We start from the raw sequence: 288,358 nt of genomic DNA on the forward strand, positions 1-288,358 counted from the left end.
GCTCCATCACTGTGCTCTCTGCCAATCCCACACTCCACCTCCCTCTCTCTCTCTTTCTCTAAGAGTGGATGAGGAGGTGGAGTGAGGAGAGAGAGAGAGGGAGCGCCAAGCCCCATCACTCGCTCTTACAGCACTCAGTGAAAGAGTGAGCTCTCCGTCTAATGAGTTTAAAAGTGGATTTTGAATCCCAGCGAAAGGATACACGACGGTGAAAAGAGGAATCGTCCCTCTGTCCTCCACTAACACATCACCTCAAGTGTCCTGTCACTGAGAGAGTAGTTAAATGGGCAGAGAGAGAGAGAGAGAGAGAGAGAGAGAGAGAGGGAGAGAGAGGGAGAGGGAGAGAGAGACAGGCTTGCTATTGAAGGTGCCTTTAATGAGGGCTCTACGAAATATTCAGGAGGTTGAATGAGAAAGGAGAGAAAACCAGAGAAGAAAAGAGACAGAAAGAAAGAAAAACAGAGTGAGAGGGGGGAGAAAAGAGATAAAAAAGTTAAAGAAAGTGAAGGAGAAAGATAGATAAATAGAAGAGAGAGAGGGGAGAGAGAGAGGGGGGGGGGCAGCCTTGCCTTAATGAGGGCACAACTAAATATTCAGAAGGTTAAATGAGAAAGGACTGGAGAGAAAAGGATATAAAAAGACAGAGAGAGAAAAATAAGAAGAGAGGAGTGATAGAGAAAGACAAAGAGGCAGAAAGAAATAACGAAAAGACCGAAAGATTAAAAAAAAGAGAAAAAACAAGGGGAAAGAAACAGAGAAAAGACAGAAAGAGAAAGAAAAATAGAAAGAGAGAGGGAAAAGGGGAGAAAGGACAGAAAATTATAAAATTGACAGATCAAAGATAGAGCACAAGAAGAGAGAGAAGAAAGAGTTATTGTAGAGAGAAAGAAAGAGAAGAAAGTGGAAGATGAATAGAAACAGAGAGAGAAGGTGTGACAGAACAAAACTGAGAGGAAAGACAGAGAAATAGGGAGAAAGACAGTGAGAAAAGCAAGAGATACAGAAGAGAGAGGATAGAATGATGAAAAAGACAAGTAGGGAGAACAAGAGAAGAAGAGAGAAAGACAGGAAAAGAGGAAGAGAGAGAGAAAGAGAGAGTGAGATAGAGAGAGAGAGAGGCAGGCCTGCTATTGAAGATGCTCTTAATGAGGGTTCTACTAAACATTAAGGAGGCTGAAAAAGAAAGAAGAGAAAATGAGAGAATAAAGAGAAAGAGCTAAGAAAGAAACAGGGAGAAAGAGACAGAGAAAAGAAGAGTGAGAGAGAGATTCTCTGTCTTCTTTTGCACTGCAGAACAGAGTGGCAGCACATCAATCTCTACCTTGAACTTTAACAGTTTAAATCTGAGATAAACAATCTCAATGCTGGTCTAGGATCAGTTTAGGAACTTTTGTGCCTTACTGCACCCTGTATGGGTAAAAAACACATTTTAAGACAAAAAATATTCTCAAAACTATCATAAATCATATCTCAATCAATGTATTCATAACTATTTCATGTGCTTTCTGTCAGGTAGCTTTTACTGTGAGGCATTAACGTCTGGTTCCTATCACCACCACTGGAAACAATTCTGCTTCTCATGATCCAAGTAATCCCAATTATAAGTTTAGACTCAATAGCCCAAAAAATCTCAACATTTCAGATTTTTTTAGTGTTCTAGCGCAAATTGCTTTTTTTGTCAGTATCTTTTTCTCAGTAAGGGCTTCTTAACAGCTACACATCCTTTCAGACTCATAGTGCTGAGTTGTCTTCTCACAGTGGAAGGACGGTGTATTTTTTCAGATAGCAAGTGTGGAGCTTTATTTTCTCAAAGATGGTCGGTGGTCGTCAACCTGGTCCTGTAGATCTACTTTCCTGCAGAGTCTAGTTCCAACTACAATCTGCTACACCTGCTTCAGCTAATGAACTTCTTAAGTCTCTGACTGGTTGGATCAGATACATTCATGTTAATTAAGGGCAGGACAGGATGTTAGATGCAAGTTGGATGTAAACTCTGTAGGAATGTAGATGTCCAGGAAAGGGGTTGGTGATCACTGCTTTAAGTACTGTTTTCAATCTTTTGTTTTGGTGGTCTACAAGCTCTTGCATGGTTATTAGGAGTCTCGTTTTTTCTGTATTCAACTATGTTTTGAAAACTCCTGACTTTCCTTGACTTTCTCCTTTCTTATGCAAGTGTCTTATATCTAACCTCTTCACCTCTTCAGAAATATCTCCTCCTAGATGCACATTTGAAAGAAATTTGCAAGGCAGCTAAGTTGTGTTTGTGTAGTTCAGAGGTGCACAACCCAGGTCCTGGACAGCCAGTGTCTAGCACAGTTTACCAACCCCCCTACTCAAACACTCCCACTAAACCTGGCAATTAACGGATGAGTTGAATTAGATGTGTTCACGCAGGGAAGTCACTAAACTGTGCTGGGCTCCTGGCCTTCAGGACCAGAGTTGTCCACCCCTGGTGTAGCTGCTTGTGAGTCATGCTGTCTGTTTGAAGAGGGACATAATGTCAGTGAGTCCTTTGGGAACAGCTTCTGGTGGGAGGACACAGCTGTAACTCGTTGGTTGGAAAATTGGAAGGATGGGAGAATTAAAGTGGCAATAGAGAGCACAAAAGTAAGGAGTGGATGAATTAAATACTGATAGATTTAATATTATACTTAGTGTTCAAGGCCTTTATGTGATTTCCTGTTAAATAGGGAAAATTTCCTGTTTCTTACTTTTTCTGGCACTGAAAAATGAATAACTTGTATTTAAAGGTGCAGTGTTAAGATTTGGGGACATCTACTAACAGAAAAGGAATATAGTATACAAAAACCATTTTTCATTAGTGTACAATCACCTGTAACTAAATCGTTTAGAATGAGCCCTCATATCTACATAGGGAGCGGGGTCCTTTTCCAACAGAGGCTGCAATGTTATGCCGCCATGTTTCTACGGTAGCCCAGAACGGACAAACCAAACACTGGCTGTAGAAAGTGACTTTTACGTTTTACGCGGAAGTGGCAGCTTGAATTTAGTGCACTGAACTACAGAACTGGTAGGAAGACGAAGAAGAAACAGTGGTTGCTGCTGGTGCTGCCTAACCATTTTGTGTTGTGAGAAGTTTAAGAACTCAAACTCTGACAAATGTTGGCTCGTACTTATTATTTAGCACAAGAAAAGGCGAGAGGGTGAATCCTCGTCGTCAAACAAACAAAAAAGTGAAGCAAAACAAAATCAGCACAGGCAACAGCAGAAAATCTGACGACCACCGTAGGTTCTACCACATGTTTAGAAAGGGAGGGGTGAGGGAGGGGTATTCGGTTGGTTGTAATCTGCAGTCTCACCACTAGATGCCACTAAATCTTACACACTGCACCTTTAATGGCCATTTTTGACTGGAAAGTAAATAAACAAGATGTTGGTCTGTAACTTTTGCACAGCACTATAACATTGCAGGTATTTAAGTTAAGCTGTACTAGAACAATGGAATGAGGAAAGTGTGTAGAAAAACTGCTCAAAACACCTGTCAAGCACGGTGACAAGGGCATGCATGGCTGCCAGTGGAACAGTTTCATTTGTCTTTATTGATGATGTTACAGCTGACATCAGCAGCAGGACAAATTCGGAAGCATCCAGAAGCATCTTAACTACTCAGATCCGACCAAATGCTTCAGGACTGAATATGTCTGCTGCAGACGTGAGCGGAATATGTCCATCAACACAATGTGAGGAATTTACATCAAGTGGCAGGTGGCTGAGTTCCTCATTCCGCCTCCCATAGGCAAATCCAGTCAATCACACGGCTCATCTCAGAGGGAGAGAGCGAGAGAGAGAGAGAGAGAGAGAGAGAGGAAGGAAATGAAAGAAGGGACAATGATAATGAAGCAGTGAGGAAGAGACATGTTCATCCATCTCTAATTCTGCATCAGTTCATTAGCAAGACACTATGTTAGCATGAGTGGACAGCAGAAGTCACCTTGGCTTTTCTCCTCTCTGTAACTTGCTCAGAGGGCATATGTGCCCAACACCTCTGATATACAATCAGTCTTTGCCTTCCATACTGTAACAGTACACATGTAGAGGCTGGAGAAAGCAGTCTAGACCTGTTCCAGTACATACAGTAGTCAAAAGTTTAGAATGACCGAATGTATATTTTACCTTAAAGCGAATTTAACTGTTATTTCAAATTTTCTGCATAATTCAACTGAGATGTAAACCAAGTCATTCAGGGTGGTTTGATGTGAAATGCTTTGTTCTAGAAAAACTTACAGACTCTTTACAGTGGTGGTGATAGGAACCAGGGGTTGCGATGTCCACTTATAGCTATTATATTTGCTATACATACTGACCAGTGAACCTACACGTGTCTTCTAAGTTTCATATGTAATATTGTTATTGATGAAATAGTAGTACATCTGAAAAGTTTTCTTTAGGGACTACTTTGCCTGCCTCGCATGTACCTCTGTGCCGTAAATGGACTTAAAATATATACGTTTTAATCTGAAATCTTATTGCAAAACTATCGTTAAACAAAAAAGGTCTCAGGCATCAGGCAGAATATGCATAATCATTCCTTGTCGTAACTTTGTGATGTAGCTTTTAGAGTTGTTAAACTCTTCAGACATCTGGTTCCTATCGCCACCACTGTAAACAATTCTGACTAGGTAAGTTTCTGTAGAATGGAGCATATCACATTTCTCATGTTTTTTAATGTGATAATTACAATAAGCATATTTGGAGCTACTTTACACTTTCACTAAACACTTGTTGACTGGTACAGTAGCTGTCTAAGCCTGCAAGTACGTAACTGGGATTTATAGCTGGCATGTTCTTTATATATAATTTTCCGGTTTCTGCTCATCTTGCTCTCCATCAAAGGGAAAATGACAAAGCATGTGATTCCTGACACTGTCTCATTAAAGGATGATGTAAGCAGGCCTGTATGAATTTATACTGTACATCCGACAGCATGGCTTTTCACCTCTAGGCCAGGCTACAGGATGTACTTGTCCCTGATATAGTGACAATACATGCGATAATGAGATACAGGCATAATAATAATGGCGATGATACCACAGAGTATACTATTACACAAAGTATAAACGCACTACACGAGGTAAGATGTTTGGAAAAGGCCAGCATCACTGAATTTGACCAGAGCAAAGCCTTCACTTTAAAGGCTATTCATAAATTTTCTATTAGTCTCAACTGACAGCTTGGCTCATTGGAACCGTTCTTGTAAAATTGCAAATTCCTCCCACTTGTCGGCTGGAATTGACTGCATGTCTTTGCAATAATAGTCCTAAATGATGGTAATTCCTTGAGCCTGATGAATTACTTGATGTTGCCTTTGGTTTGGAGATAATACTTTGACATTTATTTTAAAATAAAATTTACCTTGTATGAACCAGCACTGATTAGATGGCCACTTACATGAACAGAGATGGTGGTTACATCCACTTACATGCTTTTTTTAGTCAGTGTTTTTATGTACATTTCTTAATGATGTTTTTTTAAAGGCTTCCTAGTTTGTTGTTTTCCAGTATTTTGGAGTCTTTGAAACACTGCATGGTTTGTTACTGTTCAGCCTTTTTAACAAACTCAATTAAAATTGGTAGATTACTTGATTACTAACATAATCCACACTGACACTGCTAGTCTTCATTAAATATCAGGACATCTGTACCAAAATCGTTCTACCTCTGCCAGGAGGCTAGCAATGGGTCAAAAATACTTTCAAAATCAGACACAAAAGCAAATCACTGACCACATAATCAAGACTCTGACTTGGCTGAAGAGGAGAGTCCACAAGCGAAGACTGAAGAATATCTCTTTCATCTCAAAGTTTAGATTTCTTTCCTGTTTTCATATCACATCGATATTTTTCCACAGACCTTTATCTTTATGAAGAATGCTGGAAACACTGCTTGATCAGAGCAGTGTAGCTTTGGCAATTCTTTTGCTTCCTTTGCTACTGACACTATTTCTCCATCCCAACGATAATTTCCGGCCATCATCTACCTGGAATGACATCTTCTTTAAACACATATGAAACACAAGACTTCATCCTCAAACTCTAAATTAACAGTCCTGTGCTTTGTTTCTGAGAGCACCACACTGGATCTTTTAATCTTTGTAAAGTCAGAATGATCTAGATCTAATGATGCAATTGTACAATGCTACATATTTCATTTCCTAAACATTTGAGTTTTACTGTGGAACCTGAACTGTACTGCCAAGACTTAACCATGTCCTACTACACTGCCATCTGGTGGTTAAAAGCTGTTAGAAGCTGTTCACCCTCCCTTTGTAGAACAAGCCTGACTGCATGTTTTTTTCATGGTCATAAATCCTAATAAATCTGGGCTAAATGAAATGAACCTGCATGGTATATATTCCAGTTAAGATTGTGGTTGGGAGGGGGAGGAGGGTGCAAAAAATAATAATAATAAAAAAAACTTACACATTTTGGCAATATTCATGTTTAATTCTTTAGTAAGCATTTGGGGCAGTAAAGCAACAGCATTGTTGTTAAATGCTGGGGGCAGAGGCAAACTCCACAGGGCACAGTACATACAGCAGAGAGACCACTCTCTCACGCTCTCGCAGAGGTCCACCAGGGCCGCAAGAACAATCTGTCTAGTTGAAAACCATTAAAAAAAGCAAAACTCATATAAATAACTTCAGAGAAAGTGGAACTAGATTTAAAAAGTTTTTTTTTTTGGAATGGAAAAAACTTTTAAGTGGGTTTAATTTCTCATCAATGGTTTCACAACGGAGTAGGCTCACGTCTTCTTGGCATAAAAAACCCTGAGTAAACTATGATACCACGTCAAAAAAGTTAAATTAGCTCAATCAACTTTGGGACTGACTCTTCATTCCAATACAAGGGCCTCTGGAATGTGTTGTTGGATTTGAAAAGAAGATCAAGAAATCGAAACGTTTCTAGAACATCGGCAGTTTGCTCAGAATTCAATAACCCACAGCTGTTAACAGAATTTTGTAGTTTTGTAGTTTTGTCCTACCCACAGTTCATAACACCCTCCGTCCACAGATACAGTCATGGGGAAAATGAAAAGTGGGCAGGACAAATTTTCACATAAGTCATGCAACGTGTTATTCTGTTGTCTGTTGACGTTTTTCACTGTTGCTTTGTGAGGACGGCTGTGCTCTGCAGAAATCAGGCGACGCCGAGCAGGTTCCAGTTTGAGTTACTGTAGGTGGCAGTAGAGGAATCTCTATTACTGCTGTTTGCACTCTGCAGGTTGGGCCTCCCCACTCTAGGGAGGGAGGAGGGGAGAGGGAGAAAGAGGGAGGGAGAGAGAACACCACAATTAGAACATTACCACTATCCAAAGACTAGAACTAGTAGAGCATGGGAGGGAGAAAGGAAGATTAAAAAAGGAGGTATATATGACACAAAAGAGTGGTACAAAACCAAAATGTAATGCTTTTTTGTCATATGTGTACCGTTCTATGGCTCTCAGCAAACATCCTATAGAAAAGTGCTCCTTATGCTGCTTTTAAGTGCATATTAAGCTGTAGTTTTCTCCGAAGAGGAACTTGTTCACCTGACTGGTCACAATCTGGTGATTTACGTTGGAAGTAAATAAAAAACATGATGGTTGTAAAATACAAAATATTTGATCATTGGCTAGCAATCAGCTAGCCTCTGTGTATTTTAGCCTATACTGTAATAGTTTGTCACTTGGCCAATTTGTGCTGTATCAAAAATTGTGATGCATCCAATTTCAAAGGGAGTTCACATAGCGCCTCCTGGTGAGAAACTCATTTTTCCCAATAAAACCGAGACGACTTGAAAGAAGCACTAATTTTGCTGCTACTGAGGCTCCGCTGCTCTGCACAGTTTCAAATATTCCCTGCCTCAACACCCCTGATTCAGCGCATCAACTGATTTTGAAGTCCTTAATGAGCTGGATCAGGTGTGTAGGGCAAGCAACACTTGAAACTGTGCACAACAGTGGGTCCCCAGGAGCAGCATTAGAGGATTTGAAAATCATTATAGGGATGTGGCATGATATACATCATAGCATATTAAATAAAAGCACCACTCTTTCATTTCTCATATATACCTTCAATGGGGAGAGAGTATATTCGGGCACAGATAGAACCAATCCAGAAAAATGCCCCCCCAAGTGCTCTGCCATGGAGACCTACATCTCTGGCTCAAAACTATCTGCTAAATAGACTCTTTTAGGACCTCAGGTCATTGTTAATGAAAGGTCCTCAGGCATCAAGTTGCACAATTCTCTAATAATTTAAAGGAATGAATAACTATTAAGAGAAAATAGGTATGGACGTAGTTCACCTACAAAACCCAAGAAGAAACTGCTGCTAGTGGTAAGCTAGCTTTTGGCCCAGAAACAGAAGTCTTTGAACAGTTATGAAAATAATGATCCAAGACCGTTTGCACTAAATAATAGCAAAAATGCTTCACTTTCCTGTTTATCAGAATTTTGCATTTTAACAGTGTAATGTTTTCAATACAATTTCCAAAACGATAAAAATCTTATTTAATACAAATCTAATTTTAATTTCAATCTAATTAATAACACTGTTCAGCAGTTCATCTAATGGGTTTATGATGGTTCTAAATAGCACTGATAGAAAAGACAGAAGGACAAGAACAGAAAGGCCTTCTCCAACACTCAGACCCAACAAACGCATTCTAACTCCTAAGAGAGCCTGGACAAGGCCTTCTTTAGACAGACCAAAATAAAGGAAAAAGAAGATTAATGGAATGGGCATCCTAGGGATAGGAACGAAATAGGGTTAACAGTCAGGAAAGTATGGTGGTGAAAGGATATGATGTGACAACATAGGAACTCAAATGAGGGTCAGCGAGCACAGGACCAGAGTGGAATGAGCTCATGACATTTCTTCCTTACCTAGAAATGCATGAGGTGAGAAATGACTTATGCCTGTAATTGGGGGAGAGTGAGGGTAGGAGGGGGAAGGAGAACAACCAATCACCATTAAAATCTCAAACATTTAAAACAAACTCAAGATGGCTGTATACTGCAAAAAACACAAAAACAGCAAGACTGACAAAAACAGGACCATTGTGACAATGACAAGTACTCAAAAACACAAACATTTGATTTGTCAGACAGTAGGGAACAGGGATGTGCATTCTGAATAATTCTGATATTCAAGTACCCATAAGAATTAATGACCAGATAGCATATAAAGAATTGATTGGTGAGACAGTACTACTAATTAATTCCTTGTCCTAATTTCAAAACCAACCTTAGAATCTCCCTCCTCCTCCTCTTCATCCATTTCATCATCTTGGTCCTGTTTCACAAAACATATTTATCATCAGAGACATTAAAACATGAAGGAACACATTAGTTATTAATGTAATAGACTCACACATACCTCCTCTTCACCCTCATCAAGCTCTTCTTCCTCAAACTAAGGACATACACACAGACAAATAAAAAATCATGAGCACTGCCATAGCATTATACATCTACACATACAAAACATGCAAAATTATTAGCAGTCGTTACATCATTCCAACCCAACACACAAGCACACACTGCTGCATTAAGCATGTTTAACTCCATCTTTTTTTTAAATTGTCCACTTTAAGTCATTAAAAGTTTCCCTAAAAGTAGCTGGGCCGTGTGCACGCCCACGTTGGGCATTAGGCACAGACGATCTTTAAAAATAATTAGCAAAATTTAGTTCATCATTGGCTTTCTCATTGCTGATATCAGATTACACTGAACCACCTCCCAGGCCTATTCTGTACGGTTAAAATGTATCAGCATGTGGAATTGGAGCATCTGTGAGCTACCGTGTCTCAAGTGCTGGACTGTGATTGTTTTTGATGTGCACAAATTCAGGACGGGATTCAGATTGCTGAGAACTTATTATTGACTTCTTTCATCAGAGTAACAATAAAAAGTGACTGAAGTGTATATTCCTATGCATTTGATTGCTGGCTTAAAATGGTGATGTTTGACCGAAAATAACACAAATCTATTGACTTTTCGGTTTTGGTAGATTATCTTCTTTACGTCGAAAGATGTGACAAAGGCATCCAGAAACTCCATTTGACTTAGCATCATAGGTTTAAAAATCTGTGAAAAAATAAATATTTCAGCAAACAAGTTTATACATTTCAATTGCCTTAATTGCATGTCACCTTAACCCCAGAAATAAAAATGAGCCATTTTAATTTGGTCTCGTTATTTGAAATAGAACACAGAAAGTCACCATTCTCCTTTTTGCAACCGAAAACTGAGCATTTGTAAATGAGCGCCATCTCTTAGCAGCTATAACGTTAGTCAAGCAGAGCGATGTGGAGTGTGTGAAGCGTAGGAGGGTCAGTTGATTTCACATCTCATGAACACGCAATCTAAGTTACCTTATGATTCGCCATAGTTGATTAGTGTTATCTGTGACATGTAACACCAAGCCAAATAAAGTATAATTCCTAAATAGTGGTCAGGGGCTACTATACGAACAAATTTTATTTAGATGTCATTTTATGCACTCTGCAGTGCCCAATAAATGTTGGACTAAAGCAGAGGTATGAAAATAATCACATACTTCCTGGAGGAAAAATACTGTGCTGGGCATTTAAATTTTTAAGGAGAAATGTTCACTTACGCTCTCATCATCCTCCAGCGCCTCCCCAGTGAAGTACAGCACAGCTCTTGGTACTATCCTCTCCCTGAAGAAATGGCCAATTTCAAAATCTGTGGCTAGAGTGAACTCAGAGTCCTCATCCTGTCAGAGTACATGAAAAACGAAACAGGTTCACAACACAACGCTGCATCAATACTCTAAAAATCAATTAAACTTAAATATTTAATTGAGTTTACATTGAGTCAATGTTATTCACAAGATTTCCTATTAAAAGAGACTAAATGTACCAGCTAAAAGTGCTACACTAACTACCACCAACAGTAACTACTGAAGATGCTGAGGTATAGTGTACGACCACCTATGAAAAGGTAGTAATTTATGCTAAAACACCAGTACAGTTTTATGTGATGGCATTTTTCTACTAGGCAGTGCAGTACTACACAGTACAGTTACTATTCTGGAGCCAGACCTCTCTGCCAAAGTACCAGTCACATCACACAACAGAAGTGTAAATTAAGTGGACTGTTTTTTTTTTTTCAAGAAATGGCTGCCATCTCACTTGACTGGCAGTGTTTGACCAATCAATGGTCTGCACTATTTCTAGCTCCATCCATTCGTCTCACATCTGTACGCTTGGTACAACCCGCAAGAAGGGTAACTAAATTAGGGCTGCAACAACTGAACAACATTATACAAAAATCATTGGCAACAAATGAGATGCTCTCCAGAATGGAGATTTAAAAAAAATCAGTTTCATGTGTTTTCATGTGGATAGATGTTTTTTGAAAAAAGCTGACATCGTGCACATGGTTAATGCTGTTTCACGTGTAGTGAGCATGCTTCAGGACACTGTGTGTCTAACACGGCTGATGACCGGACTGTTTCTGTGTTCTCAGTAATATCAGGTTTGATTATATGATGTTACTGTCATTAGAAGAGAAATAATTTGACTAGCAATGTGAAGGTTTTCTAGAATTTAACTACCTCAATGGTATTTGGGCTGCCATGTAAGATTGGTTGTTCTTTTGTTATTTATGCACTTTTCAGACTAAACAATATAGTGTTTATTAGGACAGTGCAAAAGGTTTATATCAGTAGTTTATATAAGTAGTTTTTAACAAATATGATCTAGTAGATAGGGTCCTTGTATTTTTAAATTGTTGAAAGAAAAACGACAAGAAATACTTAGTTAGCGACAGACTACTAGCTGTAGTTTTTATTTTCCAGCAGCAATAAGGAACTGATTAATCAATTATAGAAACTGTTAATCGCAGCACTAAACTAAATATAACATAGGTACTCGGATATGATACTATGACGGGTTTGTAATTTGTACCGTTCCTTACCGTATTGCCCAGTTTTAAAACATCATAAGGTACAACAAATGTTTTTTCTGCTCACATCAGAAGACTTTTATAGGATCAGTTTTAACATTTGTGACTGCTTAGTTATTTGGTATAAATGCGAAAGGTCAGGCACAGCTACAATATATTTTGAAACTGAGCTCTAAGATCATCAGAGTGCCATTTAGAATTGTATAAAATGGTGTCCTCTGTAAAGCCTTATCTGTGTAAGTCAATGCAGGGAAACAGACTTACCAATTCACTATCTGGAGAAACTGTGAAGGAAAAAAAAAGAGAAAATGATGTTACAGGTTGCAGGCTTGTTATCTAAACAAAATGCACTGAAGTTTTGTACCTTTAATGGGGTTGAAGAAGTTGAAAAAGGAGTCAGTGGGCACTTGTTTAGTGACCGTCCTTACGATGCCCCGGCCCTTGTGCTTCTGCTTCTTCTTGATTGTTTTGACTGTAACATCTTTGCCTTTGCACCAGTCAATCTCACATCTGCCATCAGCAGGACAGGAAAAATGACAGGGTGTTCAGTGCTAGTTTGCATAGCAGGCTCTACAGTTCAGCAAACATTTTTTTTCACTGATCTCTCACACCTAGACAACTGGCTTGTGGTCAGCTTTACATCACACACATCGCTCAGACTGGAACTGAAGATTTAAATTGTTTAACTTAAAAAAATTGTACTAATTGTACCTAAAAAAACGGTGCTACCAGATGATGTGCTAGGGCGACAAACTGAAAAAGTTGGTACTGGTGGAAAAGTTAGTCTGGAGAACTGCTTAGTATAAAGTATAAAAATGAACAAAAAGTTCACTGTGTAGCGAAATGCCACAATCAGCCATTACAGACAACAGTGCTGGGCTGAATTCTGCCCCATCCCAACAAAATCTGGCTCGTCACACAGGCATGGATGCTAGATAATGTTTGAGATTTCTTTGTTTCTATTTTTAAACATATAACTTCAGTTAAAACATTCAAGACTAACAGTTATCCATAAAAAAACCCTATAAACATGCTCTGTGGTGCATGACGTGTGCATGTGACAGTCAGCTGCATTTCAGCACATCCCCGGTCTGCCTGCAGAGTTCAACTACACAGTGAAGTTTTGTTCATTTTTTATAGTTCACAGCAAGTCATACTGTGTCCTAAACCATAGTGACAAGTCTGTGCATCCTTAATGAAGACATGGACGCAGTTTGAGCAGGTTGAGAGAAGTTTTGAGGATGTACATATGGAAAGATGTTGGTGACTATTGACTTGTAACGTTTGTTAGTAATGTTAGCCTCACAGCTCCAGTTCTTAACCAAAGAAGAAAAAACTGGATTCCAAACATGTCTTGGCTGATTAATTAAATCTAAAGAAAGTGGGAAAGCTGTACGATTACCACTTATTTGCCAAATTAATTTGCTGAACGGTGACAACTGAATGTCAACTGCTACTATGTTAAATTACATTTACTTCAATTACAAAAACAAAACAAAAAAATTAAAATTATTTAAAAATGCACACATTCAAACAGCACAAATGGTTGACATGCTCATCGCTGTATTAATAAAGCCTGAGACAGGAATATAATTTACATCAATTAATGACATTTACATCCCTCTCATCTCACTCAGACACATACCCCTCACAGTCAATAATCTCCGGCCCTTCAAATGAGAACGGATCCTCAGCTTCTGGTTCAGACTTCATCTTGTACATTTTTGTGAGGACGGTGTTTTTAAAGTAGTTGTTAGGTTCAAAGTGAAACTCTAATGTAAAACTCTGCCAAAAGAAGATAAACCCACAAAGACACACACATATAAACACAATGCTCTCACTGGGTGTACTGTAAACAACCCTGCAGAAGGCTATCATAAGTAACACAAGCAAAATATGAAAAAAAAAAAAAAATTTCCAAGACAGACATTTAAATAAATTACAGTAAACTTGCTTGAAAGGCATGTCCTTAAACACAGTGTTTTCAAATCACAGATTAAAAGTTAGCCTTGGACTAGGCATTGCCAGTGGGAGGGAATTATCTTTTGCACAGGCTGCTAGACTTAATTTATGTATAAAAAGAGTCCCATAATAACCCCTGCTGGCTACAAAATGAACAATAAACCGAATACAAAATTGGATCTCTCCTTACCATAGGCTCATCAGGACCAGAAAATATTACTTTTATGTCTTGTAGATGTCTAAGTATTGGCTCATCGTGTTCCTGGAAGAAAGAAAGGTAGAGTTATTGACTGGTCAGAAGAGCACCTTGCCGGGTCTGCACACTTTCCTAAAATGATCACATATGTTTCTCACTGTTTCCCATATCACATTATACTTCAAATACTATCGACTGTCCTCGCATACTGTACTATAACAAGTGACACACACAATGTGACAGGGAATAGGCTTACAAAAAACAATTGAAGATTTAATTCCAAGGGGCTGTATCCATTTGAAAATCTGACAATTTTATATGTACCATTTCTGAAATAAGCCGACACAACACAAAACTTTTTATTTCTCTAATAAAAGTGGCATTAATTATATTATAGCACTGGCATTTCTTGTATGTGTAAAGCCAACTCTACAAGGTAATTTAAGAAAATAAAAGAAAAAAATTGGTCAATTTGGTATGAAACTCTTCAATTCTAAAACTCTGCAGTCTTAGAACTGCGTGGGCACAATGAGACTGTTTACATACAAGACTGTGATTAAAAACCACTGTCATCATTACTGTGACAATTTAGAGTTTCAAAATGAACTAAAAATAGCTGGGCAATACTACACACCACTGCTTTCCAAGTACCTTAACTTTTTAGGTGTTATCTGCTGTTATCCTAAACCTTTTCACCCAAAAAAGTACCCCCCCCTCTGAGTTTGATCACAGCAATGCTACAGGTGTCTGTGGCTGTGAGTCCAAGACAGCATAACTGGCCTCGTTCTCGTTGGGTGGTTAGAAACAGCATCAGATTCACTTAATTTTGCCAAGTATGCTACATATACAACAAATGTGTCTTGGTAAGTGCACACACGCATGACATTTAACGTATTAAAGAAACTGTAAACAAATATTCAAAACAAAATAAAACATTTAACTAAGGGGCAAATAAAATAAAAACTAAACTGGAATATATAATAAAAAGAATATGAGAGCAGATATAAGAGCCTATGTAAAAGGAGCTAAACAAGATGAATGTGAAAATGTGCATATGTGCAGTGTCTGAGGAGACATAATACAGTAATCACCACATACAGCATAGGAAGGAAGACCTTCTCCATCATCACTCTGCGTGATGCTAGCCAACACACGCATCTGTTCGCTGACATCACAGAAGTGTGTTAAGCTATCCAACGATGTTGTGTTAGTAGCAGTTTGAAATGAAGCAGTGGTTGGCCTCACGTGTCTGAGGAAACACATGCTAGCCTTTAGCCTGCCAGCTTGGGAGCATCATGTGATGGAGGAGACTTAACTAGCAGGTAGGACACAGCCATGACTAAATTGGGGAAAAACTGAAGTAGAAAAAACTCCCTCTACAGGTAATTACATAAAACATGTCAGAAATATAATTGGAAGCCAGCAAAAAACACAACAAACACAACTACACATGGACGTGAGCAGTCTAGTCCGGATGTATAACCTTTAATAATAATATAAATGTCATTAATCCGTGTAAAATTAGGTGCATAAATGCCCTTGGCCCCAAAAATTAGACATATTTTACTCTTTTTTCCCCCAGGTTAATATACTTGTTCTTTAAAAGACATCTGTCATGAGTGCAAGGAAAAAAATGCTTTAATTCAGCATTTGCATGGGGGAGACTGTACAGCATCATGTAGCAGAGCGATACTAAAGCATGCATCTAAACAAGTTCAAGTTAATTTTGACATGCTACTTGTCTGAATTTAATGTAATAACATTTTCAACATAATCTTGCTTAGAACCAGTTTTCTACCTCTTCACAAGTCTAGGCAAGTAATGTTAGCTGAGGTAACAGACCATTAGCATTTGTCTCTTTATCTAAAAGGCTAACTGCCTTTCTCTGTGTAAATTTCAAGCCACATGTGATCTACTGTGGCTTTCTGTGGTCTCAGTATGGCTTTAACTTAAAGTTGTAGTAGCAAAATGCTCAGTGGGGCACTGAGAAATTGAACAGTGCTCAGAATCACAGAGTGCAGCCCCCCTTCGACACAGAGTGTTGGCGCCATTGCACATCACAAGGTTGAAAAGTCTGTGCGACGTCTTTGTTGTGCGGAGGCCTTCTATACTTAAACTGTTAGAACACAAAGAGACTGCTGTAAAGGTCTAACCACAGACCAGGATGCAACTGGATGCTTCAGAATGGTAAAGGTTTACATTCACAGCCCTGTTTTGCTTTGTGAGTGTATGGTGGTTTATTGATTGTGCTATCTTGCTGACATAGCAAAGACACACGAATTTAGTGCTAACTGTCCTATACAGACTCCTCCATCGCAGACATCTAAGCAACATGACCTTATCTTAGATTTGTCCTATAACTCAGTTTTGTATCACTAGTCTGATTAAAGTCAGAAAACTCAGCACTCAGAGTTGAAACATCACCCATGTAGTCCAGCAGTATAGTATTAAAGTAGTTTTCAAGAGCTTAACCAAGAACTGATGTATTCAATCAAAAAAGGGATGCAAACATTTGTTCAGAGGGCACATCATGTTAGTAGTTAAACTAAAATACAGAAACTAACCAGGTGTTTACTTGCCTATACAATGTACTGCTAGAAAACACGGCTCACTGTAAACTTGGCATCCAACGACGGCACATTTATTCTTGTTTACATCAGACATGGTGTTTGCTGTGAAATGGGGGGGGTGGGTGTGATTATTCTGGCATGAGGGGGAGGCACTGCTTTGCCATGACATAATAATGAGAAAGAAAATCCCAACAACCTATTGAATTACACACCTTGTTTTGAAAGGAAAATACACCAAAACATCAGAAACTTCACATTTTGCAGTTTTTCGAATGGAATATACCGTGACAAGTAAAGTATATTTGAACTGACAATTAAAATGTTGGCTTGTTTAGTTAAATAAAAAAATACAATTATTATGCTCACCTGAAGCATGTCGCTCAGCATGTCCACACTGCGGAATATGGTGAGCCAGAATTCCGGAATTCCTTTGGGGTTCTCCTCGGCAGCGGCCTCCTCCTTCGGCTCCTCTATAGAGGCTTTCTTCTGTAGCTCGTCCTGAAAAGGTCGGCCAGGCTCAGATTACACACCTTACTCTTAACCACAAAGAGAAGGCTGCGTTCTTTGGTGTGCACAGACTCTCTAGAAAGTGTCTCGGTAACAGGATCGGGCCCTCCACCCCTCTATATAATCACAGTCATTAAAATATGAAAGGATCTCTTATCAGCCGATCAATACATACAGGTCTCATTAAAAGCTCTTCCTAGATCAGCTCTCCTATACTCTGGCACATATGTAAAAAGATTTTCAAGCTTGTAAAACTGAATGCATTCAAAAGTTCAGTCTGTTGGAACAGGTGTGAACTAGGTGTAAACATAAATATGCCATTTTCCTTCAAACCTTAGTGCAGTACTTCTATTTATTTCCTAAGTTTAACATATTGCCAAAAAAAACAAACAAACAAACAAAAAAAAAAAACATAAAATGCGGCATAACTTTTGCACAGACCACTATGTTTTTCCCCTATATGACAAATTCAGCAAATAAAAGATACATTGTACATTAACTGTGAAAGTGTATTCTCTGTGTTTTTCTTGCATGATTTTAAAAAATTAAAAGATTTAGGAATCCTATGCTTTATTTTATTTCACAGTTCAGAAAGCCTGCAGTGCCCTCTATTAAAGATTCTCAGCTCCAGTCATAATTGCAAATAGGTATATATGATAATTATGGATTAGTATGTACAATATAATTTTTTATGATTACTGTATTGAACATATTGTACATCTTACCATACACACAGTACTACTACTAAAAACATACAGAGAATATAGTTTGTTTAGCTTTAAACATGCAGCAGTTTCTTAAATACAATATTGTGATAATCACCCATTGTTGTCTTGTGATAAGACCATGATAAAAGGTTATGTAATTACTGTAATATATTTTTTTAATATAAATACCCAGGCTACTTACTGTAAGAAGAGATCAGTAAGAGAATTTTAACTGTAATCTCAAAACTAATTATTGCCATTACGTCATCTATAGTAAACTGTTTTTTTATTATTAGCTTTATTGAGTTCAGTCGAGTAACCAGCCTAGTGTGAACCAAGTGCACACCAAAATGTGAAGTTCTGGTGCTGCTCCACCTTCATTATTCTGCCTGCTAAGGTAGAATAAAGTCCACACTTTCCAGTACTCAAACCAGAGCAATTAAACTAAATATGGGCAGAGCCTTTTAGTACATATAATGCTGCAACACTCAGGCAGCTGGAAAAGCAACTGAAGAAAATCACCAGCACTCAAACCAAAGCAAAAAGTTAGATTTAGAACCACTCTAAAAGTTTAATGGAGCAATACTCACTGCCAGCTCTTCCTCCTCATGGTCACTCTGCCATTCACACTCCTCATCTGTAGGTTCCACTGCACCCGTTACAATTTCTTTCCTCTGGAGCCAAAAAAGAATGCAGAGAGAAATAAAACACCATGACTGGTGAACTGAAAGAGCCTGAACTCGACTGAAGCTTTGTACGCTGATGAGGAAAAAAGCCTGAAAGCCCCAGACAGATTTTTTTAGAAAATTAGTTTTTAGTTCTTGGTTGCAGGCATGCAGTTTTTTGTCCTCAAATAGAGACTTTACCATAACAGTCTTAAGAAAGGGAAAAAGTTGGAAAACTACATCATTCCCACAGTATATATTCCAGGATGTTCCCATGGTTCCTATCTAATTCAAAATGCACATGTCCATAAATCTGCTACTTATTTCCTTGCTGTCACAACAAAACCTCGTATCTCTGAATTTTACAGGAGAGGCAACAATGTTCATAACTTTCATGTACATTAATTAGTGATGCGCTTTAATATCCCGTCATTGCGATAATGATTAAAGCCAGAAATCTTTTAACGCTGTTAACGCATTTTTCTAGCTTGACCATTCGAAGCATCTACACTGGAGCCCAGGTGCTTGCTCGCTGTGTGTTGCTATGACTCCTCAACTGTAGTCCTCTTGCTGAAATGCAGCTTTTAAATGGCGAGTTCCATTACGGGTCTCTTGATGAAACCAAAATTATTTTCATCTACTGTCATGTCATGAATTTGTTTATAAAAGTACATAAAGTTTGAAGTATGATTTCAAGAAAACACACCACTGATGTGGAAATTGGACTTTACTGAATGTGGAAGATGGACTTTACTGGACAGAAACATACAAAAGCAACAGCAGAATGGAAAACTACAGTATGACAGCCCTAACATCAGTGGAATTAAAATTTATTCCAAGTCATTTTGGATCATTTCTGTTGGTCCATTTGTCATTAACATTTCACATAATGTAATGAACAAATGGAGTCAATTTTGACATAATGGCAATAAAATTTGGCTAAACTAAAAACATTGTTTAAACATGCCATAGAATGCATTTTTTCAGCATGTTTAATTGTCTGATGTCTACATAGAAGATATGTGACTTTGGTCAGGGTGAAAAATGCCCAGATGTGGTTTTAGATGCCCATTTGCATCCATATGATTTGGCCCTAGAATAAAACAAGCTGTTTTCCCTTTTTTTGGTGGATTCATGAATAATTTGATAAGCACTGCTCCAATTTACTGGTTTACAGCGAGGGACTGCGACAGCTCACACAGAAGCAATGTGTTGAAATAGACACAGGCAGAAAAATAATATGAACCTCTGTGTACATAAGCTACGTCATCAGACTATTTAGTTAGCTTAAATTAAAGCTGTTAGCTCACTATGAAGCTTTCAATTTAAAATGATCTGGCTTCAACCATCAAAAAGTGGATAAAATTACACAGCATGGTCACTACACAGGTTTTGGTTGGCACTGTGATGATAAAGTTAAAACTACCCCTCTCTATAGTGTCAAGCACTGAGCGAAGCCTGCTCGACGTTGTCCAAGGTTTGAGAAACTGTCTAAAGGGGAACGTGCAGAGAAAACTAACAACTTTAAATTAAAGATTTTTTTAGGATCTTGTTAAAGATGTGTGAGCCTCGGTTAGCTTCCTATTCACCAGATTATTCTGCGAATTTTCCATTCCACCTTAAATGATGCCACGTTACATTCTGGCACCTGTACAAGCTGTAACATTTGAGGTGGAACAGAACATTTGATTAAGAAGCTGGCAAACAGGAAGCCGACTTTAGCCTTGTTTAAAGATGAACATCAACCACACGCACTGACCTTGGCTGGGCCTTCAGAAAGAAAGTTGTAGGTTCCTTGGAAAGGGTGTAAAGTAAAACAAAAACCAAAAAAAAAAACCCTTTACAGCCTGGAACAGTGGATGGTCCACCATTTTCTGCTGTCGCTTCACTTTCATTGTATGTACATTTTGTGGGCGTAGTTTAGAATTTTGGAATTGGCCCGTCTTACCGCCCAATTTCAGGGTTTGTATTTGAAGGAGGAGACAACAATGAGCTTCACAGATTGTCAGTTCTCTGGACTGAACGCTCCGTATTCTAATCTGCCAGTGTAGATGCAGTTTTCCATTCTATGGCACCTTTAAACCAGAAGCTGAATTCCCTTATGTAGTCACTGATAAAGCAGCATTTGTGGGGACAACCACAAAGGCAGACTTACCTTATCAAACAGTGGCTGATAGAGTGCAGCATACTTTCTCTCTAGCTCATGCACCTCTTCGTAAAATTTGGCTTCTATGTGCGCGCTCTTGACCTGTAGATTCTTTAAGGCGTTGACTCTTCTCTTGACAGATGCGGGTAAACTGCAAGGAAAGGAGAAAGAGAACACATTTTGTGAGCAGATGGGCATCTACTACTGCACAGCTGGACAGGTCAGAGTACCTGCTCTCTAGGGCATTCAGATGGGTCTGAAGCTGCGGACTGAGACAAAATCTCTACCTTACTGTGAAATACTATACTGAATGATAAAAGATGTGTATTGCATTTCGCTACATCAGAGGTTGGATGAATGTCATGAATGTAAGGCCTAACTAGGACGCAGATATTACATGCATGTGCCAGTTAACCACAAACATTTATACATCACAGAGCACAAAAGGGAGTGTTTTATAAACACACAACCTGCTTTTTACAACAGCTTTGCAAAGCAGAGAAAAAAAAAGTGAAGCAAAGAATCCCCGAACATTACCTTAAATAAGCTTTTAATATTAGCAATTTCTTTTGCCAGCTGTTCAGCAATTATTTTTACTTGGCAACCTACAACAATACAGTGGAACAACACAGGTACAGTGGAAAAACAAGCTGTTATAAGATACAATGACACAGGTAGAATGCTTTTCAACCAATCAGAAACAGTCAGAAACAGGTGGTTAGTAACTATATTTACTCAGTTACACGCACTCACTTTTAATGAGTATTTTTTGTGTGGAAAGGAATCTACTTTTTACAGGTGTACAGTTACAGTCGTTCACATGAAGTTACTAAATCCAGTGGCACAGCATCTGTACTGCTCTGCCACTGGTCACAAATCTTACTTTTGCGGTATTGTTTTATTTTAGATCAAGGCAAAAAATAGAGCCTAACAAACTTCAGTTCCTTTGCTGACAGCATAAACGAGTTCCAATACAGACCTAAAGGAAAGTATGAATGAAGGAGCTCCAAAGGAGTTCTATAAATTACTCAGTAATTAAGTTGTTACTGGACCTGGCACTTCAGTACTTGTACTTAAGTTATTTTTGGAAAGGTATTTATACTTTTTTACCCAAGTAACAATATTTTTATATTCACCTCTTATTTGTCGTATCTAACTGTTGTATATAAGTTTAGCAGTTTACTGGAAATGCCAGCACATTTTATTTGATAAAGGTGGCGTCAGCGCCTCAAGAACACAAAAAAAAAAAAGCAAAAACAAACGGAAAAAAAAACAACAAATCTGTCCTGACCTGTCCATAACAGAAGGAGTGTGTGTGACGCTGTCTAGTCTGTCCTGAAGAGCCGCCAGTGCTTGTGGGTTCTGCATCACTTGGTCGCCCACCTTACCTGCAGGTGTACAGTACAGTTATCAGCACATAGAGTAAATATTCAACTCACCAGAAAATTTCCATGCAGCCAGTTAAAATAACAGGTTTGAAATAGGCACCTAAGCCGAGAGAAAAGTCAGAACTAAAGTCTACCTGAAGTATATGAAGGTACTTTCTTAGACAAAGTGTCCTAAAGGCTTCCTCTAGACTTTCCTTTGAGTATTATTACCACAGTTATTTTTTTCACTGATTTCTCAAAATTTCTAGGTAATTATGCTTAAGATGTAAACTAAATCATCCAGAGTGGTTTGATGTGAAATTTGCCATCTAGAGAAACTTAGAGAGTCATAATTGTTCACAGTGGTGGTGATAGGAACCAGACGTCATAAGCGTTCAATTCCTCCAAAAGCTCCCTCACAGAAAGCTTTTACACGCAATAATTACCAATTTGCAGCCTGATGCCAGAGACACTGTTTGACGACAGTTTTGAGAAGGTTTTTAAAGCCTTGCCCTATTTGACCCTAATGGCCGAGATATACATGCAGGTCATCGTAAGGTACAATAGTCCCCAAAGTAAACATAAGTCCCGCCCCCATTTAGAACTCAGAAGACACATATACGTTTACTGGTAAATAGTATTAGGATAGTAAATGTTTTCCCCCCAATCATCGTCACTGTAAAGAAATCTGAGTTAGTTTCTGAGACAAGTTTTTCTACAGTGCGGCATTTTACATCAAAACACCCTGAATGACTTTGTTTACATCTCAACAACTGAACTATGCAGAAAATTTAAGAAAAATCAAAGAAATTCCCTTTAAATACGTATGTACCAGAGTCAGCCAGAGATTATACTCAGCTCTGCTAAACAGCACTACATTCTGTTACAATGCTGGGATGTACAGATTTCTAACGTATCTCCACATCTGCGTGGAAGGCAGATTGGAGAGGGGGATCTAATTGCCGTAACGTCTTGGCAGCTATTATTGTAGTCTTCATGAAACTTTTAGACTGAAACTTTACACTAGCCTTGCCAGAATGGCATCTCGGAATAATCATTCATAAGACACAGAAGAAACGACAACTGTCCACCTGCTGATAAATTTTTCAGCAGCTAAGACAGCCACAGAATGGTCTGCTCTTTCCCACAACAAATGATGGAGACAATTGAGGATCTGACTGAGGTATCGCAGTTACTTTACCTTTGGCTTCGTTCTTGTCGCCTTCCATCTTGTAAGGACAGCTCAAATGTTCTGTGCAGGGGGACAAATACATTAATGAACTGAAGTATTATTTGTAAAATGGCTTAAGGCTGGTAAGCCAGGTGTGGCAGACTAACAAAAGGCCTGAAGCAAAGAATAAATGCTCTTACCATTCAAGCTTAGGCTTGAACAGGAATTTGCAGTACTGCACAAACAACCACCAAACATTATTTATTTAACTAGATTAACAGATTTCCTATTAGTTACCACGGCGTTCATAATATTCAGTCACACACGCAGGATTAACTGACAAGACTTTGTTATTTTTTGACCAACATTGACGTTTTTTCAACGAATGTTATTCCAAACGGCTGTAATGTTTTGAAACAGTCAGGCATTCATGCAGGGAAACTGCTAGCGCAACCCGATGACGCAACTCGGCTAACTTTGTTAGCAGTGTAGTACATAAGTAGAGGCTACGTTCCAACTTAAACCTAAAACTTAAATCTGCTTGAGCTATTTTCAAAACCATTCATCCGCTATTAAATAAAAGTTACTGCGCTGTACCTTTTACACATCTAACGCGGTGGCTATGTACGGGTAACATCGACAAAAGGAATTCTGGGCGTAGCCAGATGCTCTAGCTAGTTAGCTAGCCAGCTAACAAGCAACTTAAATTAGCCACTGCCGATTTGTCCTAGTTAGCTGGCAACGTAAACGGTGTAATATTTTATTGTAGCGGAATAAGGATAACTGACAGCACAGAGCAACAAACTGACCTCATGTGTGACAAGTGTCAAACCACAAAGTGACTACGCAGGTGGCGAAGCTAGCTAGCTAGCTAACATTTACCGCTAGCCGGATATAGCCAAGGAACCACGAAGCTGAAGTTAGCTTCTTATTCGCATTTTCCCCGTTCCACCTTAAATGGTACATCAAGTAACTTCTTTCGTCCGAGGCGCCGGAATGTAACTTCTGTACTATTTAAGGTGGAACGGGAAATTAACGCAAGAGCTGGGGAATAGGAATCCAACTTCAGCCTCGTGAAGGAGCCTGCTTCTCTGTGTAAGTTATTCTGCACTCAACCGCATAAACAGTTCGTCTGGTAGACAGACAGCTAACATGATATCTACACCGTTAGGATCTGTTTAGCGGGGGAGTTAGCAGTGTTTGCTAACAAAGCTAATAATGCGACCAAAACATTAGCAGGTGAGAGAGCCCTGACTGACAAAGCTGCTCTTACGCAGCAAAAACCTGACAGAAAACGCTGCAGAGCGCTTTGTTATGGTTCAGTATACTTAACAATAAATCAGGCCTGCGAATTTAGAGAATTAACTGGATTTCGGAAATCTTTGCGAAAATTACTTTCTTACCTTGTCCAGAGCTGTTTTCGTTCACATTGGCAGTTTCAATGAAGTGGGCCGCTTTGAAGCAATGCTGGACCCCATTGGGTCCGGCATCCAAGTAGCGCCGCCTTAACGAAACGTCAAGGATCAGCGGAATGCAGCATCCACACAAGCTCGGATTCTTTCTCTGCAAGGAAAGCAAATGTTACCTTTAACTTAGAGCTGTGTGATGTAATGTGCTGTGCCTCATATACAAATCCAGATGTGGAGTACATTGTAAATATCTGTCAAATGTATATGTATATGTATATGTATGTGTATATGTATATGCATATAGGCGGAATAGATCCACCGACGATGCAATCGCCCTGACCCTGCACACTGCCCTCTCCCACCTGGAAAAGAAGGACACGTATGTGAGAATGCTGTTTGTAGACTACAGTTCAGCATTCAACACAATCGTTCCTTCGAGGCTCAACTGCAAGCTCCGGGATCTGGGTCTGAACAGCACACTGTGCAGCTGGATCCTGAACTTCCTGACGGACCGACGGCAGGTGGTAAGGATGGGAAGTATCACATCCTCCTCTTTGACCCTCAACATCGGAGCCCCCCAGGGTTGTGTGCTCAGCCCGCTCCTGTACTCCCTGTACACCCATGACTGCACTGCTAGACACAGCTCCAACGTCATCATAAAGTTTGCTGACGACACAACAGTTGTGGGCCTGATCTCCAACAATGATGAATCGGCCTACAGAGAGGAGGTTAAAATCCTGGAAAACTGGTGCCAGGAGAATAACCTCTCTCTAAACGTCAGTAAGACCAAGGAGCTGATCGTGGACTTCAGGAAGCAGGAGACAGTACACCCATCGATTTCCATCAATGGGACTGCGGTAGAGAGGGTCAGCAGCTTTAAGTTTCTCGGTGTTCACATCAGCGAGGACCTGACATGGGCAGTGCACACCTCACAGGTGGTGAAGAAGGCCCACCAGCGCCTCTACTTCCTCAGAAGGCTGAGGAGGTTTGGCCTGAACCCCAGCATCCTTAAGACCTTCTACACCTGCACTGTGGAAAGCATCCTGACGGGCAGCATCACCACCTGGTACGGGAACTGTACTGTTCGTGAGAGGAAATCTCTGCAGAGGGTGGTGCGGACAGCACAGTCCATCACCGGGGTTCAGCTCCCTAACCTATTGGATTTATACACCAGTCGCTGCCTGAGGAAATCCAGAAGGATTATGAAGGACCCCTCCCATCCTAGTCACTGTCTGTTCTCTCAGCTGCCGAGTGGTAGGAGGCTCAGAAGCTTAAAAGCCAGAACCAGTCGGCTCAAAGACAGCTTCTTCCCCCATGCAACCAGGCTATTGAACAGCCAGTAATCACTGCTCTGCCCAGCCCAACCCTTCCCATTACACGTACGTGCACCCACTGTACTCCCGCACTTTACTTGCATAGCTGGACTTTGAATACCTATCCAAAGACAATACTCTCCCCCTGCGCTTCCACTTAACTTCCTGTACCTTGCACTTTACTAAATACTCTGCCACCTACTGTACCATCTTCTACCTCCACACCTAGTGTGATTACTTGCACATCTACATAGCATTGTAATATCCATTACTATATATAGTATATAGTTGATTACACTCACTCTACATTCCCAGTGCAATATTATATGTCTCGGTGCAATATTATTATTTTTAAGTTATTGTGTAAGATTATATGTATATATTTTAGTTAAATTGGTTTTATCTATTCTTCTATCCTATCTATAGTTTTGTTTATCTATGTGTAAATACTGTTCTCTGCATAATTTGTGGAACTCGCACTCAAGTTTTTCACTCACCTGTGTCCCTGTACTCTTGTGATGTGACAATAAATCTGATTTGATTTGATTTGATTTGATTTGATAATATGAATGCCTTATGAGTCCTTTTTTCTTTTGGTTTTCTTTTTTCTTTCTGTTTAATATCGCCAAGATGTTAATGTATTATAGAACACATTATATTACATTATATTGCATTATATTATAAGGAAAAAATAGTAAAACGTCATAGACATGACTTGTTGCACAATGTCCCTTTTGCCTCACATGGCCAAAAAAGTGTGGAAGCCTGTTTATGCTATTAAAAATGTAGCCATTTAGTTATTTAAGTCAGAATAATGATAATTTCCTTTTTATTATGACTTAGTATCTTATAATAATGACTTACTAATAATGACCTTCTTTATTATGAGATAGTAAGTCATTAATATGAGATGTTAAGTTGCAATTATGATAAGTGAACATTATGATAAACGTTATATAATTATTATGACATACTAGATGCCTTTTTTCAAGTGTAGGAAATGGACTTCCATTTAAAATTGTACACAGTTTAGTTTTTTAAAAAAAACTTTTGCTTAAACAACTGTTCAGTAATTAGAAATGTTATGGAGGGAAAGACAGAAAATGCACATGTTCCCAGCAAAAATGAATTAACATGATGTTCCTGTGATATTCCTTGACATGGGCACCGTAAAAGAAAGGGAGGGTTCTGTTCAGTTTAGTTTTGGGTCTACTCACTTTCATATGGCCTTTGCCGCAATCTTTGATTTACTTTTCAATGTTGAACATATCAATTGAAAGTCCAGCACTTTGGCCTGTCCCTATATTTGGGGCTTACAGACAATTGGGAGAAAAACTTCCTTAAAGTGGCCTTAGTCTGTCCAGTTATTAGGCCTATCACTTATTCCACGATGGCCTCATGGTCTCCCACACATGCCTGAGGCATTTCCTGGCTTCAGCATGCATTTCCTTGTATCTACTGTGACACTGGTTTCAGATCTGGCAGCACAGATGGATCCTGTAATATTCTGGTTCAATACTGCTTTGCACTGTTTTAAGTGGTCTTAGAACTGTTGCAGAGCAGTGGGTCCTCGGGACTACAGATGAGATCCCCCTGCAGGGAGGATTAAACATCAGTGGGTGGTGCCCTATTGTCCTGGGGACAGAGGCATTTCCACCCAGCCTGTCTGCCTTTTACATCAGTTCCCTTATGCAGGGAAGTGGTCACAACAGATGCTTCTCTCTCAGGTTGGGAAGTAGTTTGGTTTCATCCTGGAAGAAGTGGGAAGTGGCCTAGGCTGATTGCCTTGGAACACGTTAACTACATGGAGTTATACACTGTTCACCTTTTGTTGACTTAAGCTCAAACACTTCATACGGCACTTCAAGACATTTTCTTGATACACAACAAATAGTGATGGCGAGATGAAGCTTAAAGCTTTCCGATCAAACGTCTTGAAAAATGGTTTATTTCTCAAGGCTTCAAGTGCCCACTAGAGGCCCCTAGTGGTCAAAAGAATATAGGCCTGTATAGCATGAACAATTTTTTAGGCATGCGGTGCCCAGTCCTGGTTCAGGAAATCTGACACCCTATAGGTTCAGATCCAACATACCTGTCTCTAATTTTTTAGATGCCTTTGAAAGCTTTCATTACCTGGATGAGGTGTGCTTGGATAGGATTGGAGCTAAACTCTGTCGGGCAGTAGATCTCCAGAAGTACTGATTAGTCCCCCTGGTTTTAGATGACAGAGCTAATAAGAAAGCTGATGAGCACGGGTGGATTTAGTGATTCTGGGGCCCAGGCAAAAGACAGGAATGGGGCCCCTTGGATGCACATTTTTAAAGTAGTGACTTAATTGTCTAGACTGCAAAAAAAACTTTGGCAAGTGAAATCATCGTAAATCTAGTAATTATATGTAACATTTCACAATTTGGGTTTGGTGTAAGAATATAATAAGAATATTATATAACTATTTTCTAGACATTTGTCTTAAGTAATTGTATTAAGTGAAATTACCTGACTAAATTGGCAGATCATTTCACTTGTTTTAAGAAATATGCTTGAAGTATCTGCCAATATAATGAGATAATTTGGGCACAGGAAAGTAATGTAGTAAGGAGTAAGGTAGAAGTAAAGTAATAAGTGCTAAGATTATTTTTCCAGGAAGTAATATGCAACGAATCCAGTGAAATTTTGAGAAAATAGTAACTTGATTTCTTAGACTACTCTAGATAGTCTAAGAAATCAAGTTTAGATTTGGCAAGTTACCCCAACACTGGAGCTCAGAAAATGGCTACAATAACAAAGAACAGCTATTTGTAAAATGTGTTATATATATACACACACACAATCAAATATATATATATTACCTCAATAACCTAGGGGCTTCTCACGCCACACATAGTTCTTGCTGACAATGAAGCTTCCCTGTTTTGTCTCTCTGTAAGCCACTTATCTACCTGGCCTGGACAACAATGTGGCAAACTCACTAACAAGGAATGGACCCCCGGGGAGTGGTGGCTCAGACCAGACATCTTTGTTTGGGTCAGATATGCCTTGATTTTGCTTAATTTCTTTGCCAGCAGACTTGAACCAGCGCCCTCTGTGGTTTTCCCTGTCAAATCTGCCCAGCTCACTGTGGCTGGATATGTTGGCACAATTGGTCAGACCAGATGCTTCTTTTTTTTCTTCTGAAATTCAGAGCTGCCACCACCATGTTCTGTTGGTTACTCTGTGATGTTCTGCCATGCCATCATTTCCATTGCTGCTGTTCGTTATAAGGGGTTTCATCCTGACAGCTCCCAGCAAGGAGGGACCTCTGGTCTCAGCTGGGGGACAGCAACCTCAAATAGAAGCTCATCTGCAGCAAGATTGTAAAAAATGGTTCATAATTCTAGCTAATGATCTCAATAGATAGCATGTAATGTTGATGCTAGCTCCTCAGTGAACAACTAGTGAACTCTAGTTCCTCTCGAACCGATTCTTAGAGACTTCCATCTTAGGGAGTTTTCCTTTAAAAGGTGCACTGTAATGATAGAAAGCAATCCAGGAAAGAGAGTGAGGAAGAGAATAATGTAGAAATATAAAGTGCTTCAATGACCTCAGTGCATCAGTGGAGCGGTAGATAATGTACTCAGGGTGACCACAGTTACTGAGGTTCTGCAACACCACCAGCAAATAAACCTTACTCAGAGAGTCCTGGAACACAAAACAGCCCACATTTGGCAAACTGTAGGAGCTTGAGTTTGTTGGTCCTTGACAGCAGAGGCCTCCTTCTGGCAACCCCTTCAAACAACTTGTGGTTATGTAGAGGGTGTTTGATTCCAATTTGGGAGATGTTGTGACCCCAAGACCTAACAAACATCTGCAATTCCCCATCTGTGATCCTTGGAGAAGCCAAACCATTCTCCTCACTGTGAGTGGGGCATGCATCCTCTTCATGGCAGATTCTTAACGTTGTTTAAGATTCTTAATTTTTTTTTTTTTTTCCCCGATTTTCTCCCCAATTGTAGTCGTCTCCAATTTCACCCACTAGTTAGGACTCCCCCATTGCACTATACTACCAACGCTAGGAGGGTGAAGGCTAGCACAGGCTTCCTCCGAGACCTGTTAAGTGACACTGCATCTTTTTTGGAACTGCCACTCACGCAACGTCACTGGACAGTCGAACGCGATCGGAGGAAAGCACCAACCACCAGATCTGTTATGTCAGCTAACAGACGCCTGCACTGACTAGCATCGCATTGGGTGATGGGTGGAGAAGGGGGGCCATCCTACCCACCCAGAGAGAGCAAGGCCAATTGTGCTCTCTTGGACTCACGGCCATGGATGGCTGTAGCAACACCAGGGATCAAACTCGCGATCTCCTGATGATAGGGTCAGCGCTTAGACGTTTGCACGGTTGCTTGGGGGAGCCCCCCAAGATTCTTAATTGTTGGCCTGATTGTGGAAAGGGGCATTTTCAACTGTTTTCAACTATTTTCTTGTAGCCATTTTCTGATTTGTGCAGCTCAACAACCTTTTATCATACATCATTGTTGTTTTCTCTGGTCTTTCTCATAGAGAAGAATGACTGAGGGAATTTGGTCTGCATATCACTTCATACATAATCCCCAGTGAAACAGGACGTCATGGCTGACCATTTAAGTGTTCCTCAGGTGAACTTTAAAACACAAAATAATGAATGAGAATATACTTCAGTTACATTTCTCTGATGATTGTGACACTCAAATATTCATGGACATTAACGCTGTTTTGTTAAAATCCAGGCGCTTAACAAGCCAATCTGGTATTTCAATGAAATAATGACTCAAGTAGAAGCAGCTACCAAACACCAATTTATTTTAAGCCATTACAGCAACAATGGATTTCTTTTCATTTTGTGCCTGACTACAATACAAAAGTGTTTTTTCATCATTGCATATCTTTTATGTGCTGTCTGTAATTGTAGAACTACAAAGTGTACCTTTGTGGTAAGTGGAGCTGATAAAATGGACAATGACGGGAGAAACAAGAAGGTGTTATTAATGAAGTGGCTGGTCTATATTTAAAAAAATGTTCAAAACAAAAACACTCACCAGGAATTAAGCGGTTGAGGCAGAGATGGATTGACTCCAGGGAGGTGGAGCCCTGTGCACAGCTATAGACAAAAAGGACAACTCCTGCCTTGGTCAGCTGCCCCATCTTAGTGTAGAGCTTGGGTCCTGGAGGACCCTAGATACAACGAAGATGCTTCCACTCTGTGTGTCCCAAATGCCATTCATCTGTTCGTTGTCCAGCAGTGGGGATGCCCATCGTTTCTTTCACATTGCATAAAGGCACCAGCAGCTGGCCGAAGAGCTCCTCAGTCTTCTGTGGATAACAGTGCCGAGCAAGCAGGTTTGCAGTCAGCTATCAGGCGAGCTGGTCTTCAGCCGCTCCTCACCATGAAGAGGCCATAGAGCTGGCAGCTGTCTGTGGTGTCCACTGCTAATGTTCACCTCAGGTGCCACACATCCAGCCTGACCATTCATTCATGGAACACTGCCACTGCTCTGGGCTTCCCTGCTTCTGAAAAGTAGTGGGCATGGATGGAAGGACTCCAGCTCCCATCAGCTTATGGCTCCCAGTCATGGATGGCTGTGATTCAAACTCACAACCTCCTGGCACTTAGCCTGTTGTACCACTCACAAACTCTGGAAATTGCTCAGATTTCTGTGTCCTTAAATGTTTAATACACTGTGAGAAAATGTGTCATTTTAACTTTGAAAAATGACGCAATGGTCTAAGACTTCGCCCCAACATCAGGAGGTTATGAGTTTGAACCCCACTGTCCATATCTGGAAAGCCAGGAGAAGGAAATGCCTTATATAGTGCCTTTCTCAAACCCAATTTTGCTTTACAGATACGGGACAAAAAACAAACAAACAAAAATCAGTGAGGAGAAGAGTGGAATTGCTAAGAAAAGAGATCATTTTAAGCTGAGCTTTAAAAGAGGAAACTGAGGGACAGTCACAGAGAGATTGGGATAATGTGTTCCATAGTTTGGGGGCCATGACGCTGAAAGATCTGCCCCCAACAGTGACAAGTCTAAATTTTGGGACAACTAGACGACCTAAGTGTACAGGCAGGGCAGTACGGGTGCAGGAGATCGGCTAAATAGGCTGGTGCTAAAGCATGTTGAGATTTGTAAGTTAGCAGGAGGACTTTAAACTGGTAAAGATAAACTGGGACAGGTAACCAGTGTAACTGACTTAGAATTGGAGTGATATGACCTGATTTTTTTTGAGTGAGAGAGAATTCTAGCAGCTTAGTTTTGTAAATACTGAAGAGGCCGGATAGTTTTGTAAGGAACACCAATAAGAGGGGAGTTGCAGTAGTCTAAGCAGGATGGTACAAAAGCATGGACCAGAGTTTGTGTCTTTCATGGAGAACAGGGGACGAAGATTAACAATATTGCGGAGATGGAAAAAAGCTGTTTTGACCAGAGCCCTAATATAAGGTTCAAATGAAAGGACAGGACAGTCACACTGTCCAAATTAAATGTGAAGTTTGTGGAATTTACAGTAACAAACTTAGGGCCAATGAGTAGATTTTCAGTTTTATCAGTGTTTAGTTTTAGAAAGTTACTTTGCATCTATTGTCTGAGGTCTTGAATACAAGATATTAGGGCAGGGGGTGGCAGGTTAATAGTGGAGTTGGTGTGGACATAAATCTGTATATCATCGACATAACAATGAAAATGAAGACCATGATGGCGGATGATCTGACCGAGGAGTCAAATATAGATGATGAAGAGTAGAGGGCCAAGGACTGATCCCTGGGGGACACCTTGTATAACAGCACTGATAGCAGAGTTATGCTTACTATGGGCAGCACAGTGAAGTCTATTAGTGATATAGGATCTAAACCAGGCGAGGGCAGTGTCAGAGGGGTCTTACTGTAGACGGATGTTGAGGAAGTTGAGTGGAACTGTTGGTAGGTTTTACTAATTTTGTCTATGAAAAATCTATGAAAGGCTTCACATTGGTCAACAGTGCAGGGAGGGTAAGGAGAAGGAGGCTGAATAAGTTTATTGAAGTTACCTGACTTCGACCTGACTTGACAAGTAAGCCATGGCGCCAAGAGGTTGTACAAACCCAGCCTACTCTAAGTGAAAACTAAACTACTTCTTTCATTTAAAATATTGGATTTGTGGCCTTTTATTTGGCCAATTTCAAGTGATATCGACCTTTGTAGTCTTGTTTTGGTTTTAATTTAATGTAGTAATAGTAAAATGCTGGCAAACTACGGAGAAAATGAGCAATGTTTCAAGTCGCCAAGTGTGTCTACCTTCATTAAAAACTATGGTTGTGAATTTTCGGATGCAGCATGTCCAGTGTGCAGTGACCTTAAGTATATTTGGCTACACTGGTGTCAAAAATGAGATGATGACGCCACAATATAAAGATGTACCGTAACAGTGGTATTTTTGTGTAAATTTGATCTCACGTTTCTATTAACAGCTTATGACATCAATACACTTAAAATGTCTTTTTTGTCCTTTGTTTTACATTTTACATTAAAGCAGCACAAACGACTGCACAAAGTGCTAGGGTACTTTACAAAAAGTTTATTTTACGTCATAAAAAAAAATCTCAGCGAGCATTTTCAATAAAAAAGAAAGAGAAACCCCTTCTGAAATGTCATAGCAACTTTATCAAAGTACCATACAGTCTGCTGTACAAGATATAACACCACAAGGGGAAAAGGGTCATACATCAAAAATCCAGTTCTACCAGAGAGTGGCAGCTGAAATTCTGGCCTCTATCTCATTTTAAATCAAACGATCAGTGCTTGCTTCAAGTAAAATATGAACAAAAATAATTACAAAAGAAACGTCTCTTCACATACAGCTAAAGAAAGTAAAACATCAACAAACTGAACAAGACTGAAAAACTGACCATACAGAAAAGGTGAACTGCTGAGATAATAAACATCAAATAGAAATAATGAGTCACTATATCTTCCCGGCAGACAGAATTGATTCCAATGTTTTATCAACCATGTATTAAAAATTCATGAGGTTTCATTGTTTTTTTCTGACCATTTCATCATTTTTAGATCACACTTTCAAAAATATGCTTCGGTTCTGAGTTTTTCCATTGGAGATCCTGAAGCTTTGGTTAGTTTAAAAAAGGAGTGGAACAGTAATGATGAACCTGTAAAGCTTAGACAAATTGAAGCTGCCAAATTTCTTAAGTTCCTACCCACCATAGAAAGATACGCAACTTGATAGACTGAATATCACAACACATCTTTAATAATCCATGCCATGTTTTCACACAAGCAAGCTCTACTGAAAAGATAGAGCACCAGCAAAAAAATGAAATAAAAACCAAACAAACAAACAAAAAGAACAGTCAAGATTATCTATCTGTACAAGAGGACTACTTTTTCAGACAGGCTGCAGACTTGCTGGTTTCTGATAGATAAACTTAAGTAAACTTAAACTTAACTCTTAAAATAAGATGGTTCTTGGAGGGTTCTTCAGAAAAGACATCAGTTTTATATAGAACCATGAACCCTCAAAGAATCGTCTGCATGCTTAAAAGGTTCTTTGCATCGTTGCTGTATATGGTTCTATACAGAACTTTTTGGAAAACTGTTCTAGCACCAAAAAGGGTTCTGCTATTTTCACAATGTTAAGCCTGTAACAATAGAAGAACCATTTTTGGTGCTACATAGAACATTTTTCAAATGGTCCTATGCAGAACATATATATACAACACATTCTCCATCCATCTAAAGAACCAATTCACCATGGAAAGAACAATTTAGGCATGCACAGTGGTATTCATGGTTCTATGTAGAACTTCTGTCTTTACTAAAGAACCCTTGAAGAACCATCTTTTTTAAGAGTGTAGGGAGCAAATGACCATGTTATCAGGCTTTACATTTTTATTATGACTACCAGTCTAGTAACAATAATGATTACAATAATGATAATAATAATAACAATGATAAACAACAGTGCCTTGGTTTCTTCAAATGAAGGTTTAATATATACAAACGACTTCAAAACGACTTACTTTCAACAGTTTTCTAAAAACCTTGCTACATACGTTTTGCAAACCATACCAGTAGTGGCATTTTTTAAACTTTTTAATGTGTTCTTCGAGTAAAGGTTCCAGTGCTACAGGACAGGTTGCTCATGGTTATAAATTACACTTGACTGTCCACTAAAAAACCCTCCCCCGAGAAAAAAAGAGAATGCTTGTTTCAAAGTGTCATTTCAATGCCTCTTTTTTTAAATGTAGAATTACGCTGCAAAAAGGGTTTACTTTTTTTAAAAAATCACAAATTCCACAGCTTGTCTTTGGTATCGAGGTACAGTAAGGCTAAAACGGATTGTAAAGACGTCGGCCACAAATCAGACATAGTGTTTTAGTGCTGTGACTGTGTTTAAATCATCAGGCACAAGAAAAATTAGCAACGGGTTACCAGTAAATTACTCATACTGCGCAATCTTGCTTATAAAAAAAGTCTAATCAGATTCAAAAAGAGATTTACTGTTTTCCAGATTCGAAAGCTTTCAGCTTAAATGATGGCATAGTGGTACTGGCTCCATATTCAAAAACACCTTTCATATATAACAGTGCAGAGTACCTGAATGGGGAAAGAAATATATTAAAAAAGCTCAACAGTCATATAAATTTTGCTTTAACAAAGTTTAAAAACCCTCCTTGCATTTGGTACAAAGGCATAAGTTATGTGGAATCAAACCACTAACATCCTCTATTTCCAAGATGATAACTGCATTTATACAAAATAATTACAAACAGCATCAGCAAAAAAGCTGAAAAGCATCAGATGGTATATGGTTACTTAAACATGCAAGCTTTAAGCATCAACTTACAAAAAACTGCAGCCACTGAATTGAAAAAAAGTGGCAGATCAGCTATCTCATGAGCTTATAAATGCATAGATACAAACAATTTAAAGACTTTAAAAGACTAAGTGGATCCTGAATATAATCAAATGACACCGTTTTTCTCTCTTTTTCAGAGATCCACTTTGGCGTTTGCTTTTCTAAGGGGGATAGTCAAGGTGCTCTGTACTTTGTCAGTTTAACGTTGCCAAACCCAACACATTAAAGCCTCAATTAGAATCACTATACCTGACTGCAAGACAAAGGTTTTTGAATAATCACAATGCATATTCGGAAAACCATATTCTGTCACCCTGAAACAAAATAACAAAAAACAACAGTGCACTGAATTTACATTCAAATGTGTACATTATTTGTACATGAATGAAACATAATACCTCAACATCATTGTGTTATTAAGTGTACTGTCTTTTGGCACAAACTGTGTTCATGTAATATTTTATTTTTGTACACATTCGAGTAAAAAAAAATCCTTTTTTTGTCAGTGTAGTATAATCACTAAACCTGGGGCAACTGTGGTGCCATTGCAGCAGTTCTTGGTTGGGGCTTTAAACAGGAATTCCATCATTTTTTCAAAATCTGCTTTAACTGAGTCTGAATTGTTCACAGCGGTGGTGATTGAAATGAATAGGTTAAAATTATGCTTCTGATGCCATTAGTTTTCAGGTGAGGTCTCCCAAAACATATTTTGTAAAAATCCATTCACTTTACATGGAAGGCATTGTAAGTCAAATTAGTCCCCAAAGAAAACTGATTTTTTTTTGGTTTTACTACAATTTTACCATCATCAACATTCGATATAAAAACTGTAGGTGTAGGTTCACTGGTCACTTTCAATAACTAATAAATGGCTATATTTCCTATGTATATATATCACCACCATTGTAAATAAATCTGACTCATTAAGCTTCTCTTAAGTATACCATTGCACAACCAAACACTGAATTACTGTATTTACATTTCACCAGTTGAATTGAAATTTTTGAGAAATCAGCAGAATTCTCCTTTATACCACGCCTTTCTTGTTTGCATAATGTCTTAAACAGTGATGTCCTTTGTGTCTTCATAAACAAGACAGCCTGGATCACCTAAAAGAGTTTCCAATATACAAGTTTTCAATATATAAAATGTGCCAGGTAGTGCAAATATTAGATCATTTTGATGATTGTATTAAAAATTATTTCACAGAGCATTCATTTAATTCAATGCCTCAAATCTAGAGCATGGGGAACCCTGAGATGCAACTTAGGGAGGTTTAATGCCACACAAAACTCTAGTGAACAAAAGTCCTAATCACTTTAAGTTAATGCATATTAATTTCTATAAACAACAATTAGTTTACAATGAGGAGCAAGCCAAATTTTAGATTACGAACAATTCAGTGTGAATCAGATCTCAGTTTTAACAGCTGCAGTACCAGTTGCCATAATTTTGAATTCATATGAATGCCATGAAATTGACATACTGGAAAACTTGTGACAGGAGACATTATATTTCCTTATGTTATATATCCTGTGACTACAGTCTAGACAACAAAGTTTCCAAAAAACTACTAATCATTCATGTTGTATTTCTCTGCACCTGGAAGCACCTATTTAAAATCTGGTCGAAAGGGCGACTAAATGAAGCAAGAGTACCTCTCAACTAGTCCCAAAACAAGCTTGTTTACAAAAGAAGCAGGATTTAGAAATTAATTTAAATTCCCAAATTTCTCAAACAGTTTAACAGCATCCCTTTGCCTACAAGACGTGCAGATATTTTTCCTGCCTGCAACTTCCTTTGGCAAACATAAAATGAAAATAAAAAACAGGATCTTTACAGTTATTATTGACTCTCAGTCATGGCACCAGTACAGCTTCCTTTATGTGAGACTCCAAAACCCTGGTCTGTTTTCAATTCTGTATCAGTGCTGTCTTTGAAAAATGTGCATGGGGAGAAAATTACTATGGCAGCACCATAATCTGGGGCAAAGGAGTACACTGCAATTACAAAAAACAGCATTCTTGAAGAAAGTGATAATTTCTGTTCAGCCTGGCACAACTGTCTGGAGCCAAGTCCAGAAACTTGATACAATGTGCTATACAACACAAAAGTGTGAACACTTACAAAGACGGGATCCTGAAAAACATGTAGATAACCAAAAACATCCAGTCAAGTATTCAAATATCAAAATGATACAAAACTACAAATTAACCCAACATTTCCACTGTTGCCTGGTCCTTGCTCTCTAACCAGTCAAAGCCAGCAGAACTCACAGTCTCGCTGCAGATCTGCTGAAAAAGTGGGTCATTCTTCAGTTCCTCCAGTGTTGATTCTTCATACTGCCCCTGCTGCTGACTGGGGTTAAACAGAAGGTTTGTGTCCAAAGTGTTCAGGTCATTGATGCTACTAGAGAGTTCAGAGGTCAGTCGCATATCGCCAGGGAACTCAGAACCCCCAGTACTCAGATCTGAAGCCTGGCCTGACAGCTGTGAGCCAGCGTTCAGGCTGTTTTCCTCTAACAGGTCCTTAACAGTGCTGTCGAAATGCAGAGGCTGCTGGTGCTGATGTTGCTGGAGGTTCTGTTGCGGAGGAATCTGCAAGGCCTGATTCTGCTGCTCTTCACCAGAAAGCTGCTGCGGCTGCTTCTCTCCTGAGACTGATTGTGCTTGGCCGTCCCCTGATGAGAAGCTCATCTGCTCCCCTCTGGTGTTCTTCATGAGGTAAGCCGGCTTCTGAAACTTGTAGGCTGAGGGGCCAGATGAAATTTGAGCCTGGTGGTTGGCACTGCTGGGGAAGCCAGGGACGGCAGTTGTTTCCAGGATCTGTGTGAGGTTCATGCGAGCAGTGTAGGATGGCATGTTGTTCATGCCAAGTCCACGTACCGAACTGTCACCATCACCATCCATCTTGCTGAGTAGGACATTAGTGATCTTTTTGGTGTTGCTTGCCTGCCCACCAGCCTGCATAGGCAGAACTTCAGTTTGCATCATCACATTCAACGGCACAGACTGACTCCTCTGTGCCATGCTGCTAATGCTAGTGTCTGCTTGACTGTTAGCGAAGATATTCAGCACTTCAGGCGTCACTGGTGAATTGAAAGGGGAGACCACAGAACGGGGGACGTTAGGGTTTGGGGTCCCACTCAGGTTGCGCTGCCTGACTGCTGGACTGACACTGCGGCAGCGAAACGTCCCAGACCCAGAGGAGGATGTGCTGGTTTTGTTATCAAGAGGAGCTGGAACAGCAAATCCCTCCTGTTTATTGAGATTGGCCATGCTTGCCACCTGTTGCTGGACCGGGGAAATAGGTGTCAAACGGCTTATGTGCGTGTCATGGTGCCTGATCTGTGACTGATACGTCTGCCCAGGAATGGCAAAGGCATGAGGCTTCCTGAACTGATCATCTACCAGGTCCTGATAGCTGGGCAGAATGTTGATTCCGTTACTGGAGTTGCCACTACCGCTATTATAGCCATTATTTATCCACTCTAGTTTAGATTTATCTGGGTGGGTGGCCATTGGCCTCTGCATGGGCTTGACTGGACTGGAAGAGACAATACTGCCATCGTGGTAACTTGTGACACTTGAGTTGATAGGAGTGAAAGCAAAGGGGTTCCTACACTCAACAGGGCTGGGTGGTACACTACTACTGCAGTTAGAATGGGGTGTACTAATAGGGGTTTGGCAGCTGCTTCCAAGTGCACTGTCCACAGGGGTGGTGGGAGCCAAGCGAGAGCAGGGGCTCTCTCGAGTCAATCCCTGCCCCCCACCTATCATCTCTGTGGTGGGGGTTGGTGTTGGCGTGGGTGTGTGGATAGGTGTGCTGTTGCTGTGAGCTGAGCTGTAATAAGACAGGCTGGGCTGGTGATTGGATATCATGTTGTTCTGTAAGGTAGTCTGTTGACCTTGTAGTGCCATATCCACACAGCCACCAAAGTCTTGCACACTACTGTTCATTTTCATCTGCTCCTCCATTTGAACCAACTCCTCCACAATACTGTCCTGAGTCATGTCATCATCATTAAAGGGAAAATAGCCCACGTTTGGCTGGGATGACACATATTCTGCCATATCAGTGGTCATCTGTACCATTTGGCTCGGGCCAGAGGGTTGAGCTGTCACTTGAATAGGAGTGGATATTTGCTTGTTTTCTGCCGTACCCTGCTGAGAGTAAACTTGTTGCTGGGTGCCATCTTGCTGTCCATTATCCCAGAACACACTCTTGAGTTCACATGCAGAGTCAGCTTGCTCTGGACCTACCTGCATGGCTTGCGGATTTTTGGCTGCATGCTGCTGTAGCAAGGCCTGACCGGTGGTGCTAGCCGGGTGAGTGACTACTGGCTTGCTGTCAATACTGGATGAAGACCCTTCCCACCGCCCTTGAGAAACACTTCGCGGCCTGCCAAAGGTCTGGAAGCTGGTATTCCGGATCTGAGAATCCTGGCAAGGGGCAGTTGCAGCTGTGGTACCAGAGGCAAAATTTTTTACACTAGATGAGGATCCTTCCCAGTGTCCTTGGGAAACGCTTCTTGACCTGCTGACAGTCTGGAAGCCAGTATTCCCAACTGGAGAGTCAGAAAGCCCAAGGATGCGGGTTGGAACATTGGAGTTGAGCTTCATCATAACTTTTGATGCAGCTGAGGCAGGTGCACTCTCTGGTCGGATGGGAGCATCTGACCTGGGAATATTCTTCATTGTGGCTCCCATGCCTGATTTTGTACCTTCAGTTACTACATCTGTCAAAAAGACTTTTTTGACAGGTGTTAAACATGAATCTGGGCATAAGCCTTGTCTTTTGCGAGGGCTTCTGGATGCAAACTCTGCATCCCTGGGTGATGTCACAAATGCACCACTACTGGTTGGGGCACTGCTCATGGTCTGATTGGTTACACTCTGATACAAACTTCTTTCTTTAACATTATTATTGCTGCCAGCAGCCACATTGCTTTCATTAGGGAGCATCCTCCCATTACATTTGGTCCCTGTTTGCATGTCCAGCCCTGCAGATATCTTAGCAAGAGGTGTAGGCACACTAGCTGCCCTCGGTTTGGGTGCCTCTTCCACCCTCTGTATGCCCACGCCAGCTTCCTGAGAAGTTGCCAGCCTGCCAGTCTCACGCTGGACTTGTCCACCCCCAAGTACAATATCAGAGTCTAACTTCATGTCGATGACAGGTGTTGTGGTGGTTGTTCGTCTTGCCAGGGCGGATGGCATTGCTGCAATAGAGCCGCTACGCACGCGCGTAACAGGCTGGAGGTCATCACTAAGGCTAGCAACTCCAGCAGAAGCAGGCCTAGGTGTGTTGCTGATTGTTGAGGTGGCTGCAGTGTTGGTGTTGCTTGGCCCCAGAGATATGGTTGTCATCTTGACAACATTGACGGAGCTGACCTGGGATGTTGGCATAACAGTTTTGATAGGACTGTTGGTGATAAGGAGTGCAGGAGGTGTGCGCAGGGTGATCGCACTAGTTGTAGTCGGTTTGGGCAAGATTTGGGCATAACGATGGCGGGCAGAGCGATCACCCACTGGACTTGCAGGGACATTCTGAGGGGTCTTGGGACATTGCTTCACAGGCTGCACTGCTTGGGTGACAACCTGAAAACTGACAGGGAGAACTTTGCTTTCTGGTGTTGCAATGGGAACAGGGCTAGGAGACATCAACTGCCTGCTTCTCTGGACCTGCAGAACAAAACAGAGCAAACATAAGAACTGATAAGAGAAACAACATGGATATGCACAAGTCCATTTTCAGTCTATGATCAATGCACTGAAGATGCTAATGTTTTTTAAATGCATGCATAAAGATCACTCAAAGTAGAACTAGCATCCTCTGCTTGGTTTCATTTTTACAAAGATAACCTAAACTTTCTTTACACAATGGCAATTCCATGACTTCTGCTGAATTAGTCTTTACCGTAATAGGGCTAGGGACTGCAGCCACCACAATGCCAATGGTAGGCTGCGGTGAAAGCAGGGCAGGGCTTCCACATGGGATTCCTGTGCCTGAACCAGGCGTAGTGCCCCCATCTGTCCTCCTGGCCTGGGCCTCAGCAGGAAGTGGGGAGTGAAGTTTCTGTTCCTGCTGCTTCTTTTGGATCTTTCTCTGGAGCTGCTGCTTGGCATCAATAGAGGGGGATGCTAGCGTTTTCACCTGAGGCTGGAATGAGTGGGCATCGGCCGTGGGCACAAACGCAGATGACTGCACAGACATCTTAGTCCCTACAGTGATCAAGAGAAATAACCACATAAATAACCACATAAATACACAAATATTATCGGTTGCATGCCACATGGACTATAGTTATGGTATTAACATTGGTTATGGTGTTGATAAACAGACAGACCTTAGTGTATGTATAGCATACAAACACAATAAAAAAGGTTGTGTGGTTACCATAACAGTCCATCCCTCAAATAACACTGCAGTACGCAATTACGCTTGCCAGCTAAGTGCTTAGCAGGCAGTAAGAATAAACACATCCATCCTAATAAATTTCTTCCAGAGATGTGGAATTGGCAAAGACTGGAATGATTGACCATTTTATTATTTTGACTTTGGCAGATCTTTATTACAGTTTTATGGTGTTAATAACATGAGTGAGGTAAGTGCACTAGCGCTGTATTTGAATGTTGCTGTTACACCTATACCAAAATGTCATATACTTTATACCAAAAGTTATACAAGTCATTGTGCTAAACAGCCAGTCCCCTTTTACTTTTGATGTATTACTTTATATGAGTTATGTTATTTAAATAGGCAACTACTTTTGCCTGTTTGGCCAAGTGAATAGCAAACAATATTATTTTTATTGTAATAATGGTTAATAGACAGTACTGGAAATGTAGTAGTTTGTTTTATGTGTACATTTAGTGTAAGCCTCAGGTTTAAAATAAAAATTGAACAAAACATCAGTCATTGACCAATTTTTTTGTGAAAAATTGGAATCAGCCATAAAAATACACAATCATTGAATCCATAATTCCATCAATAGTTATTAAAAAAGGTGATTGAGTCTGTCTTGTCCAATTTATGTCAGATTCATTTGACCGATTCAATGAAAGAAATTTAGCACTTTTGTTTAAATTTGCAGCTTTCCAAACAACTGTTAACATGTTTACCAGTATGTGAAATAGTAAAAACCTGACCACCACTTTGTTTTCCTCATTTTGCTCATGCCACATGTAACTGTGATTTGCTAAGTTTCAAGAATATCGTGCATCTGCTTAACTGCAACTCACAGAAATGAATAAAGGACCTAATTTGTAATAACAATTTCATTGTTCATTATGTTTATTAATTTACAGTTAGTTATCACTGATGCAATTTGGATGTTATTGCAAAAATAGAAATTGTTCAGAATAAAATGTGTGTCAACACTTTACTATTCTAATAAGCTATATAGTGTAATATTTTACAAAGCCATGTCACATGTCTGTGTGAATACAGGCCACCAGGGGGAGGCATTCGCCTGTCCAAGTGACTAAAGGGAATCGTCAGTCTGGGATGAGTGCCCTGTACCTGAAGGGGATCCTGTCATGACGGTAAGAGCAGCAACAGACTTGGTGCCGATGTAGTGGCTGTTGAGCAGGAAGCGTGCCAGGTCCTCCACACTGTCAAACTGCCGACTCAGCACTTTCTGAGCCCACTCGCACACCAGGCCACAGGCTGCAGAGCGGACCTCGTCCTCGCCACCGCAGCTCTGCCCAGCGGGCTCAAACACCTCACACTGCCACACATGGACAAGGAGAGCATGAATGAATCTTTTTTTCAGTTTAGTATTTTTTATATAACATTTACATGTGTCATCATGCTCCACTGCTAATCTCCAATGTTAGCTGATGGAGAAAACTGCCATCATTGTAAATTAAAATTTTTTAAATACTCTTGAAAAAAGGTTGAGTGGAGAACAAGAAAAAGAGGCAAACTTACCCCATCTCCAGTTTTGTGTAAATCCAGGTTTGGAAGTGAGGGCATATGAATGAAAGCTTTCTTTCTTAGGCCACTATAGCAATATGTGAGTAGATGTTAAGGAACAAGTTAGATATGTAGTTCACTGTGTGGCCTGTATCTGTTTGCTCATTACTGGTGAAAATGTAAGGACTGTAGCCTGCCATGCTCTCTTAATCAATGTCGGAATTTCCAATGTCAGGACCATCTTTACTCAAAAATCAATTTAATAAAAGACATTTTGGCTTAAGAGTTTTTGTGCAAAGCCCAGTTTTCTAAACTATCATGGACATGATGCCTGTTTTGGCTGTGACCATCTCCTACACCACGATTTTTTAAAATAAAAGATGACTGAGAACTTTAAACGAAAGCTGACATATCTGCCAGTTCATGTCCCTGGATACTAACACTGAGCTCTGGCAGTTTACACCTCTATATCCAAAGGGACAAGAACTCTAACTATGCCCACACATGACTGGGACTGTATGCAAGGAAAGAAGTAAAGAGATGGGAATAAAGTTGTGATCAATTGTTTGAATGGAACTTTGAAAAAAGTCTATGTAAGCTCTTTACATATGGCAAAGTTCAGAATGTCCACCTTTGGTATGAGGATGGGGTTGCTTTCTTAAACGGGGTTGAGAGGAGTTTGAGGGGGCAGTTGTATTAGATTTCCGTTACGGTGGCAACCGTTGTCAACAAACAAGTGTTATTTCGGAATGGCACCACCAAGGAAATATAAATAAAATATGTACTCACAGATGCACTTGTAACTCTGTTTTTTACCCGTGTTCCAAATAAAATAATTATCACCTCATCGTTGTTATGAAACACTCAGTCATGATTAGGCCTGTGGAGAAAAACCGTTGGTTGGCGAGGAATCCCAGTAGCATAATAAGGCCAGCAACCAGGCTTTTTTGGGGTAAACAATATTGGGATCCTAAAAAGAAAGCTGCATGAGTATCCCCTGGGTGGCTAGGACTGTGTGAAAGAGGACATGCTATGGACAACATTTCTTGAAGGTCAGACAGACTGCTGCTGCCGCTAAGTGCCTCTGTTCCATTGCAGCAACCTGTCGCTTTATTTGATGTAATTTTCTGATCTATATTTAGGAGACACATGAACTACAACAACAGATGTTTGAGAGTTCAAAAGCAGGGTTAGATCGTAGCAAACAGTTCCAGAGAAGGATATTTGGATTTGCCTCTCATGCCAAGCCGGCGTGCCTTCATGTTGGGAAAAACGTTCTTCATGATCTTTCCAAAGTCGGCGGCGCTGAGAGCGTGGTAACCCAGGTTGTCACAGTAGCTCCTGAGAAACATAAAACCATACTCATTTAAGACCAAGATGAACAATATTTATTAAATATAAAATGACCTATAAAATAAAATAACATTTTATTCCCTTTAGTCCACTGAGTTGGTACATGGCGACAAATACTTTCTTAAAATTTTTTGACAATATAAAAGTCAATTTTTTTCAGATTCCTTTGCGAAGGCTTATGTGTTTCTGATCACATGTTGTCCTGTTGTAGTCTGTACTTTTTTCACATACACATCACCTTTGTTGGGGGTTATTATGGTACAAAATAACATGTTACAGTAATGTGATTACTTTATCCTGTAACAAACTACTGTAATTCATTACAGTTTAAATTATTGTAATCATGAACTGTTTCTACTGGCTAGTTTCTCAGTTTTCTCAGTTAAAAATGCTAATAAGGATAACTGACCGTGTGTTTAGAGTAAAGGCAGGGATGCTTACTGTGATCGGTGATTTTCTACTAAATAAAAAAGTGCTGAAAATGACTACTGGGGTTTCCTTGTACTTTCCAGGTGGTACAGATGTGTTTGGGTTTTAGAGTGTAACTTAGAAGTAATGTAATGAGCAGTTGGATTACTTTTTTCTAGGAGGTAGTAAGTAAAGTAACCCCATTATAATGTGAGAGAAGTAATTAGTAATTTAAAATAGATTGCTTTTTTGAGTAACTTCCCCAACACCGCACATCACAGTTGCAATACAGCAATAAAGAAATATGTCCTGTCACATTTGGCAGCTATTTCAGATGATATTTATTAAATAGTATATTGGCTTATTCGGAGGCTTTAATATGTTTCCCAGAGAGCACAGGGGATCCCTGAGTGAACAGGAAGGCAGCGTGTCTCATTATGCAACTGTAACAGTATTTGTGATGACGGTCTCAGATGATCTCTTCTAGAATTACACACAAACTTTTTTTTTACTCAGGGTTCCAAGGCTTATTTATGCCACAACGATTAGCCCCTGTCAGATATAAAGCCTAGAACTGCTGGATTAAATTTTCCGATGTTCACACACATCTGAAAATTCCCAATTGCCTTTAATGTCATTGGGACTTTAAAATAGCATTGGATGATAAACAAGAGAAAGGCAGAAAAGAACACCAAGTGGTGATATTCCAGCTTTTTACTTGAGGCAACCCGGAGCACCGCGGTGAATCTTACTAAGTCGCATCCCGGCAAAATACCAGATCGACTTTCCCTGCGTTTCGACCCTGGCTCTTGTTCATACATAACCCCACACCAAGAAATTGCTGGAATGTTTACAAGTGCTTGTGTGAAAAGAGGCTAAAGGCTCACTAAAAGAGTTCTCTTACAGGGATCTGCTGCTAAAAATGAATGCTTTAATACCTGAATACTTTATTTAATGCTTTAATACTTTATTAATACTTTAACCACTATTACAATGAATCAGACTTTGAACAGAAGCTGCTTGTATTCTCAGAACAATGGACTGACCATTGTGAAAAATGACCATATTTACTGGAAATTAATTAAATAATGGGTGATCTGTGCAGTCGTTTGCATAGTACCGTATTTATTTATTAGCCTGATTCTGTCTGGTTCTAAGTTCCAACACTTGAATTTGGCCAGTTGGATAAGAAATTCTGGTACCATGAAAGAGGTTACATGGAGTTTACAGATTACAAAAAAAGGCAGCAGTGGTTCATAAACTCACTTGTACTCATCGTAGACCTCCTGCTTGGGAAGCGAGGTCTCGGGGTGCTCCTCCAGGTGATTCCGGATCCAGCTGAATGCATGCATCTGCTGAGTGCGACTTGATGACACACAGCTCTGTTCACTGAAAAAGATGCACAAAAAAGCTATGCATAGTAACAAACACCAACATCACACAACTACATCATGCCTATATTGAATTAATTCAAATGTTCATATATGACATAATGACCACATCTCTGGAAATGGTTCCCAGTGTCTTTAATAAAGCAAAATGATATTAAACAGATTTAAGTCAACACAGAACATGTATCATTAAGAACACTCACGTTTTGTCATTGCCACTGCTGGGCCCAGAAGGCAACCTGAGGTAGAGGTAGAGTTTTTCAATATCTGTAAACTTCTCCACATCTTGCTGCAAAGGGAGAGAGAAAGAAAAGGAGAGTTGGCCACATGATAAGTGTTTTTTCTAAGGTATGTTAACCGTCATTTTTCTCCAATGCATAGACAGTATATGTAGGCAGTTTACATTTTCTATTTGCCGTAATTTGACTCTGTTTCATCTTTTTGTCTGAAGTTCTGCTTTTACTGATTCTGCATTAATGTACAGCCAGTCCCGTTCTTGTGAAAGGTCTTTCTCAGAAATATATTTTGTGAAGGTACTTGAAAATCTCTGGGCATTTTTGAAAAAAAAAGTTGCTGTTGATATTTGGAAGGAAAAAAATCATTTTCTGCTGATTTCTAGCAGTTATGACAAAACAAAACACAATGTCGGAGGCCCTTTAGAACACTTCTTCTCATTTCCTGTGTTATTTACCTGTTTGGGATGCAAAGATTAAACAGGTAGAAGATATAAGTTATGAATGCTTAAAAGTGCCAGTATCAAATTCAATTTATCAGTACCCATATTAAAAAAGATAATAATCCATAATTAGATCATTTTAAGCGTTGGATAAGTCTATCTAAATGATGTGGCTGGAAACTGACTGGTTGCAGCCAACCTGAACTGCAGCAAAACAGTGAGTGGCACCGCTACAGTGTAATGATATCAATAGATGAATCTATGGCGGTGTGGTGATGAAGACAACTCCGTCAGAGCTATATATAAAGTTTTGATTTTATTATTGACACTTTTATCACTATTCAGGATTTTCTGTTTAAAAAACAAAAACAAAAAACAAACCAAAAAAGCCCAGAAAGTCATCTTTCACAATTCACCATTGACTGAAAATCATATGAATCACAATACTCTAAAATTACTGGACTATAAGATTAGAATCAAAAATTGAGATATTGATATTATCACTGACAATTTTAGCCCTTTAAAGTGGTATTGGCCTTTATCATAACAGTCAGGCCCTAGGCCAAAGGGGTTTCAGGGTCAGTGTCATACTATTGAGTGGGCAAATCTCCATCGCTGGCATAAAAATGCACACACACATCTATTCTCCAAATGCACCTGTGCCTTCAGAACACAGACACAGCCACCAGCCTGGCCTGCAGACACAGTGAACAAACTTGTATGTTCTTTTTTACATACCCACACAGACCCACACTTCCATAGAGGGATGTAAAATGAAAAAATCAGATTCTACATGCGTCTCCTCTCTGCTCCTCTTCAAAGAGAATGTGTAAGATGGTAGGGCGGGGCAGGCCTGATTTAAATTCTGCTGGAGTAAAAGGCAGCAGACGAGAGTCTCTCCCTGTAGGCATTTCTATACAGCACACAAAGACACACCAGACACTCAAACTTAACTACAAACACACAGTAAAGATCTGCCATTACTGAATCTTAAGAACAAAGCATCGCATCTGAGGAATCCAGAACTGTGCAGGAACACTTATTGGAAAATGTTGTATAGGTTGTATTTGGATGATAACACTCCTACATTTGCTGCACAGCTTTTATCTTAAAAATGCTATTTAATACATTTTGAAGACCCCAACAAAAGAAGAAATAGTTCTATTTCCGCCACACAACATTATACACAAACTCAAATATGGCTTGTTTTAATGTCTATTTTATTTAAATTAAGGGTGGGCTTTTCAGTCCAATTTGATATTTTATTACATAAGGAATTATTCATTTAATTTATATAAATGGTCCACCAAAACAAAAAAAGTATAGAACTCTTAAGCCTACAGGCTACTGCACACTGAACGCCACCAGCGACGGTGGTGCTATGCAGTATCTCAGACCCAGCTCATAAATTTATGTGATCTCAGTAACATGGTCAGTTTTGATTTCAGGTTGACTTTAACACTCTTAAGCACACAGCCTGGATGTCGAGGCTAAGATGGATATCCAATAATGGTTCTAAAACCTCAAACCTCAAAGCAGATCAGTAATACCAAGCACTTAATTGTAATTGAATGACTGGGCTGTTAAGCAAAATAATACTAGTACGTTCTTGTGAAAGGTCTTTCTCAGAAATATATTTTGTGAAGGTACTTGAAAATCTCTGGGCATTTTTGAAAAAAAAAGTTGCTGTTGATATTTGGAAGAAAAAAAACATTTTCTGCTGATTTCTAGCAGTTATGACAAAACAAAACACAATGTCGGAGGCCCTTTAGAACACTTCTTCTCATTTCCTGTGTTATTTATCTGTTTGGGATGCAAAGATTAAACAGGTAGAAGATATAAGTTATGAATGCTAAAAAAGCCAGTATCAAATTCAATTTATCAGTACCCATATTAAAAAAGATAATAATCCATAATTAGATCATTTAAGCGTTGGATAAGTCTATCTAAATGATGTGGTTGGAAACTGACTGGTTGCAGCCAACCTGAACTGCAGCAAAACAGTGAGTGGCACCGCTACAGTGTAATGATATCAATGGATGAATCTATGGCGGTGTGGTGATGAACGCAACTCCGTCAGAGCTATATATAAAGTTTTGGTTTTATTATTGACACTTTTATCCCCATTCTGTATTTTATGTTTAAAAAAAAAAAACAAAAAACAAACCAAAAAAGCCCAGAAAGTCATCTTTCACAATTCACCATTGACTGAAAATCATATGAATCACAATACACTAAAATTACAAGATCACAAATTATATTAGGTGATATGTGAATTTTGACCATTGCTACCATTGCATTTGTCTCAGAGTGTATGTATCCATAGTAAACACTTCCAGAAAGATGAAACAATGGAATCTTTGGAAGAGTCTCTTGACTGTTTACTTGGTATGTGCAGTACACACACACACACACACACACACACACACACACACACACACACATCATCTAAACCGCTTATCTTTCTGGGTCGCGGTGGGGTGCTGGAGCCTATCCCAGCTGTCATGGCATGTGCAGTACAATTTCATCTAAATCCTCTCTATACAGGGAGAGCAATAGCCAGAGGAAAAAGGAAATAAACTTTTAGTTTTCCATGATCACACGACCACGGGTGATGTAAACATCTGGGTTTGTAATATAAGCCACTAAGAACTTGTTTGTCTTGTGTTTATTGCCAGAGTTTTATTACCCATAGTTTTATTACTGAGGAGACGTTTAAAACGTTTATTACAGACGCCCCCTGATGAACTACACAGTGAAATCATCAGTACAAAAAATGCAGTGTTAAATTTTATTCACTCTAATTGAGCTGGATTGACTACTCTGTAGAGCGGGACCATTTACAGTTCAAAGTAGTGCTGAAATGAACTATTTAGGTGTTGATTTAACACTGCTGATTTGCTGATTAGTAGGATGAAAGATGAAACAAATAATAAGATGAAATTAAGATTTGAACCTCAATATTTGCTGGTATTAAAGACAGTAACAGGTGAAAAATGGGCAGAATCTGTCATTTAGCATGCTAGCACTAGTACCATCTAGTACTTAGTCTCGTACTGGCTTAACTGATAAGATGCCACCATGGTCTGAGCACATTTGTATTCATTCTAGTTTTGTGGTTGAGACAATGACATTTAACAATTTTTAGCATGGCAATGGTCATCTTGGATCAAAATATCAAGGTGGCTTATGTTGTGGTACACGTGGTCACTGTTGCAGATTCCATGTTTATGTGATGATGTATTTAGGGCATTTTTTACAACTGTAATTTTTTCCTGACTGTGACCAATTCAGTTTCAAATTAGGATTAAGAGCAAATATTACAGACAGGCCACACCTTCAGTGCTTGGCCCCCTAACAACAGTGTGCAACAAGATGAGGCCAAACAACTGCTAAAAAAACTGGAGAAAAAAAATGTGCAGGGGGAAAAGAAGGCGTGTTAAAATAAATATGTTCCAATAGGATTGTGGGGCCCCACCCTAAACAGGAAGTCATCTGAGGTAGCTATAATCCGAGGAAGACTTAATCCCTAAGCGCATGGGGCAGGGCGTCCGGCTAAAACAGCATAAACAAGCTTTTGTTTTTATGGTGTCTGCTGGAGAGAGCAGCGGAGCACGCGCGCGTGTGTGCAGTCTGCAGAAGTGAATCTTCGAATGCCCGAGAGAGCGCATGGCCCACTGACTGAATCACCAAATAAACCTCCAGAACAGGCCATGTGAATGCTACCATGGCTGTAAACAGTAAACAATAACAACAACACAAATAAAAATATAGCAACGGAGGAATGGGACTATGTGCAAAAGCAGCTGCGATGACTGAAACAGTAACGGAAGCCATACACAAACACACCCACATTCATGCACCATATTAGCATACGCACATACATACATGGCATGGGACTAGGGGTGGGCAATATGACAATGTGTTATTGTTACTGTGCTATATATTATATCATGATACACTTTTCTAAGTATATTGTGGGTACTGTCAGTACTTAAAGGACACTGAACTGCATGTATCATGAAAAAACAATACCAACTGCAGGGAGACTGCAAAGTAGAGATGCCCTTATTTAACTTTTTTCTCCTGCTACTGATTCCAATGAACTGAGTGCCAATCAGAGACCACTCTTAATTTAATTTCTAAAAAAATGGGTAGTTGTGTTCAAGCTATACATTTTCAGAAGATATTTCTGAGGAGATTAGACATTAGATAACCCACTTGCACAAGAAACAAGGAAAAAAAAAGTAAAAAAGAAGTTTCAGAGTCCAAAAACGTTTACTAGCAAGATATATGGAAAAATGGGACTCCTAACAACTGAGCAAAACCTGGTAGACCACTAAAACTGTCCCATCAGATAAACAGTACTTAAAGCTTTCATCTTTGAGAGAGATGAGTAAATCAAGCTCCACTCTTACTTCAGATCTGAAAAAACCCACAGGTGTTTCTGTCCATCTTTCCACTGTGAGAAGACAACTTAACACTATGAGTCTGAAAGGATGCATATCTTGCACAAGGGAGAACTATTAGAACTCCAAAAGGTCTTTGGGCTTCATAACAGTGGTGACTCAAATCAATGACAGTGCCCTTGTTAAATTATACTGTCCAAAAAAGTGTACAAAATTGCACTGTTTCAATTTCATAATGACCACGAATAACAAACAGTATCACATGTAGATCAGTCACGTCTGACCAATGTCCAATCCGTTTAATTAGGTCACCAATGGTACTGATACGGATCCAGCAAACTGAATCAGTGCATCACTGTGGAAACAACAACTACAGAAACTGTACAGTAAAAGTAGCTCATCAGATGTCTGTCCATTCTGCCATTATCATTATTAATATATTTTATTTATAAGTTCCATCTTAAATTGTTTATATTTTGCAAACATTGCTAAATAGTTTTAGTCCTCATAGTTTATCAAACTCTCATTTTAAATGCGGCACAACTGTTTGTTTTGGTGTATTTCGTGATACGTATTGTGTCTTCAGATATCATGATTGTATATTTCTGCCATCGCCCACCATTACATGGGACTCCACAGGCTGCGGCTAGGCAGCTCAACTCAAATCCTCTTGCTTCGTTTAACCCTTGCTTGTCCAGAGCCAGTGTGGTCACACTCAGAGCCTCGGTCATACGCAGCCCTCCCCTCTCTCAACTTTCTAAGAATAGAGGCGTCTCTCTCTCTTTTCTATTAGTCTCTTTGTTGCTAAGGGAACGAGAGCCAATGAATGGCTAAAGTTATCAGCCACTGAGCTCTGTTAGCGGTACTGAGTAGGTGGGGCCGGGGGGGATAAAAAGTAAATAAAAATGGCCTCTAGATGCAGACGTCTCGGAGCCAACTGCGCTGCCCGATTTAGGAGACGGGATACAAGAGGTGACGCACATAAGCAGAGATGGTAAACACACACAGCGACTCCTGCGGATGCCATAGCATTAAGACCATGTATTTTCCGTGACTGTAGTGCTTCTCTAAGAAAGAATACAACAACCAAACACCAGCATCTTTTGAACCAGGCTGCAATAGAAGAGGAGACAACTATGCATTTACACTGTCGATCATGTAAATCAACAGATTTCCTTAATTAAGTGTGAGAGTTTTGTTTTTTAGTTAAATTTTTGATTACCTGACATAGGATTTTTTAGGCTAAATCCAAGAGTTGACACGACTGACATGATACTCCATTGTAAAGAAAGTGCATTTCCTTTCATTCTTCCATTCATTCTTTGGGTTTCTCTTAGCATCGTCTGCCCCCATAAACTGCACCACTTTGGGAGTTGTGGGGTCAGTGGACATGTCTGATCACTTGGCAATATAAGCATATGATGTTCACTAGGGTTGGCTGATGTTCATTACTCACGATCTCTGATACACTACATGGCCAAAAATATGTGGAGTAACGCTCATTGCTAACAGGTGTATAAAATCAAGCACATAGCCATGCAGTCTCCATAGATAAACATTGGCAGTAGTATGGGTCATACTAAAGAGCTCAGTGACTTTAAATATGGCACTGTCATAGGGTGCCACCTTTGCCTCAGGTCAGTTTGTGAAATTTCTGGCCTGGTAAATCTTCCCCAGTCAACTGTAAGTGCTATTATTGTAAAACAGAAGTGTCTAGGGCCCTCCTCCATCATTTACTGTTGGCACTATGCATTCCGTGAAAAATAAATATCAGCCAACCCTGGTGAACATAATAAGCTAATATTGCTGAGTGATCAGACATGTCTACTGACCTCAGAACTTCAGAGTCAGCAGCCATCACATCACAGTGATGCAGCTTATGGTGGAACAAATGCTAAGAGAAACCAAAGATGGATCAAAGAATGAATGGAAAAACTGTACTTTCTTTACAATTGAGTGTCATGTCAGTGGATGCTATTCACTTTCATGTCTGGTCTGGAGCTGTTTTTCAGGGTTTGGGCCTCTTAGTTAGAGGGTAAGGTTAATACTACAGCATACAAAGACATTTTGTTTTATTACATGCTTCCAACTTTGTGGCAACAGTTTGGGGAAAGCCCTTTCCTCTTCCAGTATGACTGTGCCCCTGTGTGCAAAGTCAACAAGGACATGCCTGACCTCATAAATGCCCTTATGACTGACTGGGCATAGATTCCTACAGATACTCTCCAAAATCTTGTGGAATGGGATGTCCAAAAAGTTCATATAGGTGTGATGGTCAGGTATCCACATACGTTGGTCACATAACATATTGGACAAATCCGATGCTCATTAAAACAAAAAAGCTGTAGTCTAATTTGAAAGCTGTAGTCTGTAGCAGGGTTTGACCGATTTGAAAATGTCGTGGCCAGTACCGATAAAGATTTTAAGAGGCTAAACATTTTGATAACTGAAAATATCAGGGCAGCGTGATATGCACCTGAAACAAATGTTTGTTTTAGTAAGTCTGCAGTTAATTAAACTGTGCAAATGACAGCATACTAACTGTGTGCTCATGAGGAGAGGGATTTAAAAAGGTGGTGTGAAATAGTGAAGCCGTCAACAAGCTAAGTGACGAAGAGACGGCCATGGTAATAAACAATAACACAAACTGCTCACATTATTTTGCGACCACATCAATGAACAGTTTGCTCTGTGCTTCCAACAGAAACACGCAATCAGCTTCACTTAGAATATTTCCACCGATTTCAAAGTGATCCTCCCTCAAATTCACTCCATTAAAGTTTAAAACTAAAGGTAATCTCTTACCCCAATATTCATGTTTTAAAGATAAACTCAAAAGAAAAGTAGAATCAAAAGAAAATGCCAAAAACCCTGGTGGAAATTCATGGAAATCAAAACAAGTACGCTCTTGTGGAGTACTACTACTATGGCATGAAAGTTTAATGGAAGTTGGCTGATGCAAGAGCAAGAGTGAAATGGCAACATTGTGCAGAGGTCAACAAGGGCACGGGGGGCGGGGGAGGAAGGGGCCGGGAAAGAAGGACAGCGCATTAGCCTTGTTCTTTAACCGGAGGGAATTTTGTGTGACACTTTGCTCCTCATGGACCATCAACAGGCCACCGTCTCCGTCTCTCTCACCCACACACAGCCTGTCCCTATTTCACTTCATGTGCACTTCCTTCATTTCAAGTGCAAATCACTAAGGGGCAAAGTTACTTTCTTCTTTTTCTCTAACTTTTGAGGGCACACTTTTAATGGCATATTCCACAATGCAATGTGTTAGTGTTAAGGGTACGAACTGATGGTGTCTAAAAGTAACCCTAACTACCTTGACTAAGAACCTTTATTACAGGTAAAATCAGTTATCACTATATGTTATGATGCTGTACAGTATGTGGTGTCATAACATCAAATACAATGGCATCTGTCATGATAATTATCGGAAGTGGTATGGTTATATTACTGAACAAAATCTTTCAAGACAACTCATGACAGCATATGTTGTGATATGTTTATGGCCTGGTTATGTCAATTCTGTGTAGCAGGATTCAAGTAAAGTGTTGCTCAGTTATTTCAGTTACACTTGGCACTTTGGCACTACTGTTTTTTCATCATTTCGAAAGACACTGCTACGGTTGGCGGTTGGTGCAGTTGGCGCATGCTAGTGGCTATTTCCTTTTTCTTTCTGTTGTTTTGCTGTATCATGCACACTGCATGGGATGTTGTGTTTTTGAGTGGTATCAAACCTGTAATGGAAAAGTTCTTGTTTGTTGTACCCCATTTTGATACTTGGCATGAACAGTAATACAAATCACTAATGTCCCTCACAGAAGCCTTGAAAGAGTTCTACATGACAGACATTTTGACCCCCAACAGTTGACATCACTGTTGACCCACTGGTGTTCAAACTGTTTGAATGTGTCTGCGCTGACCGGGACATTACCGTGAACAAAACAAACAGTGTCTTAATCACTATTTCTAATTCTCATTAGCATTCAAACAAACCAAATGTAGACCAATTTAATCTTTCGGCCAGTTTTGACTATTTTTGGCCGAAGTATTTTTTTTTAACTAAAAATGCCTGCAAACATGTATCTGGAGAAGCCTGGCAGACGAGATGAGGGGACATGTCCTCAGTAACTCAGTGTGCATCATTGTGCTAGATGATGTAGCTGACTTGATAAAATGAAACCAACACACATAGACTGTTACAAAGGCTGACCCAATGCAGTAGTTTCTCTTCCCAAAACTCTCATGGGCAAAAGGAAGGTGCCAGCCAGACGCCAACAGAAGCTGATGAAAAAGACATTTTCACCACATGCCAAAATACAGCCTCATGACATTTCCATCTTTAACAGAAGCAAGTGGAAGAAGGCTGACGGATCTGCGGCTAAGAGTTTCTGACAGGGCAAACCACAGGGTGTGTCCACCTGCCCACCAAACTGTGAAGCAATCCTCTCCTGATGCTGACGCATACTGATCCCCTTTTATTCACCAGCATAAATAATGTAAAATATACCAGGCTGCAGTGATGGAGGCTGACATTTTCCCTTTCAAAACCCACACTGACCTTCAGCAGGCCAATTACACAAAAACCCTCCCTCCCGAGTTATGGGGGCTCTCTGGACCCTGGACTCATTTGTAGCAAACTTGTCAGACTAATACTGCTGCTCTAAGAAGCAGCCTTTGCTTTTCATACGACCGTAATAAATATTTCATAATGAACATGATTAGATTTTCATTAGGGGGAGCCGGTCGTAGATCGTTCCTTTGCTGATGTTTGAGACATATGTGCCTACACTTAACCCTTAGAAATTAAGAGGCGTTACTGTTGTTTTGATATGGTATTTGAATGTAATTATATACTTTCATACTTAATTACAGTTAATTATATAAAAATTACATTTACATTTGGTTTACATTATGTATCAACATGTTTAAGTCTGCACTTGTGACTTTTTCAATAGTTTCTTTCGATATCAAAAAAATTATAAAAACAAAAATGCATAATGAGCAAGAATATTTTCTTTCTGCAAAACAAGGCTGTTAAATCAAATTCTAATTAAAATAAAACAGTTATCCATCTTTTGTGTCAACATAAATGTGGTATGGACAATTTTTGACTATTTTTCCACTTCAACAGGCAAAGATTGAGAAATACAATTATAACATTTATATGAAATTATATTGATATTAATTAGGGATGCACAAATATGGGTATTGTGGGCAGATAGGTACATGAAAAATAGCAAATACATGTAATGATTGGCTAGTTTTGGGCTAAACTGCAACTGCAAATTTCACCATTAAAAACTCAATTTAGTAAATAGCAATACTGACACTGATATTGAAACCTTGAGTAATATTTTTGATACTGAAACCGATCCAATATTTTTTTCTTTAAAAACTAGTAAGCTTTAAACAATCTAAAATATTTTATATATTTAAACATCATGCACTTCTCACTCTACTGATATGATTTGGTAAGTGGTACGTTTTATTTGACCTAATTCGCTTTACGATGCTACAAGCAATTCTGTGCTACTTCAGGCTAGATTTGCGACAGAATTGGAGTCGGATCAGATTCGTTACTTTTTTCCATTCAATTTTCACCAGCCCTAAGTGTCTGTAGTTTAATGCAGATCCATTTAAACATTCAGCCAATCTGAAAATGATCAGTTCTTTAGGGAAACAACATACTCACCAAAATGCCGTCCACCTTCGATTGAACGGATTTGCTGGGGAAAAAAGAGAGAAAGAAAAAGGAATGTTAGCATGATGCAAGTGTAATTTGAGGAACGCTCAAAGCCGCCTTTATTAATAAACTAGTGGCACGTGAAGTATGCTCCCACCCGGCAATCCGCCCCGGCTGGCTCAGAACAAGATATATCCAAAGGAACACATGCTGTAACAAAAAAAGAGCTCTGATGTTCCATCACACTAAAGCCCTATTAATATTCCCGCCAGCCAGACCCCGGCAGTCATTGAGGAGGAGACTGAATGGACCAGTATGAACTAGTATGGATTCTATATACTGGTGTGGAATGATTCAAGGTCTGATTTGGACTTGTGGCAATGTAAAGCTGGTATGTATACAGAGTTTATAGAACCTGGTTGCATTCTTTGGAAGTCATTTAGTTGGTCTGGTCTGTGTGAACGCCAACAAACAAGTGCCCCCACCACAACTTCCCAAATAGATTGGATGTTCAATTACAGTCCATCATGTGGACACTGACATACTCACTTTAAAAAAAAACACTGAAGTAATGATGTCTTTAACATTTGAAAAAGTGAAGTGTGCAGATACACTCTACAAATGAAGCGTGTGTTAAGTGTACAAAATGACAAAATATCTAATACTGGTGACAGAAATGGTCATATTTGCAGTGCATCCCTCAGTAATCAAAAAGAAAATGTTTGCATTTTGTCCAAGGCAGCTAGCAAACATGTACTCTGGCCCATCAAGGCACAGCAGGTTTATTTATATAACACATTTCAGACACTATTTCATAATCCAAAGTGCATAACATGGGCAATCAAATCAAGAGATATAACAAACAACAAAGAGATGTTTGAAATGAAAAGATAATGAAATAATAAGATAAAGATAAAAAGTCAAAGATAAAGAAAAATATAAGTAATTTAATATGAAAATATGTTACATAAAACAAGAGATAAACTGTAAAAATGTACTAAGACCTCAAAAGGTTTTCAACTTTGAACAGTTGAAAAGTTTGCTGTCATATGCTGCGTTCTACAGAAACCAGGAGTCGTGATATCTACTATGCAGATATAGCCATTTTATTTACTATTCCAAAAAAACAGTGAATCTCCATGTATCTTCTGAGGTTTTATATTTAATGTTGTTAATATGATAACATAGTGGTAGATCTGAAAAAATAAGTTCTTTGGGTCTGTTTTGCCTTACAACACCTTACCTTACGTACCTCTCCACCACAAACCTTTTTTTAGGCCAAAACCTAATTGGAAAACTACTGTAAAACGATGCCTCAAGCATCAGGCACTATATTTGCAACTATTTCATGTAATGTTAGCTTTAATAGGCAGTGACTCCTCATCCATGCAATTACCTAATCAGCCAATTGTGTGACAGCAGTGCAGTGCATAAAATCACGCAAATACAGGCCAGCAGCTTGAGATAATGTTCACATCACCATCAGAATGGGGAAAAAATATGATCTCAGTAATATGGACCTGGCATGATTGATAAAGTCAAATGGGCTGGTTTAAGTATTTCTATTATTAAAAAAACAAAAGACATCCAGTGAATGGCAGTTCTGCGATGAGAGAAATCAACAACATCAAGACCGGCAAGACTGGTTTGAGCTGACAGAAAGGCTACTGCAACTCAGATAGCCACTCTGAACAATTGTGGTGAGCAGCAAAGCATCTCAGAATGCACAACACGTCAAACTTTGAGGTGAATGGGCTACAACGGCAGAAGACCACTTCAGGTTTCACTTCTGTCAACTAAGAACAGAAAGCTGAGGCTGCAGTAGACACAGCATCACCAAAACTGGACAGCTGAAGACTGTGAATCTCGATTTCTGCTAAGGCACACGGTAGGGACAGAATTTGGCGCTTAACCTGCCTTGTGTTAACAGTACAGGCTGATGGAGGTGGTGTAAAGGTGTAGGGAATGTTTTCTTAGCACACTTTTGGCCCATTAATCACAATCAATCATTACGTGATTGCCAAAGCCTATTGTCGAAGTATTGTCGATGACCATGTGCATCCCTTTATGGCCACAATTTACCCATCTTCTAACAGCTACTTCTAACATGATAATGCACCATGTCACAAAACAAGTCTCTGAAGCTGATTTCAAGAACATGACAATGAGTTTAAGGCTCTTCAGTGGTCTTCCTATTCACTGGATCTGAATCCAATAGAACACCTTTGGGATGCAGTAGAACAGGAGCACCTAAAAAAAAAGTATGATGCCATCATGTCAACACAGACCAGATTCACAAATGAATGTTTCCATCTCAGAATGTGTTATATTTCTGATATACTAATAGAGTGCTACCCAAACGTAGAACTCCAGATCTTCGATATGCTCCACATTTAGCTACTCTTAAAGTGGAACTCCACCAATTTTTCAACATTACTGCATAATTACATCATTAAGTTGTAAACAAAGTAACTTAGATCAGTTTGATGTGAAATGTACAATTCTACAGAATCCAATAGAACACCTTTGGGATGTGCCAGAATGGGAGGTTCGCAGCGTGAAAGTGCACCTGAAAAATCTGCATGATGCAATCATGTAAACATGAACCAGAATCAAAAAGGAATGTTTCCAACATCTTGTGGAATCCACACCACAAACAACTGAGGCTGTTTTGAGAACAAAGGGAGGCACTACCTATTATTAGTATAGTGTTGCTAATAAAGTGCTTGGAGAGTGTAAATATGCAGCAGCACTTTAACATCAATTCTGTAACTAATTGGAAGCCATGCATAGACAGAACTGGAGTCAAAACACACTGGAATCAGAACTTTCAAAGTTTCAAAGTTCCATTATGAATGACAACTATTTAGTGGTCTTTTTAGGAAGACCAGTTGACAGATCATTGCAATACTTGAGCCTACAGGAGATAAAAGCCACATGTTTTTCTAAATCTTGCTTAGACATGAAACAAGCAACATCTGACAGTCCTAAGAGTTATTTATAAATGTGCTACCACAATAAGATTTTCTTAGTATTTTGCTGTCCTTGGCACGCTACTCAAATTAGACGTCTAGTCTGCCCTGGTCTTGACCTCTATAGGAGGCTTACTTATCTAGAATTGAGAACTGAGTTTTAATAAGCTGTTGCTACACAGCACTGATCAAAGTCACGATAATCTGCAACACGAGGCAGAGCTGCCAAGCAGGGTCGTACTTGGCTGTTACTAAGATAAATCAGGGAGGTCAAAACCAAGCAACCTGTAAACAAGCCAACCTGGACAGGTAATCCTAGCTGGAGCATTATTTCTTGGCCAGGCCTTAATTGTCTTCCCCCATCTGAAATGAGTGGCGAGAACTTTAATGAACTGTTACTGGGTGAGTTAGGCTGGGATTGTTGATGGGTAGGGTTGGCACGGGTAGTCCTCATTAAGCCGTCTCCAGGTAAACCTGGGGCAGCTATGGCACTGTGGCGACACATTCGCCCCCTGTTGCCAAGCAGAGTGAGCCTGTGAATGGACGACGTTTTGAAAACGTCACTTCCTTGAGGCAATAATATCGCCACTCCTGGCCAAATCAAGCACTGACTGGGGGGCTTCTTAATGAGCTAAGCCTTTAATCACTCACGCCAGGCCGTAGCACTTTTGGCACAGCCATCACTGAGCTCCATGGACACAATTAGCCCTGGGGGAGGGGACTGCAGCTCAGCAAAACCAATTGGCGTATTGTGGGATTATATCAAATCACCAAAGTCAAACAAACATTCAATTACGATGCCTAATATCCCTGCACTAGCTGATGTGAGCTGCTCTTGTTCTGAAGCAGTGTTCATGTGCAACTAAAAATATGTGCTTGATACAATTAGACAACTTAGATAATAAGGTTGGCCACTATTATCAAATTAGCATAGTATAAGCTATGAGCTATAATATTTAAATTAAGCACCTTAGTTGCCAGTAAGTAAATATACAGTTTTGTTCTTTAAGAAGTTTACAGACATTTGCTCACAACAACAATCTACTGATTCACTGACACCCCTCTTACGGGTCCACTGTCAAATCAATTTCATGGTTTAAGTCAAACGGAAATGAAAACTGTTTTTAAACCCTGTTTGTTCAGGCCATATTAGGCATTGTGTAAATTACACAATAAGCTGTTAAGAATGGGAATCAGCTTCCAAAGGTCATTATAAAATACAATAATAAACCTTAATTTAAGAACAATATATTATTATACATTACTGTGAAATTACAGCAGTTTATGCATATACTGGAACTGAAACTAAGTATAATATTTAGTTTTCCACTAAAAGTCCTTTTTTTCCTCTGTGAGTGGACAACAGTAGAGTCCAACATGAGATCAGCTCTTTGTTCCTACATTTAAATTTATACATTATGTTTTTCATATTTTACATAAATACCCAACCCTTCATAACTCATGACAAGAATTTTATCACAGCTATCATGGAGTATGGAAACTGTGATAGGAGGCAGGTTGCTGGATGATGAAATCAGTCCATCTGTGTTGTCAGAGTCATAGCATTTAGATTTCAGTTCAAAAGTAGGTGACTGATGATATAATAGTGAAGTCCAGACCAACATCTGTGTTAAATGTCTTGGTCAAGGGCATAATGGCAGTTCAAACTTCTAAAGACATAACGATTGCGAGGGGTGTCGCAAAATATTTTTAACCCCAAAACAGGGTCACACTGTGGTTAAGTATTAAAGAACTGCTAAATGTTACTAATGATTACAATGCATTTCCATAAAATCACAAAACCATAAAATGAGAGACTTATAAACGGTGCAATGAACCATTTTATACAATATAATAAGAAACTGTAAAGGTTAAACTGAATGTTTTCCAAGGTCTTACTAAAAAGTGTGTTTATGGTGATCATTAACTGATCTTAATTGATTGGATGATCTTTTTAAATATCCCCCGGCTTCCTAAACAGAATGAACAGTCGCTCAGATCCTGTCTGTGACTCTCAGGCCAACCATGCCCCTCCCCCCAGACCCCACTCCAGCTGGCCACATGTGCTCAGGTCATGAAAAAACATAAACAAGGGCTAGAGAGAGAGAGAGAGGAGAGAGAGAGAGAGAGAGAGAGAGAGAGAGAGAGGTTTAAGTCAGATGTTTCATCAGACTGAATTTAAACATGACATGGACCAAAATAAACGATTAGAGTGGGCGATATGAACTCTAGTTATCTGAACAATAACAATATGATATTATTAGTTTTTATTATTATTATTATTATTTAGAACAATTTATAATCCCTTCGCAGGTCATTTGGTCAAAACTGCATGTTATGTTTTCTGTTGAGTTTATGAGAATTATTTAAGCATGCTGAATTTATCTTGGGGGCGGGGCTTCATGTTTTACTGTTCTGGGGTTTATCAATGTATCCATAATGTATATGGTAAAATACATTCAATGCAACGGTATACAGACAATGTGACAGTAGTATTCACTTTTATAACAGTACATCTCCCACTAGTGATGGAAAACCAATCAGCTATAGATTGTAATTGGCCAGTTTTCAGCTGAAACAAGTGATCTGCCAATACTCCTTTTATTTAGGCCAAAGTGAGAGCCAATCAATGACGCAAATTATGTGAGCCAAATTTATCCACATGTGCAGAAAGAAAATATTTCGGTACTCTTGCTGTTTTAGGGTTGTTCTACCAAATTAAGCCATGTTTAGTGTTTTTTGCCTGGGTAGTTAAGTGTTGTGTCATCCCATTCCCGCTCTACTCGGCATCGCCCAATAGTGCTTTACAGCCTTTGGCAGATGCTCTTATCCAGAGTGACTTCCACAGGTAGTGTCAGAGTCTTGCCCAAGGAATCTTATAGTGTAGGGTGCTTGACCATGTGGGAGACTGAACCCCGGTCTTCAGCATAGAAGTCAGAGGTGTTACCCACTACACTATACCAACCACTCCCACTACTATTATGAGGCTGTCAGAGAGAAAGACACAGACAGCAAGGCTAATGCAATGGCTAGGGTCTTCAGTATAGGCTTCCCAGAGTAGGGGGTAAGTGAGGATAGCCTGTCCGGCGCAGGACTGAAGCCCAGACAAGCGCTGACGGATGGCAGTCAGACGTCTCACAAAGGCTAACGCTACCACTTGTCAGCATGACCTACATGGCTATGTGCTCTCTCTCTTTCTCTCTCTCTCTCTGCTAAGTGAACTCACTGCACTCAGCTCCTGTGGTGATGAACCTCATAACCTCCCAGCCCACTCACACATACAAACAACCTGGGAGAATCTGCAGGGAGCAAAATATTGCATGCACACATATGCATAAGATTACATATCTGAAAACCACAAGTATGTACAAGTACAACAAGTAAATATACTATAAGTGTAAATCAAGTATGCAATTACTACTGCTGGAAAAAACAACTTTTAATCTATCTAACAATCTGATTCTTTGATGCATTGCTGTTCTCTCTTGAAAAATTCTAAACCAATTCACAAATCTTTGGTGCAGCCTGGCTTGAAAGAGCAGAATTTCACTAATGCATGCATGTTTCCTGACACAAATTGTTTATGAACTTCGTATACTGTAGGTTTCTCAATGTGCAATTCTCAGCATTTTCTGTGCATCTTAAGTGCCCTGATGGCTCGGATGAGTTGTAAAATTATGAAATATAACACCTTATGGTTTCCCACAGGCATCTATTGCTGAATTCCAGAGCAAATCTGCTGTAACGAAAGAAAACATCTTGTATTTTTATATGTAAAGCACATGGATTAGACATGGGTTAAGAACTCACTTATTGACAAATGTGTTGTAGTCTGATGTTTCTTCAGGGGCACTATTAGCATGCAAATCGCTTTAGTGTGTGTCATTTAAAGAAAAGAAAGAGTCACGAATACACATATGTTGCAGTTTTCAGAAAATGCTGAGTTAGTAATATTTAACGTGATTTTTTTCTAAATGAGTTAATGTTAAAAAGCATATATGTATATAGCCTGTATTGTGATATAAAAATCACAATGTTGGCTATAGAAATCCAAATTGAACATGCATCGAGAATCATTTTGTAAATGCATCCTGACACTCTGAATTGAAACCGAAATGTGAGGTGCCAAGAGATTTGCATGTCTAGTGATCATCCTGTCTCTTTCAAGGATACATTTTCAGTCTCTTTGCTCTTTTTTTTTCAAATAATTTTGGACCCCTTTTTACTATTCTGAAACGTGCACACAATATATAGGGCAACTACTATTTTTAAATGCTTTAAAAATGGTTTTATCAATGGCTTTGATATGACAGCGACAATATCTTATAAAAATCAGATCAGTATTAGCTTAGGTTAATGACTCCACAATGGTACATTCAGTTAGAACACTTCTTAGCAGATGAGCCATCACCTCTAGAATACTTTCACTGAGCTTACGAATCTGATGCCAAACATTTATTAAAAACTCAACTGCGGCGGCAATTACCTTTCAGATATGCCCGAAAATGACATAAATGGGTGAATGTAGCTTAGCAGTGGGCATGGCTCAGGATGTTTGGGTTTAATTTCAGCTGATGGCACCTGCTGTTATGGTACTGATCAAGTCACTAGGCTATCTTGCCCCCTGGACTGTATCTAAAGTTGGCTAAGGAAGTTGTTTTGGACTAAACCATCAATAAAAGAACATACATGTGAAATGTACTGGGAGATTTATTCAAACTGGCATTAAATGAATCCTATAAACGTATACAGACCCACACAATTCCTCACTCTCATCACTATATACACAACAAGTCTAAAAGTATTAGACACCCCTTCTAAATAGTAGATTCAGCTACTCTGAGGTGCACTCATTGCTAACACAGACATTCAGTTGTCCACAATGGCCTGTATAATCCCCATAGAAAAGCACTGCCAATAAATGGGACACACTGGAGCAACAGCACATAAGCCTAAGATCACCATGCCCAATGTAAAGCATCAGCTAGAGGGGTATAAAGCCCACCAGCACTGGGTTGTGGAGGAGTGGAGTTCTTTGGAGAGATGAAGCTCCAGCTAATATCTCTGGGATAAGTTGGAGTCGTGTTTTTGATCCAGAATTAATCATCCAACATCAGTACCTGACCTCATACTCTGACTAATGCTCTTGTGACTGCAATCAAATCCTTACAGTAATGCTCTAAATGAAAAGGAATGCTTTCCCAGAAGAGTAGAGGCCATAATTCCTTATTAATGGCCTCAATTTCAGACAAGCATGTGTCTGCAAACCTCTGGGCATATCTTACATGTTAACTTCATAATAGTTCCTGAATGGTTTATAGCAGGACTGAATAAAAAGTCTAAAGATGAATAACATAATAATAAGCTTTTAATTCAGAGAGAAAGCTGATCTTACATTGGTATTATCCAAGCCATTCCTTTTGCACTATGTATGAAACCCCTCATTGGCTTCTTACTATGGAACAACCCATCTTTTGCCAATCAGCTCCATTACAGTTGGGTATTATTCCGACACCTGCTAAAAAGCATTAACCAACTACGGAGAAGCTATTAGCAGGGAACGGAATAAGGCTGGCCTATAGCCAGCAGTTTCATTTACCAAAGAGCTGCTGAGCTGAGATGGGCTGAGCTGTGGTGTGTGGAACAGAAAGCGAGAGACACGTCGGGGAGCTTAAGTGAGTTTTTATGTACCTATCAGAAAGCATAACCACAGTAATGAATGACGAGTGACTCCCCTTCTGTTCTTTTGTCTTTTAGGGACGAGGCCATTCTCGATTTGTTGAACAACCTCACAACATTCAGTGGAATGTCCTGCCCAATTTCTCAAATTTAAAATCGAGACTGCCAGCTTTGAGTGACTTAGAACACACACACACACACACACACAACAGAGGCATCCTTAGTACATAGTGCATGTATAGGAATTGTCAATTCTAAAATATAGCCTACATAATAAGGGGTTACATAGACTAGACTACTAAAACACAGTACTGTGCAAAAGTCAGAGACCACCTTTTTGTTTTTTCAATTTCCAGTCAAAACAGCCATTAAGTACAAGTTGTTAATTTCAAACAGGAAACACTTTTCATAGAAATTACACAAAAACACTTATCCTCCAACACTTATTAAATGTATCAGTACAATATCAGATGTATCCGTGTTTAATTTTATCCTTACTTTTGTGCACCTACTGCTGCTTTAGCTTGGGATGACTCGGATCATGAGAAGCAGAAAATGCAACCAACTTCTAAGACTGAGCTTTGGAGGTGTGGGAAAATATTTTTTGAAAAACTGAACTTTGGAACTGAGTTACAAGGGTTAGTGGTTGAAATCTTTCCCTATGAAATGGGACCCTCAAATAAAGAAGAACATTACTTCATTAACAGGCTACTAGCGCTGCTCTGTAGGCGACCCTGCCAGTCTGAAGCGATAGCAGAGGAGGGTAAAGTTCAGCAACCTTGCTGCTGGTCTTCAGTCAACTTTAGGGCATCATATGCCTTCAAAGAGGAAGGGATGCGACAATTATTTTTTATTGCCCACCCCTAATTCTTCTCTGATATGAAGCTGAAGTCAGCTATTCACTAGCTTACTAGTTTCCCGTTTCACCTAAAATGGTGCAGCAGTTACATTCTGGCGACTCAGGCATCAGAACTGCTGCACCATTTAAGGCAGAATGGGAAATTTAGCTAGCTAGCTACCAAGACATCTGCATACCACTAGATGTTTTTTGTAATGCTTCTCATGAAGAAAAGGACCACAATACATTGAACGACATTAAACAAAGACAATACAACGCTTATCAGATTTTTTTTTACTGAGAAAATGCTTAAATTTGAGGTTTCTTTGGTCGCTTGCGTGGCCATGTTGGTGGTTCTTCTTTTTTCTCATAACTCTCTATTTGGAGAGTACCTCTAAAAAACCTCCGTTTGGAGGGCCATGCAGCCGTAACACTTTGCCCTCCTCCTCTATCTCAACAAAAATCAGGACATCCTATCCCTGTGTGTGAATGTGCAAAACAGAGGGGTAAGGGGTAAAGTGACGTAATCAAAAAGGGAAGGCAAAAGTCATTACATTTTGATTCAAACAAGAATTTCGTCTTTTGAACTGTATGGTATGATGAATTACGCTTTATACGACACGGCACATGAACTGACAAGGTAAACAAGTAGTCCATTATGGTCAAAATGCCCAAACAATAGTGGCCACTTGAAATTGTGACACCGAACAGTTGCACAAGAACACAACTAAAGTCAAGGATTCAGCAAGGTACTGTGGGTTGTTTCAATCAAGTAACTTGAACCGACTTAATGGGCCTACTTTCCTCATTTACTAACCATTACCCATCACCCCTTATGACCTTTAAACTTTAAAAAACAGTACCTTCTTAGTAAACTACTTCCAGTGCACAGGCAGTGGCTATACTGTAAATGTAATGGTAATTCAGCCTTAAAGGAAACAGTAGCAAGAGTTAATGTATTCCTCTCAGTGACTTAAACAAGGCTTTTCATTGTTTAAGTGTGAACTAAACCTTTCACCAGTGCATCAGCGGACAATAGTACAGCCACAAGAGTATCACCCACAACTTCATCTAGTTAAACAACTCAAGAAGCAATATAAAATGGAGCTGAATGACTAGTTTAGTGTGCAAGCATGTGTGGTGTTGATGTCTGTAAGATACTAGGAAGGTGAAAACACGATCAAAAGGTCTGTTCCCCCTGTTATGTGCTTTCACATGAGCATGAGTGTAACTGAAACCATTGGCAGCATCCCAATGAGCCAGCCTCAGTTGGTGTTTTTGATGCATCCTCAGATTAAAAACAAAAAAAAACAATCTATCTTACACCCCCTGGTCAGCTGGTGAATGATACTGCCTCAATGTTTAGTACTGTTTTGTTTAACATGCCTTTGGCATGTTAAGTTTGTCGCAGGCTAAAGAAATCTATTGTCCGTCTGTTGGCCCGAATGTAGGCTAAACTGCAGCAGAATGGAGGGATTGTGTGATGGCGGTAGTCGAGAGTGGTTCCCGGACATGGTGTCTGGTTGAAAACAGCTGGGCCTTTGCCAGCATGCAGTGGCTCATTTTCAAAACGCTTTGAAGCTGATTATTCGCATTGTGTCAGGATCTCTACCCCCATCCTCTATTCTATCCTGTTTCCGCTCATATTCCACTAAACAAAGCTTCATACAAACACACACTCGCATGAAAGCACACACTAAAGGCTTGTGACTGTATTCTACCTCTTCATAAGGCCATCCAAAAAGAGAAAATTCCCATGTCTTAAAGGCGCTCATCAACAGAAATGCAAAACTAAACATCAGGAATGCATTGATACCCATACTGAAATCAGGTATCATAAAAATGCACCAATACCAATATTCCGATACCTGCTGTGATGTAAGCCGAGTGTACAGCGCTAATGAACAGACACAGTGAAGGAGAGGAATACACTGCATGATTTTAGCCCATTTTGAATACACATACAAACACAATCATGGCCGCTTCCCCAGTACGGGTGGAGACATGCAGTTCAGCTTTACGGACACGGAAAAAAGTTGACATTTCCTATCAAAGTCCTTCTATGTTGACTTTACTCTGTTTAACTGAACGCAGTAGTAGTTTTTTTTTTTAATAGTCTGTAGACAGACCATATCGTCCTACCCTGTACATCACTGACTGCTTTAGCGTCAGTGCTCAGTGTTAGCAGCGTTGCTTAGTTTCTCTATGCTCAGTATTTGGCGCGCAGTGTGTTATTTCGAATGAAACAGAGTTATTTGAAGTCCGTAGAGAGCTGTCTGTAGAGACTGCGTTTAATCTTAGGATTTCCCTGTACATGACGGATTATTCAAACATACATTTCAAGTCACCAAAAACCAAGATTTCTAAAATCACACGATGTATGTCTGGCTTTAGAGGACATTCAACTACAGCTCAACCAGCCAAACAAAAGACTCCCAACAAGATGTCAAACTTGAAATGTTCATCGGATGCTTTAGCCTCAGATGTGATTCCTGCAGTTGCTGTGCTACAGAGACCGTTATTGAAAGATGTGCTACAGAGACCATTATTGAAAGATGTGCTACAGAGACCGTTACTGAAAGGTGAGGAGCAAAACTATGACCTGTACTTTCCCTGCAGCTGTACAGAAGCACTTTTCTGCCCGCTTTACTCCACGACTCGATCCAAGGTAACTAATGTAGCATAACTTGCTAAAGCAACTGATTTAAAATCAGCTAGATTTTAATTAATTATTTTTTAAGGTATATTTCACTCATTTACACTAACAACTACTTAATTTTAAGTAGATTACTCAGTATGGTATCGGACTCTGTATCGCAGAGTACTAAAAAATATTTACTTGTACTCGACCTGAAAAAACTGGTATTGATGCATCCCCAATAACCATACACATTTTCCAAAGTTTATAATCTCATTTTCAAATGTAAACACAGAATACCAAAGTCAAGAAAAAACAAAGATGCCATTAATAATCTGAGATGACATTTTATTAGAGCCTGATCAATTTCTAATTCTGTGTCTAAGACTGATTTCAAGGGGCTAAAAAGTTCTAAAATTTTATATTTGAATTGTGTATTCCAACAGTTTTAGCTACACAGTAACTTACTGACCATTATGCTTATCAGTTCTCGATTGTCACACTTCTTAAACACAATTAAACAGCAGAAACTGAGTCTTAAATAAATAATCAATATTGTAGCAGTGGGTTTGGAGCTTTACAGAAGTCTTTGAGGTTTTGGCTTCTGTTAATTTTTCATCAGTTCTTTTCATCAAAAGGGTTTTTGTGTGCATTGTTTACATGTTTAAGGTGAGGTTTGGATGCATTTTATATATTTCTGTTATTTTACCCATGATGGTGTTTGTGTCGAAATTCTCTTGTTCAGCCTCCATTGCTGTTATGTAGTAAATGGTGACTCACACTGGGATCCCAAGTGGCCCAACAATTGAAGCTTTCACCCTATCATTGGGAGGCTGAATGTTAAAATCCCACAACCAAGAAAGTCGGTAAGCACCAGCTGATAAAACCGTGAGTTGTCAATATTGGTGGATATTTTCGGCCAACCAATATCTCAGCCGATATATCTGTAAAAAGGTTTTTCAAGTGCATACTCAGAATAGCCTTTATCTGGACAATGAAGCAAAGTGAACAACTAAGACCAATTCACATGTTTACAGAAAAGAATCTTTGTATTTATTCAAACAAAATAATTCAAATGAAACATAATATGTGGCAATATAATCAAGATGTCAGTGGTAGAATTGTAAATAAAGTTTAAAGAGGGTGATGGCTTATAAAAAAAGGAAGAAACTGTAGCTATTCTTACTGATTCACCTTGCCTGTTTGCTTATATAAAAAATGTGCAATTCTACAATTGTGTTTGTAATACAGAAACCCTTATTTTCAAAAGGGATGGGTATGTGGCATGGCAGCATTTCAAGGGACTTCTTAAAGAAAATTCTGTTGTATTCCTCCTAAATCATCTACGGAGAGCTATGATGCTCCAGTCCTGAGCGCTGAGTAAATCCATTAAAAATAAATGCTCATCAAGCATCAGATTCATCTCTTTCTTTGTGGTGTTTTGTGCCACCAAAAACAGATTTTACATCAGCGCCTCTAATATGCTTTCATAAATAATCACTGGCCCTGAACTGCAGTTCAGCTGCATTCATTTACTAAGATGACTTAAAATTGCTTTAAACCATCTTCGAAACTACTGCTCCATTCAGTATCTTGGGGCTCAGTTGCCTTCAGAGAGCCAAACTAAAGCAAAAAATACTTCAAACACTCAAAAGCAAGAGATCGTAGTCTGTCAGTATATGTTCTAAAACACCCCCCTCTGGTGGCCTACTGGGAAAAATGGAAAAGAAATATTCTACTCAAAAGTCTTGTGATAATTTTCTTTTCTTGAGCAAACGTGAAGCATTACTTGCTTAAAGGTATTTCCAAAGATGTTTATGTTGAAATAGCATCAATTGGTTACAACAGATCAGCTGCAATCAATTAATGAGGACCACTGACCATCATTGGACATAACGGGAGCTTTATGTTTTTAATTATAGCTTTTCAGTCACTTCACCCAGCATCAATTCTTTTCAAATTTGTGACTATGATAATGCTATTTGGAAAGCCTTTCTCTCCTCTGCACTTGCAGAAAAAGAACAAGGAAAACAGTAAGTTGACATTAAACAGCTTGCTCTCTAACTAGCCATCGATCAAGCATGAAAGATTTCTCCAATAGTAATAATTAACATATTTAATAATTAATGTCATTAATAATTCTTGTGTCTGACTTTGAAGCTACGCTAAGTATGACATGTTTTCATCAAATTAACCCATTTTCAGTGACTATACGTTTTCCATCTACACAAGCATGGTCAAACCTGACCATCAAAAACTATAAGCAAATGTTCATTTTTATTGAGATTTTCCATCCTAATTACCTAATTTAGGATAAAAAGGTTTGATTTTGCAAGTAGCATCTACCTTTCAGAGTTCATTTCAGAGCTCAACCCACAGACTAAACAAACAGCGTGAATTAACTTTATTCCCTTAGATTATTCTTTATCCGTGTCTTTGATCGGAGTGATTATTTGTACAAGAGTGTTTGGACAGTGCAGTCAAACAGGACAGGCGGAGGGAGCAGGACAGCTTAATACTTGGAGCACCTTCAAAGCATTGTCCAACAACGAGCAAATATAAAGCAAGCCTACTGCACTTACATCATTTAACCCATAGACTTTGCAGTTATCAAAGCAATAATAAAAGCATGTCATGTTTACTGAAACAAGCAGAGAAGTTCGGTTGGAAGATTCTACACTTTTGATTGCCACATTTGCATTTGTATGTAGAATATTAATAAATATAAAGACATATTTTATTATGATTTGAGTATGATGGAAAGTTACTGTTGTGTGCAGAAAAAAAAGTCTTTATATTTTTGCCACCGTTTTAACAATGTTTGACACTGAAACAAATGGAAAACAGTCAGAAGTGATGATTCAAACCTGTCAATACAGAACGTAAATGTGATTCATTATGTAATGTTGTTATGTCTGTATAAGTACATAATAATCATGTAATTACATTATTATATTAAATTGTACAAAGTAATAACACTTGGTGACTGAAAGTAACTAATTCTTTAATCCTTTACATTATTTAAATAGTATCACAAAACAACTGTAACTAGACTTATGGTTAACATCTATTTGAAAAGAGTATATTAAAGCACATAAAACAAGCACAAGACGGAAAACCTTATTTATGGTGCATGAGTGGGAAAAAAACAGGCTCGAGGTGAGGAAAGAGGTGCCTGTGCTTTGACGAACGTTAGTTGGACATAGCACGGAGCGCAGCGATGATTAAAATGTGAGCATTACTGTTCCGACAGATGGAGGACTGAAAAGCGCAGACGTGTCGGAAGCGGAGTAGAGTGAGGGCTAATGCTGGCACTCCGCCCCCACTTTTCCAGCAAGTTCTCCAGGACCCCAGAGGCTGTGCCAAATGCCCCATCATTCCCGAGCAGACAGGGGTGGGCGTGCCAGCTCGCCAAATGTGGATCAGGGGTATCAGTTAACGTGCGGGTTGGGCTAACCTTTAACTGCTCTCGGCGCAGTTCAGGGGGCAGTGGGGCGCAAACTCCCCTTCGCAAACTGCAAAGCCTTGCGAAGGTTAAACTTGTGTTTCCTGTATAAAAACGGGAGGATGATCATGGCAACAAATTCAAAACTAGAGCCAATAATAGATTAACCCCTTAAAATCCCAGGCTCATGACATAATAAGGCTTATTATTCAATGACTACTCAGACTACAGTGCAAACTAGCCGAGTTATTCTTAGGTCGCCGGTGGGCCCTGGCCATTTGAGGGGTTAATGGAAGAGAGCATCTTATAAACTATATAAGAGGAAAACTCTTAAAATTGTGACTACATAACTTACATATTGGTTTCACGGTAGTTACTGCATAATTTTACAGTGATTAATGAATAATAAGTCTTAAAATTAATAATTACATGATAAGCATACAGTTTAAGGTGTTCCTTAAGGTGTTCCTCTTGCTTGTATGACTGACTGTATGACCAAAGACTGCTGTTATAATGCAGTACTGAAACTACACCACAATACAGACAATACAGTAATAAAATATGCAAAAAAAATGCTTTGTCTGCAACATTCAAATTAAGCACAATAAGTATGATGCTTGCAACCCAATGGAAAAGTTAACAAAATAAACAATGGCCTTAAAGTCTTAAATACAAATCTGTAATGCTGTACTGTAGTTGTATCATAATACAACCATATTTTATTGAAGTGATTCCAAACTTTTAAACTGTGATTCCAAACACTCAGAGCACATGCTGCCCAGAGGTAATACCCTAGTGTTAAAATAGACTCCACTAGAATGTTTCCATTACTCTGTTACTCATTTAACTCCATTTGACAGCGTCCACGTACTTTTAGGCGTGCATATGAATAAACTAGGGCCCTGTGGTTGGACGTGATGGATCTGATATGATATCATGAACGAACCGTGACCTGCTGTGCAGCGTTACATGGCTTTACACCAGCAGCAGCAGCGCAAGTCTCCACACACACAAACAGGGCTGCTGCTGCTGAGGGGGTGTGGAGGCTGCAAAACAACCCCGTCAGCACTTCCACTCGATCGCTGCTACGGCGAGCACTAAAACTAACCACGACGACCATTACTGATCACAGTCTATCAGCCACAGCGCGATTTATAATCGATTTGTTTAACCGATGCAATTCTCGACTCCAACGGCGAGCACAATGCACGCGTGCCCTTTCTGCACAATGCACGTCTATGTTTCATCCGACTTCGACAAAATTGCAAAAAAGCTTGCATATTAATAGGTTTTGGTGGGAGATTACATCTTTGCATTGTACTTTAAACCACTGCGCTGTATTTTAAGCCTTAAACACGACACGTTCGTCGAGTAACTCCACTGATGTTTATGTGCAAGTGAACGTGCACACGCTGGCCTACCAACCCAGCACTAGTGATGGGCGTTCGATTCAGTTTTTTGAAACGATTCTTTCGAGCTGTCGGATTGACTCGAAATTAGAAGATTAGGACGCCGAATGTAAATGAATTCAGAGAGGGTCTTAATGTTATTAAAGTGCTGTAGTGTATGATTATATAAGGTTTCGTTTTAAGACGGTGTGGAACCGTATTATCCTACATGGATGCGAACAAGTTCGATTCTGTTGGGCTTGTGAATCAGTTCGACCGTCGAACCGGTTCGAATGAATCGACTCACTCACGAGCCTTCACTACGGAGCACGCTTTAAACTCCGCGTGGCTTGTTTACCATCGGTCGCACGACCGAGCTGTCGGTTTAGCGGCTAGCATGCAGGCTAAAGTCTTTCTCTCTCGTTGGCCCTCTTAAGCTGTTTTGCCCATTTCTGCTATAGAACCGTTTTAAATTCGTTGTACGACCATCGCAGCTCGGTACAATTATCCTGGCAGTTTTAAAAACATTACTGGCGGAATCCCTTGAGCTGAAAGACAAACACTAAAAACGAGACACTGGCGTGTACGAGCACTTACCTGACATTTCGAATACGCAGCTTAGCAATTACAACGAAAAAGGTAACAGATCAAGTTGAGGAATTGAAGCATCAACGACAAAATCAGCAGGGTTGTTTAGACTGAGTTTGTTCATTGTTAATTTTCCCATTAAAAATGAACATTACTGAGGTATTTCTTGTGCTAATATGAGAGACAGGATCCGCACAGCTGAACGCCAAACTAGCCAGTTAGCCAGACACTCAGAGAAATAAGACAATAACTTGAGGACACCTCAAATATGTGACAATTTTTAGAGGTGGACAAAAGCAACAGAATCAGGAGGGTCACCATTAACATTACTGACGGAATGGTGCCTTTTTGTTGTGTGAAATGAAACGGGGGCAGTGGGACGAGGCTGAAGTTGGCTTCCTATTCGACAGTTTCTTGTTCAAAATTTCCCGTTCCACCTTAAATGGTGCAGCAGTTACAATCTGACGCCTGAGGCAGAACGTAACTGCAGCACCATTTAAGGTGGAACGGGATAATTCGAACAAGAACCTGGCGAATAGGAAGCCGACTTCAGCGTCGTGGCAGTGGGGGGACTCGCCACAGTTGCAGGCTAAACTGAACAGCTAACAGTTAACTTGGCTAATTAAAGAGGTGGCTAGCTGGCCATGCAAACCACCACATACTGGCTAACGTTCGCGGCCGCGCTGGAGCTGACCAGCTAAAGCTGAGGGCTCTTACCAGATAGAGCTCTTTATTTTGAGCTGCAGAGCGCTCGCCTCTGTCCCTTGCAGTCCCGCTGGAGCGAGAGAGGGCAGCGAGCCCGTCCCGGAGCCTGGCTGCGGGTGCTGACCAGGTTGTTGATCATCAGCCATCATCACGGTGCGAGTCGGTAGGGGGGAGAAGGCGGAGGAGGGTGAGGAGGGGGAGATCTAACAAGTAGGCCTCGACCCGAACCTCGCGAACGCAGGGATCCCCTCGGTATGACACATTACGCTCCTTCTTCCCCGATAAACTGGCACGCTCGGTCAGAAAGAACTTGAGCTGCTGCGAAAACGAGACGGCGCCAGTTCATGGTTTCTCTGCGAAGCTCCGGCTCACCATCCCAGCATGGCTAATAAAAACAAAACAAACACACATGCACATACACACACGCTGAGTGCAACGGAGACGTGCTGCTGCTCCAGAGGCGACCTGCCCCGCTCCACTCTCTGTACGCTCAACCACCGGGACTGCTGCCGCCGGGCAGAGGCTGCGCATGCGCGCTGAGGATCAGCGGAGAAAAACAAGACGCACGATTCAAACGCTGTCATCACGAGCTGTAGTAGTATGGAAGCCTGATTCCGCCATTGGAAAAAAATATATATAGCCATTTCATAAGTTAGAATAATGAACAAGTTTTCCAAAATTGTGACTTAGTATCTCATAATTACGACTTAGTAGCTCGTAATAATGACTTAGTGTTCTATAATAATTAGATTTTTTTTCAGATTATAAGATTGTTTATGAGATACTAATTCATAATTGTGAGATGCTAAGTCATACTTATGACATAGTAATTCATTATTGTAAGATGTTAAGCCATTCTTATGAGATATTAAGTCATAATCATGAGATGCTATGTTTTTATATTTCTTAGAACGTCTCCAAAGTTGAGTTAACCTACCCCACCACAAACTTCACATAGGCACATATTTATCATAAAGGATTAGGCATATATATATATATATATATATATATATATATATATATATATATATATATATATATATATATTTATATAACACATATATAACACATATATAACACGTATATATACATACACATATGTCTGATAGGTGGGTGAACACATATGTATAATATATGGATCACATTTATGCTGTCTGTCTGATATATGTCTGACACATGTGTCTGATACATGGGTCATACATATATGTGTAATGCAAACGCCAAAAGACTTTTAAATAAGAAAAAATCTAAATGAAGTACAACAGCAACATACAATAAAAAACCTTATATCAAATAAAGCTAGCATATATGAGTAATATATGTCATCCATATATGAATAATGTTTTCTATCACATATTATTAAACATATGTTACACACATACATATGTTTGTGTATGTTGATATATGGCTGAAATATATGTTTCATATTTGAAAATGGCCAGTTTCAAAGAAGTTGGCATATATGTCACATGTATGTCCATATGTGACTAACAGAAGTTGGATATCGTGGAAATCCACGTCTGCTAATATATCAAATTTCCGAATGGACTTGTCAAACAAGACGTGGAAGTCATGCTGGTTGAAGAAAATAAATAAAAGAAACTTTTTGTAATTAACAGCCAGATGGATAAATTATTTTTTAAAAAGTAAGACTGTGTTGTATTTATATTTACATGTTCTCATATTAGCAGTTAAAGGAGTGCATATTAATGAGATCATTCAACTAGAGAGAAAGAAAACTAAAAGCTGTTGCTATGCAACGGCGTCATCCCTCTAAGAGAAACATGGCTGACAGACCCACATCAGCGCCTCAGCGGGTGAGTTACACGACCAAACTCTCTGATTTTGTGCTGCTGTTACAGTCTCTACTGATATTTATACCTGACGACTTGGAAAACCTCGCAAATAGACTTCCTTCGAACAGATCTTTTGTTATTTTGCGCTTGGTCCTAGTTAAGCACATCTGCCAGGTAGCTTAACTAACTTCACGTCACCTAAGCTAACGTTAGCTTTGGTTAGGGCTTCTGGCTAGCAGGCCTAAACTTGCCTCACAATCAGTAAACCTTAGAGGGATAATTCCACTGATTTTTTTTATGTGCATAATTTAATCGCTGAGATGTAAACAAAGTGAATCAGAGTAGTTTGGTGTGAAATGGTGCGTTGTAGAGAAACTCTACAATGTAGAGATTTTCTTCACAGTGGTCATGATATGAACCAGGGGTCGCGATGTAACACACAAATGTAGCTAGCTAGCCATTTTATTTACTACCCAACGACCAGTGAACCTACACGTGTTCTCTGAGCTTTTATTTGTCAAGTTGAAAATTGGTAGAGGTAACTCTTAAAAACGTGTTTTTTTTCTTTGGGTACTGTTTTGCTTTACAACGCCGTACATTTGCCTGTAAAATGCATTTTAGGCCAAAAGCTTATTTAAAACTGTCAAAAAACATTGTTTCAGGCATCAGACAACGTGTTTGTAACAGTTTCATGTAATGACTGCTGAGGCACTTTCAGAAGCTTCGAACTCGTCAGACGTCTGGTTCCTATCACCACCACTGTGAACTGTTCTGACTCAGCAAGTTTCATTAGAATGGCACGTTTCACATCAAACCTGAATAACTTCACAGCTTAATGATTTAAATATGTATACATTTTGAGGAAAAAAATAAATATACTTTACAAGGCTGTTTTATATGAGATGTTACAACTGATAATAAACTTATATTGCAAGAAAATCACAAGTTTGCCATTTTTTCATGACAAAAAAAATGTAAAACATAACGAATTGTCAGACACTCCTAGCATGTTTTGGTTAGCGGTATTCTGCTAATGCTGTGGCCAACAGTGTAATAGACTGTAACGTGGAAGCATTCTCTCACAAACAGCCCAAAAAGCTCCAGTCAGCTTGCTCTCAGAAGCCTCCAATGTCCAGACTTGTGAACCGACCTGCTTCCGCTCCACAAAAGAAACCGCCTTCAATGGACCTGCTGGCTAAAGAAGAAGAATACAAGTATGTGTTATGAGTGACAGCTGTTATTATGTTATCATTACAATATATAGAGCAATCAATTATAATAGTAAGTGAGTAATTCACATATTATTCTTTTAGTCATTTTTTGAAAAAAGGCCAGACAGTAAAAATGGAATAACCAGACAATAACAAACCACACAGAGCCTTTCAAGAATTCCAATAAACTAGGATGCCTAAAGGCTAAAAGTCATACATATGGCAAAAATGCATAAGCAAAATGGCTATTGGGGTCTCAGCCTGTCTATACTGTGTCATTGTAGACGGCTAAATGCAGAACTGGAGGCGAAAACAGCTGATCTGGTGCGGCAGGCAGAGGAAGTTATGGTAAGATAAAATCTTTACGTAGTGGATTTAAAGACCACTTTCTATGCACATGGCTAGGTATCGAGGTATTGTGTGCGACATGCATAATTTTTCCCTTTGCAGAGGGAACAAAATGAAGTACTCTCCAAGCCCATCTCTACCCACCTGAGCCTCAGCATTTCAGAAGATTATGAGGATTTAGGGTAAGGGGGTCAAAATGCTTAAAAAATAGCTTAGTCATACATTTTCAAGTTGTTCATAGTTGCATTTAAACTGATTCTGGTGTGTCTATTAACAGAGATGCCATGTCCTCAGTGAAGCAACCTACGGCAAAGGTACACATAAAATACATACGGCATTTTGGTCACTGTAGCATTACCCGAAAGATTTACATTTCATAATGCCTTTATTTCTACTTCACACTGTAGGTAGTCACAGAGAAAAAGTCTTTGAAACCTGGAAGGCCAAACAGACCTCCTTCAGGCCACAAAAAGACTGCACAGTGAGTTCAGAAAGTTTTGCTTGAGCACTTCATACAGTATCCAAGTTCTGAAACCATGCCAGAGTTTTATTCTGTAAACTAATTAAAGGGGAATTACAGTGAGTTTTCAAAATTTCTCCATAAATAAATCATTCAGATGTAAACAAAGCCGTTCAGAGCGGTTGGATGTGAAATGCACTGTGCTAGAGAAACTGAGTCGGAATTGTTCACAATTATGGTTATAGGAACCAGACGTCTGAAGGGTTTAATGCCCCTAAAAGCTACCGCATGGAAAACATGAAATAATTATAAATACATTGCCTGAGACATTGTTTTGCGATAGTTTTGAGTTTTGGCATAAAACATATTTTAAAAAATATTTTCATGGTGAAGAGGAACATGCAAGGTGTTGTAAGATAAAATAGTACAAAAAGAAACCTTATTTTTTCAGGGTTATCATTATTTTATCATCATCAACAGTACATATAAAAACTTTGAAGACATATGGTAGGTTCACTAATTGTTTTGGATAGTGAATAATATGGCTATATTTGTGTTGTAGACATTGTAATTGCTGGTTCCTCTCATGACTGACTATAAAGAAAGAGTCAGTTTCTTTACAATGCCCCATTTCACGTCATACCACTCTGAATGACTGTTTACAGCTCAATCGTTGATTCAGGCAGAACTTTGAAAAAAAATGTTGGAATTTCCCTTTAATACCCTAAGTTACCATGTTTTGCATTAGAAAAATGAAACCTGCTGTGGTCGATGATGTAGCGGTACCTGAAGATTTTGGGGACTTCTCTCTGGCCAAAACAATAAGCAACATTGAGGGCAGAGTGAGTGACGATGTAACAGACGAAAATCTGGAGGATGACATCATGCCAAGTGTTGGGGAGGAGATGAGTGCAGGTGGGCTTAAATTCTTGCACATATTCCGTAAACTGCGCTCAAGAGTTCTAACATGAAAAGCATTGTATTTTCTATTCATCATAATTTTGTCAGCTATAAGTGTTATTTGTTAGTGATATACGTGTCAAACGTGCGCAGTTTTCCCCTGGTTGATCAGCCAAGACATGTTTGTTTTCTTTAATTGTTTCTTTAGTTTTGCTCTGGAGTTGAATGAGGCTAATGTAGCTGACAGGTATATTCCACATCAATTAACACTGTATTAACTACAGGCCAAAATCATCAAGCACCTGATTCAAACCACAATAAATTATGAATGTATCTCAAATAGACTTGCTTATGTGGTTCTAAGGTAACAGCATGTCATAGAGTGTAGGTGTTATTACAGGTGTTCCTAATAAAGTGCTTGGTGAGTTGGTTGTGCCCTCAAATATCCATAGAAAAGTGTTGCCAATAGAATGAATTGCTCTGGAGCTGCTGAACATGAGTCTAAGATCACTATGCCCAATGCCAAGCTTCAACTATAGTGGTATAAAGCCCCTCAATGTTGCACTTTAGAGCAGTGGTACTGTGTTCCCTGGTGTGGTGAAGGACCATCCAATATCTTCAGATGATTGGAGTGGCATTTGTGGAATTAAGCATTCAACATCAGTATCTGAAAAATAGAGTCTGTTACTGGAGCAAAGGGGGAAAAATACCCTATTAATACACTTTATTTAAGTCCTACAGTTTGCAGACACCTGCTCATCCGACATCTCTTCTGAAATCAAGGGTGTAAGATAAGATAATCCTTTATTAGACCCACAGCTGTGAATTTCCCTGTTGTGGGACTAATAAAGGATTATCTTATCTTATCTTATCTTATCTTATCTTATCCCTTTGATTTCAGAAGAAACATCAGATGAACAAGTCGACAAACTGTAGGACTTAAATATAGAGCAGCTACATTAGTCTACTAGATAGAGAAACAACACTACACTTCAGCTACACTTGGGATAACATCTACTTGTCGTAATTTAATTACTATAAAGGATTTATAAAAGTGAGTACTGCAGATGGGATTCACATATCATATACAAGATCATTCTTTCCTGGACATGTTAAATGTGTATTAGCATAGTCAGCATTACTTAACAGGCCAATAAGTTTACTCCCTTTGATTCTGTCTTCCAGAGGCTCAGATTCGCTTCTTGAAAGCTAAACTTCGAGTGATGCAAGAGGAGTTAAACAGGCTTTCAAATGAATGCAACAAGAGGGTAAGTGGCTACTCTTTTACACCAGAAAGTATTTAGCTTGTGAATGGGATGCAATATAGTTGCAGTTTTTGTTTTTTTCTGTAAGGACGATGAGAATGGAGTGTTAAGCAGTAAGCTGAAGGAGGTGGAGGAGGACCGGGCCAGACTGCAGAGAACCACCAGCATGCAGCAGACTCAGTTAGAGAAGCACAGAGCACTGGCTGAAGAGGCCAACAAAAATTGTGACGGCCTGCGGCAGCAAGTGACCACATTGCAGAAGGTGGGGCAGGCAGACATTATTGTATTTGCAAAATGGGAAAGAAAACTATTTTTCCCAGTTTAGTGCTCACAAGTCAAACGTTTTAACGTTTATCTTGCCATACTATTCAAATATAATTACACCATTACATAATTAGTCAGGGAATTACTTTGACATTCAATTTAATTCTGTATCGACAAGGTTTGACTCTGCATTTCTGACTTTTTTTATTTATATCAGTATCAAGAAATGGCAAAAAAGTGGACAAAATATAAAGGAAAACAATACTAAATGTATAACAATAACTTTTAATCAAATTCAAACCAAAATGAAATATCTCCTCTTTTATTTAGAAACATAAAGGAGATATTAGTTGAAAGTTTAGAATATGCACTTTAAGAGAATTTCTCTGCTTGTGTCTTTGAGCTATTGGGAAGAAAGAATAAATTAATATTAAATTACACCATGCTTTTTTAACACCATCAATAACTGTGACTAAGTGTTAACATGGTACGGTAACTGGACTTTGTCCTACTTAGCTCAACGTGCTGTCCATTGCTGGTAATAAAATGAACTCTGGTGCTTATAAGAACTTTATAATCTTATGATTCATGGGCACAGGGGAATTAAATAACTGAGCCTGTGTGTGAACTTTATAGTCGGTCATGTTGTACATCAATCTGTTGACCACAGCTCTTTTTCATTAAACTGTTGACTACCTGGCCACAGGGCAGGTTATATCTCACTCTTAACTGAGAGCAGCATGTCTCAGACTGCTTCCCACACCAAAGACGCTGTTAATGAGTGGGCCAGGGCAAAGGAATGCCTGGCATGGGCCCTTTGACACGATTAGCCCTGCATATGTAAAGTGAAGCCATCCTGCAGTTGGCGAGTAGGAGGAACGGGTGCACATATAGGTTTGGAAAGCTGGGCCCCAGACTGTGATGTATGTACATAAAGGCGAACGGAAATAAGTTCTCACACTGGTAATAATGTGTAAAATGATACGTTCACACATTACACATAACCTTCATTGACTGACAGAGCATAACTGAGGCGCATCAGACACCGACCTTTTTAAGTTGCACTTTAAGACTAATAGTGCAATAAGCTTCATATTCATACCTGTTTGTTTTTTTTGAACCAAGCAGCAAACTTGGTTTCTGCCAACCGAGGAGGCCTTAAAGGGACCGTATCATGGAAAAACAAACTTTTTTTTAAATAAAAAAAGTTTGATGTTGTACATAAACATTATTATGTATCAAAACATACCGTTCACTTTTCAGTCCATATATCGAAGGAAAAACATACTTTACTTTTAATGTAAGTCAATGTAATGTAATGTAACCAGACTTTTTTCCATGTCATTTTGGGCCATTTCTTTTGGTCCACTCATCAAATCTACACACGATGTGAAGGACAACAGGCATTTTCAAATTATGGCAAAAACTGAAAAACAACAAAAATGGAGTTACCATATTTTGTTCTGACAGCAGCGATATGGAAACTAAGCTGCAAGAACAGCCTGTTCTGAATGTCGCAAAAAAATGTATTAACGTAAATCCTTCTATTCAGCCTACAGCAGTTCAGGACAATACAGGACAGCCAGTCAGAACAGAGATCATTTACATATATCAGTCTTAAGGGCAACAGTAACAAAAACAGTGTTCAGTTCCAAGGGATGAAGGGAGGTTGGAAAATGGTCATGTAAAAATGAATTACGGATTTTTGGGTACATAAAACCATACAAACAATAAAAAAATAAAATTTAACAAAGAAGTACAGCATTGACCCTATAAAGGCATATTTTAAGACATTTAAACAAAACACATTCTCCTAGTCATTTTTGAGCGCTTTTCCAACTTTAATGTGGAGGTATGCTTCCACTAATCATACATTCATAATGACACTGTTTTATCTCTGTGTGGAACCTGCAGGAGCTGGAGGGCATGAAGAGGGCGCAGAAGCAGGCGGCCAGTGCCCACAGCGCTACTGAAGTGAGGCTGAACAGGGCTCTGGAGGAGGCGGAGAGGAGCAAGGCTCAACTTAGCAAGCTGAAACAGAGCAGTAAGGTATTGTGCAGCACAAACCACATGAGATTCATTTACTCATGTTTATTATTTAGTTTATTTTGTAATTTTAATTATTAAGTAACTACTTTGAAAATGATAAATGATTTAGCTCGTCACTAAAGTGTTAAACCCTATTTTACTGTTAATCTAAATTAGTGCACACCATCCATAGCATTAAGAGCATTTGGTCTTGTTCTGTTTATTTTGTTAGGTAAGTAGAATCATCATGCTATCTTGTAAGTATGTTTATTATTCATTTCATTGTATTTTGGTTTCATTGATTCAATATGATTTTCCTATAAAGGACTCTGCAAACCAGGAGCAGCAGAGAATTGAAGCATTGCAAGCTGAGAACAAAAAGCTGGAGAAACAGAAGGCTGAACTTATCATGGGCTTTAAGAAGCAACTTAAACTAATCGATATTTTGAAAAGGCAAAAGGTGAGTTTTCTTTAAAAAAGATTTTCTTACCAAACCGTGACTGAACCAGTGTCCACTTTAATTTATTAATTGAATCCCTGATTCTTAACAGATGCACTTTGAAGCAGCCAAGATGTTGTCCTTTACAGAAGAGGAGTTTATGAAAGCACTGGACTGGGGCAAACCATAAACATATTCAAAAGAACAAGGTTCATACATTTCGGATAAATTAGTCAAATAATATAATTGGTTTAATTGTCAAGAACTCAGGAAACAGTTTTTCATTGTTGTATCAATGCTCAAATAACTGCACTCTATATGCTTGTAATTAGCCAAATTAGCATATTTAAAAAAAACCTATGGTTTCTTCTTTTTTATTGGTTTTATTTTTAATTTTGAAATTGTATACAATTACAAGAAATGGTTGGTCATGAGTGGCCCTGTCAACTATTACTTTACTGCACTCTAGAGGATACATTTGGGCACTGTACCCTCAAGTTTTTTCATTCTTCTAAAACTGTTTGTTTGTAAAAACTTTTATTTCATTTACACAAAATTCAAGACAACATGGTCAGTGTTACACAGAACTATGTAAATAGAGTAAACACAGAAATCCATATGCCGTGGTTCTTCAGTAGTCCACAGGAGGTAGGGTGACCATTTTGGTGAACTCCTCATAGTGAATGAGGCCATCAGGGCCAACATTAGCCTCCTTAAACAACTCATCCACTGTAGACAACAGAAAAAAAATTTGTAAGGATTTAATCTGTAAATTTTCAGCTCTGTTTGTGAACTACACATTATATTTTATCTATGCAGTGTACGAGTCACAGGGTAAACGGTGATCTGTTTGGAACGTGCAGCAAAAGGGCATTTCCATGTATACTTGCAGTTTCAAGTTTTTATTTCATAAAATTATCTGACGTCTTTTTTCTGTTGAAGAAGTAAGTACACCCCTGACTTCAGTAACTGGTATTGCCCTCTTAAACAGAAACAACTTTATGTTTTTCTTATAACTGGGAAAAATTTTTGTCTGCTCCTTTATGCAGAATTATTTCAACTGCAGTGTTTGAGGGGTTCCTTGCTTGTGCAGCCCATTTCAAATCCCCCCTCAGCATTTCATTGGGATTCAGATATGGACTTTGACTAAGCCATTTCATAACCCTCCATTTCTTCCTTTTGAGCCATTCATTGATGTATTTACTTGTATGTTTGGGATCTTTATCCTGTTTCAAGGTCCACTTCCTCAGCTATATCTTTTTTTTACAGATGGTCTCACATTCTCTTAAAGCACTCTCTGGTATGAAAGAGAATTCATAGCTGATTCCATGATTGCACGCTGGCCAGGCCCTGAGGCAGCAAAGCAGCCCCAGACCATAACATTTTCATGACCATGCTTTACAGTTGGTGTGAGGCTGTTGTGAACAAATGCAGTCTCTGGTTTTCACCAAACACAGGTTTTGGTACTGTGGTCAAACAACTGTATCTTTGACTCGTCTGTCCATAGCACATTTTGACATCCACAGAAGCAAGAGCTACTTGCAGATCATGTAATGAAGTTTTGGGGTTCTTAAAGACTTCTTTTAGCATCTTATAGTCTGCTCTTGGGTTGAATTTGCTGGGTTGGCCTAGCCCGGACATGGTGGCAGTAGTTTTAAATATTTTCTACTGTAGATGATCTTATGGACAGTGGAAGGACTGATTTCTAATATTTTGGAAACACTCCAATAGCAAAGAGCAAACCAAAACACATATCTGAGGTTTAAATAAGACAGATTTCTCCAAGATATTCTCTTATGGCATTGTAATCATTAGCACCTGATTGGGTGCACCTGATTTCAATTTTACACATTTGAAGAAGTGATATATATATATATAGGGGTGTACTTACTTTTTCCACATAAGAAACTGCATTTCTGTTTATTTCAGTTAAATAAATGGTGACAAAAGTTTCAATTTTAGGTGTCACTTGTTAAATGATATCACCTTTATCTATCAACAAGATAAATCAAGACCAGAAATCTGTATGTCCAAAAATGCTAAAAAAGTCTAAACTTTTCATGGGGTGTACTTATTTCTTCGTGACTGTATCCGGGGGAGAGAGCTGCCACTACCCTTCCACAGGCATCCCTACTTTTTCCTAACAAATATGAATCAAAATTCCTCTCAACAGGGCTACATGCTCACAGTGGGGACTCCTCTGAAGAAAAGCAATGAACGAACTGAGCGTTAGGGATGGACAGTACAACTCATTTTTTTTTTATTTAATATCAAGTAATACTGAGGCTAGTATCCCACTACCAATTATAATATTTTTAAAAGTGTTCCTGTGCAAAAGTGGGATATGTGTGGTTTTTAAAGTGAAAATTGGTAACATTGACGTAACACGGATGCTTGTTCATGATACTGGGTCCACAATTCAGTATTATCACAAGATTTTTAACTAAATGAAGAAAAACGATAACTAAAATCATATTCCACATCTCACTAACAACACTAGAGCTGGGAGGCAGGAGGAAGTATTGATTGTTGCTGACTGTTTGCAAACTTATAATTATATAATTAATAGTCTACTCTTCATGATGCATTGTCACATTTCCAGGATGCATTACATCACAATTTTACCTTCCATTACATTACAATATCACAACGTCAAAAGGAAGCTGTCGTATCTTTCAATACGCCCATCCTGACTGAGAACTGAAAGAAAATACATCATGCTAAGATTCACCGTTTTGCGCTGTGCTGTGCTTCTCAAGAACCTGCAAAATGAACCCCAAAACCAATATTTGAAACTAAACACCTGCCAGTCTGTACCTTCTTTATCAGTGAGTTTCTCTCCCAGGCCTGTGAGTTTTGCTCGTAGCTCTGAAGCCAGGATGTAGCCCTTCTTCTGCTTGTCCGTCATGCGCATGGCCTCCAGGATCTCTGTCTTGGGGTCTTCCTGCTGCATCTGCCTGTGCATCATTGTCAGAAAGGTGGAAAAGTCCAACTCACCGGTTTTATCTGAGGCAAGACACACACAAAGTTATAAACATGACAAGAACAGGATGAAACAGGGTATTGCTGAATCAGAGAAAGTTCCCAATGTATGTTGTTATTTCATATGACATGTAGTGCATTCACAGAGCCAGGCCATTTGTCTAGGACAGTGGTCATCAACCCCCATCCTGGAGATCTACTTTGCTGAAGAGTTTAGCTCCAGCTTGCATCTAAAGTGTCCATCCCCATCCTCCTCACCTAACACTAATGCATGTGATTGTTCTGAAGAAGTTAATTAACTGGAGCAGGTGTGACAGATTGTGGTTGGAACAAGACTCTGCAGGAAGGTAGGTCCAGGATCTAGGTTGGTGACCACTGGTCTAGGTTAGCAGCATCATTGTGTGATATTGTGTGATAAGGATCTGTATTCAGAAAAACTCTTGAGTTTGTTTTGTACCAGTCTGGCTTTAGATAGATAGATAGACAGATCACTTTATTAATCCCAGAGGGACATTCTTCTATTGCAGCAGTACAAAGCACAGTAAAGAACGAACGAGAGCAAAATGAACAGGAGCAAAGTATTGCCGTACACTATTTATAGATATATAAAAAAAATTGAGATAAATAATAGAATAAAATCTAATAAACAATAAGAGTAATGTGTGAATGCATAAACAAAGTGGCAGTGCAATATGCAATATTAGTGGACAAATAAACAAAACAAAGAAAGTGGTAGTGCAGTATTAGATATGATAAACAAAATAAACCAAGTAGCAGTGTAATATGAGTGGCTGAGTGTACAATAATGTCCCGGCACAGTGACGAGGTGTTGTACAGTGCGAACGCTGTTGGTCCTGTACCATTCTTTGCTACAGCGGAGCTGAATGAGTCTGTTGCTGAAGGTGCTCCGCTGTCTGACCACTAGGTCACTAGGTGTGATGTATTGTTCAGTACACCTGTTAGTTATTATGGCAAATAGAGGTGGCCAACAGTACAATGCTATTGTTATTAAGAGGAATTACGTCACAATATACTTTTATTTATGAGTTTATCATAGGTCATTTTATAGCACTGATCAGCTGCATGTATCATATAAAAGACAGATTTAGACCAATTATTAGTCTGTAAACAAAAAAAAAAAAAAAAAAACAGCATCTAGTAACAGTATAAACTTCATAATAACAAAAAGCCCGATTGGGCAGTAGCCCAATTATGAAATTATCTTATTCAATTTTTGACCACTTCTTTCCTGTTCTGAGTTAAGTTTTAATTTCAAAACATTGAGTTAAAATAGTCTTAGCTTTCCTAAATCAGGCACTAATGTTTTGCCCATGCATTCGTAATGGCAATAAGAAAATGGCCAGACTAAAACTGAGATAATTTGTCTGAAATGATTCACTACTAATATTTTATAAAGATTAAAGAAAACTGGAGATGGTGTTTACTGTTACACAGTTTTATATGGCCACCGTGAAATTACTAATGAATTCTGCTCTGTATTTTATGGTCCTTAATCGACTAATCAACACTCAATTATGTGTGGAAAGACAGACTGGTATTTGATATGTGGTACTGCAGTTACATCACAAACACTGCACCATACCTATCTTATGGACTTGCAAGTGTCGATCCACCTCACTGTAGGTGGGACAGGTGCCTAAAGAGCGCATGACCATAATCAGGTCTTTAGCTTCAATCTTCCCCTTCCGCTTCTTATCATACAAGGAGAAACATTCTTTAAATTCTATAAAGAGAAAGAACAATATAGCATTACTGTATACAAGTTACCATATAGATGTGTTTTGGTACATTGCAAAACAGTGGAGGGTACAGTAGACTGAAATAAGTTCAAGTACAAGCAAACAAACAACTTGAGTTAAAAAGTCCAGAAACTCATTCACTATAGAACTACAGTGGAACTTAAGTTACATCCAGTATTTATTAGCATATGAACTGAATTTATTAGGCTATAGTCTTCTTTTTTGGGGATTCTTTTGGTCTAAAATAAAATGTTAAAGTTCAAAACTTAAGAGGTGTGAACAGTCCAGGTGTTGAACCAAGAGGGTAGAATAAACGCAAAGAGGAATCAGGAACTAAATAAGAATGGTTAAAGTATAACTGAGGAAACAGTAGATTACTTTCCTTACTTCAGTACAAGAATTTACTACCTCTCAAGCAGAATGAACTTTCAGCTCAATCACTAGGGACGCCCAGTAGTCAGATACGTATACAGTTTCTTTACTAAAGTGACCTTTTCATAGTTTACTGAAGTCATTTACAGTTTTCCATTGATAATACAAAACAATACGTACTTGAACATACATGCAAATCATATTAGAAATATCACTGTAGGCCTAATGGTCACTGTGACTAAAGCAACTTAAAACAACTTACCATTAATTTGAGTCTGGGACAGAAACTTCGCCTATATGAAGATTGGAAAAATGCAGGCATGTCAGTAACCATGACTATTTAAAAATGTGTATTAATAAAAATCGAATGGCACTCACCATTGCTGGACATGCGTTTCACCTGTGCACAGGTGGCTTCCAGTAATGTCCGTCCCTCAGGGCTGCTGGCATGATCTAAAGTCCACCATGCTGATGACGTAACTGATAGCCTTGTTGCCAGAGCAACAGTGTTATATGATACCACCTATCATATTGAGCTCTCTTCATCCCGACAACAGCAGGTACTCACGAAAGGAACTAAAAGGTAATTCTAGGACTAAAATATTGTCAACTTGCTGCAAAGTTGATTTTGCTCTCTGGCTACTTTATCTGTACAATACCAATCACTTTTCATACCAACAAGTATTTCATATTCAATAATAAATTACAGTGTGGATTTATACATAATAAAGTAATGCTAAAAGGCATTTTAGATGTTTTGTTCAATTTTCCTGATATTACAGCAACAAAAAGTTAAATGCACCAAGACATTAGAAGCAGATCTATATAGTTGTAAGGTGGAATTACTGCCAGTGTCATCAAGGAATACCACTGCCATAAAGGGGTGAGCCTGGTCTGCAATGATATTTAGATAGGTGGTATATGTCAAATTAATGTCCACATGAACACCTGAACCCAGGGTTTCCCAAGAGAACACTGCCCAGAGCATCACACTCCCTCCTCTGGCTTGTCTTCTTCCCACAGTGCAACCCGGTGCCATCGCCTCCCCAGGTAGGCGGCGCACACGTACCCTGCCGTCCACATGATGTAAAAGCAAACAGGACTCATTGGACTAGATTCTTATACAATGCTCACGTGCCCATTGTAGGCACTTTCAAAGGTGGACAGGGCCTAGCATGAGCAGCCTGAGGGGTCTGCAGCTACGCAGCCCCATACACAGGGTATAATGTGCTGTGTGGTGACACATTCCTCCCTTAACTACTATAAAAAAAAATGCGACTTGTTCACACAGTAGCCCTTCTGAATGTTTTGGATAGGACAGTATAGCCTTTGCCCTTGCACACAGATGAGCCCTGTCACCGGTTCATGGTTTGTCCCTCCTCAGACCACCATCACCACTGCCGACCCGGAGCACCCCACAAGCCTTGTGGGCTCAGAGATGCTCCAAACAAGATTTTGTTGCACTTTTTCCTTTTTACAAACCACCAGGCCAGTTGTGATTTCACACATTCACAAATATCCACCATTAATAACAAAATGACTACTTTTCGCTAGGCCCGAGCGATATCTAAACATACATAGCACAGCATTTTCATGTTAAAGACATACAGTCTGATGCATTATGCTATATTCATGCTTTTTAACCATTAACTAAATTAAATTTTGAAATCTTTCAAATTACATATTAAATAGTACAGGTAAGACAACACTTGGAAGTATTTTACCTCGTTTTAAAAGTTGTGAATTCATAAACTCCTGCTGGTGTGGGTTCTTGACTGTTTCTTCTTTTTAAAAGACAGATACAAAAGTGAGTTGCCTTTTGTTTTGACCACAACATTCATTGACTCGTTGGCCCAAGTCTGGCTTGATTTCTTTAATCATGTATGTATGTAGAGTTCCCTAGCATGCTTTCTTTCTTTTGGAACTGAAACACATGACAAAGTTAGAACGTGTATCTACCAATACAGTTTTAAATAGCAGCAATTAATGGTTTCAACGCAATCTTAAGATTTTTATTTGACGATTACCAAAAAACATTTATTTATACAAAACATTACAACCATTTCTCCATATATTTAGTCCTAGTTTTCCAGTCATGCCTTAAATTTTCCAGTCAAAACCTTTTTATGAAAAGACTAGGCCTAACCTACATCTGGAATCTGGATCACATGTACATGAACAGAAACAAATGATATGGGCTGAATGTGATTCAGCACACATGCTTGCTCATATTTATCAAAATATTTCAGAAAAACTGTTCCTAGACTAACAATCTCAGTTATAAATGTTCCAAAAATAAGAGCAGCATATTAAAAAAAATACAGTTACAGTACAGTGCACGTTTTCCAACAGTACATAACACATTGCAAAAAACTGACAGAACAGTGAATGTACAACACTACTGAGGGGGAAAAATTGGGACCCAACTGACATGAAAATACTGTGGTTGATACTGATGCTGTTTTTAAGGGACTAAAAATTCCAGTAACAAATAATAGTGTCTGATATAATATTATAATATATACATCATATATTTTAGATTTTAATTTTATTCTCCAATACTTTTATTCAAACAGTGCTTTATTGACTGATATGATTGTCAGTTCTCAATTGCCATACTTCTTAACCTCAAATAAATACCAGAAACTGGGAGTGGAGCTACCCAGAGTTCTATGCAGCTTTGGTTTCTGTTACTTAACCATCATTTTTCATTCGTTTTCTTAATCATTTTTTGCGTGTGTAATAGTGTGTTACTGTCATGCTAAATGTAGGTTTGGTCGCATATGTTCAAATATGCGATCCATCGGTCAGGCCCTAGGAAAAAGTGATCCCACAGGATAACACAGATAACAACAAACACAAATTTACCAGTCAACTTTCAAAAAAAAAAATAAAAAAATAAAAAAATGGTGGCCCCAAAATAAAAGGTCATTATAGGTAAATCCCTATATGTCAACCTTCTCAACCTACACACATCAATAACTAAATAAAACATAAAATAATCCATTAAAGAAATGTTATTATCAAAATCAGCTCCAAGTTATCACTGCTGGAAAGTCTTTGTAAAGCTTCTTAAATGATTAGGGCCTAAAAGAAGCAATAAGTAGAATTTTCCATGCACAATTAATTAATTGTGAATGTATTACATAATAATAATAGGCACCGTAATTATAGTGCATGACGTATTGTATTATGATAAATTTACACAAGACCTCGGTGCAACTGACCAGCAAAGCACAAAGAATGCCACTTATTATTCTTTTAAGATCTAATTACTATTCGCCCTGAAATGACCTTTTTGTTTACTACACTACCAACTCATTTGCAGTGAAAGCTTCAGTAACCTCTCAAACTTTGATGAACTCTTCTATGGACTACATTTTAGTGCAGTGAAAGGACCCTTAACTGACCTCTGTTCTCTTTGCTTTGTAACAGTGTTTGTCATAATATCCTAACTGCGTTTTATATGTAATGTGTAGTATGACCAAGGTTCTGGCACATATATGATACCAGGATATTTTTTGCGCAGGACGTTGTCGTTCCACAGATAAATGACCCAGACAACCACCAAACCCAGAGTTATGATAAAGTTATAGAGGAGAAAGCGGCCATTGCTGTCCAACACGTAGCCCATTCGCTTCTGCCGCATCACTGTGGCAGCCATGGCAAAGAACGTGAAGACATAAAGAACAAAAATCTGGCCCTCGGTCACCAGGTACCTGCAACAAATCAAATCATTTTAATGCTTTAAGGACACGAAGAATGTACTGGTGTTTTTATAAATTAGGGATGCACTGAAATCTTGGCCAACAAAACATCTCAGCGAAAAATTAACAAAAACTAATTTTTTTTTTTTGCTTTTCGGCCAAAAGAGTAAACTGAGTATAACTCAGAAAGTTATACTGGTTTCATTTTTTTAAAGATTAAACAGGTGTAAAACAAACTGTGAAAAATGACAACTTATTTTTTTTTAAATAAAAGTGTTTAAAACATGATAGGTGTTCTGTAATTTGCAAAAAATATTTATTCACGCTGGTAGTTAATCAAAAATATTACTTCATATAGTACGATTTTGTTTTTGTTTTTTCTAGGCCCAGTATTTTCTATGCATCATTACTTTTAATATTCACTAGAAATAGCACAACACCACTTTTGTTTTCCACTACCGACACGGAAATCTTGAGCACTGGCCGATATGACAATGCAAATATTATTATTATTTTCTTTTAGACAGCTGAGCCTTAAAGTTTTTTTAACTGTAGTACTCAAACTGCTATTTCAGGACAGATTTGTTATAGGATTGGATCAGATTCACTCTTTTGTCCTTCCAATATCCAATCTAGCTTTTTCTGCTGATAATGATCTATTTCTAATATCGCACTGATCTTTACAACAGATTTCTAAAACTGATAAAAGCAAAACATGAGAACATTAATTTCCTCTACATGCATGTTAGCGACACATTCTCATATGTCACATTAACAAATGTAATAGTATCTCATGGAAACAAAATGTCCAGAGTACATTAATTTACTGACCAATAATAAATCGCACTGGGGCCCAGTAGCAGCCAACCTGACCGTGGCAACTTCTCCTCTTTGGCTTGTGTGAAGCAGCCAGTGAAGTAAAGGAAGAGGATGAGAAAGAATGGAATATACCTGCAACAGAGGAAGAATGCAGTTTGTAGATGTGCCACTGTGATTTCTTGTGATTTCACTGTGATTTGTATTATGTGCACTAGCAACTCTTAACTGCGGTGCTTCCATTACAGACTGTACAGTCAATGCCTTTTGCAGATAAAACAAAAACTCTACTAATGGACATATAAAACCATACTACGTTGTTGTAGGCTTAGCGAGAGGATGCAGAGAGAGATATAGCTCTACTTACCACATGGAATGACCTAGGTGCTCATCATAGTAATACAGGAGCTCAAAGGAGTCAATCTGAAAGTGAGAACAAAGATTCATCAGGACGTGTCCACTTAATACTTTGCCGTGCAGCATCCTATTAATTTCAATGGAGAGAAAAGTTTTCTACTTTATGGCAATGAGTTCAGCCTCTGCACTGCATTTAGCCAATCAGACAAGGGTAGATATCATTTCTTATAACTGTCGACAGTAAAGATTTGGAGGGAAGAGGTTTGATTTATATGGTTCTAGCAGGAACCAAAACTGAAATCAATGGAGCTCTAAGGTTACTTCCTAAAGTACTTCCTAACTTGCTAGTGACATCTTTTTAGCCTGTGTAAACAACTAATGCAATCTGAAAATTATAAGATTATTATAGAAGAAAATTATCTGTGCTGTAATCTTACTGTAAACTTTTGTGTAACAAAAAAGACAAATAAGAAATAGCACACAGCACATCACATGTCCTAGTTATGTTCAATACAGTTCATTAATTTGCATAACAGAAACAACAAAACGTCCACCAGCTGTTAGCACCCACAAGGCAGAATGCGGTGAGTGGAAATGGCAACAGAAAACCATGACAAAGATTACAAAATTTAATCTAGCTAATTTTAAGTATATAAGAAGCAGTCTAACAGCAGAAACTTTAAAATTATATTTTAATACAATGATTCTCCCTCACTTGACTTATTGTCTGATTAGTTGGGCATAAGCCAGTACAACATTGAAATCTATTTCAGTAGTTCATAAACATGCTTTGAAAGTGCTAGACCTAAGACCTATCACCACTATAGATTCTTGCCAAATATAGCCTCATGAACAGTGAAAATATCATACATTTTGCAAATTACTTGTTTTTAAGGTTTTTTATGCCCACCCCTAACTGGTAACTGGGTTACTAGATCTGTTTCAGGAGGAGACAGCAGAAAATCTGATTTAGTCAGTCAGGTTTTTCAGTAAGAGCAGCACATGTAAGGAATACTTTGCCAATATACATTTGCAACAATAAAACTTACAGTATATTCATACACACCTGAAAGGAATGGCTTACTGGCAATCAGGAGTGTGCACATTCATTTTAAGTTTTTATGTTTTCAGGTGTTGGTACATTCAATCTGTATACTTGTTTGAAATTAAACTGTCACTATCTATCCTATGCTTCATTAATTTTATTTTCCTTTTCCCTTGCGTATAAATTGTCTATTACATCTAGGCTAATAATATCAGGCCTCAGTTGAAAATTAGCCAGTTGGCTAACAATGGAAACTTCAACTAATCAAGTTTGTGTTGATTAATGTGAATTATTATTTATCTAATTAAAAAAAACAATAAACCAATTTAGGAAAATGGAGGTAAAAGACACTTTGACACTCGTATGTAGTTAGCCCTTTTTAAAAAAAAGGGACTATTTCTGCCATTAAATCAATGCTCTTCCTTTAATACTGTGATATTTCAATGCTGCCGTGCTCTAAAGTTTATCGATTTTTATTTTGCTTGTGGAACCAAGCAAACCATTTTAACTGCTAAACACATGAAACACAAGCCATGTCGCAAAGTCAGGGATGCAGCCATGGCAGACTGCATTTCCTGGCTGTTACATCATCTAAGACTGCTGCATTTTGTATGATCCTTCAAATTTGGCCGAGAACAGCACAGTTTGTTTCTGTGAATTCAATGGACGCAACCTGGCGTTTCTTCCAGACAGTCACACCCACAATCCTTCATGTGCAGAACACATTTGAAAAAAGACAGAAACGACTGTGAGTGGCAACATGCTGCTGCAAAGTTTCTAATGAAATGTAGTTTTTAATGTAATATTTTTAAATGTAAGATTAAAATGTGTAACACTGTTTACATCAGGAAGCTGAGACATGTCTGTCCAGCCTACTAGGGCTGTCTCAAATGTATGTGACTGAGTACTAAAGAGGGGCCTTTGTATACCAGCACTAGCAAGGTCTCTCGTACCTTGGCCACAGCCTTAACTTTGACACATGACTTTAAATCAAAACTAAGCCCTTAGTGATCCAGGTCCTATTTTGAATTGCATTACTATTGCCGTGCATCTAATAAGGGCAGCATGGTGCTTGTTTTATACAGTGATAGAAAACAACGCAGCACACAGAAAGCTGTCACATGCTGACATATTTTACTATGCTGAATGTGGACATGGACGCATCCAGCTACTCTAAAAGCAGATTTCAATTAATTTCTCAAGTTTCTCAATGTCGTTGACAATATAGAATGTAAGATTTTTTATTAATGCAGTTAATAATAAGGCAAAGAGGAAACAATGGTAAGTGCCAAAATTTAGCTAAACCAGCTGTTTAGAACTTCAGTGATAGTTATTTCTTTCCATCCTTTAATTGATGAATTACCAGTGATGCAGGCTTCAGGTCCTTTATGATGGGATTCTCTCGGACGGAGAGGTGGTTCTGGTAACCACTGAGGATGAGCCGGTGGTTGATGGAGTCTCCCACCAGGTGGATGCTAGCTCCCATGACGAAGGTGATGATGCTGAGGTATACCGCTGACCGTGGCAGCGTGGTGGGGCTTCGCTCCATCAGCTGCAACAGTGTGCAGTCACAGGTCAATTCAAGAACACAGCTGTTTAAACTAATTAAACCACAAAGGAGGACCGTGTTGGTATAGGGCTGATATAACAGTAATGTATAAAACATTAATAAAGCTTAATTACTAGTATATTGTATGTTTGGAGTATTTTATTCAGCCTGGTTGAACTGTCTTCCAGCACGCAGACTGCTGGTCACATAGCAACACAAACAACAGTCTTGCCTAGCTAGTGGCTAACGACAAGGCAAAGAGAAAGACTGAAGATGAACATTGATATTTTGGAGACGAATGGAATTCTTTGGATTTATAAGCACTCCAGCTGGTTTCCTGATACGTTTAATCTGCATCAAGAAACTGTCAAACACTAGAATGTCGCAAAGATGAAGTCAGCTTCCCATGAATATTTTTCCGTTCCACCTAAAATGGTGCCGCAGTAAAATTTTGGCACCTCAGGAGCCATTTAAAGTGGAACAGGAAAATTCGAGCAAGAAGCTGACCAATGACAAACTCACTACAGCCTCGTAAAAAATTGAAAATTGAGAAACATTTTACAAGAAGCTATTCTACTTTTGAGGAAAAGTTTCCTGCTGGGGATGCGAGAAAAGCAGCTAAAGCTGAGCTTAAGCTAAAGCTTAAAGCAGAGCAAAGAAGTAAAAATATAATATGCATTTTCATTCATATTACATTTTTTAGCCTATACTAGTGCACTGGCACATGCTGAGACATATTTACAGCCAATATGGTAATAAAAAGGGGCTCCCAAGGTGGTTTGATTTTTTTTGAAAGGACAAAATGGCTCTTCTTAAAATTTGGGTTGCAGACCCCTGCCCTAAACTAACCAAACTAAACTGCCTTGTTTATTGTGGGTGCGTTATTAGTAAGTTCGGCGTGCACCTTGAGCAGCAGAAACGGCGTAATGACATTGTAGGCCATGTGGAAGTAATCTCCAGCACTGGGTTTGTTCAGAGGGAACCATTCCAGAGGAAGTATAATCTATAAGAAAAAGAGTAATAGGAATTTAGTTCAGGCTTTCTCCCCATTGTGTAGTTATTTGTTTCATATTCTCAGTAAGTATTAATATAAGTATTTTTTCTGACTGCCATATATATGTACCATAAAACTGTAATCTTAAGAAGTCCTTCTATTAAGACATATATTTTTGAATTCTGCATGCAAACTGAACACATCCAAAGAAGAAGTGAGAGCTAATAGACAATATAATAGGTCCCTGAGTACAAATAAACAGCAGTAGAATGCAGTAACGTTCAAAAATCCATTGCGGTATTTTAAGTCACCATTACAATAGGCCTCCCAAAGTCCAGTATCCAGTTCTGCACAGTAAAATAGAACCAAAGGTCAACATGGAACTGGGACTGAGGGGTGGAAGCAGATGCTTTCTCTCTCCCAATGGAGCTGTCGAAAGAGAAGAAGAGGAAAACACAAAATGACTAACAGCAATGTACCAGTGCACCAGCTGAACCACAGGCCAGTGTGAGGTGTTCCATATATGATATACTTAGACAGAGAAGCATTTGCAGCTGTATCAATTTAGCTACCTACAGACTGATGACAAATTAAAGGAAAATAAAGAGTCTCATTAAGGTGTTGGTCCACCACCTTGGCACAGATTCTATAGGTCTCTGGAACTGTACTGGAGTCCATTCTTCTAAAAGATATTCCCTTGATTTTTGTGTTTTGAGGATGGTGGCAGAAAGTGCTGTTTAGCAGGTCCAAAATCTCCCATAGGTCCAAAATCTCCCATAGGTGTTCAAGTAAGTTAAGATCTTTTGACTGTAAAGACCATGGCATATGATCTACATTATCTTCATACTCATGTAAACATTCAGTGACCCCTCATGCCCTGTGAATGGAGGCATTAACGTCTTGAAAGAGACCTTTCCCATCAGGATAGAATTTTTTTATTATATGATAAAGGTCAGTTAGAATAACTTCGTATCAATTTCTTCTCTCTAAGTGCGTCTAAGCTACACTAGCAAAAAGCCCCTCACAGCGTAGTCCAGCCACTGGACGCACCAATATGTCAAAGATATGATGAAGGATGACTCATCTGACACTTTTTTACACCCCTCTCTTAATTAAATGTGTATAAGTCTTTGAAATGAGGGGTTTATAATTTGCCTCTCTATGTGTAGTTGTTGATGGACTGTTCATTGCTGACACAGTCTGATCACGGCCTCCACTGACATTTTTACTTGAGAAACAGTTGCTCGTTTTTCCTTTCATATCACACTAATGCACGACCGTCACAGTCAATGAATGTGTGCTTTTCACAGCTCCTAAAATCCTTCCTCCTGATGTCTTTCCCATAGATCTAAATGGAGATGTGACCTTAGACACCACAGTCTTTGTGACTGAAGCTCCTGCAATTTGTGCCTCGATAATGAAACCTCTTTCAAGTTCACTTTAGTCTTTTCCTCTTGCCATCTTGATCCATTTTTCATGCGCACTTGTAAACATATCACAGATGATGGAAACGTTTAATTGTATCATGCAGTACACATGCCTGGAAACATTTGAACTGAACTCGTCATGTTTCTGTACTACTTTATTCATATTTATGTTTTCTTTCATTTGTCACCCGTCTGCATGCATATTTGCAACGTTATATCCATGAAAACAGCTCCTCTGCACTGCCGGACTCAAATTCTTCAGTAACGTGTTTCCACGGACTGAAATCTCAATATTTTAGCATTAATGAAACTTGAAAACATAAAAGAGTCTTAAAGGGTTCGCTACACAGTAGTAAGCTAAACTTGTGTCTACAGTGAGCAACCTCTCAAAAAAGAGGTCAGAGGAGTAAGAAGAGCTTGTTGAGACACTTATTCAGAAACTTTGGTGTAAACAAGAGCTCCCTGTGAACCAAACCGCTCACTTCACTTCCCCTTACGAAGCTGAAGTCAGCCTCTTGGTTGAATTTTTCCCGTTCCACCTTAAATGGTGCAGCAGTTACATTTTGGCGCCTGAGATTGGGGCACCAGAATGTAGCTAACGCTAACTGCGGCACCATTTAAGGTGGAACGGGAAAATTCGATCAAGAAGCTGGGAATTCGTCTTCTCCTTTCTGCTAAACTGAACAACGACAGGACGAACCTTAAATATGACATCGCTGTCGTCTCCACTTTCTGCCGTTTACGCATCTTTTGTGGTGGTTAATGTTGTCGTTAATGGCAGACAGTACTTTATCGTTTCGCTGCTCGGACTCACTCATCCGCTTCAGCTGGGAGTTCAAATTCAACGTCGCTCCAAAACAACGACCTTCCTTACTTCCGCCCGGCGATCCCGCCTCACAACGTCATCTCCGCTGATCGCAGTTCCGCCGGAGCCTGGTTGAAGCCGAGGGGCTTCCCTGAGTCCTATTTGGTTCAGCCAATGTCCTCTCTGGAAATACAGCGATTTTTCAAACTTCTGCATAATTAATTATGTTAAATATGCTGTATACGACTAAGCATGAAACATTCAGAGAGGTATGGTGTGAAATGCTCCATTGTAGAGAAACTTACAGAGTCAGAATTGTTCACAGTGGAAGTGACTGGAACCAGGCGTCCAAAGCGTTTAAAGTGTTGATATAATGAAAAAATGTACTTCGTTGAAACTGATTTTTTTTTTATTTGGTGTACTCTGAAAACATTGCTAAAGTTTTAAAATGTACCAAACTAAGCCTGTACAAACAGCCCTTTTAATGATTTGTTTTTGTGATGTCACATTCATACATTTAGTCTAGAGCAGTTTAACTGTGCTCATTCTCTCTGATGTTAAAAGAAATGTTTCACCCCAGACAGCTTTTGGAATGAGGCACAATCCAGTACAGCCAGTTAGAACAGATGTCATTTGCATTTATTAGTTTTAAAGACACAGTATCAAAAACAGCCTGTGTTTTTAAGAGATAAAGAGATTTTGGAAATGGTCATGTAAAAAATAAATTATGACAGTTTTTGGTACATAAACCCACACAAATTTTAGAAGTGAACTAAAATGAATAAAAAATATGTAGGATACAGGGCCTTTAATTCCTCTAAAAGGTAGAGTTATTACATGGAGTGTTTATGAATATCTTCCTTTATGCTGGAGACATTGTTTTACAATAGCTGCAATAACCTTTTAGCCTAAAACATTTTTTTAAGGCACAATAGTTTTTTACGAACGCCTATTTAACTATTTCCAAACCTACATATAAAGACTCAGAAAACACGTGTAGGATCACTGGTTGTTTTGAATAGTAAATAAATTTGCTATATTTCATTGTGACCCCTGGTTCCTATCACCACCACTGTTTCTCCAGAAGTTTCTCTACAATGCACCATTTTACATCAAACACTTTGAATGACAGATTCAGAGAGAAAATCGGTGGAATTCCAATTTAAAATAATCACCTTCAAAATCTTTAAAAAAATATAAGCCTTAAAAGCCCAAAAAGGCCGAAGGCCCTAAAATCATTCTTTTATTGAATTCTTAAATTTAATTAACCACTTCACAGTATGTTCTTTTGCCCATTTAAAATACTCAAGAATTAAGAAAAAAGAATGAAAGAAAAAAAACTAAAAGCATTTGTATTCATTAAGACTCTTTATTATATAAAAGTCTTCTTGCCCGTATCTGAACCTGCTCGGCCACCGTAGTGCATGTAAACATGGCGTCCGACGGAGAGAGTGATGAGGACTTCGTGACTGTTGGAACCCCTCTGGAGCCGCTGGAGGAAGGTGGAGTGATATTTTATACATTTCAGGAAACAGAATGAGAGAAGCGATTTTGACTTGCGCAGCTGTAGCGAAATCCTTTCAGCCACGAAGCTGGAGTCAGTTCCTTATTCGCCAGGCCAGCTTCAGGTTCAATTTTCCCCGTTCCACCTTAAACGGTGCCGCAGTTGCATTCCAGCGCCTCAGTCAGTCGCCAGAATGTTACTGCTGCGCCATTTAAGGTGGAACGGGAAAAAATGAACATGAACCTGGCGAATAGGAAGCCAACTTTACTGTTTATCTGGTGATTAGCAGAAAAGCTGTGCTTATATAACATTTTGTTTGTTCTATTCACTCTGTCACTTTGTTCAGATGAGCCCATTAGAAAGCCGATTCCCGTGCAGGACCAGACGGTCAAAGATGAGAAAGGCCGGTACAAGAGGTTTCACGGAGCCTTCACTGGTGGCTTCTCTGCTGGCTACTTCAACACTGTGGGGTCCAAGGAAGGTTAGCAGGAGCCACTCTTGAGAATAAGAGCACGTTTCGTTTGTATTGCTGTGTTTGGTAAAAATTTGAGATCTTCCTTGTTTGACCTTATTTCTCAAACTGTACTGGCCTTCTGCAGGCTGGACACCGTCCACTTTCGTGTCATCACGACAGCAGAAGGCAGAGAGGCACAATGTCAGACCAGAAGACTTCATGGATGAGGAGGTACGTCCTAGGACTTAGTGAGCCTAAAGGGGCACGCTGGCCAAACTGGAACAGTTAAAGGGGAACTCTGCTGATTTTTTAAAAAATAAAAAACCTCCCTTTTGATTATGTGTCTTGAAGGTGGGAAGAACTTTTGAACTTTGGGCCCATATCCTACATATTTCTTAATTTATTTTCCTAAAGGTCCAGTTTTGTGTCAGTTTATGAACAAAAAACAGTTGTAATTTAGTTTACGGTACAATTTTCCAACCTCTCTTCATCCCTTAATCAGGCTGTTTTTGCTCCCGTGCCATCAAGACTAATATATCATCGCTGTTCCAAAAAAAATATTATCAACTTTACAGAAGAAGGCAAAAACATTCTTTACTTTTCATCTAAATTAATGTCAAGAGATTTTATTCCAAGTGATTTTTGACCATTTCTGTTGGTTCATTCATCATGAAATCTTTTTGTCTTGGTTGTCAGGCTTATACTCATATAGCCAACTTTAGATTAGATTTTGGTTAACAATTAGCTCTGGATTGTCTCTTTTTTTCACTCTTTTTCACTAGGATTTCAGTGAGCATGGGATTGCACCGCGAGAGATCACCACCACTGATGACTTTGCTTCTGGAAGGCCAGATCAAATCCGGGATAAAGCCAAAGCTATTAGTTCCCTCACTGCCCCTATTCCAGGAGACACTCTACTGGAAGAACTGATCGCACCTGCAAGGTATTTAGCTACCACAGAAGTTAATTCTAGCACAGTAGCTAATAAAGGACGTCAGGAGCATCCTTAGTGTCAAGTGTGAGTGCATCAGGTCTAATTATGTAACGCTAAAACTTAACAGATACTTTTGATAGCCTCAATGGATTGGAACAAATGTTGAATTGTCCATGATGCACTGGAGGATTGTTCTTTCTGACGTGTGATTGACATGCTATAAGAAATTGTCTGAATGAACAGTCAGTATTGCGTTGGAGCTGTGCGCTGTGTGTATTGCAGGTCGTCTATAGGGGTCCAGCTACTTAGGAGAATGGGTTGGAGGGATGGGCAAGGGATTGGACCCAGGGTGAAGAGAAGACAACGCAAACAAGACACAGGTCAGTCTAATACATTCTGTTTCAAAGCTTGTATTACTGTCAAATCAAATCAAATCACGTTTATTGTCACATCACATTTACACAGGTGGAAAGTGAGTGAAAATCTTAGGTGCGTAGACCTTTATAGAATTACTAATAATAAATACAAAAAAATATAAATATCTAAAAAGAAAAAGAAATCAGAGTCAGTCTGATGAGATGTGCAAGGTGTAGATTGTCCATGGAGATGATGATTCAGAGATGCAGTGACAGGCCTATAGACCGATACACTAGCACTACTGACTGTTCAGCAGCCTGATGGCCTGTGGGAAGAAACTGTCATAACATAGGCCTTATGTTTACATGCATGTCATAAGTTATTTTATATTTGCCTTGTTATCACAGATGCCAGAGTTTATGGATGTGCTTTCCCACCCAGTGGATCTGAGGAGTCAGAGGTGAGTATGATCTTCTGAATAAAAGTTATTTTAGACAATGCAATTGATAAACAGATGATCATTTGATTGATTGTTAACAAAATCATGACGTTATGGTGATTTGATGTGTTTTTTCCTTTAAAAAAACTGAAATTTTACTTAAAAACAAATCACAGTGTTGATATTAAGGAGAATTCCATTTATTTATTTATTTATTTATTTTCAAATTTTCTCTGTAATTAATGATTAAAATGTAAACGGTCATTTAAAGTGGTTTGATGTGAAGTAGTCCTAGAGAAGTCCTGAAGAAGTCATTAGTCAGAATTGTTCACAGCAGTTGTGATAGGAACCAGACGTCCAAAGAGTTTAATGCCTCTTAAAAGCTCCCTTTACAGAAAGTTATTACATGAAATGGTTTTGAATATGATGGCTAATGCCTGAGACATTGTTTTTGCAATAGTTTTGAGATCAGGTTTTGGCCTGGTGGAGGGGTACATGTAGTGGGTTCTAAGGCAAAATAGGCCATGTAGACACAAGTAGGTTTACTCTTCATTTTGGATGGCAAATAAAATGCCTGTATTTGCATTGTTGACATTGCAACCCCTGGTTCCTATGACCTCTGCTGTAAAGAAATCCAAATTGGTTTCTCTACAGTTAAGCATTTCACATCAAACCACTCTGAAAGACTTTGTTTACATCTCAACAATTGAATTATGCGGACATTTTTAAAAACTGGTGGAATTCCCCTTTAATCGGTCAAACGATTAGCATCCTTATATCAACTTCATTGTCTAAAAAGTCAAACAAGTAACACTAATTAATATAAAAAAAAACTTTTCCTGGAAAATGGCTGATTTTTGAGACAGATTATGTTATGTTTATCTAAGTTTCTATTAAACTGTGCTGTAGAAGTGAATTCCATTGTTGTATTCATAACAAAGCCATATTACATGAAATAACTTTCAGCTTTCCCTATCTAGAATGATGACGAATTTGCTCCAGAGAATGTGACCTTCGCACCCAAGGATGTGATCCCAGTGGATTTCACCCCTAAAGATGACCTCCATGGCCTGGGGTACAGAGGGCTGAACCCTCTTCAAGCCCTGAGTGGTGGTTCAGGGATGGGGCATATTAACCTGTTTACCCTGGACTCAGATAGGATGAGCAGTCTGGTTAGAGGCAGGAAGGCGGGGAACCAACGTAAGAGTGGAATCACAGGACAGGTGCGGTCTGTTTAACATTTGAAGGAGATGTTTATTTAACTTGGATGTTATTGGTTGTGTCATTATATTGTGGTGTGTCTACATTATGATGATAGATGCACCAAGGCAAACTGGTTATTCCATTGCTTTTAACGTAGTGGGGCCATAAAATGTAGCCACTTCTAGCAGCAACAGCAGCGTACCACAGCAGTCAACAGAACTTTCTATCAAGAGTTCAGTTTTTCCCAACTTTAGCAGTCAACCACATTAGTGAAATACACTAAATGTTGTGATATTTCTTTCTGTAAGCCATGGATAGCAAACGTGTCATTGTTCCAGGTCCGGGCATTACCTAGTATTACCCTCTAAAATAATCAACAACTCTGCTTAAGCTGTCATCTGATAATCATCCATATACTGTAATCTCATGGTTTCTTTTAGACTGATGTCATTTAATCGTTTATTTGAAAACAACATTTATGGCATGGGGGCAACACCAAAAAAGAAGCCCTATATGTTGCTGAGCACAATTTAGATGATGTGAAGAAAAACACTTGATTGCCATGATTCCAATAATGGCCAGTAGAGCTGCACAATACATCATTTGTTGATCATTACCTTGATATTAGATATTGCAATAAGACTTTTTGCCAATATTGTTGAGCCCTAATTTCCAGTGGCCCACCTTCACATTGACAAGTTAGGACCTAAGATTTAGTCTTCCCCTTAACTAGGCATACCAAAGACACCTCAGACAGTGAGAGGCAGGTGGACACCATCTGAGCTAGAGTGTGTCCTAACACCATGAACTAACTTGTAAACTCAGACAGTAGTCAAGCGTGTGAAGTGTCCCTCTCCCATTGTCATTGTGTGCGTACAGGCATTTGGAGTGGGAGCGATGGAGGAGGAGGATGATGATATCTACCACAGAGATGTCTTGTCCAACTATGACACTGTACTAGGAGGGGAGGAGCCAGGAGATGGCCTGTATGGATGGACTGCTCCTCAGCAGTACAGGAGGAAGAAGAATGGTCAGTCTTTCTTTTTACATCCAAGTTATCCATGGTATCTGTAGTCATACAGATGTATACACTTACCATCCATTTTATTAGAAACGTCTACATTGTACTTGCACTCACTGGCCACATGAGGTCCATCAACCTCTAGGCCCACTATAGAGCTGTATAATTCAACTATGGCCCATCTATTGTCATGCACAATTTGTCAGTCACCATCACTATCCAGCATCGGTCATTTTCTGACCACATATCCTCTGTTGACCAGATATTATTTGAGTGGTGGATTGTCTTCAGCATTGCAGTGGCACTGCTAAGTTGAGAGTGGCCCATCATTTAAAAATACACAGCCAAGAGTGCAATAAGAAACAGAGTGGAGGAGATTTTTCATGACTAAACTGACAAATGTTTGACTGTAGCTACACAAGACTGGTCTCATTGTTAGAAATACCTACTTTGTAGGTTCATTCTGCTGGGCTCTACAAAGTAGGTGTTTCTAACAATGTGACCAGTCTTGTGTAGCTATAGTCAAACAGGTGTCTGTTCAGTCATGAAAAGTCTCCTCCACTCTGTTTCTTATTGCTTTTCTCATCTAGAGCAAAGACATAAAAATAATGATGCTGTGATGTCTTTTAACAATGTTTGATGGTGGAAACATTTTGTCTTTTATACAGACTCAAAAAGAGATGCTGCGTATGTGGGGAAGATTCTGGAAGGTTTCACTCTGGGTTCCCAAAGCACAGAAGTCAAAACTGTATGTTTCTTGATTTATGCAAAATCAATTAATAATATGTTTTTGACTTATTTAAAGAGCCCTTATCTTTAAATTGACTTATTTAAAGGGTCCATACTTTTTTCTTGTATTTTCTTTTCTCAACAAATGACATTAGTGTGGGTTTTCTGTACCAAAAACGGTCATAATTTATTTTAAATGACCCATTTCCAACTTCTCTTTATCTCTTAGAGTTAAACAGGCTGATTTTGTTACTGTGCTATTAAGACTGAAATATGTAAATGCTCTAAATGGCTTATTTAAATGCCTTGTATTTTGCCTCATTCAAAAGGCAGTCTGGGTTTGAACGGTGCTTATTACTTCAGTGTGAATGGGCAGGACAATAAGCTGAATAGATATGGAAATGGGCTAATTTTTAGAAAACCTAATAATGGTTAAACACTACATTATATTCTTATCTTAAAAAGTGAGGAAAATTTGGTTTTCCATGATAAGTGCCCTTTAAAACAAACATGAATTAATGTAGAAATCCTGTAATAATGTAGAAATCATCTCTGATTAGGTGTTTCCTCCACCGGACCTTCCACGAGATTACCGGCCAGTGCATTATTTCCGTCCAGTGGTGGACACCTCCTCCGTCAGCCCACTGGTAGCGCAGGCATTGCAGGCCTCACGTGGACACCTATCCCAGGATGCACCACAGCAGGGCCGCCACCTGCTGGACTCTGCACAGAGAAGAGAGATGCTGGGAGAAACATCCCTACAGGGTACAGATGCTATTTACTGTCATTTCCTTTACAATGGTGGTGCGCAGTGTCTACTGCGCAAATATAGCCATTTCATTTTTTTTTTATTCAAAACCTCCTGTGAATCTCTACATGTTTTTAATTGTATAGTTTAATATTTAATATTGATAATGATTTCTTTGGAAACGATTTTTTCTCAGAACTATCATAAATTAATGTCTCAGGCATTAGACAACATATTCTGAACCATTTCATATTATATCTTTATATTTCATTTTATAGCCTCCCTTAAGGTAGTTTTTAGAGGCATCAAACTCTTGAGTGTCTGGTTTTGATCACCACTTATCTTAACAATTCTGAGTAAGTTATCCAAGAACAGAGCATTTCAACATCAAACCAGTCAAAGTTACTTTGTTTGTATTTTAACCATAAAATTATGCAGAACTTTTTGAAAAACTGATTGAATTCCCTTTAATAGAATTAAACCTTAAAACGTATTATTAAAAAAAGATTGACAAAAAATATTTACATGTATATTGCAGGATTCACAAGCCATGCACACTTTTGTACATAATAGAATATTTTAAAAATATCTGACAAAATTATTTGGTCAATAAATGAAACCTTTAATGAGCATACAACCCATCTGAGAATAGACATTTAGTAGTTTAAGCAGGGTTCTGTAATGTTCATTAATTTTACATGTGTGGGAGAGCAGAAATCTATCCACACATCATTGGATCAATCAGGCATGGTGCTTTAATCGTATCAGTTTTGAAATGTTAATCAGTTATAAGCAGTTATAACACTGTGTGCTTTCATTTGTGCTCAAATTTTCAGGCTCTTTTCAAGTGTAAACATTATAAAAGTATTGCTTTTTGTCTGTTCCACTACTGTTTGAAAAGTTCCTCCAGTTTGTTTATTTCTTGTATTTGTAAGAATAATTCTGATCATGCTGAAATATTCTATTCAAATCAGATTTGAATGTCTCACTTTATTTGGATAGCACAGTGTAGCCCTTCTTGGTTAAATTCAGATGTTCTAATTCTTGACAAAGTACAGTATTAGGATTAGGGGTAGGATTTGGATTCGGATTAGGACCAGGGTGAGGTTTAGGTTTTAGGCTGATGCTAAGGTTAGGGTTTGGGTTTGGGCTGGGTTTAGTATTAAAGAAAATGAAGTTGAATTTAATAGATAATTGGTGGAATGGAAGTTAAGTACCTACAAAGTGTCTAAAGTGTACTATCCAAATAAAGTGTGACCGATTTGAGATTTCATGACGTGTTCTGCAGGCCCCAGTTCTGTGTTTGAGCTGTTGGATAGTAAGGACAGACAGAGGCTGAGTGGGATCCGTAAAGCTGCAGAAGAGAAGAGAGTGCAGGGGGACATGTCCTCTGCAGAGGGTCGTGCTTCTGTTGTGGCTGCAGCCAAAGCCTCCGCCCTGCAGGCCCTGTCAAGCCGCTTCCAGTCCACCTCTAATGCCCCTCAGTCTGACCCTCACGCCCAGCTTCAGCCTTCTGCTACCCAGGGAGAGGCGCAGATCCAGTCCCGGGCAACTGCCCAGCTGGCCCTTAGTGCTTGGTCCAGCCCCACAGCTCACAGCGGCCAGACTTTCAGGCCATTTGAGAAGAATCCTGCCAAACAGGCCCGTTATGATCTCTACATCAACCGACTGAAGCAGGGGGATAAAGGTATGGAATAATCACAAGGAAATGCATCTTTAGATTTTCAGGCTCTTTTCAAGTGTAAACATTGGGCTTATTAGACCCATCACGTCTACCAAGTTTCTTTTACTTGCACCCAGTGAGCACTTTGTATGTTTACTGATTGAAGCCCATCTGTTGCTGCACAGTTTATGAATGTACTCTGTTTGTCACTGATAGAATCTTTCACTGATCATTCTTACGAAAGCAGTGACACCAACGTGGTAGAGGCACGTTAATTTCTAAACAGTGTTCATTGGCACACCTATCTTGTTGGTAGCTGTACTGTTAGATATTCTAACTTATATTTTTCATGCACAGTACAGTCTTATACAAAGGTTTGAGTGCCCCTGGTCAAATTACGTTTTGTCGATTTTCTAAGTGAAAATAAGTACAAATCCTCTAGAAAGAACACAATTCTATTCATTTGCTGAATTTAACATAAGGAAAAGCCTGTGCAAATGTGCAAAAGTTTACCTATTTTTTTTATTTACATTTATATACATTTTACATAGTTTTATTTTTAACAATATGTTAAATTCAGCAAATAAATAGAAATCGTGCACTAAAAATTGCAGAACGATGCATATTTAATTTTAAGCGTGTTCTCTGTAAAGGATCTATTAACTTATTTTCACTTTGACAATCAACAAAACGTAATTTGACTGGAGTGTTCAAACTTTTGCATATGACTTCACGCGTTAGTCATTCTAATCCTTCATCAGTGATCGGGGGCTGTATTACAGAAACTTCTTAACTCTGAAATGTTATCTGTTTAGTGACCATGACTTAAGTTCACTTAAGTTAGGACTGAATTTAGGACAGAAGCAATCTCAGAATAACAGTTCTTAAGTTCATAATCTTATCCTAACTCCAGATAGGAAAACAGTATCACTGAAACATCCTAACTAGACAAGATTTCCTAAATTCTGCCCTAGCTAACTGTCCTAACCCCGGAGGTGTCTTAACGTCTGTTTTAACCGTCTGTTTCTATGGTTTAATGCAGTGACAGGCAGCATAGTTCACTACAACTAGAGTAATGATGTTAACGGTTCTTTGACTGATGAGGTTTTTTTTTTCTAACAGCATTTTAAAAGTCCCAGACACTGCAGACACGATCTCCACCGTCCCATTTTATTACCTTCGTGTGTTAATGTTGATGAAAACTCAGATAAATGAAGTGTATTTTGAAAGGAACCTTTTGATAGAAGAAGGTAAAAACACTCTTAACATTGAGTATAAGCTGATGTCTGAAGTTCCAAGTATCTAGGAGTTCCCTGTGTGCTCTGTTTGTGCAGGGGATAGGAATGTGAACGAGGGGGGCCTCTGGGTCCATAGCCCCTTAATTTAAAGGTCCAGAGGAAGGGGGCCTCTTACTTTCTCCCTTCTTCTCTTAGGTCCAAATAGATGAGATCATTTTAAAAAGAACCATATGCTCTGTCTCCTGTTTCAACAACAAGAACCATATATATATGCTGTTGGTCAGTCTGTTCGGGGGAGGACATTTAGAATTGGCACGGATCCTCTCTCAGGTGCTCTATAGTGCTTGATATGATGCTGTTTTACTATGTAATAAATCTTTTGCTAGCAACTCAGTATCGGCGGAGTTTTTCTTCACAACATCTAAACACCATCGCCACTAAATAAACAACATAAATAATACAGGGATGTCGGGGAATAATGAGGAAACAGAACTGAACGTGTCGAGTCCATCCGGTCGGCTAAAGCGTTTGGAAAACTGATAAAGTTAGCTAATGGAGAGCGGTGACGCTCTGTTAAACAGCAAGAAGCGCTGTCATAATATTCATAACATCATAAGTTTAAGGCGCTTTGGTTTTGTTTGATCTTTTTATCACCAGTAACGGTAGCTAGGTTAGCTGTCTGGCTAGCAAGCTAACTATATTATTGTGATTAACGTGTTTACGTTTCAGCTGTGCGCTTATGGTCTGTTGTTAGGTAACAGACATGACAATTGATTGTCGATTTCAATCGGTTAGGTTAAGATTTCCTAACTTGAGATAAGGTGCTGTAAGATAAGGCCTGAAAAATACTAAACATTAGTTAGGAGTGTTACGGCAAGGACATGCTAAAATACTGAATATGAAAAGATGATTTTTACTTTGCTTTTTTGCGAATTCAAGGAATTCTGAGAATTTTGTGAATACAAGCTTGTATTTTGTATATATGTAACTTGTGTTTTCCTCAAAATAGGTTTGTTTGGCTGTGGAAAAAATCAGTTTATTTTAGGTCATTAGGTCAGTATCAGGTAAAGAACATTTGAATTGTGGAACAGGCATAGGAAAAATGACATAAATGACTGAACAACAAAATTAACAAAATTAAGTCAATAATGCATTTCATGTACAATTTTAACTCTTGTTTATTAACTTTGTGTAAAGTATAAAGTGAGCCTAACCATTATAATGCATGTGTGTCCATGTGTGTCCATGTGTGTGATGTGTACAGATGCTTTGGAGTTGAGTCTGGACCCACTGATGACTGAGTGGGAGAGAGGAAGAGAGAGGGATGAGTTTATTCGAGCTGCTGTGCTCTATAAGCCAAGTAACTCGTTACTGTCCTCCCGCTTCACTCGTGGCAAACAGGAGGATGACACAGATCAAGTGGAAGTGGCACGAGATCAGGAGGTCAGCAAGGATTAATATAACATTTATTTCTTTTGGATTACACATGTGGTCAAATGAATACATTGTAGATAGCATAGTAGCCCAGTGTCAGGCTCAGTGTTCTACTCTTCCAGACTACAATAAACATGTATTAAGCATTGGTTTCAAATGATCAGTCAAATGTAAATATCTGTTCAAGGCGAGTACTTTTTCAAGCAAATTTCTGCTGATATTATTCTGATATCATTGTGCATGCCTAATTTCAAAGCCTATGGTGTAGTGTGATGCAGTAATAAATATCAACACTACATTGTCAAATCATCTGGCAAGTAACATTTTTTATTGATGACTTTTTGCCATGCAGATTTTTCACTTGTTTGAACTTCTCTTTTTATACATGCTGTCCAGTAGATGGTGGTCTGATACTATGTATTCTGCATATGTGTGTGCACTCTCAGAATGATGTGGATGATAAGCAGGCAGCAGTGAAGATGAAGATGTTTGGGAAACTCACCAGAGACACCTTTGAGTGGCATCCTGATAAACTGCTGTGCAAGAGATTTAATGTCCCTGATCCTTACCCAGGGTGAGACAGCCACACACACACACACACACACACACACACACACACACACACACACACACACACACACACACACTCTTACCAGTTTAACTGAAGGAAACACTTAAAATTTATTTGCCTTAATAATGCCAAATCGCACGTTTTATTCCCTTGTTGTGATGTCGGCACTTACAGCACTCACACCTTTCTACTGTTTAAACTGTTTTTGGGCTGAAAATTTGCTAGTGCTTTTAGAAATACTTTGGCAAAGAAAAACATTATTTAGACAAAACTTTTTCTTCATACTAAGGAAGACACTTTGTTGAACAAGCTGAGCACTGCAAAAAATATTCTCAAGTAAATAACTGTTTTATCTTTACAGAAACTTTTGCAGGTATTTTTCCTTGCATAAGTTACTCTGAAAATTTGAGAGGACGGTAGAATGTCAGCATACTTTTTAGGGACTGTGTATGTAGAGTGTGAATTACACTGATAAAAATGCCTTTCTTCACTCTTTGTGTTTATAAATGGCAGCTCAAGTATGGTGGGCCTGCCCAAAGTGAAGCGGGATAAGTTCTCCGTGTTCAACTTCCTGTCTGTAATAGACGGGACTGCCCCTTCCTCCAGCTCCGCATCTGTTGCTCCCGCCCCGGCGCCCTCGTCTGCGGCCTCCGGCAAGCGCTCTAGGTGGGATGTAGCTGGCCAGGAATCACAGGTTAAAGACCCACTCAGCAGATTCATCAGTGAGGCCCGTAGTGAAGTGACCGCAGCACAGCAAGACCAGCCAAGCACTGCTATAACCCCTGCAGTCTTCATCACTGCTGAGGTATATTTATAGATTAGCAAATCATAATTCCAGATCTAGAGCCGCTATGCATTGTACAGATTTGGTTTTTCCTGTTGTAACACATCTTAATCAAGTAATTATTTAGGCCTGAGTGAACTGTGATTCTTTATTTGATTTTCTAATAGCAAATTAAAAAATACTTTTTATTGCTCATCGCTCAGTTTCCTAATCTGGTCATGTCACACTAATATAGCTAGTATGAAATGCCCTGCCATACAACTCAGGGCCTGTGGCACATATCGTAAACCTTTTCAAAGAAAGCCATAATGAGCTATTGCTCAACTAATTCTTTATGGACTGTGCATGAACGTTGGTTCATCAAGGTATAGCAGGATGGCTGCATTCATATCCTCACATATTAGGTACTTATTTTGCATATTTATTAAAATATCTCTTATGTAGCCTAAAACAGCTGAGCCTGTGACTGAGCAGACAGCAAAGAAGACTGAAGATGAGGAGGAGGCAGAAGAGGAAGAGGTTAGACCTCCAATGGACCTATTTAAGGCCATCTTCGCCAGCTCTTCTGATGAGAAGAGCTCCTCTTCATCTGAGGAAGAGAGTGGTGATGATGAGGACCAGGCGGTGGAGCCCCAGACACACATACCAGTCGTCACAACTGTTGAGACTGTTGGCTCACCTGTTTCATCTCAGGCTCCTCCCACATCAAGTCCGAGTACTGCGACAGGTAGTTGCCATTAGAGGGAGGGAAATTACAAACTTCCTTTTTATCATTTTGAAATTAAAAGAACACTCCTGCAGTTTTCACCATAATCTTTAAGAATAAGAAACCCGCTTGCTCAAACTCTAATAGAAGCCACTGGCAGTTGCTGCATTCTGTGAAAAAATATGTGACTCTTATAATCTGAATTGTAAACTACAAAACTTTGAAAATACAGGGCTTAGGATAAGACCAACATGAGAGAATGTCTTACCAAAGCTGTTATTAAGTTTAATTCAACTCAGCTTCTATTTGGAGTCAGCAGGTTTTCTGTTCTTACCTAAATACTGGTAAATATGTTGAAGTGATTGTTAATGGTAATTCAGCGTATGGTACCGACGCAACAGATTAGATTAGATAGGAAAATGCTGAAGAATTCCTTTAAACTGGTATATGTGCATTTAAGTTTATTTACACTTTCCAGAACCTAAACCTCTTACAGAGGAAGGAGAGCAGAACGACGCATCTGTACGGACTGGAGCCATTGACAGTGAGGAGTTCGGACCCAGACTACCCCCTCCTGGTTGGTCACTTCCCTGTCCCAGCACCGACACCTAAGCTAGGCGGCATTCCAATAGTCAAATAAATGTTTCTTTGCTTATTACTTTTCCTTGCATTTGCCTGAAAAAGTCAAATAGTCGTAGAAAAGATGAGAAGTTCAGATGGAGACAAGTAGCACCCTTCCAAGAGTAATCTCCGCAAATTTGTATGAAAGTTAGAGGTTGAATAAACAATAATTAAATCAATCAAAAAATTGCCAAAGCAAGGAAAGCTTATGGGTTGCTTAACACTTTATTTAGCTGTTTGAACATAGCCTTAGCTTAAACCCCTCCAACTGTTGTTTGTGCTACCAGGAATTAATGAAGCTTTGTCCCATTCCTCCTGATCAAATATTGTGTTGTTTACTTTGCTTTACGATCAGTGCGGAAGGATTAAGGCTTTACATCTGTCCCTGTCTTTCCTATCAGGGCAAGTATTCTCATCATCATCATCACTAGCGCAGGAGGAGAAGCCGAAAAAGCAAAGCAAAGACAAGCATAAAGTCAAGAAAGAACATAAACACCGTAAAGAGAAAAAGGTACTATCAGCACACATGCTAAGGCCTTGGGAAGGAGACCTTTGTTACCATGGTAACATGGATGGAATTTTGTTTATCACATTCTATCTCTCTGACTTTCTTTCATTTCCACTTTCTCAGCGTAAGAAGAAGAGTAAGAAGCACAAGCATAAAGGAAAGCAGAAGAAGAAAAAGAAAGCGGAGGAGACGGACACTAGCTCAGATGACACTGACTCTGAGAGTGATGATGAGTTGGGAGCAGTATCCACGGAAGACCTGCTACAGAGGTCAGTAGTTCTACCTTATTATCCTCAGTCTGTTTCATTTCCAGTCATTTAGTCATTTGTGTGTTATAATTTACTGAACGTCATCGAGTGGGTTTATGTGATTACATATGTGCTGTGTTCATTATTTGAATTATTTAAAGGGGAATTCAGGCCTAAAACTAGAGTACTCATGCAGTATTCTGTAGTGTAGCATTATATTCCTCAGCCTCAACAGCTTTATTCACAATTTTATAGTGTTTTTATGTTTTTGATCATCTGTGTTCTCCCACTATAATACGCTGCTGTTGGAACAAAACCTTGTATCTCCATTATTGTTGTTTTTCTACGGAGCCCCTAAGGGGCTGTGGTTAAAAAAAAGTTAATTGTAAGTTAATAAAGGCAATCGCAAATGTTTTGCATTCCCTCGCAAATAAAATGCGTTCCTTCGCAAATGTTTTGCATTACGATGCAAACGTTTTGCAATCGCTTGCAAAAGCTGTGCTTTGCTGAAGCTCAGAGATGGAGCAGCTCACTGAATTCACGTTGATCTTGGATTGAAATATAAAGACATAGTGTCGCTTCTCAAAATCAAACATGATTATGATATTAGGGAGTGCAAACTGAAACTGAGATCGAGTGTCCTCGACAGTGCTGAATAAACTCAGCATAGACTGGCGAAGCTGGGAAAACAGCTTTTAACGTTAGCTATGCTAAAAACAAAAGCTCTAATGTAGGCAGTGTCATTGGGCACATCTGGTCCTACGTTTGCTTGCTGTCTGACAAGCATATTTTTTGCGAGGGAATGCAATTTTTTTGTGAGGAATGCAAAGCATTTGTGAGGGAACACATTTTCTTGTGAGTAGAGTATGTTTTTTCCTTCTCCTGTAAAGTCCTCATTTTAGAGATGAGGTTTTGTTCCAACAACAGCGATATCTAAATAGCCAGGCAGCTTGTCATGCTCATCTGACAAGTCATTTCATATAGTGCAGTTATATGGTTGCAATAAGATATTCAGATTCCTCCCAGTAACCTGGCTTCCTTCTGCATTAAAAAAAAAAAAGTAAAACCAGTCCATGCTCAAAAATCCACCACAAAGCAGCTGTAGTTTTTCAAATGTTACTTACACCTTCAAAATACATCATCAGGAGGGGGTTTCCTAGTCTGTAAAATGGAAAATCTCACTCTTAGACCACTGCGGCACTGCTGCAGGATGCAAGTAAACATGTCATTTGACATGGCTACAACAGACAGAGCCATTGCTGATTTTATTTATTTTAATTCTCTTCATTCCAAGTAATGTAATACTTGCTTTGAAACTTAAGCTCTCTCTCTCTCTCTCTCTCTCTCTCTCTCTCTCTCTCTCTCTCTCTCTCTCTCTCTCTCTCTCTCTCTCTCTCTCTCTCTCTCTCTCTCTCTCTCTCTCTCTCTCTCTCTCTCTCTCTCTCTCAGGTTAAAAAACCTCCGTGGCAAGAAGTGATCGTGAGCATCTAAAGACTTAGTTAGAGAGGCATTACTTGTCCTCCATGAGGACGTCATTATGAAGCAAAATTACGAGGATGATATCTGTAAATGACTGTTTTGTCTGACTGTGAAGTTTTGCAAAATAAAGAAAATGCCTTCTAAACTTGTACATGACTTCAAAATAAAGTTACTTTTAATAAAACCTCTCTTTTTAATTTTTTTTCTTCTGCTTGTTCATTTGCTTGAAAGTGAAGAATGATTTCTTGTGTAACGTTTGTTTCATATTAAATAAACACCTCTAGGTTAGCATGACTAAACTAGCTAGTTAGCCGTGTCAACGGCTGTCGTTCAGCACAGCCACCCGAGCGATGTGTTGTCAGGGAAACTGTTGACGTTCGCGCCGCAGCTTCAGTACAACTTGTGGAGAGCGAGTTCAGAGACTGACCGGACTGGACCGGCTGCCGGTGGTGGGTTTTTAACGATGTTCACTTCATCTGACTGAGGGAAAAGTTGTAGTTGACTACCACCACACCTTCCTATAGAAATGTCCAAAGAAAACAATGGATCCGTTGGCGCTTGATGAGCCGGTATCTGAGGAGAAAACAGAAAAAGAAGTCGCCTCACTGTGGGAGCATGAGGCTCTATCGCAGGTTCGTTCAAACAAACACAGTTGGCTAGTTATCTGCTAGTATTGGTAGCCTTACACGCTTTATGAACTGAACACGTCCTGGACCTCTTAGTTAAGTGACTTTCTTGAGTCCCACTGAGAACTGAGCATTTCCCTTTTCAGCCATTCAGACAGTGCAGTTGCACTACTAGCTAGCTGCAGTACAGCAGGGCATTCTTTGTCACTTCACTGAACAATTACAAGAACATTTGCCTGTGTTTACTTGCACACTAGCTGTAATACTGGGACAGATACTGTGTTGTGACTTATCAGTCTGGAAAACAAGATTAAAGTTATTGACCCTGTGCATACCTGCAATGTTAAAACAGTTTACTTACTATTAAAGGAGAATTCAGAGTTTTTCAGAGTTTTGGAATAATTCAATTACTAACATGTAAATAAAGTAATTCATATTGTTTTCATGTCAGATGCTTCGTTTTAGAGAACTTACTGTCTTAGATTTTCTTTACAGAGGCGATGATAGGAACCAGGGGTCGCAATGTCACCATCACAAATATAGCCATTTTATACAACTAGTTTCGTGTGGAACACCTTTAGATCCCATTAGAATCCTTTACACTGTGATATCAACCCATCAGAAAAAACACAAAATACCATTCCTGACTATTGGACACCATCAGATGGTTTCTAAGTTGTTTTTTTTTCAGCAGAGGTTGCATTGTAGAGAAACTTCTTGACTCCAGTTTCTTTAAAGTGGTGGTGATAGGAACCAGGTGTCTCTGTTGCAAATATATCTATTTATTTACTATCCAAAAGACCAGTGAGCATATATCTAAGTTTTATATGTTAATGATAATAGAACTGTGGTAAATCTGATCTTTAGGTGCTATTTTGCCTTACAACACCCTGCATATACGTCTGTGACATGAATGGATTTTAAAAATATGCTTTAAGCTAAAACCTTATCTCAAAGCTCTGTGAGCTTAAAGGCATTAGATGTTTCAGACGTCTGGTTCCTATCACCACCACTGTGAACAATTCAGGCTCTGAATGACTGTTTACATCTTCACTGTTCAATTATGCAGAACTTTTGAAAAATCGTCAGAATTCCACTTTTAATGAGTCTTTTAACACTGCACGTCTACTTATTGCTAAACACTGAGAAAATGAAAAGCCAATAAAATGAATCTGTTCTACACGAAGACGTTTATTAAACAGCCCTCGTTTAACAGCTCTATAATTACAGCGTAAAGCGTCTTTCACACACTCTTATGGTTATGATGATGTGCTGTCTCTTATGTAGATCCCTGTAAAGGTGTTGAGGGGACATACTGATTCTGTCAGCAGCTGCCAGTTCTGCTTCAATGACACCCGACTTCTCACTGGCTCCCATGACAAGACTGCGATATTTTGGGTGCGAGCAATCAAAGAATCACACGTTTGACAATTAACATGACAAAAATATCATTTGATTTTCTTTGCACTTTCCTTACGCTTTGAATATGATGTTCCATAATTAGCTTTTAAACTTTCCCTCTATGCTTACTCCTCCTGACTGTTTTCGTAGGATGTGGAAACAGGAGCTCAGTTGATGGTGCTGAAAGGAGGACACTCCGCGGCCATCACTGGGTGCTGTTTGGTCCCAGAAAAGAACAGGTAGGCGAGGAGAAACAAGCAGGTTACAAGTAATATGCACATCCCACCTGCTGGCCAAGCCTTTTCAAAGAGCATAAGCCAGCACATAAATGCTGCTGTGGCAAGAAAGCTTAAGCTTTGTTTGGAATGCTTCACTCTTTAATCTCAGTCACTGTTCACTACATAGAGTTATAGTGAACTGACTGGAGAACATTCATGAAACAAGCAAAAGATTTATTGAATAACACTACATCTTGGCTGACACACTATATAGCGCACTGTTTGTCTAATAGGGAGCAATTCCAAACATAGCTCTTCTCTCAACAACTATGACTTTTTAGGAGAATATAAAAAGGGCCCTTAAAGGAATATTCCAGTGTTTTTATCCCTATCTGCTGTGTCTGTATTACTATACACTTCCCTGTACTTAAAAAGAAACCGATGGGCAGTTGCTTCAGCACCTATACACTCATTTCAATGTTTTTCAAGTCAGTGGTTTTCTGTTTTTTTATTTTTCACAGGGAATTGCTTTGTATTTATTGCCTGTGGTGATCCACCATGTGTTAGAGAAACAGCAGATATACAGTACCATGCAAAATCAGAGACAACCCTTCATTTATTGAATTAAGTACAAGTCAGTCATTTTTCATTGTCAGGAAAAAAGCAGAAAGCATATATCTAACGCAAAAGTACACAGAAGCCTATATATAACATTTATATATTTATTATACTTTTTTAGTGTGTCCACACTTTGCCGCTTTGCATTCTTTTCAGGAGACTGGTTTCAAAGAAATCTGCAGACATATTTTTCCACACCTTCAGTCTTAGAAGTTGATAGCATTTTTGGCTGCTCACAATCCAAGTAATCCCAAACACATTCAAAGATGTTGAGGTCCAGACACTAGGGTGGTCAGTTCAGTTCTGAGAACACAAGCAACTTTATTTTTTATCTGCAAATTGTCTTTTTGGTCTATTTTCTTTTCTCCATAATGGCTTCTTGAGAGCTACACATCCTTTCAGACTCATAGTGTTGAGTTCTCACAGTGGAAGGATGGACAGAAGCACCTGTGGATTTTTTCAGATCTGAAGCAACAGTGGAGCTTGATATGAATATGAAAGTACAATTTATCTGATGTTGCACTGTTGTTTTTCTATATCTTTTAATAATTTTTGAACTCCAGTTTTGGAATCTCCTGTTATTTCGCTTATTTTCCCTTAACTTTCTCCTCTCTTATTCAAGTCGATTATCTTATATCTAATCTTTTCAGAAATATCTTGTGAAAAATGAACAACTCGTACATAGAAATGAAATAAAAGAAGGGTGGTCTCTGACTTTAGCACAGTACTGTACTATGTCTGTGACATGGCTTAGGGAATAAAAGGGGTCATACATATAAAAAACAAAACCAGCAAACAAGATATAAGCTTTGATTGTGAGAAAAAAGACACAGTATGCTTCAGGCACCGTATGGTCAGTACCTCAACATGGTAACAGCCCTGCCAAGCCTAAGGCATTTAATATCCATTTAGCTGTTAAATAAAATGTCCTGTCATTGAGAGTCTCCACCACTAACAAATACACACTCTCACACAGCACGGTCTCCAATTACACTCTCCCTTTCAGGGTCTTTTATTGCACACCCCTTTGTTTGCACACCCTGCTGCCACGGACGCTGTTGCCAGGCAACGCTGGAAGCAGAGCACTCTCAGTGGGGTGCCTCTTTGCTGCTGTAATCAGTTTCTTTGGAACAGCATCCACTAATTAATATATCACTCAGTGCTCTTTTCATTACTGAACTAAATGCTGATGGTAATCTTGGTCATGTAATGTAATATAGATAAAAATGGAATATATATTCTACCCTAAGTTATTCAGCTTGGATTATGAGTGTAAATGACCTCATCGAATTACAGTAACATTACATTTATATTGCATTATGCTTGCCTATTGCCTGCCTGTTATGTATTTGGTACTCAGAATGTGTGATATTCTTTATAATATAACCCCCGTCTTTTTCTCTTTGTCTTTGGCCTCCCTCAGAGTAATAACATCCTCCTGGGATAAGAATATGAATGCCTGGGACCTGGAGACTGGAAGAATACTGGTGAATTATTCAAATCCCTATTCATATTAAATTCTTTCTTTTGTATTTCTTTCCTTAATCTCTCCTTTGACTCCCTTTAATATTGGTAGGGAATGATAAAAGCACAGTCTACAGTCTTTGTGTGTCTTTGTGAATGTGTTTGTGCTTTCAGTGGACAGTAGCACAAGGTGGCTTGTTGATGTCATGCAGTGTGTCGGGGGATGGGAAGTATGTGGCTTCAGCTTCAGACATGGAGAACGCCCTCTACATCAACTGTGCTGACACAGGACAGAGACTGCATTACATGCAAGGTAGAGTGACTAACCGTAGTTAGACCTGGGTGATGTGGTTTATATTTATATTAACTTTGTTATTTTTTATTGTATATATTTAAATTATGATTACCAATGGCTGAACTTCCAGATGCAATCTGTACAAATCTAGAGAAATAAAATAAATAGACACCTTACTGCTATTTAGACAATACTGGAACATATGCTACAACCTTATTTTGGGTCACTATATTCTCTGTTCAGCTGTTCAAATCACCAAAGGTCCCTAAAATGCCGCTAATGTGATGCATGCAACCCACCTGTAGACTTTAACTGGGAACAGCAAGCTGTAGTTTAGTTTCTTTTTTTGCCACTGTAGAAGTGTTTATAAAAAGATTTAGTAGGGCATGACGTTTGGTTGGTGGGGTATTGCCCCACTAAATGACTCCCTGATGACTAAATGAAAGCAAGTAATCTGGGAGGGTGTGGCTAATGTACTACATCACATGTAACCAATCTTCATATTTTTTTCGAGCTTCCACTCTCACAGCATCCCAGGACATGTTAAATGTACTTGATGGAATGCCCTAATTGTCTAATACTGTATGTGAGATAAAGGATGCTCATTATGTATCGACAAGTAAAGAGGACCTAAGCTATTCATTGTCACTGCCACAAACTACATAGTGCAGCCTCATTCGACCTGACGTGATGTGCTGGCCACTACACCAGGGGTTCCCAAACTTTTTCACCCTCATGTAGAAGTAGTGTTTGTCCTGAGCCTAACCAAATATTTTTTTAAGTAAAATAAGGCATATACTTATCTAAATGTCCTTAAACTCTTAGTCCACTTTTATGTGTGACTGTTTTTTTCGTTAACAAGCGCAATAGCATATCATGATGAAAGATGAAGCGTGAGGTCAACACTGTTACATACTTAGCACTGTGGAATAGAAAAATAACAAAATAACAACAAAACATATTCTATGTTTAGATGTAATCCATTCAGCTCTTACCTTTTAAACACATTCATACATTTTATTATTTTTTGAAATATTTTATTTAATATTAATATCATCACTATATTATATCACTATATTACTCTAATCCCATGAAACTCACGTGAACTGGAAGGAAATAATAAAACACAAATCAGCAGCACTTACTCACTTTTTTCTTTCTGAGTCAACCAATAACTTCAGCTTTAAATGCCATTTACCAAAAGAAGAAGTGACCACCAAGATAAGGAGGAACGAGAGAGTATGACAGATACCACAAATAAAGTGAAGAATGTGAGAGGGAGGATGAGGAAAGCTCGGATGATGAGTAAACACAAAACAAAATGAGAGGCAGCAGGATGGTAGACAATAAGGAAGATGAAAATGTACAATTAAATATCCTTTATATGTCCAGCATAGATATATTAGGATTAGAGATGAGTTTTGTCTGCTTTTTTTGCATGCAGTGTTCGGTCAGTTAAAAAAAGTCTCAGTTTAAAATAAATCTTCCGAAGTAGTCAAGTAGCTTACAGGGTAGTGCACCTTGTTTTTTGAATAAAAAGCAATGTGATTCTCCACCTATCCATTGTGTTAGTTTGCAACTTCTTTCCTGCATTTATAATTCTGTTAAAGTATAGGCTAGAAAATGTTATTCAAGCATGAATAATGGCATTCTTGTAAGATTAAAGTTCTGTTGTTTAACCCCCATCTAACATCACCCCCTTGTGCTGATAGAGCCCACTAGCTTGCTCTCATGGAAAAAAAGATTTTGCTGGTCCAGCGTCCTCGCAGCACACTTGCCCCCACACTTTAACCCACAGTTTGAAAAACACTGCACTAAACTACAAAACACGAGACTATAATCTGCTGCGGTGTTTGATTCTGGATGAAGCTTTAACACTTGTTCTCCCTTTTCCTTCTAGTCTTAAACAGAATGGTGAAACTCTCCAGAGAGAATGTCTCCTCATAACCTTTTCTTACCAGACAGTAATACCCCCACTGTAATGTTCATCCAGTTAACAAAAGGATAATAGTCACTCAAAGATTCAGCATTGCACCAAGTATGGGGAACATTGTGGACAGGATTCTGCACTTGTCTGGATTACTGCTTGTGTGGTTTTGGCAGAGAAAATGAAACAAAAAACAAAACACCTGCTGGATTTGAAGGAATTTCAGCTCACCTGGGCTTCTAAATGTAGCAACAGGCAGAGATCATATGATACAAACAGGGGAAAACCAGGCAGAGACAGAATTGAAGGCTACAAGGGAGGAACTACAGTTTGGTTTACAAACTTTTTCTTAAATTTGTTCTCGAGAAAGGTCTTAAGAAAAAATCTACGTCAGATTCATGATGTGTTAAACCACAGAACTGTTCTCACCTTTGTGCTCTTGTGTGTGTGTAGATTCTGTTCTTACCTAAGAACAAATCCCAAATAAGAAAACACTGGTGAATGTTGGAACCTTCTTGAAAACTGCGTAAGTGGGTTTTAAGAAGAAATCTCTTCTTAAGATTGTTTGGTAAATGAGGCCCAATGTGCAGTGTTTATGGTGGTACTGGTGAGGACGCCACATTAGGCTAACCAATGAAGTATTCATTTATATAGTGATAAAATTTTCCTCAATAGTGATGATAAGTATATTAGGGTATTAAATGTTGATAACTTTCTTCATTTTTTCTTTTTTATTTACTCCAAAATAGGCAATACTTACAGACCATCACACAGCATGTAGGGTAAATGTAAGGCCAGCATGATAGCCAAGGGGGCTACATATTACTGAATTGCACACCCACATAGAGCACAGAATCACTTTGCAAAGAAACAGCAGCATGGTTGAGAAATGTGACCGGAAAATGAAGAGTGAAGCCAAGAAAAACTGGAGATAAAGTTGTTAGGCCTGAAATATAAAATGACCACAATAATTATCAAATTATTTTTTCTCTGAATAATTTTTATTTGCGATATTTTTGAAAAAATTATTTCCTAAAGCTGTATTAGCAGCAAAGGTTTGGAATCTGACTAATTACTACTCTGATACATTAGGTGGAGATGAAGCAAATGGTAGTCCTAACAAGTGTGCAAGCCCTGGTAGACCACCAAAACTGTCACTATCAGTTAAACAGTACCTAAAGATTTCATCTTTGAGTGAAAGGAGAAGATCAAGCTCCAGTCTTGACTCAGACCTCAACATTATTGGTTGAATTTGGTATTACTTGGATCATAAGAATCAGGAAATGCAACCAACTTCAACACCTCTAACCTTTCGAGGTGTTGAAAAATGTCCCTGCAGATTTATTTGAAAAACTGATTGTTGTAAGAAAGACAAATGTTGGACACCCTAAAAACTGAAAAATGTAGTTGTTGAGGCTTCTGTGTAATTTTTCATGTTTCCTGTATATGTTTGCTGCTTTTTTCCCTGACACTGAATGGTAATAAATATAAATGAATATCTTGTACGTAATGGCTTTTTAACTGGAAATTAAATAAATCAAGGATGGTTGCTGACTTTTGCACAGTACTGTTTATATTGTGAAAAACATTTTGCCTGTATTGCCCAGTAACGTGTAGCATGTTGCTGTAATTTTGCATAAAATTTTTCAGTGTCCCAAATAATTGTTTTTAATTTTGGATCCTGATTTATTCTTATCTTTAAGAGTTCAAAAGCATAGCTTTTAAACTTTCAAAGATAAAAAGTCAAAAACACTCAGCATACTTTTTCATTTCATTAATACAGCCAACAAAATCTCTCTGTCCATCTCACAGGCCATCATAAGTCCACAGTAATGAGCTGTCAGTTTGATGCTCAGAGTCAGCACTTGGCCAGCGTCTCAGCAGACAGATCCATTAAATTATGGGACCTCTGCTCTCACAAAACCACTCTGACCATTAACAGGTACAGACATTACTCTATATGAGTTGTGCTCGGACTGCTCAGCTCCTCCATCCTCTTCCGTTTGAATGATTATCTTCTGCGGCTCATTTTACAGCTACTGTACTGCAGAAAAGGAGAGCATACCAAGTGTTTGGTACATCACAGTATGTTATTTATTGCTGTGGTTATGGACATGTAATGATTGTTTCTCTTCTCTGCGTGGGCTGTATTTAGATATGCTTAAACTCGCAGATAAGATTACTTTATATAGTAATACTCATAGTAATTATTACTACCAAGCTAATGTAGCTAGCAAATAACGGAAGTCTCACCAAGAATCTTTTCTGTAAGTACAGAGGACCCTTTCAATACTTTTTTTAAATATGCCCTCTGAAACACTTAGCACTCAGAAGTGCGTCAAACCTACGTCACTCACAGCACAAGGGCAGGAGGTGAGGAACGGATTATTCAGTCAGAATACATTTGCCATTAGCTAGGTTAGCCTCAGTGAGCTAATTGGCTGGCCTTGCAAACTTTGTAATGTGTTTTTTGAGAAGTCTGAATATAACGTACATACATTTAGTGAATAACTGCTTTGTTTGGCTAAAAGATTTGATATAAAAAACTGCTATATTGCCTTTATTTTTCTGTTGTTGCCAGCTGTTTGTTGGTCTCTATGTTCACAGACCCTTTTGCCCCATATTCCCGGCATCCTAACAAGGCCTCTTATTTTCCCATTGAAATTTCTAGGAAACAGTGTTATGTTTATAAGGGCCCTGTGGTCCTCAGGCCCTGTGTTCTCTCTTTTTAATACTGGAAATGGTCATGTATTCCCAGTATTTTCCTTCATTAAAATTGTATAAGCCCTGTTTTAGGTCCATGTTGCCTCAATCCTGTTTCCTTAACATGAAAAATTAGATTGACCGTATATTTACAAACGTATATATTCTAATATTGTAAGTTCAGTAAGCAATGTCTGAAATTAGCTGTATGGACATGCTGCTTTAAAATAGATTTTTACATTGCAATTCCAAAACTACCAAATTACCAAAATTTGCATTCGTGTTAACAGTGGAATCTCTGGGGACATCCTCAGTGACAACATCTATCTTCCATTTTAGTATTGTTTTTAACATTCTCTTGTCAGCATGCCCTCACCATTTGCCCTTGGAAGAATCCTTGATGCTATCCTTGATGGCTCCTTTACTATATTAGCTCCGTAACTGATGAAGTCAACATAAAAACAGACTTCAGTGGCAGAACTTGCCCAGAAATGTTTGCTATTTGATGCAACATCCATGGCGTCCATTACTTAATATTTCAAAATTATAGTACTTGATTTGCTGCATTAAAACACTGGCCTGTTTTCCCCTCTTATAGGTCTGGGGATGTACGTTTGTTACTTTACACTGCTAACTTGCTAGTTAGCAAGCAATGGGCTACATAGCCCACAGCACAACAACAGAAAAAAATGGCAGTACAGATTTTTGTTAGCTAGCAAAATAGCTTACTAAGGATTATCCAACTGAGGGCTGGTGCAGTGCGTTCCTATTGAAAAATCAACCCCTCATTGCCCCTGGTTTTCTTAAATTTACATTTTTAGACATGACCATCTACATATCATTTACAGAACTGAAGGAATGTAGAACTCTGGGAAAATTGGATGGGAACAAAGGAATGCTCCCACTGTGTAGCCTTTAGTTTGCTAAAGGCTGATAATAATGAAATTCTATCATTATCACTTGCCTCAAACTGCGTTTGGTTTTTAAGTAAGATTACAGTGACTTCTTGATGTGATTTAGGACGCAGTTAAACTTAACTTTGTTATCTATAAAAATTGAAGTCAAAACTTGACTGCATAGCTGAAAGCCGTTAGCATTAAGGAGGCAGTCATCTTGGATGACCGGAATAACTTTATTCCTTAAATTTGTATATTTAATGACTATCGCTGCCATTTTACAAAATTGTTTATTTCACAATGAGATTAGTTAGCTCAGTTATGTCTTTAGGGACAACAGCATGATTTGTATATGTGACTACTTTTACTTATACTTGAGTATTAATAAAATAACAGTACTTAAACCTAAAAGATGCAGAACTAAAGTGGGAAACGTCAGACACGAAACATGTCCTAGCTAATCAGCTATATTAGGGAAAAAGGTGTAAAACTGTGTAATTATGAGTCAGTTTAGAGCTGTCAGTTAAGCCCTTGTCGTTTATCCCCCCAGTGCCCACAAAAATGTCATCTCAAGCTGCTGTTTCACTCGCAATGGCCATTACTTGTGCACAGCATCGTGGGACCAGACACTGCATCTGTGGGACGTTCAGACTGGTTCGTACCGCACCAAGGGAGGAATACAGCTCAGCAAGGGTCACGATGGTAGCATCAGCTCCTGCGCCTTCTCCAACGATGGTACTGCTCTGTGTTGGCTTAAAGCCCATCTACTGTGAACCAAAATATAATGCGAGTGGGCAGTCAGTAACCACAAAATGTGGAAGCATTCATTTGTAAAGGGTAAAAATGTGGACAAGTTTACTGATCTTGCAATGCATGGTGGCCAGTAACATTCAGATGATCTGATCTCCAGCTTCAGTACTGGTGTCTGGTGCATACGACAGGACCCTAACACTGTGGGACATGAAAGGACTGTGTAAAACCCTGGTGCTGAAGGTAAACTGCAGTGTCTTTTTGCTTGTCACTAAAGGAATCATTTCACCAGATTGCCGTGAAACTGCATATTGGTGCTTTGCATGTCCCTATTAATCATTTTTTTAAATTTTCAAACTCAGGGCCATTTGGATTGGGTGACAGACGTTGACATTAGTGCAGATAAGAACTGGGTGGTCTCTTCCTCAAAGGTGAAACCTTCATAATCAGCATATTATAAATATTATTTTAATGCTGAATGATTTTGCTTTCTCTAAACCAGGGCTGTACAGTCTTCTCTGCAAAGGGCTGGTGTGACCGCATGTTTTCAATCCAAGCAAGCAGCAGCACATCTGATTCTGTTTGTTTATTCACTTAGTCTGAGCCTTTCACTTTCTTTAAGTATGAAAAAAAAGAGTTTGTTTTACTTTTAACTGTTAAATCTCTTTTATTTAATGTTTCCTTGTAAACTGTAAGGATGTGAACCAAAATATTATGTGGCGCAAGCAAAAAAAAACTCAGTTGCAGTCAATGTGTTGTGGTAGTGAGAAGAAATTGCTAAATACTATATTTTGTAAAATATATATTATAATTTTTCGCTTTAACATACTTAGTCTGACAACAGTATACAGATTGTGAATAGAAAAACATCATTTACAGATTTATCTTCAAACCTTACAGTGTTTCACTATTGAGAATTTGGTCACAAAGGGCATGCTGCTAAAATTCAATTTAATGTAATTTAAATCATTCAGATTTGTGTTTAATCATTCAGTGAAGCATAATTTTTTATATATCCAAAAAAAGAAAACATTAAGTTTTAGTAATTTAAAAGTAAAAGTAAAAGTTGGATCCCAGTATTTGTCATATTTGTGAGAATAGCCCATGTGTGCTCCTGCTTTGTTGGAATGAAAACCTGCATCCACACCAGCCCTTTGTGGAGAAGATTGGACACCCCTTCTCTAAACAAATGTTTATTTGTAGAGATTTATGAATTTGAAACTAGATTATAAAGAACAGTAAAGGAATGGAAGGTGTCAAAAGATGCTACTATTCCATGTTGATGGATGTTGGCCATTCCACTTTGATTTAAGTTTGGAATATGAGTAGTGTGGAAGAATCCTGCATCACAGAGTAACTGAAGCATCACATTGTCAGTTTCAGTTTGTGTTGACTGGAAGTGTGTGTGTGTGTGTGTGTGTATGTGTATGTTTGTGTGTGTGTTTTAGGATTCTACAGTACGTGTGTGGAACATTGAGCAGTCTGAACACATACCAGCCGTCATTGAGACCAGGAGGGCTCAGGGAACGGGCTTTCAAATCCTAAAGGTACTACAGGCTATCAGAGTCGGAATCAGGCTTTACTGGGCAATTATGTTTGCACAGGCAAAGAATTTTTCTTTAGTGACTCGCAATATGCAGTGGGTGACAACAGAAACAGAAATGTGGAGTAGAAATAGAAATCTTACACTTCTAGTCACAGTCACATAAACTTCCACACCTGAGTTCTGCCACAAACTCACTGACACACACATCCATTCCTGTAGACAAACACACATTCAAAAATAAACAAGAGTGTGCAGATTAAGAGGTGGCAGTATTGGATACGATTGTCGCTGTCATGACAAAACCTTATATCTCCAAAATGGCAACTTCACAAAAGGAAAACTTTCTTAAGTTTAATTGAAGTTCATAGAAATTGATGTTTTTCAAAGTCACTTTGGACCATTTCTAGTGGTCCGTTCAACACACTGTAAAGGAAAGTGAGCATTTTTAAATAATAAATAATAAAAAATAAAAATGACAAAATGGATTTGAAAGGTTTTATGTAGATAATTATGGAATAAATTAGTTTAAAAAGGTGAATTACAAAATCATCAGCGTGGTTATGTATGAAGTGGGGTGGAAAATGCGTAAGTGACTTTAGTACTCCTTTAGTTAAATATTATTTTGGAAGATTTGCATTTTAGTATTTTTCACTCTATTTGTACTCCCAATTACCCTTCCAAGAGATAAAAAATATTTTTTACTCTTTACATTTTCATTTAAATCTTCAAAGTACCATCAGATTTTTCTTTTTTTTTTTTCTTTCTTGCTTGCTAATCATATTTTAGTGTCTGCCCATTCTTTCGTTTTTTCATTAAAACTGCTAACCAAATTAATTTCAGCGTACAATAAAACTGCCCACAACTAAGCTAAATTGTTTTTGGCACAAAACACACCTAGTTTTCTTTTATTTGTTAAAACATTTCCTTTTACTTTTTACTTTTTATGTTTGAGTATGGTTTTGGATCCCTCCTTACACTTTTAACTGAGTAAGACTTTCACTTAAGTACATTTTCTCTTCAATTTTTCCACCCTGTTTGCAAACTGCATTCTAAGGAAGCCTGTTGAAAAATATATAGCCATTTAGTAAGTCATAATAAGGAGAATGGTTTCCATAATTACGACTTAGTATCTCATAATTATGAAAAAAAAAATCTCATAATTATGAGAAAGTAAGGTATATTTATGAGATGTCATTATGAGATACTAAGTCATAAATATGAGATGCTAAGTCATAAATATGACATAGTAAGTCATTATTATGAGATATACTAACTCATAATTATGAGACATTAAGTCATAGATGCTAAGTCATAATTATAGATACTAAGTATAGCTATTTAGTTATTAGAATCTCATTATTATGAGATGGTAAGTCATAATTATGAGATGCTGTGTCATAATTGTGAGATTCTTTTTCATTATTATGACTTACTAAATGGATGTTTTTCCAGTGGCAAAAACGGACTTCCGTAGCATTCATTCACAGGGGAGAAAGAGAGAGAAGGTTTCTCGAAAATTATAATCTGTAACATTATATGGAAAACATGCATAATCTGATGCATTGAAATGTTGCTTTTCAGTGTGAAGAATGTGGGAAATCTTTTTCTGTCTCTCGCTTGGAGAACACCAGCTTGATCACCAAATGTGTGTTCTGTCGACTGAAGGCTCCAGACAGATATCTGCCTGCTCCTCCGTGCCTCTGAGTGGGTCTCGGCTAAAGAGCATACTGTCCCCTACTGGAAACGGCGTGTGACAATGTGTCATCAGCAACACGAGGGTTCAGACGAATTATAAGATACAACATCTATGTACGTAAATCATTTATACGCCTAAAATGAACCAGTGACGGGAATATCGGAGGAGTATGCGCAGCTGTAACGTATTTGAGCTGTAATTTGAAGGGGTCGCTTAGCGGCGCCGTGGCTTAGTTGGTTAAAGCGCCTGTCTAGTAAACAGGAGATCCTGGGTTCGAATCCCAGCGGTGCCTTTTGTAGATGGGGCAAATGCATGTGTACACAATCCAAATGGTATTGTTAAACATATTTAGAATAAATAAAACGATAATTACACATATTGATACGTGTTGTTGTGTCAAGTGTCCAAACTGCTTTTAGGAAACAGTTATAAAATATAAGCTAGACAGCTACACAGCACAGCCACAGAAGCGTTTCTTCAGCCCCGTGTGAAATGGCAATAACGCTGGAGAACTCTGTACTCCGTGCATTTAAAGGTGGGAGTGGATCCCAAAAGAAGTCGAATCTCCGATTCAATGCTTTGGGGAACCGAGAATCGACTCCAAAATATTTTAGAACATTGGGTTCATTTTGCTTTGAAAAAAGTGGAAAACGAAGTAAAACGCTTATAATCAACTTCACACGTCCTGAAACATCTGTCCGCCCGATTTTATTGGTCCGCCCAATAAAAGTGCTATGTGGAATCGACTCCATCGATTCTTATTCAGAAGCGGAGTCGACTCCAACATTTCGGCCCTATTTCTGGCGAGCGCACTGATTTCAATGCTGCAGTACACCCCTCCGTCTGCTAGAGGGCGCGCTTTCACTGCTCAATTCACGTCCAGCCCGAGAGGTTTCTTCAAAACGATGAAAACAAGCCGAGTCGGCGTTCAAAGCGAAGTCTGAGATAATAAATCGGCCTAGATAACGGACACGACTAAACATTCATCCTCGACAAGAGTGTTTTCTGGAAGGGCGACAGTGAGAAAGATTCACGCTGAATGGAATATCTCGGCTCCGCGGCCAGTCAGTCAGTCAGCGACTGCTTTTTTATCGCCTGTGTTTTCTGACATCTCTGAGTGCAGCAGTCATTGCAATACTTCAATACAATCTAGAGCGTTTATCCAGCTGGACCGTTCCTGCAGTGGGTCGGTTCTTCAGTTCAGTGTCCTGCTGCAGTGTTTTTAACGCTGCCTTCTTTATGTGGATCTGCATCTCCGGTGCAGAAAAAGCTAATTGCTTATTAGGCTCTCTGAGATCCAGCACAACAGAGATCAAGGTGACCACGAAACAAGACTGAATTCATTGTGAAACCGAGACCTCTGCTGAAGTTTTGGACCCGCAGATGATGGAAACAGCCGCGATAAGGAGTTAAAATGCCCCCCTCTGGTGCAGTTCCTTCGTGTGCCCTCATCCTGAAGATCCTGAAGAACAGCTTTATGCCCTTTCCTGAAGATAACCAGACGGAGGCGACGGGAACGAGCCGGTTGGCTGCGTAACGAAATCTCCAAAGCGAGTCGACAAAGAGCCGTTGGAGGAATGATCTGGAAGGTGGCGAAGGAATCACCTGCGCTTTCTGGATGATGGCAAAGGTCGTGGCGGCGAGGCTTTTCTTCATTAACTGCGTTTGTCTGCGCTGGGCTTGGGTTTGCTTGGGTGAGTAGACCGTGATGGATCTTTTGAATGAGCAGAACATCTCACACCAAAGTTTCCACAGCAGACACACTGATTTAGTAAGATTTTATCAGCAATAAACGCTCACATGCAGTCAGTCAGTCAGGAGGACTCATGTTATGCAGATGTATCTGTCAACAAAGGAAGGTTAAAGGGGAACTCCACCGATATTTCAAAATTTCTGCATAATTTAGTGATTAAGATGTGAACAAAGTCATTCAGAGTGGTTTGATGTGCAGTAATGCATTTGTAGAGAATCAGACACAGATTTCCTTACAGTGGTGGTGATAAGAACCAGAGGTCTTATTGTCTACAATGGAAATATAGCCACTTCATTTACTGTCCAAACCCACCAGTGAACCCACTACACGAGTCTTCTGAGTGTGTATATAGTGCTGATGGTGGTAAAATAACGGTCAGTCTGAAAAGAAGTAGTTTTCTTTGGGGACTGTTTTGCCTTAGAACACCCTTAATGTGTTCCTCCACCATGAAAGGATTAAAATAAACTGATGAAATGCATGTTATCACACTTCTACTGCAAAGCAGTATTTAAGGCATCAGGCAGTGTATTCATAACCATTTCATGTAATATCCTTCTGTGAGGGAGCTTTTAAACATGAGCATTTTGGATTTCTGGTTCCTGTCGCCACCACCGTAAAGGATTCAGTACGTTTCTCTAGAATGAAGTATTTCACACCAGACCTCTCTGAATGACTTTGTTGACATGTTAACCATTTACTTGCAGAAATTTGAAAAAATCAGTGGAGTTCCCCTTTAAGAGGAGACAGGTGATTATAGAGAAGGTGGCGTTCGCCTTGGGCTCTGGAGATGGCTTTGGAGATGGGATGCTGTCTTTTGTTTACAGCTGACTGGTTGGGTATATCAGTCAAGCCTGTGTGTGTGTGCGCAGTGTTTCATGTTGTTGTCTGGTTAATTGGTGGTTCTCCGTTATCCTTCACTGATTGTAATGAGTCCATTAGGGTTTTGTGAGTTGGTAGCACTATATCGCTAGGCTTAAAAACTCTAACACCAATAACATGACCAGATGTGTCATTTGCAGCATGTGGGTGACGACTGATTCCTCTGCCAAAATGATTCCTCTGTGAATCTTATGTCAGCCACAGTAGTGCCTACTGTAGGGGTGGAACAATACATATTTTAGGTATGATACGAATTGTATTTTTGCAGTTAATGTTTGATCCCATGTTCGATATTTTATGTGTTAAAAATGTCTTGAAACACAGCGAAAATTGATTAAGTTTAAGTTTAGACATAGACTTATGCCCAATTTGGATAGGATTAAATGTACGTTGGGCAATTTCCTCTATAAAAGTTGCTATTCTGTGTTTGTGTGTTTATTTCTGTCCAGAATAGTCATGTGGGTGTTTCTCTCTGTCCTCCCCTGAGAAAAATAGAGGCCAGATTTCTTACTGTTGTCCACCAAATTCTGCAACAGTCTGATCATTTGGATATCAGACGCTTCCCAGACCACAATGTAATACATGCTGTGAAAGAGTCTCTCAACCATTTACTTGATCTGGGTGGTAGGACTTTTTGTCTCTACACTAGGAGAGCATTTGCAGGAGGAGAAAGAAAATAAAGTCAATCATAATAGCGAAATCCCTCAGGCTTATTAAGGCAGTGATTATAATGGCAGCTACTGGTATAAAGTGTTACACAATGGCACCTGTAATTTTCTATGATTATATGACCGTAATGTAAAGCAAACATCCTGGTTCATAGAAAATACACAGATGAGTCCAATTCATTAAGTACGCATCCTTGTCTCTATACTCCGTCCATTTTATTACCCTCACTTATCATATAGGTGCACTTTGTAGTTCTACAATTACAGACTGTAGTCCATCTGTTTTTCTGCATACGTTATTAGCCCCCTTTCACCCTGTTTTTCAATGGTCAGGACCCCCACAGGATCCCCTCAGATTAGGTATTATTTGGGTGGTGGATCTGCAGTGATACTGACGTGGTGGTGTGTTGCACTGGTCTGAGTGAATCAGACACAGCAGTGTTCCTGTATGGAGAGTGGGGCCTTTAAAATGAACAAAGAGTGTAGATACAAGGTGAGGTACTTAATGAAGTGGCTGGTCAGTGTACAACCCACTAGAAAAACGCCCGTCCTTCAGTAATCATATTGTATCACTGAGGAGACATGGAGACAAATAGGTGTTTAGGATTGTTAAAATAGAACTTTTTCAATGCATGCTGCACCAAAACAAAAACAAAATTTGCATCCCCAAGAATTTGAGTGTGGGTGTATGTATAGCATGATCCCTCCTTTCCCCTCATAGGATGTGCCTAGATGCCTAGTTTTGATCACAGTGACTCAATACACAGTAGATTTCCTCTTTAACATGTTCGGACAGATCGGTTGTGACCACCAGGAACCTGATCCCACTTAAGTGGTCCTACCCAGATTGTATTGTCACATGAGCTGGTGAGGTCAGCAGAGCACCCAAACAAACACACTTGCATCCAAAAGAATGGTACAGGGACTGTTTGTGGCAGTGAGGTTGAGTAGGGTCACGTCCATGATCCCTGTTCTCTCGAGGTTAGCACTGCTCTCCCGGGGTTAACACACAAACACAAACACATAGGCTTCTGCTGCTACAGGCCATCAGGCACACAGATGCACTCTTTAAAATCAAGGTTCCTAAATGTGATTATTCTTTAAACTTTAAAAAGGTTCTTGACACTCATGATGTTTCTCATTTGCAAAAATTGTTCTTTTAAAGAATCACACATCAAAAGGTTCTTTAGGGAACCAAAAGTTCTTCTGTGGTATCACTCCAGTGAAACCTTTTTACCACCTTTATTTTTAAGACTATGTGAACAGGGAAGCTAAAGAAAGTAGGAGAGTGTGGAATTTGTTCTCAAGACACCTGAGAGGCTGCCTCCTCTTTTCTAGCCTAAACAGACACCAGATACAAAAGCTCTTTTCACACAAACATCCTCCGTCTTTACCTGAAGAGAGCAGAAACCGTGTCCAGACATGCAAACTCAATAATGTAAGCATGAACGACTGGCGCACAATCTGTTGTCTGGCTGTGTAATAAACCAAGTGCATATCCAGGTCGAAGCCTTTTATTTTCCTCCAATGCTACTGTACCATTATGTTCTATGTATATCCTATTTGTTATCAACTTCTTCATCTTTGTTTATTTTCATAGCTACAGTGGGGTCCAAATGTCTGAGACCACATTGAATATCTGGGATTATTTTCTGTTTAAACTTGGAAATGAACAACAGAAAGATTTAGAATTTTGAAACATTTTCAAACAAAGAAAGTTACAACAAGTAAAATAAAGAAGAAATGTTCAAGATTTTGTGATATTTCTAGGTCGCCATTCAATTCACTGACCATGGATTGTTAAGGCCTTTTCATGCCAGCTTGAGAGCACAATGTCATTAAAGCACAAGAAAGACACAACAAATACTAAAATTCTGAAATTCATGTGGATATTCCAAAGATTCTACTTTTCTCTCAAATCTTTATGCTGCTAATATAATTTCTAATGAAAAATTGTGTTAAATAAAAAACATTCAAAATAGAAGTATTTTCACTAGTGGTCTCAGATCTTAGGAGCCCACGGTATATATGAAGAAAAAAAAACTGATTTTATTTTTAGTAGTTCTCCTTGTGAGAAGACTTGCTGCAATCCACAGACTGGACACTGTGGGGTTTGAGTGGTTTTGGCCAACACTGGCTCTGTTTTGATGAATTGTGCATGCTGTACCCTTATCTTTTACCAAGCAGTTAACAATCTTTAACAACCCAGCCAAAAAAAAAAAAACACCCAGCGCACTGCAGCAATGCATAAAATAATTGCCTTCTAGCATGTCACTAACATCATCATATTCAGTTTCCCCATTGGTATTTGTTGGCATTGCTTTAGGGATGAACCCATCATGGATTTTTATGGTCAATTCTGGTTCCAACTTCAACAGCAACAGATTTTTATTAGCCTTTAAAAAACACCTTGAGCTCCCACCTAAAGGACCTTAAACATACTTTAAAAATATTAAAAAGTACTGTTATGTGCAGTGTAATTGCACATGTCTGTCAGGCTCTGTTTTTGCCTGTAAGAGAGATCAGTAGGAGAATTTTAAATATATACATCATCATGAAAACTAACCAACTCATCACTGCCAGTTTATTGAAAAAGTACATTTTAATTTGAGTAATTATAAACACCCTAATATAAATTAAAATAGCAGATCTTAAGTGCGCATTGTTTAGCAACAGGCAAGTGTGTGTGGGTGTCTTATATGCAAGAGGGGCTGTGTTTCACATGGAGACACAATATGCATCCCTGGGGGGATATATATTGGCTTATATACTATATTCTAGCTTTAACTAAAAGCCGGTCCCTTCTGGCAGCCACAAGGCCGAGCTCTGCTAACTCAGCACCGCGCTTCACTCTTTGTGTGAAGAGGAAGAGAAATGAAGACACAGACACAGCTTTATCTTCACTTTCACTCAGCTGGCTAGAGCACTTACGAAAGCACTTCTCATTATTGCTTTAGTAAACAGTACAGTTCTTCATGTTGATTTGCTAGTTTGTATATGCACAGAGGTGCACAAACTGTGAACCTGTACATAAATCTGACCTAAACCGTGATCAGATCTTCATCTAGGTCATCAGTAGACAAAGAGAACTCAATAAAATGAAGTCTCAAAATGTATGTAGTTTTTCATTCATTTTTTGAACAAAGTGACCACATAATCTTGCCCACAAAGGCAATTAATGTTGAACATCTGCATTCAGTAATTGGTGTGACTCCCTTGAGTAGCAATAACTTCAACCAAATGTTTCCTGTAACTGTTAATCAGTCCTGGACATTGACTTGCAGGGATTTTGTCCAATTCCTCCTTACAGAACTGCTTCAGCTCAGTGGTGTTGGTCGGTTTAATTGCATGACCTCCACGCCTCAGGTCTTGAGACATTTTTGTTGTTTTAAGGTCTGGACTTTGACTCAGCCATTCCAAAACACCAAATTTCTTCCTCTTTAACTGTTGTTTGATAGACTGACTGGTGTTTCTAGGGCTATTGTCTTGTTATAAGACCCACCTTCTGTAGAGATTCAGTTCACGGATGGATACCCATAAAATTCTCTGGTAGATTTCCTGATATAATAAAAAAAAAAAACAGTCCAAACCGTGATGCTGCCACCACCATGTTTCACAGTTGGCATGAGGTTCTTATGTTTGAATGCAGCATTCAGTTTTCGGCAAAACGTTTCTCATTTAGGTCATCTGTTTTTGCCGTATCAGTCCACATAACGTTCTTTCAGTATTCTTCTGGCTTATTTAGGGGGTCTTTAGGAGTTTTTCCTTTATTGCCTTTCTCCCTGCAGTCATTCTATACACACTATTCTTGTTTAGTGTTTGCCTGATGGTGGACTCATGAACACTTGATATTAGCCAGTGCAAGTGAGGCTTAAATGTTACCTCTGAGTTATTTTTGATTCCCCAGAATATTATACACCTTACTCTAGGAGTGATTTTTGTTGGATGACCACTCCTGAGGATGGTGAAGTTCCAACAATGTTTTAATCTATACTGTATGAATTATTGCTGAGTAGAATAGCAAATATTCTATTCAAGTGAGTCCATGTTTTATGCTGCTACACAAGTAAGAAAAAAGTTACAATAAACAGTATAATTAGTAAGCTGAATGATAATAAACACTACTGATATAACTAGGCTAATTGATGTTATAAGGCATGCTCAGAGTTTTGCTACTGAAAATGAAAATGTTATGGTTACAACGACTGATTTGTGTCACTTCTTGCACGTCTTGTGCTTGTGTGGTACTTGATTGCTGTTTGATACCCCTCTAGCATCCCAGTTTGGTCACTGATGGCACTCAGTAGCCCATATGGCAGAGAAAACACTCACCTTGCTGACCATGGTGGGTGGCACCAGCTGGCAGATTGGCTCCAGTCTAACTGAAGATAATTAAGAGTTTATTTACAAATGGATGATTTCATCTCTCTCCTCTTTCTCTCTCTCTCTTTCTTTTTTTCTGTTTCTCTCCCAGTCTCTTTCTCATGCTCTCTCTTTCTCTTTCTCCACTTCCTCTCTCGCTCTCTCCCTGTCTCTGTCTCAGTCTCTCTCTCTCTCTCTCTCTCTCTCTCTCTCTCTCTCTCTCTCTTCTCTCTCTCTCTCTCTCTCTCTCATTCCTGCACACTCTAATATGCCAGCTAATATGCTGTAAGCCAAGTCACGCTTTCATCTGATTCACTGTCTCTGTTGCATCTTTTCAGACACAAGCAGTTACACAAACACACACTTACACAGGTGGTGCTGCTCAGAAAAGAAAATTGTTGATGTTATTCTCCAGACTCCGTACCATAAACACGTAAATACAGTAGGCTTCTGCTGCCATGAACAAAGCTCAAATGTTGATTTACAGTCACAGAAGTTCAGATGTCATGAGTGCTCATCTTTGTAACCTTTTCTATGTGAAGTTTCTATTTTTTCTTTATTTTACCTCTTTTTTCTTTTTTCATCCATAACATGGGGCTCTGCAAATGATAGTTAGTTCTAACTGCTTGTTGTTGATCTAATATTAACGTCCGAAACTTCACAGAAAAGCTGCCGCTTCCTCATTTGCGTTCCTCGTTACTTTAACTTATGACTAACTAAGCCAGATTGCATTGGTTTTAATGTGATTACAATAAAATAGCCTTAGGATGGAATAAGTCTCAAAAGTTTAATTCTGTCAAACCGAGCATCTTGCTGGCGATCCTTTATGATAGTTTGGTAATGGCTCCTATAACTTGTTTAAATATGCCACCGTTCTTTTGCATTTAACACTTCCTAGCCAAATGCATTTCAGCTTAGTTGGATTGAAATCTAATTGCTATATTGTGCATAATATGTAAATCAGCTAATAAAACAACAACTGATTTGTTCCTTATTTCTGTTTCTCCCCGTTGTTTGCAAAAGATGTCTGCCGCCATAAAAACTGCGATTTTGTTCTGGCATTGTTCTTTTCCTAAAACTTACAGGAAGGCACAGATTTTCAGCAGTCGATGTTCACAAAAAAGATGGCTGAAGTCACTGTGGTTATGGACAAAAAAGGAAAAAGACTTTATTTATTGGTGAAAAGGTGAAGGACATTCTGTTGGATAGTCCTTGCTTTTGGCTTAAGCAGTCCATGTTTACCGCTTTATCCTGCTTTACTTTTTTCTCTCATACCTGCTTATTTGTGAATTGCAGCAGTTGAGGTTTTTCAAGTAACAGCAAACCAGTGGAATATTTTGGAAAGTATCGTTGGTAAAACTAAATGCCAATAAATATGTGTTGGTTGTTGCCAGATTGACTGATAATAATAATAATAATTTTGATGCTTCAGTAACGTGCATCTGAAGTAAACACATTTGCCTTCTATACCATGTAGTGTGAAACGCTGTATTAGGGTGGGTCTCTGAGCTAGCTGAGCGTTTTCTCTTGATGATGGGTGAGGGTTGTGGGGGGCGGCGTTAATATTACAGGTGTCCCAAAAAAATGTATATCATTTAAGATGTGAATATCTGAATAGCTACATGTCCCAGGCAAACAAAATTAAATAGGCTTCATGTTGAACAATACAAGATTTATTTATCAAAATTCGAACAAAAAATTCAGAGGGGATGTAGATTTTATAACCGATTTCACAAAGCTTCACAGATGTAATATCTTCCAATACTGGTGGTCGTCCAGATCCCTTTGCCCAAAAAAATGATGTCACTTTTTTTGGGACACCTCTCCCACTGTTGCAGGATGACATAATCAAAACTCATTATGGAGGTGGGCAAAAGCCATTTTGATGAAAGACTATGGGAGATAAAATTTTCTTTCAATTGATGTGATATGATAAATTGTGCTTGTTATGAACAGGACATAACAGGAGGTAACAAGGTAAAGAAAGGTCAGGTTTGACTTTAAACGTCACTGGTTGCTTCCATACTTGTGGCCTGTAGTGTCCTTTGGCAACTGATACGATTCCCTCACTAGTATTTTGAAAAATGAAAGACAGTATGAGAAGAAGAGAGAGTAAAGATCGGAGGGAAAAGGAGAAAGGAGAGCTCTTCTGATGTAGGGGAATTCAAAACATGTCACTGGGGCTCTATGTGTCCCTTTTCCACAACCTGCTGTGAGGAATGCGTCGTGAGTAGGGCTGTATGACATTGGTAGAATGCTAGTGTTGTGATTATACTGTTACATCCTGAGACTGATATACCTCAGGATATTAAAAACAGTCATTTGACATTATTAAAGATTGATCAAATTATTTTTATTGTTTACATGAATATCTTGATTAATCTTGATTAAACACCTACAGAAACACTCATCTTGGACTGGGGTTGGTTACAGCACATGGTAACATTGTGATGTTAGGGAGTTAATTTGCATAATTAACAAACAGTATATCGTGCAGATTGACCACCCTCACCCCAAACTTTTATGAAGGTTTATCTTTCAGCTGCCTCAGGTATTCAGATGCTGTATCTGAAAGTAAGTGTGTGTGTGCTGTAGAGAGAGATGTACGTCACTGTTGGAGTGAGTTGGATGCTTTTCAGATGAAGCGGAATATTGGCAGGCAGTTTAACAGCGTAAAGATTTTCATCTTAATTACATTCAAGGTCGAGGTGCTCTTGTGAAAGTTCATTAAGGTAATCAATTTGTAATGTGAAGCCTTATGACAATCTGTGGAATGCTTCTCACACACCCACAAACCCAGGCTGTAGAACATATCTTTGGTAATCATTATTGTATTATTAGTCTTTGCAATACTGCAAAAGGCTGCAATATGCAAATAATCCCTCTAATGGGCGATGTAGCTTTGTGCTATGAGCATCACAGTCCCAGATTGAGTGTTTCTGTGGGTGTTTTGATCAATTAAGATGCAAGATGCTGGAGTACTTGTGCTATTTTTGTTAATATTTTGATACTATAAGTATTATTTTGGAAGCCTTTTACTTTACTTGAGTATTAATGAAGCTGAATACATGTCATTTTACTCAGTTATTCAAGAGACAAAATCTGTATTTTTTACTCATTGCAATTTCATTTAAACCTTCAAAAGTATTACAGATCTAAAAGCAATTCTTTTGCTAATCAGTCCATTTCTATATGACTAATATTTCAAACTGATATTTGGTGCTTGTATTTGTTCTTTTTTGTTGTATCAAGAAATGTGTTGATCAAGATGCTACCATATCGTATCGTACTGATTTATTTCTTTTGTATGTTGCTACACCCCTACTACGTGTGTCTGGCAAGAAAGATGGACCAAATTAGGAATTGAGGACCGATGCCGATATCTAATTTTCAATATACATATTTGCTGATGCTGATGCGAAAACATTTATAAAATGTAGAAATTGGGATTACAGAGGTTTTATATGGTTTTATTTCTATAACATTATAAATGCAAAAATAATAAAATATAGATATTTTAGCCCAGTAACCCAGCATCACCTAAACATTCTATTCCTCCAAAGGACGATAAATATGACATATCAGTTTGAAATATTGTTCAAATATTAACATCTCTCTGCTGCCCGTTAAAAAAGTCTAAAGTGATCTGCTGATACTGATATGGATCTGATATCATTGCTTGTGTCTAATGCCATGTTTATATTAATATTTAAGGTTTCAGTTTAATATTTAAGGTTTCTTGAAGTTTACAAACATTTTTAAGAGTTTGCCAAAGAGGGTTTAGATGAAGCAGAGCTTTCTGGTCTGGATTATGTAGAGCATGATAATCTCAGGCTGAGCATCGTCTTAGTTAGGCTTTCACTCAAATATGTTTATGACTTCATATTTCCACTTTTAACTGAGATTTTGACACAGTGCCCATATTTGCACACACAGTTTCTCTGTCATTTTCCACCTCTGTTGAGCTGTTCATGTAATCTAACAAAAGTAAATTATTTTGGTCAAAATAATGCAGGTATGTCTTTAACCATGTCACATTCTTGATTCACCAGTGTGTTTTAAGAATACAGTATACCTATGTGATCAAAACACAATCACACACACCTCCTTTTCCTCATTTCCCACATTCACAAGCAGAAGTATTGTGAATATTTCCATGAGTGAGCACCAGAAAGGAGCTACAACAACAGACATACTTTTCCCACTTATCAGATTGGTTCTGGCCTGCTTTCCCCTGAGAGTGATTGTGCGGAGTTAAACACAGAAGGGATGGAACTGGAGTGATGTTTTATGATCCTCTCTCTGATACTCATTTATCCTTCCATCCATCGTCCTGCCCACATCTCTCCCTCATCTCTTCCCTCAGCTAATGTTCATTCACTGCCCTGTGCGTGCACACACACACACACACACACACACACACACACACACTATCTCATTTAAATGAAGGATAGTGTGTCAGTGGGTTCCCGCAGGCTTTCTCTGAACATCCAGAGAGAGTGGATCAAATTCCACCACTATCACACCTGTGCTGCGGTCAGGAGCATACACAATGTGTGAGTGTGTGTATGTGTGTTGGGATGGGACTTACTTGAGGCCCCATGATGCTATAATATCATAATACTTAAGCCACAATAGCATTTTTGACATTTTTACATATTTGCCATATTGCTAAGTGTTGCAACTGTGAAATATTGCAGTATGTTTTTATTCACAGTGGTGGTGATAGAAAACAGATGTCCAAAGTATTAAATGCTTCTAAAAGATCCCTCACAAATTAAATTAATAAAGTTTTATTGGAATGCTTAGAAAAACACTGCCTGATGCCTGAGACATTATGGATGTTTATGATGTTTTTGAGGCTTTGGCTTATTTTTCTAAAATTCATTCATAGTGGAAAAATACAACGCAGGGTAAAAAAGTACAAAAATAAAAAAGTTATTGCACTTTTAACATTAATTTACCATTATCAACATTATGTATTAGGTGTAGGTACACTAGTTGTTTTGGAGAGTGAATAAAATGGCTTTACTTGTGTGACCTCTGGTTCCTATCAACACCACTGTAAAGAAATCCTATTTCAGCCCCATTTCACATTAAATAGCTGACTGTGTTTACATCTTGATAACTGAATTATGCAGGAATTTGGAAAAAAATTGTGGATTTTCCTTTTAAATGCAAATCACACCTCCAAAATAATACTTTGTTTTATCTCTTCATCTCACTTCAGTATGTATATTGATGCAAAATAGAATTGTAAAGTAGGTATATAAACTTCTGAAACACATTCTAAAGGCACAGCCAGCAGTTTCAGAATGAATATTATGGGCAATAGTGTTAGTCTCACCAGAAATTAAAAAAAGAAATGCTTCTGAGTGACACCTTGTGGACTAAGAAAATAATGGGTTTTGGTATCATTATTTGTATTTATCTACCAATGGGCTTATTACACAGAAATAATATGAATACATATTAATACTATGACGTATTGACTCTTTTATCAATGAGACAGAGGCTGTTAGAACATCAGACAGACTGCAACATCTGTTGGACGTGGCAAACTTCAGAACAACAGAATTCCACCTATAAGTACCCAATAACCTTTGGAGAGAAATATTCATGCACGCTTTTCTTAAAATATTCTTTATTTCTGTGTGTGTGTGTGTGTGTGTGTGTATGTCTGTCTCTCAGCTGCTTGTAGTGGTAAGGTGGAGCTGCACACTGAGAGAAGGGGTGTCATCTACAGTCCGTCCTGGCCACTTAACTACCCTGCTGGGGTCAACTGCTCGTGGAACATCCAGGGAAACCGTGGAGAGGTCATCACTATAAGGTAGCACCATCACACACGCAGCTCACACACTGACAAACTTATCATGGTACTCATTAATGTAGAATAGTGTAATCACATTTACACAGTTGATCAGCCAAAACATGTTTGGTGTCTGTAGTAGTTCTGTATTGGAGCTATCAGGTTAATGTAGCTAGCAAGTAGCGGGCAAGCCTCTGATTAGTTTAACGCAAGCTGCATGTCTAATGCTGCGTTTACATGCTGGTGCTGAAAAAAACATTGTTCCATGCCTAATAGCAATACTTGACTGACAGCAGCATGCAGTCTTGGAAACAGTGCCATGGTGACAGTGTCACTGAAAATGGATGATTATAAGAGGAGAGTGTATTTATTTAAGATGGAAAGAGGCGGCAGGATGCTCTGTGGTCCTGATGCTCTGGAATTCAACAATGAGACATTTGGCATCCATGAATCACAAAAAACCAACATATGGCTTATTTCACCCTCATGGTTGATAGCAAAAGTTGAAAATACTAGAAAATCTCAGTTGATCTCTTCCCTACTACGGTTTGTTGTTGTTGCTGCTGATGGTGGTGGAATTTGCCAATGCTGCTGCATTGAAAACAAGGAAATGTCCAGTTTGCCATCGACTGTCTACAGTCATAAATTGAACACAGTATGTCACTGTATGACTGTTAAAAAATGGACAGAAGAAAATTGCTAAGGTAAAAACAGTAGTTGCATCTTGAATCCTGACATTTTGTCCATACTTTTGTCCACTTATGTAGTTAACAGTGTGGCATGCAGTGTAAGCAAATCTATTTGGCAACTCCACGTGGTTTGAGGAAAGTGTGATTTATTAGTTTGCTTGATGCTAATAGGTGTAGTATAAATGTCTATTACTTGTTATTAGCTTTGTAGCTCCTATCCAAAACTAAGAAAGCAAACCTCAGACACAGAACATGTCTTGACTCACTGACTGTGTTTGGTGTAAGTGAAATATTGTGGAAAAATTTGATATTTAACCGCATTATTTCTTTAAATATTATTATATACAAAACTTTACATATAGCACTGAATGAGGAACAATTCAAGGCTTTGAACACTTCCACTATGTCTTTGGTGAGCAAGTACCTTCCTTTGCTGTCCTTCAGTTTGTAATGGAGTCCTGGCACTGTTTTATGATGATGAACTGCTCCTGTTTTAGCCCTATAGGAGACGCCTCATTGGGTGTTTCAGCTGCAAGTGATGAATTGAGCCCAGTGAGCTTGCTAATACTGCAGTAGAACAGTTTGATTTGTTCAGTTTTTGTACATCAGATACAGTTACATACATACATGTGGGGTTTTCCTAGCTTTTGAGCAAACTAAAGGAAAACTAATCCTTATTGCAACTTTTTCTAGATGTACAGATGCATATATTGGTCTAGAGTAGTTAGTTTGCCAGAATCTATTCATACCAATGAACAGATCCTGATACACTGCACGCTACTGTGGATTTTGTCTTTATTGAGGATTTGTTTTGCCTTCATGCCGCCACATACATTTCAGTTTTTGTTTATCATAAAGATAATTTGAAAACTCCCTATGTAGTGCACTATGTAAAAAATTATGAAGTCTGTAACCCAAGTAATGCAAAATATGCAACACTTAAATCCACTGATGTTTCAGCCATATGGTGCATAGCTTTCCATAGATGTACAACACATTATTTGTGTGTGGATGTCATTTGTGACCTTAGTAGTGCCCTATGAAGAGGAATATGGGGAGAATTCAAACGGTGCTCATCACTTTGCTAATGTTAAATATGACTAATAAATGTTCATAATAAATGTTCAGTAATATAGCTCAAGTTGGCAGACCTGTCTCAGGCCGTCTGTGTGCCAGGAGCATTTGAGTATACTTTCCATTATGAGGATTACTTATGAGGTTAGCCATGAGCTTTAGTGTGATGACATCAATGATGACTTTGCCTCAAGGAAATATAAAGGTAAGGTAATTTTTTCATCAGTAATTTATTCTAGAAGTAAATACAGCGAAAGAACCGCTGGGTTAACGTCATGATTACCAGCGGATAATGGTAAAGTGGTGTTCTGTGATGAACTGAGAGAACAAAAAGTCTGATGTAGCATCATCTGCAAGATCAAGGAGTAAATGTATGCACAGCACGGGTTTCAAGCCTGGCAACTTTAAAGTGTTTTTCTGTGAAGGACACAGAAACTAAACTCTGATGTTTAGTTTCTGTGTCCTTCCCTTGAACATGGATCTGATTAATACAGCACGGCACTTTTTAAGGCTCTAGCGAATGACATCGTGATGGCTTGTGTCTTTTGAGAAGTGAGAAGTAAATGTTAACGTGACAGAATTATTGATGTTTATTGGTCGAAGTTTATTGGGGATATTCAGCTAGATTTCCTTCCTAGAGTCCCTTTATACAGCTGTATAACTATAAAATTACAGGGAGCAAAAAAACTTACTATGTATGGGTATGTATGGATTGGCACTTACAGTGCAGTCTAGAAGTCTGAGACCAATTTCAAAATTCTGCAATATTCTGTATTTCACGTTTCTACATTTTCAGTGTGATCTCAGACTTTTGGACTCTGCTCTGTGTGATCATATGCTACAGATGTGGCGGACAGAAATTAGGTTGAAAAATACCAGAGTATTCCTTTAACATTCTACAGCGACCTTCTGTAGTTTGGTGGTTGAGATCAGAGAGAGAATGTGGTACTGTGAGTACTGGGTTATGTGGGTTTGCAGTAAACAGTTCTGGACTAAATCGCTTCATTAGTCCTGATTCTCCACTGAACAGGGAGAATGTGGTAGTCTGTGTCCAGAAATGTCCTCCAGGATTTATAGGCTGTTAAAGGCACTTTTAGGGTCTGTTGCTACTGATTGTCAATTTTATCTGGCTGTGCTTGTGTGCTTCTCTGATCTTGATAGAACTACAGTTAGGCCTTTACTGCACTGCAGACTCACTTATCATCTCTCTCTCTCTCTCTCTCTCTCTCTCTCTCTCACTCTCACTTACTCACTCACTTACTCACTCTCTGTCTGGTATGTCAAGTCCATTCAAGCGTGCTGCATAGAAAAACACAATGTGGTGGCTTAAGAATGTTTCACATGCTTGTTTAGCAAATGCAGTATCATACTGAGTCTTTGTAGCATCCTAGAAATCATTTCCTCCCTATTCAGTCAGAGCCAGTTCCCACTGTAGCTGCTTCCTCCTCCATCTCTACAGTCGTACCAGTCTTCGAAGTGTTTGAAGCAGGGCTTGACTGATAGGAGAAGTAAAAGCTCAAAATTCTAATAACTAATAGTAGCCAATATAATGTTATGGTCAAAAAATGAACAAACTATGAGTTTCAGTTTCAGTGCTTTACTGACTGGTATGATGGTCAGATTTTTTGAAGGTCCCGATTCCGTAATTTTTCCCTTCGTTCAAAACTCAGCAGCCGGTCCTCACTTACACCAAACGCACTGCACACATGACCCTCCCCTCCAGCAGTTTCGCTGATTACCAGCATCTTCCTGGATCAAGTACAAACTTCTCCTAACTTTTAAAGCAGTTCATGGTCTCGCTCCTATATACTTCTCTGAGCCCCTTTCATCCTTATTGTCCCTCTTGCTCCCTCAGATATTTTGGGACTGGACTTCCTGTAGCTCCACGCACAAGACCCTCATCAGTTGACTGGAGGTTTTTTAGTGCTGCTGCATCTGTACTTTGTATTTCTTTGCCACAGGGATTTCTAACTTCTCTTCCTTTAAAGCTCGACTTCCTCAACCGAATTGTCATTACTGCATGCTATTCTTTTTGGATAGGAGCTACGAAGCTAACCACAGGGATTCCCAATGATTGTATGATGTATTTGCATAAAACGTGCTGTATAGTAGTGAGAGAACATGGCATGAAAGTGATAAATCATGAATTCTGTCAGACCGATAATGCTAACACTTCATTGGTGGTCAAGCAACTTGAGCATAGCCTGCCACAGATGGTGCATGGCATGGCTTGGATTCAAACTCCAATCTTGAGCAGCGTACTGCTGTGTACAAAGGGTTGCTTTGGCTGTGAGAACCCTTTTTTTCCATACTTTCTTTATCTCTGTCTCATTCGTTTGTCCTTTATTTGGCAGCTTCCACAGCTTTGACGTGGAGGACTCTGGAGGTTGCCGTGGCGACTGGCTGCTGCTGGGCCCCACCTGGAAGGAGGAGTACCGGGTGTGTGGCTCCGTACTGCCCCCTCCCTTCATCTCCTCCAGGGGACGAGTGTGGCTCCACTTTCACTCACAGGCCAACAGCTCGGGCCTGGCTCAGGGTTTCAGACTCTCCTACATACGCAGTGAGTGAACACAGAGTGAGCACAGACTCTCCCACATATGCAGTGAGTGAACACAGACTCTTCCACATACACAGTGTGTGAACACAGAGTCTTCTACACTCACAGTGAGTGAACACAGACTCTCCCACATATGCAGTGAGTTAACACAGACTCTCCCCACATATGCACTGAGTGAACAGACTCTCCCACACCTGCAGTGAGTGAACACACACTCTCCTACACACGCAGTGAGTGAACAGACTCTCCCACACCTGCAGTGAGTGAACACACACTCTCCTACACACGCAGTGGTGAACAGACTCCCCCACAGTGAGTGAACACACACTCTCCCACACCGGTGAACAGACTCCCCACCTGCAGTGAGTGAACACACACTCTCCTACACACGCAGTGAGTGAACAGACTCTCCCACACATGCAGTGAGTGAACACACACTCTCCTACACACGCAGTGAGTGAACAGACTCTCCCACACCTGCAGTGCACACCTCTCCTACACACGCGTGAGTGAACAGACTCTCACACATGCAGTGAGTGAACACACACTCTCCTACACACGCAGTGAGTGAACAGACTCTCCCACACATGCAGTGAGTTAACACAGACTCTTCTGCACACTCAGTGAGTTAACACAGACTCGCCTGCACACGCAGTGAGTTAACACAGACTCGCCTGCACACGCAGTGAGTTAACACAGACTCTCCTACACACGCAGTGAGTTAACACAGACTCTCCCGCACACGCAGTGAGTGAACACAGACTCTCCTACACACGCAGTGAGTTAACACAGACTCTCCCGCACACGCAGTGAGTGAACACAGACTCTCCACATGTCAAATACAAGTAACTAATTACTTTTCTCAAATTGTAATAGAATTATTTTACTTAGTACTTTTCTTTTTTCACCTCTTTTTTCTGTCTTTCTGTTTCTACCTCTCTCTCTTGCTCACTCTTGTTCTCTCTTCTATCTTGCACTTTCTTCTCCCTCGCCCTTTTCTCTTTCTTTATTTCTTCCAACCTCTCATCTCTCCCACGCTGTTTTTCTCTTTGTACTCTCTCTCTCTTTTCCTTCCGTGTATTCTCTCTATTCTTTCTATTTTACTTGTTCTTACTCGTGTGTCTCTCTCTCTCTCTCTCTCTCTCTCTCTCTCTCTCTCTCTCTCTCTCTGTCTTTCTCTTTCTCTCTCTCTCTCTCTCTCTCTCTCTCTGTCTTTCTCTTTCTCTCTCTCTCTCTCTCTGCAGGCCGTTTGGGTGAGAGTCGTTGTGAGAGTGATGAGTATTTGTGTGGTAATGGGAAGTGTGTGCCGCGGTCATGGCGCTGTAATGGTTTAGATGAGTGTGGTGATAACACTGATGAGCGGAATTGTGCCCCCCTGCCCACACTCGTCCACTCCAGCCTGTGCCCTCCAGGCACCCTGCAGTGCAGCCATGCCCAGTCCACACGCTGTCTGCCCTCCGCACTGCGCTGCAATGGAGCGCTAGATTGCCCGGATGGCTCAGACGAGGCCCACTGCCCCGACACCTCATGCGGAAAACGACTCGCCAACTTCTACGGAACATTCGCCTCACCTGATTTCTTCAGGCCCAACAGGAGCAGCGGGACAGACTTGTACTGCACCTGGCTTCTGGATACACAGGTACAATAGGAGGTTTGTTTGATTGAGTTATTTATTTATTTAGGGAAAACAAGGACACATCATATCATTGATGCGAAGCACCAGTCTCACACAGCACCCCTGCTGTTTGTTTATCCTGTGTTCCACAGCCTAGCTGAAGTATCATTATTCAAGTGAACAAGTAAACAGTTTTCATATCAGCAAACAGTTGTTGTATTGCAATGGCAAATTTAAGTAAGTGGCTTCCTTACAGGTCAGTTCTTAGTCCTGAAATCTCGGCATAAGACTGTAATACTACAGCTTAGGTAGAGATACACAATGCACAATTCACACTCATATACATTTCTTTATTTATCCCCTCAAAATGCTCCTCACCTTTAAGTCCCCCGTTTCTCTCCTCCCTTCCCCCCTGCACTCCTGTAGGATACAAAGCCTGTGCTCTTGCGTTTGGACCTGCAGCTGGGCGTAGGGGACTCTCTGCGTGTGTACGATGGTTTGGGGGAGAGAGCGGAGCGGCTGCTGCAGAGTCTGTCCCACCACAACAATCATCGGCCCGCTGTGCTGGAGTCATCGCAGGGTCAGATGAGCGTGCTGTACCACGCCAAACCACACAGCCAAGGACATGGCTTCAACGCTTCGTACCAGGTGTGCATCAGCATGCTCATCCTTGAGCTGTCTCTCATGGGGTTTGTTTTGGAGAGTTTAGCAGTGCTACACTAGTTTAAATATTACAAATGGCGTTATTACCCCCCGTATACACACAACTTTCTACACTATACAGTAGGGCAAGTCCAAAACTTTGCATCCAATACCAGTTTTAAAAGGCTAAAAATTCTGCTAACCAAAACTATCGTGGATACAATTTTATATTTATATTTTGGATTTTTTACTCCAGTTTTTAGTTTAACAGTACTTTACTAACATATGATTGTCAGTTCAGTTGTCACACTTCTTAAGCAAATAGACGGCAAAAAAAAACTCTCTCTCTCCCTCTTTCCCCACCAGGTGAAAGGTTATTGTTTCCCGGGTGAGTTTCCGTGTGGTCCAGATGAGGGTTGTTACTCCCAGCAGCAGCGCTGTGATGGTTATTGGCACTGCCCAGGTGGCCGGGATGAGGAGAGTTGCCCCCCTTGCCCGCCAGGACAGTACCCTTGTGAGGGGGGCGGTGGAGCGTGCTATCCAGCAACTGAGCGCTGTGATAACCAGAAGAAATGCCCGGGAGGCTCAGACGAGAAGAACTGCTTCTCCTGCCAGCCGGGCAACTTCCACTGCGGCACCAACCTCTGCATCTTCGAGACATGGCGCTGTGACGGTCAGGAGGACTGTTTGGATGGCAGTGACGAACGAGACTGTCCGGCTGCAGTGCCCCGCAAGGTCATCACCGCTGCGCTGATCGGCAGCCTGGTGTGCGGCCTGCTGCTGGTCATCGCCCTGGGCTGTGCTTTCAAGCTCTACTCTCTCCGGACAAGGGAGTACCGGTAGGCTTAGGCAATGAGCCATAACAATAGTTATCAAAATCAAATGTCAGTTCAAATGTCAGAGATTTTTTTCCGCTTAAATGTTGATGCCTTTTGGGGGTGACATGCACCCAATTTTCTAGACGGGGTGCAGTTTCACAGCTTCACATCCATGCCATAAATGTTAGAGCTGAGAGGGACCTCTCATTGTTGTGACTGGGAGACCAAATTATTATCCAAAAAAACAATGGGGATACTGGGAGCCTTTGTGCTCTGTAGCAAATATTCAGAGTGAAAGCACAGAAGCTACTTAGAGAGGGTGATGGTGTTTTCGGCGAATCAGCACAGAAATATAAATGTAAAAGTTTTAATTAGTCTCTAAAAACAGCAGATTTAAATTTTGATGGGGTACGTGATCCTCAGCCACCATGGCTCTGGTGCTGTTCTCAATCTAGTATTAACAGGAAAGGCTTGAACAGTCACAGCTTTAGTACACTAGGTGGTGATGTTTGCCTTTCACTCAGTAGATGGAAAAGTCTAGCTGTTCATTCACAACATCACAACCAGAGGGTCAGTTAGCAAAGTTAGCTAGGTGGCTATTTTCCACATTACATTGGTGAAGAACAACAAAAAAACAAATAAATATTGCTAAAAAGCCTCTAAGAACATAAGGAGGTTGTGATAACGGAGTTGTCTTACAGCAGATGTAACATTAGTATTTTGTTTTCTTCATAATTCAAATGCGATTCAGATTAAAAATAGAGCATTAGAAAATATAGTACAGTTATAATTGTTGATAATACAGATGTCAAATGATATGGAAATATACAGTATATGTTATCTATCTTTGTCTTTTGTATTTATTGTGCTGTCACTCTACTCTCTCCCCACTCCCTTTCTTTCTCTCACTCTGACACGATTATCATCTCAGTCATGATTCTATTTCTGTAGTCTTAAAAGCACAGTTTAGTGTGCTTGCACTCTCTCTCTCTCTCTCGCTCTTTCTCTCTCTCCATTACATCACTCTTCCTCCCATCTGTTCTTTGCTGACTCAGTTTCTTTCCTCCTCCCATCACCTCTCCTCTTTCCTAAGCCTTTATTAGATTTGTGCCAGACCACACTCTCTCTCTCTCTCTCAATGTTTCTCTCCTTCTCTCTCTCTCTCTGTGTCTCTGTCTCTCTCTCTCTCTCTCTCTCTCTCACTCTCCCTCCCCTCTGTCTTGAGTGGTCTTCCTCCCTCTCTCTCTCTCTCTCTCTCTCTCTCTCTCCCTCTTCTCTCTCTCTCTCTCTCTCTCTCTCATGCACACATGCACAAACACTGTTCTTCTCACAAAAGTCAAATCAAAATCGAGCTTTAGCTGTTAACTGCTGAAACTGTTAAGCTGATATAGCATCGCAGGTTTATAGACACTCCGGATTCTCACTATTGATCTGATCTACAGATAGACGAGATGGACAGAAAGAGAGTGTCAGACAGAGAGAGAGAGAAAGACCTCAAGGCAGCTGATTGGCTCTGCTTGGCTATATTTAGCCTCTAATGGCATTGCCCTTGTTTCCCTTCAGACAAAATTAAATGCTGGTTTGTGCCAGCAGGATCTAATGCAGATTTGCTGGACTTTACACAAACCTGCTCACATTTAAAGTTATAAATGATTATAGTGATAGTTCAGCCAAAAAAAGTCCTAAGGAAGAACTCTTTATAATAAGCAGTTGTCTGAAGTTTGCATCTTTAGTTTTGTACTGGAGGCTAATGAAGCTAACAAGTAGCTTAATGGAAGCTGGAGAGAAATACAGAGAAAAATATCTAGACAAAATTCAGGCTTCCTTTTGTCCAGAAAAGGCATTAGCAAACCTATTAGAGATTGCTTAACACCTCATTGCAATTTGAGTCAAGTGTGTGGTGATTTGGGCATTGCTAACTGATGAGCATCGATTTATAAGTATCCCTTACTTCTTAGCTATATCAGCCTCTTGGCTCCAGTACAAAACTACAGATCTCTCCAATCTCTCTGTCTGTCTCTTTGCGTCTCTCCAGAGCTTTTGAAACACAGATGACCCGGCTGGAGGCGGAGTTTGTGCAGCGAGAGGCTCCTCCCTCTTATGGTCAGCTGATAGCTCAGGGTCTCATACCTCCAGTGGAGGACTTTCCTGCTTACCATCCTGCTCAGGTATACACACTCCACACAGGAACCCTCAAACACTCGAGATGTCTACACACACTTACTGAGGTGGGCAAACAGCGGCGATGGTACTAGACAAAACCTCTGCTGTTCACTCTCTATATGTGTATAACGGTGTCACAACTATTCAGTTTGATCAGGAAATGATAAAATCTTGAATTTACAGTTTCATCTATTTTTGTACAATTCATAATATTTGAAAATTACAATGTCTACACAAATGTGACTGGAGTAAGTATTTACATCAGGGGTGTCAAATCTAACCACTGACAAGGCCACATTAGAAAACTTCAGCAAATCTGTGGGCCAGAAAACGTGTATGTTTTTATTTTATTTTTAAATAACATTTACTATAACCTGAACTGGCCATTGTATATTCAGAATATGGCAAAACCTCAACAGCAAAATATAGGCACTTGTATTAAACTATGTGCTACCTACCTGTGTGCTGCTAGACACATTTTTAATTTATTCTTGGGATCCATTTTTGAGCTGCTAAGCTAAGTGTTTATATTGGTTTTTATGGATATTAGGTTGGAAGTTGCAAACTGAGGTTTTGCGCGGTTCAATAGGTTTAGATGCATACTTGCTGTTTTTAGCCTCCAACTGACTGTAAATTGTTTGTCTTCAAAGCTTCATTTGAAAAGACCTCTGAGCTGTACTGCTGCAAAGCTTTGCCACAGCCCACAGGTTGAAATCTATTGATCAGTTCTAACATTAGCAAATCGATACAGTTGAATTGTCACCTTCATGGTGTATTGGTGCCTTTTTACACCTCAGCTGTAAACATGATCTCTCTGGAACCAGCTAGTCTCACAAGCCAGACTTCTGCCTTCTGCCTCCAAGAGTCTGGTGAGTTTTGGCCCTTAACGTGGCCAAGACCCACCTACTTTGAGAGCAGAGGTGGGGGAAAAATCGATACAGCATATTATCACAATATTTTGCATGGCAATATTGTATCAGTACATGGATGGCAAGTATCTATACATGGACCCCATTTATATATTCCATTATTTAAATTGCAAATATGAATGAATCTTTTTGGTACTAGAATAATGGAATAGAATAATTTTTCAGACCAGTAGATGGTGCTGAGGTTTTTCTGGTGACGTTAGCAGAGGTGACAGTCAGAAAGGACATGGATGTGATTCATGTAATTTACAAGGAATGTTGTATGAAAATAAAACACCTTGGAAATACTACAGACATGAGGGCTCACCTCACACACCACCATCCAGAGATGGCAAATGAGGCGGAAGTTGGCTTCCTATTCGCCAGCTTCACATTTTCCTGTTCCACCTTAAACAGTGCAGGAATTACATTGTGGCGCCAGAAAATAATATGTCTACAAACTCTTTAGTGGTCACCCATAACTTCCTGTTTCACTGGGGTAATAGAGAACTTATTGTTTGAATTTTTAGCTTCTTATTTGCCAGATTCTTGTCCAGATTTCCTGTTCCACCTTAAATGGTGCAGATTTTGGTACCTCACATTAAATCAGCTCCACTGGAAAAATCGGCTTGACAAAGCTACCTTCCAATTCTAACCTCCAGCGAAGTGTAGCACAGGAATGGGAGATTGCCGACAAAAATCTTGTGGTTGAATTTGCAGTTGAAAAAGGTAACAAATCGCAAGATATGCCAGTATGTCGTAATATGTTTAAATTCACAATAATATCATATCACGGGCCTTTGGTGATTCCCACCCCAATTGTTAGCCATGTTGCCTTTAGCTTGCTAACTAACCAGCTAGTATAGGAAAGTGAAGTAGTTTGTAGCTTAACCCCTTACATGGCTGCTGGTTGGCCCAAAGTTTTATCATACACTTCTATAACCTATGAATAGCTCAACCGGTTTGCATTGAAGTCCCTGTAGTTACTGAATAATAAGCCTTAGTATGTAATAAGCCTGGAATTTTAAGGGGTTAAAGCCTAGCAAATCGAATGTGATGATTTTGAAATGTTAAGCATTTTAAGGTAGCATCACATCACAATGATTTCTGGGCAAGTTCTTCTGCTGAAGTCAACATTAGTGTTCGCCCAGTCCCTAATCTAACACCTTTCAGTTGCGATAATTATGGAACAGCCCTTAGGATGGCCCTGGGGATTCCCCGAGGGGAAATAATGAGTCCGAGCAGATTAGGGCTTGTTAAAACCAATCTTTAAACTGGGCAGGAGATGGCTAACCTAGTGAGAACTGTGCATCAGCACAACCGTGCCTCCCACCCACAGACATACCTGTGTGTCCAGTCTTCAGCTCCATGTGAAGACAATTCTGTTGTCTGTGTATGTGTGTGTCTGGAAAGTCATCCTTTGTGATAGAAGTATTGTGTGTGTCATATCCGTTGAGGATTTCTCCTGAGGAGAGTTAAAGCTGTGTAATGCTCACGGATGTAGGAAGCTTAACTGTTTCAGCCTTAACCTGGAGAATTTTAACACCGAATTACATCCTGTTTTTCGTCCTCTACCTTCTCATCCTCCACACTGCACAGGAAGGAACTACATCACTCAGCTTGGTAAAGCAGTAGGCTGGGTGTGGGTGCAAGTTTTGTAAAGGATTTTTTTTTATTTTATTGTAGTGCCTGGCCCACGCTACAGGAGTTTTTCGATCGTCACTGATGTTGAAAACGTTAAGGCTCCCCACACATAATGACAGATTCCAATGATTCTTTTTTGTCTTTAGCCATCCTTCAGTCATCAAAGCCCCCTCGCTGCAAGATTTACGCGGAACAAAACACTGCACACTTTCAGAATTAGTGCACTAATCTGCAGCCTGATCAATGGTCCTGTCTCCCAGACCATCAGATTTCCCAGAATTTCTCAAGAACAAATATGACTTTAGATGAAAACTAACAGACGACTCAGATTGCTATGTAAGCTGTGTGTACATTTAGTAGTGTAAAAGTGAAATAAAATATGTAATGTAATGTAGATTCAGAACATAAATTTCATCCTTCCATTCAGCTCTGCTCTCATTGGTGATCTTTTATGCATGACGTCAGCCCAGTGTTTCTTATGAGTAAATCAGTGTTTCCTCACACTGCAGCATTTTGAGTTGTGCATATTGAACACGTATTGAAAATCAGGCTGGTCACGACTGAACAGTGAGTAAATCAGAGGGGTAAAGATTGGATTATTCATACCACACACCACAGGATCTTGGAAGTTAATTGTTTAAGACCATCCTCAAATCAGAACTCCTTTTGCAGCTGTCGGGAGGGGCAAATCGGCCTCTAAATTATTCTGTAGTGTGGGCCAGGCATAAAGTATTTTTATGATTCAGTGTCAGACAGGCCCCTTAACATCTTTATCAAACTTTTTATTGCTACGTATGCTATTTTACACCCGTGACTCAAGGATAGCTATGATATCTTAAAAACATATTTCACCTATTGGTCTATATTAGAGCAGCCATTTGGTTAAGACATGGCAAAAGCAGACAAACAAGAAAACTGTGTAAAAAAGTAGGACACCTGCTCATCCAGCTTGTCTTCTGAAATCAAGTATATGGATAGGGAGTTTGTCCCCTCTTTTCTACAGTAACAACCACTACTCTTCTGGGAAGATCTTACACTTTTACACAAGATGTTGGAACATTGGTTTGAGGATTTGATGCATTCAGCAAAAAGAGCCTTAGTAAGGTCAGCTACTGATGTTGGATGATTAGTACTGGATGACAAACTTCACTCCAACTCATTCCAAAGGTATTGAATGGAGCTCCATCACTCCAGAGAACGCAGTTCCACAACTCAACACCCAAGTACTGGGGGGCTTTATGACCCTCCATATGACAGACAAACATCTAAAGACAGAATATGGGAAGGTTGTGAAGGTCACAGTATGAATTGAATATATCAGGGACATGGCCTCCAGTTACGAGGCGATGGCTGAGAGCTTTATATGTAGCCGATGCCAGAGCAGCTTATTACCTCTAAACTCTAGCAGCAGAAATTCTCTCACGACTGATTGATTTGCATTCAAGATGAAAAGGCAAAGACTGTCTCCATGGAAACGAGAAAATGTACTGCTGAATGATTGATGGGTTTGACAGATCAGCAGACCCCTCCTTCTTCTGTCTCTCTCTCTCTCTCTCTCTCTCTCTCTCTCTGTCTTGTGCTCTCTCTGTATTTCTCAGTTCAATTCAACACATAATGATATATTTGAAGTGGCAGTTTGAGTTACAAAGTTTGAGAATATTAGTAGAGAGCCGAATATTTTAAAATCTGTAAGTAAGAAAATCACAGCTGAGCTTGAACATTAAACATCACAACTGTAAAAAAAATTGAGAAAAAATTAATACACTACATGGCTGAAATTATTCGGGCAGTCCAAAATACACTTGCAGTTAGTGTGTTCAGTTATTTCAGCCATACCCATTGCTAGCAGGTGTGTCAAGCATACTTGCAATCTCAATAAACGAATGCTGGCTCAATATGGCACTGTCATGGGACCTTTCCAAAAAGTGAATTTGTGAAATTTCTGCCTTGCTAGAGCTTCCCTAGTCAACTGTGAGTGCTGTTAATTTGAAATGTAAATGTTGAGAAGCAACAACAGCTCAGCCATAAAGCAGAAACCACACAAGCTCACAGAACAGGACACCTTAGTGCTGAAGCAAATAGCATGGAAAAATTCTCTGACAGACAAATCTAGGTTTGGTGAATGCCAGGAGAGTTCTACCTGCTCAAAAGCACTAATTTTGATGGAGGAGGAATGATGGGTTAGGGAAGTCCCAATGCAACAGCATACAATGGCATTTTAGAGAATTGTGCGATCCCTACTTTGTGGCGACAGCTGGAGGTAGGTCCTTTCCTGTTTCAGACAATGCCCCTGTGCTCAAAGTGAGGTCCATAAAGAAATTGTTTGCTAAGTTCGGTGTGGAAAAACTTGACTGGCTTACACAGAGCCTTGACCTGAAAGCCATCAAACTCTTTTGGAATAAACTGGAAGACCCACTGTGAGCCAGGACTGACCTCAGTAATGATGGAGGGAAATCCCCACAGTTGTGTTCCAAAATCTAGTGGAAAGGCTCCATATTGAAGCCTATTGTTTTGGAAGGACAAGCACATATGGAATTGATGTTTGAGTGTCTACATACTTTCAGCCATGTAGTAAACATACATACCACATGTATACTTCATATACACATACTTACTTATCTTTCTCCCCCTCTTAGGCCTCCGTCCTGCAGAATCTCCGCACAGCTATGCGTAGGCAGATCCGCCGGCACTCCTCTCGCCGTGGGACGTCCCGACGTAGGCTAGGTCGCCTGTGGAGCCGCCTTTTCCACCGTGGAAGCCGCTTGCGGGGTCAGATCCCCCTCCTCACACCACCCGGCCACACACACTCTCGTTCTCATGTCCAACCTGCAATCAGCCTTCAAGGATTCAGGGTGGCTGAAGCTCGCAGGGGTGAGTCTGAGCGGTCAGGAACCGGACATACCCCCTCACCCTGCTCCAGTGCTGCGCTGGGTCTGGCACTGCAGGCACATGCACAGGCTCTGCATTTACCCCAAAACGAGTCACCCCCATCTCCCTTGTCCCCTGCCTCGCTGCGATCAACCTCCGACACCCTGGACGACGAAGACGAGGAAGACAGTGACCACAGGTCTCCAGAATTAGTAGGTGACAGAATGAGGTCCAATCTGGATGATGGAGCACTCTCTGCTGGACATAGAGACATGGACAAACCTTCTGGAGCTCCAAATGATTCCTCAAATGGGACATATCGGTCACGGGTGTCCAGGAAAACTGTGCAAAGTCTGGCTGCAGAGCTAGGAGGAGTGACGGTCAAGTGTTATTCCTCACTGGCCATTTCGCCTCTTTCTTCTCCCGAGTCTCTGACCTCCTCCAGCAGCCAGAATGAGGATGAAGTGGGCTCTCCAACATACAAAGAAACTGAAATCTGCACAGACACAGACTCTAACACACACTCTGACACCCAAGCCCCGTCCCACCTTGATGACCACTCTAAGGACTGGTCAGTTAGGAATAAGACTGATATACCCTCACCTTGTGAACTCACGAGCAGTGATGAAGAGGAGGATGATGTTCCGTTTGTACACTGAAGAGCCTTTCTCTACTGTATGTGGAAATACTCTACGATGACCTTGCCAACATGGAGCATATGATTTAGAATATATGCTTATGGCTTCCTGCATTTATGTTCACTGAGGATCACACTAAGGGTGGACAGTATGGCCTAGAAATCATCACAATACTGGATCTTGATTGTATTCATAATAGTAAACATGCACCAGCCACTTAATTAGAAACTCCCATCTTGTAGGTCCCCCTCACGTGTGTACAGTTACAGACAGTAGCCCCATATTTTGATGCACAGTGTTAGGCATCCTCTAGCCTTTCACCAGTGGTCAGTTTCTGACGAGAGAACCACTCTTAACTTGATTTTCTTGGGTAGTGGAACACTCTCAGCCCCATCAGTGTTGCTGTACCTGTTACAGCCATACCAGCACCACATACCATGCCACTACCATGTCAGTGTCACTGCTGTGATGAGAATGGTCCGGAAATTGACCAGTCATGATCATATTGCAAAAAACATCATCCTGGCAAGTGAAATTAGATCTTATGTTCAGTCGAGATATCTAGAATTTCCCGATATTGTTGTTTACTAAAACAGGCGAAATTATCTGCCACTAGAAAACAATTCTATCTAGATAAAAATTATTTAAAACAATTTGCAAACGCCTAAAACTAAGTTTGTTTTGAACACTGTGTCCACTTACTGTCCCGTCTGTTACACTCTCCTACCTTGTTGATCCACTTTGTAGATATAAATCCGGGACAGTAGCTCATGAAGTGGTCACAGGATGCTGCCCACAGGACGCTGTTCGCTGTATGTTTTTGGTCATGGACTATTCAGCCCAGCAGTGCCACTGAGGTGTTTAAAAATTCCAGCGCAACACACACTAACACACCACTACCACGTCAGTGTCACTGCACTGCTGAGAATTTCCCACCAGCCAAATAATCCCTGCTCTGTGGTGGTCCTGGGGGGTGCTGACCATTGAAGAACAGGGTAAAACAGGACTAACAAAGTATGCAGAGAAACAGATGAACTTGTCTGTAATTGTAGAACTATAAAGTGCACTGTATAGTCAATTAAGCTGATAACATGGACAATAAGTGTAGAAACAGGGAGGTGTGACCTCACACGCTCACATACGTTTATCAGGCTGAAGATTGTCCACAAGGGGGCACTGTTAACACTCATGAAACTTTCAGTGGTGCTTTACATCAATGGCACTGTCCCTAATTGCAGTGTGAGGTAGAGAGTACCTTACAGTCTGTAACTGTACGCATTTTTAGTGGAGACATGAGGTGTTTCTAATAAAGTGGATGGTGAGTGTATATAAAATGGTAAAAATCTCAATGACAACATGCTTGTTTAAGAACTGTTGACTATTATGAATATAAGCCTTATTATCAAGATCTCTGGGATGCCAATTGCTGACCAACAAGTCTAACAGCTGGCAGACATCATTACTGATTCTGCATATAGTATGATGCAATGCCACATCAAAAACATGCATTGCTTGGACTATATTGCAGTATCACAATATTTAAAATTTCAGTTGACTGATTTATTTATCAATACATTACCTGGCTCTAATTTATACACTATGTCCAAATCAAATGGACATTCACTTACATATTCAGTGCAGCTAATATCCTCACCAAGTAGATACATATTAGAAATGAAATAAGAACTTATTTATGGAGCCATAACACTTTTGAGTCATAGACAGTGCATTTCTGTCTGGGTGCTGACTCAGTGCAGTAATGTACAGCTAACTTATTTTAAAGTTCTAATGGAGCTGTGGAGACTCCTTCTTCACTGAAACCTTATTCAAGACTCGTGACTCATCTTTTTTTATTTACAACATGTTTTTCAGTTTTTCATAACCAGAGCAGTGCTTGAACCGCCTCGACTACTAAACTGAGCTTTGCTGAATATTTCAGATGCAGGACGTTTAAGACTTTCGCAATGGACTTTTAATATAAAATGGCATTATTTTTTTAAATTCCCTCTTGGAATGTCTGAAGTCGGAGCCTTACCGGTACCCTGCTGCTGAGGGGTGCACTGAAGGAGTAGCCTACTTTTCGACGTATGCTTAACGCTGTGAAGTTGAACTACAGTTTCCTAGTTTTAGTCCCTCAGTAACCTGTACTGCAGTGTTTTGCTTTGTCTCTGCTCTAATGCTAGTGATTTAGCACTGGAAAATGAACTCAGAAAACCCTGGATGGAAGATGGCCATGCAGAATTCCTCAGTTAGTTAAATAACTTAAAGGAATATTCCAGAGTTTTTTCAACCTAATCTCTGTCTGCTATATGTGTATCGTACTATTGATTACCTTGGACAATAATTTCGATATGTTGCCCTGTATTTAAAAAAGGACCGAAAACCTGTTGACTCTAAATGGACTTATAATAGAAGCATTTGGGCACTTGCTGAATTCTGTCGGTAATTATTTATGTGAGGTATGTATTTTTTTCTAGAACACTTTAATGATAATTTGTATGATTAAAATCTGTCTAATTAGTTCTTTCAGAAGAGGGACTAGTTTTCCAGAGGAAAGAATTTGTGTAGTGTAGTGATATGAAAGGACATCATTGGCTCCTGATCAGCCATTGATACCAGAAAACAAAGTGTTGCTCCGGTGTTGACTTTACAAGACAAGCTTTGGTAAGACATTCTCTCATATCTGTTTCGTTGATATTTTTAATGTGCATTAATTTGATTATTTAAAATGTTTATTCAAGAAATTTAGCAACTGCCCATTGACTTGTAAGTCATTTTTGAGTACAAGCTAAATTTGAAATTATTGTCTGTGGTACTCAACAGTACATACAGTAAGGATAAGGTTGAAAAATGCTGGAAAACTACATAATGGAATGGAATACATTTACACAGTTTACCGCAAATGTAGGTGATCAGCCAAAACATGTTTGGTGTCCAAATTTGCTTCTTATTTCAGCACTGGAGCTATGAGGCTAACACTAGAACCCAGTAGTCACAGTCTTTTTCAGAAATGTATGCCCAAAACTCTCAGTCCATTCAAACCACATCCAGATTTTCATTACGGTTCTGCAGGCTTGTCAGTGTGGTTTATGACAATGTTTCTCAACTCTGGTCCTGGACGCCCACTGCCCTTTATGTTTTTTTTTTTGTTTGTTTTTTTTTCCTACTCCCAACACACCTGATCCAAGTAATCAGCTCATGACCAGCCCGTTATTGAGTTAAAGTGGCTGTGTTAAAGCAGGAAACGTATAAAATCTGCAGATCGAAGGGCCTCCAGGATCAGTGTGGCTGAATGTGTTATGTTATGCAGGCATATGGACGCTACAAATTCCATTCATGATTTCTGCTTTTCAAGTATAAATAGCTGTTTATTTTAAATTGTATTTACATTTTCACACTGAAGATACACATTCATAAATTAACTTTAACAGAAAAGCAAAAGTTGGACACCAAACATGTCTTGGTTGATGGACTACATAGAGGGTAGGTGGAAAATTGTGTAAGATTTTTTGCCAAACCATTACTTTGAAGCCAAACATCAAGACAGTCCAACAACAAGAAAGCTGCAAGTAACATTCCTGTTGAGAAATCATCAGTTTGTTTTAAGAAAAACATGCTTTTGTGAAAGTGGTTCGATATGGTCTTTCCAAACACAATATGAGCTGTGCACACAGGCTGGTGAATGCACCTGGACATAGAATGAACTAGTAAATCTCATGACTTGCAAATCTGATACTGCCTTCAAACAGGATAGAGACTGTAGTACATTTGCCTGGCAAAGAAGATGGCGTTTAGAATGAGTAGAGTGAGTTACTGTTCACCTGATCTCTCTGAATAGTCAGATAACAGTGGATTCAGATTGTTCATTTTCAGGCCCTTTCAGAATGAATGAAGTATATTAGTGCAGGTAAAACACTAAACCATGCAGGAAAGAAGTACTTAAGGACTGAACATGGGACACATTGTAGTAAGTGGTTTAATGCGGTCACCGTTGGCCAGGATTGTAGTCTCTCTTTAGAGATCTCAGGGAACGTGGGGTGGTTTCTGAGAATGTCTTCGTTCCAGTTCTGTTTCAGGAGCAGATCTGGTCAGCGTTTAAGGTTGGAGTGTGGAGATTTGCCTTCAGCCAGTCCACTGTTGATGTTCTAGGTTTTTCTTTAAGCAGCAGAAAGTGAGATAAGCAAAGATAATCACTGCTGTTCGTTCTTCAAGCATATGCTGTGTTGCCATTTTATCAGAAACACCTGTCATGTAGGTGCACTTTGTAGGTTTCCAGTTTCTGACTGTAGCCCATCTGTTACTGTACATTTATCAACCACCAAAGGACCACCGCTGATCAGATATTATTTGAGTGGCGGGCCATTTTAGATGGTGGCTGATAAATTGCGCAGCGGCAGATGGACATACATTTACTTCAGTAATTATAAACCTACAAAGGGCACCTAAATAGCTGGTGTTTGTGAGAAAATGACTGATGAATGTAGGTACAAGGTGATATACCTAATAAACTGGCGACACATGGTGTAATAGGCTGGGGATATGAGTGAATAAATACAGGAAGAAGGAAAAAGAAGGGAAGAATATTGAGGTGAAAGACAGCAGTTGAATTAAATTTGAATTAGGCCAGTTACCAGCAGCGCTCCTCAAAATTGAATTTCTTGTCTCTCTGTCTCTCTCTCTCTCTCTCTCTCTCTCTCTCTCTCTCCCTTACACACTGTCTCTCACAAGTTCTCTTTCTCATTTTCATGCTCTCTTCTTTTTCTCTCTCTCATGCACAATCTCTCTATTTGTCTTTCCTCTCACTATGTATTCCTCAATCTCTCCAGTCTCTTTCTGCCTATCTCCCTCTTCTTGCACACCCTCACTCTCGCTCTCTCTACTTTTTGTCTCCCTCTCTCCCCTCTCCCACTCACGCTCTCCCTCTGCCTCCTCTCCATCTCTCTCTCTCTCTCTCTCTCTCTCTCTCTCTCATGCACATGCTTTTCCTCTTGTATTCATTATTACACTGGCTGATGGATCTGACTAAAGATGTAAAAGGCCGTTGGCTGAAACAGGCAAAGTGCACTGGCTCCTCTGGACACAGCTGAGGAAAATGCATATTTTCTCTTAAGTTCGTGCAGTTTTTGTTTTCTTGAATGTCATGCAAATGTATGTACACTGTATGCCTCTGCCAAACTGTTTTTTCGGTCATGGATGTAACAGTAAGGTCAAAAGGAAAGGATGAATTTGAGCAATAAGCGACTGGTTTCTTGACGGTAGATGCTTGTGCTCTGACAGTACTTTAAACTCCTAGAAATGAAACTCTTAGAGGTCTGTTTCAGTGATGAAGGCATGTTGCTTCACTGAATGGTTTGCAGTAAGTCAGCTAGTTCAAGGGATACTCCAGTGTTTTTCACCCTGACCTCTATCTGCCACAGCTGTGGAATAGAGTCATTTATCACAGAGAGTAAAAAAGCCAATGGGCTGGTGCGAAACAGCCAGACTTCTATGTCAGGAGTGAAGTTTGGAGGCAACAGCGGAAATATACAAATGGTTGTCTGTGGTAATAGGCTGTGTGCTACACGTGGTAGGTAGAGATCAACCCTTTCTTTTCGGTGGTGGGGGGGTCAGGTTGGTAATGGAATGTGATCTGAATCCCGAGGAAGAGTAATAATGCTGCTACAATACGCTCTACACCTTCTGGTCACTCGCATAGCATTTAAAATGGCAGTGAACTGATTATTAATGCCATGTGCAAATTTCAGAAGGTTAAATCCCTCTATTCCGTCCACTTGGGTCAGTTGAAGTGCCATTACAGTGAGAGTTAAGCGAGTAATTCCTAAAGGTGCAGTGGGTTAGGTTATAGAGCAGGAGGACTTTGGAGTTAATGTGCCATTAGAGAAATTGTGCACTTTCAGCCTACTGATATTGCTGCCACTGAAGTTGTACGAGGTTTGAGTCTCCGGTCTTACAGAGATATTGTTCTCAAGCTGACATAGAAAAGTTTAGTCCCACATTTGAGTGTTCCTTTCACTTCCTAAATGTTGTTCTTTGGCTGTCCAGACATAACCTTCTATTAAGAGGTTTTCACTCATATAATCTCTATTGTATTTTTGCCTTTGATAAGTTTTGCCCCTCCAAATTGGTGAAAAATTTTAGATGTCAAATGTTTTTCATTATATTGTCTGTTTATTTGTTGTCTATTTATTGGTTTCTGTCAACTGAATTTACGTTGCTACAAATTTTCATGGCTTTAATTAACCGTATTTTAAATACAATCACTTAAAATGAAGGTAAAAGAAACTGGGCCGAAGCCGAACATGATACACCAACTGGAAGAATTTTCTAGAACACTCTGCATTTGATAAGTCATTAAAGGCCTCTCCTTGCAGACTCCAACAGATGGCAGCACTCCAAAGCCAGCAGCTGCCTCCGCGCCCAAGAAAAAAACGAAGGGACAGCCAAGTGCTCAGAAAACATAATTAAGACATTTCAAACTAGTTGATCTATTTTTTCTTAATTTGTGAAGCAAAGAAAGTCTAATTCAGAAACTTTCCGGTGTCTTATTGTGTTTTATCAGACAAAGTGGACTATTTATTCCCTGTCCATGGCAGCTCTTGCCACTATATGATGATGCCTTCTGTAACGGCTGAGGAGATTATTTGAATGTTAATCTGTTACACTGAACTTGTTTGTACGTTTGTGTTTAAGGCTAAAAATTTTCCTAGCTTTCTGAATGATTCTCCATAATGTGCTGTATGTCCCTCTTATTGTTTCTTCATGTCTTCATTAAAAGAACATTTCATTACCCCTTCTGACCAACTTATTGATTTGTTGCAAAACTGATTGTTCTGTTTTTTTTTTGACACGACTGAACATTTCAAGGAAATATTTACAGTAAAATATAAAGTGTAATTACATTACCTGAAAAGCAACAATAGTTGACTTCTTTTGAGGGTCCAGTAGTCAGCAAGCACACCAGGACTCCATTTCTCTTGGCCCCCCTTTACAGTGTAGGAAATGTCTTGTCGTAACTGCTCATCACTGACAGCCCAAGATTCATTAAAAGTGAATATAAGATCATCATCATCACACAAAATCTGATGAAAACTGACTGAGCATGTAAAAATATGTTTGTAAAACCGATAGTTCTGATTGTAAAACCTGATTGGCTTAGCTGCTTTTGAGGCCAGGTAAACATCTGAATTCTGTATTATTTGGCTCCAAATCACAGAAAACCCGTGTTGTTAATGGAATAATCTTGGACTGTAATGCTGCTCATATGCACCAACAAGTGTGCTGATGAAGTAAGAACCCATTTTGGTTCAAACAGAGGAGCTGATAACTTCATTTTCTTAGCTAGAAGTAGGCTGATCAGCTATAGCTAACAGGCTGAAAAGATAGCTTACAGGCTAAACAACTCCTTGATATCCTTCATATCACAGGCTTTGAATTAAAGTAGCTACTTAAGATCACTGTAAAACTGAAATGTAAAAGTAAAGAATGTATCACTTGAATGATGAACATGCTTCAAATGTAGTTAGACATGCCTTAAAATTCCACCAATTTTCCAAATTTTTGCATAATTCCATTGTTGTGATGTAAACAAGGCCATTCAAAGCGGTTTGATGTGAAGTAGTTTGATGTGTAGAAAGTTATAGACTCTGTCTTCTATGGTGCTAATAGGAACCAGGGGTCGCCATGTCTACAACACAAATATAGCCACTACAAAATTTGGGACAGTACATAGAAAAAATATATATGAGAACATAGCTTCAAAAAACAAGAGAAAAGAGCACAAGTATATGTGTGGGATAAAAAGTAGGACTTATTTAAAAATAAAAATAAACAAATAACAACTGAGAGCATAGTAAAGACTCCACTGATTGGAGCGCCCTGTTCCAAGCATCAGTAGTTCTTGACTGAGCCCCATAGGCGAGCAACTGAAAGTTCCAATGAAACAATATCAAGCGCAGCCAACAAACCATCTTGAGATGGAGTGAGGAGGATTCCATCCATTAACCAACAATTTTTTGCAGCTGTCAAAGTACAAAGCAACAGTTGTTTCTGTTGAACTGAGAGATTAAGTGAGGAAAAATCATTTAAAAGAAAAATAGATGCTGAGCAAGGAACATCATGGTCTAGCAGGGCTGTGAGATCGGTAGCAACCTGATGCCAGAAATTAAGGAACCCTGGAACAAAGACAAAAGTAATGTAAAAAAGTGCCGAGCTCCCCTGAGGAACACAAATTACAAATAGGAGACTGAGTAAGATGCATATGAAATCATATCAAAATAAAATCTGTGCAAGAGTTTCCAGTGTATTATTTGGTGATTTGGGTTTCTTGAGATGAATAGATGGTTTCCCAGGCATGGCATATAAAAAACTTTTGATTCTCCTGTTTAAGAGCTTTAGACCAGACTGACACACTCCAAGCGCTGGGTAAGAAGCCTTAAGTTAGAAGATAAAAATATTGGAAGCTGAACAAGACTGTTTATTAGGATTAACCACTTTAGGCATTGGATGTAACTTTAACTTGATGATGATGGACCCACACATGATAATGATGATGGACTCACACACATTTGACAAGCATGATGGACTAAGTACAACACACATGAACACAATGATGGTGAACTCAAGACAACACACATGATGATGATGATGGTCTCAAAATATATAAACCCAACTCCAGCAGCTCTGCTGATGTGAGAGATGAGAAGGTAAGAAGCCTGTCGGGAAGTCTAGCCCAGCTCTGCTAACCCTAGTCCTAGCTAGTCCTAAGGGGCTATGCAGACTTCTCTGAGGCATCTGTTGTAGCCATAGAAACGCCTGAAAGTTTGCCTTTGGGTGACACTGATTCAATTCAAATTGCTTGATTTTTGGCCTTGGTTCCAGTGCTCGGAAATTCCACAGTGACTCCTGCATTTCATGCAGTTTCACTACAGGAAGAGCAAAGCAGAATCTGATCAGTCAATATATAATACTTCAGTGTTTTTAGTTGTATTTTTTATTATATCTTAAAGTATGATGTATAATTTTTTGTATGAAATATACTTTTTTCTTGTCCTTGGCTTCTTAAACACAGCTTAAAAACAATCCGAAGGGGACTCAGTAAGCTTATGAGAAACTCACTGTAAGGTATGGCCTTTCATGGCTTGTTACTTACAAATTAGTTTCCATGCGACAAAAAGGGTGTTATCAAGAAGCCTAATCAGGATAATTAAAGATTAATTTAAGGTTCAAGCCCACAGTTGATTTATTGTGATTGATCTTGTGGCAAATTGAAATTCCCATTAATTTTGCTGTGTATAAAAATGCTGGAATTACATGCACAAGAAAAAAACATTAAATGAGCTTTACTTAACTGGCTTATGTCGGCGCATGTTAGTTTATAATCATGACAAAGCCTTCTGGAACCCCTGGTCTAGAAAGGCCTGATATGTGACTGCGCCGTTTGTCTTGTGGTTTGATTTCTCTAGTAAGGATCTAATGGAAGTGAAGAATGATGTGGACATAATTGTTCATACAAATGCTTCTATAATAGCGATGAGAAGTTTCTCTCTGTTTCTTCATTAAGGTTGGGACAGGGGTTGGCAACACGAGGCTCTTTTACTGACCTGTTGCGACTCCCCAGCAGAATTAGATGTCATTTAAAAATTGATTTTAGTTAAAAATAAAATAATCCTCCTTAGCAGTGAAATAAAGCTCACCATTATAACACAGTTTTAACAATAAATGGTCTTAAACGCTGGAGTTGCTTATTCATCCTTTAACCCTGAAGGTTGGTGCGCAAACTGCTTGTCACACAGCGACACAGACAACAGTCTCGCCTAGTAGCTAACGGAAAGACAAAGAGAAAGATTTGAGACGAACACCGATAGTTTGGAGACGAATGGACTTATTTTCATTTATAAACACTTCTGCTGGTTTCCTGATGCGTCATAAACACTTCTGCTGGTTTCCTGATGCGTTTAATCTGCAACGGGAAACTGGCAAAAACTAGAAGTCACGAAGCTGAAGTCAGCTTCTCGCCCACCAGCTTCTTCTTTGAAGTTTCCCGTTCCACCTTAAATGGTGCAACAGTTAGCCATATAATTAGGTACTTTCTGGCGCCTCAGGTGGCCGAGAAGACCCAACAAACTGCAAATAAAATCGAGCTGCAAAACTCAGAAAGCACTTCCATCAAAACACAACAGATGTGTGTTTCTAGAGGACACTCAGAGAGGACTGAGCCATTTAGACTTTTAAATTCTGTGCAGCACAAACATTCACCGGTAAAAGCTGACTTTTGTTTGAGTAGATTGCTGCTATCACTGTCTCCTAATGGTAATTAGCTGTAGAGTGGAACTGTAAACGTTTAACTAGTAATAACGGATTAACTACCACAGCACAGCTATGACGTGTCAGACAGCAAACAAGCCAGCCGGGTTAACCACGAACTGGGGATGTGACCGAGTCTGTGGTCTTCTCTACTTCTGTCAGTGATTTTCCGTCATAGATATTCCACCCCATTTGAGCCCTTCGAGTCTTCCAGAGACGATTCCGTTGTGTTGTGACTGGCTTTGCAGCGTTTCTGAAGTTGCCTGTGTTTCTGTATTTGCTCTGTATGTTTATGAAATGTAGCGCTGTGTCGTCATTTTGATGAAAGTGCTTTCTGAGTTTTCAGTGTCTACGAATTTGCAGCGCGTGTGTAAAGCGCAGCGCTCATGTTGTCATTTTGATTAAAGTGTTTTCTGCGTTTGCAGCTCGTTTTTATTTGCAGTTTGTTGGGTCTTCTCGGCCACCGTAGCCATTTAAGGTGGAACGGGAAAATTCGAACAAGAAGCGCGCGAATGAGAAGCGACTTCAGCCTCAAAAATCAAACGTTGAGAGACATTTTACAAGAAGCTTTTCTACTTTTGCAGAAAAGGTTCCCGACTGAGATGAGAAAAGCGGCTATAGCTGAGCTAAGCAGAGCAAAGTAACTCTGTGTTTTCGTTTATATCCTTAGCCTTTTCTAGCACATTAGCATAAACAGACATATTTACAGCCAAGATGGTGAAACGGTACTTCAATGAAATGGACATGAAATGTTGTGGCTCCCGAGGTGGTTTGATTTTTGTTGAAACATGACAAAATGGCTCTTTTTAACGTTTGTGTTGTCGACCCCTGGGTTAGGAGAACATATGCTGCACGAGAATGTACATTTGGATCAGCCACAAAGCAGGAATTCTACACATATGGAAACCTAATATATGGCCATATATGCGCATATATCATGAAAGGTCAAGCACATATTTCAAAATAAATGCACATATATGGTATGTACGTATAAGTATCAAATATTGGACATATATGCATAATATGTGGATCATATATTGTCGCTTACAGGAGAAGGCAAAAACACTCTTACTTTTCAATGTAAGCCAATGTAAAGAGATGTTGTTTCAAGTGATTTTAGAGCATTTCTATTGGTCCATTCATCGTGAAATCTTTACACAATGTAAAGGACAGCTTGTGTGTTGAAATGATGTAGAAAACTAAAAATCAACAAAAGTGGAGATACATGGGTGTCATTGGACAGCGGTGATATACACTATCTGTCTGATACAGGGATCATACATATACAGGGTGATTCAAAAAGATTAATCTGATTTCAATGTGCCATATTTTTACAACCATGAGGTGCCTAGGAACCAATCACAATCCAACTAAAAGAGGGGGTCATAGAGTTTCTGACTGTCACCGGAAGATGGCTCCCTTCAGTCTGCGAGGAGATGGCAACTCCTGAGCAGAAAGCGTTTTGCGTTCTCCACTTCAATAAGAGTGAATCCGTCGTAACGTGATTTTCTTGGGCAGTGAACCTCCAACAGCTCAGAGCGTTCGTCGTTGGTTCCGCAACACTGGACGATCTCCGAAATCGCACTGAAAGGGCCGTGAGTACAGTGACACCCTGACATGCTCAATCGAGTATGAGATGAATTTGACTATCGTGTTGATGTTGTCCGTACAGCTGGAGGAGGTTCATACTGAGCACTTGTAAAATTACATAATGAATTCTATGCTCACTTAAAGCATGTACAGTTTACTGCATTGGTCTGTAATGATTTACAAGTAAAATAAATTATTTTGAAATCAGATGAATCTTTTTGAATCACCCTGTGTGTCTGATTCAAACACTGAAAGACTCTTTTTAAATCCAAAATCAAAAACTCTAAATGAAATACACCAGCAGCATACATGCAATAAAAAAAAAGCATGAAGCTTGCATGTGTGCTATCCCTATGTGATTAATGCTTTCTGTCATAGGCTATATTGTTAAATATATGTTAATTTATATTGATATATGACTAAAATATATGTTCCATAATATATGTTCAAATACGTTGGCATATATGTCCAATATATTTCTTTATGTGACTAATATAAGTTGGATGTGAGGGAAATCCATGTATGCTACTATATGTCATGTGTTTGAAATCCATATATTGCCATATAGCAGATTTCCACGTTTACACATGCATTAACTTTTTTCTGCTCAAACTTGTACAACAGCAAAATACAAGCTAATACTAGTTACTCCATCATACTCCATCATCTGTTGGTCCATTCATGAGCAGCACACTGTATGTGACAGATCCACCATCCAGCAGATGGCAGCCTGAGCCTAAATAAAAAGGTGCCAAAAGGGTTTTTTAGAGCAATTTTATAGAAGAACCATTTTTGGTTCCATGTAGAACCTTTTAATGGATGGTCCTTCAAAGAAACATTTTTTGTAAATAAGATGTGAGTGTTAAGAACCATTCTTATGTTTAAAAAACCTTCACATTATGTAAATGTAAAGGGTTTTTCTTTAACTGTAAAGCCAGGAAACCTTGATGAACCGTTGTTTTTAAGAGTGCATGTTGCACCAAGTGTAAATATAGTTTTGTTTACACAAAGTACTGACGATGTTAACCATTACATGGCGTCCTCTCATGATAACAGATTAATAACTAAACAAATGAAGTTCAAAAATGAATCATTAGACTGCTGAGTGCAGTGAAGAAAAGCAGTGAGCTTAGAGAAGCACACATTCATGCTGAAGCTGCAAATGTTAAATGTGATTTTTAACTGACAGGAAGTCGTGAGCTCTGACAAGGAATCAGTGGCGTGTCCTACGTGAAGCTGGTAGAGGAGATCAGGGTGCAACCTAACATGAGGTAAAAGGTAACATGGATTTTTTTTATGCAGTTAAATAGGTTCAAGTATAGACCATGCTTTTGGTCATCTCATATTCTCAAAGTAGTGTCACCTGCATGTTTTCACACTGTTTTTGTGCCATGAAAGGACCTTTTTACACTTTTTACATGTAGCATGTATATAGCAGTGAGAGCTTGCTAGGCCTAAATACATCCTCTACACAACAGGGTTAGTTTTAACACACTGTTATAACTAAGTCTTTCAAGCCAGTATGGCCAAATGACTGGGTTGGAGCATCTCTGAAACGGCAAGGCTTCTGGGGTGCTCCTGGTCAGCAGTGGTGAGTACCTACTGAGAGTGGTTTAAAGAGGAACAAACCACAAACTGGTGACAGGATGTTGGGCGCCCAAGGCTCATCTGTGTGGCAACAAAAACTAGCCTGTCTGGTCCAAACCGATAGAAGGGCCTCTGTGGCACAAGTCACAAAATTTTTTAATGATGGTTACGATAGAAATGTGTCACACAGCACATCGCACCCTGCTGCATATGGGGCTGCATGGCCGCAGGCTGGTTAGAGTGACCATGCTGTCCACTGTTCACCATCAAAATCACCTACAATAGGCATGTGATTGACTTAATTGGATTTGAGAACAATGAAAGATGGTCCCCTGGTCCTATGAGTACTGTATTCTTTTGCGTCATGTGGACAGCTGGGTATGTGTGCGTGTTTACCTGGGAAAGTGATGGCACCAGGATGGACTGGGGGAAGAAGACAAGCTAGTGGAGGTGGGAAACCCTGTGGACCAAGCATTCATATGAACGTCCATTTGACATGTGTACCAGGTACAGAAATATATATATTAGCATAATAATGCGCCCTGCCACATTGTACACATTGTTCAGGAATGGTTTAAGGAACGTGAACAAAGAGCTTAAGGCGTTTCCCTGGCTTCCAAATTCCCCAGATCTCAATCAGATCAAGTATCTGTGGGATGTGCTGGAACAAGAAGTCCGATCCACCTCTCTTTACACTTTTACATTTGAAAACTGAGGTTGGAAAGCTCGTCTGGCTCAAATTACAATACGATTCAGAGTTGTATTGAATTAATTCTATTTGCATTGATTCACCAGACTTTTTACTGTCTGTCAGAGTCACAGCTAGCCCCTCATTCTGTTACAATTACTCCCACTTTTGGGGTGAGTTGTAACATTTTTACGTCCACTGTTTTTGGCTGAGTTGGTCACAAATGGCAGATGATGGAAAGTTTTTTTTTCATTTGTTGCAGAGATGTGTATATTGCTTGTATAAAAACTTAAATTTAAAACCAACACGTAAGGTTTTTCTTAAAGGCAACACTCCTGAAAACATACAAAGACAACATGGACTTGAAAAGCCTTTGAAGGCCAAGTTCTCGGCCTACATAAATGAGAAGTATCTAGATGGAAATGCCCATGCTTTTGGAAATGGCTTGTGCCCTGGACCCAAATCCATTTTTACCTATTTACATTTAGATTTCACAAGCACATACACATGCATACACAACAAAACAGTACTCATACTTTTTCTTTAGAGTTAAATTTAATGTGCTATTATGGTTAAGCATAAACATCATAGATATCTCATAATAAACAAAATAAACAAACAGAAAAAAACATAGCACACATTCTGAAAGTCTCACACTCAACTCGCCTCAGGAATGATAGCTACCTTTTGGAGCTTTGAACAGTATCTACATTGCTTCGCCGCTGTCTTAATTTCAGCCCTGCGCTTGTGTGTGTTAGAATCCTGCACAGGCTGAGGCCGTACCAGCTTTCAGATAGAGAGAGGGAGAGAGAGAATAGTGTTGGTTGGTGGTGTCATGTCATGTGTACATCCGAACAGCAGAGGGAGAGCAAGTTTTCACCTGCGCTCTGTCTAGTCTAAGCAGTAATTCAATGGTAATTAAAGTTTAGTTTGCAGAGGATAGGGGTGGGCGATATGACAAGTATATATCATGATACTTAACAACATTTCCTCAACACATGGCATCTATTTGATTTTTCTGATTTTTTGATTTTTCCTGATAAGTACAGAGAAACCTTTAATAAAACTGAATAGAGTGATTCACATACTGCACTGCACTAAATCCAATTAAACATGCTTTCTTTGTAATGAAACATGCAGTTGGTCAGTGTTGATAATATGTACTATACACTCAGAAAAGCATACAGCAACATAATATGTCACAATAATGATAAATATCGTCATATTCCCCACGTCTACTGGGGGACACTATGGATGGATTCCTTTAGCTCACTGGCGTCTAAACATGCAGAAACCAGCAAAAGTGATCTAAGAGTAAAGACAAGTATATGGCGTTATTGCTGTAAGGTGTCACAGTGGAATGTCCATTTTCAGTGATGATGAAGTGGCCTATATACATTCCCCTGTTCCAGCATAACCGACCAACCACTGTAAAGAAGCATATTGTCACTCTCACACAAAACCTCGCATCTCAGAAACGAGAACTAGAAGAAGCAACAAACGTTCTCAGCTTTACGTTAACTGTATGTTCATGTAAAGAGATTTTATTCAAAGTCATTCCAAAAAAAATTCTGTTGGTCCATTTATCATGAATGTAAAATGTAAAGGACAGCTGACACTTTCAAATGATGTGAAACAAACAAACAAACAAACACCTCAAAAAAGTCACCAGGTTTTGAAATGACAGCAACAATTTGTTGGTGGTTATCCAAATGCGTTAGAGATAAAAGATCTGTTTTGCTATGTAAGTGTTACCATTACTCTTCAAAATCAACAACAGGAACATGGATATACTGAAATTACTCTGAAATGGTCTCTTTCATTGGCAGTTCTAATGAATGTGGCCAACAGTGGCACATTAGGTAGTCCTTTAAAAAAGTATTAATAAACTATTTAAAAACAAATATTAAAAAGTCTTCTTGCATAGATACATTATTAAGGGTCATTAATTGGGCTTTGTTGAATAAATTATAATGACTAAAAGTGGCTAAGTGATGATTTGTGCTTTGCACCAGTGCACTTTGCTGCACTGCTGCAATCAGTTAGCTGAGCGCCATCTAGCAGTACGGGTTACGTTTTCACACATCAGGTGTCCTTAAACTAAAATTAAACACACTTTTTCATGACTGCTTCAACATCTGACAACAGAGTTTAAAACATTCACAAACCATAAAGGCCAGAACAACAGCACTAACTCTGAATGCTCAGCAACCCTTACCACTCTCTAAACATAACGTATAATAAAAATAGATTACACCAAAACAAGAACCGTTTTGTGGGAAATGCCCCGAATTTCAAAGAGGAAAACACATTTATCAAACAGTTAACCATTATCATAAACTGTTTGCATGTACTATATTAATATAGAAGATATTCAACTGTACAGAGACAGAATATTTATAACACGGTCAACACTGTGTCGATCAGGTTCTATGAGGAAGATGTAGCTTATGAGTACACTGTACATACAGTCTCATACTACTGTGATGGAATTCTTTACTACATGCTAATCTTCATTATCTGACTGATGTTCAAGTTACATTATACAGTACTGTGCAAAAGTCAGAGACCACTCTTCATTTATTAAATGGCCACTAAGTACAGTTATTCATATTTCAGGAGATATTTCTGAGGAGATTAGATGAAAGATAAATACACTTGCATAAGGAAGGAGAACGTCAAAGGAAAGAAGTGAAAAACAGAAGGTCCCACAAGTGGGGTTCAAAAACTTATCAAAAGGTAAAAAGAAAATGGAAGTCCAAGTAACTGTGCAAGACCTGGTAGACCTCCAAAACTTCAAGAAGCTGTTACTGAGAAAAGTAAACGGACAAAAAAAGAATAAAATTTGCAAATTTAAACAAAGAAGCTGCTGGAGTTCTTAGAACAATGGACTGACCACCCCAGAGTCCAGACCTCAACATCCATGAACACAACCACTTCTAAGACTGAACGATCGCTGCAGATTTCTTAAAGGTCATTTTGACTAGAAATAAAATAAGATAGTCTATTTTGCATAGTACTGTATGTGTGTTTAAAAAATTAAACATCTGGACAGATTAAACATCTAACTTACACATAATATATCTTGTTCCGTATTGTAATTCTAAAATATAAACGGTCTGTCATCAGAATTACATCTTGTAAGCTTAACCAGTGCATTTTTCTTTGCCTCTTTACACACTCAATCACTACAAACTGAAAACACTGTGTACGGGAGAGCAGGACACAAACTAACATGGTAAAATGTAATAATCTTTGTTTTGATGCATAAATTTTTTTATCTCTAGGTAGGAAAGTTTGCCTGGATTGAATTGACTTAACTGTGTTTACATGAATTTTTGGCTGTTTAGTGACTGTTACAAGTAGCCCCTCAGTCTGTCACAATTAAACCCACCTACAAGGTTAGTTGTAAAGTTTTCACTCACTCTTCTTTTTGCTGAATTTTTCATAAAGTGTAGCTGAACTGCGCTGGTCGTTTGTATAAAAAACAATAATCTTGCTCAAATATTTTAACTTTTATAAAAGCCAAACTCTGTTGGGTTGTGGCCCACTCTGCCCTACTTTTCTGTTAAGTCTGTTTATTTTATTTATTTATTTATTTTGAGAAAAAGCACTTTGTAAAGTTTACATAATGTGCAAGAAATGGCATGGATTTGCTTATTTAAAAGGGAATTGCACAGATTTTTCAAAATTTCTGCATTATTAAATCATTAAGGTGTAAATGTAGTCTCATATATATAATTTATTTAGTTATTTTGGTATATATACTCTTAAAAAAGATGGTTCTTCAAGGGTTCTTTAGTAAAGAAAATGGTTCAATATAGAACCATGAACACTCAAAAGAACTTTTTCCATGATTAAAGGGTTATAGGGTTCTTCGCAACATGAAAGCGTTCTTCAGATTGATGGAAAATGTGCATGAATGTGCTACAGATGATTCTATATAGAACCTTTTTGAAAATAATAAGAGTGTATAATAAGTGTTATTTGTGTTTGTGTCTATTATTTCAGTAATTTCAGTGCAGCTTGGAATGGATTATTCTATGTTGTTGCAATATGACACAACAAAGAACACACAAGAGGATGACACAAGAAGACTGAAGACTGACTGGTATGAAAAAGACAATTAAGTGATACTCTGCATTATGGAGAGGAGGTCGAGAGGGCAAGTTATCCACATGCAGCAAAAAAATGCATTGGGGTCACATTACTTATTACTTTTTGGAAAAAGTAAAACTCTCTACTCATTACTTCTACATTACTCTCCACCAAATTATCTCACTATATTTTATATTTTATAATTTTGCTTGTTTCAAGCACTATTTCATAAAAGAGGCAAACTTATCTGCCAATATGATTAAATAATTTCACTTAATAAATCTAGTCAATATATCTAAATATTAGATATATTGACTAGAATTGATCCACTCATCAGCCCAGAGCCTCAGCTGACTTAAAAATGTGCATTCAGGGGACCCCATTCTTGTTTTTTGCTTGGGGCCCCAGAATCACTGAAGTAAGTTTCTCTATAATAAACCATTTCACATCAAAACACACTGAATGACTTTGTTTACGTCAACAATTGAATTATGCAGAATTTTGGAAAAGCTGGTAGAGTTCCCCTTTAAGTTATTACATTGGCCTCATAGATCTGTTTCTTTCACATGGTTTGAGTAAATAATTTCATACTACTAAAATGTTAACTTTAGTGTATGCATATATATGTTATACTACATTTGTCATCAAAAGAGTTATAAAAATTAGGTAAAAGCATTTAAAAGCAGCTAAAAGTATGCAAAAAACAGAATAAACATTTTTCGACCAGTCTTGCTGTGTTGCATTGTGCTTAAGAAGTAGACAGGCAGGTTTTAAAGACACCTGATATAAAACGGAAACTTTTTCACCGACAGTCCTTATTATATGCATGCAAACACTGTGTGGTATCACTGACGACTTCACACTGTATACACTCCTAAAAATAGAGGTTCTTAAATGGTTCTAGGTATAGAATCTTTACATTATCTATGGCATCTCCTCAAAGAACCCTTTTTTGGCACCTTTATTTTTAAGAGTGTAGGGACTGAACGTTGAAGAATAAAATCTGTACTTCTTGTCTTGTACAAACGGACTCTCACACACATAGAGAAAATGGGAGATTAAGGGTCTGTTAATGTTAATGGAGAACCGGAGAGAAAAGATCCTGCGTGACACGAGAGAATACATGCATAGTATTTAAAAAAACGGAATGGCCTTCAGGCAGCACTGAGAGGAGGTTGGTGGAAAGCAGTTCCTTTGAAAGGCCAAAACGTCCATTTTGCGCTTGCTGACATCAACAGCGCAGGCAGAGAGAGCTGAATATGAAAAGAACAAAATGCACCTCCTCTGCCAGGGTTTCTTTTTAGTGCTTGGAAAAAAAACGGAACCTACAGCACTGGGGAGGAAGCCACCTCCTCACCTGCAAAAACACTTAAGAGAAAGGTTAAAAAACTTTTCCAAAAAATTTAAAAGCACAGGAGAACATTCCCTAGAAGATTTGATGCTCAGAGCTCCGACTTCTCCGTTTTCTCTGTTAGAGGTTCTGTCTCGGAGGGGTCGTCCTGAGGGAACACGACGTAACACACCTTCTGCCCCAGATACGTCACACACTCTGAAACAAACACACACAGACACACATGCATTCACAGTGTGAGAATAGTGAGGAGGAATGACAATAAGTAACAAACATGGATCAGTGATGAACTGTGACTATTAGTGCAAGGACATCAGTTCAGGTTATAAATGTAAACAGAAACAATTAGGCTAATTTCTGCTGGCTGCCCTAAGGGATTTCGAGTAGCATTTTAAGCTAATGGTGGTGCAAGATACCATGGAGAAAAAAAAGTCTGATCAGAAAGCTTTAACTCTTTTCTTTCCAACCAAAACTTAACAATGAAATAAGCAATTTTACTATAATATATGCAGAGTTTGAGTACACTAGAGTTGCTTTACCAACTGCCCATAGACGTCTATTGATCTGTTTCTTTCACATGGTTTGAGTAAATAATTTCATACTACTAAAATGTTAACTTTAGTGTACAGATATATATATGTTATACTACATTTGTCATCAAAAGAGTTACAAAAATTAGGTAAAAGCATTTAAAAGCAGCTAAAAGTATGCAAAAACAGAATAAAAATTTTCGACCAGTCTTGCTGTGTTGCATTGTGCTTAAGAAGTAGACAGGCATGTTTTAAAGACACCTGATATAAAACAGAAACTTTTTCACTGACCAACTGCCCATAGACGTCTATTGTCAGTGTGTTTTGATTCAACATATTTTCTGCTCTTTTAGTAAGAACAGAGAAATGGGTCAAAATTATTGTCTGTGGTAACTGACTGTACAATACAGATGTCACAGATTAGAATGAAAAATGCTGGAGAATTCCTTTAAACCTTTCTGCCAAGGACAGAGTGACAGCTATTTCCAAACCCCCTCACCTACAATTAAAGCTATGGTATATACTTCTGCAATCTTCCTGTACTTATGACACTGACAGTATATAGCACAGTCATTTAGAGTGGTTTGATGTGAAATCTTCAGTACTCAGAGTGTGTATACAATATATATATATATATATATAGAGAGAGAGAGAGAGAGAGAGAGAGAGAGAGCAGGGGCGGCCAAACATTTGCATACAACTGTAGGCTTAAAGGTCAAGAGGAATAGGGAGGAGATAGGGAGGTGGTGGGGTGTGTAAACTGTGACAGAGAACAGGAAGGAGAGATGAAAATACACAGGATGTTAGCTAAGAGGGAGCAGAAGTTTCAGACATGGTCTTTCTCCCAAACTTCAATTATTTCTTAACTCATAACTCATTTCGTAAGTGCTGGGTCGCAGGAGTCTCACTCACCCACTGCGCTATAGATCCAACGTGGCTTCTGTGCCCAGTGCACTCCAATGAAGTAGATGGGCACCCCTGTGAGCATTATGACGAGGCCCATTCCACACACCACAGGCTCAGAGTACAGACTGAAGCCCAGCAACACCGCCCAAAACACCAGGTAACTGATGGGGACCAGCAAATTCACCTACACAGAAAGAGAAACAGAGAGAGAATGTATCGGTGCGCAACCCCTACTGGGAGGTATGCTTTTAAAAATTCCCCTCTGCACAGACACTGAAACAGAAATCTGTTAAAGCAGCCATTTCTAACAGTTGACTGTATAGGGGCCCATTTCACAAAAAAGCTGCAAAAACCACCCAATTTGATTTCATTGTTTCTGTGATGCCATGTAAACCAGCATATTTGCATATATCCACCTATTCAGTCTATAGCAGTTTAGCCCTGCCCATTCATGCTGAAGAAGCATTTCAGCCCAGTCTGAATTAGGCAGCCAGATTTTCTAGGTGAAAATAAGTTAAAACATCTGCTGCAGAGATACATATACAGACTTTTCTGTAAATGTTAGTGCATTTCTATTTATTTGCTGAGTTTAACATACTGGAACAGATAAAACTTCTACAATCTGTTTCCAAAGAAGTTGGGACGCTGTGCCAAATGTCAGTGAAAACAGAATGGACTGATGTGTAAATCATTTAAACCCTATATTTAATTGAAAAAAGTACAAAGACAACATATCAAATGTTGAAACTCAGAAATTTTTGTTTTTTTGAAAAATATATTCAAATTTTGAATTTGATGCCAGCAAAAAAGTTGGGACGGGCGCAACAAAAGACTTGGGTTAATTGGGAATAGGTCAGTGACATGACTGGCAATAAAAAGAGCATCCCAGAGAGGCTGATTCTTTCAGAAGTAAAGATGAGGAGGGTTTCACCACTCTGTGCAGGCAAATAGTGCAACAATTCAAGAATAATGTTTCTGAAAGTAACAAAGAACTTGGAGAGTCCATCACCTACAGTGCATAATATCATTAAAAGATTCAGAGAATCTGGAGAAATCTCTGCATGCAAGGGACAAGGCCAAAAACTAATATCGGCTGGCTTTGATCTTCTGACCCTCTGGCAGCACTGCTTTAAAAACATACATGATTCTGCAGTGGAAATCACTGCATGCGCTCAGGAACACCACTGTCTGTGAACACAGTTCGTCACTGCACCCACAAATACAAGTTAAAACTGTGCACATATTACAACAGCATGGCTCCATAGTAAAAGAGTCTGGGTGCTAAACAGGCCTGCCTGCAGTCCAGACCTGTCACCTTTTGAAAACATTTGCTGCATTATGAGATGGAAAATAAAACAAAGGAGACCTTGAACTGTTGAGCAGCTGAAATCCTATATCAAACAAGAACAAGAAAAATTTCACTTTCAAAACTACAGCAGTGTCTCCTCAGTTCCCAAACGCTTGCAGAGTGTTGTTAAAAGAAGAGGTGATGAAACAGTGGTAAACATGCCCCCATCCCAACTCATTAGAAACTTGTTGCTGGCATCAAATCCAAACTGGGCATATATTTTTTTAAACAAATGGTAAGTGGTGTAGGCTGCTGCCACCGATGGCCAGGTTTACCTTAATGGGTCTGACAAGTTTAGGTTTCTTCCAGCGATAGTACAGCAGCCCAGCGATGGTGACTCCATATGAGAGGTAGTTTATAAAAGACACATAGTTGATCAGGTTGTGAGTCTCACCAATACAGAGGATCACTATAGTCGCAGTACACTGAGAAAGAGGGGGAGAAGAGATAGTGAGAACGAAAGAGGGCACGAGAAAGTAGCCAGGATGAATACAATGCATACAGTACAGTGCGATAAATCAGCTCACAATTTAATTCAGTACTATGTTCACAATTAGATGTTCTCACAATATTTTGAACGAAATTTGAGGATGATGACTGTATCTCTGTCGATATGCAGTCTGCTGATGAGCTGGAGCTGGGAGTGTGTCATGACACTGAACATGCTGATGTGGATTAATTTGTCAGTGTTCAAACAATGCATGTACAATAGAATAGGTCGTACTGAAGCTCAGTGACTAACCCCTTGCATGGCCATGGGCCATTTTATTACATACCTTTATAGCTTAAGAATAGCAGAACCCATTTGCACCACAGTCCCTGTACTGAATAATAAGCCTTGTATGTAATAAGCCTGAGATTTTAAGGCACTAAACATGGCTCTGTCATAAGATGCCACATTTGCTACAAGTCAGTTCATGAAATTTCTGCCTTGCTAGATCTGCCCTGGTCAAATATAAGTGCTATTATTGTGAAATGGAACCATTTAGGAGCAACAAAAGCTTAGCCACGAAGACCACACTAACTCACAGAGCAGGGCTGTCAGTTGTTGTATCACTCACTACAGCATTCAAAAAACAACATCAGCACAAGGACTGTGCGCTGGGGATTTCCCAACTCAGAAAATATGCTAACGGTGTTACAAATGGGTGTTAATAATTTATCAAGTTAACAGCCCTAATTGTGTTGCAATGTGTAGCTACATCCGTTTCACTTACACATCTGATGCTTTCGTGCTTTGTGTTGTGTACTGTTGTGATATTTTTTGAGTATATCTTGTGGACAGCTGTGTTTTGATTGTGGTGTCATGCTAGAAGCATGTCATGGTGGAGCCTGGGTGTTTGATGTGTCTCTTACACAGACGAGAAGAGCTGGGATTGGTGTGCAGTTTTTCAGATGGATCATGGCCAGCAGGTAAGGCAGGTGACCCTCTCTCGCTCCAGAGAAACACAACCTGGGAAGCAGAGACGCTCACTTACTAATCAGATGTAACAGCACAATTACACCAGGCTTTTTGTGAATGCCCACGTGTGTCCTCACCTGGAGGAAGTGAACAGGTAGCCGTTAATCCCTCCAAAAGTGGACAGAGCCACAGAGATGGGCATCACCCAGGAGAACATCCCCAACAACTTCTCACCAAATGTCTGCAAATCAACAAACGTTAATGAACTCTGATCCAAGGATCCGCCTTATGTTTTCTTATTTCTCTTTCTAAAGATAAAACAAGCTTAGCCTTCTAAACAACCAGTCAGAGGTCACTTACCACAGCGACAGCATTGGACGCAAGCAGCTCTTCAGGGGTCATGGAAGAGAAGTATGCGATGTTGGTGAGGGTGTACACTAAAGTGACCAATGGAATGGAGATGTAGATTGCTCGTGGCAGATTCCTGCAGGCACACACACACACTAGTTACAGCTGCAGCCTTTTTCTTTAAGACTGTGTGTATATTTGCAGTTATGTGTAGTTGTGGATTTATACATGTAAGTCAGTCAGTTGTATGTGATTAAATCTGTAGATTAACTGCTCTCTTGCCTTTCTCACATGGAACAATGAATTTCATAATATAACAATTATCACTAAAGGTTGTTATAGTCTTATGAGGATACATCCTCATGTCCTTCAGGAGCAGTACACCTTTTTATGTAGTCCTGTGCAAAAGTCAGAGACCATACCTCATTTATTTAATACCTAGTGAAAATAGCCATTATGAAGTATAAGTTATTCATTTATCAACGTCAGGAAAATAGGCCAAGAACACAGAAGCTTCAGCAACTAAATAAAATATCAATTTTTTCCAGTATTTAGTGTGTCCACCCTTTGCCTTCATTACATCTTCCATTCTTTTCTCACAGTGGAATCAAGAGTAGAGACTGATTATCTCCTTTTTAGTACTGTTTATCTGATGGTAAAAAATTTGGTGGTCTATCAGGTTTTAGGATATTCTCTCTCTCTCTCTCTCTCTCTCTCTCTATATATATATATATATATATATAAATCATTTTTTGAACTTTTTCATGTTTTTCTTTTACTTTTCCCTTTCTTATGCAAATGGTTTATCATATCAAATTGCCTCAGAAATATTTCCTGAAAAATGAATAAATTGTACTGCCATTTTGACTGAAAATCAAATAAATGAAGGATGGTCTCTGGCTTTTCCCCAAGTGCTGTATCTTATTATCACTAAATAAACAAGTAACAAGAACTGGATATCTTACAAGGCAATTTCTCATTATGGCCTCAAGAATGGAGCCTAGTCTAGAGGTAAAATCCATTGTTGGATGAGGTGAAGTGGATGGCAGTTCTGGTGCTGGACGGGTCCATGATGTTCAACTCACTTGCGTGGCTCTACTACCTCCTCCGTGACATAATTCAGGAAGTTCCAGCCACTGAAGGCGAAAGAGGCCTGCAGGAAGGCCAGGGCGATCTGCCCCACCGATGGATCTCGAATAAACTCAAATGCTGTCTGTGGCTCCAGAGCATCGTAGTGCCCTACAAAGGGAGAGAGTGGAAGAAGTGAGGGGACTGCGTCCAGAGCATTTCATCAACATAGTATTTTATAAGCTGTTTTAAACTTTTGGTTGACATTATGATTTTGTTTTACTACAGTATCTTTTCTAATGGAGATGAAAAGGACATAAAAAGACACACATCAGCTCTCGCTGGAAGAAGGACTGGACAACTAGGTACAATTTTTCAAAATGATAAAAACATGAACAAGAAAGACAACTAAGACATTCAAAAACCATATAAAGTTACAAAAAGTATTCAACTTCATTTGTTTATCACTGTGTAACTTAGTGCAGCTTGTGTTTTCATATATACGTCTAGGTAACATTTTACTGTAGGGCAGTGTTCATAACACTATATGACACCTACATAAGCCCTTCATGAGAAGTGTCATTACACTCATTAGTGTCAACACTTTCTGGGGTTGCAAATGTTGGTATTTCATTTCATTTTCAATTTTGGCAGGATATTTGCGCAGATGTTTGGCAAGAAGAGGTTTGCATTTACATTTTATTGTTTTAATTATAATATCTTTTTTGCCGAATTTCCCGCCCCTATGTCTCCAACTTTCAGTGATAATGTTAGCTGCCATGTCTGTACTTTAACTTTCAATGATAGTGTTAGCACCCATGTCTCTGCTTTAACTTCTACTGATAGCGTAAGCTTTCTCATTCCCATGCCTCAAGATTTTCTGTTTTGTTCTGATGAATCCTCAATTACTCATGGACAGTCAGAGCTTACATTAACTTGGCCACCTGACATTGAGATAGTTAGCCTGCAAATGCGTGAATGATTAATTGCTTGTGTAAATGTGAAACATCCAAGAAACATTGGTGCATTACTGTGCAGGCAAAAACAATCTAGGGCAGTGGTTCTCAAGCTTGTCCACAGGGACCTATAGATGCTCCACATTTTTGCTCCAACCCAACTTGCAACACATAAGAATAGAGTAAAAATATGAACTATCTGGGGGTCCCTGAGGACTGGTTTGAGAACCACAGAAGAAGGCAAGGAGTAAAAGAGGTAAGAGCCTGAAAGCTACAAGTCCTTCCATGTTTAAGGACTCAAATCTATACTACTCTTAACTTTCTTGTGTTAATAATCAACTCTTGCTCTAGCCCTCTTTGGTTTATGTAATGCAGCCTGTTAGGGGCATTCCAGTCACTCCAGCGGTTATTTAAGGACTTGTTTAGAGCCTTGAACTCTGAGATAATCATTTCATGTAACGTGCAAGGCCCATTCAGTGTCTTTTCTATTCTCCGTCTTTGTCTCTCTCTCATTTGTTTGATTCTTTTCCCTGTCATTTTGGACAATACCCAAAAACTGGGGCTGAAAAAACCTGAGGAAACTGAGTGCAGTGACATGGACAAAATGTAGACTCAGAAACACCCAAAACTATCACTGCAGGACATCATAGACTCAGATTAAGTCTAGTATTGTAAAAAATAACCGATTTTCCGTCATGTCTGCTGACAGTAGATTTAGTACAGGACTACACTAGGACTAGGATTCTCAGTGATCTGAGATTTCACTTTAGGCATACAGGCTAAGAAAGCCTTGAACAATTATTAAATTATAACTTAATTAGTCAAATAGTCTCCTATGCATAGCTACAGTCTGGCTAAAAGTGTATTGTTTTGCACAGCTGCAGGAATAAAATGGATTCAAATGATAGCAATAAACATCTCTTTCTCTTTAGCATCATCCTTTTATGAAGATGTAAGACTGGCATGAATCATTTGAATACACAAGTATTTGTTATGTTGGTCTTTGCTTCTCTATTTAGTATTCTGAAGCTTTGTTTTTTTTTAAGCCACAAAAAATCTATTTAACCTAAATTAAATTTCATCAGCCAAGGCCTTTAACTAGCACAGTTATTGTTAATATATGGATTATAGTTAGTTCAGCTAAATGGAGATTATGCTTCCGTCACACATAATGAAAAAATAGAGTTGTGTTTCAAAACCCTGAAATTGAACTGAAGCATCGATTAAAATGGAAGTGTGCTGCCAGACAGACCACATAAAAAAAACTTCAAATACGGTTTGTTAAGGGTGATTTTAAGAACGAGTATTCGAGTACTCGTTCAGAAAAATTGTGTGTTTGAAGGTTGTATAGTGCTGTTTGGACCAGCTCTACAAAAATGTACTCTGTGGGTCATGGCTGTGTCGATCAGTTACGGTGTTCACAGAAATGAACAACATTGCAATGCTGGATGATGCCAGCAGGTGCCAGTAATGGTCAAATGTTGCCTGGAATGGCCAAAAGTAGGAATCTTTAGTACACCACATGCAGTTTCCGCTAAAAACTAATTTCTCAAATGAAAACGGCATTATTTTTAATCTAATCTCTATGTGCCACATCTGTAGCAGATCACATACTATAATAATTTGGAAGCTTCAGCATAATTCAAATGGAGTAAAACGCTAGAAAATCTCATCTTCTCTGTGTAGGACTGTGTGAACAGCGTAAACAACTCCATGAAGCGATGCACTCAGAGGAATCGAGGAGAGAGCTTTCAAAGCGAGGATACAGATGTGCACCCTATGAGGACAGCTTTTTAATATGCAACGTGTGGCGTAGATGTGTATTACAATTTCTCCAGCTTGTGTTGATTAGAAAAGGCTACCTGCCAAATTCACCACACTTTAACATCAGAAGCGCGCTCCTCTACAAACCAATCAGTGTCAAGTATAGGGAGACACAGCTTACGCAGGTAATGACAAGAGGACGCAGGAGCGTCACGTAAAGTTCTTTAGTGTGCTTACTAAATTCCAATGTGAAACCAAAACTACCTGGATCAAATTTACACAACGTAACAAAAACAAGAACCTTGCTTTGGACCTTGATCCAGCCTTTCAGGTGTGAAAACAGGCCAAAGTTTCTCTGACACTGAAACTGTTTTATGTGGGCAGGGCAAGAGATGTCAGCCTTGTGATTGGTAAGGTGAATTTGGGAGAAAATTCTGTAAACCACTGTCCAAAATGACAAAAAAGGAAACTTAAAGTATCTAAATAGGCCTACATTTAAATAAACTTGAATGAGAAGTACTGAGAACTGTTTTTGAATGGGAATAAACACAATTTAAACTTTAGCTTTAGAGTACACTTTTCTCAAGATCAGCTGTGTGTCCATTCTCGTAACTCGAGAGATCGCATGTGTGTAAGCAGGCACATATTCACACACAAATAAAGCCCAGAGGGAAGAGAGAAAATTCTTCTCAACGTTCTGAGGTCAGACTGTTGGTGTTTGACTTAGTGACTCAGTTGTGTGTGTGTGTGTGTGTGTGTGTGGTGCTCCCCCAACCCACTTGCACACTGCCAGCTCCTACTGAGACTGAAGGGAGACAAATTATTTTTAATTGTGTCATTTAAATGCCACTTTCAGATGACTCTGATGGCAAAATATAGCCTATGATTACAGGAGAAGGCTATAACTAAACTTATGGAAAAGTAAAAAAAGAAAATGTAATTGTCAGAATAGCATGGAACTTTACACACATCTCTAAAGAGGAGGAGAAAAGAGTATAACATATGCCACTCTGCCTTCTCTGTCATTTAAACTGAAAAACATTCTTTAGTGTAGCACATCTAAAAGTTTCAAATGAGGTGAATAAAGATTAATCATAGGAAAAAGTTAAAAACTTCCTGTCAACCAACTACTCTGTATGTCAAGAGTGAATGAGTTCAGTAAGGTCTTCTGTACTATAGACATAAAGGTTATGTACTATATCTAGAGTTAAGATATAGATATCAGAAGATAAGGTCAGCTGCTTTGTTGATATACAAGTACATACCTTTGCAAATTTGTACCAGGCCCACTACTATAATGAGAACGAGGGCAAGCAATTTGCCGATGGTGAAGAAATCTTGGATGCGTGTGGCCCAACGTACACTGGAGCAGTTCACCCACGTCAGCAGCACTAAGAAAGAGTGGAGCAGTGGGGTGGGGGCAAAGAAAGCAGAGAGAGAAATGAAAAGAGAGGGATTCATACATTAGTATGTTGACCTTTTCCAGCTCACACAAAAACTCAGGTTTGTTTTTACAACATGTTGAGACGTGGGGTCATACATATACATACATATGTTCCATCTGTATTATACGTATAGCACATAACTACCAGGGCCATTTCTTGATATAAACGGTTTTATGGCCCACAAAGCCAGTGCAATTTGTGTATTATTTATTTTATTTGTGCAGACATTTTAGTTGTTTTAAGTTTTGTTTCCTATGTATACAATTATTATTTTACTATGTAGGCCCCATACACATGGGGCAATGCCCCCTCAGTTGGAATATTGTGCACCTTCAGGTTTGTATTCTTATTTTGCCCTGCAAAGTAACCTACCTTTGCACTCAAAGGAATTACATGGATTTCCAAGCTGAGCAAGACATTTAAGTCAATACTGCCTGACTTGAGATATAGCTACCTGCCAATGTCCTCAATATGGCTCATTTTCCGTAAAAGCTATTTGAAGTTAACACTGTTGCCATAGTACCACTTTGTCGTGAGATTTTTTTTCTTCATCAGAGTTAATCACTTGCCACAGCTTGCTGTCTCAGGTGGTGGGCTAACTATCAAACATTAGTCACATATTATCATTATTCCTATTAGTACCCATTTTCTAAATCCATTCCTATCCCTAAGCTTCCTTGGTTTATTTCTTTGGGTGCAGGATCATTTTGCTGCTCCAGACAGTTTAGATAGCACTGTTTTACTCTGGTTTTCTTATAAAGCATGGATGCTCAATCCTGAATGTTAAATGCATCTGAATGTTAAAGCCAGGTGTGTTAGATCTAAACTCTCCAGGGAGGTAGCTCTCCAGGACCAGAATTGGGCACCTCTGGTATAAAGCATGCTATTTGTCCTGAAAATGTATGAAACATGAACACACACAGACCCTTTGACAGAGCCATGCTGGTTCTCAGGATTAAGCATTCAAATGCTATAATTCAGGAGTTCACAACTCCAGCCCTGGAGGGCCAGTGTCCAGCACAGTTTGGTGAATCCAATGCCCAAATTACCTCATTACTTAATACTCACCTAATTCAACTAATCTGTCAGTTGCCAAGTTTAGTGTGTGTGTTTGAGTAGTGGAACTACCAAGCTATGCAGGACATCCCTCTACGACTGGTGTGGTGCACCCCTGCTGTAATGCATCACAGTATTTGAATGCTCAGTATTCTGTCTTCAACACAAGTTAACCCATATCTTCAATATGCTCACCAACCATAGATGGACAGCAGTTTCAAAAAAAGCCTTGGATAACTACAGAGAGAGCTTACAGAGTCTATAAATAAACTGACATTTACTGCTTTCACAAGAGATCATTGTAATTACAGAGAGACTCTCTGTACAGTCAAGTACAGTTCAGAACTGCTCCCTCTCTCTATCTGTCTATCTCTCTCACTCTCGCTTTTTTTTCACTCCGAGCTGGAGTTGTTGGAGGAACCACAGAAGTGGAGTCACATGTTTCAAAGGAGACACGTCACGTCATGATGGAGTAATGGGAGCAACGTGGCTCAGCTTGGCCACGTGGTTTAGATTTCAGAGAGCAGAGCAGGGGGAAAATCACAATCATATGTGTTTCATATGCTGGACTGTGGTACAGAGCCTTTCTTCACAGCTCCTGGAAAAGACCATTCAGTTACTCCTGCTGACTGAATTAAGGAAAATTGAATTAAGGGAACTGAGTCGTGGTCCAGTTTTCCTGACCTTCCTGCTTTTTATGGTGTGAAGCAAGGCCCTGTGCTAAAAACAGGGATGAACTGAATTTACATGAGTAAAATGTGTACACCATTTACACATGAACAGGATAGATAGCATCAATACTTTGGCTGATATAATGCATTTTACTTTGCCACGTTTGTGATTTATACATTCTGCACTGTGAGCATGTGTAAACACAGTATGGTGACAAATTAAGGGAAAAACCTGAATAAATGAGGTGAGAAACATAACAAGTGCGGATGCTTTCAGACAGATGTACCGCATGACACAGGTAAGCAGTTAAAATCTTACCATGCTCTGTAGCATGTATAAAATGCCGAGAAGGCCCAGCTGACCTTAATTTTGGGTAAATATGGGATCTTAAATCTATAGAAAATAATAAAACAGATTTGGAAATTGTGGTCTAAAGCACATATGGCCACAATGCTTGTACATTTGTGCAATATGTAGTGATAAACAGAAGAGCAACTGTTCCGTAGGTAACAGAATGTCAATGCAGGACATGATCAGGACATGATCAGCAAGAACAGTCCATCCACAACGACATACAGAGGGATATGAGAGTATGATTGCAGCGCAAAACCCCCTTATTACAAAGGCAAATTCATTTGAATTTGAATTAAGTAAATTCAATGCATCACTTTCAGTGTAGCTGTGTTTTACGATGTCACTAGCAAATGGCAACATCATTTTCACACAGAACAGCATTACAAAGCAGCCAAATAAAGCCAGTCAGCTGGTTCCTGTCTGAGTATTGGCCAAGCTACATGCAAACTTTGTGTAGCCATGTGGTCCTAAGTGGTGAGTGTGTATCTGTGTGAGCTGCTCATTTCTCTTGCATCCTGTCTCGTTTCACGATAGCTCCGGTGGAGATCCGGTGTGCGGAGGTCTGTCTCCAGGGCCGGCCGGCGTTGTGAACACAGCAATGCAGCGAGGGACACTGGGCAAAGGGGAGACGGGTTCCCCCTCTCATCCATCACCGCCTGAAGCTGCCCGCCCACCCACACACACACATAAACACTTCAGTGCACACTCACTTAATGTACACACAAACATCGGGCATCTGTCAGACCCCCCAAAACTAACAGCTTCCGATAGCACCCAACAAAACAGCATTAGCCAGATTTTCAGCAAAACACACACAGTTGACTGGCAATGCATACTGCAGACTGAAACTACCCAGCAGTTTGATTCAGCTGTCTGATGCACTCAATATCACTCATCTGTGGATTACCTATAATAGTCTACCTATGATAGCCTTATGTGGAAAGTGGAAGCAATGAAATAGGAAAGGCCTTCAATAACAGTAAAGTCATACTGAAATAAGTTCTTTCTTGGGCCATGAAACATATTACCTATATTCAACCCATTGAAACTGCTGGCAGATATTCACAGTGGCACGCAAACATACACATATGGCAAACTATATATGGCATCTAAGTGTAAATATAATACTGGCTTAGATGCTACACTGCATGTGTACTTTTAGGCTCCTAGGCTAAAACATCTGCCAGGTACTTTGATTGCTTCTTGCTTCTTCTTTTCAGACTTGACTTCATTTCCCTCTGAGTTGTATCACTAAGCGGAAGTTATCAAGAGCAGCCAAATGGTGTCAAATGAACACAAAGCTAATGAGAGGAGAATTTCAATGAAGTTCCAACTGCTCTGTTTTTCCTGCCAGGCTAAAAGCACTCAGGCCAAATGCAGAGAAGGATTTCCCAATGCAGCTAATTGACCCATAAAACCAACAAAAAGACCCTCTAAATACAAAGATGGAGTAGAAAAGGCTAAAACTCTCTGTGGTCTGGGCCTGGAATATGCAGCACCGATGAGGGCCTGGCTATGGCCATCAAGTCAAACTAAAAAAAAAAATGCATTTTAAAATACATCCTCACATACTAACCTAACAGGCAAAAGCAATATTGTTGTATTTCATATGCTCACATGCTGCACAATGGGAATGCTGTCACCTGGGCTGGGACCAGAGTTAATTTTTCTATTTAGACCAAAGAACGTTCACAAGCCTCTCATTGTATAAAATCCAGATCTGTCCCACACATATATTCTCGGCATGAATTTCTACAAACACCATGTAATTTTAAGACATACTGGGTGGGTCTGTATCACAAGCAACAAAATACAAATAAACCTTAATGAACCAATTTAAAATTGGTTAAAATATGGCTGGTTATATTTTATACTGACTCCTTGCAAACAGTGACAGACTATCATAGTATTCTGGGAGCAGATCAAGCATACTGTGTGGCACTTTGATAGAAATGTAGGTTAAAGTGAATGACTCTATTCAGTTCGGGCTGTAAATGTCAAAACTTGGTCAAAAACAACAACAAAAAAATGTCTCTACAATTATGCTAATATTTGTAAGCGCCCAATGGGATGCTAGCAGCAAGTTATTTCTAAGATAACAGAAATGCGCAGGAACATTTCTTTGCCCACTTCAGATTAAACACAGACATTTAAGCTTAAGACATTTCATGTTTTATTTGAAGCATATAACAAATATATTAACATATATTTTAACTTGTATGTAGTGGTTTTACAGTGACTCCTTCTATAAATAATCCTGGCATAGAGCTGCCTCTGTTTTTCATTCCTAACATCTGACTGAAGCGCACTGGTCAGGCTACCACTCATATTCACAGTTAGTGATGTACCTAGGACTTTCAGAAAAGCTAGGGTGACCTTTTTCCCATGAAATTGGTCCCACGCACTAGAAATCAGAATTTGTTTTAATTCAAATTTAGTTAATTCTACTGTCACATACTAATTAGCTTAGTGGTTAATCTGACACTTTAGGCCTTCAGTCCAGCTCCTGAAGTCCTAACCAATGAGAGAGCTTGCTTGAGAGTATCTAGATACCACAAAGAAAAAAAAAAAACACTGATTGGACAATTTTTTCTTAGGCATTTCAGGAATTCAACCTTTTGTTTTTAACCAATGACATAAGAGCAATGACATTAAGCAAAGACATAAGAGTATAACCACACTGCTTGCATAGTTTGAATACAACAAGCATGATGATTGTAGTGAATAAAAATGAGCAAAAATTGACAGACAATTTTTTTTTAATCATTGTGCCTTCTCTATGGGCTTCCTTTGTTGTTATGTAACCACAAGCATTTTTTCAAAGTGAAGACTTTTCAAGTCTAAGTAGAGTCACAGTGCAGTGCCACTTTGTCCAAATTTAAAAAGGGTGACTAACTTTGTCTAAAATGTGCCTAAATCAGGCATTAGAGTGCAACTGCAGACTGACCTGGAGTGTCTGTCTACCTGTTTTGTCTTCAGTTACAGATCAGGAAGATACATGTTTTCCAGGAGGGCTGTGTGTGTGTGTGTGTGTGTGTGTACGTGTGTAATTCCCACAGGGCCATGTCCTTATCTCCCTGGTTTCAAACACAGGTGTAAGAGAACATGGTGTTCTTACAGCTCTACAGAGTGCTTATGTGTGTGTGAATGTAAGTGTGTTTGTGTGTGTGTGATAAAGGAGCACAGTATGCACAATTATACTCCACAGTATCCCAATAGATTTAATACAGTACTATGCAAAAGTCAGAAACCACACCTATATTTAATTCCCAAGCTATTCACTTTTTAAAAACTGGAGTTCAAATGACTGAAAGACATAGAGAAAATTGGACAACAGTGCAGACCACCAAACCTGTCACCATCAGATAAACAGAACTCAAAGTTGTGAACTTCAGTCAAGCTCCACTTTTTTTCAGATCTGAAAAATCCACAGGTGTTTCTGTCCATCCTGCCACTGTGAGAAGACAACTCAACACTATGAGTCTGAACGGATGTTGAGCTGTAAATAAGCTAACAGCAAAACAAATTGCAAATAAAACAAAGAAGCTGATGGTGTTCTCAGAACTACGGATAATCCACCTAAGAGTCCAGACCTCGACATCACTGAATGTGTTTGGGATTACTTGGATTGTGAGAAGCAACCAGCTTCTAAGACTGAACATCCCTGCAGATTTCTTTGAAAAACTGAGCATAAGTCTCCCAAAAATAAATGAAGCTGTAACAGAAGCAAAGGGTGGACACACTAATTACTAAAAAAAATTACATAATTAGCTGTTGAGGCTTCTATGTAATTTTCTGTTAAATATACACTTAAGTAAGTACACCTTCTTGTATTTACATTCATTCTCTTTTTTATCAAGTCTGCTTACCACATAGGAACACTTTGCAGTTCTGCAATTACAGACTGCAGTGCTGAGAGTAATCCACCACTCAAATAATACCTGTTCTGTGGTGGTCCTGTGGGAGTCCTGACCACTGAAGAACAGGGTAAAAGGGGGCTAATAAATAATGCAAAGAAACAGGCAGACTGCAGTCTGTAACTGTAGAACTACAAAGTGCTCCTATATGGTAAATGTACCTAATAACGGACACAAAGAGTGTGGATACAAGGAGATGTATGTAATAAAGTGGTCGGTCAGTGTATGTATATTTTACAAAATATACAAACATATATATATATATATGCTTGTATACATTTCTTAATGTATATGCGTTTATCCTGATGCTGAAAAATAACCTGTAAATAAATGAGGGGTGCAAAGCACATTATGTCTCTCTCGCTCTAACCTAAGCTCAGAAAAGCTTTCAGCTCTCAGAAATATGTAAGTGTTTGTATCTACAATTGCACACTGCAAGTTAGCATGCTATAAAGTACACAAATGTTCAACAAACTTGCAGTTATATCCTTTTTTGTCCACAGGCAAGAGTCACAGAGTCATTCTTGGCCAGTTCTGGGGTCTCTATAACAGGCTTGGGTGAGAGTGTTTGGTGCTGTAGGGCTGCTGTTGTTTGCTGTGTTTAACTGTATTTTTGTGTTGGTATGTCATGTTTTGGTGTTCTGTTGTCTATTGAAGCAGCTGTGTGTTTCTGGGCCATTTAGGGTAGTGGGAACAGTCCGTGTGTGTGTGTGCGTGTGTGTCTGTCTGTGTGTCTGTGTGAATGCGCAATCAGACTGCAGCAGGCTGACCTTGTGACATTCATTCAGAACATTCAGCAGGGGAGGGCAAGTCTCTCTCTCTCCCTCTCTCTCTCTCTATCTTTCTCTCTCACCCTTTCTCTCTCTCTCTCATATATATACACACACACCATTTCATACACACAAACAGCCATACAGTGCATAACGTGAAAACAAACCCAATCCAAGTAACAGATCAACTCCAGTACAAACAGAATACACCATAACCAATACACACTAGAAACAAGTTTTACAGCACATCCACCAACAATATATGCACATAATTGAAGAGAAAAAGGCCCAGCTTGGATGACGATTTGCGTCTCTAGTCTTTACCCCTTACTGTTTCCTTCTAGCCAAACAGTGGGCTGTGTGAGTGGCTCTCATGTTTGAGAAACTGTGGGTAAAGCTGAAGTTTGTGAGCCAGCAAATGCTCAGATCAGTCCTACAGAAGTCTTAACTGTAGGATTTAGGGGTGGGCAATATGATGTTACTTATCATTATTGTTAGGACTGTACCAGTAGTCCACTCATCCAGGTAACTGCATGGAAAATAACTGCAGTAAACGTTCAATACGGTTAGTAACACTTTTCATTTGGTAATTTTTGAGATGGTTCCTGGCACTGCAGCGGATGCAGGAGACAGCACAGCTTAATCTATGTAAAATAAAAGAACATAATAAAAGTGCAGCTCAGTAAAAGGCGTGCTTGTAGTATTTGTTGTCTTAAATTTGATCACTAATCTGTAATTAATTGTGAATGCCACACAAACTTTACCATCTGAAATATCTTAGCTTGATGCCTTCTTCTCTGAAGTCATTTTGCTTGAGGCCTTTTGAAACAGCCCATTTTGCCTGAAGTACGACAGTGGAGACCGGAAGCTGTACTGTCTGATATCTAAAACCTGATGCTGCGGTCTGAGGATCTCCTAAAAAGTACACCACATCATACAGATGCCTTTTTGTACAAACATGATATCTGCCTGCAGAGATTTAGCCATGCATCATCAACTACAACAAAAACAAAGACATGAGGGTTCTTTAGTGGGGAAGCTAAAAGTGGGCATGAACAGACAAGAATGCTCCTAGATAAAATAAAAAACATATATACAGATGTTGACATTTCTCCTGCCTTTCAGCTGCGGCCCACCATACATTTTCTTTAAATTCTGCATTTTTATAGTCAACATATTGGTTGTTATGTAAGCTTTCATGCTTTGCTACAAGCGAGATGAGCTGTTTTGCCGACATCTTCGTACGCATTTGAGCTGCAACCATGACAATGGAGTTCTGACTGGTCAACCTGATTTTTATGCATCCGTATAACACAGAAAATCAAGCGGGCTCCTGTAAAAAAATGTACACGGCAACGTCAGTTTCAGTCTCGATTTGAAGACAGCATTAATATATGTGTGTGTTCATTTTTAAAACATGACGTGTGCTTTTTCATACATAATAGGCCTTTACCCATGCTTTCTGAGCATGTTTTGGATATCATCAGTACTTAAAAAATACCGACCAACTGCATGCTTAATTACAAAGAGAGCAAACTTGGGCTTATTTAATTGAATTTAGTGCAGTGAAATGCTGAATAAAATCATTGTATTCATATTATTGTTAAAAGTGGCTGGGTCTTTTGTCTGTGTTTCAACTCATCAAACTTCAGAAAAACTATTATAGATTATTATATTAATATTATATTATATAATTATATAATTATATAATATTATAAAAATATTAAGATGCATATCATGTATCAAGAAAATGTCTTTAAGTATTACAATAGTATGTTTTCACCATATCGCCCACCCCAGTAGGATTGCAAATATCTCACCTCACAAAGATTCCTGTCTTTAGGAATAATGATATTTCACTACAATTTGAATCAATTTGAAATCATTCAGAATTATTTCTAAAACACACTGAATACGAAAATGAGACTGAGGGATGTATTTGTACAGCAATAGAATAGAATAGAGACCATGAAAACAATACTCAAGGCAATGTTTTATTTTATTCAGCCATAGAATGTAAATGCAATAAAATTTTCACTTTCAGATCAATGCATCACTGCTTTATACTGTGCTGCCCTCTGAACCCAACTAGCATCACAACTGTGCCTCTTTTCTCCTCCATTAGCTTTAAGTGCACCAGATACTCCACAGTTGTTAAAAGATCATATTTCATTCCTGTCTTTTAAGCTCTGACAGTGAATGTCTGACTGGATTGGCTGAATTCAGCGGCATTCCCGCCTCTATAACCTCGTTCGTTAAATTGCCCCAGCGACAGCCCAGCCCCAAAAACAATGCACAATGCGGGCGGCACGCCCCGGGCCCGCGGTGGCCTCAAAGACTGGCACCATTATAGAGTCTGACGCTTCACCGTGTGAGGGTCAGGTGCTCAGACGCCATCGCAGCCACACCAACCTTCTGCATGGTGTCTCAAGCGGGTCTCAGCATGGAAACAACCTGACAACATCAGGAAACCCCAAACCCCACACCTAACATAGGTCTTAAAGGTCCTAAACTGTGCCTGAAGAACCTCAAATGAAACCTGTGAGTGGGTTATGGCAGATCAGATCTACACACTATGAACAAATACCAGATTAGGGTTATATTGCTGTGATTGTGACTGCATTATGTCTGCAGATTAAAAACACGCTTCAGAACTGAAGAAACCTTGATGTGGTTAAAGACTCAATTTACTCCCCAGTTTAGTTGTGGCCAGTTCCCACCCACTAACTAGGTCTCCAACGCAATGCCATTAGATGCTTGTAGGAGAACACTTACATTGGCTAGCATTATTTGAGTGATTGGAAAAGAGGCGAGCCATCCTACCCACCCATTGGGAGCAAGCCCAGTTATGCTCTCTTGGACTCCAGGCGTCGGATGGTGATCAACTCCAGTGTCCCAAAATTTGTCAATTTCATCATCTTATTGGAAGACTTAAATGGTCTTAAAGGGTCTGGTCAGGATGCTCACAGCCTGCACTAAATAAGTGAGCAGTGGTTCTCAAACTGGTCCTTTTTATTTTAAAATTTTTAATTTTTAATTTTTCATTTGCATGTCATAGTCTCCTATAGTCTCCAAGGACCAACGCTGCGATAACAATTAACAAATATATATATATATATATATCACTGCTGTCGGAAAAAAAACCTCATATCTCCAAAAGGATAAATTTACAGAAAAGGAAAAAAACTTCCGTCCGTTCATCTTAAAATTTATAAACAATGTTAAGGGCAACAGGAACTTTCAAAGTGTGCCAAAAACTGAAAACGGCAAAAATGGAGATACAAGGTTTTGCTCCGACAACAGCAATATAGTGCAACGCATTGATTAAAAACTAAAAGGTGACCACACTCAACAGCTGCACACTGGCAAAAGCACAATGATTTCAGGTTTAAACATAGGACTTTTAAACAAAAATGCTTTTATATAGACCTAATGTTTTTAGGGTAAAACTTAGGGCTTACGGAGCAGGTTTGGAATTTACCTTACACCAACCTATGGAAAACCAGTGCTGTAATAGATGGATAAAGATGTGGAAGATTTTAGAGTAAATGTCTTTTGATCCTTTCAATTCCTCTCTCTCTCTCTCTGTCTCTCTCTCTCTCTCTCTCTCCTTACTTCTGTCAGCCACTCTCTGGTGCTTATGATATGCTTTGGATTCTGCTGCCAAAAATAAATATGGACCACTGGTTGGCTCTGCCTGTGACACTAAGGGACATGCTTTAGGAACTGGCCCATGAACAAACACAAACAACCACACACCCCCTACACACCTTCTCATATGCTCCGGCCACTCAGACCAGATCATACAGGCCTAAACCAGCTGAGTCACAAGGCCACTCAGAACATTCTTTCACACACATACATCAGTGGACTCCACTTGACCGGGTAAATCCCACCAGCTTCATAAATATTCTGATACTGACATGAGCCCAGCCGAGTTTATGGCTGCCCACACACACTCTGGGCTGAATGGTTGTTGGTGTGTGTAATACTCACAGATGCAGATGGTAGAGAGTAGGCGGGTGGCGATGTAGGGAGGCAGGCAGTTGGGGAAGGCGGGCTGCAGCACATAATTTGAGAAGGTGAGGGCGATCACAGCCAGTGTGGTGGGGTACATAATCCATACTGCACTCCAGAGCAACAAGAACCTGGGGTGGAAATAAATATACATGTTACGCAAATCATTACTATCACTTTGCTTTGGTATATGCAATCGTAACGAAGGTAGACCTTTCAGTATCAGTTTACTGAATAGCCCTGCAAAACTATTTTGTAGCTATAAGGAATATGGCTGTCCTTCTAAGTCAATTAGCCAACTAATCAGTCATAGTGTTCTCAAATTAAGGGATGAACAAATCACGGATATGACGCAAAACTGGTTTTGTTCAATAGCTGAACATTCTGGCTTTGTGAAACATATCTCAAAAACCTTCTCCTTTACCTGACATGCAACCTCATATTATAATGGAGTGGGGAAATCTGATTGTTTTCTTCAGGCAGTCATCTTTATATGTTTCATTAGAATGGCACCAGACAAAAGTTCCAGCATCATCTCTTTGGCCAATGCACATTCGTGATTTATCACTGAATAGCACTTTCATCCAATCATCCACACTCCATGAGTGCTTCTCTTTAGCCCATTACAACCATGTTTTCCTCTGTTGAGATGTTAGTGCAGGTTTTCTTTTGGCTTTTCTATATGTAAATCCCATTTCATTCAGCCAGTATCTAACAGTTTTGTCACAAACACTGACTCCTGTTTTCGCCCACTTGTTTTTAATTTGTTTTGTTGTGCATTTGTGCAGTGAGTTTTCTGTCCTGACGTGTTGATGTCTTTCTTGTTCTACCTGTATGCTTTTATAATCTTCCCATTTTGTTTAAACTTGCACCAAATTTTAGACGAAGCTGACTGGGAAAAACCAATATCTTTTGCAACACTCTGTATTGGATTTCCTTCTTGAAGGAGTTTTACAATCCTTTTCATTATTTCAATGACAACTCTCTTGTTGGAGCAATGTTTTTCAAGTCCTACAGTGTGTTAAGGTCTGCAAGCACTCCCTTTTAACTGCAGACTGATTTGTATTTTTAGACTTGTGTTGTAGAAATGCAAATTACAAGGTGATTCCAAATTTTTTTCCTCAACATTAAGTGATTCCATAAATCTTTCCTCTACTTGATCTGGAAAACGTATGCCATTAATTAACGTAATTTTATTTAATGAGGTTTGTTTCAAAACCAACATGTTTAGTTATTAAACAAAAAATTGTTTCGGAAAGTTTCAACTGTCCAAAAAGCGCTAAGCAGCACTGGATTGCAGTAAGTTCTGCAGCTAAACTGACATCTGTCTACCTCAGATTGCATCTTGAGCACAGATACTCCTCCACAGAATTTTGCAAAAAATTACACCACTGATTGAGTGTCTAGGAATTTGACAGGGCTGAGGTGGCAACCAACCAGCATAACAATTCTGCCTCTCTTCTCTTCTGTCAGGCCTTATGTGCACCAGATACTCCACAGAGCTTATTAGAAGATCATATTTCATTTCCTTCTTTTAGGCTTTGACAGCAGTTTTCTGATGTCTGCTGATATACATTCCAGTATCAGCATAAGAACAGTTGTCTCCTCCAAGTCAACTAGCCGTAATATTCTCAGTCAAATAAATGCCGCTAATTGCATTTATTCCTTTATTTATGCTTTTACTTATTCATTTATTTTTATAGGTGCATTCTTTTTTACATTTGCTTAAACGGTTTCTCCTTAATTGAATCATGGCCAATTCCACATGCTAGCTAGGTCTCCCCCTATCACGTGATGCTACCAAGATGGGAGGATGAAGGCTAGCAGATACTTCCTCCAAGACACATAAATTCAGCCACCACATCTTTTCATACACTGCTAACGCAACTTGATTGGACAGCTCAACATGCTTGGAGGAGAACGCTAACTGCTAATTCTGTTACATTAGCTAAGAGATGTGCATGTTGGCTAGTATCCTGTTGGTTGATGGGGGGAGAAGGGACTCCAAGCAGAAGGCTTGGGCATAGTGAGGTCTTACACTTGTGATCTCCCAACAAGCTAAAACGGTTGATATTTCTGCAAATGGAAGTTTGAACCATGTAGCTAGTGAGCATCACTATTCTGCCTCCTTTCTCTTCTGTCAGGGCTTTATGTGCACCAGATACTCCACAGTGCTCATTAAAAGATCAGATTTAATTTCCTTCTTTTAAGCTTTGACAGCGGTATAAGGTTAAATGTTGTTCTATTTCACTGTGTTGTTCATGTGCATTAATTGTGCAATGCAGTACTGAAGAGCAAGGCAGATGAAACAAAAATGTAGAATTTCAAGTTGGAATGTCAATGATTCAAACAGCATTTTACATTTTACATTTAATGGAACTTTGAATGTGATGTGGGCTTGTCATGCTAAATTGTAGCATAAAAGCAAGAACATAGCAAAGAGAAAACTTCCCTTAAAATTTTATGTCCCATGTTTTCATTACTTGTTTATTTACAATGTTTGGGGATGGGTGATTAGTAGACTTTTAGTTAAAAATAGGCCTTCTGGATAACTAAGAATATCCTTTGTCAGGGACAGCTTCAATGAGGACCATAATTTATGCATCATGTGGGTTGTAATTACCATATTACCATATCATATTTAGATCACCTAAACAATATGTTATTTTTACAAAATCATTACACCTCAAACCAAGCAATGTAGTACTGTGAGATCACGTCAGCCAGTAATGCCGAACACCCATTGACTGCACAAATGGAGCATAAAGTAAGAGAAAACACAAGAACACCCTACCCCACCAATCCTCCAAAGATTTCAGTCACGTAGGAGTAATCTCCCCCTGATTTGGGGATGGTGACACCCAGTTCAGCATAGCACAAGGAACCCAGGGCACAGATTCCTCCGCCAAGAACCCACACGATGAGTGAGAAGCCCACACTGCCGGCATGCTCCAGAACCCCCTTTGGTGAGATGAAGATACCTGAACCAATGATGTTACCTGCACAAAACAAGACAACAATTTTAAAACAACGTCCCTTCATATTCGTCATAAAAATATAAAGAAGTGTGAAAAACTGGACTGTTATTGTTGTTACAGTCTTTTTCCCTCACGTTATGCTACTTACATCCACCTTTCAATATTTGAATATCTAAAAGCCAGTTGCCTTTTGCATCATTTGAGTTTACTGTAGTACATTTGTGCAGGTTTGAGGCTTTATGACATTTGTCAGTGGGAATTAGTGAGTGCAGTGAATTTATCACGCTCTTTCTCACAGCCTTTCTCTTTCTCTTACTTGCCCTCCCTCTGTCTTTATAACAGAAATTTATTTTTGCTCTCTATGTCGCTGGCTAAACATAATGATCAGATTAAAATCTGTGTTTAAAGTTCTGCTGATGTTCTTGTTTATTCCATCATGAGGACACAGATCTGACCCTTGCTTTCCTGAACAGGCCGGCTCTCCCCAGCTGTCAAAATGCTTGAGACAGTTTAGAGAAAAAAGAGAGAAAAGAAAAAATATCAACAATGGCAAAGTCAATAAAAGCAGAGGTTTCAAAATCAGGATTAGAGTTCACAGGTAGAACTGACTGGTGAGGAGCAGGTGAGTTTGAACAGAGCAGTCCCGTGAGTGAGTGAGTGAGTACACTAACCATTCTGCCTGAGAAGCTTCAACCAATAGATTTCCTCCTGTCAGGACTGATCTCTAGACCTTCACTGAGAGTCCAGGGGCTGCAGCATTACATAATCTCCTTTGTTTGGGGTTTTGTGTTTTGGTGCTCACACGGATTAGAGTTCAGTAGCGAGCGAATGTTCTCCATGAGCTTCAGGGGTTTCTGTGAAGAATGGGACACGGTGGAACCAAACCAACCCCAGTCACACTCACTCAACTCTCAGAATTTGCATTGTTTTCTGATGAGCTAGTGATGGTCACGCACACACAGAACTGGTCTAAACTTGTTATCGTACTCATGATGAAAAAATAACCTGCACAAGAATTTTGAATACGCAAGACGGTTCAAATCCGGCCAGTGTACTGGGATTAGGTCATGGAAGTGCACCCACTTTTGACTGTGGGATCAGAGCTCAATATCTCAGACCCTTAGAAGTGTAGAGACTACTTCTGTTTTGATATAGTATTTAAGTAAGCACTGTAAAAATGGTTTGCCAGTTCAAGCTAAAGAAATGATTTTATGTGGTAACCAGCAATTTAACTATATTTATTAAATAAATACTCAAAACTAAAAACAATGCAATGGAAAATACATAGGTTAGATAAACAGAAATAGTATTTTACACCAGTTGAAACCTCAAATACACTTCAGATCAGCTACTGTTCTGTTCTACACCCTTAAAAGAATTCTTCAAGGGTTCTTTAGTAAAGACAATGGTTATATATAGAATCGTAAGCACTCAAAAAAACATATGAATGCAACTGAGGGCAACAGTGGGTTCATGTTCCAACTACTTCACAATTGTACCCTCTCACTCTAATACCACTACGTTGCGTCTTGTTTTGAGGGGAACTGTAGCTTTTATTAGTTTGCTGTTCACTGATTTGTCTGTACTTCTCCCGTAAGCACTGTCCAGCGTAGTCTGCTAAATTACTGATCAGTGGTGTGTTCTGCTTGATGATACTTCACACTCGATATAATTTGGTGATAAACAAATTCATGATATGTATGCATGACAGTAGCTGGAAATAACAAGAAAGCCATCAATGCAACTTGTCTTTAAAACCTATTTGAATGATAGGACTGCAGTTGCAGAATCATAGAAACAGCACATAAGCAGCAGGGCTTCAGGATGGACCTACGGATGGTTCAAATGTTCAAACTAGGAAAATGTGTCAACGTTAAATAATGTAGCGGCGTAAATATTTGATCCTATTAATGCATTATTGAGGGGTTTACTTTGACACAAACAGTGATTCTCTATTTAATTACTTAATGAGTGATAACATCTAATGGTTAAATACTGGTGATAAATGAGGTTGAGCAGAAAACGCTGACAAGGCCTTGGTGGTTGAACATAAAGTGTCAGTTAGAACTATGTGAGACCCACAGAACATCCATCATCAGCTTATTCAGCTACATTAATTACAAGAGAAGTCAATCCAAAGCCAAATACAACCCATACACTCTACTGACAATGCTACAGTATTATCAAGCAACATTTCCAGCTGAATCAGTTGAAACTGGTCAAGCAGTGCCCTTTCTGAACTTAAGATTCTCCACATTAACAATAATGCTAACAATTTTTACAATGTTGTTAACAGGCCCTGTCATCAGAAGATTGCGAGTTCGATCCCTGGTGATGCTACAGCCATCTGTGGCTGGGAGTCCAAGAGAGCACAATTGGCCTCGCTCTCTGGGTGGGTAGGATGTAGGATGACCCCCCTTCTCCCCCCCATCACCCAACGCGATGCTAGTCAGCATAGATGTCTGTTAGCTGACGTAACAGATCTGGCGGTTGGCGCTTTCCTCCGAGCGCATTTGGCTGCCCAATGATGTTGCGGGAGCGGCAGTTCGAAAAGATGCGGACCTGCTTCACAGGTCTCGGAGGAAGCCTGTATTAGCCTTCACCCTCCTAGCATTGGTCATATTGTGTGATTGTGGGAGTCCTAACTAGGGGGTGGAATTGGAGACAAAAAGAGGAGGAAAAGGAGGAAAAAAGAATAGTAAAATAGAGAAAGTTGGAGGTGTTTTGAAAATGCTCTCATCATTCAATGCAGACCTCAATGTCTGTCTGTTGATTTTAGGTCAACACTGTAGTTATCTTCTTTGCCTTAGAGAAATAACAGTAAGTTGACTGTGGTTAACACATGACGCATGCATGGCATAGCATGTATCATGTGCTTCCAGAAGGATATCCTGTGTCAAGAACATGTCACAAAACATATTTCCTGTCTATTCACATCTATGAAGAATTAAAGCTACAACTGAATCTTATCTAATGCTTTCAGAATACAGAAATGTTCTCAAATGCTTCCTTAGAGGACAGAAAGCACACAAGGAGCACTCGATCCACTCTGTAAGAAAGAGCAAGCACAGGACACTTAGATTAGGGAGTCTTCATCAGTCACCAAAAAAAAGTCGTCCTTCCTAGCCTATGTGAATCAGTCGATGCAAACAAGTTCTAAGAGTCATATGAGTCTGCATTTAATAATTAGCATAACTTGCTGTGATAGGCAAACTTTGCTGAGCAAGCAGGCAAGTCAATGTGCACTACACTATGAAGTAAGCTTTGTGATGGTACGATGAATTAACTAACAAAAATTAGTCAGCTATAATAATTTATTATGCTAACTAATTACTTTTTACAGCTGAATATGCGGAAATGTTGTAGGGTAGATTGCATCTGTGGAATAAGTGTGTGCTACAGCTCTCCTTAGGTTCTCTTATACAGTGCAGTCTGGCTAACTTTCTAATCAATAGACTCATGTATAACCTGATAACGTGTAGTGAGAGCAGCCTAAAGGAATAACTTTCATGGCCTGTGTGCTTGACTTTTTTCTTCAAGTTAATTTTGTGCACTGAAAAAAAGTGATGCATTAATTTACTTGATTTAAACATATAATGAATAAAATAAGCTACATCAACAGTTTTGTCCTTTAGTTTCCTTTTCACAATAGTTACGCTAATATAATGTTTCATTCATGTGAAAATGATGGACAGATTTAGTTACGTACAGGGAAACACCATATATTTAAAACAATGGCAAATTACAAATTCAAATATCACATTTGACTGAAATGTCCATTCACTGAATCAGAATCAGATTTGCATGTACATCCAGGGGCCCAAGCACTGTGTGTAAATGTTTCTTGCCAGTGGCTGTAAGTTCCACCAAACTGGATCTAACTTACAATCAACTATGTGTGGTCAATGGGCAATACAGCAAAAACATCATGATATTTTAAGACATTTTTACAATACATAATATGTTTTACAATATTTTGTAGGGATGCATCAAAATTTCAGACACTGAACTTTTTTGGTGAAAAGGTCAAACATGACACTTTTTGTTTTTTTGTCAAAAGACAAAAACGGCCAGAAACTTGTCAATAAAATGTCAAAAACAACATTCTAACACATAACACTTTCCCTTACTCCCCTGTGACAGTAAGCATACACTAATTCAAATAGTTGGAGCAGCAGTAAATCAACAATGAACATGTGTGTCCCAAATTTTGCTTATGATTTTGGCTAAGACTTTTCATTTCAGTGCACCACCAATATTGTGATTTTTCTAAAGAACGGGTGCAAATTGGAAGATAATTAATAAAATAAATGAATAAAATAAGATAATGGCATAATGAGTTAATGGTATAATCAACTACTTGTAAACCACAATTTAGGTGGTTACTATACACTGATTGATTACAAGCTTCTTATAATTGGTCTAAATCTGTCTTTTTTTTGTCAGATTTTATCTTTTTATGATACAGTTGTTCAGAATTCTACCAAAGTGTATCATGATGTAATTTATGATAACAATAACACATCATCATTGCCAACACCCTTATTCAACAGCTGTTTAATACATCAAAGGCTCTGTATGGTATGGCCAGTAAATATGGTATTGACTTAAATTTAAATATACACACAAATATATCTAGTTTACTAACTTTATTTAACTTTTTATTGTAATTGTATACTAAACCAATGCACTCTCTGCAATGTATATTTTGTACTGTATCCCTAAGTGTTTATTGTATGCAATGGAGGGGCGCAAGACCAAATAGCTACAAGTTTCCAGTTGAACTGAGCCATACATTTCACAGCTTTCACTAATTAGATGAATTTGCCGCTTGTCCACTTAGAACCATTCGGAGGAAATAGACCCCTCTCTTGCATCCATTCATCCTCCATCTCTTTCAGACAGTGGGAGTTTCTTTCAGAAATAAAGACACAGAGAGGGATGGAAGCAGTTACTGTTTAGACTGAACAAGTAACACTCCTATAGAATGGATGCCTCCCTTGTCTGTGGCGCTCAGCCAGAAAGTCAGAAGCGTTCTTTCTTGAACGAACCTTACAACGTTGACCTCTACCACCATGGATAGTCCATCAAGTGCTGGCATTTAAGCTGGGCATGGCAAACTCTTGCATGAATCTTACCCTGAATTTAAACCCCCAGCAGTGATACACGGTCAGCCGGACACTAGAGCTCAGTTTACCAACAGAGGAGACGGTAAATGTACCTATTGTATGGTTGGCTGGCTCCTGCTGCTGGCTTTTAAATGGCTCTGTTGTTGCACTTCTTCAAACTGGGCTGTTGTGGATCTGGATACTCTAAACACTACAGTAGTGTATGTTACAAAAACAACTTTTCAGTTCTACTGGTGGAAACTTCAGGACACACCCACATCCTACTCTCAGATGACCTTCAGTGGCTTGAGCAGCTCAGAAATAACCTAAAGCTAACATTTTCTTTATGTGTTTGAGATACATTCGCCTTCATGTGCCCAGAAAATGTGACTCAGTGACTCTGATGAAGGTTATCTCACAGTCTACTTTCACCATTCACTCATGAAGATAATACACTTGATATGTGCCATATCTGTCAACTGGTATATTTGGAACTCCATGTGCTCTGTACACACTGAAGAAGGATGAAGGCCTTGGCTTTGCTTTTTCTAAGATGTGATTTAGATTATCTTAGAAGAATCGCTCTTGTTCAGTTCTCTGGAAATGTGGCCAAAAGCACACAGATAAATGTGGTAATGTGTTTCATCCTTTAGGTCTCTGCAATACACCAAATTTAAAGTTTTACCCATCTTTATTCATTATATCACAAAGGTCTTGTAGAAGACAAAGACATAATGCATGCCTGTGTGCTTTACTTTAAGGTGAATAATAGTGTGCTCTTATTATTGGGTCAACCGGTCTAACACCTTGTGCAAGGGTGGCTTATCAAAGTCACGAGGGCCGTGCTTTACAGTGATTTTACCACTGATGAGGAGTGTTGGTAAACCATCAGCTAATAGTGCCATACATCCATTTTCCCATACAGGGTTTACTAAAGTTTACTACTTGAGGCAGATCAACCAAAACACAGTCATATTTGAAGCTTGTAAGACTCTCATGTGAATCCTTCAGTAAATAACATTTCAATTCAAAGCCTAACACTGAATATTACAAGTCAACCCAACTATTCTTTCAGTTATCTGCCAAGTTGATCAGCCTAGTTGTAGCTGATGAGAAAACATGTAAGGTTCTTACGTAGAGTATGTTTAGCATTATTTTGGGCATTTCGTTTATAGACATGCTGATGCCTGTTCCCATCAATCTGCTCAGTGATCCATGTAAGAAACATAATGGTGCATCAATACAGAATCCAACTGTTGTGACGGTCACAGGGGTTTATGCATTGAATATTTTACATTGGCTTAGATCAGATTTTTAAGACTGGAATTATCAGTTTTACAGTAGACATTTCAGGACACCAAGCTGTTGTGGTCCAATCCTTAAAGAATCCTTTAAAACTGCATCTAAAAATAGTAATAAGAAAAAAAAGGTCCAAAATTTTATAGAAATAAATAAAACACCACACCAATAAAATCTTACAGCCTTAAAATGTTAACTGAACTCCAAGTAAAGTTACTTTTTCAAGCAATTGGCAAAACACATGAAGTACCACGTGGTGCAATATTATACACTGTATCTTTTTCCGCATAGTAATATGACGCCACGTGTTCCTATGCGTCCTCTCCATCGAATCCGGAACAAAGCAGAAACGGGGCTCATTTTAGACACAACACGCGTGTAGCAGTCTAAAGCAGATCTGAAGTTTATTTAATACCGCGTATTCTTCACTAATGTGAAGTTAGGAGCCTTAGAGGGAGTGGGAAATGTGTGTGATGTGACCGCGCGCTGTAGCCACGTTGGCGCTGCACGCGCAGCAGCTTCTCCAAGAAATGATGCAACGCACGAGAGAGAGAGAGAGAGAGAGAGAGAGAGAGAGAGAGAGAGAGAGAGAGAGAGAGAGAGAGAGAGAGAGAGCGCTGAGGAGGAGCACGAGCCGCTTAAAGCAGCTTTTACTCAGAGTCACTCTGTCTACACGACTACAGTCCTCATTCTCTCTATACCTCTCTACACACCTAAAGTCTCACTATCGTAGTGTAGAGGGCTACTAGTGTAGAGGGCTACTAGTGTAGAGGGCTGCTGTGGGGAGATACACAGCTGAAAGTCAGTTTTTAATTCAGGTTTTAGTTAAGCTCTGTAGGTTTAGATGTCAATTCAACACTGTAGGTAAATTTTACCTCAACACTAGATTTACCTCATAAGTTTTATCTCAACACTGTAGGCTTACCTCACTGTAAGTTTTACCTCAACACTGTACTCTTACCTCACTTCAAGTTTTACCTCAACACTGTACTCTTACCTCACTGTACGTTTTACCTCAACACTGTACTCTTACCTCACTGTAAGTTTCACCTCAACACTGTGGATTCACCTCACTGCGAGTTTTACCTCAACACTGTACTCTTACCTCACTGTAAGTTTTACCTCAACACTGTACTCTTACCTCACTGTAAGTTTTATCTCAACACTGTACTCTTACCTCACTGTAAGTTCTTTCTCAACACTGTAGATTTCTCTCACTGTAAGTTTTATTTCAACGCTACAGATGTTTCAGTGTTCCTTGTTCAGCGCTGTAGCCTCGCTGTAAGCCCAGCTCTACACTCTACAGTTGTTCCTTCTGAATGATGCAAGCGCTCATAAAGTTACCTCGTCCTATTTGTTCTCACCGCTTCCTCTACCTGTCGTGCACAGGCAGCATGTCAGCCTACTTCTCTGTCACTGGGTCGACTCAGCTGAAACAGAAAAAACCCGAGACAGAGCTCACTGGTCTGGAGTGAAAGAGAGCAGCTCACCTATGATGATAGCGCACGCGCTCATCAGCCCGATCTCCTTTTTGAGTGTCACTCTGTCCTTCGACCCGCTCTGGTTTTTCTCAGAGTCTAACAGAGTCCCGGACTCCGGACTTTTCACACAGTTTCTCCGGGTCGCCTCGGTCCCGTCCATCTCGGTCACTGTTTTTCTCTATTTTAAACTAACAAAAACAAACAAAAACATAAACAGCCTCCTGTAAGCCGCGCTCGTTCTCATAAGCTGAAGTTGATGCACGGCGCGCGGCGCGCGCATGCGCTGACTCGTGGTCCTTGACGACAACGACCAACATGCAAAGCAACGGCGGTATTAGTTTAGAGTGAATCCCACCCGTATTCCGCAACACCCCGCCTGCCTGCGTCAGAATCCGCTACTAGTTCAGAGTCACACAGCAGTCCGCCAAAGTACCAGCCAATCAGAGCGCAGGAAGGCGGAGCTTTTCGGAATAGAGGTGGGAAAAAAATAACGGTGGGAAACGGACCCAGCTGCCCACCTGTATCCCACCTGCTGCGAGAATGCCTCGAGGCTTAGTTTGAGGTTTTAACACAGAGCCTGTTTAGACGCAGTGAAGTGGCAGCCCATTGCTCCATTTCACCGTTACGCCCTCGTAACGCCATTCATTTGTTTGGGTTTCATTTTTACAGTATTTGAAAAAACGCCCTGTGGACACTTCATGAAAAACGAACCCTCAAAATTAGGTCAACATAGATTACAGTCTAATCAGTATATGTGTAAAACTGTTCTCAGTTAGATAAGTTAGCTTGCAAGCTATAGATACTTAGCTTTAGCTAGCTAACCTGAGCTAATAAAATCATAAATGGCCCACAAAATACTGTAAAATAGTGTACAGTTATTATTTTTGCTGTGTTTTTTCTTTTTAGGGGGACAACATGAGTCTATCAGTAACCAGTTACCAGGTGATGGCATATGTATATATATATATATATATATATATATATATATATATATAGATAGATAGATAGATAGATACATATATGTAGAAAGAAAGCATATATCAGTCTGCTGGCTTGGTAAGATCGGCGCCCCACTCAGCGTATGCCACTGCTGGCCCACCCTCAGACTACGCAGATTATTATCCTGCGTACAACATCTAACTGGTTTTTGAATCTCCTTAAACTGATTTGAAATTCACACAGCCTTTTATTTTGAAAAATAAACTAAGACAAATATTACAAACAACTGAGGAAAAATGACTGGGCCTAATATGAAATGACTTTGTTTAAAATGTTGTTGCTCACACTGTGCTAGATAATTTACTAATTTACAAAGTATAATGAAAGAAAGAATTAAAGGAAAACAAGTAAATTGGACTGTTAGTGAAAAATGAGCGATAAAAAGTAGCATTTTGTCTAATACTCTGCTTAACCATCAGTGGGCCTCCCGTAAAACCCTGAGCAAAAATCCAGTGGGTCGCCAGCTTTGCTGTCAGCAGACCAACACCACATCATTTAAAAGTGTCTCCCTTGTAGCAAGCCTGCTAGCTGGTAAGATAAGATGAAGTCAGTGTATTTGTGTAGTTAAAGGTGGCTTGCCAGCTAACTAGTGAGGGAAAGGTAAAGTTGGTGCATTTTTGTAAATGCAATAACACAGTTAAATGTGAGGTCCAGCTGCCAAAGCTGTAAGGTCAATAGTGTACTGTGGTCTAAAGGTCTTTATATACGAATAGTTCTATAAATGTATAAACCTTTGGAGTTTTTAACCAGAACAATGTGCTGATATGTCTTTAGTTAATCATTTAATGAAAAACAACACTCCTCCTCATAAGGTCACTGAAGGAGAATTCCACTGATTTTTCAAAATTTCAACACAATTCAATTAGTAAGGTGTAAACAAAGTAAGTGAAAGTGGTTTGATGTGAAATATACCACTCAAGAGATACTTACCAAGTTGTTCACAACATAGGTGATGGGAACCAGACATCTAAAGTGTGCCTCTACAGAATGCCTCTACAGTCCACCTCACATAAAGCTATTACATAAAATTGTTCTTACGTATATGGTTTACCTATGTAGACAGTGTCATTTGTCATTAGATTAAATATATTAACACAACCTTAAAAGGAAACTCCACCCGTTTTCCACAACATCTGCATACTTAAATGGTTAAAATTCAAAGTCATTTAGATTGTTTAATGTGAAATGTTCTGTTGTAAAGAAATGTATTGACTCATAACTGTTCATTTGTCATAGGAACCAGACATCTGAAGCATTTACTGCTTCTAAAGCTGCCTCAGGTAAAGCTATAGCATACAAATACATTGCCTGATACCCGAGACATTGTTTTACAAAAGTTGAGTAGCATGCCTTTACCTAAAACATATTTTTAAGATACATATTTGATAACAGTTTATAACAGAAAGCCTGTATTTTTTCTTCAGATTCACCACTATTTTATCATAATCAACATTACATACAAAAGCCCATAAGATACACATAGGTTTACTGTTATCACAACCCCTGGTTCAATCAAAACCACTGTAAAGAAATCAGAGTTGGTAAGCTTTTCTACAATGCAGTGGTTTCACATCAAAACACTCTAAATGATTTTGTTTACATCTAAATGATTAAATTTTAAATTTTAAATTAAATTAAAAGCCAGTGCAATTCCTTTTTAACTTATGCTTCTTGGTTAAAAGTTAAAATGAGTCAGGCTCATTAAAATCAAAGCTACATCTTTATAGCCCAATGTTTTGTCATAATTTGATTTTTAATTGGGGTTTCACAATATTACAATAAAAGCATCGTTCACCAGGTTAGTCCACATGCATAAACAGAACAAAGTATTTGGAAGGAGAAAGAAAATGGAAAAAGAAAAGAGTATCAATCTATAATATTTGCTTTGTAGATCACATCACATTATCCAAATATAGCCAAAGAGCTGTCCAGATTTTCTAAAATTTGGCAGATCTTTGTAAGTCATTTGTTACTTTTTCCAAGGGACTGTGCAACTTGTGTGAATGATATCTTGGCCTTGACCGAGGGCACTTCAGACTTAGACCATAACAATAATTTGTTATAATGTTTTTTGGCCAGGTAGGTAAGAATGTTTAATATGTAAACAGTTTCTGCATCAAAGGTTTCATTGCAAAAATGCATCAGATAAACACTGGGTGACTTTGAATTCTTTATCAAATATCTTTTGTATAGCTGGGCGAACCAGTTTCCAAGAATCTTATTACAAATCTTATTACAAAAGACTCAAACTAGAACTACTTAATCATATGCATTGTTTCAGCTGCCTCACAGTATATATCATTATGATAGGCTTCTAATAGTAGTCATTCTCTGGTTTGCATAGATCTATTCATATATGTTTATAGACATTTTCATAGATCATTTGTTTCTCTGACTGGTAGGCCTCTAACAGTAGTCATCGGTTATCACTCGTTAATCTAAATACTTCTATCCAGTGACTGGTTTCTTCTGTTTTTTTTCTATATTCACTACGGTGTACTAATTGTAGAACTTTATCCTTTATCCATATGGCTCTTGTTATGTTATTGTTTTGCTACTCAGTGTTGACCAGAGGAGGATGGGTTCCCCTTTTGAGTCTTGGGTTCTCTCAAGGTTTCTTCCTTTTGCTCTGAGGGGGATTTTCTTGCCACTGTTGCCATTGGCTTGCTCATTTGGCAGTTGGATCTGGATCTTCTGTAAAGCTGCTTTGTGACAACGGCCACTGTAAGAAGTGCTATATGAATAAATCTTGGCTTGACTTGACTTTACAATTTTAAAACACATGCATTACAGAGCCTACACCAATCTTACGTTCGAAGCACAGGTTTGAACTGTTTGAGAACATTTTCTGAATATGGACAGGGGTATAAAATGTAAAGTGCACTTGAGAAAAATCTACTCGCATATGTGAAGGCGGTCATCATTATTAAAACATAGTGCGAGATTCGCTCCCATGACATCCTCAGCACGTTACAAGCTGAAATGCCCATCCTCGACAGGATTCAGAGGGCTGAGATCTTGTCCTTCAGACTGCTGGGAGACACCAGATGCTCTTCAATGTTTGTAAGCTTATAACTCAAAATGCATTAGTTGTAAAAACGTATTATGGTTATTTGACATGTCAAAATTGTACATTGTATAATTATATATTATATTCGGCATCCATGCTAGAAGGCCAGTGTTTTTAATCTGCAGGGGGAAGGTGCAGAATCAAGGCAAGTGGGTACCATAAAGATGGACTGGTCAGAATACTTAGATATTTCTTAACTTCTCTCCAATCTAATGATGTATTAATACCACAAAGATGTCAGATACGGATAAATAGAAATGGAAGAGGACCATATAGCCCACTATTTTAAGATACAAAAACTGATTAGAGTATGTACACTATGCAGGTACTCATATTACTTATGTTACATAGTCAGTGCTGACATGTACATGTACATTGTTTTTTTGGATCAGTGAAAGTTCGGTTATGTGTGGGTTTTAGTTTACTGTAAGCATAAGGACCGTATAGGACCATATGCATGCTCAGATCTTAAGGTCGAACTAGGAGTGTTTAATGAAAATGCACAGATCCAAACTTGAATTAACTGTTTTTTTCTCCCAGTCAGTTCAATAAATGGATTTGACATGAATGTAGATTAAATACCCAAAATAAATAATAATAGGGTAGTTATCTCTTTGTCATTGTTGGTATTTAACACTTTGTGTGTGTTTGTACAGTGTGTGTGTTTGTGTACATGTATGCATAGGTGGGGGTGCATGTTTGTTTGCATGCATGCATGTGTACATGCATTTGGGTGTGTCTCATGCATACATTACTGTGCAAACATCAGAGACCACTGTTCATTTATATGATTTCCAGTCGGAACAGCGATTAAAGTGTAAAGTAAAATAAGTTATTCATTTTTCAGGATCAGAATATTTAGTGTATGCACACTTTGCCTTTATTAATTTTTTCATTCTTTTTGGGAGACTTGCTTTCAGTTTTCCAAAGAGCTCAGAAGTGGGTTGCATTTTCTGCTTCTCATGATCCAAGTAATCTCAAACACATTCAATGATGCTGAGGTCTGGACTCTAGGGTGGTCAGTCTGTTGTTCTTAGGACTCCAGCAGCTTCTTTGTTTGATAAATATGTTGTGATCTTCTCAGTAGTGTACTTGGGGTCGTGATCTCTAGAACGAATTTCTTCCCAATCAGATACTTCTCATAGGGTGTTGTGTGATGTATAAATATTGTTTGTATTTGTCAATATTCATGATGCCTTCACTTAAAAACAAATGATCATTGTCTCCATATCTTTTATAATTTAACAAACTCCAGTTTTGGAAAATCTTGTTTTTTTTTCACTTATTATTTTCCTTTGACTTTCTCCTTCCTTATGCAAGTGGATTATCTTACATCTAATTTCCTCAGAAATATCTAGTCATTTTCGATGCACATGAGAAAGAAATTTGTAAGGCACCTGGGGTGTGTTTGGGTAGTTGCTTGTGTGAATGTTAGTGTCTCTTTGAAGGGAAATGTTACGTCTCCTTCCGGCTGCTTCTTAGACTCTTGTGCTCCAGAACTCCAACTCCCAGAATTCAGAGGAGGATCACATGACTCAGAACTCTCAGGCATCAGCCTGTCCTATATCTGCTTCACCTGATTACTGATTCTCCTACCTGTGTCTAGCCCTGTATATATTATTTGTTTGCCCTCACTTCTTTGTGAAGTTTGCCCCAGTTTCACTGAGCATACTAAGCGTCGTTTAACTGCCTGTCCTTTTGTGTTTTTGACTTTGTTCTTTCGACTTTTTTTTTGTTTTTTGTTTTTTTGTTTTTGCCAAGCCTTTTTTGTTCTGTTTTGTCAGTTCTGTTTTTTGTCTCTGCTTGTCTTTTTTGACCTTTTGCTGGATGTCCCTTTTTGCTATTGTTCACTCTCTCTTGGTTTTGACCTTCGCCTGTTTAATAACTTCGAGTTTGGGTCTCCCGTTTTCATCGAAAACCTCAAAACTGGGTTTTATCTGTGAGTGTCTTATTTGTACTGACTCACCACAGAGAACGTAATGTCAGTGACTGCTGTTCCCAAAGGAGCCACTGACATTTTGTTCCCCTTCAAAGAGACACTAGCATTCACACAAGCAGCTGCACAAACACACCTCAGGTGCCTTACACATTTCTTTCTCATGTGCATCTAAAATAAGTATAAATTATTCATTTTTTAGGGGATACATTTTTAACTGAACATTACATATATATCTCCTACAAACTGAACTTATACAAAATTTTTGTATGGCTTTTTGGCTGGAATTTAAAGAAACAAAACGGTGGTTTCTGCTTTTTGTAAAGTACTGTATACACATTACACATATTTACAAAAATGTGCCTACACACACAGACTGTCCCCATGTCTCCCTCTCTCTCTCTCTCTCTCTCTCTCTCGCACACACACAGCCTGTGTCATGCCCTCATACATGCTGTTCTATCATTAGGTACTGCAGCTGGACTGGAGTGTCACAATGATAGTGTCCCACAGTTCATTACAAGACACCACACACACACACACACACACACACACACACACACACACACACACACACACATTTCTAAACTCTCATTTGTATTTTCTGTTGGCATGAAAGGCGTACATTTGAATCTGACTGATGATTGAAGTGGTGTCCTATGGCAATACTGTAACAGGCATTTGCTAAAGCTTTATGAGGTCTGATTGTCTCATCACCAGTTACAATGTGATTGGTTGAAAAACAGATAGATGGCAGGCTTAACTGGCAGAAACGAGCCTAAATCCTTACTTATGGTAAAATCACTGTAACGCACAGCCTCAATTGGCTTGATGTTGATCTGCTTGTTCGGGGACACTGTACAATTTCAATTTCAAATTTATTTATACAGCCATTGTCACATAGCAGCTTCACAGAAATCCAGTCCAAGCCCTAAAAAAGCAAACCAATGGTGACAGTGGTAATAAAAGACTAAGTGCATGAAGAAGAAATCTTTAGAGGAACAAAGACTCAAAAAGGAAACCCATCCTCTTCTGGTTGACACCTGATAGAAAAAGAAAAACACAACACAACCCTCATTCACAGATTCTCTGGAAGCTAAAAGAAGTGAAGTGCTTCAAAGACCTCCAGCACAGGCTGAAACAAACACCTTCATTTGTGATAATGACTGACATGAAACAATAGAGAGCATCAGTGTAACACTGCTGATCACAAATGCACAAGCAAGGTGATTCAGTTTAGTATGAATGTGTTACAGAAATGACTAAACCTGCAGCCAAAACTACACCCAAGCTGAGCACATTTAATTGCTTTTAAAGACAGTATAAAACCTGAAAGACGCCTTTTTATTTCTCACCCATCCCCCGCTAGCGCCTGGCAGCTGAAGGCAGGTGCTTCCTGAACTGTTGCAGGTTATGCAGAGCAAAGGTTTGAATCTACAGCACTCATTCATGCTCATAACTGCTTTGTAGGTTAATGACCCATAAATCTGCTTTGCTGGTTAATTAATAAATTACTGATGTTTGTTACTCTTCCTGCAAAACACCTTTTCTTTGTGTGTGTGTGTGTGTGTGTGTGTGTGTGTGTGTGTGTGTGTTTGTGCATAAGAGTGTGTAGATCATTTTTGCGCATGGTCTAACAATTGTTGAAAATGTTCCAGCTGTTATTACATGACAAAACAAAAGAGCTTATTAGTGTTATCCCCTAGCACATACTTTTTACACAGACACAGTCACACATGCAGTTAGACACTCAAGTAATTCCCACGTGTGTGATGTCCTCAGTTTTCATACTCAACCAGAATGACTGGTTTCTTCCCCAGCCTGAAATGTAGACCACTTAACTTGAACACTCTATTAAGTCAGGTGAGATCCTGGAAATGTTCAAGGGAAAATGCATAAGGATACAAGGAAGTGTAAAGTGGTGTGCGTTAGGGTACAAAGGAGTGGATAAAGGAACTAGGAAGTGCATAAAAAGATACAAGGCAAAACATGAGAAAAACAAACGGAAGTGCATAAGAGATAGGGGTGAAAATCGATTCTTTAAGTTTCAGCTCAGCTATAGCTGCTTTTCTTGCATCACCAGCTGGAAACTTTTCCACAAAAGTAGAACAGTTTCTTGTAAAATGTCTCTTTATGTTCTACTTTTTACGAGGCTGAAGTCGCTTCTCATTTGCCAGCTTCTCGTTTGAATTTTCCCGTTCCACCACATTCCGCCAGAATGTAACTGCTGCACCATTTAAGGTGCAACGGGAAAATTTGAACGAGAGCTGGAAAACGAGAAACAGTTTCACGTGTGTTTTTAGTGTTTGACAGTTTCTCGCTGCAGATTAAATGTATCGGGAACCCAGCTGGAGTGCTTATAAATGCAAATAAGTCTATTCGTCTCCAAATTATCGATGTTCATCTTAATTCTTTCTGTTTGCCTTTTCGTTAGCTAACGTTACTAGCTAGGTGAACTAGCAGTTATGGGCTACATTAATTCAAGCATTTAAGATCATTTATTGTTGACACTGTGTTTGAACGATCAGCAGAGACCAAAACCGAAGTTATGAAATCACTGAAGAAAACGGGTAGAATAGCTGTAATCTGCTGCGTGGACATCCACTGCCACAGGATCTTATTTTTACCATAACTGTGCATTTTATCGCAGATGAGTGGCAGCCTGCGTCTGTGTGCTTTGCTTTAAAAGTTCCATGTTGTCACACAGTGAGAAAAAAGAAATCCTGTATAGAAAAAAAGATCGTAATCGTTTTATAATCGCATCACAGCCCTCTGAATCACAATCGAATCGAACCGTGAGGTGCCTAGAGATTCCCACCTCTAATAAGAGAGCACTGGACTTTTCATTGGGTGAAGGCTAATGTATGTTTCTTCAAGTCATGTGAAGCCAGGAACTGCATCTTTTGGATCTTCTGCTAATGCAATGTCATTGGACACCTCAGCTTGCTTGGAGGAGAACTATAACTACCAATTTTGTAACGGCTAGCAGACGTCTGTGCTGGATTCCCCAGCGATGCCACAGTCAACCGTAGTCAGGAATACAGAATAGACTTGGTTCTCCCAGAGTGCATTGGATAGCCCTCCCTCTCCCCCATCGCCCAGAGTGATGTTAGCCATTGCAGGTGTTTGCTAGATGACGTAACACAAGGGGGAGTTAGCGTTCTCCTCGAAGTGAGTTCTGTCCAATGACATCGCAGCAAGAACCAGACAAAAATCCCCAAAAAATAAAGTGCATAAGGCTATAAAGGAGTGCGTGAGGATACACAGGAGTGTATAGAAAGTGCATAGGCATTTAAAGTCTTGTGAAAAAGAAAGAAAAAAATAAATAAATGTGCAAGGGTAGAAGGAGTACATTATGATACAAGAAAGTACGTAAAGGTACAGGAGAGCGCATTAGGAACAAGGACCGGCTATATGGGAGTACATAGGGTACAAGGGAGTGAATAAGGACACTAGGGGGTGCATACAAGTATGAATGTCCAGAATTTTAAGTCTTATGGGATCTGGAGTAAACTGATTCCTAGCAATCACACTGCATCCTTTTTATGCAGCAAGTTTGGCCTGCAAGCCTCACTGCTCGGTCTGAATTCACTGTGTGCGCATATCGTCAAGGTTCTCAGTTTTTTATGTGTGGCTGTAGTAATAGAGGCTGCCAATATGCAATACAAGATCAACCTGCATCAAGGTTTGCAATTAATATTAGTGAAACATTGTGGCGACAGCCGCGGGGCGCGTTGCCAACCAGGAGCTGATATGGCAGATAGCTACACGAAGAGGCTCATAGGTAGCGTGCACCCCAGTTAAAAAAGGTACTGTTTGTGTTGTTTATGTTGGTGCTTGGTAGTTAAAAATGTGTAATGTGTTGGTTGGGATGTTCTGTGTGACATGAGTGGGTTTAGTTGGGGGTTTTGCACATCAGGGTGAAGCTGATTTGTGATCTCCCCCACAGTTTGCTGTGTTGTTATGTGCCTGCTAGGTTTAATAAAAGATCAGAATCATGGCTTCAATCAAAACTTCTTTTGACCACCGTTATAACATTCACGTTTAAAGTTCATTTCAGTTCTTTCAATGTGAGGCTGTCCTGCAATTCTATGATGTTGTTAAATTGGTAAATGTCAGTTCACTGAGCCTCAGGACTGGCCGGCTTTGGTCCTCTTTTCTATTTTCAGCGGCTCGTCATTGCCTGACAATTGCACGAGTGGAGTGACTCATTTGTGTGTGAAGTGATTTGTTTCCAGAAGCTAAGGCTTGTTTTTTTCAGATGTGGACTATTAGTGGACACTTTTCTGATCCAGCTGTGCATGTGCTATTTGAAGATTCCTCTGTGACCCAAGGTTGCTTTTGGAATCTTTTCACCTTAAAGTGATAGTTCAGAAAATGTATAATGTTCATTCAGTCAATACACATTTATTTTTTAAGGGGAGGACTACTTTTATCAGTAAATAACAAAATCCTAAATCACACATTTGCCTCAAACTGCTAAGTGTTGTTAAGAATTCTCAAATAGCTTCCTTATGTGGTTTCAGTATTGTTATCTATAAAATGGCTGGTTCTACTGTTTTATCTATGCAATGTACCTTTTGGTCATTGTATTAGATAACAGTTCATCATAAACCACATAAGCAAGCCTATTTGACTTACTTAGCAACTCAATGTGGTTGGAGGCAAGTGTGAGACTTAAGCATGAAGTTAGTTGGTGCTGTTTAAGCTTCTCTTGGTTGTTATCAATGTTTGCAAAACTAAACCTTGTGTTGTAGTACTTGAGTCCGGTCTCGGTCTGGAGTCTGGTCTTGAGACTGTAAATTAATAGTCTTGGTCTTATCTCAGACTCTACATCATTTTGACTCGGCCTTGTCTCGACCTTGACTCAGAAACTGTTCTTGAGACTAGTGCGATCCTCTGTCTGAGGTAATTGCAGACTAAACTATCATTTTTGAATATCAACAAAACCTTCAAACAGAATAAAACAGTCCTTTCTCTACATGCCCTCAGATAAATAGTTCATTGCCGTTTGAGGATCTAATTGGTCTTTCCATAATGGCTTAACTGGGCATTATTTGTTTGCGAATGTTTACTGGTTCCAAAATTCAAACCTCCCCTGAGAACAGATCGGGATGTTATTATCACTGCGTTTTCATTTAATATTGAGAAGAGATGTATGTTGTTTAGTTTATACAGTTGACTTTAGAAGGTGATTTTTAATAAGTTTTAGGACCGAGAATAACCTCACCATCACATGCTTCCAAAAGATACAATGCAAAGTTGGATTAATATGTTAATATATTAATACTTAATAGACTATATATTATTTAATGTTGTATTTTGTTATTTAATGAGCTGTTATTTAACATATTGCTTGAAGTTATAATGTTATATGTTTACTATATATATATATATGTATGTATATATATATATATATATATATATATATATATATATATATATATATATTTATTTAATGATATATATCATGTATAACGAATGTACAATAAACTACAAATGAATTTCAGTTTTTTCCCTTTCTTTTTTTTATATTCTCAAGAAATCTTTTGGTCTTGACTCTGACTCAATATGTCCAGGTTTCAGTCTTCAGTCTTGGCTCAGACTCGCCTCTTGTGCACTACAACACCACAAAATCTGTCTAGGCTGACTACATCAGAGGTAAAGGAAAAATTGTGCAAATTTGAGCTGTCCCTATCTGTGACCAGATGACTAGTCTGAGTGTGTGTGTGTGTGTGTGTTGGGGGGGTTCTAAAGGAGCAAGCCTGTCCTCCCATTTCACTCTGTCTGTCTCTGACAGTGGCCCGTGGGGGCAGTCAGAGAGTCACCAATTCGTGGCAGTTCTTTCCTCCTTTCTCTCACACTAATGTTGCCGAATGAACAATTACAGCGGAGGGCCTCACTTTTGGCCCAGACCCCACTGCAAAAGGGAGCGCAAGCTTTGTTCAAAGACAGGAAGAGAAGAACAGAGACGGCTGTGTGTGAGAGAGGGATGGCGGGAACGAGAGGAGGAGTCGGCCTGTAAACAAATATGTCACAATGCATACATGTGCACACACACAACCACACACACACACACACACACAAACACACACACACCTTGACACAGTAATCAAATGCCAATTAGGGTCTATTATTGAATATACAAACCAATCAACTGTGCTTCAAGAAATGGAAATATTAGGCTGACTTAATGTGAAACACTGTGAAACTTTTCTTGTGAAAACCTACATGAAACTAAATTGCACTTGAGTTACATAATGTAAAGCTTTCTGCAACTCATTTGAAACTCATCTACGACAGTTGCAGGCATCTCAACTTCACAGAACAAGTTTCATGAAACAGCCAATCAAAACAGCAAGAACACATCACACTGAACAGTATACTTTAAAAGATTGATTGATAATGGGCAAGAAAATATGAAAGAAGATGGTTTATTAAGCAGTTAGAAAGGACCCCATCCCCTTGGCTGACTCAAGTAAGACTAAATATATAGTAAAGAGCCATGGATGGAGAGAGAAAGACGATACTGTATGTAGATATAGGAAAAAAGGTTATGACAGCTGGAGAAATCATACCAACATGATAAAAATGCTGCAAGTATATAAATTATAACTTGCAGATGACTAGCAATAACAATACAGTCTATCAAAAATATGACCTGCTAATTTGGCTAAGTAGTATAGTAACTGAATTAGTGTTGCATGTAACTTTGAATTTTTTTCAATTGTTTTGTGTAACTGTCAAGTTGCACTGAAATTGTGTTGCAGGCAACTCATAACATGCAACAAATTGCATGAAAGTTTCGCTGTGTAAAGCCAGCCTTATGCTTCTGATTTGCATTTATGACAATGTATTATGATGCAATTACATTTAGAACACTTTAATAACGTATTAGTGTCATTTAGGCACTGTGGAAATGTCCCCTTAAATTCATAAATTCAGTCTGCCACCAGAGTAGTTGTTATATCCAGAATTTAAGGTGTCTATATGCTACGTTGTTTTCTATCACTAAATAAAAAAAGCACTATGCAAAACCATATAGTACACTATATAAAAGAAGACACACCTATTCATTTGTTTGCTTTGTTAAACAAAGTAAACATCTCCGTATTTTTAGCTACAAAAAGGGTTTATTGAAAGGCAGGAATGGCTGCTTTTCTGGCTCAGAAATAAATCCATTACCAGACTACATATACTGTGTAAATATAATTGAACTATAATGCTCTGTTGTCAGGAGATCACAAGTTCCCTACAACGGCTACGATGGGCCTCCCTCATCCCCATTACCCAGCATGATTCTAGCACGCTAGCCCTCACCCTCATAGCTCGGTAGCATTGTATGATGGGGGAGATTTTTTTGTCTTTTATTGATTTTGTTTGTGAGATAATTGCTCACGATTAAGGAAGAAAATTGAGTAAAAATCCCCCTCACAATACAAAAATACAAAAATATAACAAAAACTTTATTAGCAACACTGGTGCAGGCTTCTAAAAAAGATATGTATGGGTCAATAAAGGAAAGACAATGGACAGCAATTCATACACTTACGTTAAAATACTTACACGCTCTTACTGAGACATGCACACATATAGTGTATACACACATGCATGCACACACAACCCTATCACTCACTCCTTTTTGAAAAAAGGAAAAGAGACTTCTTCAGACTTCAACCAAGCCTCTCTCCACTCTCAATAGTGGGCCATGCTCCTGCACAAAACATAATTTGTTAAGAGAACGGCGAAAGTTCTTGGGCCGAAGGCGAAGGCTGCATAGCAACTGCACACTGCCTTAGCTGCTAGCAGTGGGGTCTGCCGCCTTCCGGCTGACCCGGGATCAGTAGCCCAGACAGTTTCTCACCCCACGTCCATTCAGAGTTGGAGGAATGCTGACCCATGGTCAGCTTTGTGCCTGGCCGGATAAAAAAGAGAAATGAGCGGAAACCTGTTGTTGTAGGAGTTATTCAGATGAGGGGAGGACCTCCCCGCTGGAAAAAGAGAACCCCGGGCCTTTTGGAACAAAAATCACGGAGAGGCGGACAGACAGAACGTCAGAAAATCAGCTCCTGCTAGCGGTCTGTTGCCGCGTGCTTGACCGTGTAATGTGGTAAGAAACTGAAGAATACAGCAAGGCAGTGCCATTGCGTTTCTTACATAAGTGTAAACCCTATGCTAGGTCACTGAACTGTAGTTACATGGTTTGAATATACTCAATCAGGTTTGAGTTTCACATAAAATGATAGTTTTCATAGAGAATGTTTTTTTATTTTTTTGGCCTTTTCTTAAGTTTTGTCATGGCCAGTTTCACCTACCTACTCTGAGATACATGAAGCCAGCCAGTGCATCTTTTTTAAATGCTAATGTATCAACGGATAGCTCAGCACGCTTGGAGGAGAACGCTAACCACCAATTCTGTTATATTAGCTAATGTTGGCTAGCATCACGATGAGTAATGGGAAGAGAGTGGTCCTTCCTATCCACCCTAATAGAACAAGGTAATTTATGTCATCTTGAGCCCCAGTCCACGAATAGCTGTGAACATCGCTGGGGGCTGAACGTGCAGTCTCCTGGCCTGATGGTCATGTCACTTGGGAACATTGTTAAAGATGTTTTTGACAGAGTGTGCAGCGTAGAACCACAGAGAATGTCAGGACACAAGCAGCTTATATTACATGTAACAAAACCTGAAATGGGAAAATCTAGGTAAAATGTGAAAATATTGCAAACAAAAAAATTTGAAATTGTACAGTGTGTTGTGCAAGTTGTTGTTCTGCAGGTCAGCTGGAAGTACAGGCATAAAGCATGAAGATAAATCACTAAATCAACCAAGCTATACTGCATACCACAAACAAATTTTAAAAAGAATGTTTTTTATTCATAACATCAAGTTTAAATACTGTAGATTTAAATATTGCTCTTCGAATAACTAAAATGTTAAAAATGCCCATGCTTAGAGTGTTTAACCTACCTTTCCCATTGCCCAGTCATCTCAGAGTAATAATGCATTGCTAGACATTAAGCTTGATTTGAGAATTCCCTCAACAGATACCACCATACAGATCTCATGAACTTTAGATACTATGTTGTTATGACTGAGTTTATTTGTAGATCTTAGAATGTAATATCTAAGGTCTGACTGAAACCATTAGGATGTGCTTGTGCGAGCTCAATAAGCACTGTTAACGATATTTGCTAGCTGCTGTCATTAACTCTGTCTTATTGAAATAGCAAACAATGTTATCATGTAGTAGGCCAATTTGGGCAGTCTGGTCCTAGCAGTCTAGGCTTTGGACACACACTTTAGGCGCCATCTGCTGTTATGAAACCAAAGCCAGATTCCCTGCCAGTAGACTTTTAAGTTTCCACTTGGATGGCAGACCAATCTCAACCTAGCAGTGACACTAATGTGCGTAAAACCCCGAGCAATACCGCTGTATCTTATACACTTATTCTAGTACCACACACATTATCACATTACTGTCACTGTTGTGTTGAGAATGGTCCACCATCCAAATAATATCTGGTCAATAGAAGTCCTGTGATCAAAAACTGACCAGTAATGAATGGGGTAGAGCGACCCTGGGCTTTGACCCACACTGCCCTGCACATTTTAGTGTTTAGACTACTTTCAATTCCCATTTCAATTCAGTAAAGATGATTAGCTGGATCAGATGTGGGGGGGGGGACTGAGGAAATGTTAAAATGTGTAGGTCAGTTTGCCTCCAGAGCCAGTGCTGGGAAACACTGGGGTAGACGGTGGCTGACAAATCGTGCGTAACAGTCTGTAGTTACACCTAAAATGATAAAGGCCAGTTTATAAGTAAAAAGACTTCAATAGGACCACTATTGACCAGATGTTATTTGGGTGGTGGACCATTCTCAGCACAGCAGAGACCCTGACATGGTAGTGGCATGTTAATGTGTTTCACTAGAACAAGCGTATTAGCGTTGCTAATAAACTGTGCAGCAACAGATGGGCTACAGTCAATAATTGTACACCAATAATGAGCACCTATATGGTAGGTGTATAATATAAAATAAATTAGTGTAGATACACGGTATGTCTTTCCCATACACTGACAGCTTGTATATAACTGTGAACCTACCACTGTACAAAATTATGAATCAGGATCAGCAACATTCTTTCCATATGGTTGCATTCATAAGGATAAAAATAAGAAAAACTAGATCAGTGCTCAAAAAACTTATAAGAGAATCCTGGAAAGGGTCACTTCAGACTACAGAGTGTAACACAATATCCTGATATATCTTCATTGTGCTAAAGAGCTTCCATGGAGTTTCTCATGACATTGTTGCATCCCCACTGCTGTAAATCACAATCACAGTCTCTACGAATGCCAAAGACTGTATTTACGTTCCGGCAATGTGACGCAGGTCAACTTGGCAGTAATAATGGCCAGGCCAGGCAGAGGTGTGTAGGCGGAAACTGGCAGAGGCTTGTTTGGCTCAGTTACCATAGTGTCATACAGAGGCCTTACGCTCCTGATAATGACTCAGTATTGAGAAACCAGGTCAAGCAAACATGAAACGGCCCATCATTTCAACAACAAATGAAACCAGGGTTACGAGCACAATCCAATCAGAGTAATAAAAATGCTTGTGATACCTGGTTGCACAAATGGCTGCATTAGGCAGGAACGAACATCAACATAAAAAGTCCGGCCTGAGTGCATTCCCAGATTGCCAGTCAATTAATGGAAAAAAATTAAAAACATTTCCTTTTCAGCAGTTTGTGGTAAGGAATGTGTTTATACAGGGTTCAATGCTTTTGTCATGGCCTCGTCTTCTCCCAGTATGCTGCTTCCCCTGAGTAATGATGTCCATTCTCAGTAAGGCCTCTGTTCTAAATAAATGCTTCCTGTTTTTGCACACATTTTTGTGGAGTCTTGTTACACTTACAGTGTTACTCAGTAAAGTGGCTGTAAATTTACAGTGGAAACATTGCAGGTGTCCATTGTATTCCTTAAATACAGCTGTATTGTACATAAAAAGTGATGCATTCTGCGAGATACAGTTGTATACAAAAGATTTTTTCCAAACAGACTGTTTTTGTTTCTGTGCCATTAAGTACAGTCATATGCAAAAGTGTGGGGACCATGGTCAAATTACATGTTGCAATGATGTCCTATGTGGCATTTTCGGCAAATCTTAGTGCACAATTTTCATTTCTTTATTCAGTTTATTATGTTGGTAAATAAAACTAAATGTAAAGGTAATGTTTTATTTTTTTCTAACATGTTTTCAATTTTGCAAATAAACAGCAATTGTGTATTAAAATGTACAGAAGTGTTCTCTTTAGAGGATGTGTTCACTTATTTTCACTTAGAAACTCATCAAAATGTGACATGACCGGGGTGCCCAAATTTTTGCATATGACTGTACACAACAGCACAGAAACAGAAGCATCCTGTTGTAAGAAATAAAGAGTGCTTGGAAAATGGTAATGTAAAAATCATTTCTGATTGGTACATAAAACTACACAAATGTTCAAATGGTCACTTAGACAATCAACAAGACGTAATTTGTCCAGGGTGCTAAAACTTTTTCATACGACTGTATGGGTCCAGCTTCATGTCAAAGAAGTTAAAATGTTGAATTTCACAGTAATTGGCTGTTATTTGCACAACATATTAGACAAGTCACTGTTCATTTTTATAGTCTTGAGCCTGTCTGAATATTGGAGTGCTGGGGTGGAGCTTCCCAGCATTCCTTGCCATTTTGTTTTAACAAGTTATTCCTCCCCCAGAGTTATAAGTAAATGAAGATGGTGATGTTTTGTGTTTCAGTCCAGATTTTTAGTTCTTGTGTTTGTCTGTATCTCTACATGTTGTACTGCATAATGTACATACTTAACAAAGATGGTCCTTCAAGCGTTCTTTAGTAAAGGCAATGAGTCTATTTAGAACCATGAAGTCTATATAGAACCATTTCATGCCTAAAGGGTTCTTTGCATGATGAAATCGTCCTTCAGATTGATGGAGAATGTGTTGTGTATAGATTTGTCTAGAACCTTTTTGAAAGTGGTTCTATATAGCACCAAAAAGGGTTCTTCTATTGTTACAAGCTTGACATCATGACAGCAGCAGAACACTTTTTGGTGCTATCCCATCTAGCAGGGAACTTTCCCACAACTTTGGCTAAGTTCCAATAATGTTTTAAAATAAATGTTTTAATCTAATGTTCAAAGGATGTTTATCAATTCAAATAATGTTCCTATGAGGTAAAATGTTAACAGAGACATAATGTTTTAACTGCAACATTCAGAGGATGTTTTGCGGATGTTGTCAGGGCCACAGATTATGTTACATGATGATGTTTTAGAGAACGTTCCCAGAACATACTGGGTTCTTTCCTAAAGAACCCTTGAAGAACCATCTTTTGTAACTGTGTAGGGCCCATAATATAAGGCAACATTAGAGCACATATGAGCTGTACATTGAAAACATAGAAAAGCAGGAAAAGACTGTACAGATACAGTAATAAATGCAGTTAGACATACACTGATGTATTATAAAGCATTGCAATTCTGAGTGCTGTAAATAAACAGTCAATTATTGGAAAAATTGGAGAAATTTATTGGAGAAATTTTTATTTTACTCTTTGTTACAGTGTACATGGCCAGTCTTTCTAGTCACGTAGTTCTAGTTCTCACATTTGTTTGCTCCTGTCCTGTTGTTATTTGTGTGGTCACATATCATTTATATTCATGTATATCATTTATTCATGTGTAGGTCAACTCCATATCTAAGCTGGAGATGCATTAGGAAACCACTCAACTTCAGCTTTACTGCCACTCAGATACAGTTTCTCCTTTGCCACAGTGCAACAGATAACAATTATGGCACATATTACAAAATCCAATTAGTACGCATGTTCATCTTTACACATCATGCAACACAAGTAACAAGAAAGATCATCTGCTGATGAATTACAGGGTAAAAAGATGAAGTGCAGTGCAGAACATACAGAAAGAATGAAAGTAAATAAATGACAGTCGTTGTGCCTAGATTACATGAAGTGAGTGAGTCAATCTACATACTGCAAATTTGATTGTATACTCTGATTGTAGTTCTCTTGCATGTATTTATCCGTAATTCAACTATTTACTCTTCTCAAATTGTTTAGTTAGAATGACCAGCAGGTAAAGGTCAGTTAAAACATCTGATAACATGCAGTGTTTGGTTTAAAGTTTAAAGGAACAGTTTACAGTTTAGCCAAAAATCAGATTTAAACAATGAGCCCTTAACCCTAGTGTACTCAGTCAACTGAGACATGTTTGGTGTCCGAAGTCTGCTTAGTTAGTTTTGAACTGGACCTTTATGGCTGCTTACAGAGCTGGAACATAATGAAGTAATTGTACTTCATTACTTAAAGTATCGCCAGTTTATCAAAAAGCTTTTCAAAATAGGACTTGAAGAGTTTCATTCCAAAATTCTCAAAAATCCATTTGTAAGAATTTTGGATGTAAACAATTTTTTAAAAAAGAATCACAGCTGAAATATAATGGAAAACACATTTCTATTTCTCTAATAAAGGTGGAATCAATCATAATACAGCACTGTTTCAAGTTTCAAGTTCAAGTTTATTTGTCATTTGCACAACATGTCAGGACTTTCAAGCATTGAAATGCTTGTGGTGAGGCTCAGGTCGTCATTCTACAGAAATTTATTATATATATATATATATACATACTGATATTTATTCAATATATAATGTCCACTCCCAACTGCATGTATCATGAAAAAAAGAAAATGTATTACATAATGCATTTTGGAAATTCTTTACGCAATTAGATTTTCAGGAGAAAAAAAAACCCTACTATTACTTTTAATGCCCTACCTTTTCATTTAGACTTTCAAAGTACAAATCTCAAAGGCTGGGAGATTTTTTCCCTTTTTTCCTCATGCCTCATTCCTGCACCTTTTATTCATTTTTTTCAAATTTATATCAGTGTAAAATACTGTGTAACTGCCCCTAACCATGCTAAATCATCTCTGCTTTAGGAGCAGTACTGCATATTACTCACCACAATACACACAGAGCTGTTGAAAAGGCAAGACAGGTTCTGGCTTACATAAAGTGAGATCAGCTCATGCCCAGCGTTACTATTAATGTTATGTGAATGTTAAGCACATTTACTTTTTATGTGCTTGAGTATATTTTAATGTATATACTTTCTTTCACTCAAGTTTTGTTTTAACGTCATATTTCCACTTGTAATTGTATAAGATTTTCACACAGTACTCATACTTTCACTTGCGTACAGTACAGTTTCTCTTTTTCCACGTCTAACTGCTACTGTTACTTGTTAGTCATGCTACATACTTTTGTTCATTTTTATGGATAACAGTAAGTCATACAACATAAACCAGATAAGTCTCTTTGAGATTGCTTCACAACTCAACATATAGTATTGTCTACAAATCTACTACTTTTTAGCTACATTGTCCGTGTAGCTCCAGTGCAAAACTGAAGAAGAAAACTTCAGACACTTCAGCCAAGAAAATTCTTGGCTGATGATATACAGTATTACATTTACATTTACATCATTTAGCAGACGCTCTTATCCAGAGCGACTTACAAAAAGTGCTTTGTCTATCCCGAGAAAGAATCTTCGCTAGCTACCAATAGGTTAGAGAGAAAGTCAGTCCTAAGCTCAGATACTGCTAGAATCAGAAGGTCATTGACACCTAGTGAAAAAGGGACAGAGTTAAACACAGAACAGTGCAATACAATACAATAAAATACATAAGTGCTGTACAATACATTACAATCAATACTTAATTTAGTGCTCATTTAAGTGCTGAATAAACAGGTGTGTCTTCAGTCCGAGTTAGGTTCGCAATGTGAGTCGAGAACGATAACTGGCCATCCAGAACCACACCAAGACTTCTTGCCTCTGCTGACGGGACAATCAGAGAGTTCTCGAATGAGATGGCAGGATCATGATGAGGACCTGTAGTTGCAGGGATGAATAGTAGCTCAGTCTTGCTAGGATTGAGCTTCAGGTGGTGAGCTGCCATCCATGAAGAGATGTCAGACAGACATGCCGAGATCCGACTGGAAACCTGTGTGTCAGAGGGTGAGAAAGAAAGCATTAGTTGAGTGTCATCAGCATAACAGTGATAAGAGAAGCCATGAGATGATATTACATTGCCAAGAGAGCTAGTGTAAAGAGAAAAGAGAAGAGGACCTAGCACCGAGCCTTGTGGGACACCAGCGGAGAGCATGCATGGAGAGGATGTGGACCCTCTCCATGTTACCTGATAAGAGCGATCCTCCAGATAGGACTTGAACCACTTCCACGCAGAGCCAGTGATTCCAAGGTTGGTGAGGACGTCCAGAAGGATTGTGTGGTTGACCGTGTCAAAAGCTGCTGAGAGGTCAAGAAGAATCAGGACAGATGACATACTGGCTGATCTTGCTGACTGGAGCTTCTCTGTCACTGCTATAAGAGCACAGTACTGTGCAAAAATCAGAAAGTCAGAGATCACTCATCTTTTTTATATCCACTCAAAATTACATTTACATATATTATTCTTTATTCGTTTTACAGCATCAAAACACATATGTAACAGAGGATTACACAGAAGCCTCAACCATATATATGTATTTGTGCAGCTTTCATTCTTTTCATAGACTTTCTTTGAGTTTTTCAAAGAAATCTGCAGGGATATTTTTCCACACCTCCAAAGTTCAGTCTTAGCAGTTGGTTGCATTTTCTGCTTTTCATGATTCCAGTAATCCTAATTACAAATTTAGATCCATAAATCTGTAAAACCTTACTCCACATCTCAGACGTTTTGGTGTTCTACTGCAAATTATGTTCTTTTATCTATTTCCTTTTCTCACTAACAGCTTCTTAACAGTTACACACCCTTTCAGACCCACATCATTGATTTTTCTTCTCACAAGGATAGATTTTTTTTAGATTTGAAACAAGAGTGGAGTTTGATTTTCTCCTCTCTCTCAGAGATGAAAGCTGTTTATCTGTTTATCTGATGGTGCAGTTTTGCATGGAGTCCCATTTTTTCTGTAACTCCAGTTTTCAAAAATCTTGTTTTTTCACTTTCTTATTTTCCTTTCCTATTTTAGTTCTTTATATTACATCTAATAATTATCTCATATCTAATTTCTGCAGAAAATATCTCCTTAACCATTGTGCTAACTGAACATTAAAGAAATGAAGAGTGGTTTGGGATCTTTACACATTGCCGTACATTTGGGGTGAAGGGAAAATATTGTAAGTTTGACTTCTTGCCTAACTATTACTTTAACACAGCACATTAGTCTTCTTGCCCTTCTTCTTCTTCTTGGAACGTAAATTAACTGTGGCTTCTGGAGGGGCAAAGTCCAGCAGAGCTGTGTGATAGTGTCTGGCAGAGTAAATAGCAGTGAACTCTTACAGGTTCCATATGTGCAGCGGTGTAGTCTGGTACCAGTTACTGCAGCACTGACCTCAATTCACCAGCCCTAATATCAGCACGCTGTCTGAGAACTTTGATCCAGCTGGCAGACAGAAACCTCTGGCCTTCTGTATGTGTGTGCGTGTGAGTCCATGCATCTGCGTCTGTGTATTATCCTTCTCCTCCCATTCCAGACATCAAACCTCATTTCTGGAAAAGCCCCCCCAACTTGGAGACGTTAATAACCGGCCTGCAAGACAGACATTAAAACACACAGGGGGGTCTGGAACTGTGGACCGTAAATGTACTTTTCTAAGAAACCCAATGCTCCCTTATACCTATAAAAAGATATAAAGTAAGTTGTCCGTCAGTGCTGCTAGTTACACTTGCTTCTTCTTTGGCTCTGATGTGAAGAAATACTTTATTGTTTTACAGCACTTCATTCTTTTGTTCCATAGCAGTCACACATTGTAGCCCGCTGCTACATGTGGACAAAATACACAGTGCATTTTTTATCTACTCCCAGAATCCTACAAGAGCTTATCAATGCCTACAGAGAGTAGCTTGACTGGTTAAATTCTAATTGGTGCAGAACTACAATAATTGTTTATAAAGAAGCAGGGTTCAAATAAGGGGTTTATTGCATGTATTATGATGCTGGTAGACTCAGTAGGCCCATAGGTTACATTGAGCATGAAATGGTTCTGTATGGAACTCATGTTTCTAAATAGAACTATTGCCTTTACTAAAAAGCCCTTGAAGAACCATCTTTATTAAGTATGTATATCATGTAGTACAACATGTAGAGATACAGGCAAGAACTAAAAATCTAGCTAGCTTAGGGTAGGAAATGCTTCAGAGTTCATGCATACTGTTATATGGTGAAGAATGCCATCATGCTATTTTTCACAATAACCCTGGGATTTTAAAGGGTTCTGTCTCCAAACAGAATAGGTAGGTTAATAAATAAGCCAAGAGTTGCCAGTTGTTAGATATACCCACCTTTATCAGAAACACCTACCATGAACACTGCTCAAAAGTGGTCTTGGGACACCTCTATCACCGTTTGTACTTTTTAAATTATTGCATTTATAAATATATTATGACAATTGTGCAAAAACACATAATTTCAGCTGAATTATAACTTATCAGTCAATACATTCTGACAAACTGCACAATAGCAAACTAGAAAACTTTCACCTAAACCCCCATTTTACTTCAAAACAAATGTTGGGGCACTAATCTAAACGCACATCCAACGCGACTCCTGGAAAGCCACAATCTAACACACCTGACTTAATTTCTTTAACATCCAAAGATATTGCATTACGAAACTTAAATAGTGAGTTGAATTGTCAAATATCTGTGTCTGTGAAAAATGGCCATTCAGAAGAGAAGATCCAACAAGCCTGGATGAGCATCACTTCTTTTTTTTATTTTATTGTATTATTTTTTATTGTATTTTATTTTATTTTGTTTTATCTATCGGGTTATACTGTTTTCATATATTTATTTATTTATTTTATTACCTTTTGTAATTCTTTTATTTGACTGCTTTAAATTTTGTCTACTATTTATCGTTTTATGTTAAAATCATATTAATTGATTTATCATCTTGGTTTTATTTTATATTTCTCCTTCTTAATCAAATCTTAATTGTTCTCTTAACTCTTTTGCCATTTATCTTGCCTGTTTTTTCTGTTAATTTGTTTATGTAGTTTTGTTCATTTTAGTTTAACCTGGTTAAATTCTATTTTAATTTCTTTTTCAATCACTTTGATGTTGTAAATGTTCATCTACATTGAAAACGAGGGTCACCTTCAATGTATTTCCAAGAGAAAATAAAGGTGGATTTATTAATTAATGGATTGAATTCATGCATAGAAGACTTCATGCCGTCATCCAAAAGAAGGGACATGCAACAAAATACTAACTTACATAAAATACTCAATACTACCCTGCATAAAACAAAGAGACTCAAATGTCCCTTGTCCCTAATGTTTGATTACTGTTTCTTGCCTTATTCAATTTTGCAGTTAATTATTATTATTATTTAGAGTTTAGTTTGTAAACCTAATTGTTATTGCTGGTTCTCATAACTTTTCTGATGGATGTAAAAGAATAAATGATAACTTTGGCTGGATTTTGTTCAGACAGTGTCCCCAAGAGCACTATAGGTGCTCTTTGTAGGTTTACAGTTACTGACTGTAGCCCACCTGTCAGCCGCCCTCAATCTGTAGAAAAGGACCACCATAGAACTACCGCTGATATCATTTGGGTGGTGGATCATTCTCAGCACAGCAGTGACACTGATGTGGTATCGCTTGGTATCACTGCTGTGCTGAGAATAACATGTGGTCAGCGGTGGTCTCATGGTGGTTCCTCTGCATGGATGGATGGTGTAGAGAAGAGCTGATAAATTACACAACAACAGATGGGCTGCAGTCATTAATTGTAAACCTTAGTACAACTGTACAGGAGATGTTTCTGATAAAATGGATAATGTTTCTGAATAAACTAGCCACTCACTGTAAATGTGGGACAGCTCTAGGTTTTATACAGTGATCGGCTAGTGAAAGTTCTTTGGCCTTGTTAAAAATACAAATAAAATGGGCTATGACATGGCCTAAGTGCACCTCCCCCTCTCTTAGAACATGTCTGGGACAGGAGAGTTAAAGTCAGAGTTAAACGCTCTAATCCTTGGGTCTTTGGGCCAGACACAGCTGGCCTCACGTGCTCTCCAGACTCGCTTTCACTAAAACCCTGTGCTCCCGGGCACTCTCTTATTAGAGCTGCTTAGAGTGGCACCGTCCTACAGCTAGCAGGACCAGTTTCCACTGTGGAGATTTATGACAACAGTTTAGGAAAGGGAATTCTTTCCAGTTTTGAGATTTCCCAATTTTCCAGTTTACGCTGAGGACGAATGAGGAAATTTTAGTGTTTTTTAACCTAATTTTTATATGCTGCAAATATACACAGAATATACATCTATATTCTACATCTGTACTGCATGTTCAGTATATGTAGCATATAATTGATTGCCATGGTCAATACATTAGTGCTTTTTTCTTGCAAAAAGAAAAGGCCCGTCAAGGAAAATGGAATATTTTTATTTTTTAATATAAAAGAGTTTGATTTATGATGTAAACATTGCTAAAGTTTGAAAATTTACCATTTACTCCCCAGTCCCTATAGTCCATATGTGGAAACTAATCTGCACAAATAGCCTATTATTATTATTATTTTGCGATGTCACATTTACTTACAGTGTATCTGCCTACAGCAGGTTAACGCCACCCATTTATGTTGAGGTGATAAAGAGAGTTTCGGACTGCATTTTGAGTGAGGCACAATAGAGGTCAGTCAAACAAACACATAATCTACTGGAAGGAATTTGTAGTGCACAATTTCTATTTGGTTGCTAAGAAAATAAATATATAATGAATAATGAATATATAATGAATATAATGAAACTTTTGCACAAGCCAGATTTTTAAAATTAAGATTTTTTTCCCCCAATATGTTAAATTTAGCAAATAAACAGTAATTGTGCATTCAAATGTGCAGAAATGTATTCTCTATAGAGGATGTGTAATTTATTTTCACTTAGAAAATCAACAAAATATGCACACATAAACAAAAACCCTGTTTAATTTGATGCAAAAATAAAATCTAAGGGTTTCGCTACATAAAGTATACAAATGTCATACATAGACCTCAAAACAAATACAAGAAAAATGTAGGATATAGGCCCTTTAAAGCAGCAGTACTAAACTCTAGTCATGAAGGCCTGGTATCCAGCAAAGTTTTGTACTTGCCCTCCATACAAAACACCTACTAAACACCTACTTAACAGATGAGTTGATTTAAGTGTGTTTGAGTAGGGACTTCATCAAGAAGACCTCTGCTTTAAAGGATTTGATCCTAATCAGCCTCTGAGTCCTCCTCTCAGCCACCCTCTTGTCTGTACACTAGATGGCGCTTTCGTCTCAATGTTTGCAGCAGTGCTCAACCGTGTGTGAGCTGTACTTATTGACTGCTCCATCAGGAAGTTCAGTGAATTCAGTCTTGATCACAAGTTCACACTTGACTGAAGTGAAACAAATTCCACCAGGAATGGTTTAATTAGGGATCACTGTAGTAGGGCAGCACAAACACAAGTCATATGCATGTCATTCCTTTAGGAAACAATGGCACTGTGTAGCTTGGTGGGTTTGAAACTGTTAAAAACACAGTGCCTGGTTAAGTCTGTACATTTGTGATATGTTTTTGAATATCTCCATCTAATCAAACTATTGGTTCTATGTTTTGTTTGCTGTTTTGTATGTATAACTATCTTTTGTTTTGACCAGCACAAATTCCACAGCACCATGATTGAAATTATTACAAGGAAGTTTCAATAATGCGTAACATAACAGGCTATTGCTCCACATGACAACAGCCATGGGAGAAGGACAACAGTCCCTGTACACTTACTGTCCATGTTTTTTAGAAACATCTACCTTGTATGTCCACTTAAAGGTCACTTTATCACAGTCACCCACCTTATATGTCACTATATAGGTGTATAATTCCTAATTTGTTTGAAAAAACAAATTAGATATGCTGGACAGGTTATTGTTAAATAACCTATTCCAAAGCATACATTTTAAAAAGAGTGTTATTTGCGACTCTAGCAATTATTTTTAGTAATTCCAAAGCAGACTCTCCCTCTGGTCAGTCTTATAATGGATTAATCCATGTTGTTGCATGGTGACACAATTGTGTAAAGACAGACTGGTATGAATAAGGCAATTAAGCAATAATCTAAACAGTTAAAATAGATGGTTCTTATTCCGTAGTATAGGCAATGGCTCTGTTTAGAACCATGAGTTCTACACTCTCAGAAAAAAAAAACGTTGGCAGGTATGAAACTGTTACTGGGGCAGTACCCCTCTTGTCACTGGGGTGGTACCCTCAAGGGTACATCTCAGTACTTTTAGTTGTACCATATCCCATTGAAATTATATTTTCCAAGTTGTATTGACTCCACACACCCCGTCTCGTCTCCAGGCTTTTATTTTATTGTTCTGTTTTAAAACATCAGGTTATGAAAAGGTACAAATACATACTTTTCAATTGGGGAAAACGTATTTAAGGTACACAATTGGACCTTAAAACCACTGTTGTACCTTTGGGTGTACATTTACATTGTTCGTACCTTAATGAACAAAAAATGTAGCGGCACAGAACCTTTATTTCTAATAGTGTATGAAAGCTAAAACTGCTGTAGCAAAAATATTTTTTTTTTCACAGAGCTTAAAACTACATAAAAAGAATAAAACTCAGTGAGTGTAACAGATTGACATTTTAACTATGAAAAAACCGAAGCCGCATGTGAAAGGTTTATTTGATGTTAAATTTGTAAAATGTACAGATAATTAATTTTCTCTTCCATAATTTTCTATAATTTTACTATTAGCACTTAAGGCACATTTTTTTTGCATCTTTGAACGTGAAGAAATCCACACCAGCAGTAATGCATGTTTGCACTTGATCAGATGCCGAATTCGTGTGTGTGTGTGTGTGTGTGTGTGTGTGTGTGTGTGCGTGCGTTGCTGGGGTTTTACACGCCTCAGTGCTGTGTGTAATGCAAGAGTGGTCAGAAAACTGACCACAGATAAAGGGTACACTACAGTGCACTGGCAAGGTGGACCTACAAGGTATGTGTTTCTAATAAAATGACCAGTGAACATATAGCAATATATGTGAAGGACACTACACTTTTATAATTACTAATTATAGTTAAAATAATTATAATTAAACTGAATCATAAGTAAACAGAGCATCTTCTGACACAAAGGCTGCCAATTACAGCTGAAACCGAGTTGGCAATTTTCTAACACCACCCTGCCATTTACACCATTTACAGTCCCCACAACACAAACTTAGACACGCCTGAAAAATCAGCAGCACTGATTTACGTATCTGATGGTTTCAGTTAAAGACGGTTACTGAAAGACTTTTATTACACAGGCCTGATTCACATACAGATCAAATAAATATGAATCATGATAGTATTGGTTAATACTACCTTTCCCTGCCCAATGGTGCACTGAGATGTAATCAAAACTCAGAAAACTTTTTACAGGCCAGCAAATTTTGATTTTATGTTGACTTTAAATGGGATTAAAGGATTAGTTTAGACAGAATTTTTACGTTTTAAGTACAGAATAGGAACTTAAAGAGTGGAGCCATCAAGTTCTTTTGCGGCTACTCCAATGTTATAGTCATTGTGCATCAAAGAGTACTTCTGCCTGTTTATGTCAGTTGAATGAACATCAAATTCCTCTGCTCAGTGGTTTAACACCTTGGTTTAGTAGTAATGTCAGGCCAATCAAACCTGCAACATGAAGTCCAATTTCTCCTTTGTTATAAATCGTTAAACCTAGTCCTCAGTTAAAACACATACACATTAGAGACACACCTAAATCTCAGGTCCAGTGGTTTCTAAGCAACTACTGATTGTGGTGCCATAATTCAAGGTCGTTGTGTGTCAATAACAGAGAAAAGCGACAGGGGATGAGAATCTTTTCTGTATCAAGAAGCTTTAAATGATGTACACAAGGGGCCTTCAGGGCTGAGCATCACTGTTGCCATGGCAACATGAGCTTCAACAGCATATGCTTAAAAATGTAAAGATTTCTTTGTCACAGGCTGCAGTTCAGTGTCTGGCAAAAAAGTCTGCCTGTTTAAAGGGACAAGAAAGCACAGTGTCTGAAAACTGTAAGAAGCAAGAAAACGTATATGAGCTTAAATGCACTATTTACACAGCAGTTTTGCCCAAGTAATCAGCATTAACTCCATAGGCAGCCCCTCACCCCAGCCCCCAAAAGCAAGTTGGCTTAAGTGCCTTTCTCAGGGTCACAAATACAATAGCCATTAGATGAGATTTCATCCATGATGTCATGAGTAATAACCATACTCTGACCTGTATGAGATGTAGATGGTGGCATTTATTATTACATTGCATTCAACTCAATATCTACTAACTTTATTGCATAATTAAATGATTAAGATGTAAACAAAATTATTCATATTACAACCCCATTTCCAAAAAAGTTGGGACGTGCTGTGCAAAATGTAAATAAAAACAAAATGCAATGATGTGCAAATCATTTAATCGCTATATTTAATTGAAAATAGTACAAAGACAACATATCCAATGACTGAGAAATTTTATTGTTTTCTGAAAAATATATACCCATTTCGAATTTGATGCCAACAACACGTTCCAGAAAAGTTGGGACAGGGGCAACAAAAGGCTGGTAACGTTGTCTAATTTAAAAAAAACACCTGGAGGTCATTTGGCAATAGGTCAGTAACGTGATGTGGGTATAAAAAAGCATCCCAGAGAGGTGAAGTCTTTCAGAAGTAAAGATGAGGATGAGTTCACCACTGTGAAAGACTGCACAATCAAATAGTGCAACAATTCAAGAATAACGTTTCTCAACATAAAATAACAAAGAACGTTTACTTTTCATCATTTATGGTACAAAAAAACATTAAAAGATTGTGAGAATCTGGAGAAATCTCTGTAGGCAAGGGACAAGAGAAAAACGGTATTTGCTGGCCATGATCTTTGGGCCCTCAGATGGCACTGCATTAAAAACAGACATGATTCTGTAGTGGAAATCACTTCATGGGCTCAGAAACACTTCTGAAAACTAGTGTCTGTGAAAACAGTCTGTCGTTGCATCCACAAATGCAAGTTAAAACTCTAAAACGCAAAGAAGAAACCATATATAAACAGGATCCAGAAATGCTGCCACCTTCTCTGGGCCTGAGCTCATTTAAAATGGACGGAGGTGAAGTGGAAAAGTGTCCTGTTGTCCAACAAATCAAAATTTGAAATTCTTTTTGGAATTCATGGACACTGTGTCCTCCGGGCTAAAGACCACTCAGTTATTGGTGCACAGTTCATGATGATATAGGGATTCATTAGTGCACATGGCATGGGTGACGTGCACATCGGTGAAGGCTACATATATATATATATGTGTGTGTGTATATATCTGTATCAAACTCAGTTTTTGTTGTATTTATTTTACGCAGGCTTATTATGAACATTTATGGATAAAAGAATGGAAAAGCACCAGACATGACAGGAATAGAAGAAGCTGTTTTATAGCAATTTATTTCAACTCTCTCACTGTCAATCGCTTTCAATCTCAGGCTGGAGGAATTTCCTCTCTCAATCAGCGCTGCTGGGCCAGTCTATGCACTTGTTTCCTGCTGTATGTTCTAAATATAACTCACGCCGTGAGCTTTTATAAGGCCGGTGAGGAGGGCAGGGCAGAAACTCAGGTAGCTCAATCTACCCACCCTGTTGATATCGTCATTATTTTTCGTTATCCACCTGTATTCGGACAAACCCCGCCCTTCGTGCGCTGTGATTGGTTAGTAACGGCCGGCAGCCTTCACTCGGATTGGCTAATTCTTGTAAACCACTGGTCAATCCTTAGGCACTGGAGGCGGGGTGTGTCGGAGTGCGGGTGGAAAAATGGAAAAGAAGATTGTTTGTGGTGACTGACTGAAAGTGTTGTCAGAGAGTTCGAGAGAGGAGAGACGAAAGGACGAGCTGCCCGAGTCCACTCACCTGTAGAGCTACAGGGGGGACACCTTCACAGTGGTTTTGCGTTCTGAGTTTTTCTTCCAAACTCGAAGTGCTGAGGTGGAGATATTTTAGTCATGACTGAGGCAATAATCCCCAACGGCTGCCCGAGCGGCGAGGTCGCCGAGAACGGCTACTTTAAAAAGGTGAGAGAAGTTTCGATGGGCTTCGTTGTGTTTGATTAGCGGGCGATGCTAACGCGGATTCACTGGTGTACTGCTGGTTTTTGGTTTTCATCGCACTTTCATTTTTCTGTATTATTTTTAAAAACTGTGCTTTAACACTCAAAGTTTGTGACAAGATTTTTTTAAAGTTACCGTTACCTCACACTGCGTCTTGTAAGCAGAGCTGGTTATTCACTCTCTTCCATGAACTGAAGTAAAATTTGGGTTTTTAACGTTACTTTCAAATGATACGTTTACTTCATAGGTATTAGCTACAATTTGTAAGGAAACTAGACGACTTTTTGCCCAGTTCCACTTCAGTCCTTCACATTTTGTTCCTGAGTAACATTTTGTGTTTAATATCATGAAGTTCAATTCATGTCATCTCTTCTCATCACATCTCAATTCGTGCCAGCTGTGCTGTTGCTCACACCTCTCGCTTCAGAGCTTTAGCACTCGATTTTAGACCGAAAGGATCCCAAAAAAGGAAGAATAGTGTCTAAAAACTAATAATAATAAGTAACTTCAGTTTTTATGCTGACAAATTCTGGATCCACTAAAAAAGTGCAGTTACACAGGAAAAAATGAGTAGTTTCTACTCCTACTGAGATAGTTATTTATAGATTTCACCTATATTTAAAGGGGAATTGCACCATTGTTTCAATATTTCTGAATATTGATGTGAAGTGGTTCATTGTAGAGAAACCCACTGCCTCTGTTTTGTTTGCAGTGGTGGTGATAGGAACCAGGGGTCACAATGTCTACAACACTCATGTAGCCATTTTACTTACTATCCAGAGCTACCACTGAACTTACACATGCCTTCTGAGCTTATATAGGATGTTGATAATGATGATCATAAACCTGTAAAAGCATTTTCTTTGAGGACTGTTTTGCCTTACATCACACATGTATCCTTTCACCGTGAATGGATTCAAATACATTTAAAAAAACTTTATCATAAAACGATGTGTCAGACATCAAGCAGTATATGTCTAACCATTTCATGTAATACGTTCTGTGAGGGAGCTTTCAGAGGCATTATTCTCTTCAGATGTCTGGTTTCTATTGCTGCCAATGTGAACAATTCTGACTCTGTAAGTTTCTCTAGAACAGAGCATTTCATACCAAACCACTCTGAATGATGTTGTTTACATTTCAACCATTTAATAATGCAGAATTTTTGAAAACTCAATGGAGTTCCCCTTTAAGTCATTACTGAAGTAATGATACTTTACTTGAGTGTAGTTTTAGGCTATTCTGCCTGAGTCCTCTGCAGTCAAGATGAGCTAAAAAAAAAAGAAATTCTGACCTCTTCATGCTGTTTGGTTCCTCCTGAAGTGAAAATGTTTGGTTGAAGACATCTGGCGGTCAGGTGTGGGTTACTAGAGAGAAACTGAGAGAGAGAAAGAAAGGGGCAGTCTTGTGCCAGCCAAGTTTGGGAGGCACCGCTGTGTGCCAAGCATCGTCTCGCAAGACCTACTTTCAGTTTACAGCACTAGTGTATATAGAGGTCTGTCTCAAGTTCTTGTTTTCGTTTAAAGTGCCCGCATGTCATCACTGAAATTCTCACACCTGTATGTTGTTATTAAAATACAGTAAACTGAGCTGACCGAACTGACTGTTAAAATGAAACTGTATGCATGGTATATGAAATGCCTTGTTTGACAGATACAGGCGGCCTTGCCAGGTGTAATTGAATGAGGCGTTTTGGCTCGCTTGAGGAATGTGATAATAGGCCTAGACTCCTGTGTAGCAATTGCTTGAGTGTAATGGTTTACTTGTATTTTTATTGGAAAAGCTGAGACTTATAACTCCTTAGGTGATAAAATTGATTTATTAAACATTTCAGAGGCACTTAAAAATAAGATGAGTCCGGTGGCAGTGTTGGCACAGCCTGGAGAGAGGCGGTGTCTGTGTGTGTGAGTAAGAGAGGGAGACCGAGAGGGGTGGACACACTGAGTTATGGCTTATGAATTCCTTGGAGGGATTTATGCCCCTACACATTCCTTCAGAGTCTTACCTTGACCCCTGTCTTCACATGAAAGAGAGAGAGGGAACCAGTATCATAATCTAAGAGGTTATTGGAGTTATGTGTATGTAATTGTCAATTTGTTTGTTTGACCCAGAAAATAACCTAGAGGTAAAGTGGTGAAGAAACAATTACGTTTTTCCTCCTTGGGCTTGGACTTTACAGACTTACATTTAAGCCATTAAAATAAATGCAGTTTAAAAAGACATCTGGCATTTGTGTGCATACATATGAGGCTTGCACTGACTGAGGAGTGTAATTATCTAAAGCGTGTTGACTGTATGTTGGTTTAGCCGGTGAAACCTGTGCGGGTGCATATTTGCGCCGGCATCCCTGTGTGTTTCTTTTTTTTTTTTAAGGTCTGATCGCATGTGTGTCCAAGCTCTGAAAAGAGCCTTTGTCTCTGTGGAGCCTCAGCTCTGCTTATGAACTGTAACTGCTCTGCTGCATTGTCTGCCACTTCCTGGTTGTATAAAAGCGAATGGTTGCCAGAATTGACTTGGACGATGAGATACAGTGGAACGTCTCACCTTCTCTTAGAAATTGAATGCTCACATAAACACTCCTGCAGGGTAGACTTGTTCAGAATGTTGTGAATAATGTGTGGTCAAGCAGAGCCTGTGCATGGAAACAGAACATAAACTATTGTGAATGAATGTCTTGATGGTCCAAAGTAGTCTCAAAAGAGCAGGCATTTGGGTTTGTCAGGGGGAGAATCGTATCTAATATAGTCAGGCATTTCAATCTGATGGAGGCCTTTTGGCCTTTCTTCTTCTCTATTTCATTTTTTACTTGTCTGCCTTCTTGTCCTTATTTTATTTATCTGCTCTCTTAAAAATTTAGGTACCTAAAAGTGATCTTTGCAGCAAAATAGGCCTATAAAATAGGCCCTGTTGGTTCATTAAAGAACCTTTCAATTGATATTTCTTTAAAAAAAAAATTTTTGTAAATATGTGTATATATATGTGGAACAGTTTTTAAGTTTAAAGAAACTATAAAGGTTCTTTACCAATTAGAAGTTTGTCCTTGCAGAAAACATCCAAAGTAAAAACCATTTAAGAACCTTTATTTCTTAGTTTTACTGATACTCAGGCTAGTTCTCAGGCTTTAGGTGATGGTGAGACTGGTGATTGTTTTTGGGTTTCTGTAGATAAGGTGAAAAGTTAGGCCCAGTAAATCAGGAAAGTCCAGAATACCCTGAAAGTTTTGGCTAAATAAATCATCTGAGGGGCTTCATTGTTTTGATAATGAGTGGGGGGATGGTTTCTGTATAGTGAATGATGCCACTTTGACTGATTGTTTTTGACTGGTTGATAATGTGGTGTGGCAAATAACGTTTTAGGCCAGTAGATAATGCAGCGTGGGCTGATTTGTTTTGGGCTGGTAGAAGAATAGTGAGGTTAGCAGATGGTTTTGGGTGATTGGATACTGCGGAGTGGGTGGATAATTTAGGACTGGTAGTGAGTGGGTGGATGGTTTTGGGCCAGCAGATGAGGAATGGTGGAAGTGGTTTTGGGACAGTAGATAGTGCAGATTGAGGTGATGGTTTTTGGACTGGTAGATACTATAGAGTGGGAAAATATTTTGGGGCCAGTAGATAAAACAGCATGGTTGAAGGGCTGGGCCTAGATAATACTTAGTGAGAGGGATAGCAGTAGATGGAGTGAGGAGTTGGTGGAGGGTTTGGTTGTAGTAAATACTGCAGATTGGATATGATGATGGTGCTTTTGGACCTTTGCCTCTGAAGCTGTGCCTGTGGCCAGAGAGACAGAATCGCCGATTCTGCATGTTCCCCTCATCCTACTTCCATTGACGTCGCATCCAGCCAGAGGTAGCGCTCGGCCAAACCACATGCACTAATGCAGCGCAGATGCTTGGGCTTCTGCTGAGAATGGGAAGAGTTGTAGAATTGTAGAACAACCCCAAGACATTTCGCAGTGTTCTAGACAGAGCAGTAAACTGAAATGATGATTAACATGAGAACTAGAGGGAGAGTCATAGAGCCTGCTACCCTTTATTCTTTGGAAATGTAATTATCGTATATCAAAAATTGGCATCTGCCTTATTTATAATGGCTTAATATATCTACAGCCAAGCACCAGTCCATAGCTAATACTGTGGACTAACATAAACCTAAGCTGAGAACCAGAGAAAGGCAGTTTGCCACTCTGTTACTAGGATTCCAAGGGAGTGAGTGGGCTCTGTTGTTAGAAGATATAAAGAGCTCTTTAGAATTGAAAGCAAACCAACTGTGCATATCAGGCATACAAGACGTGTTGGGAGCCTCCCTTTTTCCAGAAACTGTGGGGATGAGAGAGAAAGAAAAAGACATAGCTTTGTTTGGACACAGTTTCACTGAGCTGATAATTGCTTCCCATAGAGTGTCCCACTGACTCTCTGCTGTATCAGAGACTCAGCAGGCAGCTAGTGGAGTAAACGCATGCTTGGTTTTGGTGTTCTAGGCACTGCATGGGTTAGTGTCGTGAAATGTTGTAGGTCACCTTAGGCTTCAGTGACATCCTGCTTTGCATTAGTTACCTGCATAAGAGTTTTCAAATCTTCTACCTTTACCCTTTGTATGACTAGTTAAAGCAACTTTTAGATCTAGGCCTATTCCTACTGCTGGAGATTGGCCATGCTGAAGATTTTGGTCGTCTGATTCACCTGGCTGTAATCATAAAATGGTTCTGAAGCCCCTAATTAACTGGATAATTTGGTGTACTGGAGAAAGGTTGAGTACCCCTGGTTTAAATCAGCATGATAGTAATTATTCTGTCTTAAAGGTAGTCTCAGATTCAGACGCTCCACCTACACATGGATGGAGTGTCTCATATCTTTTACACGTTGAGCTAACCACAGCTACTAGGATTTTGTCAGCTGTGTTCTGAATGCCGATCCACACAGCCTTGTAAAATTCTGAGCAGCAAGTTTTATGTAGTTGTCTTTTGGAGCTAAATAGTTGCTGGATGAAAAAAAAAATGTGACTTTTACAGGATTACATGTTTTAAGTTATTCAAGAGCTTTCTTTGAAGCATTAGTAGCTTTTAGTTGGATATCATCATGAGTTGCAGGCCTGTTTTGAAGGATTGCGTGCCTCTACATGGTAGCGGCATGACTGGTTATTTTGTGTGTTTGTGTGTGACACAGTGCACTGCGCTTTCTGACCGAAGTCTGGTTTGTGAGACTGACTCAAGGTTCAGAGCTACTATCTCATCCCATTCTAACCCAATAACTTGTATTTTGGTTCCAGTGGAAGCAGGGTCGGCAAATAAAGCAGTTGGAGCTTTAAAACCTGTCTTTAGCTCATTAGCTTCTTGCCAATCTTGTCCTTTACTACAGCTGTTTAGGAAACAGTGCAATCACTTTACTGTCCTAAAATCTAGCCATGTACATTTAAACACCATAGACGTTTCTAATTGCTGTTCACATTAAATTATTTGTTCAACAAAATGATGCCGACCCTTAACATACATGCGTGTTGTTTTGGTAATGTAGCCACACCTGTCCACTGGCTGTACAGCAGGTTTGATGGTCTTAACTTATTCTGAGTTTGTTTGTTCTGTTTCTTAATTACATAACATTGAGATAAAATGCTGCTTCACTAATACACGGCTCTTTTGGCGGTGTGATCTACAACAGATGCCCTTGCCCCATAGAGATTTTGCTTCTCGATAGTAGGGTCATGTGGAATGTTTGCTTAGATAAGGGTAGGGAGTGCGTTTCTAGAAAGATACCACCCTTTCCCCAGCAGCAGCAGTTCATCAAGATTTATTTAGGTGTGTTAGGTATGGAAGGAGATGTACATGATGTCATTAAAACTGGGAACGTCTCTCTCTGTCACGTTCTCTCTCTCACTCTGTCACTAAATATACAGCCCTGTTTGAGACACACCTTAGTGACATAGCATATGCTCTGAGTCAGAAAGTGTTTGTAAAACAGGTACAGACAGTATGCTCGAGTAAGAGCGCTTAGTGATAGAAATGAATGACACATGGAGTGACCTGTCAATAAACAGGTGCTCACAGCTGGATGGAGCATTTTTAAGTCTTCTAAAGAAAATAAAGAAAGCTAAGATGTAAATTTTGTTTTTCAGCTTAGACGAAAACATCTGTGGGGAAGACTGTGGTTGTGTGACAGGCGTCCAAATGAAATGGCTGAGCTACTCTTTCTCTGAAGATTTTGCTAAACAGTTGACACAAACAAGTGTGGGCTTGTCTCTGTCAAATGGTCAAAGGATAAAATTTTCTTTTCTGATATCTTTTCTGATACTGTTATTGGAACCTTGAGAATTTTTTTTCCACATATTTTTTAAAATAGACCCACAAGATTTCCGTTAGTTTTGTTCCTGAATTTGACTTGAACTGTGGCGTCTTGTGTTGTGTTGTTTGAATACCCGCCATGTTTTGTGTTTTCCTCCTATAAGTGAACAAGGTACAAACATCAAAAAACAGCTGTGTATGACATGCATGCAATTCTTTTTGACTGCCAGTGAACTAAGCTTTTATTTTAAAGCTGCACTATGTAACGTTTTTGTTAAAATGGAAAGAATTAGCATTACTGAGTCAGAAGGAAAAAAAAAGACTAAAATATGGTGTCCGTGTGCTGCTGCGAGTCATCCCATAAAGCCTGGAATAACAAAAGTCAAAAGTGTTGGGTCAGATTTCGTGGGAGTTTTATAGAACATGTTGCATGTATTAACACCATACTCGCAGGCTCAAAACAAAGGTCTGGTTTGGCTTTAGGTCTCAAAGCAAACTCAACTAGTCAGTGCTTAAAAAACATTTTCCAAATCAACTGCATGTTTGATTAAAAATAGAGCCTAATTAGTCCTAGTATTGTAGTATTTTTAAAATGTGGACTTACTTTGTCTGTTGTAACTTGTCATAATTAATAAATATTGTGACGAATAGTGTAACGTAAAAAGGTTGAATATCGTAATATGACATTTTGCCATATTGCCCACCTCTAGTATTGAAGGAATGTTATAAATAAAATCTCACTTTCTCTGTCTCACTCTTAGGGCTGTAACCCACTGGCACAGACGGGGCGCAGTAAGCTCCAGAATCAGAGAGCGAGCCTCAACCAGCAGATCATCAAGCAGATGAGAATGAGAGCAGGGGCTGAGAACCTTCTTAAGTATGTACACACACACACTCATGCTTACTGTTGCAAACGGACACACACCTAAACACATCTATACTCCAGTACATTCACAAAACCCATTCTTTGAGAAGAAAGTGAGGCCAAAGGACACTTACTGGCACTTCCTTCTCTCACACTTAGTAGCGCTTGATAAGTTTCGATCATAAATCTTTTATGGTCATAAAAAAAGGATCTCCAGTAGCATTTTTTGGGATGGGTTAGCTGTAAAGTTTTGTTGGCTAAACCTCTCCCTGTTCTGGAGGAATCTGCGTTTTCTGTTTACTTTGAACAGTTTCGGTCTTGTCAGTCACCTGTCTATGTACCTGTGTTCCTTGGCCTTTAATCATCTCTCTCTCACATCTAACCCTTGTGTATTTGTCTGTACAGTATGTGCGTGTATAGGCTACATGAGAAAGACAGAGGAAGATTGGCATACGTGCCGTTCTTTGTGGCTGATTCAATGTTGAAAACAGATTTGAAAGAGTGTACCTTTGTTTTGCTGAGTGATGTTGTAGGGAGAGAATGCTGGAGTGTGTCTGTGTGTGTGTGTGTCCGAGTGTGTGTGTATGTGTGTCCATGTCACGTGTGGGCTCATGTCTGTGTGACTCAGCTCTCACCTGGGCACGCCACAAGCAGAGAACAATGTTACATCACTAATGTTTGTGTTTTTGGCACTTTGGAATCATTAACACACTTTAGCACAGCTAAACTGAGCCTTGCCAACACCTCACTGTGATTGTGCATGTCATGGAGTGTTTATCCGTGCTGAAGCAAGCAGCGCAACTGGTTTGATTCCAGAATAAATTGCTAAATGGCACAGCCTTCTAAGCATTGGCCCCATCATTGGGAGATTGTGAGTTTGATCACCGGTAATATCACATCACATCCATCTGTGGCAAGGAGTCTGAGAGAGAGGTCTCTTGGATGGGTAGGAAAGCCTTCCCTTTCTCCCCATTGCTCAGCAAGATGCTAGCCAGTATTACCTCTGTTAACTTTTAGCACTCTCTGCCTTCACCCTTGGTGAAAAATGGGTTTTGATCACTGTTTTTCCATTTCATTACAATTAAATGAATTTGTGAAATTTTAGATTTTTTTAACATTTCATTGTAAGCTAATTTAATCCTTATTTTCAGTCAAAATGTTTGGCTATGAGCTTCTCTGAGTATGTCGTGGATATTGTCAGTGCTTAAAGAGCGCTGACCAACTGCATGTTTCATTTAAAAGAGATTTAGTTGTGTTTAATGGGATTCAACTGGTCTGTGCTACTTGGCTCTAGTCTACAGATTTTGGGGCAGTCGGAGTCGAAAGTTGGGAAAGAAAATCAAGTACAATGGGCGAGACTCAGATTTGTTTTGTCCTCCTAGTTGCAGGTTTTCATTCCATGAAAGCAGGAGCACACTTGATTCCATGTTTACTCAGTTGGTCTTAGTCTTCAAATATCTGATCTGTATTGTGTGCGGTCGTCCCATAGTACGGTCAGAACAGTTAGAGATCTTATGCCTGGTATAACTCTTCTTTAGTACCCCCACTATACCTCATATTAATTCACTATCACAATTGAGTAGAAATTAAAGACCTGTTTGACTGAGCTAAAGACCTCAAACTTAGATTGGGGATGGCCCATTTTTTATTTAACATGATACATTCTTATTCCATTAAATCTGTGTATAGTCACTTAACAAATGTATCACATTTTTGGTATCAGGTAACTAACTTGCTGTTTTCCATCTAAAAAGACCTGGGGTGAAATAAAATTTACATTGTAATTAGGCTGGTTAGCTGAGGCAGTGTAACAGGTGATTTACATTACGTGCTCTTGTTTTGGGCTCAGTGTAATTCACAAATGGCTAGATGGTGTGTGGCACTCAGAGAGCGGTGCTGGAGTTCATGGCTGGGTGCTGTCTAACGGCAGTGTGTAGACCTTCATTAAAAACAAGGACCCTGAATTTTTGGAAGCTGTATGTTTTGCAGGTCACAAGTACAGTGTATGTGGTTGCTTTCATTCAGCGCTGTTTAGACAAGACTTGATACAGGAGGATAGGATTGTCCTTTTTCAGTCTTGATTCCTTTTGAAGTTTCTTTCTTCACTTTTCCTGGCAAGTGAGAAACTGACTCTGACAATAGTACAGTGTGGAGTAAAAATGAATGGGGGTTATTTTTCCTGATCAATATCAGTGCAGTTCTAGAAAAAAAGAACATAAAGCACCATTTGTCTGATCAGATCTTCTTAGCACAGCACTTGCCAGGTCTTTTCAATAAAAGAGGGTGTCTGGAAGTGTGACTCATGTTGAGTCAGTGGATTTTATTTCTTTAGTTCTGCCTATTGCAGTAAGGTCTTCAGGTTTTCCTCTCTGATGCTTGCTGTGCTGTTGATGTATTAACTTTCCAGTTTGGGTCTGAATCCAGCTGTTGTGGAGCTTAATTCTTCATGCTGATCTAGGATCAGTCTTACTTGGCATAATCCTCTGTGAAGTTTTAATTTCTGAGATGGCAAGTCTGTTTTCTGGTCAGTGATTACAGTCCCTGAGGCCATTGAGTTTCGTTAGTGGTCTGGAAGCCCCACAAACCCAGATTACTGCAGCAGGAGATGCCATAAACTTGGTCTCCTGGCATGTGTGTGTGCTTCTTTTTGTAAAACACGCATTTGTTTCCTATTGCAAAGACCACACACTCTTTGGACTTATCAGTTGCTATAGCGATGTTTCGTATGCTCACTGTCTCCACAGCAATGACAGACACACCCGCTGGGATGGTCTTTATACTGAAGAGTTTGATCGGCTGCTCTGACGTCAGTGTGGCTTCCAACCTGACATGGGACTGAAACTGTAACCAGTCTCTCCTCTCCTCTCCTCTGTTTTCTCTGTTTTTGAAGTTAGATACAGGAATGTGAGTGAATAAGCATACGGTCCGTTGAATTCCTCTTTTATGAAGTATGATTTGGCCTTCATTTGCTGTGGGCTGCCACACTGAAACTCAAGGTAGCAACAAGACAGGAATTCTTTAATTAACTCTGTTCCCCATGAAAGACAAACTGTGTGTATGACAGACATATAAAGCTTCAAAGAAGATGGCCAAGCGTGATGCACTTGACATATTTCAGCTCAGACCACAACTACTGTCCTATAATAATTTGCCGTATTTAACTGAAACCAGGGCAGTGCAGTGTGTGAAACGTTAAATGGCCCTACTCGTTCTTTTTTGTTTAATTATGATCTTATTTTACCTGCCATTAACTTCACACCTCACATAAATGAAATATTGTAATATGTATTGTGGATCATGAAAATCTCTTAAAGTACAGTGATACTATGTTCCCCACTTCTACTTATTACAGGATTAATGTATCATTTACATGTGGAACATGTGCAATTGAGAAGGTACATGTTTGTGTTTAGTTTTAAATAGATTAGAAAAATAGTCATTTAAATGGCCATGGGCATCCAGACACACACATGCACTTATCCATGCCACCATATTTCCTCTTATTCAAATCAGAACAGACAGGTGCAGCACTGTGAGTATTGTGATAGCCAGTGGCCTCGGGACTACCCCAAGCCTGTTAGGAAAGTACTTTGACAATACGTCAGTCTGATGAAGCCTCTGTGGCTCTAGAGCTGAACTAGATTGGCATCACTGTCAAGTGTACAGTACCCTTCTCTTCAGTGAGCTACTTAGGATCTATATCTTGACCTGTTGTATGCCTAATAGACATGTAGGAAAAATGCCTTGTTTGAGCCAAGTTTTGTCTGGAGAGGTACTACAATTTGTGGTTACTGATGAGATCTGTGTATTGAATCCAGTATGAATCTTATAGTTTTAATAACCTTGGCGTGAATGTCCTTCTGTAATTGGCTAAACCCAGAGTTATCTCAGTAACGGTAGACCTGTTCTCTAATCCACCTCATGCTAGTGCAACATCAGATGTGACCATGTGCTAGGGGTGGGCAATATAAATATATATGTATATTATTTTGTAAAGTTACGTCACGGTATGCTTTTCTGAGTATCACAGAGCACTTTCATGGACAATAAGCAAGCATAATTGGATATGCATTATGTGAACATTACAAAAATGATTCCAGTTTTTCTTATCAAGCATCATACCTGATGCGAAACACTGATCCTTCAGTCTGATGATCAGTGTTGCAAAACATACATACTTTAATTACACATGAATCAGCCAGTCACATCCCTTGCACATTACATTACAGAACTCTAGAAAATTAATTCAGCAACGATAGTGCTTTAGATTAGCTTTATTCACAAAGGTATACATGTTTGTGAGGTTACATACAATTTGAGGCCAGTAGATGAAAAACTAAATGAAGGCAAAGACAGACAAACTTTTGTGCTGTTCTTTGCTGGAAGAAAGGAGGAACTCACATGAGACTCTCACAGGGTAATTGTTGCTTTGGGGATGGAGCTTCATGCTGGCTGAGGGCTTCTCCTCAGAGGCACCAGTGTCAAGGACACACTGTTTTAACAATGCGTAAAGGGTGAGGAAGTCATTTATGTACACACACACCCTAACACACACACGCACATACACATCAAAGCAAGGAGTTACAAGTGGTTTGTGGCTGAAGTGACTCCTGGGGCAATGCTTCAGTCCAGCACTTACCCTTTAACACAGCAGGTCTGTAGGTCAAACTTGTTACAGATTGTAAGGTAGGTTTAAGCCACAAATGACCTACGTGCACACATGCAGGAGTACAAACAAGCCCCTGGGCTAAACACAAAGTTCATTATGCAGGATGGAAGGGCCTTTCAGTTTTGTTGTAGTGTTGTAGCTTAAATAGGCATTCACACAAAGTCTTTTGATTCTTTTGATTCACTTTACTAAAGCAAAAGCAGGCGTGGCTCACATAAATGTTACCAGACTTATTTAGGCTAAGAGGAGAAGTGATGGGAATATTTTTATTATTTTTTAAGTAATGTATTTCACATGACATTTATCATCTTACCATGGATGCAGATGATCTCCTCCATCGCGTGGTACTCTGATCGACTCTTGTATTGATTGTTGTGATTTGCAGCTTTCCAAACACCTGTTGCCATTAGGGAAGTTGCAGAGTGCCCTGCGACATGGACACCGATTTACCTGAGATTTACCAGCTCATAGCAGCTGATTTATTGGTCAGGCTGTAATACGGATTCCAGTACTGGCTGATATCAAGTACTGAGCTGATTCTAGCGTTCTATGCACTTGTGTTTTGTAGCAGCAAAGTACTTACGCATATACAGTAGAGCAGGAGCGCTCAGTCCTGGTCCTAGAGATCCACCGTCCTGAGAATTTAGTGCCAGCCCAAAGTTAGCACACCTGATCCAGGTAATTAAGGTCTCCAGGGGCTTCCACATATTAGAGCAAAGTTTGTTGGACCTGAACTGTCCAGGATAGCAAGTCTCGAGGAGCAGGATTGTGCACCCCTGCAGTAGAGGCTAATGTACCATAGCAGAGACCGTGAAACACCAACATTCTTTTAGGATTGTGCCTTTTTTTTATAGTTACCTAATAATTACCTAAGAAGCTTAAGTTAATAAAATTGCACTGTAACTAAATGTTGTAAAGACCAGGACAATATCAAATGTGTATCGGTCTCATTTGACCTATATCCCATCCATCTAATAGGACCAGTATTTGTGGCACTTAAGGTCCACTACATGGGATAGGTGAATGTGTGTGTGAGTGTGCGAGTGAGTGTGTGTTGTTTGAGGAGGAGTGTGTAGTCGTCCTTCCTGAGTTCCTGAGTTCTGGAATAAGGGTGTTGTTTGTTTGTGGATGTGGATGTGTGTGTAAGCGTGGCTCCTGAGTAGGATGGTTTTTGTATATTTGTATTTGCAGCACACAGTCTCTGTACATGTCATGCATTCATGCATATACAGAGATATACACACCTGAAAGATGATTGGCTTCTATAGATTCTTTTGAAACGGGAACTTTCCACTTGCTGTGTTCACATGGATATCCTGATCAACACAAGTCCATGCAATAAAAGGTTTTGTGGCACTTTTCAGACTGTGAAATTTGATCTGGTGGTAACAATAGTCAACAACAATTGAATGCTCTCTCACTCTCTTTCTCCTTCTCTCTCTTTCTTTTTATGTATGTGTGGTCTGTAGTCGGATGTCACAGGCATGTCCACATTTTTCCTATGCCTTTGTGTGTGCTCACAAGAGCATAGGAAGAATGTGGTCACTTTGGCATGATCACTCTCTACTTACCATGGAAAAATCTTATCATTATCATTGTAAGTTATAACACAATATGCTTTACTGAGAATATCATGAGTATCACTGAGCAACAGCATGCATCATAAAAAGTCATCATCACTTATTTGATATCATTCATTTTAGATGGAGAAAAGAGAAGAATATATGAATAAGGAATTCCACTGCAGTTCTAGAAGTTACTCAGTACTTGTTAGTTTTGCACCTGCTATTTTGCTTACTTCTACTCAAGTTGGGTTTTGCTAGCCTGCTTTACTTGAGTCATTATCACTGAAGTAACAGCACTTTTACTTCAGTTGGCTACTGTTCAGCCACCATACACTTTGTATGTTGACAAGAACGACCTGTTGTCTCATCTGTTGATTTATTTCATGCAAACCATAGAAAGACACTCATATTCCCACATGTGAACATATCTGATCTTTTAATCATGTTGGGTGATGTGGTATCCTACATTAATACCACATTTATTGTACCTAGCATAGATGATTGTTTTTGAAATGTGGCTGTTGAACTGCACTGGTTGAACACTTGCTGTGCTGCAGGCAGATATCATGCCTGCAGAAAAGCCGCCTATGTTAAAATGTACATTTTAGGACATCTGCAGATTAAGCTTCAACAAACACGCTATCGCTGTTTGCTCCTGCATCCACTTTAAGTGTTAGGAACAATCTCAAAAATTTCTCAAAAATTAAATTTGGTGTTGGTGTTGCTGTTGGTGTTGTTGGTGGGAGTAGTAGTAGACGTTTGAGTTGATTTGATGTTTTGTGAAAATGTCTAAGTATTGTAATGTTATATTTTAGTCATATCACCCACTCTTTGTCACAGTGTACTAAAATATGTATGAACTCATAACCATGGACATTATTACTTTTGTGTGTTCTTTTATTTGACAAAGATTAAGCTTCAACTCACATACTATCGCTGTTTGCTCTTGTCTCCACTTCAGAGTTAGGAACTGTCTCAAAATTACTGGAAGAAGTGTTGCTATTATTATTATTATTATTATTATTATTATTATACATAGTTGTAGGTAGGTAGTGATAGTGAGACTGTTTGAGTGGTTTGAGTTTGATAGCCAGCTTTTAGGTGCTCATCTTAAGTACTTAAATTAAAATAAATCATTGTAAAGATTAGTAGTTTTCAAAGAAGAAAAATTTAACCAGTAGTGTCTCGAAACCACATCACCTCAAAATTTTTACTGCAGGCACAATCATGACAGTGAAAGCAGAGAGAGACAGATGCAGAGGCATCAGCACGGGCAGGAGCTGAAGTGGTGGAAAATCAGTTAACTTTTTTTAAACCCTAAGCCACATTCAGATTAGTATTTGTCAGCAAGATGTGAACAGGTTCTCTACAAAAAACTGCTTATCTAAAACAAGCAGGCCACCATAAGCTGGAGGTGGGGGTTGAGAGAGGAGAGCTGATGAATACCCTTATTGTCTTGTTTACATTGGAGCAGTGGGACATCCGCTGAGATAAAAGACTGACTCACCAGCTTTTCTAGGCAGCTGGTTCTCTAATGGCTGGTGACGATATTTCCGAGTTTTCCATAATATTTGATATGTAGCACACCTGCTTGGTCAGCCATTTTCAGTACTCTGCTGCTCAGTGTCAACTGAATCATAGACCATTTGCATGCAGACGAGATGTTTTTCTTTATAGGAAAAATACATATTCACTACATATACACTGCTATCTAAATGTTTGAAATCACCAGTTAAAAAAATATAATTAATGTTTTTAGTAATATAGAATCTATCTGGTTGCAGATAAATGCACAAATTGATTTGCATGAATTGACTGCGTAAATCAGAGAACCCAGTGATCTTCATTGGAACAGTACACACAGGACGAAACATATCAGCTTTGGAGCGTTTTGTTAATGGGGAGATTTTTTGAATATGGCATTCATTTTTTTTCCATTGACAGGAATGACTTGGAACGTGATTTCCTCATCTGGTCATGTCACCACAAAACAGCACACGATCTCAGAGGTCTACCACTTAATTCAGTAGAGGTTTTAATAAGTGCTTGTCTTCTTGGCCTCATTTCCCTCAGTGCCATCTTAAGTGCAGATTCATTACTTTATTAGCTCAACTCAGGGGTGTTGGATGAGCGCTCAGAGGGGCGAGGGATCGAGCGAACACCATTGTCAACTTCATCAGAGGAAACTGCCCAGAAACCGGCAACCTGACTCTGAATTAGATGGGCACTTGATCAGTGAGTGTAAGCTGTTGGTCACTGAGCGAGAAATGAGCCACAAAAATAAGCGAATGGGGTCGGGCATCGTCAGAACAGTTCAAAGAATTTTGCTAAAAATATCATGAGTCTCCGGCTAATCAGCATGTGAAATCAAAGAAGTCAGTTTATCAGAAGGGTCAGGAAGTAAATTACAGCCCATTATGTTCGCACATGTCAGCAGCCGAATTGTAAGCTCATTCTTGGAAATGGCGTTGTGGGACTTTGCTTAAAATGGCGTTGTGGGACGGAGTCGCTGACCTTTTTTTTCCTTTTTTTAATTGAGTGGGTCGGGCTTGGAAAGTAAAGAAATGTCAGATAGAAGTTGTTTGTATCATCACTTTCTGTCAGGGTCTGAGAGAAGACTGAGGTAGTTGTGTGTTCGTGACAGTTTTGTGTGTGACAGGTGTGCGATTGAAATGGTTGAGCTGGTCCTTATCTGAAGAATTTGTGAAACAGGTGACGCACACATGTGCCTCTTTCTGTCCTGTCAAATGATCGGAGGATAAAAATGGACTGTTGCGAGTTATTACTTTTTTCTCATTTTGTGTTGAAAGTAGGAGTTGTTAAAGTGAAAAGCTTTTTAACAAAGCTTGTTGAAGGACTTTTTAAAAGTAAAAAGTGGTGTCTCTCTGTCGCTCTCTCTCAGTCAATTGATCATATGAAGTTGAATTAATTTGTTGTATTCTGAAAGAGTTTCCTTATTGAAGCATCCATAAGAACAATAACAACTAATGTTAAAATTACAGTTATAAGAATAAGCAGTAAAGTAATAAGTATAAGATTAGTATTAGTCTCTGTCTGTGTGTCTGTCTGTCTATTTTCTTTTTCTGTCTTTGTCTCACTTTCTCTCTCTTTGTCTTTTTCTGTCTCTTTCTTGCTTTATCTGCACCCCCAACCCCCCACCGTCTCAGTTTAGTTCAAACAAATAACAATAAGCATGTAAACATAAGGGAAAGAAAGAAAAATACACATAGAAAGAATAGAACACTAAAAGGGATCGAGCGAACACCAGTGTCAGCTTTTTAATCAGAAGAAATTGCCCAGAAATCATTGCAACCTGACTATGGTCAGTTGTTCAGTGAGTACAAGCAGTTGGTCACTGAGCGAGAAATGAACCACTCTCTCTTACTTTCTCAGTTCAGTTCACACAAATAATATTAAGCATGTAAACATAAAGGAACGAAAGGAAAATACACATGGATCAGAATAGAACACTAAAAATGAAATGTTCACAGGATTATTAGTAAACCAGTCTCCTTCTCTGTCTCTCTCTCCCTCTCCTTCCAGGGCCACATCCAATAATAAAGTGCGAGACATGGTTCTATTGGAGTTGAGTTACGTGAACGCCAACCTGCAGCGTCTTATGGAACAGCTGGAGGGTCTGAACAGTTCAGTGGAAGTTTACCAGAATGTACAGTAAGTACTCACACACGTATACCACTAATGAGTTTTTCAGTATTATGACTAAACAGCAGTGGAGGACTGCTTCAGTCTGCATTCTCGAAACATTCTGTACTTCCTGTTATCCTCCCTTCTTCTTTCTTCTGTATGAGTAATGCACTGCTGGAAACTTAGTAAACATGCAAAACAGTACATGAGCTTAATTAGAAGGCACACACACTCGCACAAGCCAAGATCTTCCTCCACTCATGACTTGTTGAACCGGTTAAGGATCTGGCAGTTATATCTTTGTGAGCCTGTTTGATTGGAAGGTGGACAGAAGCACCTCCATGTACGTGGGAAGAGAAGGATAAGGGAAGAATTTATATCTTCACGGTGAATGATAGAACTGCGGAAATACTATTATTTCCTTATTGTCACAAGATGCACACGCTAGCTGTGCATTTATTATGCAGTTAACAGCAGTGCAAGGTGCTTGCAGAGCTCATACAAGTCAGTTAGGAGATGGATTTATATAGTGGTCAGTTCCAGGCTTAGTATAAATATAACCTGTCCGGATTCAGCTCATTCTTTACCTGTTGGAGAACTGGTGAAATTGATAAATTTGTTAGCGTAATGTGGGAGAAAAATGGGACCCAGCTTGTATTAAATCTAGGTTTAAAAGGGTGACAAGAAGGAAGAAGCATGCACACACATGAATCTATGTAAGGCTGGGCAATATAGCAAATACATCACAGTATTTCTGATTGTGAATGGATAAATCAAAGGGTTAAAATAAATGAATAATGGACTAATAGTATAAATCAGCTGCCCCTTTTTATTATGTAGTTACTGTTCACTGGTTGTTGTTTACAGACATTTTAGTTATCACCAGAACGTCTATACAGCCTTAAAAAATAACACAGCCCAAAAGATTAAAGCTTTAAAGGACAGAGAGAGAAGGGGTGGAGTGGAGGAGGAGGGTATATAAGTGGAGAGAAAACAGTCCGTCTGTATTCAAGTGGTCTCCTCCTCATCGAAATACCTCATCTCCCATGACAACCAAAACAAAAAGAATGATTACTGGTCAGATGGTAATGGGTGGAGGCACACACTCTTTACCCTCTGTGTGTGCGTGTGCGTGTGCGTGTGCGTGTGCGTGTGCGTGTGTGTGTGTGTGTGTGTGTGTGTTTGTGTTTGAGTGTCTATGCGTGTGCACGTTCACATGCCCTTGAGAGTCTGGCGTACTTTGTTGTGAATGTGTGTGAGAGAGAGGTATCTCTTTTTTTTTTTTTTCTCTCAGGCGTCTACAGATGCCCATTAATTCAGCATAAAGCCTTCGTAAAGAGGATCTGCTGTCCTGTTTGGCTCTTTGTGCATGTGTGTGTTCATTAAAATAATCTCTTTCACTCTCAAGATGCTGAAGCTCAGAATTGTGCCCTTTGTGTTTGTGTGTGTGTTTTATTATGTACAACTTCCAGTACAGGACTAAGCCAGAGAAACAACATTTTAACCTACAATGTTGTGTGTGTGTGTGTGTGTGTGTGTGTGTGTGTGTGTGTGTGTGTGTGTGTGTGTGTCAGCGCACAGAAGTCAAAGACATTTTAGTTTCAGTTTCCAGTCAAAATGGCTCTTAACTGTAAGTGATTTATTTTTCAGGAGATATTTCTGAGGAGATACAAAATAATCCACTTTCATAAAAAAAGAAAAACATAAAAAAGAAAACATAAGAGAGGACTGAGAGAAAATATTTCAGATCTTTGTTTGTCACAGATGAGTGTATATTTTTGGCTGTTGGCTGGACCGTTTTTTCGGGATGTTTTTTTTTTCTGGCACTCACCAGTCTTTCCCCACATGAGGCCTCGAGGAACACAGACATTCTCTCTTTGTCTCTCTCTCTCTCTCACTGTCTCTCTCTCTCTCTCTCTCTCTCTCTCTCTCTCTCTCTCTCTCTCTCTCTCTCTCTCCTTCCCTAACTTTCTCCTGCCTCGTGTTCATGGGAACTGCACTTTGCTGCACTTGCCCTGTCCTGTCTGTGTTTGTGTGAGTGAACGGGCAGTATCAATGCCCATACACTTGAATATCAGGACATATCACCTACCTCCCCTATCATATCCTACCATATCATAGCATACCGTTGTAGAATATTGTGTTGTCTGTGATTTGTTTATTGTGTGTTTAGATTTTTTTCCCCTTTTGCTCTCATCTTGGTTCAACAGTGGTGTAAACATTTTGGATTGCATTGTTTGCTAAAGCGGACAGCATAGGTAAAAAATCTGTATGAAAGGCCATTTGAGGCCCTGTCTTTTCATTATTCGTATCTCGCTCTGAGCATGCTCAGTACATAATATTTAGTAAGGCACCCTGTGGAAAGGTGACTTGGTGTCAATAATTAAAGCCAGTCACTGTATCGCTCTAAAGCCAGTGAAGCGGGCTGTTCAGACTGGCCGCCTGATTGTCTGGACTTGGGCTTGTCTAATAACATGCAGTTTCTTCCTCTGTCAGGGTCTGAGTGACCTTGTGAATTAGAATGACACTTAAATGTGGCAGCCATATCTAAGTGATTTTAATGTAGATTTTAAAGAATATTTCATGGTGAACACCTCAGTCTGAAAGGTTGTCAGATGACAAGATTTCTCTTGTCGTACGGCATCAGGCAGGCAGGCAGGCAGGCAGGCCACAATGCTCAGTCAACCTAATATATAAAGGGCGTCATGCTGTTGGAATGTGGCAGTGATACTTTAAGCACACAGTTGTGTTTTGCACATTTCCTCCATTATATGATCGTGCAGTTTTACTGTTTACTTAAAATATGTACACAGGATCCCTTCAACTATTTTGCTTATTTTTGTGTCAGAAATGAAAGTTGTTGCATTACAACAGGTATCTATTGAGAGGGCTTGTTCTATTTAAAACTATATGAGTGCTTAATGTGATAAGTATTAAATTTATATAGATAACCAAAAAGATGCATTTTGCATGCTTATGTGGTATGGGTATTGTTAAGGGGCAATATTGTGAAAAACGGTTAAGAATATGTTAGGCCTTGTGAAAGCTTGTTATTATCATGGCTGACTTTTGAGAAGTTAACAGCTTGTCAGTTCTCTACTCTTAAGTTCTGGTTTTGTTTTCTTTTAACAGAGGTTCGGTCAGCATCCCGCTCATCCCTCTGGGCCTGAAGGAGACCAAAGATGTAGACTTCACTGTTCCTTTCAAGGTTTGATCTTTTCACAAAACAAAACGAAGAACTGTGCCATTTTTTTCTGTTTTTCTTTATTATTATCTTTTGAAACACTCTGCAAGGTCTCACGTACACGTGTTCCTATCGCAAAGTAGGTCAACTCTTGGAATGTAGAACTAATAAAATCTTTATTTGCTGTGCTGAAAGCATACAGTGATATTTGAATTGTTTAAGCTGGGTGCTGGGTGTTTTCATGTCTACTAAGGCCTTGAGGGGGGAAGAAAGACGGTTAGACGAGTTTGGCCTACTTTCTAACCTGTCATTTCTACAGTCAGTAATGACACAGTGTTGTGCACTCACAGACGCTTTGACATGGCCGATGTCATTGTTGAGATGGGAGCTGCAGGTGTTTCTGAAAGCTCAAATCAGCAGGCCCATGTTTGGAGAGATGGGTGGGGGGTGGGGTGTATGCGTGTGAATTTGTGATTGTTTAAAGTGAATGCTGTTGTTTATTTTTGGCAGGATTTTATTCTTGAACATTACAGTGAGGATGGTGCTAGCTATCAGGATGAAATTGATGATCTGATGGACCTCAGAAAGGTAAAAAAACACACTTTAACTCTTAGAGTGACTAACAATTATGGCCTCTGTGCATATCGTCAGTGTTTGCTCTACCATAGAAACGAGTGGGCGGGCCACCCTATAATCTCAGTCAGTGGCCTAATAATCACATCAACATTTTTTTTATCCATGGTTGTGCAGTGCTTCTGTGCTTAATCCGATATTCTTTAAACTGATTGGTTGCCAAAATGAGTCTGAAGCCAGTTTTAAACCATGAGTGGTAACCCCACCACTGCTGCTCTGCTTTCAGTACACTTCTGTTTTGAGCAGTAATGTTCGAAGAATGTTGTTTTTTGTTTCTCTTTTTTCTTTTTTTCTTCTTTTTTTTTTTCTTCTTTTCTTCTATTTGGTACTATCTAGTAGCAGCATGCACACTATTAAAACAACATGTTATATTGTGCCATTTATTCCCATAATCAGAACAACACATACAGTATTTTGCTATTTTTTGGAAAGTAGTCTTATTGCATCAGCAGCCTCAAGAGAAACATGTAGCCCTCCCCATCCTGCAACAACAACAAAAAAAATTGAATGGGAAACAATGATCGTGTTGTATTTCTACAGTGCATGACAATAGAGTGCCCTCCCCAAATATTGGCGCCCCTGGTAAACATAAGCAAAACGCTGTAAAAAGGCTGTAAAAAATCATTCTTTCGTTCAAAATGTTAACAAAAATCTAACCTTCATTTGAAGTACATTGATTGAAAAAAAAGCTAAATCTTATATTTAGGAAATAATATTTTTTGTCAAATATATATGTGCCACAATTGTTGGCACCCCTTCATTTAATACTTTGTGCAGCAACCTTTGCAAAGATAAAGTATTCTCTGGCCTTTCTCATACAATGGATAACTAAGGGCCATTGGCCTCTGTTTTGTCTCATATATATTCTCTAGTGAAACAGGAAGTCATGGCTGACCATTTAAATGTTTCTGATTGCTCAGGTGAACTTTAAAACATAAAATATGAATGGAAATATACCTCAGTTAGATTTCACTCTTAAAATTTCTAGGGTGCCAGCAATTATGGCACACATTCAGAAAAATATTTATTTCATGACAAGATTTTTTTTTTTAATTAATATACCGTAAATAAAGGGTAGATTTTTCCTAATATTTGGACTGAAAGATCGAAAGGACAAGTAATTAAGAGTATTTTTTACAGCTCATTTTGCTCATAATTACCATGGTTGGGGGGCACTACATCAACATGGATTTAAGTCTTCTTAATTTGCTCACTTCTTATGTATGTCTTTGAGCAGGCATGCCGCACTCCAAGCCGCAATGATGCAGGGGTCGAACTACTCTCAAACTACTTCAGCCAGCTGTCCCTTCTGGAGAGCCGCTTCTTCTCCCCCAACCGCCAAATGGGCATTTTCTTCACATGGTGTGTTCCAACTCCCTTAAAGTTACTCTAAGTAGTAAGAAGTGCATCAACATGCATCAAATCTTGCATCAAAATGCAACAGTCTGAAGGTGGCAACTCGGATCCATTGTTTTTAGAATGTTAAAATCTGTTATAGTGACACTTGTGAAAGTAAGCACTCATTCTCAGACTCCTTTTAAAAAAATGTATATTTAATTAATCTAAATCGTACCGAAATGATCATAATGCTTTGAATCTCCTTCTAAACAGTGTAGAGAGTTTCTGATGAGTTCAATTGTCATGAGGTCTGAAATTTTCATCCCTACTAAATAATGTTTTCTAGCTCATTGAGTACTCAGAACTTTCATATTATTATGTAAACTTTAACATCTAACCATTAAGTAACATTAACATTTCACCATAGTTCTCCTAACTGCTTTGTATAGGGTTCAGAGTAACTGAACCCTTTTATAGTGCTAATTCCTTTAGTATTATTATGCAGGCACATGTATGAACAGTAAATATACCTCACTTAAGAACTATGCAGGTCTGATGAGTTTCTTTTCACAGAAATGTGATCTCTATAGACATTTATGAACAAGAGAGGAAAAAAATAGCTTATTCATAAAACCCTGACATTTTCTGCTCAAAACCCATGATGAGATAACAGTGATAAAACAGACTCTCTTTATCATGCAGGTATGACTCTTTCACTGGCGTGCCGGTGTGCCAACAGAACATGTCTTTGGAGAAAGCCAGCGTCCTCTTCAACATTGGTGCCCTCTACACCCAGATCGGTACCCGCAGCGACAGACAGACGCGCGCCGGCCTTGAGGAGGCCATTACTGCCTTCCAGAGAGCATCTGGTTAGTCTTTATTATTGAGAATAATAAAGTAATGTGAACAATTTAATATAAGGATAACAATGAGCTTGCTTTTACTGTTCATGGCTTGCAAGTTAACTAGCTTGCTAACTGTACCAAAATGGAAGAAAAACAGTTAGCAGTCCCCAAACTGATTTTTTTTTAAATAAAAGCTTACAAAAAAAGTAAAAAAAAAATATGTACATCGACCAGCAGGATGTACACCTCCTTGTACTTACATTTTAACAGCTCCACTTACCATATAGGTGCACCACTTTGTAGTACTACAATTAAAAACTGTTCATCTATTTCTCTGCATAATTTGTTCGTCCCCCTTTCACTCGGTTCCTGCTCAGGACTGTCACAGAGCAGGTGTTGTTTAAGTAGTGGGTCATTCTCAGCACTGCAGTGACGCTGATGTGGTGGCGTGTTAGTGTGTGTTGCACTGGTATGGGTGGATCAGGGGAGAGTGTGTAGGTGTTCTTTTTTTCCAAAGGCTTGAACATTTCAAGTCCCATTGCTATCAAAACAAACTTACCACCCTCTTTTCATCGTTCACACCCACACACACAGCCCTTCTTTGTGCTTTGTGGAAGGAAGACACATATATGGCTGGTTTCCAGCTTGTCACATTGGCACTTCTCAAAGGGGGCTGTGACAAGCAAATGACAGACATACTGTCTGCCTCTCAAGCATAACAAGTCTATCTTATCTCTCTTTCACTCTGAATGCCACCTTATGAAAAGCTCAAGATGCTTTCCAGGCCCAAACAACAGAAGCAGAAGTTTCTTTTTTTAGCAGTGGGCCTTTGAAATGCCTAGTTCTAGAGATGAAATGTTCCTGTCTACGAGAAAGCACATAATATCATATACTAGATAGCAATCGTTAGTCTTACATTAGCATGAACGTGTGAGAAAACTGGGCAGCACGGTGGCACAATGGGTAGCGCTGTCACCTCACAGCAAGAAGAACCTTTGTTTAAAGAGCTAGGGTCCTTTCTGTGTGGAGTTTGCATGTTCTCCCCGTGTCTGTGTGAGTTTTCTCTAAGAGCACCGGTTTCCTCCCCAAGTCCAATGCTGTCAGGTGAAATGGAGATGCTAAATTGCCCCTAGGTGTGAATATATATGTCTGGATGTCTGCCCTGTGATGGACTGGCAGCTTTGTTGGCTTTTGCCCAGTGAGTGCTGCGATAGGCTCCAGCAACCCCACACGACCCAGGAGGATAAGTGGCATAGATAATCTGTGTGTGTGTGTGTGTGTGTGTGTGTGTGTGTGTGTGTGTAAGAAAACTCTTTCACACACATGATTGTTTGATAATAAGACTGAGCACAGATTTAATTATAAATATACTAATCATGAAATATTTATTTATTATGTTTTTGTTTTTTCTCATAGGAGTTCTGCATCACCTGAAAGAGACTTTTACACACACTCCTAGCTATGACATGAGCCCAGCCATGTTGAGTATGCTGATAAAGATGATGCTAGCACAGGCTCAGGAGTGCCTGTTTGAAAAACTTGCTCTGCCAGGGATCCGTAATGAGTTCTTCAGCTTGATTAGAATGGCACAGGAAGCTGCTAAGGTACTACTCTAACAACTAGATTACTTCTTACAGAAAATCAGCAAGCTATTGCAAAAAACTAAGGTTGTCACAAATACTCGCTTTAAAGACAAATGGATAAAATTTACTTTCTCAGTGAACTGGCACTTTGAATAATGATGATGCATAATTTAACCTTGTTTTTTCTTAGAACTTAGTACACAGTTTTCTTGTTTGTGCTGTTCTATGTGTACAAGCAACATGTAAGTTTGTACTAAACTTTTACACCCTTTACCATTACGCCTGTTTTCTATCCTGTCATAGGTGGGAGAAGTGTATGACCAGGTCCATCAGTCAATGATCCAGATGCCCATTAAGGACAACGTACCCTTTTTCTGGTCCACAATGGCGCAAGTGAAGACCCAGCACTATCGTTCCCTCGCTCATTACTTCATCTCCACTGCTCTATTGGACCACCAGAGTAAGTTGATTAACCGATTGCAGCTCTTACATCAACTTCAAAAGCAAGAGTTGCCTGTTAGTCTCTGCTGACTGGCTGAAAGCCCAGTGCAACCTTTAAAGAGACAGAGTCTTCACGTTCAGCTCTTTCAGCACCCTCAAGGGAATGGTGATTTGGGGTAAGAAGAGTTTAACAGAGTTGCCTTACGTTCACAAAGATTCTAATGAGGCCAGGCTGGTGTACAAAACTATTATTAAAGCCTTCTACTGAGGGAGAAGGAAAGCAGGAGCCAGAAAGTAAAAGGAAGAGAAGGGAGGACAGAAGTAAAAGGACAGAAAGGGAGGTGAGACAGAGAGAGAGAGTAAATGGGATTATGCAATACTTTTATTGTTGTTCAAACACACTAGGGGCTGTTTTTGGCCGGGGCTTTACACTGCTCCCACAGAGGGTAGAAACTTTATCAGTTCCCTCCCAGTGCCAGAAACAGCAGCCTTCTAGAGCTGCTGATAAAGCACAGATCCCTGTGGATGCCTTTAGTGACGTGACTTCAACATGAAACAGACTTCCAGCTCTGGTTCTGTGTTGAGAGGCTATTTACAACATCATCATCTTCCTTTTTCAGGAGGTGTAAAGAAAAGATTCAACCCTCAGCCTTGCTTGGAGCTTTGGGTGCATCAATGGGGCATCAGCTGTATCATATGATGATTAATAATGATACATAGCACTGTGTAAATTCACAGGCACCTGAAAGAAGTAGAATAATATAGAATTTGAATAAATATAAATAAGAAATAATACAAATGAGATTGTTGTTTTATGTCTGTCATCAGTTACCATCCAATTCTTAGTTCATCTCATCAGTGCTATATTAAATGCTACTAGTAGAGTTTTGACACATCTATGTGATGAGCTGCAGTGAGGAGAAAACAAAACCTGTGTTTTTCTGAATGGCTCACAAGATATCAATACATTTTTTGAAACAAGAAACTATGTTTTCTTTTCACTGCATTAATGTTGTGTGTATGCCTGCAGTAAACCCCAGTGATGATGAGGATAAGCAAGAGAAAGCTCTCTCTCAGCTGTATGACGCAATGCCAGATGGACACTCACCTCTTGACATCCTGCGGCAGAAAGACGAGAGGCGCCGCATAGGTGAGACACTTCTACTACTGGTGCTCTGTATGGGACATCCACTTTCATCTAAACTAACATTTCTTTTTAAAACTGGCGAAAGGACAAATACATTTCAAGTTTTAAGATGGCTGATTAAATAGATTTCTGGCTAAAACATTGCTTTAAAGAAATTCTAGACCCTAGAACTCTCAACAACTACATGCTAGCATGGAAACTCAATTCTCTGTAGAATTAAAAAGCTAAACATACCACCTTTAAGTGCTGTATGATATTTTTTAAATAATATAACCTTGGACTTCTCATTTGCCCCACTTTGTCCCACCTTTCACAGGTAAGGCTCACCTGAAGCGTGCAATAATTGGCCAGGAGGAAGCGCTGCGCATCCAAGGGCTCTGCCGTCACCTCCGAAAGCTGGACATGCTCAACGACATCCTGCAGGCCAGCCACAAGCGGTCTCTCAGCAAGTTCGAACAGTATGACAAGGAAGACGAGTTCACTGACTACATGGACGCACCAGACATCATCTGTGAGTCAAAAGGCAAAGGCAAACAGGCCAGAATGAAACAATCAATACACACAAAAACTGTTCTACAGGACTGTTGCATTTTACATAAATCATAAAAACCTAAAGCTTTGTTGCTGACTGTAACTTCTCCCTTTATAATTACACAAAGCATGTAGGTAATCAGCTCATATTGTAGTCAGGATAACAATAAATTCTAACTCTGATCTCATATTAAGTATAAAACCTTCCTTGTTCTTTAACATAACTTGATTACAGTTTGAATCTCTCACAAATATTTATTGTTACAGAAGTGATGATGAGGATGACAGTTATTTCTATGTCCTCAGTTATAGTTGCCCTCCTTGAAATGTATATTGTAAAAACATCAATATTTAATAATGCTCCCACCAAAAGTGCACAAACTGTACATCTTGAGTCCGGAGCAGAAGATGGTAACATCAATTTTGTTAACACTCCTTGTTCTTATTCTCCCAGCTAAAACTGAGCTGAAAGCTGAAATGGAAGTTCCTGCCTCCATTAAGGTGAAAGTCAAAGACATATTCCACCGACTGGTATGTGGGCTACTAATTTTTCACCCTAACATTTTTCACCTTTTCACATCACTCGTGGGGTCTGTTCACAGCATTGCAATGCTTTTTCACGATTTGTAACTGGAATTTGTTTAAAGAGCACATTTACTACACAAGCTTGTGTGCTGTGCTGAACAGATCCATACAAAGCCTTTTTCACGCTGTTCATACAAACTCATACAACACGGCCGAGATAGTGTCAGACTTTGGAAAGTTTAAAAAAAAAAAGTTTTTCATCAAGCCTTTTTGAGTGTGAGTTTGTTTGTACAGAATGAAAAACTCTGAAGGCACTTTGGTTGTACTAACATGAATGACGATGGTGAAATACTGTGTCTCCATTAGAAGTGCACATTTTAACACAGCAGTAGGAGTGCACAAATTTAACCTTGAGTTTAAAATAAGGCTCGTGAGTTATTGCTGTGTCGCAATATTCTGACTGAGGTGTGTGTATGTGTTTGTGGATGGCTAACAGACACACCCAGGCACTGCAGTAAGTAGACAGACTGGTTGGCCTGTTGCTCTTTATTGTAATTTTTTACTGTTTTTCTGCCCCACAACTAGACCAAACCAATCTAGATTCAATTCATTTGTGATTCTACACTTCTTAGTCTACATTTCTTGAGGAATTCCAGAGATTGTATTGAATCTAAATTGGACAGGATTAGTGGGGCAGATTAAGCCAGGTGAAGGGTCTGGTGTTTGCCTTGGTCACTGTCCTCAGCTACAGTACATTGCAAAAGTCAGAGACCACCCTATAAAAAGTTAATTTCCATTCATTTTCCTGTCAAAACAGCCATTAATTTAGTTCTTTTAATTAGATAAAGTGCTGTGAAAAAGTATTGCCACTCACTTGATTTCTTCTATTTTTGCTGATTTGTCACATTTAAATGTTTCAGATCATCCAGCTAATTTTAGTATAAGATAGACAACACGATTAACCACAAAATTCAGCTTTTTAAATGATCATTCCATTTATTGAAGATTTTTTCAAAACCTATGTCACCCATCTAAAAAAGTAATTGCCCCTAAACCTAATAACTGGTTGTGCCACCCATGGCAGTAACAACTGCAATCAAATGTTTGTGATAACTTGCAAAGTGTCTTTTACATCACTGTGGAGGAATTCTAGCCAATTTTTCATTGAATAATTGTTTTTAATTCTACATTGCTACATTGGAGGGTCTTTGAGCATGAACTGCCCGTTTAAGGTCTTGCCACAGCAGCTCAATCGGTTTCAGGGCAGGACTTTGACTCAAGCACTCCAAAACCTTAATTTTGTTTGTTTTGAGCCTTTCAAACAGAACAGCACTTTTCCTTCATTACATGAAATGATAATTTAAAAACAGCATTTATCCGATTTTCAAAGTAGTTTCATGATCAGAAACAGTCAAGTGTGACAAATATGCAAAAATAGGCGAAATTAGGAAGGGGCAAATTCTTTTTCAAAGCACTGTATTTCTGATGAGAATATAAGATAATCCCCTTGAAAAGTAAGAGAAAAGTCAAAAGAATGAAAGTTAAAAAACAGGAGTTTCCAAACCTGTAGTTCAAAAAATTACTAATAGATACAAGAGAAAACGAGACTTCTCCTTCACCGAAACTGTCCCTATCATATAAACAGTACTTAAATCATTCTTGGTTAAGAGAAAATCAAGCTCTTCTCTTGATTCAGAATTTGAAAAAATCCACAGGTGTTTCTGTCCTTCCACTATGAGAAAACAACACTGTGGGTCTGAAAGGGTGTTTAGCTGTTAAGATGCTACTGCTTAAATGTTACATATCAAATAATGAGGCTGCTGGTGATTTCAGCACGATGGGCTGACCACCCCAGAGCCCAGAGGTGTGGAAAATATGTCAGCAACAGATGTCTTCAAAGAACTGAAAGCAAGTCTCCTGAAAAGAATGGAAGCTGTAATAAAGGCAGCAAAATACTGAAACATTAAGTTTATTTGTTGTACTTTTCTGTTAAATATATGTTTTCTTCTGTGCCTTGTTCCTAATTCTGAAAAATGAAATAACATGTACCCAAAGTCTGTTTTGACTGGAAATTATATAAATGAATGGTGATCTCTGACTTTTGCACAATACAGTACCTCCAGACATCTGAGAACAATCACAGAGAAAAGTAAAAAAGTGATGATTCCCTTGAATTTAAACTATTTTAAATGAAACTGTTTGTGCTATTTTGATATCCTAAAACTTTGATATGAGGCTATGAGTTTGATCCTCTGATGGCTGCTTCTGCCACTGTCTTTCAAAAATTCGTTTTAACCCCAGGTTTCTCCTTCAATGTTAATCATAATCAGCTGAAACCAGTCTATGGCAGAAACATGTCAGTGAAGGAAGCTGGCTAGCAATATCAAATCTTCTGTGAACTCCCATAACATAAACCCCCCAACCTTTATCTCTGACTGCATGGTATTTATTTGTTTTGAGGAAAAAAACACATCTGAAGGTTTTAGTTTTCTTTATGTGAAATGGTATACTTTTTATTTTAAAAGGATCTTTGTTTTATTTTTTGTTGTTTTTTTTTCAACCCCCACCCAGGCTAGTTAAAAGTTATTTTTTATTGCAGCCTGGTAGGCTCCAGAGGCTGTAAAAACAAAGTACTTTACCAGCTGACCGGTGCCTCTGTTGAATGCAGTGGCCTTTTCCCAGGCTGCCCTTGGAACAAGTTGCCATACTATAATGGTTCCCAGTTCTGGTCCTGCTGTAACTAACTTATAAACTAATTAACAAGCCTTTCTTGAGAAAGTGGGTGTGTTGGAGCAGGGAGAACAATAAAATGTGCAGAATAGGCTAAGGGTGGCCAATATGATGTCACTGTTAGGACGAATCACATCAGTAGATATTGAGTAACATCAGTATTTGTAAAAGTGCATTTAAGCTGACTGTGGAGAGCTTGTAAACAACCAGTGCTGTCACTCTGTCAAAACTGCCCAGTAACGAAAAGCTCATAGTGGATTTTTTTTTTTTAAGCAATTGTTTTATTTTTCTTATTGTTCCTATTATCATGAATAGTCAGTTTGCGATGAATTGCAGTTTAGTGTCAGGATTTGCACATAAATTGCGTCTGCAGTGATGTCCATGAAGTTGGACAAGGTGCCATTCGCTGCTTTTAAGATGCACAAAAGGAAATCGTGTGTGCCCATGTTCCATATCAGTTCTGATATGTTGGCTAGCTTCATAATGTTCTAAAGCAGCATGGATAAAAAAAGTAATTGTGCTTCATGAACAGATAAAGCCATGTTGCAGCTTTCTGCGGACGGAATCAAAAAACTCAAAAACATGAACGAGGGTTTTTACGCTGTGGTTCCATTAAAGTCATTAAAAACAACAAAAAAAGAAAACAGTATATAGCTTAGCCTAATAACAGTAATAGCGTAACGTAACAGTACTGCCCATATTGTCCATATGTTGTGATGGTGTGATGTCATAGTGGTGCTTTTGTGGTACAGGGCCCACTGTCTGTGTTCTCGGCAAAGCAGAGGTGGACAGCACCGCGCACAGTCAGACTGAAGGTTGAGGATAGAGACCTGGGCTTCACTCTGAAGGGGGACGCTCCTGTCCAGATCCAGTCGCTGGACCCCCTCTGTTATGCAGCTGTGAGTACACACAAACAAAGAGCTAACATACGTGTATGAATAAAAATCTGATCAGCTATGTATTTTTCCAACAGGCTACCCAACACATACTTCACTGTTTTTTTTTAACTTTTTTAATGAAGGACCTTAAATTCTTACCGCAATGCAGTCTGTCTCTGTTTCTCACTCTTTATCTGTCTTTCTCTCCTCATTAATAGTTGTGTAATGGTGAGCAGGCTTAATGAGAGAGGACAGACCGATTAGTGAGATTACATAACATCTCCCAGATGGGCCTTTCACTGCAGACCGTCTATAATTATACCTTACCACTCCCTCAGTGCTCTAAGCTCTCTCACATCCTCTCTGTCTGCCTCTCTCTGTCTCTGTGGTATAAAAAAAAAAAGTAGGGTACTGGATTAGCTTTCTGTTTGGTTCCCACAGAGAAAGAAGCAAAATGATCTTCTTTTTCTCCCCCTCTCTGACCACTTTCTCACACATGTGCACCTGTTTCTGGCTTCAGTTCTAAAAAAGCTGTCTAGCTGTCTAAAGCAGCTGCGTATTTGGTCAGGAATAGCCGTGTGTGTGTTTGTACTCTCTTTTGTTGGAGCACATCAGTCAGTCCTTCCAGTGAGTAATAGTGTGGTGTAACAGCAAGCTACATTTTGTTGTGTTAGGATGTGTGTCTGCTCTTTCTATGATAAGCACTTTGTAAATATTTGCCATGTGATAAAAAGTGTCTCTTTCACACAGCATGATTTATTGTACCTCTGTGTGACCTTTTCTTTTTCTCTGTCCCTTTCTCCCTCTCTTTGCTGTTATCACTCCATTCCCAGGCGGATGGATTGAAAGAGGGCGATTACCTGGTTGCTGTGGGTGATACAGATTGTAAATGGATGGGGGTGAGCGACGTCATGAAACTGCTGAAAGATGTGGATGAGGAAGGCATCGACATTAAAGTGGTCAGCGTGATGGACAGTAGCAGCCAGCCAATGGTAACTCTTCTGTTACCACCCTAAACCGCTTCTTTGCTTTATTGGCTGGGAGTTCAATTTTCAGTCTGCCACAGATTGTGCTGAAAGAAAACCGAATGCTGTCTGTCTCTGTCTTACTCTCTCTTGAAGATGATCTAGCAGACAGAGTTGAAGTAGTTAAGTTTCATTTGTTTACATGTGTTTATTGCTAATAATCCATTATCAGCAAAAGACTAGAACACATGTAATTTCCTTAAGTCTCAGAAATGTGGAAATATTACTGTAATTTTGGCCTACCTGTTAAACTAGGGCCTAACCAATATAAACATTTTGTGGATGATGCCAGTATTGATTCTAGATATTGGAAGTTCCAATAAATCAGTGTAAATTTCTATTATTTTTTTTATTTTTTAATATTATTCTACTATAGTTTTAGTTAAACTGCTTTACTGACCATCATTTCCTGTTTATTACACTCTACTCAAATAAATTACAGAAAGTCAGTTTCAAAGTTTAAAAAACAATTTTTTCTTACGTTTTAGTGTTCAGATTCACCAGTTCAACCTGTATTGCTGTCATATAAAACAATGCACAACGATAAAGTTTTACATCATCAAGAGGTCGCAACTTTGAGCACTGCCCAAGATAAGCTGCTAATTATCGGCATGCTATCAGGGATATTTTTGCTGATATCAGTAAAACCAATGGTCAATGTTTTTTTTCAGCCACCCAATATATCTGTTGGGTCCTAATTTAAATATAATTACATAACTAATTACATTGATAGTTACGTAATGAAATATTAATGAATATTCTGTATTAACAAGTTTGATTCTTCGTTCAGACTTTTGTTTTAGTGTGAAATGACAAAAACATGGCAAAAATATAAAGGATGTGTGTTTCTTTCCACAAAACACGACTGTATGCACGACTAACTTTTCATCAAATTCAGATCATAATACCCTATCTTCTCTTCTACTTATAAACACGTATAGTATTGATTTGAAAATTCCAAATCTTCAGTTTGGACAGAATTTCTCCAATTTCATTCATGAGCTATGGGTGGGAAATAATTTATACTGAACTACACCATGCTTTTGTTATCGCATCTTCTAAGGGTTAATATGCCTTATCCTTTCTGTCTCCCAACACAGCCGGCAAAAAGTGCCACGTATTCCGGCGGCCTGCCCAAGACTTACTCCATGATCTGTCTGGCTTTCGACGATGACGACAAGAATCCGAAGGGGCGCAAAGTGACCAAGAAGACGTCCTTCCTCAGCTGGGGGGTGAAGAACAAGCACAAGAGTGCCAGCACCCTCAGCCTGCCCACTGCGGACTACAGTGGAGCACTGCCTATACACAAACCCTGCCCCACCTTCCCCAGCTCCTACAATGACAGTGCCCTGTACTAAACACAACACGCAGGCATGCACATTCAGACTGAACAAATGTTACATCCACAAACACTGATCAGCCTATTCTGTTCCACAGTGAGGAGAAAGTGGATTGCTCAAAAGGAAATCAAAAGGACCTTCTTGCACAGAATCTTTAGTTTGAAGGAATGTCAATAGCTTTTTCGTGTATGGCGTTTATACCAGCTGAAGAAAGTTTTATAGGCCGGAGGATGATTTGCATTATTCATTTTTAGACTACAGTTAACCCAAGTGTTAAAAAATAGGATTTACTTATATGGGATGTTAGGAAATTCAGTAGAATATATGCTACATATCTGTTCAACTGTGCCATTTATGGGAGGAAATCTGATGATGCATATACTTTATTCAGTAACTAAAAGGACTCTGGTTTTATCAATCAAATGACAACTGCTGCTGCTGTACAATTTTTCCCATGTTTTGCTGTATTTTTGTACTGAAACGTCAACGATGATTGTGAGGTGAAGTTGTTTTCTTTGGTTAAGCGTGATGTTTGCTTAGGTTAGTTCTTTTTCAGCTGTTGCGTAAAACTCCTTCTGGGATATTGCCAGAGTTTCTTTTAGTGGCCGTCTTACACTCCTGTCCTTCGCCTGCACTCTGTAGTTGTTAGCATAGAAATAGATTTGTCCTACTGTCGTCAGCCGTCTGTGGCATTTGCGCGCAGGGCACTGCTGCCAAATGGAACCTTTTCACTCTAGTTCTGTTCCTCTTGGGATTAGAGGACAGGTCACTAAAGTCCAGTAAAGTTCCCTTTTCCCTGCAGGAATTTATCTCACTTTTGCAATCTTGTAATGAGCTTCTGTTCAGGGGTAGTTCAGGAGCTTGGTGGGATTTCTGTAAGGATGTTCTTAAACTTTGTGTCGTGTGGATGATTTGTGAGATGTGGCAACTGTAGTGTGAAAGGTTGTGAGTGTAAGAATTTGTTGAATGTGGAATTTATGTGGTGTTTTTTTTATGTGATGTTATCTTTATGAATCTTAGTGAACTGTTGAATGCACATGGAAGGGAATAGACTCTGGTGGTGCTTGGGTTAAATATATTACCAAACTCAAGCTTGAAGGATTTAAACAAACAAAAAAAAACAATCATCTAATGTTTTCCCACTTCCTATTTTTATGTATTTACTAACACTTTTCAAAGTGTTGGATATATCTCACTGTCTACAAGGTAGATTCTTATGCATATTTGATAATCAAATAATTAAGATGCACAAAAAGAAAAAGATCTATAAATGTAAGTATGTATTCATCAGAGCCTTTTGTCATGTTTAGTGATTTTGTCCAACTGTGGCTAGGTGTACATGTTGTTGAGTAGATTTTTGATGCCACAGGTGAGCAGTTGGTTACATTCCATCTGTACTGCTTTCTTTAAACTACATCAAATGGACTTTTATATGTGTACAATGCAATTAAGTATTTGAATTCTTCCTTCTATTTTGAGTCTCTTCGATGTTGCTGTTGTTGGTCACTTAAAATGTCTTATTCTCTTTCAAGACTGGATATCCAAGCCTGCTCTTTGCGAAACGAACTCTTTAGCTTGTACACTTTGTATTATGAATGTCATTCTCTCAAGTGTCTTCACTAGAGTAGACATATGTAGAGTCCTCTATTAAAACTATATAAGATTAATAATGAAGAGTAATGTAGTGTTAAATGCCGATAAGAAGTCCTCATAGCAGGTAGTAAGGTCAAATGTGCAAGCTGATTAATGCTCCTTTTAAACATTTTTATTGTAGTTCACTGTTTTGAAAGAACGTATTTATGTTTCTATTTTATGGTTTAAGTATTAATGTATTCTCAACGATTTAGAATAGCAGCAAAAGGCAAGTATTCCATGTTGTTACTGTACCCATGGGGTTTAGGTATGAATGGTATTTCTGTTTGAACAGGTCACACTCCTCTTTGGCCAAACCCTTTCCATTCACTTTGCCCTTATGCTTGCTTTGGCGTCTCTGCTGTCTGTGTACAGTGGAATTTGGTGATGTGTTTTATTTGACTTTCGTCACTTTATATCTTATACATGTAAACCTGAAGTTAAATAAAATATGGGGTGATGTTTCATCTTGCAATGAATCCATTCTTTTCTAACGTGATTGGGTCTCCGTACTCTCTGTGTCTGTGTGCGTGCGTGCGTGTATGTATGTATGTATGTGTGTGTGTATATATATGTGTGTATATATATATATATATATATGAGACTGAAACTTGGTTAGGTTACCGGTCATATTTACAGTCAATGATGTATCTAGGCCAATATCTGATGTATAGATGTATCGATCTCAAAATTGGTCTCACCCTTTGTAAATCAAAACCTGATTGGTTGAGTCCACTGTCACTTCCTAGTTATGTTAGTGGCTAATCTGACACCGATTAGACTGATAGGAAATCTTGATTGGCTAATTTTCCATTAGGCGTTTCAACAATTTAAACATCAATAAAAGTAGTACTTGCAGATTGTAAACACAATAAGCATGATGACTATATTAAATGAAAAGAAACTAAAAAATTACATGCATTCCATTATTTCACAGAAATCATTAGGCCTTCTCTAAAGAAGTAGAAGGACGCTGGTATATATGAAGTGTTCATGTCCTTAGCTGGGTGTAAACAATCAATGTGTTAAAATGTTAAAGCTTTAATCACAATGTTTTTAGAGCCACATTAAATGTAAATTGACTGGTGCTACACAAACCAGGTTACACATTCTCTAGAAGGATAGTCCTAAAATGCTAACCTGGTTAATGGTGGAAATTTGAAAAATGTCATTGCAACCTGAGCAGCCCTGAACTGGATTTTACTGATTTTATCTTTAGTCGCTGGTCCCACTCTTTTGTTTACAATGATGACTATTCTTCGCTTCTTTCTTCCAGAGATTCTATAAAAGTGGCATGCCTTGTCATGTCTTCCTTTAAGCAAACAATTCTCAGAAAGCCGCTCACGTCCCCTGAGAAATGGGCCTTGTTTTTGTGAATAAAACCTGAGTGTAAGAGCGCATCTGTTGCATGGGTGTGCACAAGGGATTTTCATTGGAAAGATGATCTAGTGTACATATACTAAAAATAAAATGTGCATCTGTCTGTAAACTGACTGCTGCCACAGATAAACAGGCATTAATGAAGACTCAGCTCTTCACAGAGGAGCTGAAACTCACTTTAGTCTAATAAGAGTTGTATGTTTTCCTGGATGACCTTAGCAACCCACCAAGAGAGAGAATTAAAAAAGTTTTCCTGTCCTTCAGCTGGGCATCACTCATTCTCTCCTCAATGCTTCCTCTGAACATCATGTGGTGCACTAATGGACTTAAAATTATTCCCAGGCAGGGGAATTCTGGACTGTGGGCTGGCTATTAAAGAGAGAGCTTCTTCACGCCAGTAGTGATGTCAGAGTGGTTTAGCATGTGTGTGTATGTGTGTGTGTGTGTGATAGAGAGAAAGACTCTGACCTTGAAACCATTTATTTAACCTCTTTATCACAATCTAAAAATATTCAACAAGTATGCAGCTTACACTGTAAGTCCCAAGATTAGAAAACAAGGGCTTATCCAGCATTTCTTCTGAAATCAAGAGTATTAATAAGAGTTTGTCCCCCCCTTTGCTGCCTCCACTCCTCTGGGAAGACTTCACACTAGAGGTTTGAACATTGCTGTGAGGATTTGATTGCATTCAGCAGCAAGAGCAGTAGTGAAGACAAGTACTGATGTTGGATTATTAGTTCTGGATCACAAATGCCATCCAGCTCATCCCATAGGTATTAGATGGGGCTTTTCAATTCAAAGAACGCAGTTCTGCTGCTCCACAGCTCAATGCTGGGGGGCTTTATACCCCTCTAACTGACGCTTGGTATTGGAAATGGTGACCTTAGGCAGTGCAGCTGCTCCAGAACATTCCATTCTGTTGGCAATGCTTTTCTATGGAGGTCATACAAGCTGTGAGTGTGAAACTGAATGCCTGTGTCGGCAGTGGGTGCACTTTTTAGCTGAATTTACTAATTACTTTTGGACATACAGTGTACTTTTTGCCTGTTGGGCCTGCAAATCCCTGCAGGTATTGTTAGGCAGGAATCGAGAACTCTGTCTAGACGTCTGAAGAGAAGAACCAACCGCAAACTTACAAAGTGGTGAAATATCTGAAATTGTATGATGGCACAAAAATGGCCATAGCAATCACACAGTGTAATATCCTCCACTTGCATCTGAAAGTTCTGTCCTGAGGACTCATACAACACCCTTCATGAAGGTCGTAGTTGCTCATTTGTAAAGAGATGAGGCCTCCATTGTGTATCTGATTACCCTTTCCGCTCATCAGAATGTGAAGATTATACTCAGACCTAGAAAGAAGAGATGTTGCCCCTCACTATGTTCATCCACAGACACAACTGGAAAAACAGCCAAAGCAACAGTTAAAAAGACGTTAAAGGGGAACTCTTTTCGAAAAATCTGCATAATTAAAGGGTTTGAATTTAAAACAAAGTCAATTAGAGTGGTTTGGTGTAAAATGCTCTGTTCTAGAGAAACGTACAGAGTCAGAATTGTTCACAGTGGTAGTGAACCAGAAATCTGAAGAGTTTAATGCCTCTGAAAGCTCCATCAGAGAAAGATATTAAATGGAAAGGTTAGATATATGCTGCTTGATGTCTGACACATTGTTTCATGATAATTTTGTATTATAATATTTTGACATAAAATGTGTTTTAATCCATTTATCCATTTATTTTAAAACACATTCAGGGCACATTCAGGGTGCTGTCAGGCAAAATAGTCTCCGAAGAAAACTTATTTGTTCAGATTTAACACTATTTTACCATCATTAAAACTTATATAGAAAAACTCCAAAGACATGTGTAGGTTCACTGGTGGTTTTGGATAGTAAGCAAAATGGCTATATTTGTATTGCAGACATTGGGACCCCTGGTTCCCATCACCAGCAGTGTAAAGAAATGTGAATCAGTAAGTTTCTCCACTATGAACCATTTCACATCAAACCAAACTGAATGACTGTGTTTACATCTCAAAGCCTGAATTTTTCAGGAATTTTGAAAGGTTGGTGGAATTCCACTTACGCCAGCATGTCAAACCTAATCTCTATATAGTATATATATATATAATATCTGCTGCACCTGTAGCATACAATTAATTTACCTTGTACATTTGCCTGTACTTAGCATAGAATTGAAAATCTGTTGACTCTTAATACACTTACAATAGAAGCCAATGGGCACTTGCTTTAGTTCCTGCTGAATCAGGATCTATCACGTGTTTTAAGTACAGGAAAATTGTTGTCTGTAATCCGCTGTATGATATGGATGTGGCAGATACAGATTAGGTTAAAAATGCTTTCTGCATATTCAACATATTCCTCTTTGTTCTCTCCAACCTGAAATCAACAAGGTCAGTTAGAGCTTGTGTGGACTGCCATCTCATTTTCTTAAATCAACCTGTGCCTAATCTTAATTACTCCTGCTTTAGAAAAAGCTGCAGCAGTGGTAATGGACTGATGAAGAAAAAAACAGTGAGAAAAGAATGGTTCACCACACTGCTCATCATTTTCCCTTGATGCTTTAAACAGCCTCCAAGCATCCAGTGCCGGTCCAGAAAAACTACACACTAAAGCTGGGAAGACAAGCAATTTTGAAAAATCATTAAATAAGGATAAATATGTTTTCATGATTTAAAACCAATGGTATTTTATGGTAACATTTTTAGCAGAATGGGCTGTTTTACAACATTCTGGAAAATCGTAAACAACTGTTTGACATATACCAGCCCTCTAAAGCTCCAAAGCACTGGCCAGGCCAAAACTTATCCAGGGGAAATTGGCCCTTAATCATCAACGTTGTGTACAAGATGGAAGATTTGACCACCTTTAACTGATTTGTAAAACTTTCGTACAATATGGAAACAAGTGGAGTTTACAGCGCAAATGATGAACGAGCTTCAGCCTGCCAGTGTCTCATTTACATATAATTTACATAAAGCATACTCTAATTCATTCGTGAGGAGCCAATAAAAGGACAGCACAACTGCCTTAAGAGCGAGTGGCTGTTTGAGGTTGGGCAGGAGCGCAGTACTCCCCCTACTGACCAAACTTTACAGTGTTAAAATGACAAAGACAGAAAGAACAAAATATAAAATAAATAAGTTTTAATAAATAAAATTCTAAGATGGTAGAATGATGTGATTGTGTAGAGCGATTATTTTCCTAAAATAACATATTTAAATGCTGTATTATTGCAGCGTATGAGAGGCTTCTGCACTGTGGTTTTGGTCAGTAGTGTAAAACAAAAGCACAGTGTAATATGTCTTTACATGGAACATGGAGTGGTTGCAGCATTTGTTTACACCGATGTGCATGTAAAATAAGTACATCTACATTTGTACTGGATTGCCATGTGCACAAAATGTTAGTGTTATTGTATTTTTCTGTTTTTATCCTTATTATTGGTATTACGTTACCATAATAATAGCTTTTGCTTAGTTTACTAATAATACATTCAGGTTATTAAACTATTACACTTAAATAAAAAACAAAAAAAAAGCTCTTTGCACTACCATCTCTGAAAGATGGTAATAAACCAAACCCCCCTCCCCCCCCGACCCCCCCCTCAAAAAAAAATCTAAATTTGTACCACACATCATCTAAATCTGGGACATGTATATTCTAAAACTACGCAATATTTGTTGACTTCGTTATTGGGTTATGAACTGATGTGTCCCAATTCTCTTACCATCCATATCCACACAAATATTTGCACCCATCCCACTGATGTAGGGATGACAGCCAGAGACTGATAAAAATCCACGTCAGTCACCATATTTGTCAAGACTAATTAGACAGTTTATATATAGACTAGGTTCCCAGAAGTGTATCACCTAAAATAGAATGCATTGTAAAGGGATATCTTGCTGACTCTACAGTTGCCGGACAATAGGATTAAGAAGTGTGTTAAACCTAGACTAGGCCCGCTACTGACCTCTCTACTGACCCACAAGGCCTTTTTCTAGAGGTGAGGAACAGATCCCTGTTGGATGAAACCTAGCCTATAAAACTACACATACATTTAAATAAATAAATGTCTAATAAACTGTTGATGAGTTAACAATATCTCTTAAAATGCTTCAGTAATGAGGGTGAACTGTTTATATTAAATCCAACAAATTAACCACTGAATGACACAAATGCAGAAATATTTCTCTCCTGAATTGTTGGATTCAAAGTTCTGTGACTATTTCTAAAATCACACAACCTACATTTAAAGGCACAGAACATACACATATATAAGGAAACAGTCAGTATGCATTCAAAATGTAGATTAACAATGTATTGGAAGTGATGCACATTATAGGTTGTAAGAGAAAACATGCTGTTAAATCTGACACTGTCCTATGATTGACCGACGGTACAGACAAAAAAATGTTTCCCCAAAATGAACTACAAAGTCTGTCTTGCTGACCATTATCACACATCCCACCAAAAAGGCACAGAGCCACGGGATTTGTAGTTCAACTGTTTTTTGGTTTTTCTTTACAGTTAAATTGCTCAGCAAAATGTCCTGCTATTAAATTGAATTTGTAGCTGCTGTGCTTAATTGGTAGCAAAATAACCGTTTACCTTCCAGCTAGCTAAAGTTATTTAGCACATTAGCGAGTCTAAATACTAATGAAAACGCCTTAAATACACAGCTGCAACTTTAATTTGAGGCTGAACGGACTAACCTGTCAGACAGTGCGCTTAAAGCAGTCAGTGCTGCTGCGCTGCCTCTCGCTGTGTGGTGGAGTTGATGGAGATTATGTTAGAGCACCCTCTGCCGGACACTAAGCGCAGTGCTGGAGCCAGACTGGCGTTGCTAAGAGGATTAAAGCTCGGCCGTGAGTGGCTGTTCAGGAATCTCTAAGCCAATAGGATGTGCTGTTGTTGAAATGTAGACGAGGATGTAGAGCGTCTGGATACGTGAACTTCAGTAGAAACCCGCAGCCTGAATGAGCCGCACACAAGGCACAGGGCTGGTTGTTTATATAAAACGATCCTGATTTTTCTCTTTCATTTCACGTGTACATATTCCAGATTATTTCAGAGTACCCAGGCTTGTCTAGTTCGCTTTTTGTAACGGCTCGGTTCTCACAGAAACGAGGAGAAACTTTTTTATCGTCATGTCAAAATTCAGCTTCAGTTTCAGAAGAAGCGAGCGGAAGGCATTTGTGAGTTTTCACTAAAACTAACGTTCGCTGCTCACTGTGTGTCACATTTGTCACACCTGTAGCTCATTCGCGTCCACGGTTTGTTCTGTTTTTACTGTTTACGGTTTGTTTGCCACTGCATTGCTAAGCTACGCTGCTATCTAGTTCCCTTAAGGTTAGCTAAGCTAAACTCTTGTGTGCCCAGTTTAACTGAACCTTCCTGTCTGTTGTCGTAAGTTAAAACGGCATTTTTGGTACTGCGGTACAGAAACCCTAAGGTGACATGGTGATTTTTTTTTTGTTTTAGTAAAGCGTGGCCACGAGATAATATATTGAGGCCACGAGTTAAGTTTCTCATAACGCGTGTAGTAATTCGTGGCCTCAGTATAGATATTTGCGGTTTCTATGTAGTGAATCGTGGCCTAATATAGTAATTTGTGGACTCAGTATGGTCATTTGTGGCTTATACGTAGTACATTATGTTCTCAATATAGATATTCATGGGCTCAATATAGTAATCTGTTGCCATACCTTATTAAAAATAATCACCATGTCACATTAGGGGCTCCATACTGGAGAGAAAGAGAAGATACTTAAACACACCACCAAATACTGTTTAGGTTCAGTTAATGGAATTCCTGTACTCTCCTGTTCATATTGTTTGGTGTACCAGAGGTGGGTAGCTAGTTTCATGAGCCCTAAAATAAGAAAACAGAACCCAACAAACATCACTTCTGAGACTGATAGATGTCAGATGAAGCTCTCAGTGTGCAGTTCTTGTGTTGATGTTGCTTACAGAGGTAGTTTGGAGCTCTGTAGTGAGTGATGCGACAGAGAATAGGCACGATGCGCTTGAGCACTCGACTGCCCTGCTCTGTGAGTTTGCGTGGTCTACTGCTTTGTGGTTTGGCTGTTGTTGCTCCTAGGTACTTCCATTTCACAAATATAGCACTTAGAGTTGACTGAGACAGATCTAGCAGGACAAACATTTGACAAATTGACTTGTAGCAAAGGTGGTAACTTTAAAGTCACTGACCTCTTCAGTCTTGCCCATTCTGTGGAGATTGCAAGGTTATAAGCACGACTGACCCAGCTCATGGGTCAGAGAATAATAGGGATCAGATAACATTAGATTTGTGTGTACTTTCCATTTCTTAGAGCTCATTTGTTACTTATGCACACACCTAGTCCACTGGGCCTCTTTTTCTCTTCTAAAGTTTCTAAATGTGCTGCTAGGTGAACAATAGTGTTTTATCTTTCCAACGTTTTGCTTCTCTTCCTGTGTGAAGCGCTTTGAGATTTTGCAACTAAGAAGTACTGTAAAGGTAATCTATAGCACTTGAATAATACATACATACATACATCATCTAAACCACTTATCCTTCTGGGTCGCGGTGGGGTGCTGGAGCCTATCCCAGCTGTCATTGGGCGGAAGGCAGGATACACCCTGGACAGGTCGCCTGTCCATCGCAGGGCAGACAGACAGACATACACAGGCACACACACACTCACAGCTAGCGTGTCCAATCAGCCCGACTACTTGTTTTGGACTGTGGAAGGAAACCGGAATACCCTGAGGAAACCCACGCAGACAAGGGGAGAGCATGCAAACTCCACAGAGAAATGACCCTGGTCACAGAGAAATCGAACCCAGGTCATTCTTGCTGTGAGGCGACAGCGCTACCCACCGCGCCACCGGTGGGTGGCATCCAGACTAGCTCTCAAAAATATCTATCACAAACCAGCAAGCTTTGTCAGTTCTGGCAGTCCGATGACTTTGACTAAATGGCTGTTGTTTTTTAATAGTATTGAAGTGCTTAGTTATAGTAGTAGTGTTACGTGGTGATGTCAGTTCAATCACATGTAGGTAGTAATATTTGTATTTTGACTACTTAAAGTTGCACTATGTAGGCAAAGTTTTGTTGATTTGGAGACTTCTCTGGCAGAAATGTGTAATTGCTTGTAACATGTCGAAGAACATTTTATAACATTAGTTAGGACCCCTTCCCTAATCGAATGAATCTGATGATTGTGAACATGTTGGAGTATTTAGAGAGAACTCAAAGCTTGGTGTCTTCTGAGGATGTAGGTGAATTATCTACCATTGTCATCATTTCTTCATTTGTATAAGGTTGATTTTGCATTTGAGACCTAAACATCAATCTGAAGCTTCTTTTTGAATCTGTGCGTGTGACATTAATACGTAAAGACGTGTGACATGGTATGAAAAACTCCTGTGAAAACCGACATGACACCTCTTTCTTTTAAATTATTGTTTCTGGCTTTACAGGGTGACTTGCAGCAGTGCACACACCATATTTTAGCATATTTTTGTTTCTTTTGACTCAGTAATGCTACTTATTTCAGTTTTAACAAAATCATCCTATAAAGCACAGCTTTAGTGGCCTAATTTAAAGGATTCATTGACATTTTGGAAAAAAGTGTACACAGGCCCAAACGTAACAGCCGTGGAACGTTTTGTTTGCAACAGTGTGCTATGGCAATGGTTTTTATAAACGGCTTTTTTCCCATAGATAAGCAGCTTAGGCCTAAATAAGAGTTCTTATTTGAGCAATTCACTAACTAGTACTTGACACACCTCACAGATCCATTGGCTGATGACTTGAATCAGCCGTGTTAGATTCAGGTAGAAGAAAAACAGAGCCATGGGGTGTCCAGAACTAGGGCTGGAATCCACTGGGTTAGACTTAGACTACCCAAACTGGCTGGAAAGAGGTGTCGTCATCCATTATTTGTTCTCATGTATGCTGTTGTGCTTATCCATCGTTTTTGTAGAAGCACATAGCTCATGGCTTGATTCCTGCCGCCACCATTGCCCCCCGACCTGCTGTCCCCCGCACCCCTCCCCCACGCAGCCCCAACCCCTCACCAGAGAGACCCAGGTACATACACTCATCACACTCCTTCTGTCAGCCTTGTCTCTGTTTCTCTTCTTTCGTCATCCATTTTACATTTTCTTGGACCTTCATTCTTTTTCTTCTTACTTTTTTGTTCTCTCATTCTTTTAAAAAAGCCTTGTTCTCCATAGACTCTTTTGGCACGACTCACGTCAAAGTCAAGTCAAAACTCAAAGATGCTGAGCAGTTCTGGACTTGGAGTATCGCTGTCCTGCAAATTTTAGAGTTTCTCCTGCTCCCAACACTCCTGATGCAACTAATGAACTAAGTTGCATCTAAACATTTGAATAAAACGTCCTTTTTCTATCTCCTTTTCTTGATTTAGCCATGTGGATACTCCTGCTAGTCAGCTCTGCCCTATAGATTTAGGACATAGATCAGGCAAAATCAAGTAAAGCAGATAGGAAAGGAAATGTCATTCAACTATCTGGATGCAGCCCTAATTAACAAGCCCTTCCTGGGGTGAACTGGGTGTTTTAGATGGTAGTGATACTCCAGGACCAGGAGAGCAACTATTTTAAAATACCAGTGTGAACTGTCCACACTTATAAGAATAAATGTAGTAAATTAAACCTAAAGAGTGCCATCGAAAAACCACTTTTGGTTTCCTGAAAAACATTTCATTGGACAGTTATAAATAAGATGTGCGACTGTGAAGAACCTTTTTAAAGTTTAAAGAACCACAACATAATTTAAGGTTCCATCAGAATCTTCGAATATTGAAGTAGTCCTGAAGATGTCTAAAAAAACTGTAAAAAAAATCCTGTAAATTAGGGTTTTTGATATGGAAATTAGCTTCTCTCATATTAAAGAACCATATATTGTCTGAACTTTGAGAAAAGTGCAGAGGCTGCTTTTTATTTTTTGGAGTTTCTTATCTGCTTAGACCAAAGAGGAAAGCAGAGAACCAGTACTGCATCTGTCTAAAAGCTGTGCATCACTGTGCCGGCAGAGAGTCTCTGGCTTTGCAGATAATATAAAGTGTGGAAACATCACATGCTGGCACATGCAACCATTATTCTTCGGTGGTCAGTGTGGACACTAAGTTTTAGTGAAATTTTTTTAAACTGCTGTCTGCAGCATTTTGAAATATTGCCTCATCACATGGGATGAGTGTGAACTAGGCTAAAATATCTAATCTAAATGCTGTTGTGTTTTGATCTTTAGTGTGGAAAGGTATTTCTTTGGAGGTAATTGCTTTATTATGGTTTTCTTAAGTAAGACAAGGCTGTATTTGGATCATGCTACTGAATTTGTTCAAAGTCAAAGTTGAAGACACAGTTTGGACTTTTAAGTTGACTTTTTTGGATTTTAGACTAAAAACTGACTTGGGTATTAGACTTTTTGCTTTGAGTGAACCTATAACTTAATTATGTTTATGCTATTAAAGCAAATGAT

The 288,358-nt window shown here is 39.1% G+C and overlaps 11 protein-coding genes and 1 non-coding gene across 14 annotated transcripts in view; 7 read left to right on the top strand and 5 right to left on the bottom strand.

Moving 5' to 3' along the window:
- Positions 1 to 6,442: 6,442 nt before the first annotated feature.
- Positions 6,443 to 24,751, bottom strand: nap1l4b (nucleosome assembly protein 1-like 4b). Of its 2 annotated transcripts, XM_036584124.1 has the most exons (15): positions 24,628 to 24,750; positions 23,255 to 23,305; positions 21,978 to 22,074; positions 20,696 to 20,837; positions 18,466 to 18,549; positions 17,028 to 17,159; positions 14,086 to 14,157; positions 13,579 to 13,718; positions 12,298 to 12,443; positions 12,198 to 12,217; positions 10,621 to 10,740; positions 9,379 to 9,414; positions 9,247 to 9,294; positions 8,886 to 8,918; positions 6,443 to 7,256 (listed from the first exon to the last, which is right to left on the bottom strand). In XM_036584124.1, exons 2-14 carry the CDS (start codon positions 23,280 to 23,282, stop codon positions 8,913 to 8,915), a joined length of 1,071 nt encoding a protein of 356 aa, XP_036440017.1. In that variant the 5' UTR covers positions 23,283 to 23,305; positions 24,628 to 24,750; the 3' UTR covers positions 6,443 to 7,256; positions 8,886 to 8,912. The 2 variants fall into 2 exon arrangements, with proteins under 2 accessions (XP_036440017.1, XP_036440016.1); XM_036584123.1 differs by lacking the exon at positions 8,886 to 8,918 and having other exon boundaries at positions 24,628 to 24,751.
- A 10,170-nt stretch (positions 24,752 to 34,921) lies between these two features.
- rfx7a (regulatory factor X7a) lies at positions 34,922 to 76,611 on the bottom strand. The gene is made up of 9 exons (XM_036584125.1): positions 75,929 to 76,611; positions 57,673 to 57,706; positions 47,087 to 47,172; positions 46,759 to 46,881; positions 44,956 to 45,072; positions 43,747 to 43,831; positions 43,336 to 43,543; positions 41,731 to 42,035; positions 34,922 to 41,495 (listed from the first exon to the last, which is right to left on the bottom strand). Exons 1-9 carry the CDS (start codon positions 76,063 to 76,065, stop codon positions 38,025 to 38,027), a joined length of 4,566 nt encoding a protein of 1,521 aa, XP_036440018.1. The 5' UTR covers positions 76,066 to 76,611; the 3' UTR covers positions 34,922 to 38,024.
- A 1,067-nt stretch (positions 76,612 to 77,678) lies between these two features.
- tex9 (testis expressed 9) lies at positions 77,679 to 85,141 on the top strand. Its single transcript, XM_036584447.1, has 12 exons — positions 77,679 to 77,733; positions 78,802 to 78,926; positions 79,208 to 79,271; positions 79,374 to 79,453; positions 79,549 to 79,585; positions 79,679 to 79,752; positions 80,480 to 80,646; positions 81,817 to 81,899; positions 81,985 to 82,158; positions 84,075 to 84,209; positions 84,514 to 84,648; positions 84,740 to 85,141. Exons 1-12 carry the CDS (start codon positions 77,701 to 77,703, stop codon positions 84,815 to 84,817), a joined length of 1,185 nt encoding a protein of 394 aa, XP_036440340.1. The 5' UTR covers positions 77,679 to 77,700; the 3' UTR covers positions 84,818 to 85,141.
- A 6-nt stretch (positions 85,142 to 85,147) lies between these two features.
- On the bottom strand, positions 85,148 to 90,219 carry calml4a (calmodulin-like 4a). Its single transcript, XM_036584448.1, has 5 exons — positions 90,120 to 90,219; positions 90,004 to 90,034; positions 89,213 to 89,353; positions 87,445 to 87,633; positions 85,148 to 85,356 (listed from the first exon to the last, which is right to left on the bottom strand). The coding sequence occupies exons 1-5, from the start codon at positions 90,120 to 90,122 to the stop codon at positions 85,259 to 85,261; spliced, it is 462 nt and encodes a 153-aa protein (XP_036440341.1). The 5' UTR covers positions 90,123 to 90,219; the 3' UTR covers positions 85,148 to 85,258.
- Positions 90,220 to 91,731: 1,512 nt separating this feature from the next.
- cln6a (CLN6 transmembrane ER protein a) lies at positions 91,732 to 100,516 on the bottom strand. Its single transcript, XM_036584501.1, has 7 exons — positions 100,337 to 100,516; positions 98,521 to 98,638; positions 98,120 to 98,218; positions 97,030 to 97,218; positions 94,632 to 94,687; positions 94,280 to 94,399; positions 91,732 to 93,460 (listed from the first exon to the last, which is right to left on the bottom strand). Exons 1-7 carry the CDS (start codon positions 100,381 to 100,383, stop codon positions 93,193 to 93,195), a joined length of 897 nt encoding a protein of 298 aa, XP_036440394.1. The 5' UTR covers positions 100,384 to 100,516; the 3' UTR covers positions 91,732 to 93,192.
- Positions 100,517 to 101,852: 1,336 nt separating this feature from the next.
- Positions 101,853 to 117,279, top strand: gpatch1 (G patch domain containing 1). Its single transcript, XM_036584284.1, has 19 exons — positions 101,853 to 101,943; positions 102,292 to 102,426; positions 102,545 to 102,630; positions 103,182 to 103,342; positions 103,616 to 103,713; positions 104,098 to 104,150; positions 105,110 to 105,352; positions 106,212 to 106,362; positions 107,022 to 107,101; positions 107,643 to 107,847; positions 109,119 to 109,517; positions 111,996 to 112,174; positions 112,612 to 112,739; positions 113,250 to 113,541; positions 113,965 to 114,247; positions 114,705 to 114,803; positions 115,249 to 115,358; positions 115,479 to 115,624; positions 117,053 to 117,279. Exons 1-19 carry the CDS (start codon positions 101,874 to 101,876, stop codon positions 117,078 to 117,080), a joined length of 2,946 nt encoding a protein of 981 aa, XP_036440177.1. The 5' UTR covers positions 101,853 to 101,873; the 3' UTR covers positions 117,081 to 117,279.
- Positions 117,280 to 117,541: 262 nt separating this feature from the next.
- On the top strand, positions 117,542 to 131,382 carry LOC118817491 (WD repeat-containing protein 88-like). The gene is made up of 11 exons (XM_036584230.1): positions 117,542 to 117,714; positions 118,996 to 119,106; positions 119,260 to 119,348; positions 121,369 to 121,432; positions 121,584 to 121,722; positions 125,444 to 125,573; positions 127,781 to 127,965; positions 128,141 to 128,223; positions 128,343 to 128,411; positions 129,429 to 129,527; positions 131,108 to 131,382. Exons 1-11 carry the CDS (start codon positions 117,625 to 117,627, stop codon positions 131,228 to 131,230), a joined length of 1,182 nt encoding a protein of 393 aa, XP_036440123.1. The 5' UTR covers positions 117,542 to 117,624; the 3' UTR covers positions 131,231 to 131,382.
- Positions 131,383 to 131,440: 58 nt separating this feature from the next.
- trnat-agu lies at positions 131,441 to 131,514 on the top strand. Its single transcript has one exon. It is a non-coding gene; the product is annotated as a tRNA-Thr (tRNA).
- A 1,023-nt stretch (positions 131,515 to 132,537) lies between these two features.
- Positions 132,538 to 160,706, top strand: lrp3 (low density lipoprotein receptor-related protein 3). Its single transcript, XM_036584517.1, has 8 exons — positions 132,538 to 132,916; positions 144,576 to 144,714; positions 148,811 to 149,016; positions 150,258 to 150,652; positions 151,055 to 151,276; positions 151,637 to 152,109; positions 154,124 to 154,256; positions 159,440 to 160,706. The coding sequence occupies exons 1-8, from the start codon at positions 132,841 to 132,843 to the stop codon at positions 160,328 to 160,330; spliced, it is 2,535 nt and encodes an 844-aa protein (XP_036440410.1). The 5' UTR covers positions 132,538 to 132,840; the 3' UTR covers positions 160,331 to 160,706.
- Positions 160,707 to 179,501: 18,795 nt separating this feature from the next.
- On the bottom strand, positions 179,502 to 211,715 carry slc7a10a (solute carrier family 7 member 10a). The gene is made up of 11 exons (XM_036584126.1): positions 211,354 to 211,715; positions 203,273 to 203,477; positions 200,458 to 200,609; positions 189,513 to 189,638; positions 185,545 to 185,698; positions 184,472 to 184,595; positions 184,249 to 184,352; positions 184,066 to 184,162; positions 182,985 to 183,134; positions 181,368 to 181,545; positions 179,502 to 180,123 (listed from the first exon to the last, which is right to left on the bottom strand). The coding sequence occupies exons 1-11, from the start codon at positions 211,502 to 211,504 to the stop codon at positions 180,017 to 180,019; spliced, it is 1,548 nt and encodes a 515-aa protein (XP_036440019.1). The 5' UTR covers positions 211,505 to 211,715; the 3' UTR covers positions 179,502 to 180,016.
- Positions 211,716 to 242,329: 30,614 nt separating this feature from the next.
- On the top strand, positions 242,330 to 276,952 carry rhpn2 (rhophilin, Rho GTPase binding protein 2). 2 transcript variants are annotated; one of them, XM_036584127.1, is made up of 15 exons: positions 242,330 to 242,578; positions 249,649 to 249,764; positions 259,530 to 259,658; positions 262,764 to 262,839; positions 263,326 to 263,403; positions 264,686 to 264,810; positions 265,489 to 265,655; positions 267,048 to 267,235; positions 267,518 to 267,674; positions 268,686 to 268,805; positions 269,119 to 269,313; positions 269,788 to 269,864; positions 273,341 to 273,487; positions 274,300 to 274,458; positions 275,592 to 276,952. In XM_036584127.1, exons 1-15 carry the CDS (start codon positions 242,510 to 242,512, stop codon positions 275,847 to 275,849), a joined length of 2,061 nt encoding a protein of 686 aa, XP_036440020.1. In that variant the 5' UTR covers positions 242,330 to 242,509; the 3' UTR covers positions 275,850 to 276,952. The 2 variants fall into 2 exon arrangements, with proteins under 2 accessions (XP_036440020.1, XP_036440021.1); XM_036584128.1 differs by having other exon boundaries at positions 269,788 to 269,834.
- Positions 276,953 to 283,817: 6,865 nt separating this feature from the next.
- The window catches only part of cep89 (centrosomal protein 89), a 177,965-nt gene continuing 173,424 nt past the window's right edge, over positions 283,818 to 288,358 (top strand). The window contains exons 1-2 of the mRNA XM_036584282.1: positions 283,818 to 284,063; positions 286,839 to 286,945. Coding sequence (XP_036440175.1) covers positions 284,016 to 284,063; positions 286,839 to 286,945 — 155 coding nt within the window. The 5' untranslated portion in view covers positions 283,818 to 284,015. The remainder of the gene's footprint in view (positions 284,064 to 286,838; positions 286,946 to 288,358) is intronic.

Source organism: Colossoma macropomum, unplaced genomic scaffold, assembly GCF_904425465.1.
Source record: "Colossoma macropomum unplaced genomic scaffold, Colossoma_macropomum, whole genome shotgun sequence".
Classification (NCBI taxonomy): Eukaryota; Metazoa; Chordata; class Actinopteri; order Characiformes; family Serrasalmidae; genus Colossoma; species Colossoma macropomum.

Excerpts from the sequence above, each read along its gene's own strand:
- nap1l4b (XM_036584123.1), bottom strand. The coding sequence starts at position 23,282 with ATGGAAGGCGACAAGAACGAAGCCAAAG. Across the intron at positions 9,415-10,620 it reads CGCTGGAGGATGATGAGAGC|TTTGAGGAAGAAGAGCTTGA; the intron begins GTAAGTGAACAT and ends GTATGTCCTTAG. Across the intron at positions 7,257-9,246 it reads AGGAGGAGGGAGATTCTAAG|AGTGGGGAGGCCCAACCTGC; the intron begins GTTGGTTTTGAA and ends CTCCCTCCCTAG.
- rfx7a (XM_036584125.1), bottom strand. The coding sequence starts at position 76,065 with ATGATGGCTGATGATCAACAACCTGGTCAGCACCCGCAGCCAGGCTCC. Across the intron at positions 57,707-75,928 it reads AAAATAAAGAGCTCTATCTG|CAAATCCGTTCAATCGAAGG; the intron begins GTAAGAGCCCTC and ends TTTTTTCCCCAG. Across the intron at positions 46,882-47,086 it reads AGCAGTGGCAATGACAAAAC|TGAACAGAGCTGTGTGTCAT; the intron begins GTGAGTGTTCTT and ends CATCTTTTTCAG.
- tex9 (XM_036584447.1), top strand. The coding sequence starts at position 77,701 with ATGGCTGACAGACCCACATCAGCGCCTCAGCGG. Across the intron at positions 78,927-79,207 it reads GCTAAAGAAGAAGAATACAA|ACGGCTAAATGCAGAACTGG; the intron begins GTATGTGTTATG and ends GTGTCATTGTAG. Across the intron at positions 79,454-79,548 it reads GAAGATTATGAGGATTTAGG|AGATGCCATGTCCTCAGTGA; the intron begins GTAAGGGGGTCA and ends GTCTATTAACAG.
- calml4a (XM_036584448.1), bottom strand. Across the intron at positions 87,634-89,212 it reads CTTGCAAGTCCATAAGATAG|ATAAAACCGGTGAGTTGGAC; the intron begins GTATGGTGCAGT and ends GTCTTGCCTCAG. Across the intron at positions 85,357-87,444 it reads GAAACTCACTGATAAAGAAG|TGGATGAGTTGTTTAAGGAG; the intron begins GTACAGACTGGC and ends TGTTGTCTACAG.
- cln6a (XM_036584501.1), bottom strand. The coding sequence starts at position 100,383 with ATGCGTAAACGGCAGAAAGTGGAGACGACAGCGATGTCATATTTAAG. Across the intron at positions 97,219-98,119 it reads CGCCGTTTCTGCTGCTCAAG|CTGATGGAGCGAAGCCCCAC; the intron begins GTGCACGCCGAA and ends ACACTGTTGCAG. Across the intron at positions 94,688-97,029 it reads ACCTGAAGCCTGCATCACTG|ATTGACTCCTTTGAGCTCCT; the intron begins GTAATTCATCAA and ends TCTCACTTTCAG.
- gpatch1 (XM_036584284.1), top strand. The coding sequence starts at position 101,874 with ATGGCGTCCGACGGAGAGAGTGATGAGGACTTCGTGACTGTTGGAACC. Across the intron at positions 107,102-107,642 it reads AAAGCACAGAAGTCAAAACT|GTGTTTCCTCCACCGGACCT; the intron begins GTATGTTTCTTG and ends ATCTCTGATTAG. Across the intron at positions 107,848-109,118 it reads GGGAGAAACATCCCTACAGG|GCCCCAGTTCTGTGTTTGAG; the intron begins GTACAGATGCTA and ends CGTGTTCTGCAG.
- LOC118817491 (XM_036584230.1), top strand. The coding sequence starts at position 117,625 with ATGGATCCGTTGGCGCTTGATGAGCCGGTATCTGAGGAGAAAACAGAA. Across the intron at positions 119,349-121,368 it reads TTGGTCCCAGAAAAGAACAG|AGTAATAACATCCTCCTGGG; the intron begins GTAGGCGAGGAG and ends GGCCTCCCTCAG. Across the intron at positions 121,433-121,583 it reads TGGAGACTGGAAGAATACTG|TGGACAGTAGCACAAGGTGG; the intron begins GTGAATTATTCA and ends TTGTGCTTTCAG.
- lrp3 (XM_036584517.1), top strand. The coding sequence starts at position 132,841 with ATGATGGCAAAGGTCGTGGCGGCGAGGCTTTTCTTCATTAACTGCGTT. Across the intron at positions 132,917-144,575 it reads CTGGGCTTGGGTTTGCTTGG|CTGCTTGTAGTGGTAAGGTG; the intron begins GTGAGTAGACCG and ends TCTGTCTCTCAG. Across the intron at positions 150,653-151,054 it reads CCTGGCTTCTGGATACACAG|GATACAAAGCCTGTGCTCTT; the intron begins GTACAATAGGAG and ends GCACTCCTGTAG.
- slc7a10a (XM_036584126.1), bottom strand. The coding sequence starts at position 211,504 with ATGGACGGGACCGAGGCGACCCGGAGAAACTGTGTGAAAAGTCCGGAG. Across the intron at positions 203,478-211,353 it reads CGCGTGCGCTATCATCATAG|GTAACATCATTGGTTCAGGT; the intron begins GTGAGCTGCTCT and ends TGTTTTGTGCAG. Across the intron at positions 183,135-184,065 it reads TCCCAGCTCTTCTCGTCTGT|TGTACTGCGACTATAGTGAT; the intron begins GTAAGAGACACA and ends CCTCTTTCTCAG.
- rhpn2 (XM_036584127.1), top strand. The coding sequence starts at position 242,510 with ATGACTGAGGCAATAATCCCCAACGGCTGCCCGAGCGGCGAGGTCGCC. Across the intron at positions 263,404-264,685 it reads ATCTGATGGACCTCAGAAAG|GCATGCCGCACTCCAAGCCG; the intron begins GTAAAAAAACAC and ends GTCTTTGAGCAG. Across the intron at positions 264,811-265,488 it reads ATGGGCATTTTCTTCACATG|GTATGACTCTTTCACTGGCG; the intron begins GTGTGTTCCAAC and ends TTTATCATGCAG.